The following is a 217,422-nucleotide window of genomic DNA, read 5'->3' on the forward strand; positions in this document are numbered from 1 at the left end:
ACCAGCCAATCAGGAGCAAATATGCAAATAAACTCAACCAAGATAGCTCCACCAATGGAGAAAGCCAAGCTTTCCGCCTGCATTTGCAGGCCCACGCCTCTACTCAATGTTACAAAGTTTCAATGATAGAAAATAAATAAATTCCAACAAAAATGGCAACAGCCATGGAACTGGAGATAGAAGGAGACTAGGATTGTCCCTGGCAAAGAAGAAAGCCAAGCTTTCCATCTGCCCTGGCCGGCCTTGGCCTCCGCTTAAGGCTACAAAGTTTCAATTATAGAATATAAATAAGTCCCAACCGAAATGGCTGCCACCCCAGAGCAAGCAGAAGGCTTGGCTCTGCTTCAGGCTACAAAGTTTCAATTGTAGAAGATAAATAAACCCCAGATACCAGGGCCTCCACAGGGTGTGTGGCTGGCCTGCAAACCACCATAGACCCCTCGCCCAGGCTGCCCCACACCCCAAGGGAACCCCCACCCTGATCCAGGACACCCTTCAGGGCAAACCAGCCAGCCCACATCCATGCATCAGGCCTCTATTTTATCTAATAAAAGAATAATATGCAAATTGACCATCACTCCAACATACAAGATGGCTGCCCGCATGTGGTCAAAGTTCCATCACAGTCGGGATTTATCTCTTTCCACCAACCTATCAATGTCCAGTCAGCTCTGGCTACTGTTCTTTGCTGCACACTGTGATGCTCAAGAGGCTCATTCATCACTGATATCAGGACTTCACGAAGCCAGCTAGACCATGGCCTGCCTTTCTAGTCACAATTTCAGTAACACCAAAGCATCACTAGCTGCCCCTGCAGTGCCCTGAGTCTCTGCCTGACACATTTGCCAAGGCACTTTGCCCTAAGCACCACCATTGCCTCTCTCCCAGAGAAGCAGAGGAACCCCCTTTTCCTTTTCCGATGCTAGTAGAAAGGTCAAAGGGGCTCATCTTAACATCCTTTATTTTCTGCTTCTCAGAATCTTTGAGTTGCTGCTCTTCCTCACCCCCATATGGGGACTATCACTACATATGGAATTAACACACTGTATGGGAGCCATCTACTGCCCTATACAAGCCAAACCAGTCCTCTATTCCCCTCCACAGAAACCTCTCTTTCCTGCTTCACAGTCTGTGAATAAGGGGGCAGTGAGAGATACTTCTGAAAGATTTATAAAATAATTCAGGAAAGTGGCTGGATACAAGATAAAAATATTAATAAATGTTTCCCAGTATACCAACGATAGTCAGTTAAAAATGTAATGGAGCCGACACCAGTTTGGCTCAGTGGATAGAGTGTCAGCCTGCGGACTGAAAGATCCCAGGTTCAATTCCGGTCAACCTGGGTTGCAGGCACATCCCCAGTAGGAGGTGTGCAAGAGGCAGCTGATTAATGATTCTCTCTCATTGATGTTTCTAAGTCTTTATCCCTCTTCTTTCCTCTCTGTAAAAAATCAATAAAATATATATATATTTTTAAATGTAATGGAAAAAATAATGCTATTCACGATGAGACTATGCCTAGGAATAGCCTCAACAAGGAATGTAAGATAAAACTAACAAACTTTACTAAGAGATTTAAAAGAAAAATTAAATAAATATGCCAAATGGGAATATGCCAAATGGAAATAAAAGAACAAAACCTCTACTGTGACACACTTTCTCTCCATCCCAGACTATCACCAGTCTTTCACCAAATATATTTAAAATAAAGTGTAGTATACATTACATGCATGAGTTAAGCTGTATGGTGTTTATAAGGGTGTGTGTGCCTTATAATAATTCATTAAGCTATAGAATTTTTAAAAAATATATTTTATTGATTTTGTACAGAGAGGAAGGGAGAGAGATAGAGAGTTAGAAACATCGATGAGAGAGAGTCATCGATCAGCTGCCTCTTGCACACCCCCACCGGGGATATGCCCGCAACCAAGGTACATGCCCTTGACTGGAATCGAACCCGGGACCCTTCAGTCCCCAAGCCGACGCTCTATCCATTGAGCCAAACCGGTCCCCGGCAAGCTATAGATTTTTATTTGTCATTCCCTATATCTATGCTTTCACACAATGGCACTGGTGCCATGAAACTTTTCCTGACAGCCCAGCTGTATATTCTCTCTCGTTTCCCTATATTCTCACCTTTCTTTTCTTTCTTTTTTTTAAGTTTGCATATATCTTATTTTTTTAAATATATTTTATTGATTTTCCACAGAGAGGAAGAGAGAGGGATAGAAAGCCAGAAACATCGATGAGAGAGAAACATGGATCAGCAGCCTCCCGCAACCAAGGCACACGCCCTTGACCGGAACCGAATCCAGGACCCCTCAGTCCACAGGCCAACGCTCCATCCACTGAGCCAAACCGGCTTTGGCATTCTCACCTTTCTTAAGGCATGAATAAATATTTCGGATGGTGAAGCTGATTTCTTTTTAGATTACAAAGTTCTTTAGAGAAGAAAGGTGCCTCCATCTGCAGTGTGGCCAACCATCCTGGTTTGCCCAGATTGGGGGGTTTCCCGGGATGCTGAACTTTCTGGGCTACAACTGATATTCAGACAATTTGGCCACCCTATTTCATGTCCTCCATGTGCCAAACCCCTTGCCTATCATGGTTTTAAATAACATTTGCCCAATTAGTGTTAGAAAAGAGAGATTAGTAGCAATGTCCTTTGATGGGAAGGAATAGTCTTGTCTTTCCCTCATCTCATTCCCACTCCATCTTTTCACACCTGCATTTCCATTTCTTGAATGAGTACTTACTCAGCATCCTCTGAGTTAAATTCTGTGTATATTGGGAGCTATGAACAGGTCACATGTTGACATTTGTGGTTTCAACCCTCGCAGTTCTGGAAGATAATTACCCATGAATGTTTTCATGTTTCTGCATGTTTTCGGGCTTTCTGAGCAAAGAGCACTGGCACACTTGGCTAAAGGGAGATTTAAAAAAAAATGCCTCAGAAGTCAGGGGTAGTGTATTGCTCCAATGAGATTTAGGAGCTTACCTCTCCCAGAAGCTATTTGCTTGCATTGCATGGTAATAAAGGAAAAGTAGAGATTAGAGATTGTCCACTCCTTTCCCTAGAAAGGATTTGTTTACATTCCAGAATAAAGGTGTGCCTCTCTCTTTCACTCTCTTAAAAAAAAAAAATCAATAGAAAAAATATCCTTGAGTGAGGATTTTAAAAAGGAGCACATGCTGATCTAAATGGGGAGGCCGAACACCAAAATCTGAGTGCAGGGCCAAATCGAGGCCACCCATTTCATTAGTTAATGTAGAGGCTATTAATTTTAAAAGATGTGTGTCAGGCCTTGTTTTCCCTAATAAATTCCACATACAACACACTCTTCTCATTTTCAGTCCACGTAACAAAAGGCTTGTTATATATGGGTTATAGTTTTTCAAAACTTTCTATTTGGGGCCAGCTAGCCTGGTCCCTGAGCATCCCCTGGAATGTCCTCTGCAGATCTGGATTTAAGGGAAGCCAGGTGTTCCCAGATCTCCACCAGATGGTTCTGAGCAATCACTCTCTGAAATAATGTCCACAAAACAGGGAGTCAAAATTTGGAAGTGCCTTCTGGGAGGCAGCCAACCAAACCTGATGCAAGCCCTCAGGTGGTCCCAGGGGCCAATGGAGGTAACCACTAACAAAAGTTAAGACTGATGGCCAACAAATTAAGAAATCAGGGAATCTCATCCTTAATGCACTACACCTCACCCATATATTTATTTATATTTCCTTTTTAAAATAACTTTTGTTACGTTTCTATGATTATAAACAACTAGTGGCCCGATGCATGGATTCATGCACATTGAAAAGAAATTAATTAAAAGAAATATTTTAATATCACTATTTATCCTTTCTCTATAATAAAAGTGTCAACCAAATTCACAATCAGCAATGACAGATGGAAACATATACATGCAATTGGCACCACTGAAAGCTTTATATATATAGATAAACTTGCTTAATTAGACCTGTTTTCTGATTTAGCTAAACTTTTTCCAGCCCAGTGAAGCACTCCAACTTCACTTTCAGGTAACTGTCAGCAACACAGCAGTAAATATCAACACAAAACAGATTATTATTGTAGATCATGCAGGGAGAAAAGGGGTGAAATATTTAATTCCAGCAGTGTGTGACTATTCAGTGCAATAAGAAAACCTAAAGTCATTTTCAAGTTCCACCATTTCTTCTTTTCAGTCAGGTCAAATTTCTAAACTTTCTAAATCTATGTTTTCCAGCTAATGAAAAGAAAATAGGATTCTACCAAGTCTCCTATCTACCTACTCCAGGACTTCTTGTGAGGATCAAATGAGATGAGGCTCATGAAAATGCTTCACAGACATTTGGTTAAACTGTAAAATGTTTGCACCTGGCTATTAAGGGCTCTGGTGGCAGCCCTCAGGTTTGGCCTTCAGAGAAGAAGGTTAGTGTGGGAAGAAGGTGGAGGTACAAGGCAAAACTCCAGGTGTAGAGGAACAGTAATATCAACAATGATACCCAGAGGACCAAGGACCAGAGATGGGCATAAGATTAGTTGATTGTGGTTTATTGAAAGGATTTTATAAACAGGTCAATGCCTCAAGTTTCTTTATCTGTAAATTAGAATGTAATAATATTATCTACCTCAATCTATTGTAAAGAGGGGGGAAATGAGTGAATATATGTAAAGCCTCTGGGACAATGCTTGGCATATAGTAAGCCCTAGGTAAGCATTAGCTATTATTATTCAAACCTTTCTGTAAAAAAGTATTTCAGTCTAAATCTGGCTTCTGGCTTCAGACCAAAAACTTCTTTGTTACAATGGCCTTTGTTAGTATCTACAAGCTGTCAATTGTTCTATGTTATCTTGAATCCTTTCAAAATAGTTAGTGTAGAGGGGCCCACAGACCACCGTGTCCCCAGAGAAATGAACATTCCTATCACTCCACTTTGTGCATCAGAAATATTACTCTACTCAGAGTCACAACAGTTCATAGAAGAATTTATCTGTCTGAGAAAATCTTCCCAAAAGTAACCCAGATTAGAGAGGCAATTTGAAAAATATATTAATGTGTTCTATCCCATTCTATTTCCTTTTATTCTGATAACTTGGAAAATTTATTACTTTTCTCTTTTTACAATTGAGGAAACAAAGACTCAAAGCTGAAGTTGGGTACTTTGAGGTCACACTAGCTGTATTGAATACGTCAGTGATAGTATCTGATTTGCCCATGCCCTATTCTAATTATAAGTTCCCTCAGGAAGCCATGTTTGGTACTTGATGACTCTGCTGTTCCCCCTTGTCCAGTGAACTAGAATGAGTGCTCTCAGCCAAGGGACAGTCCAGCAAAGAGAGAGAGATTAATTCAAGGACACATCAGCTGGCTCAAAGATCACATGGGACAGTTAGAGCCTCTCTCTCTCTCTCTCTCTCTCTCTCTCTCTCTCTCTCTCTCTCTCTCTCTCATTTTAAATAAATATGAAGTTTGTCATTTGAGAGCATAAGTAGGAGGCAAAAGGATGCATCAAAAGTCGCCATGAAATAGAGTCAGAACCAAAAAGTAAAAATTGTGCCCTAGCTGGCTTGGCTTAGCAGATACAGCCCAGTCAGCTTGTGGACTGAAGGGTCCCAGGTTTGATTCCAGTCAAGGGCACGTGCCTGGGTTGCAGGCTCGATCCCCAGTAGGGGGCGTGCAGGATGCAGCCAATCAATGATTCTTATCATTGATGTTTCTATCTCCCTTCCTCTCTGAAATCAATAAAAATATTTAAATTATTGCCCAAACCGGTTTGGCTCAGTGGATAGAGCATCAGCTTGTGGACTGAAAGGTCCCAGGTTCGATTCCGGTCAAGGGCATGTACCTTGGTTGTGGACACATCCCCAGTAGGGGGTGTGCAAGAGGCAGCTGACCGATGATTCTCTCTCATCGATGTTTCTAACTCTCTGTCCCTCCCTCTTCCTCTCTGTAAAAAATCAATAAAATATATATTTTAAAAAGATATATATTTAAAGTATTTATTATTATAAAAATAAGCAAAAATTGTAAGTGAGCAGAGGGACCTGTAAGACAAAAAGAAGGCTGAAGCCAACATGTAGACAAGTCACCCTGAGACTGGATGGAGAACCAGGGGCTCCTGTTGCTGAAGTCCTATGGCCCCTCTGAATCTGGACCCACTCTCCAGCTCTAGCTAGGGCTCTGCTCTTGGGTTTCAGAGAGATTACTGCCTACATCCCACTTTTCTTCAAGTGGCTTGATGGAGACTTTCTCACATCTAAATGGGCCTCCCTGGAACAGAAGTGGAGCATTATCATAAAGCTCATCTGTCTGACCCCACATAGTAACCACGGTGCTGCTCTTCCTCCACAGACCAGGTGCAGAGATGGGTCCTGAAAAAGGATCAGATACATAGCTGCAGGCATTTCTAAGGGGTCTGCTATCCATATCCAATTCTAAAATGAACCTTCAAAACGAAGAGTCCAAGAATAAGTTAGAAACAGCAACAATTCTAAAAAGTGGGTTTGTTAGAAAGAACAGCCCCCAAATGTTCACTTATTGTTAAGTGAGGGGGAAAGGCTGAAAATGGTAGGTACAGAATGCTCCCGTTGCCGAAACCGGTTTGGCTCAGTGGTAGAGCGTCAGTCTGCAGACTCAAGGGTCCCAGGTTGGATTCCGGCCAAGGGCATGTACGTTGGTTGCGGGCACATCCCCGGTAGGGGGTGTGCAAGAGGCAGCTGGTCAGTGTTTCTCTGTCATCGATGTTTCTAGCTCTCTATCTCTCTCCCTTCCTCTCTGTAAGAAAATCAATAAAATTGTATATATTTTTTTAATGCTCCTGTTTTTGCAAATATGAGTGTATATAAACAACCAGAAAGAAAGGCACTCACTTACTCATCAAATGTCTAATGAGTAGGGTTCTAGGTGCTCAGGACATAATGGAAAGTAAAAAGTGACACAGTTACTCCCATCAGGAGCTTTCGGTCTAGTGAGGAGACCAACATGAATAGACAGCCTGTCATTGTGAACCAGGGCCTTGGTGCTGAAGGAGTTTTTTTGTCTGAAACCAGAAGCCAGAATTAGACTGCAACACCCATACTTTCTTTTTTTTATAGAAATGTTTGAATAATCATCGCTAATCTTACCTTGCCGTCAGTCTAACTGCTGTGGGGGAGAGGTACCTGGGGGAGAACCTTTATCAGGGGCAACTTTCCTTGGTTGGGAAAGTCGGCAAGGCTTCTCTGATGACAGAGCTGTAATGGATGAGGATGTAGAACCTGCATGAAGACATCAAGCAGAGGCTGCAGCAGGGGCAAAGCCCAGCGTAGGAGAGACCACCGCACATCTAAGGAATTGAAAGAAGGCCAGGTGGTTGGAGTAAAGAAAGTTTGGGCAGAGAACGGTGTGCGTTGGGGCTGGAGAGCTAGACAGGGCCAGATCACCCAGGGCCTTACAAACCAGGTTAAGGAGTTTTGTCTTTATCACTGAGAGGCTGGGGGAGCAAGGGAGGATGGAATTTGGAAGATAGATTTGCACTTTGAACATATCTGTCTCTTCCTGCAGAACAGATCACTGAGGGACCAGCACGAATGAGCTAGAAGAGAAGGGGCCAGTGTGGAATCTGTGACAGTAATCCAGATGGCATATGGTGGCAGCATGGACGAGGGAGTAGTGCTGGGGACAGAATCAAGCAGATGAATTTGAAGCATATGTGAAAGTTAAAACCAATAGGATTTGATGATGGGTTGCACATGAAATGAGTTTTCATTCCATTTCTTCATAAAGGAAAAGGAATCTTCAAGAACGGTCTAGTTTTCTAGTGTGAACAGCTGGGTGAATGGAGGTAACAACAAGCTAATACAGGGAACACTAGGAAGGAAGCAGGTTAGGGGGAGAAGAGGATGAGTTTATTCTTGGTCATGCTAAGTCTGGAGCCTGAAACATTCAAGATATAGGTGCTTGCAGGTGAGATATTTGTACACAGTCTGGAGCTCCACGAAGTTTGTGTTGGAGATATTAATTCTTTAAATATGTTTTCATTTGTATTTACAGAGAGAGCAAGGGAGAGGGATAGAGAGATAGAAACATCAGTGAGCGAGAAACCTTGATCAGCTGACCTCTGGATGCTACCAATCGGAAATAGAGCCTGCAATCCAGGCATTTGCCCTGACTGGAACCGAACCCCGTGACCTCTTGGTTCCTGGGTCGTTACTTAAACTCTGCGCCACACAGGCAGGACTGGAGGTAGTAACTGATCTACAGAGCAAAATATTAAAAGTGACTATTTCAAGCTTTTGTAAAGTTTTCAGCAATGAACAATATTTTTTACCAAATAGAATTTTTCAAAAAAAGTAAAATGTCCCTGTGTTCGTAGCAAGGGAGAGTACTCTATTTACCACAGCTGGCATTAGTAACCTCACAGGAATTTTCCTAGAGTAGGGGAAAGCCCAATTAGTTTAATGCTATTATCTCTTTGGCAACACCATGCTTCTTTCACATGGGTCTACACAGATCTAGATATCTTCCAAATTGTAACCTGGTGTCCTGAGCAGATAAATGCAGCACGAGAGAGCCCACTGTGTGGGTGGGTGGACAAGCTTAGATCCAGGTGTCCCCCTGATAATTGAGGTGTTTTTAAGGAGCCCAACAAGCAGCAAATCTTGGAGATGAGCCAGTTGAGAATAGAAAGAATTAGGAGCTGAGGACCTAAATTGGAGAGTCTAACTTAGAGAGTCTAACTGTTTAATCAACGTATTATCCACCCACTCCTGGCAGCACTGAACGAGGGCTAGCCCCCACCTCTGGGTGACCATTAGAATTAAAGTGTAAAACTTGATCAGCTGAGAATAAAACCAAGACGGGGACTTCCAATCAATCTCATTCTGAAACAGCCAGGTGGCTTTCTTACCCTTAAGACACTTCATCCAGAGTAAAGAGATGTGATCAAGTCTGTTTGAAATTTCAAGCTATAGAATTTCAATACACCTTTATTTAGTATTTTATATTTTTTATTGATTTCAGAGAGGAAGGGAGAGGCAGAGAGAGATAGAATCATTAACGATGAGAGAGAATCAGTGATCACCTGCTTCCTGTACACCCCATACTGGGGATGGAGCCCACAACCCAGGTTTACGCCCTGACCGGGAATCAAACTATGACCTCCTCGTTCATAGGTCAACCACTGAGCCATGCCAGCTGGGCATCAATACATCTTTAGATGAGAACTGAAAAACATAAAAACATTGGGTTAAAAAAAAATCTATTTTTTCTTCATCACCATTTCCAGAGAAGCTTTTCTGTATATCCATGGGTGTATCGCCCAAATTATGCAGAGATTCCTAAATTAACCTGAGTTCTTCTAGACTAGTGGTTCTCAACCTTCCTAATGCCACGACCCTTTAATATAGTCCCTCATGTTGTGGTGACCCCCAACCATAAAGTTATTTTTGTTGCTACTTCATAATTGTAATTTTGCTACTGTTAATCATAATGTAAATAAATGGTCTACATCAGTGGTTCTCAACCTGTGGATCAAGACAGGTTGAGAACCACTAGCAGGGTCGCTAAGACCATCGAAAAACACAGATATTTACATTATGATTCATAACAATAGCAAAATCAAAGTTATGAAGTAGCAACGAAAATAATTTTATGGTTGGGGGTCACCACAACATGAGGAACTGTATTAAAGGGTCGTGGCATTAGAAAGGTTGAGAACTACTGTTCTAGACTAATGTGCTAGGAACTTGATACAATAAATATAATCCAATAGCTCTGATCGTTTATGATTCCTTAAAAATATGTAGAAACATTTTGCACATTTCAAATCCATTTAAGAAGGACTTTCAGATGATCTCCTGTTTGGGTTAACAACTGCTGCTCAGCATTGAGGATGTGCATAAATGAAAAGAGAAAATAGTGTTAAGGGATACCCTATGTAACCAATAGTCTACTCTACCCATAACATAGTTCATCACATTAACCCTTCCAGGACCAAATATAGCAAGAGAGGTTGAAGGGCCCGGCACTTCAAAATAAAACTCCCTGCTTACTTCTGAATTGCATCGCCACTTTGCAAATTGCCTCCTTCAGCATGGTGTGTGAGAAGGTGAAGGTGTATTAGCTAATTCAAACTGGGGGCTGAAAAACTTAGCCATCACTTTCTCAAAGGGATAATTGAGATTTTAATGCTTATACCTAGAGAAGGGAGTCAGGAGATCCATCACCCTGTTCTCAGGGTCTCTGGCTCTGCTTGGATAGGAAAGCAGAAGACCATTGGAAAGGGCCAAACTCCAGAGTCAGAGAGAGATGAATTTTAACCCCAGTTATTGCAGTTCCCACAGTGTTGGGCAATTTGCTTAACTTGGCCCATCCTCAGTCTCTTCATCTACAAGATGGATTATCCATTTCATGGCATTGCTGCAGTTATTAAACGAGAACTCATTATGTAAAGTCCTTAGCACCACACCTGACATACAGAAGTGGAAAAAAATTTTAAAAAGCAACTATTATTAAATAACGAAAGTTTCAAACTCTACTGAAAAAAAAAAAAAAAAACAGAGACATAAATTCCCTCTAGACGTGAGAACCATTTTAACCACTGACTGACTGACTGACATGTAAATCATGTCTAACCCTCTCAAAATAACCCACCCTAATGCAAAGTCATTTCTTTGTCTAAATTGGCCATAGTTCACCCTTTCATCAGGTTGCCCCTTTCTCTGCGACCTCTGTCTTGGGCCATTGACCGGTTCAAGATGAAACTGATGATGGGGAATTGAAACAAGCCCTTTTCCAAAATTTGTTTAAATTTAATCAGTATTATTAAAGGCCAAGCATGGGCCAGCCACAGTTCTGGACCCTAGGAGATACAAGGTGACGAAATGCCACCACAGCCCTGCCCTCAGGGAACGCCCGACCTAATGAGGCCAACAAGTGAACAGAAAAACCCTGAACAGAATGTGGAGCATGCAGGCTACTATCTATATATATAAAAGTCTAAGCAACTGTTATGACCAGATGACCGGATGACTGTTTGGTAGCAATGACACACACTGACCACCAGGGGGCATATTTTCAATGCAGACGCTGCCCCCTGGTGGTCAGTGCACTCCCACAGCCAACCTCCCATGGCTGACCACCTCTCACAGTCCCTCCCCCTGACTGGCCAGCCCCAATCAGCCCCAATCAGAACTGGGCAAGAGGGCCCCAATTGGCCCTGATCACCTACCAGACCAAGGAACCCCACCCGTGCACGAATTCATGCACTGGGTCTCTAGTGAGAAAAGAAGGCTCCTGGAATTATATGGAGCCTTTTAGACCCACTGTTCATATGATTTCAACATTTTATTCTGTTCTTCAGTTGAGTTATTTTCCTTAACAATTGAACAGTCAGCAAACAGGCTTAAGTCCAACATAGAGCCAAGTGAGAAAACAAAATCCATCTCTCTCAGTTTGTGTACAAGTTGCCATTTTTGTCTCCCTTGTGCTGAGTTTGGGATTTTGTGGTTCCTGTTCATCAGAGGAAGGATACCTAATACTGGCTGAACAAGTCTATGCTGGATAGGATCTCTCTACCACATTGGGGACTAAAGCTTTCAACAAATGAATTTTGCGAAGACACAATTCATCCATAACATTCTGCCCCTGGCCCCCCAAAATCCATGTCCTTATTGCATATAAAATATATTCGTTTTATCCCAACAGCCACAAATTTTAACTCAATCCAGCATCAACTCTAAAGTCTGAAGTCCAAACTGTCATCTAACATCTAAATCAGATGTAGGTGAGACTGGAAGTATGATTCATTCTGAGGCAAAATTCCTCTCCGGCTGTGAACCATGAAACCAGACAAATCATATGTCGCTAAAATACAATGGTAGGACAGGCATAGGAGGGACATTCTCATTCCACAAGGGGAAAAATGGAAAAGAAGGAAAGGGTGAAGGTCCCAAGCAAGTCCAAAACCTAGCAAGACAAACTCCAAAGATCTTAAGGTTTGGGAATAACCCCTTTTGGTTAATGCCCCACCTTCCTCAGACCCAGAGCTCTCTCATTGTGCAGCTCTCCCAGGCCAGGGTCAGCCCCAAAGCTCTGCAAGCAGCAAATCTGCCCCTAAGGCTCTAATTATTTTAACTGAGAATTTAATATAGAGAATGTTTAACTAAATTTTTTTAAATGGTCAACTAAGTAATTGGAAAGGCAAAAAGGACATTAAAGCTACCACAGAGGTGGCAAGAGCAGGAAGTGGTTCATAGGGCTGGGGGAACTGAAGAGAGAGGTTGGGATTATTAACTTTTTTTAATATATGTTATTGATTTTTTTTTAGAGAGAGAAAGAGAGAGGAGAGAGTTAGAAACATCGATGAGAGAGAATCATCGATCAGCTGCCTCCTTCACACCCCACATTGGGGACGTGCCCGCAACCAAGGTACATGCCTTTGACTGGAATCGAATCGGGGACCTTTCAGTCCACAGGCCGACGCCCTATCCACTGAGCCAAACCGGTTTTGGCAGGGATTATTAACTTTTAGAAGCTTGGAGGAGCGTCCCAATGGATTAGGACCCAGATTTCTGGAGAGGTGCCCACCAGCTGTGCGGGTGTCTCTGCTGGGATGCAATGAGGTTGGCTTTGCAAGTTGGTAAAACCTCGAACTGAATTGAACTGACTGTTATTTACTAGGACTGCCATAACAAAGTACCACAGACTGGGTACTCCAACAACAGAAATTTATTGTCTCACAGTTCTCCTGGCTAGATGTCCAAAATCCAGACGTCAGCAGGATTGGTTCCTTCTGAAGGCTGTGAAGGAAGGGCTTGTTCCAGGCCTCTGTCCTTGGCTTGTGGATGGTTGTCTTCTCCCTACAGCTGTTCTCCTTGTCTTCCCTCTGTGCATATCTCAATGTCCAAATCTCCTCTTCTTCAAGGATATCAGTCATATTGGATTAGGGCCCACCCTTAGGACCTCATGTTAAATTGATGACCTCTGTAAAAACCCTACCTCCAAAGATCCTCTCACATTCTGAGGTACTAGGGGTTAGGATACAGTATATGAATTTTAGGGGGACACAAGTTAACCCATAACAAGCTGCTCTGGAATGTACTGGCTCTGCTGGAGTGAAGAAGCAACATTCCTGGGTCCTGAGGAGCAGGAAGCTAACCTGCTCCTCACCTAACCCTGAGGACTCCCTTGAATGTCCCTTATAGACAGAGCCTAAAAGGAAGCAGCTGGCGAAGGAAAAGTGTGGCTTGTCAAGCCCCAGCCCCTGCATCACAAAGCAGAATATGTAAGAGTGGGTTTTGAAGCTGAGAGACAGTAGTTTAATAACTGGCATGGTTCTGAATAATTATGTTATTCTTATTCATCACCAGCTTTTATTTTCACTTTCCACACAGTTTTATAAACAATAAGGGATAGTTGCATTAAAATGTTTAGTTGAACAAACACGCTGGCCACACTACTGAAGCTGTAGAGACGGCTGGTGGGCTGGAACATCACCATGCCACAGCTCACGTTCACTTGTCCGCTGATGCCCAGAAGTGTGCCAGGGGCCTTCAAAACTGACCTGTGGGAGGCCAACGTGTGATATGCATGGTGCCTAAGAAAACTGAAAATTTGAAAGTCAAATTGTCAGCAGGTATTATCTCCATTTAAAGCTCCAAAGATGAACATCCAAACGGAGAGGTTGTTTGCCCAAGATCACACAGCTATCGAGGGACAAAGCGTGGATTTAAACTGAGGTCTGATTCTCTGTGCCTCAGTTTCCTCATCTGCCAAATCAAGATAAAAGAATTGAAGGACGCTCATTGTGGCATGGAATTTGGGGTGGGCAACACACAAAGCCATGGAGACGCCCCACCAGGGCCTGCTCCTAAAAGGCGATGGAAGGCATAGGGCCCAGGACATTAACTGGCAGGCGTGTAGGAACAAGTGGGGGACAATTAGGTGTGCACTTTAAGATCAGCTCTGGATGCTGCATGGAGAACCACTCGGAGAGAAGGGAGGTGGGGAAATAAAAAAATAAAAATAAAAAACTGCTGCCTGTGAGCATGCCAGGTAAGAGAGGATGAAATTCTGAGATGGGCACGTGGTCCTGGGGATGGAGGAAAGTGAATGGATTCGTGAAATATTTAAAAGGTAGAGCCAATAGGATTTGGTCAGTGATTAGAAATAAGGACTGACAGAGAAGAAAAGAGAGGAGTAAAGTTTCTACTTTGGGCATTTGGAGAGATGGTGATATCCTTTACTGGTATAGGGGCACAGGAGGCAGCGCAGGTTTAAGGAGGAAGATGATGAGTTTAGGTTTAGGTTTAGATTTAGGTTTAGGTTTAGGTTTAAGTGGACTTTGAAGTGTACAAAGGTCACCCAGATGGAGATGATCTGTCGGTAACTGGATTCTCTGCCAACCATCACGTCTTAGTTCTCCACTTCAACTGGCGACCACAGTCCTACCTCTCCAATCAGCTAAGCTCTCTGTGAACCAACCAATAAGCGCCTTGAGTACCACCTGCTATCTAGAGTATTATTAGCCTCTCGTTTTAATAACTGATACATTTAAATATGCTCCCCTCAAAAATTTATCCTAAGCAAGAACAGGATGTGGGTACACCCAACAGATAATTATATATGTTCTGTGAACTCTAATTTAAATGAGGCTATTGTTATTTAATTGGCCGGTACTTTCTAAACCCGAATCATTTTTGTTTTGTTTTTTACTCTTTATTTTGCTACCACCAACCAGGACAGCGGGTCCCACTTTTTGTAATGTCTTCTTGTCTTATAATCCCTCGCAAAATTAAACACTAAGGAATGGAACACAAATTATTTGAATTTTTTATCCTTGAAAGGAAAAGTCTACGTTTCACAACATCAAATCAGATTTTTTAATCTGAGAATGTGGCTGGTTTAGAACCAGAAAACATTAGAGCTAAAACATTTAAATAAATGGTTATTTTTAATTCAGGAATTCCTGCACACAAGGTTCCTTTCAACACATCTCAGCCTGTCTTAGGAAAAAGTAAGTGCAATTCTGCTCGCCTCCACAGTGGGTCCCAGACGGCTGGTGGGCTGGAACATCACCATGAAGTGGAGGACATGAAGTATGGGAGTAAACATGAAGTAGCAGCTTCAGGGAGAAAGTGGTGAAGTTTCTTCAGGTGTGGGCTTCTCCCCAATGGAGCTGCTCTCCCCTGGAAGGAGTGGTGGCCAAGCCCAGGACAGAACCTCTAGTGAAACTCACACCTTTGAAAACTTGAAACAAGAAAGCCACAAACCACCGAATCCAAAGGAACTATATACTATATTGAGAGAGATTCAAAGAGGCCATCTCTGCCCTAGCTGATTTGGCTCGGTGGATGGAGCGTTGGCCTGCGGACTAAAGAGTCCCGGGTTCTATTCCAGTCAAGGGCACATGCCTGGGTTGTGGGCTTGATCTCCGGTGGGGGGTGTGCAGGAGGCAGCCGATCAATGATCCTCTCTCATCATTGATGTTTCTATCTCTCTCTCTCCATTCCTCTCTGAAATCAATAAAAATATCTTTTTTTTTTAAAGGCCACCTCTTCCAAGAAGCCTTCCCTCATCCCACTCAGGCTGAGTTAGATGTGCCTCCCATTTGCTCACACAGAACCCTAGGCAGCTCTGCCATGGCATTTGATACCCCTTGTTGGAAACATCTGTTCCAGTGCCCATTCTTCCACTACACCAGCATGTAACATGAGGGCAGAGACTGTGTCTTGGCCATTTGCATCTCTCTAGTTTTAAGCCTAGTAGATACTCAATAAAATCTGATAAATAAAATAGTGAAAACCCCACACACAAGTTTCTCAAGTAACTATATCATTAATAAAGATACTTTGAGGCTTAAGTATATATATAAACATGTAATTTTATAAAATTGTATTGGCTCTTAGCTCTACTGCTAACATAAATCCCAGCCACCCAAAAGTCCTTTTAAGGAAGGAATTGTTTCAGATGTGCCCTCAAATAAATGTGGTCTTCTCTTTGGTCAGACACTACATGACGTTTGCCCTTTCTCCTCTGCTCTGCCCTACCTCCACTGGGCCCCGTTTATACATCCTTCAAGTCAAATGTATGTATGGAGTGCGAACTGTGTGGCCAGTACTGTGCTAACATGGGATACGCAACATTGAACCTGATAGAACCAGGCCCGTGTACTCATGGAGTTTACAATCTAGTGCCCGCTGGCACCTGCTCACCTCCAAGCCCCAGAGGCCCTGAGGCTGTCACATGGGCATAATACATTTTTATCTTTAAACTCTTAAAAATGTAATGTACTGATAAGGCAACCCGTGCTAATCCAAGAATCTGAAGGTTCGCCATCCAGAGTTAAATAACAAGTCTGATAAAGTGTTTTCATTTTCTCAAGGCAACTGAGAACTTATCAGTCCAAAGGGGCACCTCCGCGTGGTTTTTGGCCTCCTACAATGTGGCGCCTACCCAGGGACCTCCCAGCCCGTTGCCATTTCAGCACAGCCAAAGGGGAGCAATGATGCACACTTCCATGTGGCATCATGTGCTAAGGGCTTTCAATTTCTTGCTCACAAGCCATGCCTGTGTGAATTAGGGAAGGCATTCCCCTCTGTGCAGGCGAATTTTAAAAAAGGCATCTCTTGGAATGTGGGGTCAGCAATATGAAAGAGAGGTCCCATTAGGGAGGGAGGCCTACGGATTAGGATTCGGAGGGATGAGCTTCTCAATTCGCTCCCAGGTGCTGTGACTGGTGTATATGGCCATCAAAGAAAATCTCTCAACACCCAGAGGTGACATTGAGAACAGTAATGTGAATGTAAGAAACATTCAAACCTGGGCGAGTGCTGGAGAGGATGCGGAGAAAAAGGAACCCTTATGCACTTCTGGTGGGAATGCAGACTGGTGCAGCCACTTTGGAAAAACAGTATGGAGTTTCCCCAAAAAATTAAAAATGGAACTCCCATTTGACTCAGTGATACCACTTCTAGGAATGTAGCCCAAGAAATCAGAACCATCAATCAGAAAAAATATATGCACCCCTAAGTTCTTAACAGCACAATTTACAATTGCTAAGATTTGGAGCCCTGACCGGTTTGGCTCAGTGAATAGAGTGCCAGCCTGCGGACTCAAGGTTCCCCAGTTCGATTCCAGTTGTGGGCACATCCCCCGGGGGGGGGGGGGGGGGGTGCAGGAGGCAGCTGATCAATGTTTCTCTCTCATCAATGTTTCTAACTCTCTATCCCTCTCCCTTCCTCTTTGTAAAAAAATCAATAAAATATATTAAAAAAAAAAAAAAAGATTTGGAAACAGCCTAAATGCCCATCAGCAGATGAATGGGTTAGAAAACTGTGGTACATCTACACAATGGAATACTACGCTGCTATAAAACAGAAAGAACAGCATGGTTGGACCTGGAGAGCATTATGCTAAGCAAAATAAGCTAGTCAGAGAAAGATAAATATCACATGATCTCACTCATTTGTGTGATCTCACTCATTTGTGGACTATGATGAACATAAACTGATGAACAAAAATAGATCCAGAGACATAAAAGCATTGAACAGACTGTCCAACCTCAGAACCTCGTTGGGGGGGTGGGGGGGGGGGGGGGGGGAGAAAGAGATAAACCAAAGGATTTGTTTGCATTCACATAACCAATCTTCACAGACAGTGCGGGGGGGGGGGGGGGGGGGGGGGGGGCGCCAGGGGGGAAGATGAGGGCTTGTGCTCAGGGGTTCGTGTGGTGGGGAGAGGTTAATGGGGGGAGGGGGGGAGGAGACATATGTAATACTTGCAACAATAAAGAATTAAAAAGAAAAGAAAAAGAAAAAGAAATAATATAAAAATGCACCCCTTCCCTCAATCCCAACTGGACCACTCAGCAGAGTCCCACGCTGAAGCCCTGCTACCAGCTCCCTGGGCCATGTACAAAATGCACTAGTGCACTTTCATTACTTATATTTTAAGTTAGCACTCATAACTAAGGAAAACAATTTTACTGGGAAAATATTGGACTGTATGGAAATCCTTTCCTAAAATCCCAGCAGCAGCCACAGAAAGTAAGCATGATTCATTCAACCTCATTAAACTTTTTCCAAGATTGCAACTTATTTCTGCCAAATAATTCTGCAAAAACCTGTGACTTCACTGAGCTCTGACCAATTCAAAAATGAAAAATGAGCACAACTTTAGCCAGTTTGGCTCAGTGGATAGAGTGTTGGCCTACAAACTGAAGGGTCCTGAGTTCAATTATGCTCAAGGACACATACCTCAGTTGTAGGCTTGATCCCCAGCCCTGGTTGGGGTTCCTGTGGGAGGCAACCAATTGATGTGGCTCCCTCACATCGAGTCTCTCTCTCTATTTTCGACTCTCTCTAAAATCAATGGAAAAATACCATCGGGTGAAGATGAAGAAGAAGAAGAAGAAGAAGAAGAAGAAGAAGAAGAAGGAGGAGGAGGAGGAGGAGGAGGAGGAGGAGGAGGAGGAGGAGGAGGAGGAGGAGGAGGAGGGGGAGGAGGAGGAGGAGGAGGAGAAAAAGAAGAAGGAGGAGGAGGAGAAAAAGAAAAAGAAGGAGAAGAAGAAGGAGGAGGAGGAGGAGGAGGAGGAGGAGGAGGAGGAGGAGGAGGAGGAGGAGAAGAAGGACCACAGTCTAAGGTTGAGTGGACCTCCCTGGACAAATTATCAAGGTCAGAGTGCCAACAAGTTGTCAAAGTCAAATCACTAAGGAAGAGCAATCTAGTAGCCTTTGAGTCTCTCAGAGCTCAAGTTCCAAGTAAGTCATTTTTCTCAAGTAGCAAGCCAACAAATCTCATCCCAGCCACTCATTACATTAAAATAAGCCACTCTCTGTACCCTTTGGGCTCAACTACTTCCATATGCCTGAAACTGGTAATAGTTCAAAGCACAGGTATGAGGAAAATGCATAATCTTAATCATTTTTCATCATATCGTTCAATAAACCAGACTTGAAATATAGCCCTAATGTCAGCAAGGGTAGCCCTGCCCCTTTAAGAGCTAGACAAGACAGATTCAAATCCCTGTTCCGGGTCATGTGGAAAGTCCAGGGCTCTCCTCAGATTTCTGCAAATGGGGCAGAGCAGGAAGGGTTGTGCTCAGAGCTCCTTTGGTTCTGGTTCCCAGCGTCCCTGGAATCCAGGCTCTCCATTCTGCCCCCTGGGGTGTTCCTTTATCCTGGCGCTGGTATGATTCACCCGGACCAGCCCTTCCACTTGTGACCCTGTGAGGCAACCGTGAAAGCTAGGCTGCCTGGGGCGACCTTACAGGGCAGCCCTATAGCCGAGGACACTCATGTACACAACCTGTTGTCAAAGGACCCCTCAGACAAGCAGCCCTGGGCATATCCCACTGCCCACACCTAACTGGGGACATCCTGGCCTGGCTCCTGCCTCTCCTCCTCCTCTTCCCTCTTTCCAACCACCTCCTGGGTCCAAAATCTCCTCTCCATTTGAGATGAACCAATCAGCCCCTCCTTCCCAAATCACCCCAGATCCAACTCGAAACAAACCCTAAAAGGGGCCCAGCTGAACAATGGCCCATTTACTCTTTCAGCAGAGGCCTCGACTTTCTAGTTGTTGTTTTTAACTAATAGTCACATCCTGGCTGTGGTTTCCAAGGGCCATTTTTTCTCGCTTTTGCTTCTCTCATGAATGGTACCATCAAAGTCGGGCACTTGAACAAATATAACAGTGGAAAACTTTTTCCTCCCTTTTTATGGCAGGTGTCTGGTGTATGGTGAGTGCATTCAACTTTTCCAAGCTTAGAATGAAGTTCTCAAAATAGGGCCTGGCAGGTGGGGTAGCTCTACTTATTTATAGAGCTGACTCCGTAGGTTTAGAGACAGAGAAGAGCTGTAGTTTAATACCTCGGCAGGCCCCGGCCCAGCACGACAGGCCCCATTTGGTTGACAAGCTCCGCAATAAGCAGCCTCTCTCAGGAGCACTGCCTGGCAGTACCTCGAGGCCGTCTGGACGTTGAGTGGGTTACACCAGGCAGAGGGCTGGTCGTGTTTACTCTCACAGCTTGTTTGGCTGACAGTCATTTTGCAGTTTCCTCTGAACCGTCACTGCCATCCCTACTCACACATCCCAAGATTCTACTGTTCTTCATCTTCTCAAAATGAAATAAAAAGGGACACTCTCTTACCGTATGTGTGCACACATGCACATGCATGCACACATAGTGTTATATGCATACATGTGTATGTCTATGGATATACATTTGTTCACAGACTCCTAGAGCTCATCAACAGGATACTAGAATCACCTGGAGCCCTGTGAGAAAAGGTTGATGCCTTGGCCCAGTGGTCGGCAAACTGCGGCTCAAGAGCCACATGCGGCTCTTTGGCCCCTTGAGTGTGGCTCTTCCACAAGATACCACGGCCTGACCGAGTCTATTTTGAAGAAGTGGTGTTAGAAGAAGTTTAAGTTTAAAAAATGTGGCTCTCAAAAGAAATTCCAATGGTTGTACTGTTGATATTTGGCTCTGTTGACTAATGAGTTTGCCGACCACTACCTTGGCCCATCCCAGATAGATTGTATCCTTCTATCTGGAGGTAGGGCTTGGGCACCTGTATTTTCTGAGTCTTTTTTTAAACTCCCAAGGAGATGCTGATGGAAGCCAGGACTGAGAGCTCCTTGGAGGTCCTCTAAGCCTAGCTACTCAAGTCTGAACAGCAGGGCAGCACTGCCTGGGATGCAGAGTCTCAGGCCCCGCCCTGGGCCTACAGAATCAGAATTCGCATCTCAACACGACACCAGGTACCCCGTGTGCATGTTACAGTGTGAGAAGCCCTGCTCTGGTCCCTCTCTCATTTGATCCATGAGGCACCAGGAAACTAAGTGACTTCACAGGTCATGCTGTTAGCTGGGGGCTCAAGTGGGACTGGAGTCCAGGGCCCCTTACTACTAAACCCTTTATTCCCATTTCCTTATTTTTCAGAGTTAGCCAATAGTTAGGTATTCCTCAAAATGTGTAAAATATAGTTTTACACATTTATCACAGCTAACTATGACTTGCCTCTGTTTAAAAACAAAAACAAAAACACATAAAATATAAAACACATTTAAGACTTTCAGAAATTCCCTTTTCTACTAGTAGAGGACAAAATGGTTAGATATAATGACCAAAAAAATGTATCAAAAACGACATGGGGGAGCAGCTGTGGAGGAGAGATGGAGGACATTGAACCAAACAATCATCCCTAAGTTGTGAGCCAGCAGGTTGCAAAAAGAAGCCTCGCTGATGTCAGCAGAGGGCACAGACATGGCCTCCAATCTGTCAGGTCTGCATCTTGTGACAAATCAGAACTCAGCATAGAGGAAATGCCAGAGACTCTGTCTTGCACCTAAAAAGAGGGCAAGTTGTTTATAGGTTTGGGAATTTCACAGGCCTCTCCTGTGAAAGCAATCTACATTCCTTTATCACAGATCAAGGAAGCTAGACAAACTCCACAGATCCACATAAGACAGTTTTTCAGTCAGGGAGGCCAACTAGATCAGGAATCTGATCAACCCCATGCCTCCATAGCCTAGGCACCTGCAGGATTCCCCTTCCACCGGTTCCAGGCCCAGCCTCCCATCCGTGCACCCTGTACAGCGAGCGCTGTAAGCCCTCACACCAGCCCCAGAATCACCTAAGAGAAGAGAGACTACCTCACAAGATGCTGTTCACAGCCGTCATTTGACCCGGGCTCCCTGCCCCGTTGCTTGTACCTTATTCCATTCTGATTGTGCTGCTGGTTTAAGGGAGGATTTCAGTTCCCCACCTTGGCCACATGGGCTCAGGCTGCTTCAAGCAAACAGCCCTCCCCCATCTGACCTGCCTGTGACCCTTGTGCCCTGGCCCCACTCCACATAAGTGGAACTATTTTCAGTCCAGAGAATGGCATCAGGCCACCAGAAACCCACAGTCCCAGGCCCAGAAGCACGTGCTCCTCCCTAGTTCTCTCGTCCCACCCCTGTAAGACTCCCAACAATACCCCACCCCCAAGACCCCTGGCAGAACCCTGAGACGAGGCCCTTGGCCTGGGGCTGAGCACTGAGCAATGCTATGGCCCTGGCTCAGGGCCACTCCCTGCCCCGATTGCTTTGCTGGGGCGTTTTCAGGCAAATGATAGCAGCTGCTTAGCCTCTCTATGCAGTTTATGCTGCTATGACTGTGACTCTCAAGAGAGGCAGAATGCATGGTGTTTTGGTTCCCTGCCTGGTGAAAGTGATCCACTTCCAAGGACACATTCCTTATGTGCTATGCACTGCCGCTCCAGCTATCTCTGGCAACGGTGAGTTCAAATAGCAGGAGAGGCCACTGCTAACGGCAAGCATTCCAGAAAAGAGACTCTGCAGCTCAAAGAGGTCATACTATCAAGGAAAACGTCCCTCTGCAAAGACAAACAGAAATTTTCCTGCTGTCATGAAGGCGGCGAGGCAGGGCGGGAGAAGGGGGCCCAGCTTGGGTGGCAGCGGAGAAGGAAGCAGCAGCTGTTACAGGGTAATTAACCTCAGGCAAACTGCAGAGTGGCCAGGAGGTTGATGTGAGGTCAGGCAGGACCAGGCAAGCCTTTACTGCCAATAGACAAGGATGGCCCATCTAAGCACCATCCAAAGGCAAGAAAACTCTAACTGTAGAGTTCTAACAACTATTTCTTCAGAGAACCCCACCCCCAGATCCATCCTGTCACTGCCAAGTGACTCCCACTGGGGGCTCCTTCAGGGAGGCCGAAGAGGCCCTGTTTCTTGTTATCAGATGATTTAACTGATAATAGGAAAGTCTTTTTCCTACTTTATGGTCTATTGAATGGATGAATAGATAGATGAATGAATGAGAGAGAGAGTAGGAACAAGTATATTGCGTAGAGAAGTAGGAACAGGAGTATTACGTAGATAGCAAGTATTAAGGCCAGCATGTATCACCCTCCCCAAACTACCTGGGACAGCTGAGGTTCAGGAATGCCCCAATGAAGCTATGAGTATGATCTTCCCGGGCTGGTACCATTGCCAGAGAGCTGCTGCTACATACCAAGCACTGTGTCATAGGCTGTAAGACCATTCCATGTTCTGTGCAAGCTACTTTGAGAAATGTTATTTCAGTGAATAGATGTGATAGCTGTTCAATAATGCATGTAGAGAAGTGTTTATAAACACTTTTAATAATAATGTTTATAAAAGTGCACCCTGGCCAGTATGGCTCAGTTGGTTAAAGCCTCAACCTGTACACCAGGTTATAGGTTTAATCCCCAGTTGGGGCATGTGTGATAGGCAACTGATCAATATTTCTCTCTCTTCCTTTCTCTCTCTAAAATCAAATTTTTTAAATGCTCATATTTGTCCTGGTAAGGACAAATAAAACTGTTTTATAAGTGAAAAAAAATCAGACTCTTATTGTTACGAGTAACAAAACCCAAATGGACACAAGGCTAAACATAGATATTTTTACAGATATGGAGAGATCACTTTGAACCTATGACCAGGTAATGAACCAGCAGACATTCTCTTCTCTTAGCATCTGATTTATTATTTTCCTCAGGCTGGCTCTTTTAGCTTCCCTATTCATGTGATAGAAAACGTGCCTCATCTCTCATGGCAAACAATTACCCAGTGCTGGAGGGCATATGAGAAATGTCATTGGTGACGGGCTAGAAAACAGAGGCTTTGAAGACACCGGATGACATAAAGAGGTATTTAACATAGTCTCATGGCCTTATAGTTTTTCACTTGTCAACCAAGAAGTTGAACTGGCCTAGATTTCCATTCCCCTGTTTAGCCTTAACCTCTTTAAAAATAAAATAAAATAAAATAAAATAAAATAATAATAATTTGTATTAATTTATTTGAGCCAAACTAGTGACATTGCCAGGGAGCAAGATTTCAAATCCTCCTATACTTAACCTCTTAAGCCATGTTTCAGCCTGCCACCTTCTAACCCAGCTACTTCCTGATAGCCTCCTGCCCCATGAAATTAGGTTTCCTTTTGTTTCCAGCATGAATCACAGATGCCTCCAAGTCTTAAAATATACTCATGAGCTGTTAAATGTCCCAATACCTGGACGTAAACGAACTTGAAATCAACTTCTTTCTTTAAGGCTTCTCTAAAAGGCTCAGCTCCTCCCAGGTTTATAGAGATGGGAGGAGGAAAGTAAGACGGGATTTGCGATGTAGTATCCCTATGAAATGTTTAGCATGCTGAGGTGTAAGCTGAAAATCTCCCACCATAATGATCATACCACCATTTGTCGGCCCTTTCCATGTGTCAGACCCTTCAGCCCAAACAGCTTCACAAAAATAATGAATTCTTAAACAGGAAAATAAAGAAAGATTCAGAGGGTTAAGCGACTTGCCCCAGATCATTAAGCCAGTAAGTAACAGAGATAGAATTTGAACCCCAGTATCTCTGACCTCCAAGCCCAGGTGTTTTCCACGTGGCTTATCGGATAGCCATTGTCAGCTATTTCTACTTGCAATTTAAATTTCGCTGGGAAGAAGGGAGTGGGAGTTGTAATCATAGCAGGGTATCCCAGAATTCCTCATCACTCAGAGCACCTCATTCAAGTGAGCTTGGAGCCTTTATTCGTTGGGTGTACACTAGACATTGTCAGCCTTAGCAGGGCTTGAGGGCTCCAGGTTAGGCGAGCGCTCTGTCCCTGAGAAGGGAGGTTTTCACCTGAGTCCTGTGCCCTGAACGGGCCATCGCTCAGTGTAGCCATTACAGATTGGGATGCTTCAAATTTGCCCTTTCTGCCATTTTATTTTTTAAAAATACTTTTATTGATTTCAGAGAAGAAGGGAGAGATAGAAACATCATTGATGAGAGAGTATCATTTTTTAAATATATTTTATTGATTTTTTTTTTTTTACAGAGAGGAAGAGAGAAGGATAGAGAGATAGAAACATTGATGACAGAGAATCATCAATCAGCTGCCTCCTGCACACCTCCTACTGGGGATGTGCCTGCAACCAAGGTACATGCCCTTGACCGGAATCGAACCTGGGACCTTTCAGTCAACAAGCCAACGTTCTATCGACTGAGCCAAACCGGTTCAGCCTTTCTGCCATTTTAATAGGATTTTCAAGGAGTGGGGGGGGAGGGAGTAAGTTTGCTTCTCTGTCATCTTCTAGCTGCAGAAAAGACAAAACTAATTATTGTTCACATCTACCTTCCCCAGTCCTTGAAGACTCTGTCTCCCTCTCCCCAGGTAGCATGGTGGGGTGGGGCATTGGCCCATGCGGTTGAAGGAAACTCCACTTTGAAGCAACCTCTTTCCCTCTGATTTCACTCTGCAGGGCCCTGTGATTTCACTCTGAGCTCTTCTAACTCAGGTCCACACGGTTCTCCCGGAGGATGTCTACTTCTTGTTGGATGTTGCTCCTTTCATTTATTTAGTCACTGAGGATTTATGGAGCACCTTCTGTCTCCAGATACTATTCTAGGTGCCAACAATACTGGTGTGGAAAAAAGATGGGAAGGTCTCTAGGCGATCTATTTTCACTAAGATAAATAAAACCTAAAATAAGTAAACAAACAAGTAATAAGATAATTTACATGTGCGATCAGTGCTGTGGGTAAGAGGAGGCTGTCAGAGTAACAAAGGACTGGGAGGAGCTACTTTAGAAAGGGAGGTGATAGTGGAGCAGGTAGCTGCAGCTGAGAAGAATCCGGCCTTATCAGAGGAAAAGAGCATTCCAAGCAAAGGAAACAGTAAGTGCGAAGTTCCTAGGTAAGCAAGAGACTGAGCCATTCAAGAAAGAAGGGCTGCAACACAGTGAGCCATAGAGAGAGCGGTCAGACAATATAAACTTAAAGAGAAAGATGGGGATTTGGCCATAAAGGATTTTGTAGGCCATGATTAGGAACTTGCAGTTTATTTTATTTTATTTATATTCTATGAAATAGGGAAATAATAGAGGATTTCCACAAAGCCATGACATTATTAGATTTAAATATTTAAAATTCACTCTGGTGACATAGAAAGCAGACTGGATGGGGAAATGGTGGAAGAAGAGAGACCAGATAGGAGAGCTTGGCAATAGTCCAGGAAAAGTGGATGTTGCCTTAGGTGGCAATAGAGATAGAGAGATGAGGATGGATTGGGGAACTAAATCAGAATTATGGACTGAGAGTTAGAGATGATGATGACATCCAAAATGACTCCTGGATTTTGAGTTTAAGCAACTGGTTGCAAGGTGATGCCCTTTATTATTATAGGAATGAATTGGCGGAGTGCTGGGGGAAAGGATGGTGGAGATAAGACAGGGATATCTGAGACATGTTAAGGTCTCTATTAGACTCAACAAGTGAAATTGCCAGTACCAATTAGATTCGTGATTCTGGGGCTCATAGAAAATATTTGGGCTAAAGATACACATTTGAAAGTCATCAGCATAGAGTGAAAGCATAAAATGAAAAGGGATAACATATCAAGAAAAGGTAGTCCAATAAGGGGAGAAGATCCAGGGCAAGTACTGGGGTACAACCTCATTTGGATGTTGGATCGATGAGGAAAGAGCTGATCTTAAAGATATATTGAGCAAGAAGGATACACTTAACCTAATCAGAAAACCATTTTATTCTTTTTCTTCTCTGCCTGTTTACACAATCCCTCTGAGCAACTGTTTGTTCCCTATTCCTTGAATAAAATGAAGGCAAATTTGTGACTTTTCTAGACATTCTTAAGTAATGACTAAAGCCACTTAATCATCTCTGATCACACACATACACACACAGAAATTCTCATTTACAAATGGTTCAGGGTGATAACAAAAACTTCCAAATCTCTCCCTCAGCTTGGCTATGCTCCATCCTGGCTGCCTCTAGGGTATAGTTGGCTCTTTATTTCTCTTGCCTAAAACATGCAGTCCTCTTCCCCCCTCATTAGGCTGCTTCTGGTAACTGAAGGCTTGGAGCAGAGTGGGGAGGGAGGAAAGGTATGGGACAGGAAAGATCTTACTTGACTAGTCTAGCTAACCGGAATTGGCTGGTGTCTAGAGTCTCTCGTGGAGCTATTTTTGGGTGTTTTTTTCCCGCCCGAGACTCCACCATCTCAAAAAAAATCTTGCAATGGCAGTTTCCTTGCTGGAGTAAATGCATCTCTTAGGGCTGGTCACTTAAAATTCTCCCCTCACCTCCTCAGAATCTAATGGTACGTCTTCAAGATTTGTTTGTAGTTTGTTCATTTGTTTGTCTCCAAGCAGCCTTTTTGGTCAGGATCTATCTAAGAAAACCCCATGCCTGCTCTTTGTGTGTGTACTACTACTTCAGGTCCATGGGAAGTATTCAAGCATCATTTGCCCAAACTCTGGGAGAGCCCCTGTCCCAATATAGCATTGTCTCTTCATGCTGTCACCAGAGGAACTAGCCAGCCACAGTCAGACTCCAGTCCTCCATGCTCCTCTCTCCAAGCTACTCCCCAGCAAACCCCCTGTCACTAAACCATCAGGGCAGACCAAGCACTCCCACTGCTTCCCTACTTTGGTAGAAAACTTACTTTACAAATCCTCATAGGTCGTTTTCTCTCCACTATCCTTGCACTTTGGTCTCTCCAATCTTTTTTTTTTTTTTTAACTGATTGATATAAGAGCGAGAGAGAGAAACATCAATTTGTTGTTGCACTTATATATGTATTCATTAATCTTCAACTTTTTTATAAGCTGGAGGTGTTTCATCAGCTAAGGGACATAAAACCCACGCTTAGCTGCCTCCTTTGCAAGTTCGGGCTCATCAGCTCATTCCTCAATTTAAAATGTGGGAAATATTTGCTCTGATTTATGTTGGGAAGACTAAGCTGAAGATAAAGTAGGATGACTCCTGTTTTGCAATCCTGTGTACCCAGAAAACCAAGAAAGAGCAACCAGGGCGGAAAGTGACGCTGGGAGAGTGTGACAGAGCAGAAGCTACAGGATACTCAAGTACTCAAATGTTGCTAAAAGGTGGATTAAGATGAAGACAAAGAAATTCTCACTGGAATTCGGTCCCTGTGCAGCTCCATTTCAGTGTGGTGTTGAGGACAAAAGTCAAATTGATATAGAAGATACTTCCCAAGAAGCTGTTCTCTTCTTCCTTGCAAGCACAACCCCTATAGCCAGCTCCAGGGTAAATCTTGATTGGTCCAAGCCCAGCCCTATAATCTGCTTTCCTCTGGCAATGATTCATTTAAGAATGGGCATGTGCAGTCAGAGAAAGATAAATATCACATAATCTCACTCATTTATGGAATGTAATTAACAACATAAACTGATGAACAAAAACAGATCCAGAGACAAGGAAACATCGATCAGACCATCAAACCTCAGAGGGGAGGGTGGCGGAAGGAGGAGAGATCTACTAAAGGGCTTGTATGCATGCATATAAGCCTAACCAATGGACATGGACATCAGGGGGGTGAGAGCATGAGTAGGGGGTGGCGGGGGGGGATGGGGAGGGTAATGGGGGAATAAGGACATATATGTAACACCTTAATCAATAAAGACATTTTAAAAAATAAAAAAAGAACATTACTATAATAAATACAACTATTTTTTTTTAATGGGCAGGTGACACAATTCCAGACAAGACATGAGAAGTCTGTTGAAGGATTTCTGAAGAGCTCACTTTTTCCTTAAGAAGAGACACAAGAAGACAGCTCCTCTTCTCCCATGGGCGATTGTCATTTGTGTGTGTGACACCTCGTTCTGTGAAAACCATCTTGGTACCAGACTGGAAATAAAGCCAACATCAAAGAGGAAGGCACAGCCAAGAGAATTACTACAAAGCAGGCCTGGAGCCCACTCTATCTGTGGGGTTCTCGCTCATCTCATAAATCCCCATTTTATTTTACACAGTTGATTTGGCATTTTCTGTTATTTAATGCCAAAATCATCCTAAAGATAAAGGGTGGGCTTCAGGGAGGTGAAATATTGGAGGCAGAGAATTTGAGACATTTTTCTGGGAAGAGAGGCAGAGAAATGATCGGACTGTTGAGGGGGATGAAGGATCTAGTGATGGATTTTTAAGTTTGGGAGACGCTGCAGCCAGTTTGTAGCTAGATGGGAATGATGCCATAGGAAGGGGAGAGGGCAGAACTGCAGGTTCAAGCATTTTCTCGCCACCTCACTGAAAGTCCACAGCCTCTCCAAAGTCTCCTCCCCTGATCTCCCTGCCGCCCTCCCAGGAAGAGCCACCTGTGCTCACGCCATTCCCCCATTGTTTGACTGTAACTGTTTGCACACTCCCTCCTGAGCTGACTGTTGGCAGCACCCCTTCAGGCATCTCTGAGCTCTTTCTTTGGAGAAGAAGCAATGGCTGGTCCCTGCGGGACTGGTCTCTCCTGGACAAGGTCTGCTCGAGACAGGTTGACAGAAGCCCAGCTTTTTATTCCCTTGAGGTCTTCCCAAGGAGACCCACACCTTACAAACATTGATGTTACTTCCCCTCACAAAGAAACACAGGCTACCCAAGAGACTAGCTTGCAATTATTGGTTTATCCTCCAAGCTCAGCCTACCCCTAAACCTCACTTCCCAGGGCTTCACCTTAATGAAGTTTGCTGTTACATAAACTTATCCTTCCTTAATATCCTATTTCCTAATTATGATCACACAAAAGGACACTCGCTCCTGCCTGTTGAAGTCTGTAGCTACTCTCCTCCAAGGTGGAAAGCCCAATCAGCGGCTCCCTCCTTTTCCTAGCCAATGGGTTTTATGCAAATTAACTTAAGCTACTGGGTCTTTTCCCCGGGGAATGGAAACATTCAGTACCCACAGGGCTTGAGCTATGCCAGACTAGGTAACTGTGTTTACTGAACAACTAAATGGCGACCCAAAAGAGCATCGCTGTGAAGCATTTCCAGTAAAAATGTAAAAGTAGCGCAGAGGACCAAGTCAAGAACAACGTTGATTTGCCTTTCTATTGCTTCCTGTCCAGAGCAATGATTTGTTCTGCATTTCACTTCCCCTATTTAGCAGTAAAGCAAGATATGTAGCCTAAACTGTTTAACACCTTGAGATACGATTATCTACAGTCATATAGAAACACCTGGTAAAAGCCAGACAACCGAGTTTCATTTCCTTATGAAATTTCTACAATTCGTTAACCAAAATATTGCAATTGACCAAAATATTTTAAATATCTAAAACCAGCCTCCTCTGTTGATTAAATTCAAATTGATTAGCTAGTTCTTATTTTACTTCATTGTCTTACTAATGTAATAAAATACAGTGTGTGTTTAAGTAAAGAGATATACCAACCAAATACTCACTTTTTAAAAACCTCCATACCTGCCAAAACCGGTTTGGCTCAGTGGATAGAGCATTGGCCTGTGGACTCAAGGGTTCCCGGTTCGATTCCGGTCAAGGGCATGTACTCTGGTTGTGGGCACATCCCCGGTAGAAGGTGTGCAAGAGGCGGCTGATGGATGTTTCTCTCTCATCGATGTTTCTGACTTTCTATCCCTCTCCCTTCCTCTCTGTAGAAAATCAATAAAATATATTTTTTAAAAATCTCCATACTTGCCCTAGCTAGTTTGGCTCAGTGGATAGAGTGTTGGCCTGCAGGCTGAAAGGTCCCGAGTTGGATTCTGGACAAGGTCACATGCCCCGTTTGCAGGCTCAATGATTCTTTCTCCTCATTGATGTTTCTATCTCTCTCTACCTCTCCCTTCCTCACTAAAATCAATTTTAAAAAATTAAAAATAATAATAATTTTTAAAAATAATAAAAATAAAAATCTCCACCCTTACCCACAATCACTAGAAATGATAGTTTTCCACTTAGAATAAGAATTTAAGTCACACTTGAAATTTTTAACCATTTTGGAGTAAAGCATTTTAATACTAAATTTATTTATTTTCTGGGCTTATATTAAAGTCTGTACCTGTGCATACTTTAAGAATTAGTTCCTTCATACTCTTTTATAAAATAAGGCCATAATTAATTAATTAATTAATTAATTGTGTGATGATCTTTCTCTTGATGATGATGAGTCCTTGCAGTGAGCATCAATGATATAAGGTTGTCAGAGACTCCTTTGGAGATTTTCCTCTGAGAACTGCCCTTTCTTGTGGAGATAATTTCCATAAACATGGTCTTGTTGATTTTACTCTCTCTTTTTTTTTAATATGTTTTTATTGATTTTTATAGAGAGAGGAAGGGAGAGTCATAGGGAGACAGAAACATCGATGAGAGAGAAACATCATGGATTGGCTACCTCCTGCATGTCCCCTAATGGGGATCAAGCCTGCAACTTGGGTATGTGCCCTGTCAGGGAACTGAACCAGTGACCTCTTGGTTCACAGGTCGACACTCAACCACTGAGCCACACCAGCCGAGCTGATTTTACTCTCTTGACCATATTTGAGAAAACAATTTTATTTTATCTATGGTATGTCACCCCTCCCCAAGGCAGCACAACTCAGTGCTCAGTGCCAAGAGAGACCTACTCAGCCCCTGATTTCTCCCATGAGAGAAAGTGAGTAAGTAAGTGAACACCCTGCTTCCACAGCTATGCCAGATGCTGCCAGAGCGACCCAGTGCTTTCTCCCCATCCAGAATGCTAAGAAGTGCTGTGTGATGGGAGTGAGGGGCAGTAACTGCTAGAACAGTAGACAGGGCTCTTGGAGAGAATCAAGGAGCCAGAGATCCTACTAACTGTGTCATGGACTCCACCAGGAAGCACACTCATGATCTGCTTGGGATGCCTTACCTGTGGATTCACCAACTTTCCCACAGGCATCCCCAATGTTCCCTGTGCCTCACCTACACATACTGCCATCCCATGGCTGGCTCCCGGGTATGACTTAGAAAGTAGCAAAAGTAAGCCTTTGCAGACAACTAGCGAGCACAAAGAGAAAGTTGGCCCAACTCCAGAGGATTTATAAAAAACAAAGTTAAGCATTCGGCACTACCCTAGAGAAAGCAAACAGGAGGCTGTCAGCACCCAACCTTGCTTTGTATGCAATCTTTTTTTAGAAATTGAATTTATGTGGTGCCATTGATTAATGAAATTATACAAGTTCCTGGTATAAAGTTCTACAATACTTCATGTGTATATTGTATTGTGTGTTTATCACCCCAAGTCAAGTTGCATGCAATCTTAATCCACCCATCCCCAACCCTAACCCTAACCCACCCTGCCCCCTCCCCCCACACACACACAGACATACACACACACACACACACACAGAAAAAGAAGTGTGGAACTGGCATATTCTTAGAATAGATTGAAGAAAGCCTGAGAATCCCTAACAGGGCTAACAAAAGGTATTTCTTTCCCAGAGCCAGTAAGTAAAGACAGAAGGAGGTGATTGCTTCTTCAAATACAAAGACAGCAATGTAAGACTTCAAAATACAAGAAAACATGATATCAAAGGAACACAGTGATTTTCCTGATAAAGAATTCAAAATAGCCGAAACCGGTTTGGCTCAGTGGATAGAGCGCCGGCCTGTGGACTGAAAGGTCCCGGGTTCGATTCCAGTCAAAGGCATGTACTTGGTTGCAGGCACACCCCCAGTAGGGGGTGTGCAGGAGGCAGCTGGTTGATGTTTCTCTCTCATCGATGTTTCTAACTCTCTATCCCTCTCTCTTCCTCTCTGTAAAAAATCAATAAAATACATTTTTTTAAATAATTCAAAATATCTGTTTTAAGGAAGCGCAGTGTACAGGCTCCCCCTCTGAGAAGCACACCCATGCCTTTCTTCTCTCACAAGCATGCATCTCCTAAACTCTAAGGGTCCCCATGAGACTTTCAACCAGGGGAGCAATGGTCAGTGGCAGAGTGTCCTAGGCTAATCCCCTGACCCTGTCTCAAAGACCCTTTTTCTTCAACTTTCCAATGAGCTAAAGGAGCCTCACCTAGGTTCTCTCCTGTTTTTTCTTCTATTCTACACCCTTCCTTTAATAAACATAATCTCAAAATAAAAAAGGAAAAAGGAAGTTCAGTGAACTACAAAAAAAAAAAAAAAAAAAAAAAAAAAAACCACAAAGAAAGACAATTCAACATAATCAGGAAAATAATACATTAACAAAATGAGAAGTTTAACAGAATGATAAAAATAATAAAAGAGGACCAAACAGCAATTCTAGAGGTAAAGAATACAATTAATGAAATGAAAAGAAAAACATAATAGAAAGCATCAACAGCAGACCCGATAAGCCAAAAGAATCTGTTAAGTAGAAGACAGGTCCTTTGAAATTATCCTGAGGACAACGACAACAACAAAAAAAGAATAAAAAAGAGTGAATACAACCTAGAGGATCCAAAACCGGTTTGGCTCAGTGGTTGAGCGTCTGTCTGTGGACTGAAAGGTCCCAGGTTTGATTCCAGTCAAGGGCATGTACATTGGTTGCGGGCACATCCCCGGTAGGGCGTGTGCAAGAGGCAGCTGGTCAATGATTCTCTCTCATCGAGTTTCTAGCTCTCTATCTCCTCTCTCCCTTCCTCTCTGTAAAAAAATCAATAAAATATATTTTTTTTAAAAACCTAGAGGAACTATGGGACACCATTAAAAGAAACATTATATGCATTATATCATTCCAGAAGAAGAGAGAAATAAAGGGACTGAAAACTTATTTAAATAAATAATGACTAAGAACTTATAAAATCTTGGGGGAATTTTAGACATCCAAGTTCATAAAGATCATAGGTCCCCAATGTATTTAAACTCAAAAAAAATCTTATCTAAAACATATTATAATAAACATTCTAAATTTAAACACAAAGATATAAATTTAAAAGCAGCAAGATAAAAAAATTTCTCAGATTCAAGGAAATTTCCATAGGCTATTAGTGGATTTCTTAGCAGAGAGCCTGAGAGGCAAAGAGAGAGAGGGATAATATATTTAAAGTACTAAAAGAAAAAACACTGCCAACCAATAATACTCTACCCATCAAAGCTGTCCTTCAGAATTAAAGGCAAGAAAAATACTTCTCCAGACAATGAAAAGCTGAGTGAGTTCACCACCACTAGAAAATCCTTACAAAACAAGATGATGAGCTCTAACGGGTTTGGCTCAATGGATAGAGCGTCGGCCAGGAACTCAAGGGTCCCAGGTTTGATTTCGGTCAAGGGCATGTCCCTTGGTTGCAGGCACATACCCAATAGGTAATGTGTAGGAGGCAGCTGATTGATGTTTCTCTCTCACTAATGTTTCTAACTCTCTATCCCTCTACCTTCCTCTCTGTAAAAAATCAGCCGAAACCGCTTGGCTCAGTGTATAGAGCGTCAGCCTGCGGACTGAAGGGTCCTGGTTCAATTCCGATCAAGGGCATGTACCTTGGTTGTGAGTACAACCCCGGTAGGGGGTGTGCAAGAAGCAGCTGATCTATGATTCTCTCTCATCGATGTTTCTAACTCTGTATCCCTCTCTCTTCCTCCTGTAAAAAATCAATAAAAATATATTTTTTAAAAAAAATCAATAAAATATTTTTTTAAATGATGAAAGGAGTTATTCAAGTTAAATTGAAAGGATGCTATTAGTAACATGAAAATACACAGCATACTAATAAAAGTAAATATGTAGTCAAATTTACATTACTCTAATAGTAAACTAAGGTGGTGTGTTAATAACTTAACTATAGTATAAATGTTAAAGGACAAAAGTGTTAAAAATAACCATAGCTATAATAATTTTTAATGGATATATTATATCAAAAGATGTAGATTGTAACATCAAAAACATAAAGTGTGCCAGGGGTAAGTAAAAGAGTGGAGTTTTTATATGTGATCAAAGTTAAGTTGTTATCAGCTTCAAATGGACTGTTATATCTTTAGGATGTTTATGTAAGGCTCATAGTAACCACAAAGCAAAAACCTACAGTAGATACACACACAAAAATTTAAAAAGAGAGAGAATCAAAGAATATCACTATAAAAATGATTGATTCTCAAAGGAAGACAGCAATAAAGAAAAAAAGGAACAAGGAAATAAAACAGCCAGGAAACAATAAGATGGCATCAGTAAGTCCTTACATATAAACAACTCCTTTAAATGTAAATTAATTAAACTATCCAATAAAAAGGCGTAGAATGCCTGAATTGTTTTTTAAAAAACAAAACCAACATTCAACTTCAGTCGTACACCACTTAATGATGGGATATTCTGAGAAAAGTATGGGTAGGTGATTTTGTCATTGCGTGAATATCACAAAGTGCACTTACACAAACCTAGATAGTATAGCCTGCTGTACACTAGGCTATATGTTGCAGCTTTTTGGCCCCTTGAGTGTGACTCTTCCACAAAATACCACGGCCTAAGCAAGTCTATTTTGAAGAAGTGGTGTTAGAAGAAGTTAAAGTTTAAAAAAATTGGCTCTCAAAATAAATTTCAATCATTGTACTGTTGATATTTGGCCCTGGTAACTAATGAGTTTGCCAACCACTGGTATGGCCTATTGCTTCTAGGCTACAATCCCATTCAGCATGTTACTGTACAAAACAAAACAAGATTAAATCAAGCACAAGAGAAAATGATACAATAAAATCCTGAAAGCCAAAGAACTGAAGAAAAAAATCAAAAAAAATGTCAAAAAAATAACTTAAAACAAATGAATATGGAAACAAAACATACCAAACTGTAAGGGATGCAGCAGCAGCAGTTCTTAGAGGGAAGATTTGAACTTCATGTAAAAGAGCAGGTCCCAGCACTCTCCACAAATTTAAATATTTTTAAAATTTAATTGTTGACCAGAGTTTGGAAATAAATACACCCAGATATTGCCTTTGCATTTCAAATTGATTTTATTTTTCTCATCACAGACTGGCAGGCTACAAAGCTCTTTACACTTTGACCTAATTATTTCACTTCTAGGAATACTAGAGGCCCAGAGCACCAAATTGTGCACAGGTAGGGTCCCTAGGCATAGCCTGCAATCAGGGCCCTCTTCTGCCCGTTCATCAGTCCCAGTCCCGCCACCCACCCTGGCTCCCCATGGTTCCCCATTGGCCATCCATCAATTAAAGCCTGCAAGCTGAGAGGGAGGGACCAAAAGGTAATCAATGCACCTCATAGCAACTGGTCGACCAGACGTTCTGGTCATTATGCCATTATGGTTGCTGGCCTTTTATTATATAGGATAGCACCAAGGAAATTTACATTCTGGGCAAAAGCTTTTATGGTGGCACTGTTTTGAATAGCTTAAGCAAACAAACCTTAGAAACAACAAAACCTATAGCTACAGAAAATAATCAAACTAAGATATTTTAGCATGATGGAATACTATGTACAACAATATTTATAATTTTAACCATCTTTTGAGCACTTGCAATGTGTAAAGTATTGTGCTGGGTGTCTTAAATAGTCTATTTTGCATTTGCATTTCATCGCTTAATAATCTCTAACTTAGGTAGATATTTACAGATGGAAAAATTAAAGCTCAGAGAGGTTCTGTCATGGACTCAAGTTTGTAAATAATAGCAGCAGACAGACAACTGAGGTCTGTCTGCATACAAGACCTTTCAAAACCTTTTCCACTCTATCCTGGAGTGGGAGGATCTAAATAGGACAAACCCCAAAGTTTGCAGAAAAAGTCAGAAAACAAAACTTTGAGACCAAAGGATGATATCATCAAAATAAAATTATTTATTTCTGGCCAACTATAGAGATCTTCCCAAGAAGTATTTTTGTTGATGTAATACCATTTTCAAAAATGTAATGCACCCTCTCGGCCATCTCACCAAACCCTTTCTTTGCACCTTCTTTCTGTTTCCTTGGCACCCTTGCCAGAAACCCTTCTTCTTCTATCTGATCCTCCCAGTCTCCTGCCTCCCCCCATCCCTTCTACCTATCCCCAGGCCTCTCCTCCAAAGAAGGAGATCTCTCTGTTGTGGAAGGGGCTGGGCACATCTCTCCAGAGCTGGGGAAGTGAATTCAGAACTGATGCAACTAGTGGTCCTGAGAGCTTATTCCTGAGAGCTGAACAGGGAAGAACGATACTGAAAGGAGTGGCTGGGGCCACTCCAGGCGGCCAGACACTCTGACTCAGTCTCCCTTCCCCAGTCCCAGGGACTGAAGTCCCACAGCGGAGCCACACTAGGGGAAACCAGAGGGATGTTTCATAATAGATATGTTTTTCCTATTGAAGTATAATAAATATGTAGTTTCAATTGTTTTTATTTTACAAATTCTTAGATAAATAAAAGAATATCAATATTGCCATTTTGCAGACATTAACCTATAAATGTGTTGCTGATTAATTTAATTGCTTCATCAATTCCTACAAGGGGGCTTGGGATGTCTTCATTATATGGAAGGCATTAATTTAAAATGCAACTGTTGAAAAAATAAAAATAGAATAAAGTAAAACTGATAGAGAGGAGCTATAGGTTTTTTAAAACAATGTCATGTCTTGGCATGGCTCAGTGTTTGAGTATTGACCTATGAACCAGGAGTTCACTGTTTGATTCCCGGGTTGTGGGTTTGATCCCCAGCCCCAGTGTGAGGTATGCAGGAGGCAGCTGATCAATGACTCTCTCATCATTGATGTTTTTATCTCTCTCCCTCTCCCTTCCTCTCTGAGATCCATAAAAATACATTCTTTTTTAAAGAAGAAGCAAAAGGTGTCATGTCTAACAATCAGGAAAAGCTTCAGGTACAGAATACTTCAGTGACTGAAAATGAAAGAGGAGGGGGGGAAAATCTACCTGCGTTTACAAAGGACTGTCCACAGGAGAGACACAGGACTTAATGAATTCTGCTCCCTAGAAAAGTGCACCTTACAGTGGAGAAATTCTCCATACTCGGACATAGCCAGATGAAGCAATGGGCGCGCGCACGCGCGCGCGCGCACACACACACACACACACACACACACACACACACACACTGGACTGAACTCAAGAGGTATAAGCAGGAAATGGCTTTGCTATCTCCCTCTGTCCTTTAATATTCCTTGCTGGATCTATTTTTTAGTCCCTGGACAACATATCAGGAAGAGCTTAAAGTTTTTCAGGTTCTATTTTCTGATAGTCTCACTTGGGAACCTTTTGAAAAGTCCTCCCCTCCAAAACCAGTTTGGCTCAGTGGATAGAGCGTAGGCCTGCGGACTGAAGGGTCCCAGGTTCAATTCCGATCAAGGGCATGTACCTTGGTTGCGGGCACATCCCCAGTAGGGAGTGTGCAAGAGGCAGTTGATCGATGATTCTCTCTCATCAATGTTTCTGACTCTCTATCCCTCTCTCTTCCTCTCTGTAAAAAAAATCAATAAAATATATATTTAAAAAATAAAATTAAAAAAAATCCACCTCATGTTAAACAAAAAATACCTCACATCTCATTCAATACTTCTCCTTACCACCCAGGCTTGGCCTGTAGCTGGGGATCAACATTGGGCAAGAAGGTCTGTGTGGTCTGCAATTTCACTCTCCACCTCCTCCATCCCGTCTTCTGCCTTTTCCAGACTGGGTTAAGGTGGCAAAGGTCTCTTAACTTAGGCTAGTACCGTTTGTGGTCTCCCGTGACTAACTTAGTTGGCTGAGGTTGAAATGCTAGGTCTGTAGAGGGGAAGCATTTGTGGATTCCTCAGAGACCGGGGTGGCACCTTTGTAGAGCATGGCTCCCCAGGGCAGATGATGTACTCTTTGCCTACCGTGCTGTTCTCCACCCCTCAGCTCCTGACCTCTGGGGGTAACCACCGCCTCCTCACAATGTTGGAGTCCAGGCAGATAGCCCTCTGAGGCAGGGGCCCATCAAGTCCACTGCCCACTGCCCACCACAGAGTTCACTTGACCAGGGAACACTCAAACATAAATAAATAGATAAACAAACTAAATAAACAAATACATGCAAACATACATACATACCATTGACTTGTACATATTAAATAGGTGAATTTACAGTATGTGAACCATGTATCAATAAAAATGTTTCTTTAAAGACCCCTGGAGTGGTTTTATTAATATTAGATAGAGTGACTTCAGAATTTTAGAAAGGGATAAAGAGGCACATTTCTCAATAATAAAGTGACTACTTCATCAAAAATATATAATAATCCTTCATGTGTCTGCACTAAATAATGTAGTTTCAAAATACATTAAGCAAACCTGATTAAGCTGAAAGGAGAAAGATAAATCCATAATTATTTTAAAGAAATGAATACTTCTTACTCAATAATTTACAGTATAAGTAGACCCCAAAAATCAGTTAAGACATCAAATATTTGAACAACAGTATTAATCAACTTAACCTAAATAATATTTTAGAATGCACCACTCAACAACAGAAGCTATCTTCTTTCCAAATGTACCTAAAGTGATCACCAAGATAGACCATATGTTGGTATTTCAAAGAAGAATGGGACCATTATTGTTTTGAATTCTGTTTTTAATGCTGATCAAGCATTCTAACCAGACACTGAGTCTTAAGTCCCTGCTCCGTTTCTATCAAACTGGGTTCTGCCCTGCTCTCCATACACCAGAGGGGGAACCAAGCTGCTGAGGTCCAGTCCCTGTACCTATAGCTTCTGCAATGTTCTCTTATCTTCCAGGCACTGAATTCCTAGAGTTTTCTGGCCACTGGTCACAAGAACTTATTCCCTTCCCCTGCCCCACCGTCATGAGTGCCTAGGCTCTGGTTCCAGCTACCTAGGGTCTGGCTCAAGCATTCATTAAAAAATAATTATTATTAATTAATTAATTAATTAATTAAGCACCTACTATGTACCAGGCATTGGGGTAGGTGCTGGTAAGTACCAGACAAAGTTACTTTTCCAAAGTAGTTACAATCTAGTGGGGGTATAGAAAAGTAGCAATACGATTACAGAACACTCTGCAAGCAAGTCCAGGGAGATCTGCAAGCACAGATGATGGATACCTGATTTGTACTTCAGGTGTCAGAAAGACTTTCTAGAAGTAATCAAGTCAAGGCTGAGACCTGAAAGAGGGGTGGGAATTAACCAGAAGGACAGGAAGACTAGTACAATGTTCTTGGCCAACAGTTTCAAAGTGTGTTTCCAGACCAGCAGCAGCAGCAACAGCAGCAGCCACTGATAACGTGTTAGAGATGCAAGTTCACAGCTCCTTCCCCAACCTAAATTCCAGGTGTGGGACCCAGCAATATTTGTTTTAACGATCCTCCAGTTGATTCTGATGCATGGTTACGTTTGAGAATCTCTGCTCTAGATTGAGGGACAACATGTGCAAAGGCCTGTAGAGACTGTGGCTTCCTTCACCCAGAAGTCATACTCATTGATCATGAGAATGATGATGTCAGTGCTCATTTGCTATGACAACACCATGCTTAGACCAGTATTTTACTGCCTAACAGTAAAATAGGATAGAGGACTACCACCTGCTAAGTACATAGTACACACTAAGCCCTACGCTTCACATAGTTCCTTTTAACTAATTTGCCCTGTATCCCTGTTAACGTGTCCATTTCACAGATATGAAACATGAGGTTCATATATATTAGAGAATTTTGCCCAACCTTATTCAGCTAGTAAGTACCAGAACTAAAATTTGAATCTAATTCTCTCTGAGTCCAAAACCCAAAGATTTTTCTACACTAGCCCACTGCTTCCAGGAAAAATATCTCAAGATTAAGAGATTAGGACAAGATCAGAATGTGGCTGGACTCTTGAATGGACAGGATAGGGTGAAGAAGAAAATCTCAGTTTCTCCCCATGTCCCCTCCTCCCAGACTCTGCTCCACAGAGAGATGACCAACTGGCAAAAAGCAAAGAGACCAAGCTCCTCCATTCCAGACTAAAATGGGCATGAGGGACCCAAGTTCAGGGTTTCTCAATTAAAAAGCCTAATCAGCTGAAACCAGTTTAGCTCAGTGGATAGAGCATCGGTCTGTGGACTGAAGGGTCCCCGGTTTGATTCTTGTCAAGGGCATGTACATTGGTTGTGGGCACATCCCCAGTGGAGGGTGTTCAGGAGACAGTTGGTCGATGTTTCTCTCTCATCGATGTTTCTAGCTCTCTATCCCTCTCCCTTCCTCTCTATAAAAAAAATCAATAAAATATATATTTTTAAAAAATAAAAAGTCTAATCAAAGTCTATGTTTCATGTTGAAGGCTTATCCTTATGCAAATTGACCATCACTCCTACATACAAGATGGCCACCCCCATGTGGACACAAGATGGCTGCCACAAGATGGCCAGCAGGGGAGGGCAGTTGTGGGCAATCAGGCCAGCAGGGGAGGGCAGTTGGAAAGGACCAGGCCTGCAAGGGAGGGAAGTTAGGGGCAACCAGGCCTGCAGGGGAGGGCAGTTGGGGGGAAGCAGGCCTGCAGGGGAGGGCATGTCCGGGGGGAGGGGGCGGGGGGGGGGAGGTTTGACTAGGCTGGCAGGGGAAGGCAATTAGGGACAATTGGGCCAGCAAGGGAGCAGTTAGGCGTTGATCAGGCTGGCAGGGGAGTGGTTAGGGGGTGAGCAGGCAGGCAGGTAGAAACAGGGGCAATCAGGCAGCCAGGCATGTGAGCAGTTGGGTACCAGCAGTCCTGGATTGTGAGAGGGCAGTAGGACATCCCTCGAGGGGATCCCAGATTGAAGAGGGTGCAGGCTAGGCTGAGGGACACACACACACACACACACACACACACACACACACACACACGAATTTCATGCACAGGGCCTCTAGTCAGAAATAACTGGTATAATTATCTAGAAAGCAATTTGATCAATATGTAGTAAGAGCCTTATGTTTTTAGACACTAATCTAACCTCATCTATAAACAAAGTACAATCATGAGAATAGTCCCAATATATTATTAAGAAAAAAGGTTGGCCCTAGCTTGTTTGGCTCAGTGGACAGAGTGTCGGCCTGTGGACTGAAGGGTCCTGGGCTCAATTTCGGTCAAGGGCACATGCCTGGATTACGGGCTCCATCCCCAGTGGGGAGGTGTGCAGGAGGCAGCCAATCAATGATTCTCTCTCATCCTTGATGTTTCTCTCTCCCTCTCCATTCCTCTCTGAAATCAATGAAAAATATATGTATATTTTTAAAAGGTTGAATAAAAAATTATATATGTAGTGTGTTTTCAATCATGTTTAAAGTGCTTGATAAAAAAAAGTAAAAGACAATATACCAAAATGTTAAAATGGTTTCTTCCCTAACTAATACAAAGTAACCTAAATTTAAGAGAAAGATTTATGTACCAAGATGTTCTTTACTGCATTTTATTTATTTATTTTTAAAATATATTTTATATTGATTTTGTACAGAGAGGAAGGGAGAGAGATAGTTAGAAACATCGATGAGAGAGAGAGTCATCGATCAGCTGCCTCTTGCACACCCCCTACTGGGGATGTGCCCGCAGGGGATGTGCCCGCAACCAAGGTACATGCCCTTGACCGGAATCGAACCCGGGACCTTTCAGTCCCCAAGCCGACGCTCTATCCATTGAGCCAAACCGGTTTCGGCTCTTTATTGCATTTTAACAGCAAACCTCTAAAGCAACGTAAATATCCAATATTTTTAAAAATGAAAACAAATTAGGGTTCAATCATATGATACATTATATAGCAATAATCAAAAGTGAAATTTTTAAAAGTATTTTTGTCAAGACCTTGGCTCCTGCCTGCACCCAAATGCCTCCAGAAGCAGGGCCTCGGCTAGACATCTTTCCAAAATGATGGTGAGAGACAGGTCCACAGAGGACAGAAATGGGCTCGGGGGGCTTCCTGGAAAATGAGTTATGAGTTCAAGTTATAGCTTTCCTCTCTCAGGAATTTGCCCTGCTGTGGCTGGGATTAAATACAGATCCAGCCGAAACCAGTTTGGCTCAGTGGATAGAGCGTAGGCCTGTGGACTGGAGGGTCCCAGGTTCAATTCTGGTCAAGGGCTTGAGCCTTGGTTGTGGGCACATCCCCAGTAGGAGGTGTGCAAGAGTCAGCTGATCGATGACTCTCTCATCGATGTTTCTAACTCTCTATCTCTCTCCCTTCCTCTCTGTAAAGACATCAATAAAATATATTTTTAAAAATATATATTTTAAAAAAAATACAGATCCAACAAACCACAGATTAAGTTGGATTTAAACAGAAAGAAATTCTATTTACATCTTACTTCCTGACTACTTACCCTCTAGCACCCTCCACATCCTAGATAGTGTGTTTCCTGGTAGAGCTGTGACTGATTCACCTCTGAGTCTTTGAGGAGGACAGCACCATTGTTCTCATTGCTGTCGGTCATGATTTTCAGTGGCTGCCCTTTGTTCTGCAGCTGAGGTCAGCCAGCTGCCAGCTCACAGACCAAACCCAGCCCTCCATCTGCTTTGTAGGTCAAGTTTTAAAGGAACGAGCACACACACACACACACACAGCATTTTTGAGACCATGAAAATAGTCCTAATATATATATTAAGGAAAAAATATGGGATGGAAATTACATATATATATACCGTGTGATTCCAACCATGTTTAAAATGCTTAATAAAAAGACTAGAAGGGAGTATACCAAAAAGTGAAAATAGCTTCTCCCTTGTCTTATACGGCCATCCTGTTATAATGGTGCCCGTTCCACGGATGAGGGTGCAGAATGATGGCCTCTGGAGCGTGCAATTGAGGGTGGCTTATTCCTTTTCTATAATTCTACGCCTGTCCCTATCCCAGGAGGTGGGAGGTAGGGTCCTAAAGGAAAAATCCAAAAACAATCCCTGAGGCTCCAATGAATCCCATCTGTACAGACGGACTGCCATCTGTCAAGGACCTCTGGGGCAGTGAGGACTCAGGTGCAGCTGTCTATACAATTTAATTTAAGATACAGTTTTAAAACCAGAGCCATCCTTGATTAATTAAAATCAATTTCATTCCATTGTAAAAACCCAATCCAAGGCCGCAGAGCAGCTGCCTCGGAGAGAAATTTGGAACTTTCCTGGTGCTATCTCAGCCCCCAGCTTCCATTTCTGCTTTGTTCACTCCTCTGATTCAGAATCTCTTTGTCAACCAGAGGACCCAGCTTCCCTCTGATTATGTACGGATCTGATACCTCTTCATGCCCACAGCTCCCCGGGGTTCTGTCTGAGCCTCTTGGTGACAGCCCTGAGCCCCCCCCCCCCCCCCCTGACTCCCTGCTCCCTGCCCTTATGGGCCACCCACTTGGCCAGCACCCTCACAACAGCTCTCAGCCCTGCCCTTAGCACACAGACAGCCACAATATTTTGTGAGGCAAGGTAGCGACCAAAAGGAGGGGTCTGATTTTATTTCTGGTGGCGATTTCAGCAGGAGTTTGAGTGGCTCCTGGTTCTAGTTAACAGCCCAGAAACTAGCTCGGGCATTTCAAGGGCTCTCTATTTTTGCTGTTTCTCTGTCTGCGCTTGCCACGGCCTCTCTTTTTCCACCAAGCTTTGTTGGTATCATTAAATTTTGTCTCAAATAGAATCCCTGATTCTGAACAGAGTCGGACCCATCAACTGGACCTTAAGTGCCTCCACTTCCCAATGGTTCTTGAATAACGAATGCTTAAGTGCTTATAAATCGAGCAGAGGGAAATGTCTCCAGCAGCACTGCCCGGCTCAGTGTCCCAAATGGCTTTAAACTTGTCCTCTCTCTGGGCTGCAGATTCAGACTCCAGGAAAAAAATTTATTCCTGGACAATTCGAGATACCTGACCGATAATTCGGGCCTTAGTCTTGTGACAGACTCCTCCATGAACCTACTAATAAAAATGGAAATGGCTTGTAACCAAACCCCTGTCTTGAAACTTCAGGCAACCTTGTTCCCCTGCCTGCACAGTAGATATTTGCTGCCAGAGCAAAACGTTCATGTACCAGTAATAGAAGCAGGCAGGCTTCCCAAAGTATGCCAGGCATGTGTTTGCAGTACTGTCACAAGCAGGGTCAAGAGTATCTGGCCCTGTGTGCTGGTGACCTGGGGGCCTTGCTGTTTTGTAGGCCAGACAGAGAGATCTGGAGCTGGAAGGAAAGGAGATTGCACAATAGTGAGCATGGGTCCTTTTAAAAACCACACTAGGCAAGGGTTTTCTAAAACACTTTTTTAAATTTAAAAAGGGCAGCCCAGCTGACGCGGCTCAGTAGTTGAGCATTGACCTGTGAATCAGGAAGTCACAGTTCAATTCCCAGTCGGTGTACAGTCAGGGACATGCCCGGGTCGCAGGCTTAATCCCCAGTGTGGGGCGTGCAGGAGGCCGAGTTATTGTTTTTTAAATGTCACATGCTTGCTGAAAAAGCATAGGTCTACCCTAAACCCCAATTACATTAGTCCCTTGGTCAGGGAACCATGGTTTAAGCTCAGTTATGTGACCCCCTGAGTGTGAATATTTTATCTCACTCTTGCTCTCGCTCTCTTTCTATCTTATAAATGCCCACTGGGAAAGATTAAAGAAGTTAGAAACCAGGACCCCAGTGAGTGTTCAGAAAGGCTGGCTTTGTTTTCTGGGTTTCTATATCACTTCATTTCTTCAGGTTTGCATTTCAGATCTAGGTAATAGAGGTTGTATGCTTTGTTTTACCTCTTCTTTCCTTCCTTAACCCTCCTGCTCATTTTTTAAAAGTTCTTCATTTATTAATCCTCTCATGAAAAATCTGCACAATCCCCACAGAAAAGCCTGAAAAACCTTTAACTCCTTCCGTGTCCAATCTCCAGCTCACTTGTTGCCAGCCCCAGCATTGGCCTCTGCAGTCTCCCTGCTATTTTTCATTCTGTTCTTGCATTCCTTTCTCTGTTTTCCTAAGGTCTTCTCATACAAGCCATGTCTTTCAAGTCTATATTTGGGTTAATTTTTTTTCCTTTTTAAAAAAAAAAAATTTTTTTTTTGAGAGAGCGAAAAGAGAGACAGAAACATCAATGATAAGAGAAACGACGATCGGCTGCCTCCTGCACACCCTCCATTAGGGATCAAGCCCAAAACCTGACAGGGAATCGAACCATGACCTTTTGGTTCATGCATTAATGCTCGATCTCTCTGACTCCATCTTGTTCAAGCCTGCTTTACTCACAGAGCCTTCAAGTAAACAGCTCCTTGCATACAAACATGCTAATCATTAGAGGAATTCTGCTTGTGTCTTGAGTTTTACAGAAACAGCCCCTTACCAGAAAGTATCTCGAGGAGATGAGGGAAGTATGTATTGTGTATCGAATATTTGCAGGAACTTCATGACCAGACTCACATCAAGTAGGGTCAACAGACTAAGATCAATCTTTCTCAGACCACATTGGGTGTCCAGATGTCTACAGTTGTCAATCACCTCTTGAGCCTTCCAATTTCCCCTTCCCTTGACATAAAAGAAGCCTGAATTCTGTACTTTCTTAAGCTAGATACGAGGCACTACTAGCTCTCCCATCTTCTTGGTTGGCACCTTCTTGATCAATAAACCCTTCCTTAATTCAAACTCCAATGTTTTGAGTTTTTGGCCTTTTGAACCATCAGGCACATGGACTTTGGACCAGTAACAAGAGCATCGAGTGAGCTTACTAAAGTGAGAATTCTTGGTCTGGAGATTGGTGTGCCAGCCTCAACAATTTCTTAAGAGACTAAACGGTATCATTCAAGAAGAGGTCTGCAGCAGGTGTTCTTGGACACCCTTTTATACCTTCCGATGGTTACCTGGGAGGGCTGCCCTCAAGCCAAAGGGAACCACAGATGGAAGACACACTCTCAGAAACTGCAGCTCCTTGGAGGGAGAGTAGTGCCAGGTGCACCATGGGAAGATCAAGTGGGAATTAGTACCTGCCTCTTAAATGTCACGAGTGGCAAGAAACTGAAGATAGCCCTAGCTGGTTTGGCTCAGTGGATAGAGCGTCAGCCTGCAGACCGAAGGGTCCCAGGTTAAATTCCTGTGAAGGGCATGTATCTCAGTTGCGGGCCCTGGTCAGGGTGCATGCTGGTGGCAACCAATTGATGTGTTTCTCTCACATTGATGTTTCTCCCTATCTTTCACTCTTTCTGGAAATCAATGGGAAAAATACCCTTGGGTGAAGAAGAGAAAGAGAGAGAGAGAGAGAGACTGAAGATGAAGATGAAGCCAAAGTCTGCTAGGACCAGAAGCAGGAATTTTATATAGACTCACAGCCATCTGTGGGGTGAAGTGAGCAGCTCTAAGAGTAAAAATATAGCCATTTTTTTAAGAAGAAACTTTCCATGTGTGCTCATACTTGAGAGGGGTTTGCATCAAGTCATGTTAAAAGGTGTTAAGAGAATCAGGCCCACCTAGAACAGTCAGGGCAGGAGTACTTTATGACAAAAACATCAGGTTTCTTCTGAGACCAGAGGGGCCACTTGAATTTTCACTACTGGGGAAGAAATTAAGAAGAAAGCAAGGTAGAATCAGATGTCCTTCGGGCAGAAGAATAAAGAGCTGAGTCTGGCATCACAGTACTGGAAGGATGCAAGTATGCCTCAGCTCCCCAAAATCAGAGCCCGGGGCTCCCAGGGGATAACCAGTCACCCTTATCTGCAATGAGCAGGGCAAAAAATGGGCACAAACAGGACCTGGAGGCTACTGAGGCACCAACTCCTGGCCTCTCGTGGACGTCCCTCTGTGAAGGACAGTTTCCAGAGCAAAGCCAGGATTGCCACTGCACTCCACCCCCAGACAGGAAGCTCACTTTGTTTCTGTCGCCGAGGAAGAACACCTTGTGGCAGACCGCGCTCCTGAGGGGAGAGCTCAGGGACGGGGAGAGGAGGCTTGCCCTCCACGTAGCAGAAGACGTACCCCCTTCCCCTAGATCTCAGAATGGAAAATTTCCCAGCTCTCTCTTTCCTTGTTGAATCCTAACGCTACCCCAAGTTCTAACTGGTCCCGTGGAGCCCATGACCGACTATCTGGGCGGGGTGGGAGTGACCCCCCCCACCCCAGGGGCAACTCAAACCTTTCCTGGTACCTCACTACAAAGCCACGGAGAGTCAGACCTCTGCATCCACAAAGGCTTCGGAGCTGAGTCACTCTTACCTAATGGGAGACTAAGGGAGGGGAGGGAGGGGAAGGCCTCAAGACTGGAGAGGCCCAGGTGCCATGAGCAAATAATGTACTGTGTTTATTCTCCCCTTCACTCAACACAGGGAGGGCTGTTGTGTAACAGACCTGCCGCGATGTTAAATATGTCCGTGGAAGAATATGGTGAGGGGGGTGGGGATCATTTGTTATTTATGAGCTTCTGCTCTCTGAAGGCTGGAACTCTCTGTTTTGAAAGGGGATGAGTGTACAAATGCAAATTACTGAAAAGAGTGTGTGTGAGGGATGGGTGGGGGTGTCTAGGAGGAAAATGGCAGGGATCATAGGAAGGGAGAAAAGCCAAACTGATACTAGAGAGAGGCCCAGAGAGAGGGTGCCTAGTGAGAAAAGAGGGGTGGCTGAGGATGGAGCTGAGGTGAGGGAACAGATGTTTAAAGAGAGTGTTAGTGAGTTTTGTAGTGTAAAATGCCATGCAAATCTCCCTTTGTGGAACCTTCAGTAAAAATCTCCATTCATCAGTGTTTTGCAATTGGGATTTATTGCTGGGGAGAAGCTCAAAGTGCTGGACCCATACCTGTCAAAGTACCCAGCTGCCTCCAGGGGCTGGGTATAAACATAATGCCAAATCACAGTCTAAACACTGGAGGTGCGGGGGGCAGGAATGGTGGGGTGGGGGGCCAACTGGGGGGAAAGAAGACATATGTAATACTTTAAACAATAATAAATACACTGAGTGGCCAGATTATTATGATCTCTGAATGCATAATAATCTGACCACTCAGTGTATATCCTATACAATAAAAGGCTAATATGCAAATTGTCCCCTCGACCAGGAGTTCGACCATCAGGCAGGCCAGCCAACTGCCCATGTCCCCTCCCCCTGGCCAAGCTAGCCAGACCTTACCCATGCACGAATTCATGCACTGGGCCTCAGAGATCATAATAATCTGGCCACTCAGTGTAAATAAATACATAAATACACTGGAGGTGTGCACAGCTTCGTGGTAGGTGGGGAAGAAATTCAGAGAAGGCCCCACAGAAGAAGTGGCACCAGAGATGAGCTTTAAAAGAGGACCAACATTTCTGCTGCAATTGTGAACAAGAAAACTTCAAATGCAAGAAGCCAAAAGCAGAGGCAGGAAAGGCTGGTGTGTTTACAGAGTGATGTTTTCTGCATGGGGAAGAAGAGCCTGCTGGAGAGAAAAAAATAAAAAGAATGGCTGGAGGGACTATGGATGCTTGGCAGCCTTAAACCTTAGAGACTGTTACGGATGCTCTGGAGAGCAAAACGAGGGCTGCCGTGTGCTCTCTGCAAGAAGACAGTCTTTGGAACCATGCAGTATATCCCCAAAAGGAACGGTCCCCCCCTCCAAGTTTCTGCCTCTTCACGTGACCAGGCCAACCTGGATTGTAAACACTGCATACAATAAGTCACATTACATTACAGAATAATCTCACTCCGTTTCAGGAGATTCCCCCTAGACTCAAGAGCTCTGCTTATATTCCAGCCCCAGCTGAAAAAGAAAAAAAAATAGAAAAAAGAAAAAAAGGCTGCTACCTGGCCATGCTCACTGGAGTGGAGTACGCATACCTTCCAAGGCCCTTCACCAATCCTGAAACCACTCAAACTCTGGCGCCTGAGGAGCTCTCATATCCACCAGCAGTCCTCTGCCCGTCTCCAGGGCTGCCTGTCCCATTGTCCCCCCCTCATTTCCTCTCTCAAATGACTATCCTGTACCTATCTGCCCCAAGAGAGGAGTCATTCTGAGGAAGACATCATATAGCTGAGCCCAAGTGGATCCCAGGGTCTTGGTGGCACTGCATTTTTTTTTTTTTCAGGCGCTTTTAAACTCAAGAAGTAGAAACCATTCCATCCGTGACTAGATACACAGTGGACACCTACGAGGTGAGCTATGATATAAAATGACTCCTCAGGTCAGGAGTATAAGGCATGTAAATAAACATGGGCAATTAGTGGAAAGACTGCTGGGAAGGAGATAAAGATGGGTTGCTGTGGGAAGACAGAGGAGAGAGACCTAGCCCAGAGCAAAATGGGAAGGAAAAGAGGGTGTCCCAAGAGAGGCTCACAGGCTGACTCCTGGAAGGAAGAGCAGGAGTTAGCCTAGTGAATGGAGTGAAAGGAAGAAGGGGGCATAGGAGGCATGGGGAGCAGGATATGAATAGGAATGGCCCGGATACTGAGAGGGTGAGTCCTTTGGGCCACTGTGGACAATTTATTAAAGCTAGTGTGTAGGCTGCAGAGACAGACCCTAAGGTGTCTCAGGAAGGACCTGTGTGCACTGCCAGGAAGTTGAGACTTCACCAAGGCAGTGAGGATCCACTAGTTGCCTGCCTATTCCTGGAAAAACAAAAAATCCAAATAAGAAAAAAAAATTTTGACTCAGCCACGAATAACTTAATTATTTAATCAGAAATTATAATATTGGAAGGACAGGGGACAGGGATGACAATTACTTACATAGAAAATAGGAATATGGTATATAGAAATAGAGATTAAGTGTCAGAATAGTTCAAATAGTTGCAAATGGTTGCTTTTGGAGAATCAGTAAGGGGAAGGGAGGGAGATGGAGCTGCTATTGCACAACTAATCGTGTAATACATGTTTAACTTTGTTAATAAACTATTTAGAAAGATAATTGTCTACCTACATTAACATAAATACAATTTTTTAAGTGTATGTGTGAATTCCAGCTTCACCATTTAATAACTGAATGACCTGGGCTAAAACTTTATCCTCTCTGCAGTTTATTTTCTTATGGGATAATACCACCTATCTTGCTGAGTTATTATAGGATTAAAGGATATATATAAAGTGCCTAACACTGAGTTTGGAGTTTTGTAGTAACTTAATAAATTGCAGACATTTTCATTTTTAATAAGAGACGGAAAGAAGCCTAAAAAGTATTTTTAAGAGGCCTGATCTTCTATATTATACTAGAGGCCCAGTGCATGAAATTTGTGCACTTGGTGGGTTAAAGGTCAGTCTGAGAGCCGTCAGGGGATGTCCAACCGCTGGCTTAGGCCCACTCCCCACAGCAGTCAGACATCCTTAGCTCTGTGGGAGCACAATGACCAGGAGGGGGCAGCTCCTGCATTGACCGTCTGCCCCTGGTGGTCAGTGTGCATCATAGTGACTGTGGTTATGCCATTTGGTCAATTTGCATTATCAGCCTTTTATTATAATATATAGGATACACCTCTGGTCTTTGCAACACAATCCTTTATTCAATAAAGGCATGACTGTATTCATATTGAATAGAAGAGAGAGGTTATAATTCTGACATCAGAAACCAAAAGCTAGTTGAATGTTTGAGAGTATACCCATCCTTGAAAAAAATATCTGCAGATAATGTCCTTAGCTGAATCTATTTGCCTTGGAAAATAGGGATTTGCAACAACTTTGATTTGCATGTATGTCTAAAATAAAAAGGTAACTCAGATTTACACAGAAAGACAGTTTCCCTGCGCCGTCTAGCGACTAGGGTTCTTGTCCCTTTCACCCTCAGGCCCTCAGATTTCACAATTCGGAACCAAGGGGTCAAATTTAAAAGATCTCTAAACCTCGTCGCACACTCTAGCAGGCGACTTCAAACTACGGCCGGCGGGCCACATGTGGCCCGCAGAGGAGTCTGATCCGGCGCACCAGGTTTTTTGGGCAGTGAGCGCAGCCGAGGTGTTACAGTAGGAATTAGTAGTTCATATAGTCTGGCCCTCCAGCTCTCTGAGGGACCGTGATCTGGCCCCCACTTTAAAAAGTTTGAGGACGCCTGCAGATACCTTCTAGGGGTGTCGAACTCAATCAGAGAAGGGGCCAAAATCTAAAATCCAGCCTAAATCACAGGCCGAATGGTTTACTGAACAGTCATAAACTGTCATTGTGATGGAAACGCAGCGGAGTGCAGTGATGACAGCGCGGTGCGGGCCACATTGCAAGGCCTGGCGGGACGGATTTGGCCCGCCGGCCTTGTGTTTGACACATGTGCTTTAGACTAAGGTATCTGCGACTTCATGGAAATGTGCTTTTGCCTTGGACGTGGCAATAAACACACCACTCAGGTTTCTCAGGAGAATCCTAAAACGATGCATTTCATTTTAACCTGTTTCTAACTAAAACAAAGTATTCTCCAGTCACCAGCCCCTGTGGCCTGGGTCTCCTCACGCACGCTTAGCGGTAGCCCCCGCAGCAGGAACTACATCTCCCAGGGTGCCCCGCGCGTGAGGAGCCCACTCGGATTGGCCCAGGGCCTCTGACGCTCAGTGTTTTGGCCCGGCCGGTCACATGTTTCCTTTGTTGTGAGCTACAGCGGTGGCTGGTGGCTCCAGGAGACTTCAGGGCTGGAAGGAGCGCTGCGCCGCCAGCCGCTAACGGACCGCGGGGGCAGCCGCTGCTCGCCACTGCCGCTGGCCGCCTCCAGCCTTCGCCGAGAGGTACCCGGGGATGACAGCTCCGGGACCGGCCGAAAGGCGAGGAACCGGCCGGCGCCGGGGGCGGAGGGGCGACCGAGGTCACGACCACGGGGGTGTCTGCAGGAGGGAGGCCAGCGGCGCCCGGCCTCTCGGGGGCCAGACACAGGGGCGCCGAGGAGAGATTGCGGTTGGGGCTGCTGGACCCCTGTCTGGGGTGAGGGAGTCTGTGGGGCGTCCCTGGGGAGGTCTTAAGCCCCGATCGGCAACGACAGTCCTGAAAGGAGGGCACCCCAGCCTCCTGGCACTGCCGCCCGGAACCGCGGCGGTGCTGACGCGGGGCGCAGGGGCCGGGCTGGGAGGGACAGGGCCGCCGGGCTGGGGTGAGCAGGTGTCGGCCACCCTGTCGCTTCGGGGGCGGGAGCAGCTGGCGAACGGGGCTGGGGAGAACAGGTCCTGCTGTTGCCGACCGGCTTCGAAGGAAGTGCTGAATGCGAAGGCCTCAAATCAAGCCTTTCCGTTTTTATTGGTGTTTTTGTTTTGTTTTTTTTTTTTTGGAGGGGGGGGGCGATCGGTGTCTGTCGGAGAGGACTTGACGGCGTCAATGTGGGCTCCCGGAGTAGCCCCACTGAAGCGTTTGCGAAATGTGCTCGGTCCTGTCACCTGACCGCTACCCCTGCCCCAACCCCCTTCGAGCCTTTGTTTACCACGGAACGCGGCGGGGCCCGGACCAAGAACCCGGCCCCGGAGCCGAGCGACCGTCCCCGGGGAGTCGTGGCGGGAGGGGCTGCGGGCGGGCGTTCCGCCGGCCGAGTCTCCGCCTCCCCTCCCCTCCTTCCCTCCACTCCGAGGCCCGGTTTCTTAATTTAGTTCCTCCCTTCCCCGCCCCCCCGAGACCAGGACTTTCCGTACGCGGACTGCTAGCGCGGTCCGGATTGGGCGCCAGCGGGCGGCTTGCGGGGCTGGAACCCGGGGGCGCGTTCCGAGCGTTGATTGGCGGCCGGCTGGTCGCTAGGTGGTCGGCCCGGCCCGGCGGCCCCGCCCCGCCCCCGCGAAGGTGACCTGGAGGACGCGCGGGGGCGCGCTCCGCGCTCCGCTCCCCGCTCCCCGCTCCCCGCTCCCCGCTCCCCGCTCCCCGCTCCCCGCTCCCCGCTCCCCGCTCCCCGCTCCCCGCTCCCCCTGCAGCCCGGGACCTGCCGCCGGGGCGCCCCGGGCTGGGCCCCGCGGCCGCCGCAGGACCCTGAGGCCGGTGCTGTGTCCTCGGGGAACCGAAGCCGGGGCCCGCCCTCCAGGACCGCAGAAGTAGGCCTTCTCTGCCACCACGTGGGGCAGGAAGTCCTTTTGCGAATTTGTTCTTGATGGTTTTTGTAAACAGGATTTAACACGTTAAGCGCCAAGCCTGTTTTGTCTTCGGTTCCGTTTTCGCCGATTTAGCCCTGGATATCCGATGTCACCGACCTGCTGGCGGCACCGGTGACTGGCCGGTCCGGACGGAAAGTGCAGTGTCAGTCACCGGTGACCGGCGTGGCGCTTAACGTTCTAAATAGCTGAGAAAGGACCCTAAAGCCGCATTTTAGGGTGCCTCAGTCTCACACACACACACACACACACACACACACACGCACGCACGCACGCACCACGGGCAGGGACTGTACACTAGTTTGATGGATTTTAATGACTGATTTCTCGCACTCTTGAGCAGCTTTTTAAAAATCACGTCTCAGTATTTGCAGCTGCAAACAGTTTAGGTCCACCAGCTGAGGTTGATTTTTTTTTTAATATATTTTTTTTATTTTTTTACAGAGAGTGATAAAGAGTCAGAAACATTTATGAGAGAGAAACATCGATCAGCTGCCTCCTGCACACCTCCCACTGGGGATGTGCCTGCAACCAAGGCACATGCCTTTGACTGGAATCGAACCTGGGACCTTTCAGTCCGCAGGCCGACGCTCTATCCACTGAGCCAAACCAGCTAGGGCTGAGGTTGACTTTATATACATATATATTTTTATTATTTTATTTATTTATTTTTATTTTTATTTTTTTGCTTTTTTACAGAGAGGAAGAGAGGGATAGAGTTATTGTAGAAACATCAATGAGAGAGAATCATCGATCAGCTGCCTCTTGCACATCCCCTACTGGGGATGTGCCTGTAACCAAGGTACATGCCCTTGACCAGAATCAAACCTGGGACCCTTCAATACAAAGGCCAACGCTCTATCCACTGAGCCAAACCAGTTTTGGCGGGGTTGATTTTTATTAGGTATGTAAAATAGATTTAAAATCTGCCAAAACTGGTTTGGCTCAGTGAATAGAGTGTTGGCATGCGGACTGGAGGGTTCCAGGTTCGATTGCAGTCAAAGGCATGTGCCTTGGTTGCAGGCACATCCCCAATGGGAGGTGCGCAGGAGGCAGCTGATTGATGTTTCTAACTCTATCTCTCTCAATTCCTCTCTGTAAAAAATTAATAAAATATATATTTTTTAAAATAGATTTAAAATCTGCCTGCTGTAGACCAAGGTGTGAAATTATAATTCTAAAATATTAGATATCCTTTGAGGATATTCTCCTAAAAGTTAAAGGTTCTTCGATACCTCCGTTTAAATTCGTTGTTTTCTTTGGTTGGGGGTGGGGGGGTTATAGCTCACTTTTCTAGGTATTAATCCCCCATGGTAATTCAGAATTTGTGAGAGCGAATTGCAAATATGTTTTTGTTAATCCTCACCTCGGTATATTTTTTCCATTGTTATTTAGAGAAAGGGGGAAGGAGGGAGAAGTAGGAGGAGCAGAGAGAGAGTGAGGGAGAGAGTAAGGGAGAGAGAGGAACATCAATGTGAAACACAGTAATTGTTTGCCTCCCCCCATGCGCTGGGATGGGGCCCGAATGAACCTGCAACCCAGGTTCAAGCCCTTGACAGAAATTTCCATCCACCCTTCCGTGTGAGGATCGTCACTTTAAACTAGGGGTGTCGAACTCAATCAGAGAAGGGGCCAAAATCTAAAATCCAGCCTAAATCGCGGGCCGAATGGTTTACTGAACAGTCATAAACTGTCATTGTGATGGAAACGCAGCGGAGTGCAGTGATGACAGCGCGGTTCGGGCCACATTGCAAGGCCTGGCGGGACGGATTTGGCCCGAGGGCCTTGTGTTTGACACATGTGCTTTAAACCATGTAGCCACGTCAGCCAGGGCAGCAAATGTCTTGTTTTGAAATTATAAGTTACTGTGCCTGTAATAAAATCTACCAAAATGTTCATTTTAGCCATGGTGTGTTGAAGATGCAGTTTTCCTGATCTCATGGGGGAGATTCTGGAAATAGTGCTTGGATTTTATCAGTGTTTTTTTCCCCTTATAAATCCATAGGAATTGACCAAAAACTTAATGCATTTCTGTAGCAGCTTGATTGAGCCATCTGGGTAAAGCAGGACTTGACTATGAACAATTCTCATTGATTATGCATCCTATCTAATAAAATAGTAATATGCAAATTGACCAGCACAAGATGGCTGCTCCCATGTGGTCAAAGATACTGCCCCCACGTGGACACAAGATGGCTGCAGGGGTGGGCAATTGAAAGGGACCAGGCCTGCAAGGGAGGGCAGTTGGGGGCAATCAACCCTGTAGGGGAGAGCAGTTGGAAGGGACCAGACCTGCAGAGGAGTGCAGTTAGGGGTAAACAGGCTGGCAGGGGAGCAGTTTGGCATCAATCAGGCTGTCAGGGGAGTGGTTAGGGGTTGATCATGCTGGCAGGCAGAAGTGGTTAGGGGAAATCAGGAAGACAGGCAAGTGAGTATTTGGGAGCCAGCAGTCCTGGATTATAAGAGGTATGTCCGACTGCCCATTTAGGCCCGATCTATTGTTATTTAGAGAAAGTGGGAGAAAGGGAGAAGTAGGAGGTGCAGAGAGAGAATGAGTGAGAGAGAGTAGAAGAGAGAGAGGAACATCAATGTGAGACACAATAATTGTTTGCCTCCTCCATGCAAGTTTAGTGATCAGGCTTAAACGGGCAGTCAGACATCCCTGGAGGAGTCCCAGTTTGGAGAGGCTGCAGGCTGGCTGAGGGACACTCCCCACTCCCCCCATGCACAAATTTCATACTCTAGCACGTGTCAAACACAAGGCCCGCGGGCCAAATCCGTCCCGCCAGGCCTTGCAATGTGGCCCGCACCGCGCTGTTATCACTGCACTCCACTGCGTTTCCGTCACAATGACAGTTTATGACTGTTCAATAAACCATTCGGCCCGCAATTTAGGCTGGATTTTAGATTTTGGCCCCTTCTCTGATTGAGTTCGACACCCCTACTCTAGGCTCTAGTTTTAATATATGTTTTAAATAGAAGTGGAGATGACCACCATAAGAAGCAGCTTCTGTGATCCCAAACTGATCCTACATGCACTTTCAGGGCTTTTAAAAACCTATCTAAATAAATTTAAAAATGCAAACCTTTAAAAAAATAAAATAAAATCACCATTCAAAAGGCTGCTTATCCAGATAAAGCCTGTGACTTAGTCTCTAAACAGGAAGAAGAAATAGTATTCTGAGTAGAGCTATCAGCTTTAATTCAAATTTTCTTAGCTTTTGTCCACGTTGCTAACTCCTTAATGCTTTTTGCTATTTCTTAAATAAGTGGCTGTAGTTAATTTTGTATATACTTTTTAAGATCCTATTCTACTAAAAACAGTAGCTAAACTGACTCTTTTTTTTTTTTAATTGACCAGTTTGTCACTGCTTAAACTCACATAAGGGCTTCAGTTTTTCAGATTTGGGCACATCTAAAAGTTTACTAAATTAGTGTTTAAATTAGGCTTTCAGTTGTTTCTAAAAGTTATTTGTGTCACCTAAGGTAAATAAAAATCACTTGACTTATAAAAGCTTTTATATAGAGAGAAGTCATTTTAAATATTGGATCTCAAATTTGTTCAAGTGGCAGAGCATTGATAGTGTCCTTGCAGACTTCAGTAGTTCTAATAAGAGAACAGAAAGCATAATTCTAATCCTTTATAATAAAACCCTAATATGCAAATCAGAATGACCAGTCGCTATGATGCACACTGACCACCAGGAGGCAGACTCTTGAGAGGGAGGCAACCAGCGGGGGTGGGGGTGGGGGGGGTGTTAGCCAGGATCAGCCAGCAGGCAGAGCCAGGCCACTAGCCAAGGCAGGTGCCAGCAGGGGCCCCCTGATTTCCCTGTCCACTGTTTATCCCACAGACGGTCCTGATTGCCAGCCAGGCCTAGGGACCCTACCCTATATATTGGAAACAGTCTCATAGATTTAAAAATTAAAACCTGGCAAGGCTACTCTTAACACTGAAAAAACAGGATGATGCAGCAATGACGTGCATGGATTCTGGCTTGCACATTTTGTGATCAGCCTTTATTCTGATACTTATAACTGACCAAGCCAATTACTTAGCTTCTTTCTCCTTCAGTTTTTCCACCCATAAGATGGGGGAAATGGCACTACTGCCTCAAAAGGATTATGTTATGTACTATTTTTCATAACCAGGACAAAAAAATGTAGTGGTCCATACAAAAGCAAGATGCCTTTCACCTGTATGAAAAGTATGGTCACTGGTACATGCAGCATCCTGGATGGCGAGAGGGATGTCTGACTGCCCTTTTAGGTCTGACATCCCATCCCCCGAGGGGTCTCAGATTGCAAGAGAATGCAGGCCCAGATGAGGGACCCCACCACCCGCATGCACAAATTTCATGCACTGGGCCTCTAGTAGAAAACATAATTCTAACAGAAACTATAACTATTGTATATTATATATCTATAGGTCTTTCAATTTCAAAATAAAACAATGCATTAAATACCTAAAAGAAATATGTTAGCAAGGTAAAGCCAATGAAATTAAGTTTACATGTCAAATCTAGTGAGAGGCATGAGTAGACGCAATAGGACAGCTTAATACCAGGTATGATGTCTGATGATTAATGATTTGTTTTTCTTCCTTTGAGGAATATTAATAGCCAAAATTTTTAAGGCACGGAAAAAAAACCACTGAGTGGAGAAATTCAATTTTTTTATTCTGTAATTTGGAAAAAAATAATAGTATTTTTTTTTTTTTAGTTATAGAATCGTACGGTTTAGTCTGACATTGTCTAAACACTCGTAAATTTTTCATCATCATATACTTCTTATTTCTTTTTCATTAATCAAAGTCATAATGTATTGACCATTTGAGGTTCTAGTAAACAAAGGATTATCACTAGTTGCTATAATTCTAGGCAAAGAAATGTAAGGTTTTAGTTTATTTCTGATATCTTAAGTGGGTAAATATGTTCTTGGTGGTTCCATCAGAGATTAGAAACATTGAAAATAGCAGCTTGCAGACTGGACTTTAAATATTTCATTTACAAAACTTGGTTCAGGAATCACTGCTCCAAAAGTAAGCCTTTAAATTGAAAATTTAAGAGCATAAATTTAAATATAAAGGTTCAAATAAATTAGTTAACTTTTGTGAAAATATCAAATTTATAAAAATTGCTTAGTTTTACACAGTATCATGTTAAATATAATTTTCTAGCTATTTTAACATAATAGATTTATTATATTGCAGTTGTTTTCTTCCTTCTTTTGACTTACTATGTATCTTTAAAGATAAACCTCTTTTTGCTTGGTCTTTTGTTGGCTCTGCTATTTTTCACTCAAGGTTAAATTTGAGAAAATGCAGTCGTGTAGAGCATAGCATGTGGCAGTGTTACAATGTCTGTGTGAATAAAAATGTTGTTGGTCTCTGGTATTTACTAGTCTCAATAAGCCCCTCGTTAATCTGTACTCTCTTTAAGGCTGATTGTAATTTCTTTCTTTTTATAGAATTCCTGCATTCTAAAGGAAAATAAGCTTGGTTGCAGCACAGCTATACTGTAGACTAATTCTGATAGTATACATCTTCTTGGGACTTTGTATGCTGACCCCCTCTGTCCCGTAAGTATTAGCTAAAAGCCCTGCAGAAAATGTCCAGATGAATTGTCTTGCCCTTCTACTTCTTAAGGCGGCAATTTTCTACCTTTTTTCCAATCTTGTGGCACACAAACTAAAATTCTGCAGCACACCAAAAAAATACATTATTTTTTTGCCAATCTGAAAAAAAAAAGTATAATTTTTTTATTTATTCATTCATACTGGATGGCTCTTGTTGTGTTGGCTCCTGTCATTTTTCTTATTTGGCTGTCTAAGGGAAAGGAAGTCAGTGCCCCTGACTGGATAGTCAGGTATTGCATGTTTTAAAAATTCTTGCAGCACACTGGGTGAAAATCGCTGCCTTAAGGTATAATTCTAGATCAGATCAGTCATGAGAGAATCTCTTCCAATCTGCACCTGTGTTTTCTGTTAGAGAAACACTGAGAAATTAATCTATTTTAATATCAGTCTTTGAGTTCTTGTCTGGTTCTTATATTAGCCAATCCCAAAGTCTAAAATGGGATCTGAATTCAGTATTTGCAACCCCAGTGCCAGACAAAGGATAGGCTCTTTATAAATGTTTCTTGAATTGAGCTGAATACCTGTGTTGCCTCAGAATCTTATTGCCATTGGAAAGAAGCATTTAGCTAGGATTAACAATCCCCTGATCTGACCCATTTGAGATATTCTTTACCAAAGGTACACACACACAAGTTAGACTGCGTTCTACAAGAAAAGAAACAAGCTGGATAACATTCACCTCACAATCATCGCATAATCAGGGTATAGAGAAGTGTGTTCATGTATTTCTATAGAAAAAAAAATCAATAGTCCATAACTTGGTCTTGAGAATTTATGAGTTCTATTTATAGATATATGGGCCAGAAACCAGGTCCATTAATGTTCAATTGCTATTCTGTGCACAGTTCAAGATGCTAAGCATTTCTCTTAAGCATTCCTCTACTCCCCTTCTATGACCCCCCAAAAAGGAGTTATGCTAAATTAGTTTCTATAGGTACTACATCTATATATGCTTCAACAAAGCAGAAGAAATAATACATTTATATTAAAAGATTAAAAATTATTTTATAAACTTGGAGATTCTATATTGATAATCTAATTACTGTGGATTTTAAAATGAACTTTTTCCTGAATTACCTAGAATACTTGAGATTTTTCTGAAATGTATTCCTTGGTTATATGATATATAATGACCAAATTGTTTACTTTTAATATTGATAGACCAACTAAGAATTATTTAATGTCTCCAAACTCAGATGTGATATCTATTACCAGACATTCTTCAAATATCCAAATGCAGAATTATCACAAGATATCTATTTTTCTCATCTTACTGTCACCATTAGCTTGCTGTTGATGCCAGTGTTTACTCATCTTTCACTCAAGAAACCTTACTGCAGGATAAAATTGTCAAGTAAAGAAGTTGATAATGAAACTAGTTTGTATGTGAAATAGCAATTTGCTTTCAGGAATTTTTATTCAGTAATGATTTTCCATACAAAAGTAAACTTCAGTTGGAAACTAAAAGCATTTTTTAACATATTAGTAAATCCTGCCAGCTACCAGTATAAGTGATTCATATCTGATTTATATGTTGCTGCTGTTCTCCATTTATTTTAGGTGTGGAAATTGAAACAACACAAATATTTTGACTGAGGCTTTGATCAAGCAAATGCTAAAAAGGTATTTATAATATTTATAAACTATTTAAACATAGTTATTTGAGGATTTAAACCATTTTACTTTCTTGAACCAAGGGTTACTAAGGTCAGTAAGAATCACAAGGAATAGTTCTGTCCTCAAGATGATAAAGGAGGGCAATCTCACGGTCGTTCCCAATACTAAATATTTACCCAGTCCTTTCCACCCTGTCCTGATACTCTCAGTCCCCCTTCAGCATTTTTCTCCATTCTTAGAGACAGTAAAATAAGTTATCTCCACTCATTTTTCTGGGACATGAAGCAAATACATCTCATTTTAAATTCACTTAACAATCAGAAACTAGGTCTATAACATGTATGAGTCCTGCAGCTGGAAATAAACCCTACAATATCCTTAACAAGAAGAGTCTTCTGGCCCTGACCAGTGTGGCTCAGTTGGTTGGTCGACATCCAGTGCACTGAAAGGTTGCCAGTTGGATTCTCATTCAGGGCACATGACTGAAGCCCTGATGTGGGGCATGCAGGAGGCAGCCAATCCATGTTCCACTCTCACGTCAATGTTTCTCTCTTGCCTCTCCCTTCCTCTCTCTCTAAAAATCAATTCAATTAAAAAATATTCTGTTAAGAAAAGACTTCTTTTCAAGTGATAATGTAGCTCCAGAAATAAGACCCCTGAAGAAATGAGAGGAGAAAAAAAGTTAGTAGCTTTACTAGACAAATCACATGATGTGGGCAGGCAATCATTGACACGACAGCCTGATCACCCTTGCATCCTCTAATTCACCTCAACCCACACTGAGTGGGCAGATTACTATGATCTCTGAGCGCATAATAATCTGGCCACTCAGTGTGTATCCTATATAATAAAAGGCTAATATGCAAATGGTCCCCTTGACCGGGAATTGGACCAGCAGGCAGGCTGGACAACTGCCCATGTCCCCTCCCCCTGACCGAATTCATTACACTGGGCCTCTAACACACACACACACACACACACACACACACACACACACACACAGTGGCCAGATTATTATGCGTTCGGAGATCATAATAGTCTGGCCACTCAGTGTAATTTTCTAATTAAATTTCCTTGGAACAAACGTTTTCCTCTTGTTTTGTCCAGAGATGCCAAATTGATTTCTTGCTTTTTCCATTACTAGTTAAAATAAAGTACTTGATTTGTGTAAAATGGGGAAACAAAGGCTAATAAATTAACATATAGAAGCCCAAAAGATAAACTTTGAAATGCATCTCTTATTTCTAAGATCCTTCTGTGCAAATCATTTACCCACCCTGTCATCTAGGAAGAGTTTATGTTTTATGCTTTGTGGAGACTGATTAATGGGAGACTCCCAGAAAGTCCACAGAAGTCAGGATGTCCAAAAGCCAAGCCAAAGCTGCTCAGAAGGAAACAGCCCAGGTCTAAGAGACAGCCACTTACAAGCAAAGCAGTAGACAAGTATCTTGTTGCTGTTGAAAACTTTATAATAGCGGGTGATTTTTATAGTTGTTCTAATCCAGGATTACGTTGGGTAAAAGACATGAAAGAGCTCTTGTCAGTCAGTTATTGAAAAAACAGCTATGAGCTGAAACAGGTTTGGCTCAGTGGATAGAGTGTCGGTCTGCAGACTGAAAGGTCCCAGGTTTGATTCTGGTCAGGGCATATACCTTGGTTGCGGGCACATCTCAGGCAGGGAGTGTGCAGGAGGCAGCTGGTTGATGTTTCTCTCTCATTGATGTTTCTAGCTCTCTATCACTCTCCCTTCCTCTCTGTAAAAAATCAATAAAATATATTTTTTTAAAAACAAAAACAGCTATGAGAATAAGGGGCAGGAAATATCATAAAAAGATAGATCCTTAACTCCTAGAAAGTTTTTGGGTTTTGTGTGTGTTTTTAAATTTTTGAAAGCAGTTTATTAAAACTGAGGACATTGAAACAAGGAAGAACTTGGGACAGAAGCAGCAACAGGAGAGCCTAGGCAGAGTCACTTAGTAATGCTCTAGGAAAGGAATGAGCCTAGGTGAGGGGTTGCTTTGGCTCACTGAGAAGTAAAAGCCACAGTGAACGAAGTGAGCCAAGGCTGGCTGTTGTCAGCTCACTGCAAGATCAAAAAAGTGGGGCCTTGGAGACAGGTTCAGGGGGTTAACCCAGGACAAGCTGTCCGCTGCTCCATGGTTCCCTGGTTGCAAGTCTTAGTGGGATCCCTTAGAGCAGGGGTCTGCAACCTTTAAGACATAAAGAGCTACTTGGACCCATTTCCTAAGGAAAAAAAAACCTGGGAGTCACAAAACCATTGCGACATTTAAAACAAATATAACACTGCATATATTGTTTCTTACCTTAATGCTGTATACCGGATCGTGCAGTTAGCTGTCAATCTGAAAAAAAAAAAAAAGGACTTTTTCACTTAACAATGTAAAATATATTTTTGCAAGTTAATAGCTAATTAAAATATTTAATTTACCTGGTTAATGGGATTTTTGCTCCTGAACCTCAGTGCACAGTGTCAGCACATCAGGGCTGTAAGACGTTGCCTTCATTTTCACACGGGCTTGCCAGTTGTCGGAGCCGCGGTGAAGCTTCAAAAGAGCCGCGTGCGGCTCTGGAGCCGCAGGTTGCCGACACCTGCCTTAGAGTTTAGGGGATGCATGCCTGTGAGGGAGGAAGGGCAGGGAAAGGCCCAAGGGTGTGCTCCCAGGAGGGAGAGCACACAAGTTTTGTTTGTTTAACATATTTTATTGATTTTTTTACAGAGAGGAAGAGAGAAGGAGAGAGAGTTAGACACATCGATGAGAGAGAAACATCAATGAGCTGCCTCCTGCACACCCCCTACTGTGAATGTGCCCACAATCAAGGTACATGCTCTTGACCGGAATCGAACCTGGGACCCTTCATTCTGCAGACCGATGCTCTATCCACTGAGCCAAACTGGTTAGGGCAAAGAGCACATAAGTTTTAATCAGCCTTATATTAATACTTAACTCACTCAATATGCTACCCCAAAGTTAATACAGTAAGATACTAGAAAACAAACACAGTAAGATTTTTTTATTATTATTGATTATGATATCACGTAATTGTCCTCATTCCCCCATTCCCATCCCAAACCCCTCCCTACATATGCCCCCACCCCACTGTTGTCCCTGACCACTAGTTAGGCTTATATGCATGCACACAAGTCCTTTGGTTGATCTCTCCCCGATTCCCACACCCTCCCCTATCTTCCCTCTGAGGTTTGACAGTCTTGATCGCTGCTTCTCTGTCTCTGGGTCTGTTTTTGTTCATCAGTTTATGTTGTTCATTATTTCCCCTAGATGTGTAGATTATTAAATACAGAACACAGAATATCTTTTCATTTATGTAAGAAAATCTTGTCCCTTTTACCCAAAAGGGAGATTCTATAATGCTGCAGTGATCAAAGGGATGCATATATCTTTTCAAATTAGTATTTTGGATTTCTTCAGAAAAATACCCAGAAGTGGAATTGCTAGATCATGTGATAGTTCTATATTTAATTTTTTTAGCAACTTCCATACTGTTTTTCATAATGTTAAGTATTCTTCATGCTACCATCATTTGGCCTGGATATCTGACTGTTGAAATATTTCAGGAAAAAGCTGGGACCTTTATAAGTATGAAATTCTGAAGGCAAGGGCATAGATGAGAGCTACCCCGAGTGCTCTTAAGCCAATGGATAAATGCATTTTGAGTCATATATCAACTTAAAATGTGAAAATCGAGTAGGAGAAGAACCACCTTAAAAATTAAAATTTAAGACAATTGATAGCTATAGCCCAGTGCCTCAATTCATTAGCTACCTATCCATAGTCACTTCTGAGCGAGGTTTAAAAACAAATTATTTCCTATGTATAGTGGACATTTAGAGGGAAATAGAGAAAAACAAAACGAATCACTTCAGATTTTGGCATATGTGCCTCCTTTTTTCTATCTCTAGATGCATTGATTCATAAATTTTCTATTTCTTTAGCATATGTTTTATGATTTCCTTTTCACTTACTATCTAGTTAACTCTTCCCCATGTCATTAGTCTACATAATTTTTTAAAATAACTTTTTATTGATTTCAGAGGGGGGAAAAAAAGAGGAAACGAGAGAAACTTCAATGATCAAAATAATTGATCAACTGCCTCCTGCATGCCTCCTACTGGGGATTGAGCCCAAACCCAGCATGTGCCCTGCCCTGAAATTGAATTGTGACCACCTGGTTCATAGGTTGATGCTCAACCACTAAGCCACACTGGCCGGGCTAGTCTACTTAATTTTTTAAAGGCTGCATAGACTGTGTTCTATCCTTAAGATGTACTTTGGTTTAATCCCCTATTTAGGTCATTTAAGTTGTTTTAAGTATTTTTATTAAAACAGCATTGGGGTCCTAGCTGGTTTGGCTCACTGGTTAGAGCGTCAGCCTCGGGACTTATGGGTCTTGGGTTTGATTCCAATCAAGGGCACATGCCTGGTTTGTGGGCTCAGTTCCCAGTGGGGGAGTGTAGGAGGCAGCCGATCAATGATTCTCTCATCATTGATGTTTCTCTCTCTCCTTCTCCCTCTCCCTTCCTCTCTGAAATCAAAATGTGTTTTAAAAAATACAGCATTGGGGCCGAAACTGGTTTGGCTCAGTAGGTGGGGCATCGGCCTGCAGACTGAAAGGTCCCAGTCAAGGGCACGTATCTTGGTTGCGGGCACATCCCCAGTGGGGGGGGTGTAGGAGGCAGCTGATCGATGTCTCTCTCTCATTGATGTTTCTAATTCTCTATTCCTCTCCCTACCTCTCTGTAAAAAATCAATAAAATATATATTTTTAAAAATACAGCATTGGGCCGAAGCTGGTTTGGCTCAGTGGTAGAGTGTCGGTCTGCGGACTGAAAGGTCCCAGGTTCGATTCCGGTCAAGGGCATGTACGTTGGTTGCGGGCACATCCCCGGTAGGGGTTGTGCAAGCGGCAGCTGGTTGATGTTTCTCTCTCGTCGACATTTCTAGCTCTCTATCTCTCTCCCTTCCTCTCTGTGAAAAATCAATAAAATATATATATATTTTTTAAATACAGCATTGGGTATCTCTGTAGATAAATCTTTCTACATACCCTGTTATTTCCTTAGTAATGCTGGAAAAGAACTTGCTAGTCAAACAATATACATATTTTTAAAGACCATTAATAAATATAATTGAATTCCTGTCTAGCAACACTAGTGTATTAAGATAATATACACTTATTTTAGGATTCTGAATATAGTCAAGTTCTGTGTCTTACAGTATTCTGACTTACCTTTATAGTCAGTGGATAAAACCCAGTGTGTAAAAGGGAAGACAGAAGGTTATTAGTAATTCACAAAGTACATGGTATCCTTTCACCTGGGGGTCTAATTGTGCAAATGCAATTTTAATTTATCAAGGTTTATTAAAACAAACTCTATATCCTACATGAAATATATTACACGATTCTGTTGCAGAGTTACATCAAAATGAAGTTATATAATTAGAATACTGAATGTTTTACTTATTAAAATGTTTTCACTGTTTGTTTTTTCACTTTTAGCCACGTAAAGATCCCTAACAGTCATTTCTCAACAGTTATATAGTCAACTGATGTAACGATGGTCCTAATATTAGGACGAAGACTAAACAGAGAGGATCTCGGGGTGCGTGATTCCCCAGCAACGAAGCGTAAAGTTTTTGAGATGGACCCTAAATCTCTGACAGGCCATGAATTTTTTGACTTCTCTTCAGGATCATCCCATGCTGAAAACATACTCCAGATATTTAATGAATTCCGAGATAACCGGTTATTCACAGATGTCATCATTTGTGTGGAAGGGAAAGAATTTCCTTGCCACAGAGCTGTTCTGTCAGCCTGTAGTAGCTACTTCAGAGCTATGTTTTGTAATGACCACAGGGAAAGCCGAGAAATGTTGGTTGAAATCAATGGCATTTTAGCCGAAGCTATGGAATGTTTTTTGCAGTATGTGTATACTGGGAAGGTGAAGATCACTACAGAGAACGTACAGTACATCTTTGAAACATCAAGCCTCTTTCAGATCAGCGTTCTCCGTGATGCGTGCGCCAAGTTCTTGGAGGAGCAACTTGATCCTTGTAATTGCTTAGGAATTCAGCGCTTTGCCGATACCCACTCGCTCAAGACACTCTTCACAAAATGCAAGACTTTCGCGTTACAGACTTTTGAGGATGTGTCCCAGCACGAAGAGTTTCTTGAGCTTGACAAAGATGAACTTATTGATTATATTTGTAGTGATGAACTTGTTATTAGTAAAGAGGAGATGGTTTTTGAAGCTGTCATGCGTTGGGTCTATCGTGCTGTCGATCTGAGAAGACCACTATTACATGAGCTTCTGACACATGTGAGACTCCCTCTGTTGCATCCCAACTACTTTGTTCAGACAGTTGAGGTGGACCAATTGATCCAGAATTCTCCTGAGTGTTACCAGTTGTTGCACGAAGCAAGGCGGTACCACATACTTGGGAATGAAATGATGTCCCCAAGGACTAGGCCACGAAGGTAAGAAAACTGTTTATAAATTAACTATCATATAATTAACGAAAGTTTTTGTTTTTAACGTATTTTAAACTTCCTGAAGGTAATTTCAGTGTAGTCATGTATACGTATTGTTGCATGTAGATGTATATAATTTAAGATTTGTTTTAAATGTCTCTCCCAGTGACGACTAGATTCATTCTTTGTTATTGTTCTAAACTGTCAGGGAGTGTTGCAAAGGGTCTTTGTAGCTGTGCATGTCTCAACATATTTCTACTAATTTCTTGTAGCCTTTGTAGAGTCCCAAAGCATTCCACTTTTCTTTCCAGAGAGAGTTTGGATAGAAAGGAGCTAAAGACTTTGGCAGACTAACAGACAACATGAAATATAGAGGTGGAGTAATTAAGCTCATGTACATTGAGTGGATTCTCAGATATAAAACCCAACCTTCAGATCTTTTCTCATTGCCATAGTTACTATATTTAATGTTAATCTCAATTTTTAAATTTTTTTCTGATTATAAAATTTATATCATCATACAGAATTTGGAAAATGTATATTATGTTTAATGCCATTAAATATTGTACAATTATATCTCAATAAAACAAAAACACTGACTCTAGTTTTTTAAAAATTGTTAATTGTTTAACAAAGGATAAAAAAAATACAATTTTATTCTATAAGTGTGCTGATTTTTTTCTAAGTTCCTGTTTTGTTTTGTTTTAAAGACTGTTCAGAGATTTGGGCTGAGTTTAAAAATGTGGAGAGGCCAAGGTTTTTAAATGTATTAAGAAAACTAAACAGCTTCAGGGATATTCCACAACTTTTCTGGATGCACAGTATCCCTCCACGGAAATCACTCCTTCTTCCAAACAGAGTCCCTTGTAGCAGAAGAGTGTTTTGGGATCAAATAGGGCTCCTAATACCTATTCTGCATAGTTCATAAAATTAAAATAGGGACCAAGGGATATATGTTGTAAAATCAAAATAAATCATTTATTATTAACTAGAGGCCCGTTACATGAAGATTTGTGCAACAGATTTTTCTTCCCCTGGCTGCCGGCACTGGTTTTCCTCAGCACCCGGGACCCAGGCCTTGGCTCTGGTTGCTGCCTTCCATCTTCACTCAGGCCAGAGCCTTCAGTCTTCGCTCCAGCTAGAGTGTTTCTCCTGTAGCTCCCTCCGTCCCTCTTTCCCCCTTCCTCCCCCCTCCCCCGCCCTCCTCCTCATAGCAGGCATCCCGCCTTGCCCAGCCCAGCCCAGCCCAGCTACTCTGTGCCTTTATGCATGCTGCCCAGACGCCAGAGTGGTTGGGGGGGTGAGGCTGCCATCTTTGTCAGGTTATTTTACATACTCACTCCTGATTGGCTGGTGGGCATTGTGAAGTGATGGTCAATTTGCATGTTTCTCTTTTATTATATTAATGTATTGAATAGATGTTATTTACAAAGAAATGACCTGAATGAACATTTGGAGCCTCAGGCTAATTAGGTTAGATGAAGATAATAAATACTTTTCCTGATTCACTTAATTATTTGATTTCTAAAAAGTTACTTGCAATTTTGAAGGGGACCAATCCATTTTATACAGTGGATCACATCTATATAAAAGATTGCTATATCACCTTTCTTTAGAAGGCAAATATTAATAGAAAGAAAAAAATATATAGTTATATTGAGTTTACAGACTATTATGAATGTAATAGCAGATATTTATTTTGTGATGAATCCTTTATTTTACAACTCTGCAATTAGCTTCTGTCCCTCATATTGTCTTTCACTTACTTGTTACTGCATTTAGTACCCAGCACTAGGAATTTCATTATCTGAACAATATGTATTATTTGTACAGGTTATCATCTTTCTGAAAAACTCCAAACTTCTTTGAAAAAGGGGTGATGTCTCCACTTCTTCAACTGCAGTTCCTTCCTCTGACTTCTGCTCCAGTCACTCTCCTGAAACTCCTCTCAATCAAATCATCACTGACCTTCTGTTTGCTATTTGTTAGACACCTCTTTTCAGTCTTTATCCAGCTTCATCTCTCTTTAGAATTTGACATTATAAATTGCTTTAATCCCTCTTGAAACTCCGTTAGCTTGTGGAGTACCATTTTCTTCATGGTCCTCTTACTTATCCAGCTGCTCTTTTCCAGTTGATGGTTTATATCTAGCCTTGGGAATGTTGATAGTCCCTTTGGTTCACATCTCTTTGTCTTGCCTTACACACTTTCCTAGGCGATCACATCTATTCTCATGGTTTTAATTACCATGCATGCTATTAACTATCAAACCTATATCTCAGTCCAGACTTTTTCTTTCATTCATTCATTCATTCATTCAGCCAATGTTACTTTTTATTTTATTTTATTTTATTTTATTTTATTTTTTGCTTGAGGATGCATCTTTTTAAAAAGATAACAGGCAAAATAATACCACACTTAAAGTTAATAGTTATTTAATATCATCTAATACCCAATTCATATACATACTTCCTCCAGACTGTTCCTTAATGAATCTGGATCTAATCCAGGATCACTTACTGCATCTGGTTATTTCCATGAAGTCTCTCTTATTTCAGAACAATTTCTTTTTTGTGATTCTGACTTGTTGAGTGCATGAAGACAAAACAGTGGAGACCAGTCACAGAAGGAGCAAAGGTTAGGAAGAGCAGTTGTCTTTTTAATAATATATATTATGCAACCTTAAATGTCTGTGCTAATACATAATATTAATAATATTTTTTATTGATTTCAGAGAGGAAGGGAGAGGGAGAGAGCTATAGAAACATCAATGATGAGATAGAATCATTGATTGGCTGCCTCCTGCATGCCCCCTACTGGGGATCGAGCCTGCAACCCGGGCATGTGCCCTTGACTGGAATCGAACCCAGGACCCTTCAGTCCGTAGGCTGATGCTCTATCCACTGAGCCAAACCAGCGAGGGCCATAATATTATTTTTTAATAAACACCAAGTGCAAGCATCATGATGTGTTTAAAGTACTGACTTCAGCGGGACTGGTTTGGCTTAGTGGATAGAGCGTCAGCCTGCGGACTGAAAGATCCCTGGTTCGATTCCAGTCAAGGGCATGTACGTTGGTTGCAGGCACATCCCCAGTAGGGGGTGTGCAAGAGGCAGCTGATCAATGATTCTCTCTCATTGATGTTTCTAACTCTCTATCCCTCTCTCTTCCTCTCTGTGAAAAATCAATAAAATATATTAAAGTACTGACTTCAGAAACAGACAGGCCTAATTATAATCTGGCTGTATACTAGTTAATTCTATGATCTTGGGCAAGGCACTTTAACTACACTATGTATCAGTTTTCGCATTTGTAAAATGAGCATAATAGTATGTACCTTGTAAAATTGTTGTGAGTACCTAGCCAATTTGGCTCAATGGATAGAGTGTCAGCCTGCAGACTGAAGGGTCCTGGATTCAATTCCAATCAAGGGCACATGTCTGGATTGCAGGCTCGATCCCCAGTGTGGGGCTACAGACGATCAATGATTCTCTCTCATCATTGATGTTTCTCTCTCTCCCTCCTCCTTCCTCTCTGATATCAATAAAAATACATATATTTTTTTAAATTGTTGTATTAGAGATATCATATGAAAGAATGCATACCCTAGCATTTGACACACACACACACACAGACACACACACACAAAAACACTTAATAAAAAGTATTACTGGTTTCATGAAGAAAATACATTTTAAATTTATGCTGCACTTTTACAGAATAGGAAATGTGATTGAAGCAGAAATGCTTGCTATCAAATGGTTCATTTTAAGTATAAATTATTCATATTTATGAGGGGAAAAATGTTCTTTGCTATACTCCATTGAGCAATAGGTAGCTAATATTTAATAAGCTCCTACCTCTTGTCCAATAATCAGTTACTATTTAATGAATATCGGAATATAACTGCCATAATGAGAACAAGGTTCAAGTTCCTATTAGGAACCATTTGAGAAAACTGTTTTTTGTGTGTTCTTTAAAGAAATGGTGTTTTAGTTTAAAGAGGCCTGTAAATATAGAGAAAAGACTCATGGTTGCCAGAAAGGAGAGGAGCTGGGGGACTGGGTATGAAAGGTGAAGGGACTAAGTACAAACTGGTAGTGACAAAATAGCCACTAGGATGCATAGTCAATAATATTGTAATATGGGGGGAGGGGGGGCAATGTTAAAATATGTACACAGATAATAATTTAATTTAAAAAATAAAAATAAATTAAAAATAAATTAAAAAATAATAATATTGTAATAACTAGGTATGATACTGCATGGTCCTGGAAACATCAGGGGGAACACTTTGTAAAGTATATGATTATCTAACCACTATGCTGTCCACCTGAAATTAATACAAAATAATGTTGAATCTAAAAAAAATAGTTTTTTAAGATTAATAAATACCTTCAGTCTTTATTTTATAGGTAATAAAACTGAAGCACAGTTAAATGAACCAATTTGTTCTTGTCATAATGTTACTTAGTGGCAGAGGCAAGACTAAAATTTTTTGTTGTGAATTTTTGTTCCAGTCCCTCTTAAGGATGTTATTTTATATTAGAGGATAGGGGGTTTCCCATTTTTAATACATGTTAATTCATTGTTATTTTGAACTCAAACATTATTATATAAAAGCATATATATATTGTAATTTTCCCTCTACCTGACCTTTGGTATATCAGTTGTCCCAAAGGATACCTCTGTTACCAAATTTTTGAACTCTTTTTTAGAAATATTCTTTGCATATAAGTATGGTGTGTGTGTGTGCACACATGTGTGCATACCCACGTACTCCCACTTTTGTTTATGCAGATAGTAGGGTACTACAGTTTTACACCTTGTTTTTATAACTTAAAAGTATCTTGTTGATTGTTCTATATCATCACATAAAATACTTTTTTTTTTCATTTATTTTTACTTTTGTTATGAATTTTTTCAAATCTTTTTTTGTTTGTTAATCCTTACCCAAGGATATTTTTTTCTATTGATTTTTAGAGAGAGCAGAAGGGAGGGAGGGAGGTGGAAAGAGAAAAAAAAAAAAAAACATCCATATAAGAGAACCACACTGGCCAGGTCTCAAATCATTTTTTAAAAATTGTATAGTGCCCCATATATGGATACCATAATTTATTTGCTTCATCTCTTAATGATAGATGTTTACGTTGTTTCTAGATTTTTGTCATTACAAAGAATGCTCAGTATTGTGCATATGTCTGCATACACTGATAATTTATAATTTGAATTACTAGAAATAGAATTGCTCAGTCAACTCAGTCATAGGATATGGGCATTCTTAGTTTTGGTAGCTACTGTATAAAATTTTCTTCCAAACTATACTTCAGCCAAAAATGTGAAAGTATCTATTTCTCAACTCCTTTGTCAGCATATCATATTATTAGTTTTTGTAAATCTTTGCTACTCTGGAAAGTAAAAACCATATCTCATAATTTCTTTTAGAATTTTTATTTATTGATTTTAAAAGGAGTAAGGGAGGGAAAGAGAAAGAGAGATATATCAATTTGTTATTTACCTGTTTATGCATTCACTGTATAAACAGGTAAATAACATATTTGTATGTGCCTTTACTGGGGATCAAACCAGCAACCTCTTGGTGCAGAGGACAACACTCCCACTAACTGAGCCACACTGGCCTGGGCAAAGCCAACTAACTTTAAAATCCCATAGACCCTTATGAACAAAGTGAGCTTGGATAAGCCCTTAGTTTTTCCTGTCTCTATCTTAAATTTAAAGTACAAAATTAAAAAGGCAGTGTTCAACATAAACTCTGGGACTCTCCTAATGCTCTTAAAAGTTGTTTTTTCATTCTAAAAATAGCCCATGCTCATTATTTTTGAAATTTTATGTTAGAAAGTGGGAAAGCCACACATCCAGAAACAATCATCATTAGCATTTTGGTCTATTATTTTTTAAATTTGTTTTATTGATTTTAGAGAGAAGAGAGGAAGGGCAAGGGAGAGAAAGAGAAATATCTCTGAGAGAAAACCATCAATTGGCTGCCTCCTGCGTGCCCATACTAGAGATCAAGCCCACAACGTGGGCATGTGCTCTGACTGGGAATCGAACCGTTGAACTCTCGGTGCATAGGACAGCTCAACTAACATGAGCCACACCAGCCAGGACCTTTTTTTCTTTTATCTTATTTTTTCTTTTTTAATATATTTTTACTGATTTCAGAGAGGAAGGGAGAGGGAGAGAGAGAGATAGAAACATCAGTGATGAGAGAGAATCATTGATTGGCTGCCTCTTGCACGCCACGCCCCTTACTGGGGGGTCAAGCCTGCTACCCAGGCATGTGCCCTGGCCAGAAATCAAACCATGACCTCCTAGGTCATAGGTCAACACCTAACCACTGAGCCACACTGGCTGGGTGCAGCCCTTTTTAATATAAGTATTAATTGTACCTTATGTACAGCTTTTTTCAAAATATATTTTATTGAATTTTTACAGAGAGAAAGAGAGAAGGATAGAGAGTTAAGAACATCAATGAGAGAGAAACATCAATAAGCTGCCTCCTGCACATACCCCACTGGGGATGTGCCTGCACCAAGGGACATGCCCTTGACCAGAATGGAACCCAGGACCCTTCAGTCCACAAGCCGATGCTTCATCTACTGAGCCAAACTAGTTTTGGCATGTACAGCTTTTTATCTTGCTTTTTTCTTAACATTCTTTGTTATAAACTGTAATAACATTTTTAGTGACTACCAACATTTTGAATGGGATTACCTAAATTTACTTAACTTAAAAAAAATTTTTTTTAATAATTTCTATACATACACAATCACATTGCTTAGTGAAAGGTATACATTCTGAGACATTCCTCTTTAGGTGATTTTATATGCAGACATCGTGGAGTCATTTACACAAACATAGGCTGAATAGCCCACTGCACACCTAGACTGTACGGTATTGCCTCTTGCCTCTGTACAAGACTACTTGAGATGAAATCAAACACAAGAGAAAACGATGCAGTCAGGAGACACAATAAGCAAAATGTATGAGGCTGCTTCTGGTATGACAAGTGTAAAGAGTACACTCCAAAACAACGATTTAAAGTAGAGTATAGTTGCCAAAACCGGTTTGGCTCAGTGGATAGAGCGTCGGCCTGCGGACCCAAAGGTCCCAGGTTCGATTCCGGTCAAGGGCATGTACCTTGGTTGCGGGCACATCCCCAGTAGGGGATGTGCAAGAGGCGGCTGACGGATGATTCGCTCTCATCGATGTTTCTAACTCTCTCTATCCCTCTCTCTTCCTCTCTGTAAAAAATCAATAAAATACATTTTTTTAAAAATAGAGTATAGTTAATACATAAATATACTCATTTACTATAATTTTCATGTGTTATGTATTACACATAAATCTATGTGCTATACTTTTATATGATTGGCAGTGCCATAGGTTTGTTTGCACCAGCATCTCCACAAACATGAGTGATGCATTGCACTGCAACTTTATGGCCGCTCTGATGTCACTAGGTGATGGGGGTTTTTCAGCTCCATTACCGTCTTATGAGACCCCCTACCCCCTTCCTTCTATCTTCAGTCTGTTTTTGACCCAAACAACTTATGTGGCACGTAACTGTACTCCTTTACAGGGTAGTAGATTATACTGTGAAGTGACTTTTTTAGACCTAGCAATCTGACAGAGAAATATCATTTTCTTACACTTAGAAAAAGTGCATCATCACCTTGTGTGGTGGTGCACATCTCAATTACTGCAAAACTTCACTTGAAAATCATCCTTAATATTACCAGAGTTCCGATTGAGTTAGGTAAGGCTCTTTGGACCATTTTCCATTTTTTAAGGCAAATTCAACAAAAAAAAAATACTCAGGAATTTTCTGTGGAAAAAAATAACATTAAATCCCTTGTAAATGTTCTCAAAGTAGCAATTAATAGCTTGTGTTAATTGGTACATTCAAAGAGAATAAATTAAACTGTTTATAATACTATTCCACGTTCTTTATGGTATGCTTTTAGGGTCTGAAATAATCTTGAGTATATTTTAACCATATTGCTTATTCATTCTTATAATCATTCTAGGTCAACCGGCTACTCGGAGGTGATCGTCGTCGTTGGCGGCTGTGAACGCGTCGGAGGGTTTAACCTTCCGTACACTGAGTGCTACGATCCTGTGACCGGAGAATGGAAGTCTTTGGCTAAGCTTCCGGAATTCACCAAATCAGAGTATGCAGTCTGTGCACTAAGGAATGACATTCTTGTTTCAGGTAATAAAGAACTGTTGTAGCTACTTTTAATTTGAACATAGCTTGGTTGTTTTAAATTAAAAGTGTCACAGAAGAAAACAGTGACACTGGTTATTATGCCCACTTTAGGCAGATCCGTTTACACGACAAATAAAACCAAGATGACATTTTGCTGTAACTACAGTATCTATGGTCTTAAGTCTGTTAATTGATTAACTAATCCTACTAGCTTTGCAGATCACTAGATTACTACATATTGAACATATAACAAGACATTTTATTTTGTACAATGGTATGCCTTTTTAAAACTCAGTCATTTTTAAAAAAATTTTTAAAGTAATTCTGGCCCTGACCGGTTTGGCTCAGTGGATAGAACATCCACCTGCAGACTGAAAGGTCCTAGGTTTAATTTCGGTCAGAGGCATGTTCCTTGGTTGCAGGCACTTCCCCAGTAAGAGGTGTGCAGGAGGCAGCTGATCGATGTTTCTAACTCTCTATCCTTCTGCCTTCTCTGTAAAAAATCAATTAAAAATTTTTTTAAATGGACACAAGATACTGGGGGGGGAGGGGTGGAATGAGGGCATGTGACAGGGAGTAGGGGAGACTGGGGGAAGGACAATAGGGGGGTAGAGAAGGAGATACATACAATATATACTACTATATGTAATACTTTAAACAATAAAATAAATAAAATATCTTTTAAAAAAATAATTCTGGCCCAGCCAGCTTGGCTCAGTGGTTGAGTGCCGACCTAGAAACCAGGAGATTACAGGTTTAATTCCTGTAATTAAAGGGCACATGCCTGGGTTGCCAGCTTGATCCCCAGTAGGGGGTGTGCAGGAGGCAGCTGATCGATGATTCTCTCTCATCATGGATGTGTTTCTCTCTCTCTTTCTCTTTCTCTCTCTCTCTCATCAATAAAAATATATTTTTAAATAATAATAATAATTCTGTTTTTCGGGTGCTTCTGATGACCGACTCCTAAATTAATCTATATATATTTGTAAAATTCAGAGTTTGCATTTTATTATTTGAGGCCTATAATTATTTATTTTATTTTTAAGATATATTTTTATTTGTTTCAGAGAGGACAGGAGAGGGAGACAGAGATAGAATCATTGATCAGCTGCCTCCTGGCCACCCCCCACTGGGGAAAAAGCCGGCAACCTGGACATGTGCCCTGACCAGGAATCTAACCATAACCTCCTGATTCATGGGTCAACAACTGAGCCACGCGAGCCAGGCTGTCATTATTTCTCAAGATAACTGTTGGCAATGTTAAAGTCTGTTCTGTAGAACTATTTGCATTAAGCTTTCAGAGGGTCCTTGTTTTCATTTATTGAACTGAATTCTTAAATCCTTGGGCTGAGTGAAGAAATCCCGTGTTTTATTATTTATGCCTTGGGCACAGATCCTTTGGTGATAGGTACATATTTATTGAATGCGCATTGTTTTGCATTTGAAGGTGGAAGAATCAATGGCCGTGATGTCTGGATTTATAATTCACAGTTAAATATTTGGATCAGAGTTGCTTCTCTAAACAAAGGCAGATGGCGTCACAAAATGGCTGTCCTCCTGGGTAAAGTAAGAGAAACCACTTTTTATCACTATTGCTGGTACATTTCCAAAATAAATACCACAGCTGAATCCTTTATTTTACTCACCCTCTGGGTATTTTGGCTTCAAATTGTATTTCCTTCCATTTCTAACCTCAATAGATAAACCAAAGATATAAACAATTTGACACTGTACTTTTGAATGGATAGTTTGTTCTCTCAATTTGGAATTCGTGATAGTACACCATATTTCTCTTTTCATGCGCCATTGGAGTCTAAATGCCTAAGAAGCATTGGAAAATAAAGGCATTGCATTGAGTACAAAAACATGCCAACGTCTAATCCAAGCAGTTTTTTTCCTTTTACTCACTTTGGCAGTCAGGCAGAGATATATTTATCTAGAGTGATGCTATTTTATCTTTTTCATTTGTACAAGTAGCGGCAAAACAAACTTAAAGCAAGTATGCAAATACAATAAACTCACCAACATATTTTAAACTAAACTTGTTATTGACTGCAGCTAATAAGTTTTATAAAAACTATGTAATTTGGTTCGGATGCTGTTCTTAGGAACTTGGGAATCACTTGTGGACTAGTGGTCTCCAAACTTTTTAAAAGTAACTACTCCCTCCTTTTTAAAGTTAAATCTAATGTAAATTTTATTCCAAGAGCTAACTTGGGTCCTTTAGTTTTTCCCTACGTCCATCTCTATCAGCTCTTCCAAAGCCTCCTCAAACTGACAGTCTAAGAAAAAGCAGCCTACTTGCTTGCACATGTATTTTTTTTTTAATATATTTTATTGATTTTTTACAGAGAGGAAGGAAAAGGGCTAGAGAGTTAGATACATCGGTGAGAGAGAAACATCAATCAGCTGCCTCCTGCACACCCCCTACTGGGGATGTTCCCGCAACCAAGGTACATGCCCTTGACCGGAATCCAACCTGGGACCCTTCAGTCCACAGGCCAACGCTCTATCCACTGAGCCAAACCAGTTTCGGCCACGTGTATTTTTGACTGGTCCCTTAGTACCAGGCTCTCCTGTGGAGATATTTCAGAGCTACCAATGAGAAAACAGAATTGCTCTAATTTGAAACAGAGATGGTACCAGGAACCTCTCCCACACAGCCTCCCCTCTCCCATGCCCATAGAGGCTTCTTTAGGGGTGTTGAACTCAATCAGAGAAGGGGCCAAATCTAAAATCCAGCCTAAATCACGGGCCGAATGGTTTACTGAACAGTCATAAACTGTCATTGTGATGGAAGCGCAGCGGAGTGCAGTGATGACAGCGAGGTGCGGGCCACATTGCAAGGCCTGGCGGGACGGATTTGGCCTGCGGGCCTTGTGTTTGACACATGTGTTCTAGATAATCTGTCTCTACTCTAGAATACCAGAGCTTCTCAAAGCACAGAGGAAAGCCACGGTTAATTCCTAAGGATTTTTTTATTATTATTATTCCTAAGGATATTGATCTAGTGTTGTGCTGTTGTCAACAAGGTCAGTGAAATATTAGATATTTGTAATGGAAATATTAGATAGATGTAATGGAAAGAAAATATTAATAGAATATTTTATAAAACCCTGGTTTGGCAGTACTTACTATGTTATATATAGTTTTGGTAGCTATGCCTCAAGAATGACAAAATTTTACTGAAAAGGGACTGCTAAAATAAGGGGAAGAGATGAGGTTTGACTAAAAATATTATAATTAGCCCTAACCAGCCTGTGAACTGAAGGGTCCCAGGTTCGATTCCAGTCAAGGGCATGTATCTTGGTTGCAGGCACATCCCCAGTAGGGAGTGTGCCGGAGGCAGCCGATAAATGTTTCTCTCTCATTTATGTTTCTAACTCTCTATCCCTCTCCCTTCCTCTCTGTAAAAAAAAAAAAATCAATAAAATATATTAAAATAAATAAATAAAACAAAATAATTAGTCAACATACAAAGGTATTAAAATTATTTATCAAATACTTTATATGGATTAACACAAATTTATTTCATGAATATCAGTATATTTGACTTGAGCTACCCAAAGTTTGGAATCACTAAATCAAGAAATAGCCAAAACCGGTTTGGCTCATTGGTAGAGCGTCAGTCTGCGGACTGAAAGGTCCCAGGTTCGATTCCAGTCAGGGGCATGTACGTTGGTTGCGGGCACATCCCCGGTAGGGGGTGTGCAAGAGGCAGCTGGTCAATGTTTCTGTCTCATCGACGTTTCTAGCTTTCTATCTCTCTCCCTTCCTCTCTATAAAAAATCAACAAAATATATATATTTTTTTTAAAAAAATAAAAGGAATCCTTCCTACTTTATACAGCAAGTACTCAATCCATGGAAACAATTATTCTAAAGTTTACAATATAGGCTGAATTCAAACCTATACAAATATTTAAATTTATTGTGCCAAAACCGGTTTGGCTCAGTGGATAGAACGTCAGCCTGCGGACCGGAGGGTCCCAGGTTCGATTCCAGTCAAGGGCATGTACATTGGTTGCGGGCACATCCCCAGTGGGGGGTGTGCGGGAGGCGGTTGATCGATGATTCTCCTTCATCGGTGTTTCTAACTCTCTCCCCCTCTCTCTTCCTCTCTGAAAAATCAATAAAAAAATACATTAAAAAAAATAAAAATATTTAAATTTATAAATGTTCTCTGTAAAACACATGTGTCAAACACAAGGCCCGCGGGCCAAATTCGTCCCACCAGGCCTTGCAATGTGGCCCGCACCGCGCTGTCATCACTGCACTCCGCTGCGTTTCCATCACAATGACAGTTTATGACTGTTCAGTAAACCATTTGGCCCGCGATTTAGGCTGGATTTTAGATTTTGGCCCCTTCTCTGATTGAGTTCGACACCCCTACTGTAAAAGAACCCTAGGATGGCTTGGAATATAGAATCTTAGCACATGAAGGAATCTTAGAGAATACTTACTGTAACTTTTTCAATTCATAAAGTGGGCCAGCCAGTGTCACTCAGTAGTTAAGCACCAACCTATGAAGCAGGAGGTCACAATTCCAGGTCGGGGCACATACCTGGGTTTTGCGCTCTGTCCCTCGTAGGAGGCTTGCAGAAGGCAGCCATTCAATGATTCTCTCTCATCATTGATGTTTCTCTCTCACTCTCTCTCTCTCTCTCTCCCCCTTACTCTCTGAAATCAATGAAAAAAATATACATATTTTTTAAAATTAATAAAGTTAATCCAGAGACCCAAGTCACTTGCCCAAGGTTATACAGAAAGTGATAAAGGACAAAAGCTCAGATTTTCTTAGGCTAGTGGTGTTTTATCTTGATGCTCACAGCACTTATTTTTAATGTAGGGAAAATTAGGTAGCCTTAGGCGGGGTGATAAGATCAGTTGGTTAGAGTGTCATCCTGGTTTGCCAAGCCTGTGGGTTTGATTCCCAACAGAGCACATACAAGAAGCAACCAATGAATGCATAAATAAGTGGAACACCAAATTTATTTCTCTCTCTCTCTCTCTCTCTCTCTCTCTCTCTCTCTCTCTCTCTCTCTCTCTCTCTCTCTCTCTTTCTCTCTCTCTTTCCCCCTGCCCCACTGTCTTCATCCCTATCTCCTTCCTCTCTCTCTCTAAAATCAATTAACTTTTTTTATAAAAAGAAATTAGGACTGAGTCTCAGAGAGTATAAATTGCCCAAAGTCTTAACATTGTCTGGCTGCCTCTCCTGACTTCAAAGCCTATGTCCTACTGGCTGCATTGTAGGACAGTTTCCATATCCCTTCTAACTGCACAACCTTGAGTAAGTTGCTTAGCCTCTCTGAACTACATGGTGTTAGAACAAACCCACCAACAGATCATTTTTAACATAATGTGAGAAAAGCAAGATAGAAATGGCATTGGCTGCTGTGGAAATTTGGCAGAACACAGACTTTCAATGATAATATATACTAACAGCCTTGATCCTTAGGCATTCATTATTGAACTATTAAAAGGAATTGATGAGCTGTTTTAGTAAGATTAGTCTGTGATTTAGAGACCAGGAGTTTAATTGAGAGGTATGAAATGATATGGACCCTGAGGGAGGATAATGGCAACAGGAAACAAAAGAAAGGGACAGATGTCAGAGATATTGTGAAAGAAGACTCAGTAAGTATTAATAGTTAATTAGGTGTGGAGGGAAGAGTTGATGATGACTGTCCTTTAAAAGAACTTTGGATGTTAAACAGGAGAGCTCCTTTAGTTAGAAGTGTCTTGTATGTCTCATTATGTTTAATGGACTATTCTGCATATAAGTCATTTAATAAATGGCTTGTTCATTAGATCATCTGTCATATAAAGATATTAATTTGCCCTATCTTCCTAATATTTGTGAAAATAAAATGTACATGAAAGCCCTTTGAAATATATAGTATGGAGTTCATTATGTGTCAGGTACTTTTCTAGGCACTTGTAGGGATTAAAATGAAGAACAAACTCTAACTGGTTTGGCTCATGGGATAGACTTAGAGCATTAGCCTTCGGACTGAAGATTCTGGTCAAGGGCACATGCCTGGGTTGGGAGCTCAATCCCCAGTAAGGGACATGCAGGAGGCAGCCAAGCAGTGATTCTCTTTCAGCATTGATGCTTCTATCTTTTTCTTCCTATCCCTTCCTCTCTGAAAACAATAAAAATACATTTTAAAAAATAAAATAAAATACGAACAAGAGCGGCCCTGCCTCCAAAGATCTCAGTCTAGTAATCCTTACCTAGTATTGTATTTACATAGCTTTCTTACTTCATCATAATCTTATATTTTCATCATTCATGAGTATGAGCATTTAAACTTAAGTCATGTAATTCTTAGCTCAAGCAGTATTATCCCTAAGGAGGTGAAGATTTGTTCTTGAAGGGGTAAGAAAAAAATGTAGTTTCATGTATAAAGCACAGATATACATACAGTACATAAACAGATATACAATTATCTGTGGTATTTAAATTTCATTGGAGGAGGCTATTATGAAAAAAATGTCTAAAAGACTCTTTGGTGGTGATAAATTTTTTAAAGTTTCAGAAGCTGAGCTAAATATATTGCAGTTATAGTTATCAGTTGCTCTTTAAAGGGGAGAGGTCACTTAATTCTTTAGCCAACTAGTTCAGCATTCCAGCTTTGTTAATTGAGATTCTTTCCCATGTGTTTTATATGTAGGTATATGTTGTTGGGGGCTATGATGGGCAGAACAGACTTAGCAGCGTAGAATGTTACGATTCCTTTTCAAATCGATGGACTGAAGTTGCTCCCCTTAAGGAAGCAGTGAGTTCTCCTGCTGTGACCAGCTGTGTAGGCAAACTGTTTGTGATTGGTGGAGGACCTGATGATAATACTTGTTCTGATAAGGTAAGCCATGATCTCTTACAGAAATTACCAATGATATATAAAAAGAGAAATATGCAAGACTTATCAAGGGGGTAGCGAGGTTCCTTAGAGTGAAAGGCCTTTTAAAACTTGGTACTTTATACTTTTGAGGGAAAATACTGAATTTCAAGTTAGTAAAGAGATTCTAACATATCTGTCAATTTTCTGTAAAAAGCACGATTTAATCTGTTTGAAATGAGACTAATCTCAATGTTGAGATCTTGTACTAAATAAGTTGTTTTAAACCTTTTACTGCTATAGTCAACAGAATCGAAAACTTATTCACACAAAACACAGTTGGGAAATGAATTAGCAAAGAATAAGACACAGTTACTAATTATGTCGCCTCCAGCTGGGTCATTTTCTGCATACTTTACAAGTATTTTTTAGAACAAAGGTGAGAAAAGGAAACCTCTGTAATATAAAGGGAGGATCGTTCAAATTTGCTGTGTTTCAATTGAACTTTTGGACAAAAGAACTTATGCTACCCTGACATCTCAGGAAATACAAAGTTTATTCTGGAAACACCTGTCTATTACCTAATTGGTTTAGCAATAATCAACTGAATTTTATCAATTAATTTTTTTTCTAAATTAACTTTACACAATGTGGTCAAAAGTTACATATTTAAAATTCATTAATTCAGAATTTGTTATTCAGAGTACACTGAATTGAGATTTATTTATGTTCTTTTGAAGAAAGATATCCCTAAAAGTGAAAAGAAATGATATTCAGATTAAATTATAGTTATGCTATATAATACAATTTTTTTTTAAATCTAAACTATTCATTTTAATAGAAATAAGTAAAGCAGACTTGGTAGCCATTCCTCCTAGAAGCAATCTCTGTTACTTTATTCTGCTTGATGATAATAAATGTACATTTGAAAATTTCATATTTCAAGTTCACTATCAAGCTAACTCCCTTAATTCTGTGAATTAATGGGTTTGACTTTTAATCATGTTTCTATATATTGATAGGCTTTTTTTTTTCTTTTCTTTTTTAATTGATTATGGTATCACATAATTGTCCTCATCCCCCCATTCCCATCCCAAACGCCTCCCCATGTATGCCCCAACCCCCCTGTTGTCCATGACCACTGGTTAGGCTTATATGCATGCATACAAGTCCTTTGGTTGATCTCTCCCCCTACTCCTACCTTCCCCTACCTTCCCTCTGAGGTTTGGCAGTCTTGATCGCTGCTACTTTGTCTCAGGGTCTGTTTTTGTTCATCAGTTTATGTTGTTCATTATTTCCCCTAGATGTGTGAGATCATGTGATTGAAGAACCGAAACTGAGACAAGCCATAATGGTTTTCCTTGATAGGCTTTTTATTAAGCAAATTTACATTTTTGTTTGGAAATTTTAATTAAACATTTCTTTGTATTATTAGGTTCAATCTTATGATCCAGAAACCAATTCTTGGCTACTTCGTGCAGCTATTCCAATTGCCAAGAGATGTATAACAGCTGTATCCTTAAACAACTTGATATATGTTGCTGGCGGACTGACCAAGGCAATATACTGTTACGATCCAGTTGAAGATTACTGGATGCACGTACAGAATACATTCAGCCGGCAGGTAATAATATAAAAATTCTAACGAAAAATGAATGTAGGAGGACTAAGTACATGACAATTATGAATATATTACAATTCTGGCATGAAATAGTTGATGCGTGCTTGAACTATTTCATAAATTTTTAAAAACTTTTTACCATCCCATGGTGAAGTAGCTATTGTGCTTGAGCTGTTGATTTTTTCCCCCCTCGACCTTTGTCAGACCCTGCTGTAGTCTTTTTCACTCTCTTGCATATTTTAAAAGATAAGAAATGCTCCCAAACTGGTTTTTTCTTTGTGTAGTCTGAAGCTAGTTGTTTATTTGTTACAAAGAAAATGGCTGATCGTGTTTTCATCCACACACTCTGGCCTGTATCTTCCTGTTCCCCCTCCACCACTGCTCCCAAAAAAAGGCCTCCCCTCAGCCTTTCGATTCATGGCTCCACTCTTCTTTCTTCTTCCAAAAGGCATGATAGTTCTGATGCTGGAAATCTGATTCTACCCATACCACTCTAGAGATCTTATACTCTCAAAGGTCATTCCTTATCATCTCCCAGACTCATTCATATTTGCTTTTTTTTTTTCTACACAGCTTTTAAATATGGATTTTCCTTGAGCCTCTTCCCCCTCCCTTCTTCACAGTTGATACTCTATTCCTGAATGATCTCACCTACTGCCCAATACTGATGACTTAAAAGTCTGTATCTCCATTAAAGCCTCTCTTTTGTGCTCCAGACTCAAATTTCAAGCTGCTTATTTGATACTAGAGGCCCAGTGCACAAAATTCATGCACCCAGTAGGGGTCCCTCAGCCCGGCCTGTACCCTCTTGCCATCCAGGAGCCCCCGGGGAATGACCAATTGCCGAGGAGCACCACTGCTGCGTTAGCCAGTCATGAGCCTAGCTGCTGGCTGAGCGGCACACCCCCTGTGGGAGCGCACTGACCACCAGGGGGCAGCTACTGCATTGAGCGTCTGCCTCCTGGTGGTCAGTGCATGTAATAACGACTGGTCGTTCAGCCATTTAGTCGATTTGCATATTAGCTTTTTATTATATAGGATTTTCCATGAGTGTTCTTCCCCAAACCTACTTTTTCTGTTTTCACATAAGCTAGTGAATGGAAAAACCCTGTTTCTCCCTTACTCTCAAAACACTTCTGACACCAGAAATGTGTGTTTTTCCTACACCAGTTACTTCTTCACAGTCTGGGTGTCTTACAATTCAATTCTGTTCTGACACTATCTACCTGGACTTAGTGTTAGATTCCACAAGCCAAGGGCTCAGTTCCTCTAGACTGTCCCTGCTTCAAATGCCAATCACAAGTTCCAGGTTGTCCCCAGTATTTCTGATCTACCAGCTAAAAATCCAGGTTCCCACCTCTAGTTTGATAATTTGTTTGAACAGCTCACTGAATTCAGAGAAACATTCTTTTTTGTTTCCTGGTTTATTGGGTAAAGGGGTGTTCTAAAGGATACAGGTGAACAGCCAGGTGAAGAGGCGTATGGAATGAGGTCCAGAAGGGCCCCAAGCAGAGGAGCTCCTGTCATTGTTCAGTTGGGATGTGCCACCCTCCCAGCACACGGATGTGTCAACAACCTGAGCACTCTCCAAATCCCATACTTTGGAGATCATGTAGCCGTGATAAATTATTAACTCAGTTTCCAGCCCGTCTCCCTTCTCCTCTAATCATGGCTTCACCTTTCTGGCGACCAGCCCCCAGCCAGGAACCCACCAAGAGTCACCTCATTAGAGCAAAACACACAGCTATCACCCAGGAAATTCCAAGGAATTTAGACGCTCTGTATCAGAAACGTGGGGCCAGAGACAAATATACACACACATCTTCTGTCTATAATAAGTGTAATATGCTAATTAGACCAGACAGCCAGACGACCTTTAGGATGAGCCACAGCTGCAAGGGCCGAGCCCCTTGCACAATCTCGTGCATCAGGCTTATTAATTCACAGCTAGAAAACTGCCTAGATTTTCTTCTCTTTTATATTCGATCAATCTAGCCTATCAGTTCTCAGAGTTTCTCCTATTCTTTTTCATTCCCATTCTTGCTTTTGTTCAAGTTCTTATCAGTTCCTACCTAAACTGAAGCAATAATAATCTAGTGTTCCTTTGACTAATGTCTTGCTTCTCTAACCCATTTTGCCGCCAATTATTTTCCAATAAATGTAATAATCATGTCTCTCCTCTGATTGGAAACTATTGAGTAAAATCCAAAATTTTCCTACTTCCCTCTATTCTAAGCCTGTGTTGGCTAACCTCTGCTCGCCTTTTTAGCTTCACTTTCTGCAACTATACCTCAATTATATTAATATCTACCATTTAATATCTACAAGTATATTAATATCTACTATTTAATATCTACTATAAGATCTACATATATCCTATACAGGTCTTATGTGTTCTTGCCTTAGTTCATACTGTTCCCTTAGCCCCTCTTGCCTTTTCTGGCTTCTGTGTTCACTAAGAAATGATAAGTCATCTAATTTCATGGTAGACAGTTATTTGAATCCAAGGCTACATTTTCTTTCCTTTCTTTTTTTTATTTTTAATATATTTTATTGATTTTAGAGAGGAAGGGAGAGGTAGAGAGAGATAGAAACATCAATGATCAGAGAAAATCATTGACTGGCTGCCTCCTGCATGCCCCCTACTAGGGATCGAGCCTGCAACCCAGGCATGTGCCCGTGGCCAGAATCAAATCTGGGACCTTCAGTCCACAGGCCGATGCTCTATCCATTGAGCCAAACCTGTTAGGGCTACATTTTCTTAAATGCTTAAAAGAGCTAAAAAAAAAATTGGTTTTTTTGTTTGTTTTGCAGTCCAAATGGACCCAGCCTTTTTCTCTCACTATTTTTATGCTTCTTGACTTTGCATAATTCATAAAAGCCACAGTTTGCTATTTTAAACATTTTGCATTTTAATTTTTGTCAGAAACATCCTTTAAAAATATTGTGGGATTTTAATTCAATTATGATTTTTTTGATCTTTTTTCAATAGACCAGTTATTTAATTTAAAGTGTCATTAAAGTTTAAAATAATAAATGAAATATGATTCTCTTTTTCTTTATTGTTGGCATTTAAGCCTAAGGATTATAAATAATAATAATTAAGGAGAGGATTATTGATTTTTTTTTTTACAGTATTAGGATTGTGTTTCATTTTAATCTATAGTACATGTAATTTCCTGATATGAAAGTATAACTATTTCAGGATTGCTTGTTTGGTTTAATTCTGAGCATTATTATCTGAAATTATGTTAATAACAAGATCCTATTAACAATATAGTTTAAGAATCATCATAAAAGTGACTGTAAGGTTTAGTCATGAGGGTTTGCTTAGCCCTGGAAACTAAGGATTTTTTTTTTTGTGTGTGTGGGTGTGTGTTTTTAAGTATATTTTTATTGATTTCAGAGAGGAAGAGAGAGATAGAACATCAATGATGAGAGTCATTGATCGGCTGCCTCCTGCGCACCCCTTAACTGGGGAGCAAGCCTGCAACCTGGGCTTGTGCCCTGATTGGGAATCGAGCTGTGATCTCCTGGTTCATAAGTCGATGCTCAACCACTGAGCCACGCTAGCCGGGCAGGATGTTATTTTTTATTGTAGTAACAACTTTTAGAATTTAATAGAAAGAGCTTGTGTACTTTAAAAATATATTTTTTTAATATATTTTATTGATTTTTTTTTTTTACAGAGAGAAAGGGAGAGGGATAGAAAGTCAGAAATATCGATGAGAGAGAAACATTGATCAGCTGCCTCCTGCACACTCCCCACTGGGGACACAAAGGCACGTGCCTTTGATCGGAATTGACCCGGGGCCCTTTAGTCCGCAGGCCGACACTCTATGCACCAAGCCAAACCAGTTTCGGCTTCGGCTTCGGCTAAAACATATATATATATTTTTTTTTTAATTGATTTCAGAGAGGAAGGGAGAGAGAGATAAAAACATCAATAATGAGAGGATCTTCGATCAGCTACCTCCTGCATGCCCCACACTGGGGATCGTGCCCTGACCGGGAATCGAAACGTGATCTCCTGGTTCATAGATCGACGCTCAACCACTGAGCCACACTGGCTGGGCATAGCTTTGTACTTTAGATGAAAAATGTTATAGTTTGGCACATAATTGGTACAATTCATGGGTTAGGTCACTCACGATAATTAGCCAAGTCATTCTGGATATATGTATATATGAACTATAATATAGGCATTTTTAAGTACTCATTCTTTTTTAATTATTATTATATTTATTTTTTAGAGAGAGAGAAAGGGGAGAGAGAAACATTAAATTGTTTTTTCTATTTATTTACACATGCATTGGTTGCTTCTTTTTTCTTTTAATATATTTTATTGATTTTTTACAGAGAGGGAGAGGAATAGAGAGCTAGAAACATCGATCAGCTGCCTCTTGCACCCTCCCCGCCCCCGCCCCCGCCCCGCCCCCCCCCCCACTGGGGATGTGCCCGCAACCAAGGCATATGCCCCTGACTGGAATCAAACCCTGGACCCCTCAGTCAGCAGGCTGACGCTCTATCCACTGAGCAAGACCAGTTTTGGCCATTAATTGCTTCTTGTATGTGCCCTGACCAGAGATCAAACCTGCAACCTTAGCATATCGGGACAATGCTCTACCCAACTGAGCTACCCGGGCAGACTCACTAATTCTTTTATACCCGAAGATACTATCCTAATCATATTATAGCCACTTCCTATAATAAAGAATCTTCCTGTAATAGAAGAAGCAAGCCAAGCTCTTCAAATATGTTTTCTTTCGGTTATCATTAGGCTAAAACCCATCTCTCAGCCCACCACCCTCGCTTTACCCCCTACAACTTGGCCCAATTACTAAATACATTTTATCTTAACACTCACTTCATCCATGCAAAATTACCACTCACACATAAAGTAAAAGTTCAGCAAAAGGGAGCTTATTTCATGTCTCCTTTTATTGACAGTGTTAAAGCATGTCTTATTTTACTTTTCAGCTGCTACCAAATCTCTTACCTTCAACAATTAATGTGAGATTTTTTTTTTTATGTGTTAAAACAGGAAAACTGTGGTATGTCTGTGTGTAACGGTAAAATATATATCCTGGGTGGAAGACGGGAAAATGGAGAAGCCACAGACACTATTCTCTGTTATGATCCTGCGACGAGCATCATCACAGGGGTAGCTGCAATGCCCAGGCCCGTGTCCTATCATGGCTGTGTGACTATCCACAGATACAACGAGAAATGCTTTAAGCTCTAACACCAGGGTTCTTCACCCAAGAAGCCACACCGATCCAAGACGAGAGGTTTCAAAAGCTCCAGACTGGGACCTTGGCATATCTCCTTTCTGCCATATGCACAAAAAGTAAACTTAGTAATCCTGGTGCCTTTCTCCCCAAAATATCAATCTTTCAAACTGTAGTAAAGCCTTCCCTGCAATTGGAAAATAAAAGGGGCTTGGATTATTGTTGAAGATAATGGTGGTGTTGCTTGGGCTTTGAAAATGCATCTTTGTAAATATTTGTGAGAAACCTATGTGGAATAGGAGATACTGTCTGTCTGATTACCTTTTAGGAACTTGTGAATGGTCTCTTCATTTATGTATGTTTATCTGAAAGACTGTGTATTCCTTATTTTGTCATATAGACAGTTAGAAATTTGCATGACTTAAGGCTTCATTTAGGTTGAATCACGTAATGCTTATACCACATCCTAAGGAGGAAAAAAATCAATTTTCAAAATCTTTGTCACTAAAAATATATTCAAACTGATTAATTTTATTGAAAGGATTTTTTCTGTAATTGATAAAAATGTGGTGACAGCAATTTAAGTAAGATACCAAATTATTACTTTATGCTTAGAATTGCTATCTTATATTAAGTGTATTCTTGAGAAGAGATTGGGTAGAAGATAGAAAAGCAGATGCCATTAAAATGACAGGTTACTCCAGTATTTATTGTATCCTCTTTAATGCCTCTTAAGGAGGTTCCTTTTTGTGAACCTGGCAAAGGAGTTGAAATCCATTTTGTAATATTGTCCTATGGAAAGCAGGGACAGGTCTTCTCCCGAGCCCAGTAGGGTTTGACCTCATTAATATGGTGCTTTGGGTGAGGACTTCTCTGGTCATCCTACTTTCATGTGGCCCGCTAAAGTCCTGGGAATCTCTACAATTAAGTTGTCTTTAAAGGATAAACCAGGGACCACCTAACTGGGCCCATTTTTTTTTTTAATTAATTGTCTGAATAAACCAATGGCAGTAATTGCAGTCTTCTAATCTCATTTGGTACCATTGTGTAAATTACTGATCAAAAGTCTCAAGCTTCTATACAACAAATAACCTTCGTCTAGATTTTCCAACTCCAGTTTATAAAGATACTATCTTAACTAGTATTCAGGGATGAACTTAAATTTTCTAAGGCAAATGGAGCAGCAGGAACTACAGCATAAGTGACTGTTATTTCTCGGTGGACCAGTGTAATTTACAACATTTTAGGGATGTTCCAGGTTGAACTTCCCAGGCACTATTGTCTTCGTACATTAAAATTAATATGGTCCTTGTCATAGGAGATATGATGCAAATATATGTTTGGAATGTCACCACATTTAAAACCAAGGTAGTAATAAAAAAAATTAACATCGATAAGCTTATTTTTATTATCCTAGAATGATAACAGAGATTTCAAGTAAACTATATGGCATCAACTTAAATGCTTAGCTGGAATCAGAATTCTGAGGAAAATTCTAAAAAACTTATAAATTTTTAGGGAAATTTTACTTTTCAAACCATAATTTTAGATGATCTATACCTTTTTGTGATAATTATCAGAGCAATTCAGAAAACAACTTTCTGACATTTTAATTGAAAAATAATTGTATGGACTATTAGAATACTTGTTTTAATTTTTGAGTAAATATTTACTTTTGCATTATATCCTTTGTGTAGATAGTGGTAACTATTTAGTTCAGAAATTCTTTGCAGTATATGAGGTAATGTATGAGAAAAGTGTAAATGCTGAGGATTATACAGATGATACTTGTTACTTCATGTTTATTTCTAAGATCATGCCCATTCATAAATACAGACATTTCACATAAAAAATATTTTCTCAAGGTAACTTGTATTCTGGTACTTTTATCTATTGTATTTTGTTATTCAATTATTTTAATAGCCATATGTTCATTGTAGTAATTTGGAATGAAATTCAATAGAACAGAATTTGTTTAAACATGACCTCATACCAATATTATTTAATTTTTTTCTATATAATTTGAAACTACATCAATTAAGTATTCAAACCAAGAACTTAGTTATACTAGGAAATTAAAGAACTATTTTTAAAGTTACCCAACTGATATTTTAATTTTCTTTATTTATCTTTCTTTACTGATTCTTGGTAAATAATGGTGTTAGCCTTTTAAAAAACAAAAAAAAATTTTAGATATAATTAGTATTAAAAACAAATATGATATATCTACCAAATTGATCAGATTATATTCATATTGTCATCACATAGTGGACAAATTTTCTTTTTTGATAGGTAATGCTCATATAAGCCTTTGGGTTAGTGTGTATGTAGACTATACATGTGTATGTATGTAGAGAGTATGGTCATGTGCACACATATATACTAGGACAAACACCAAGAGTTGAATAAGTTTGTAATGATCAGGGGAAAAAGCACATAAATTAAAAAATAATTGACCTTATTAAATTCCATTTCAGAAGATTTTTTATTTGGGAATTTCTAGGTTACTTTTTTACATTTAAAAGTACATGGTAAGTATTAGTATGCATACTTGTATATAGCCAGAATCTACATAAAACAGGGTTTTACAAGGTCAGAAAACAAATTGGAGGTGGAGATGCATTTGCTAAACCCACTCAGTGGGGAAGGAAATTGAAAGTAAGTTTTGTGGGTCAACAGAAAAGTACAGTTTGTTTTTTCATGAACTTTAATCCTTTTCCATGTGTGAGTGAACAATAGAGTGGTCTAATTTTTACCCCAGAATCCTCCCTTTTCTACTCTAATCTTCCCACTGACTTGACTGCACAGGTATGAATTGGTAGCCTGTTAGATTTTAAATAACCTTTTTTCCCCTAGATGACTAAAATATAGATATTTACTCCATTTAAAGAGGTGTTTAAGAGAAATCATGTATATACTCAGGGAGGGTATTAAGTTATCATTTTGTTTATTTGGGGGGTTTAAAGTGTCATAACTAAGTAACCTTCAGTTCATGGTTCTAGAGTAAATGTAATTTGGTAAAGGGCTTCACACATAGCAGTGGTTGAACATTCATTCTTTTGTATTTAGGAAGATGAAAATGTTTTGTGGACTGATACATTTTCTCTTAGTGAATATGAATTGTTTATATATCTCTACTGTCAAAACTCTTCTTGAAACTCAGGAAAGACAAAGGTTCAATTATACTACTTTTGTCAGTATGCAAACCAGGTATATTGAGTGTGGGTTGTTTTTTTTCCCCATGTTGTCTGGCTATGGCAATAGGTTTTTTTTTAATTGATTTCAGAGAGAAAGGGAGAGGGCGAGAGAAATAAAAACATCAGTGATGAGAAGGAATCATTGGTCGGCTGCCTCCTGCATGCCCCACACTGGGGATCAAGCCCACAACCCAGGCATGTGCCCTGACCCGGAATGGAACTGTGACCTCTTGGTTCATAGATCAATGCTCAACCACTGAGCCACCCTGGCCAGGCAATAGATTTTTTTTTTCCTAATTGCTGTGAGAACTTACACATGAAAAGAAAGGGGTCAAGTTGTTCATGTGTGCCTGTGGTGTCTTGAGACATAGATGTGGAAAAGACATCTACTCCAGACTGTATTTTTAAAGAATAAAAAATTGCTGTTTATATGGTGCCATGTGATAAGATGATTTCTGTTAAAGGCTTCCTGTGGACGGCCTTTATTTTAGTAAACTCAAGACACCAGTTAACCTCAACATAATTTTGGCCTTATTAGAATTTGTTGTTCATTATATTAAAAGCCAGGTTTACATCACCTCAACCCATTATTCCTTTTAGTTAAGTAAATATATTCACCACATCATGTGACCAGAATGGGGCAATTTTTTGACCTTTAGGGCAGTAGGTTTGACTAGCTAGCTATACTTATTGTCATATCTAATGTTACTCACTAGAAACCACTTGAGCCAAGAGTGTGAATTGAGAATTCTAGAGACATTTTCAACATACTTCAAACATTTTAAAATATTTTATATAAATGTTTTACATTTGTGTGATTGCCTAGATATTAAATTTACTAAGTGCTAAAGATGGTCATCATACGTAATTTTTAAAACAGCATTAGTCATAACTTATTTTATATATTATTCCAAAGAAAAGAATTTTAATATTTTTTAAATGTCTGCATCTGAATTTGTGCCTTAAGTTCTCCCAGTGTTATTTCAACTTTTTTTCAACCTAAATAAAGCTTAACCTTAGAAAAGTTTCATATTTGTTTCCTATAGAGTAAATCTCTTTAAAAAAAATTTTTAATTTTAGTTCTCCTTTGACTTTTTAATTAGCACCAGCTGTGTGGTTGCTTGGCAGAATGAGAATGCTAAGAAAGGTTGTTGGATGTTTGGAGTTTTATTATATATTTTGGTTTGAGTTTTTGTTTGTTTGTTTTTATACCAAGGTGCTTTTTAAGATATTCAGGAAAAACCATCAATCTTACATATTGTAGATTAATAAGCCCTTGAAAACATCATTTGCAATATCTACATCCAATGTCAGAAAAGTAAATTTTTTTTTTGTTCCTTTATATACTGTTCTTTTTTTTTTCTCTTTTTTCTCTCTACAGACTTTTTCGGTTAACTTTCTTGGAAACGTTCTTACTCTCCCCCACCCCCATCACCCCTCCATGGTTTCTTCATTTAAATTTTTGTTGAAGTTTCTGGAGCTATCTGAAACAACACAATTACAGAATTGAACAAAAGTGTAGTATGCTTTAGAACTCTTACAGAATGGGCAAACGTCATTTGCTTTCAATTGGAGGCTCTAGGGTCTTCACAGTGGAGAGAGAAAACAAGGCTTTGTATTTCTTTGTTCTCAGTTCAGTCGTAGCACATTAATACTTACATGTTTTGTTTAAATATATTTTGTGCATAGTGTTTTTTAAAAGTTGTATCTAATAAAATGTCTTTTAACCATTATTACTTGATTATATGGGTGTATTAAATTTTATTTACCAAAAAATTTGTTGTTTTGTTTTTTTGTTAATCCTCACCCAAAGATATTTTTTTCTGTTGATTTTTAGAGAGGGGAGGGAGGTTGAGAGAGAGAAAGAGATTCATCCACTTGAGGGAGACACATCAATTGGTTGCCTCCCGCTCTCACCTCAACTGGAAATTGAATCCAAAACCCTTAATGTATAGGCCAACACTCTTAACCACTGAGAATGCCAGTCAAGGCTGTTCTATTTTATTTTAAATACTAGAGGTTCAGTGCATGAAATTCATGCATGGGGGGGTCCTCAGCCTGGCCTGCACTCTCTCAATTCCAAGACCCCTGGGGGGATGTCCAATGGCCGGTTTAGGCCCAATCCCTGTGGGCCAAAACCAGCCATCAGAGATCCCTCTCCAATCCAGGACCACTGACTCCTAACCGTTCACCTGCCTACCTGCCTAATCGCCCCTAACCACTTTGCCTGCCTGTCTGGTTGCCCCTAACTGCCTCCCCGTGCTGGCCTGCTCACCCCTAATCACCTCTGCCTCGGCCCCCACCACCATGGCTTTGTCCAGAAGGATGTCCAGTCTAATTAGCATATTACCCTTTTATTAGTATAGATATCCAAATGGTTGTGTGGAAAAGGGGTAGGGGTGAAATACGTATTAATATATGTGTGTATTTACTGGTGTGTGGCGGGGGGCCAGATATGGCGGGGGATCTCCCTTTTCCGCGTCCAGCACAGAAAGATGAACCGGTTCTGAACGGAGGTGGCTGGGGATTGAGAAATAAAAGAAAGACGCAGAGATAGAATCAAAGCTGAGAGCTGGGTGAGACGCTACCCTCTTCTGATGGAGAGACAGGGACCCAGAGCCAAAGCAGTGTGTTTATTTATACCCCCAAACACCAGGAGGCTTCACCAAAAGTTAGGATCAAAGGATCTTATTTGTGTTCTTGAGTAGGCCTGACTGAATTTACATATCAAAGTCACACTCCCCGACACCTGGGCAACATTAAGAGTCAGTACTGAAAACATATCTGCCTTTTTGGGGAAGCATGTTCCCAGGGCATGTCTCTGCCTATCGCCCTGAGTTCAGCTGACAATAATTAAAGAAATGCCCATGTGCCTTCCCAGAGGGCCCTCTGCACTGGTGTGTTCATAAAGTAACTACAAGGATTGCTTATATTTGTTTTTGTTGGTTTTTTAAAATACATTTTTATTGATTTCAGAGAAGGGAGAGGGAGAGAGAGAAACATCAATGATGACAGAGAATCATTGATCAACTGCCTCCTGCAACCCAGGCATATGCCCTGACCCAGAATCAAATCTTGACTTCCTGGTTCATAGGTCAGTGCTTAATCACTGAGTCATGCCAGCCAGGCAAGGATTGCTTATCCTATATAATAAAGAGGTAGTATGCAAATTGACTGTCACACCCTCACAATATGGCTGCCTATAACCATGCCAGTGGGAGGGGGGGAAGGGGGGTTAGTGAGGGACAAACAAACGACTAAATAAATAAGCAGGCTGCATGGAACAACCAGGCCGGAGGGTACTGGTTGTGAGGAGTGACCAGGCCTGCAGAGGGAGGGGGGGGGGGGGAGTTAGGGGCAACCAGGCAGGCAGGCAGGTGAGTGATTAGGATCCAGTGGTCCAGTTTGATTCCCATCAGGGCACAATGAAATAAGGTAGCACTCATACTTGGGTAAAAACTGCTGTTTGAATTTTAACCTTGCTATCTGACTTCGACCTTCGATTACTTGCTTGAACAATAGGGTAGTTGCAGGAGATTGACTCCCACTGACTCAGTAGCTTCAGGGGTAGAAACTGTAGATAACCTTTAGTTCTGCTTTTGTATTATGGGCAAGATAGGGCCACATTCCAATGTCAAGCAGGGTGTGACTGGGAACCAACCTTGCGGGCTGTCCCCAGTCTTTAGAATTTAGTCCTGAGGGGCCAATCAGGGTTAGCCGAGGCAGTGACATCACCAAACTGAGTAAAACCCCTGGACTGGGCGAAATTCACTCTCTTCCGCCATGCTGCCGGCATGAGTGGGATAGCCCATGCTAGCATGGAGATGGCTCTTTTGTTTATTGCATCGGACTCGGCTCCCTGGTGGTCCTTGGGGATCATGACTGGAATCCCCAGCCAGGACCAGGAGGGACCCCCATTTCGGAGAGCCTGACTGGCCGCGGTAGGTGTGTGTTTGTCTGTGTTTTTGTGTGAGCGCCCTGGAGGGACTGCCCCTCCATCGGGGCTCTTACCTGGGTGTTTACCGGCTGCTGCGTCAGCCATGGTTTGAGTCCAGATTCGAATCTGTAATAAATTCTAGCATGCTTAATCAAATTGGCTCTGGTGGTCCATCTCTTGGGGACTCGCTTCGTAACACACATGCTGGGCTTGCAGACTCAATCCCCAGTAAAGAGCATGAAGGAGGCAGCTGATCAAGATTCTCATCATTGATGTTTCTCTCTCTTCCCTTCCTCTGTCTGAAACCAATAAAAACATTTAAAGAGAAAATAACTTGTTGCTGAAACCGGTTTGGATCAGTGGTGGAGCATCGGTCTGCGGACTGAAGGGTCTCGGGTTTGATTCCCGTCAAGGGCATGTGCATTGGTTGCGGGCACATCCCCGGTGGGGGGTGTGCAAGAGGCAGCTGGTTGATGTTTCTCTCTCATCGACGTTTCTGGCTCTCTATCTCTCTCCTTTCCTCTCTGTAAAAAATCAATAAAATATATTTTTTTTAAAAAAAAAGGAAGAAAGAAAATAACTTGTTGAAATAACTGGTTGACACTCTAATTCCATGGTCAGCAAACTGTGGCTCGCAAGCCGCATGCGGCTCTTTGGCACCTTGAGTGTGGCTCTTCCACAAAATACCACGGCCTGAGCGAGTTTATTTTGAAGAGGTAGCATTAGAAAAAGTTTAAGTTTAAAAAATTTGACTCTCAAAAGAAATTTCAATTGTTGTACTGCTGATAATTGGCACTGCCCAGTTTATATATCTGGCTGGCTGATCTGGAATTTTCAGGCTTTGCTTGTTGCCAAAATAAATACAACATGGAATTCCCCAAATCTTGGGTGTGTGGGGGGTGGGGAGAAATGTTTCCTGAGCTTATCTCTGTGCCTTGGCTTCCTTCTGCTGGAATCCCTGGCCTCTAGCTATCTCCCACATTCTCAGAGAGAGCAAGGTTCATTTCTTCAGGGCAGCTTTTGTCTGAGTTAAATAAGCTCCTGTGGAGGGGGGAAAAAAGAGGAACTTTTGTAATAATATGAACGATAAAGATTTATTTAAAATAATAAATAAGTAAATAAGCTCCTGTGTGCTCCCTTTATCCTCTCCATATACCTCTGTCAGCACACTTTTCTGTCTACGTACTTGACTCTTTACCTTTCTCCCTGAGACTATAGATTCTTCAAAGTGAGGTGAGGGCCAAGAACTCTAGCCTAGAAATCAGTCAGGAGAAAGGATCAGTTGGGATTGAGAGGGCAGAGCGTGGCGGGGCTAACTCCTGACTCCGTTTTGTACTGTGGGGCAGGTCTGAGCTATCCTCCATTTTGTAACTGGACCCTAGCCCTCACCCAACCAGTCAGGGTCAGCCAAAGCAGTGACATCACCACCCCTATAAAACCCCTTGATCTGTTGAAGCTCACGCTCTTCTGCCAATGTCCGCCAATGTCAGTGTGAGTGGGACAGAGCCCATGCTAGCATGGATAAGAGGCTCTTTTGTTCTTTGCATCGGACTCGGCTCCCTGGTGGTTCTTGGGGATCACGAAATCTGGGCATAACAGGGTAAGATGCTGGTAGTTAGTAAAATATATAATAAAGTGGGTTAATTAGGTGATATATAAATTATGTCTCGATAAAGCTGTGACACTTTTTTAGACTTTGTATAAACTCTTTTCTTCAAGAAACCCATCCTACCCAAGGCTTAGTGGATAGTTTCGGAAAGCTCAAGGTCGCTGAAAAGGGAAAGGAGACAGACTATGGCTAGAAAGTAGAGTGCCAACGGCAAAGGACCTATTTTGACTTTGCCTAGAACAGAAATGTCTCATCAATATTTGTTAAATCATTTCTAACGATTTCCTGGCATCTTATATAACATAGTGACTTTCCTTGACCTTATCATTAGGTTTTGGGTTTCTGTCTAAATTTAGGTTCAGTAGCAACCTTCTCTTTGGTTCTGAGTCCCTCTCAAATGCTACCTTGTCTAAGAAGTCTCTCCTGATTCCCCAAGTGGGTTTATTTTTCACTCTTTGAGGACAAGAACCAAGTCTATCTTTTTATCCTAACTCTGTCCCCAGGACCTGGCAAAATGCCTGGAACAGAGTAGGTAATGGATATTTATTTGACTGATAATCACTATGGGAGGCAGAAGGGATATGTTTAAAAAAAGGGAACAGGGCAAATTATAAAGTCTCCAAAGTCCTTCAGTGATCCCCGGTTTGGATCACAGCTACTGCCTCTCTTGTTATGCTAAGAGGAAGCACTAAGGGATTGCTATCCAATCTTCTATTCCTGACTTACTCTGGTACTGCTCCCCTAACACCTACCTGGTACCCATGCCCCAACATCTGCATAGTTAGTAAGATGTATATGGGTGGTTAATTAGGTTATACATAAATTATGTCTCAATAAAGCTGTGACTTTTTAAAAAATAAATATTTTATTGATTTTTTTTTTTTTTTTTTTTTTACAGAGAGGAAGGGAGAGGGATAGAGAGCTAGAAACATCGATGAGAGAGGAACATCGACCAACTGCCTCCTGTACACCCCCCACTGGGGATGTGCCCACAACCAATGAACATGCCCTTGACCGGAATCGAACCTGGGACCTCTCAGTCCATAGGCCGACGCTCTATCCATTGAGCCAAACCGCTTTCAGCAAGCTGTGACTTTTTTAAAACTTTGTATAAGTTGCCGAAACCGGTTTGGCTCAGTGGATAGAGCATTGGCCTGTGGACTGAGGGGTCCCAGGTTCGATTCTGGTCAAGGGCATGTACCTTGGTTGCAGGCACATCCCCAGTGGGGGGGGGGGGGGGGTGCAAGAGGCAGCTGATCAATGTTTCTCTCTCATCGATGTTTTTAACTATCTTTCTCTCTTCATCTCTGTAAAAAAATCAATAAAAATATATTTTAAAAAAAACACACAAAAACTTTGTATAAGTTTTCTTTTCTTCAAGAAACCCATTCTACCCAAAGTTGCCCTCAGAACTGGAATTGTCAATGAGGAAATATTTCCAGTGTAATTTTCATCCTTGAAGCCTAGAGACAATAGTGTTAGGGGCAGAAATAGACCAGCGCAGACTAGCTATAGTTGTAAGAAATATTATGCCAAAACCGGTTTGGTTCAATGGATAGAGCGTCGGCATGGGGGATTGAAGGGTCCTGGGTTCGATTCCGGTCAAGGGCATGTACCTTGGTTGCGGGCACATCCCCAGTGCGGGGTGTTCAAGAGGCAGCTGATCGATAACTCTCTCTCATCAATGTTTCTATCTCTCTCCCTTCCTCTCTGTACAAAATCAATAAAATATATTAAAAAAAGAAAAAAAGAAATATTAATCATGCTCTGTTAATCATGATTGCTTTGTTCTAATTAAAGAAAAGCACATTCTGACCTGTCTGGGAGTTGTATTCCTTGTGCGCATGCGGCACCCCACCCCCACCCCCCTCACCTGTACCCCCCACCCCCACTCCCACCCCTACCCCCCCACCCCACCCCCTGCCAAACCTGCCTGCATTAGCTGTAATCTGTAATCATTTTACCCATTCTTATGCCTTTTGCTTACTTCCCCATGCCCTTAATACTCACTTGTATCCTTTCACATACCCATTCTTATTCCCACTGTGGACAAAAGGGGCCACACGCTAACCTGACAAGCTCAGGGGAGGCCTGCATGGCAGTCTTGCAAACTCAGAGACCTAAAGTAACCACAAAGGATGGTCTGAAATTAAACTTTAAAAGCAGTTATGGTGGGTAGTTACATACTAGGCAGGTAATTATACTGACAAGGTCAACCATTACCTTAACTGAGCCTATCTGTCTTTTTGCATCTATGATAACAGACCCTTGAAATGTCTGGGTAACTTGTAACTTGCCTTTTTCTGGATCCCTTGGGGCACAACCCACTGTGCCTGGGCGCCAGGACAAATACCACAAATTCCTTCATTATCATGTTCATTGATCCTGCACCCACTTAAGTATGTGTCTATCATTTTACTTTTTCTTTTTTCTTTTTTTTTTAGATAATTTTTTTAATATATATTTTATTGATTTCTTACAGAGAGGAAGGGAGAGGGATAGAAAGTTAAAAACATCAATGAGAGAGAAACATCGACCAGCTGCCTTCTGCACACCCCACTGGGGATGTGCCCGCAACCAAGGTACATGCCTGCCCTTGACCGGAATCGAACCTGGGACCTTTCAGTGCGCAGAATGATGCTCTATCCACTGAGCCAAACCGGTTTCGGCTATCATTTTACTTTTTATCCAATCCCAGGGGATTCCCCCTTCCCCCACCCTCCCTCATTCCCACTCTCCCCACCTCCATCCCCTTCCACCTGGCTTTGCTTTTTCCCACCTCTCTAATCTATCACCAATATATTTCATGTAACCCACCCACATCCCTTTCCTTTGATTGCAATGTACAGATGTAACCTGCAATTCATTGAGGTTCTGTTTCCCGGCATATGTTGACAGTTTGGCTCAAATAAACTCACAAAATTTCTTTATCTGTTTCAATGGTTTTTAACATTAACACCACTTCCCCATGTAATCTTTGTCCTTCTACCCAATATAGCAGCTGGCTTATGGGGGGAGAGGGTAAGAAGGGGAGTCAGGATGACCTGCTGCTCTCCCATGCTGCCAGCATTAACGGAATAAACACTCAGACTTGATTCAACCCTGTCTCTGCTGAATTGGCTCAAGTAGTGACAGCCAGCCCTGACCTTGTTTAGTTGTCCAGTTTCAATGGGACTTTGCCCTACTCAGCATTTCCTGACACGAACAGGGAGCCAGAACTATGGATGGATGATGGTGATACCATGTGTGAAGACCTGTAATAGAGAGACAATTGGCATAGTGGAGCAAGCACAGATTTTGAAACCAGATGGCCCTGGGTTTGAATATAAGCTCTGCTACTACTAGCCTCCACTCCCTCTTTTATCACTTGTAGATAGTGATGATGGTCCTTAGGACTATTGAAGAAATCATAAGAAATACTGTCATCAAAGAATCCATCATAGTGCGCAAAGCCCTGCAAGAACAGTAAGTACTACTAACACCTCGGGAAGCACAAAAGTCACCTGGGGATCCTGTTACGTTGCAGATTCTGACTCAGTAGCTCTGAGGTGGGCCCTGAGATTCTGCAGATCTAACAAGCTCCCAGGTGATATCTGTCTCTACTGTTGGTTGAGAACCACAGTTGAGCAAAATGATGAAGTGCCAATGGAGCGTAGAGGAGAAAGCAGGAAATTAATTCTTCAGGAGAAAGGAAGGCAGGCACTTCTTGAAGAACTGGAGTTTGCAAGGAATGAAAAGGGAGCATGCATGCTAGGCAGGGGGAAGAGAATGAGTCTAGACCACATGTGTCAAACACAAGGCCCTCGGGCCAAATCCGTCCCGCCAGGCCTTGCAATGTGGCCCGCACCGCACTGTCATCACTGCACTCCGCTGCGTTTCCATCACAATGACAGTTTATGACTATGACTGTTCAGTAAACCATTCAGCCCGCGATTTAGGCTGGATTTTAGATTTTGGCCCCTTCTCTGATTGAGTTCGACACCCCTAGTCTAGACCTTCACTGCGTAAAAGTGGGAGGTGGCTTGGGAAATGACCAGGAATGTGGTGACCAGCCACCTGAGACTGGGAAGGTGACTTGTTAATGATCTTAAACGTGGTGTTAATGAGTTTTCATTTTAGCCTGAACCAGTGGTTCTTAAAACGTGGCCCTTGATCAGCATCATCCCCAAGCTTGTTAAAAATGCACATTTTAGGACCTCCCCCAGACCTACTGAGTCAGAAACTCTGGAGGAGAAATCCACAATCTGTGTTTGAACAAGTCCTTCAGGTAATGCAATGACCTGTAAAGTGAGAACCACAGGTCTTGGGCAATGGAGGGCGGGGGCACTGGGAGGGGTTTTAAAGAGTAGAGGGAAGCGATCAGATGTGTGTTGCAGAAAGGTGATCCCTGCCCTAGAGGTGCAGTAGAGGGGGACAGGAGGCAGGTAGCTTGACCAATTGGGAGGAAAAGGCAGGAAACCAGGTGTCATCCAAGAAAGTGCCTGTCTGCACTTAACAGAAAGCCTGAACTCAAGTTGTTTAAAAAATAAGTGATATTTTTCTTACACAGCAAGTTGGCAGTCCAGGTTTGGTACTAAGGCTCTGAACTATCCTTAAAGACCCAGGCTCCAGCCCTAATCAGCTTGGCTCAGTGGATAGAGCATCGGCCTGCGGACTGAAGGGTCCCAGGTTCGATTCTGGTCAAGGGCATGTACCTTGGTTGTGGGCACATCCCCAGAGGGAGGTGTGCAGTGCATGAGGCAGCTGATCGATGTTTCTCTCTCATCGATGTTTCTGGCTCTCTATCTCTCTCCCTTCCTCTCTGTAACAAAATCAATATTAAAAAAAAAAAAAAAAAAAAAAAGACCCAAGGTCCTGCTTTCCTTCGCTCTGCCATGTTGGCTCCTGATCTCAGGTTTCACATCCAAATTTAAGATAGAAAAAAGGAGACCTAGGGGCAAAGGCAGGACTAGTTACAACCCTCCACTTCCTTTGGAAGACTTTTTTTATTCATTGACTTGTGCTTTCATTTTCTTGATCCACATGGTCACTCCTGGTCGCAAGGAAGGGTAGGGAATTGAGTGTTTAATTTTCCTGTTTCTATAGAAGGTAGGGGAAGAAGGGTTGGAAAAGATGTGAAGCCTGCCAAGCTGACATGTATGCCACATCTAAAGGAGATGGGGAGGTGAAAGCAGGAGAGGAGAGGCACAGCTTATCCTATATTGTTGCATAAATAAGTCATTTATACAAAAATATAGATGTCACTTTAGCCAGTTTGGCTTAGTTGATAGAGTGTTGGCCTAAAGATTGAAGAGTCCCAGGCTGAATTTCAATCAAGGGCATATACCCCAGTTGTGGGCTTGATCCCAAGGGGGGATGTGCAGGAGACTGCCAATCAATGATTCTCTCTAATCATTGGTATTTCTATCACTCCCTCTCTGAAGTTAATTTAAAAATATATTTAAAACACACACACACACACACATATATGTGTGTGTGTGTATATATATATATATATATATATATATATATATATATATGTGTGTGTGTGTGTGTGTGTGTGTGTGTGTATACACTAGAGGCCCAGTGCATGAAATTCATGCACGGCGGGGGGGGGGGGGGGGGGGGTGGTCCCTCAGCCCAGCCTGCACCCTCTCCAATCTGGGACCCCTCAAGGGATGTCCGACTGCCCATTTAGGGATCGGACCTAAACAGGCAGTTGGACATCCTTTCACAGTCCAGGACTGCTGGCTCCCAACTGCTCACCTGCCTTCCTGATTGCCCCTAACCGCTTCTGCCTGCCAGCCTGATCACCCTCTAACCCACATGTGTCAAACACAAAGCCCGCGGGCCAAATCCGTCCCGCCAGGCCTTGCAATGTGGCCCGCACCGCGCTGTCATCACTGCACTCCGCTGCGTTTCCATCACAATGACAGTTTATGACTGTTCAGTAAACCATTCGGCCCGCGATTTAGGCTGGATTTTAGATTTTGGCCCCTTCTCTGATTGAGTTCGACACCCCTACTCTAACCACTCCCATGCCAGCCTGATTGATGTCTAACTACTCGTGTTTCCCTGAAAATAAGACATCCCCTGAAAATAAGATCTAGCGCAACTTTGGGAGAAAAAATTAATATAAGACACTGTCTTATTTTGGGGGAAACAGGGTACTTCCTTGCCAGCCTGTTTGCCCCCAACTGCCCTCCCTTACAGGCCTGGTGCCTCCCAACTGCCCTCCCCTGATGGCTATCTTATGGAGGCCATCTTGTGTCCACATGGGGACAGGATCTTTGACCACATGGGGGCAGCTATTGTGTGCTGGAGTGATGGTCAATCTGCATGTTATTCTTTTATTAGATAGGATAGAGGCATGGTGCATGGTGGGGGCCAACTGGCTTGCCCTTAAGGGTGTCTCGGATCAGGGTGGGGGTTCCCTTGGGTGTGGGGTGGCCTGGGCAAGGGGCCTGTGGTCGTTTGCAGGTCAGCCATGCCCCCTGGCAACCCAAGCAGAGACCCTGGTATCTGGAATTTATTTACCTTATACAACTGAAACTTTGTAGCCTGGAGCGGAGCCAAGCCTTCTGCTTGGTCTGTGGTGGCAGCTATTTCTGTTTGAATTTGTTTACCTTCTATAATTGAAACTTTGTAGCCTTGAGTGGAGGCCTGGGCCGGCAAGGGGAGGCGGAAAGTTTGGCTTCTTCCATTGCCTGGGAAACCCAAGCCTCCCAACTGCTCTCTGTGGTAGCAGCCATCTTACTTGGGGTTAATTTGCATACTTGTTCTGATTGGCTTCTGGGCGTGGCTTTTTGTTGTAGTGGAGGTATGGCCAATTTACATACTGTATTACTCTTTTATTAGATAAAATATATATATATGTCAACATTGTACAAGCAGTATACAATTAAAGGTCAAAAAAAATTTTCCCAGATATCATACCCCTTAGTATTTGTTTTTGTTTTACTTTAAAACTGATTGCCTGCATTTGGGGCCTTGAAGATTAAAGTCATTCTACACAGAAACTGTGACTACTTAATCTTACCTACAATGAATCGTAAATAAAGCAGCAGGGAAAATTACCTGACAGTTTCCCCTCCTTTTATTCCTTTTATAATGACAATAATTCTTCTCCTGGCACATTTATGACTTCTGACATTACTGCTGCTCAGCTAGGGAATACCAAACCTGGATGGGTTTACTCTGAAAATCTGAATAAGGCATTTTATAAGCATAGAAGGAAGAACATAATGGTCATACAAAATATGAGTTTGGAGATGTATGAGGAAAATAAAAGTTATTACACATGTGGTATGTCTTACTGCCAAGGTCAATTTATAGAAGATTATTTATCCCAATTAAACCCCTCTGTTTACTTACATTTGAGGAATGTGAGGACTGAATACAGGGGCAAAGTCCCACCATTTGCCATTGGGTGCCCCATTGTGAGAACAGAATAGGATTTCTAACATCAGGGTCAACAGGAAAGCACTCTGGGCAGTAACTGATTTTATTGTAGAACCTGGTATATGCAACATTGTTTGTTTGGGCTCCGTTTAGGCCACCAGAGATCTTTTATTTGGGAATGAAGGTTATTTACAGTCAGGACTGTACTTCTTGATTAAGGGCATTTGGGGGCAGTCTGGAACAGAAGGGCCATGCACGAGGAAGCCAGGAAGAGATCAGGATAAAACCTAGCAGAGAATAATACAAGTAAATACTATCAAGGAAATTAAAAGCTATAAGAAATTCTGTCAGAAAATAAATAAGCTCAGTACTAGTGTTGTTGTTTATCTTTCATAACAGAGAACTGTAGTGTGGAAGTCCAATTTAAAAACAATTAGGACCCAAACTGGTTTGGCTCAGTGGATAGAGTGTCAGCCTGCAGACTGAAAGGTCCCAGGTTCGATTCCAGTCAAGGGCATGTACCTTGGTTGCGGGCACATCCCCAGTACAGGGTGTGCAGGAGGCAGCTGATCGATGTTTCTCTCTCATTGATGTTTCTAACTGTCTATCCCTCTCTCTTCTTCTCTGTAAAAAGTCAATAATATATATATATTAATATATTTTATTGATTTTTTATCAATAAAAAGTATATATATTAAAATATATTTTATTTTAAAATATATATTTTATTGATTTTTAAATATATTTTATTGATTTTATATATATTGTAAAAAATCAATAATATATTTTAATATATTTTATTGATTTTTTATCAATAAAAAATATATATATTTTATTGATTTTTTACAGAAAGGAAGAGAGAGGGATAGAGTTAGAAACATCGATGAGAGAGAATCATCAATCAGCTGCCTCTTGCACACCTCCTACTGGGGATGTGCCCGCAACCAAGCTACATGCCCTTGACCGGAATCAAATCTGGGACCTTTCTGTCGGCAGGCTGACGCTCTATCCACTGAGTCAAACTGGTTTCGGCCAATAAAATATATTTTAAAAATAAAATAAAATAAAATAAAGTATATTTAAAAAAAACAATTAGGGGGTGGGAGGGCTGGGGAGAAGTCAATGGGGGGAAAAGGAGACATAAGTAATACTTTATTTTTAAATTTATTTTAAATCCTCACCTGAAGATATTTTTCCATTGATTTTTAGAGAGAGTGAAAGAGAAAGGGAAAGACAGAGAGAAATATCGATGCAAGAAAAACACATCTATTGGTTGCCTCCTGCACGCACCCGGACCAGAGTCCAGGATGGGGAGGAGCCTGCAACTGGGTGAGGTATGTGCCCTTGACCAGAATGGAACCCGGCTCCCTTCAGTCCACAGGCCGACGCTCTATCCACTGAGCCAAATTGGATAGGCAACATATAAAATACTTTGAACAATAGGAAAAGCCTGCCTTTTCTCTCTCTATTTTTAAAAAATCATTTTTTTAAAAATCCTACCTGTGTCCCTTTGCATCCAGTTTATATATGCTGCAGTTCTTTGTTTGAACCTGACCCATTCTTATTGGTCCCTTTCCTTAATTTGGGACCTCCATGTTTTCCTCATTGGCCATTCTCCTAAACAATTAGTTTTCAAAGCCCACGTGGTGCCTCCTTTTTCTCTTCCCCTTATCTTGCTGGTGGGAGTTGGCCTTTGATCTCCCCAACTGCTCAGGCCAGAGCCCCCCCCCCCCCCCCCCCCCGGCCCCCCACCTGTCCTTGATTTATGGCTGTTTTAATTGTTTAGGCCAGAAATGTTTCCATTTGCCTGGACCCTCTCTTCCTGCGGCATTTCTCTATCCTCTGTATAAAATAAGCACCCTTGCGTCTTTAAGTCTCCATCTATGCATTCCTCTCCCATGGACCCTCCTTATTCCCTAGACCTTCCTAATTAAGCTAGCTAACCCTTTCAATATGGTTTTACCAAAATCCAAATAGGCCTAACAAACGTTTGGTTTCTTGTTTGGACCTAGCTGGGGACAATCATTTATTTTTAACTATCAGAATGTAATTCCCAGGCACTCATTTAAGTTTGCTTGAGGCTGTAAATAAGCGAGGCTCTCATTTTACAGGTCTAATTAGTCTCTGCATCCCGGTAGGGGAACCTCATTACCTTAAGGGCTCCTGGAGTCAGGTTCCTGCTAATCTTGGGAAGAGTGGTTGGTCTTCCCAGGGAAGAAGCGGGGATACCTGGGACCTGGGAATCTCTGGTCAATTTAGCAACCCTTTTCCCTCTGAGCCAGCTATCCCTTCCCACTCAGGCCAAGCTGTGGATCCACCACCCTTCTCAGGTTTTCTTTCCCCCGTTTCTCTGGTGCAAGAAGTTATTTGCCAGCAATCGCCAGTGTGAGGCTCCCCCAAACTACTGGCTCCTTTTCCTAGGTCAGTGTCAACACTCCTGGAAACTCTCCCCAACCCCCTGTTCCCACCCTTACCCTAACCCACTCCCCACCCTACTCCACTCCTCACCCCCTCCACCTCCAGTGATTGTCCTGGGGAATAATGCCCGAGGAGGCCTGGCCAAGGAGGGGCCTGAAATCCAACCTCCAGCCACTTGCCCAGCTGTGTGCCCCAGCACAGGTCTTTTCTCTTCTTTTTAAATATATTTTATTGATTTTTTTTACAGAGAGGAAGGGAGAGGGATAGAGAGCTAGAAACATAGATGAGAGAGAAACATCCATCAGCTGCCTCCTGCACTGGGTATGTGCCCGTAACCAAGATACATGCCCTTGACCAGAATAGAACCTGGGATCCTTGAGTCCGCAGGCCGATGCTCTATCCACCGAGCCAAACCAGTTAGGGCCCAGCACACATCTTTGTCTGCTTGAAGGATAGGGTGGTTCTTCCTCATGTGCCATTTGACTTAGAAGAGCTTCTTCCCAGTTCATTACCAAGTCTCTGTATTTTGTCCCCAGTTGCTGAATCTACCCACTGACTTCCCTCCATCGCCACTGTACAGTGGGAGCCACTCTCCTATTTCACCTGGGCAATTCAAATTGCTTTCCAACTGTCTGGGTGCTTTTTTTCTTTTAATTGATTTTTTAAAAATATATTTTATTGATTTTTTTACAGAGAGGAAGGGAAAGCTAGAAACATCGACCAGCTACCTCCTGCACACCCATCACTGGGGATGTGCCCATACCAATGTACACGCCTTTGCCTGGAATAGAAGAACCGGGACCCCTCAGTCTGCAGGCCGACGCTCTATCCACTGAGCCAAACTGGTTTGGGCTCTTTTAATTGATTAAAAAAAATATCTATATCTATATCTATATCTATATCTATATCTATATCTATAGCTATATATCTATATATATATCTATATCTATATCTATATCTATATATATATTTAAAGTATATTTTATTGTTTTTGTACAGAGAGGAAGGGAGAGAGATAGAGAGCTAGAAACATCAATGAGAGAGTCATCGATCAGCTGCCTCTTGCACACCCCCCTACTGGGGATATGCCCGCAACCAAGGTACATGCCCTTGACCGGAATCAAACCCGGGTCCCTTCAGTCCCCAAGCCGACGCTCTATCCATGAGCCAAACCGGTTTCGGCAGAAAACTTAAATATATTTTATTGATTTTTCAAAGAGAGGAAGGGAGAGGTAGAAATATAGATGAGAGAGATACATCGACCAGCCACCTCCTGCTCACCCCCCATTGGGGTGAGCTGCCCCTGACCGGAATCGAACCTGGGACCTTTCAGTCCACAGACCAATGCTCTATCCACTGAGCCAAACCGATTTCGGCTTGTAATTGATTTTAAAGAGAGAGAGAGGAAGGGAAAGAAACACCAATGTGTTGTTCTACTTATTTATGCATTCATTGGTTGACACTTGTATGTGCCCGGAGGTATCAGGAGGATGCTCCAACCAGCTGAGCTATCTGGCCAGGGCGTGATCTTATTTTGAAGGGAAATTAAATACTGTTCACTCCACACTTAACACTCTTGATGACCTCTTGTGGTTCTTACAATAAAGATCAAAATCTTAATGCCACTTCCTGTGTGATCTTGCCTCTGACTAACTCAGCCCCATCCCAGCCATTTTGCTCTTGCTTAGGGTTACCTTGTGTTCGGGTGGTCAAAGCAGGAACACACGAAGCCCAAAGGGGTAAGAACTTATAAATGGATTAGGGCATCTGGAAAACCAGATGGGCTGAACCCCAAAATGGCACTAGCACCCAGCGACAAGAGTTAGAGATTTTAAGGGACTTTTCTGGGGGCAGAATTCTCTAGGTGAGTCCGAATCCTGGGAAGGTCCAGAGGGGGCAGGTAATGATTTTAGCATGTAGCATTTAGCCAAGTGGAATGTGGTCTAGCAAGTGGAATGTGTTCTAAGCGAAAGGGAATGTTCTTGTAAAGTGGTCTAAAGGTCAGTTCCCAGGGAAGGGGGTTTCGATTCAATGATTTGATCAGACCTAACACCCTGGACTTCTCTTACCTTGTCTTGGGCTTTGTCATGACCCACAGCTCCTACATCATTTAATGTTTTTTTCAGAGAGGACTTTCTTACTTCCACTTCGCAGCACCCTGCCCTCTTCCTTCAAAGAGCTTATCTGTTATTGAAATGGACACATTGCATGCCCATGTGTAAATATCTGTAGCTATGTTATTTCTCTTTAAATATGCAAGCTTTCTCATGGGCTTTCATTCCTATGGGGACTGGGCTCCACTCAAACTCGCCTAGTAAAGTTACCTGGTCTTAACCAGTCTCATTTGGGGTAAATGTTCAGTCAGTTTAAAGTTGCAGCCCTGCCGAAACCGGTTTGGCTCAATGGATAGAGCGTCGGCTTGGGGACTGAAAGGTCCCAGGTTCGATTCCGGTCAAGGGCATGTACCTTGGTTGCGGGCACATCCCTGGTAGGGGGTGTGCAAGAGGCAGCTTATCGCTGAATCTCTCTCATCGATGTTTCTAACTCTCTATCTCTCTCCCTTCCTCACTGTAAAAACCAATAAAATATATTTTTAAAAAAATAAATAAAGTTGCAGCCCTGCCAGACTTTCCCCACCCCCTCTTGACTTGCCTAGATGGCTTGTGGGATCACAGGGAAGCTTTAAGAAAGTGACAGGAGCTGGGAGCGGTAGCCTGGGTCCTCAGCGGCCTCTGCTCCCTCGTCACTCCCTGTCACCATGGCCCTGTTGGCATCAGCTGCTGAGCTTGTTCACCTTCAGAGTCTGACATCTCACTTCCCTCCATCTCTGCTCTGCTCACCAGCTGATGTAGGAGCACTTCTGTTCCTGTTGGGGACTTTGGCTTTTCCCGTCCTTGGGGTCTTAGCCACATTCTCCATGCGCCTTGCGTTTGGTTTAGGATCACCGTGCCCATTGGCCTGTCCCTAGCTCTCGACCATGCTACTTTCTGCCTGCCTGCCAGGAAGCATAGAGAGAAGGGTTTCTGGCATGCCATGTGCAAGCTGTGGACACCCAGCAGTGTTCTCTGACTCCTCTCCCTCCCCAATGCTGCTCTCTGCTCCTGAGCCCGGCTCAATGCAAAACTTCTACCAGCACTGGGCAGCCTTCCAAGAGCTGGGCGGGGGAGGGGAGGAGGGGGGAATGGGCTCCCAATCTCACCTCCTGAACCCTGCTTAATGGGGTACTTTTGTGCTCCTGTATCAGGGTTAACTCCAAAAGTCATGAACACTAGCACACACATGCTGACCTCTTACCTTACCTATTTCTCCATGGAATTTATTCTTAACACCCCAATGCCTAATATTTCTGTGGGTCTTAGCTTAAAGCTCAGGGAGGCCTTTCCTGTCTCTCACATAAGATTGATCATAAATTTCACAAGGACAGGAACTTCTTGGTTCATTTCTGATTCTCAGTGCCTAACAGAGGTCTTGGCACATAGTGCCAAAACACAGAGTAGAAATGCAATAAAAAAAATTGCTGAAGCCGAAACCGGTTTGGCTCAGTGGATAGAGCGTTGGTCTTCGGACTGAAGGGTCCCAGGTTTAATTCTGGTCAAGGGCATGTATTATACCTTGGTTGCGGGCACAACCCCAATAGGGAGTGTGAAGAGGCAGCTGATCTATGTTTCTCTCTCATCGATGTTTCTAGCTTTCTATCCTTCTCTCTTCCTCTCTGTAAAAAAACAAACAAAAAAAAAACCCTCAATAAAATATACTTAAAAAAAAATTACTGAACAAATATTGTTAATCTGGTTAACCCCTAATTGTCCTAAACCCTAGTCAATTACTGGCCCTTTTATTCATTCACTCAACAAATACTTTTTGAGTTCATACTATGCTATTGGAGATAAAAGTAAATCCTTTAAGACAGTGTTTCCCAAAGTGTGCTATGCATACCCCCCGGGGTACAGGAAGAGTTAGGTGGGGATATGCACTGCACCATGCTTAGCTGCGCCTAATTCTACGTTCTTATGCGTACGAGGGGTGCTCAGCATTACAAAAATTATAGAAGGGGTACACATATGTCAAAAGTTTGGGGAACATGCTTTAAGACATGTTTATTAAACATTAAATATATCCAAAAGCTGACAACATATGTAAAGTATAAATCAATTGCAAAGTGAACCCTCTCAAAGCCTACCACCCATCTCCAGTGGTAAATCCTATTCTATAAAATAAAACCCTAATATGCAAATTGTCCCCTCAACCATGAGTTCAACCAGGGGGCAGGGGCAGCTGGTCAACTGCTGGCAGCCCCTCCTTCTGGCCAGCCACCAGATCTGCCCCGGGCAGGCCAACCAGACCCCACTGGTGCACCAATTCGTGCAGCAGGCCTCTAGTCTTTAAAACAGATCAAGAGGGAGACAGGACAGAAACAGATGCCTGGAGGATAGAGGAGTCTTGAGCAGAAAGAAGCAATTTGGGGCAGGGTGGTACAGGGAAAGAGAAGGGTAGAGTTGGCTCAAGAGATATTTATTTACTTATTTATTTTTAAACAGATATTTGAAGGAAACCTGGATTTGATGGATTGTCACTCGCTAGTTGTGTGACCTAGCCTTTCCATGCCTCAGTTTCTGCATCTGTAAAGTAGGCTGGTACTAACTGCAGTTATTTGTATTCCTAGCACCTAGCACAAAGCTTGGTACAAGAAGATGACACACAAAAATCATGGCCCCTGTTGTCAATACTGTACTAGGTACACTTCATAAATGCTGGCAAGAGAATGAATATTCTGTCTCGCTTGGAGCTGGAACCTTCCATTTCCTTCTAGGAAGGAAACCGATCAAGGATGCTGCTAACTCTGCCCTCACTAACCCAAGCCCACACTTCCAGGAAAAGTGGCCACGCGGGCCGGGTCTGAGCCTGGGCCAGGCCCCGCCCACCAAGGCCCCGCCCACATTCCAGCGGGCCCCGCCCCCAGGCCGCGCGCGGCGTCGCCGCTGCCGCCGCCGCCTCCGCGCGCGCCCGGCCCCGCCCCCGCTGGTGACGTGCGGCCGAACGAACCGGGCGGGCTGCACCGACCCTTGTGCTTCCGCGGGCTCCGGGGTCGTGGGGCTTCGTGGCGCTGAGGGGAGGGGGGCGGGGGGCCTGTGCGGGGTTTCCGCCTGCTCCCTCACCTTCCCCGGGCGGCCTCGTGGCGGCTTCCTGCTCGGCCTGCGCTCAGCCGGAGACCGGGGACCGGGTGAGTGTTGTTGGCGGGAGCGGGATGGGACCGGCGGCAGGGAGCGCGCTCCGCTCGCGGGGCCTTGTCTGGGCGGGGGCGGCGCGGGCACGTGCGCGCCCCTCCCCCACCCCCGGGGCAGAGGGTGGGGGGCCTGGGGGTGGGGGAGGCCGCGGGGGAGTGTGGAAGCTGGGTGCTGGGTGAGAGAGGGAGCTGGGTGCTGGGAGGGTGTGTGTGTGTGTGTGTGTGTGTATGTGCGTGTGTGTGTCCGGGGTGTCTCCGGAGCGGGAACCCGGAATTCGGGTCTGTGTGTGGGAGGTTCCTTTCCTCGGGGGCCCCCGGAGCTCCCGGAGCGTTCCGGTGGGTGGGTGAGCGTGGAGGCCTGCGGTGGGGTTCAGCTTGAGCAAGTTGTGGGTTTATTTACCCACAGGAATCCTGGGCTCTCCCTCCAACCTGCCGCCGGCCCCGCCGCCGAGCAGGATGCGGGAGGGGGGGAAGAGGGAGGAGGGTGGTCGGAGGGTATTCCAGGAATGCCGCCCCGGGCCCGCGGCGGAGGGGGGTGGGGGGCCGGCGGAGGGGAGTGTGCGGCCGGCGGAGGGGGGTGGGAGGCCGCCGAGCGGGGCTGCGGCGCGGGGCTGGGGAAAGCGAGCACCGGGGAAGCGAGGTTGGCTTGTGGTGGGTTGTGGCCGCCAGGCTGCAGAAGACAATGAAGTTTTATGCCATAACATTTCCCCCCTGTTGTGAATGTGATTATGTTTAAAAAAAAAAAAAAAAAAGAAAAGAAAAGAAAGAAAGTAGAGGAGTAAAGGATCACCAAATAAACCTTACGAGTTTGATAGATGTTTGCTACTATTTTCGTCGACCCTTCTAACAGTGAGAGGTTGGCTACCTACAATTTTCTATTCCGTTTTCTAGTTATCATGTAACGTGCGTTGTAAGGAGTACTCAGGAATGTGATTTTCCCTTTCTTAATAAGCAAGTAGCAAGTATTCATCATAGAAACATTTAAAAATACAGGCAAAACGAGGGGGAAAATAGTATCCATAGTTTCCCGGTCTTACAGAGATGATCATTGAGTGTGTATTTTTGGGTGTGTGTTTTTCTTTCAAAGATAGGAGCACATGATGCCCTGATTAGGAATGCAGTTTTTATGGAAATCTTTGGAAGATTTTTAAGCAGGTCAGGATCATAATGTGACTGCTATGTGGAGACCAGTTAGGATGCTGTTTGCAGTACCTTGAACTAGGTCCACGACAGTGGGACTAGAGAAGGATAGAAAGATTTAAAAAGATATTTTGGAGCCCTGGCCCGTGTGACTCAGTTCATTGAGCATCTTCTTGTGTACCAAAGGGTCTCTGGTTCAATTCCCATTGGGGGCACACGCCTGGGTTTTGGATGATCCTTGGGGGCAGTGGGGGGTTTCGAAGGGGAGGCTGCTGATTGATGTTTCTCCCTCTAAAATAAATAAAAAACATTAACTTTTTAAAAAATGTTTTGGAAGGCCGAGACTGGTTTGTCTCAGTGGATAGAGTGTCGGGCCTGTGGACTGAAAGGTCCCGGGTTCGATTCCGGTCAAGGGCATGTACCTTGGTAGCCGGCACATCCCCGGTGTGTGTGTGTGTGTGTGTGTGTGTGTGTGTGTGTGTGCAAGAGGCAGCTGATGGATGATTCTCTGTCATCAATGTTTCTAACTCTCTATCCCTCTCTCTTCCTCTCTGTAAAAAATCAGTAAAATATATTTTAAAAAATGTTTTGGAGGAAAAATAAACAGTTGTTGGAAATGGATTGGTTAGGGAAAAGGAGGCGTCTTTGCTTTTCAGTATTTGTTTGAGCAACTATGAATGGGTGGTGCCATTTACTGGGGAGAATGGAAGAGAAATTTGAGGTGAGAAAAATCATGTTTTGTTTGGATATATTAAATCTGAGATGCGTATTAGTTTATGAAGTCAGTATATTGAGGAGGCAGTTGGCTGTACAGGTTTGGCACTCACAGAAGAGAGAGCTGGAGATAAAAATTTGGGAGGCCCTGGCAAGTATGGCTCTGTGGTTGGAGCATCTGCCAGGGACCTGAGGTTTCAGGGTTCAGTTCCAGGTCTAGGGCAAGGGTTGCAGGTTCAATCCCCACCACCCAGAGACAACCAATCAATGTTTATGACTCTCTTTCTCTTTCCCCTTTCCTCCCTCCGTCTCATCCACTCTCTCTAGAAAATCAATGAAAAAAATATTTCAGGGTGAAAAGTATATCCTGGGTGAAGAGTAACAAAATAAAACAAAAAATTGGGGGGGGGGGAGTCCTCAGTTATATAGGTGATATCAAAGTTTTGGGACTATCTGAGATCACTTAGGAAGAATGAGCTCCTGCACTCCAATACTTTGAGTGGTATTGGTAGAAGGAGAAGATTGAGCATAACAGGCCAATGAGGTCTGAGAAAAAGCAGGACACTGGTGTTATGGAAGCCAAAAGAGAGAAGTTTCTGGAAGATGGAGAATTTTTTTTATCAGTATTTCTAAGATACTTGGTAAGCTGCTCAATTGGACTTGACATCATGGAGATTATTGGGTTTTGGTCTATCCAATAATCAAGAAGTGAAAGGTGGAAACAAGATTGGAATAATTGAATGGGATGTGAGGAAGTGAAGACAGTGAGTGTGAATTAGAAAAAAGTGCCCCTTCAAGATCTTATGTGCATGTACCCAAAACTAAATTTGATAGGTGAAAAATTGATGTCCTGTTTAATTTTTCCATTTCTTGATTACTAATATGGTTGAAGGTTTTTTTCACATTTATTGACCATTTTGTGAGTTTCTGTTCCTGTCCTCTGTACTGTTGCTTTAAAAAAAAAATCATTTTCTGATTTATTGTTGAGTTCTTTCTTTTTTTTGGGGGGGGGGGGGTGGCTTCCGGTGCAAGCTGGAAGACCCGCTGGACAAATTCACAAAAATCTGTAAGCACTTAATGTTGAGTTCTTTAGGCAGTAATAATATGTAGCTGATATAGTGGAGTCATATAATTGTCTTTTTGTGGCTGGCTTATTTCACTTAGAATAATATTCTCCATGTTCACCCAGGTTGTAGAATGTGTCATAATTTCCTTTTTAAGGCTGAATAATATTCCAATGTATGTCTACATTTATTTTGTTTATCCAAGTGTCAATGAACACTTGGGATGCTTCATGTTTTGGCTGTTGTGAATAATGCTGCTAGGAAGGTGGGTGTAGATACCTGTAGTAGAAACTAGTTCAAGTTCCTGCTTTCAGTTCTTTTGGATATATACACCCAGAAGAGTGATTATTGAATTATATGGTAATTCTATTGTTAATTTTTTTGCAGAATTGCCACATTTTTTTGTTTTTTGTTAATTCTCACCCAAGGATATTTTTCCATTGATTTTTAGAGAGAGTGGGAGGGAGAAGGAGTGACAGAGAGAAACATCAATGTGAGAGAGATAAATCGATTGGTTGCCACCTGCATGTACCCCGACCAGGGCCGGAAACCTGCAACCAAGGTACAAGCCCTTGACTGAAATCTAACCTGACTTTTCAGTGACTTTTCAGTCCGAGGGCCAACACTCTGTCCACTGACCCAAACTGGCTAGGGTAGTGGTCGGCAAACTCATTAGTCAACAGAGCGTGTATTGGTTGCCTCCCACACATGCCCCATCCAGATCAGGGGATAGAGCCTGCAACCAAGGTACATGTCCTTGACCAGAATCGAACCCAGGACTCTTCTGTCCATGGTCTGACGTTCTATCCATGGAGCCAAACTGGCTAAGGCAGTGGTTGGCAAACTGCGGCAGCCACCTGCAGCTCTTGAGCTGTGGTTTGCTGCTCTGTTGACTAATGAGTTTGCCGACCACTGACCTAAGCATTTAAAAGAGGAACACTGGCTCAGTAGTTGAACTTTGACCTATGAACTAGGACAGTGGTCGGCAAACTCATTAGTCAACAGAGCTGCAAACCATGGCTCGTGCCCTGCATGTGGCTTGCGAGCTGCGGTTTGCTGACCCCTGGTTGATTCATGTATGTTGGGACGACTCCCTAACCAACCGAGCTACCCAGCCAGGGTGAAATGCAACTGATATTTGTGTGTTGACTTTGTATCCTGCTACTTTGCTGAATTTTTTCTAACAGTTTTTGTGTATATGATTTTCAGGGTCTTCTGCATATAAGATCATAATAAAAAATTTTCATATTCATTTAGTGCAACGGTCGGCAAACTCATTAGTCAACAGAGCCGCAAACCACGAGCTGCAGTTTGCCGACCACTGATTTAGTGGGTACACTATAATTTATTGGATGCACTATAATTTGCTATGGACTATTTCCAGTTTTTTAAATTATCAAACTAGAGGCCCATTGCACGGATTTGTGCACCGTTGGGGTCCCTCAGCCTGGCCTACACCCTCTCACATACCCGCGGGGATTGGGCTGGTCTGACATCCCCCAGAGGGATGTAGCAGAGAGGGAAGTGACCAGCGGCCAGGGAAGGCCTGAGTCCGGCCCTGTGGTGCCTGCCTCTGCTGCCGCTGCTTGGTAGTGCTGCCCTGGAGGCGGGAGAGACTCGTGCCACTGCAGCTGCTCTCACTAGCCATGAGCCCCGCGTCTGTCGCGAGCAGTGCTCCCACTATGGGGAGTGTTCTGACCCCCAGGAGGCAGCTCTTGGACTGAGTATCTGCCCTCTGGTGGTCAGTGTACATCATCTGCTTATAGAGTTTTATATATATAGAATACATAGGAAGAGGAGAACTAACACTTAAGCAGCCCACATCTGATGTACATCACCCTTCCCTGAGAGTATTTCCTTAGGATAGATTCACAGAAATGCTTGATCCTCCTCTCATTTGACCACAGATTTTTAAAAAAAAATATATTTTTATTGATTTTTCACAGAGAGGAAGGGAGAGGGATAGATAGCTAGAAACATCGATGAGAGAGAAAATCATCGACCAGCTGCCTCCTGCACATCCCCCACACTGGAGATGTGCCTGCAACCAATGTACATGCCCTTGACTGGAATCGAACGTGGGACCTTTCAGTCCGCAGACCGATGCTCTATCCACTGAGCCAAATGGCTTTCGGCTGACCACAGATTATTTGAATCTTCATTGCCATCTCCTTAAACTGCCCTCCCGTATTCCTCCCTCCCTTTAATCCTGGTCCCTTTTCATTCTGTTTTGTACACTGCTACCAAATGAAGAGTGAAGGTTGGTGTGCTTTTCCCTCATAGAAAACAAGACTTATGAAACAGATAGTTTCTGTATCATCGGTTCTGTGGGTGTTAGAAAAAAAAGAGTTTTCAAAGACTGGAGTGCATTTCATGGATAAGTTGAAATTTAATTTTATTCTTGAAGGATGAAGTAGCATTTTAATATTTTTTATTTTTATATATATTTAATTTATTTTTTACAGAGAGGGACAGAGTTAGAAACATCGATGAGATAGAATCATCAGTCAGCTGCCTCTTGCATACCCCCTGCTGGGATGTGTCCGCAACCAAGGTACATGCCCTTGACCGGAATCGAACCTGGGATCCTTCAGTCCGCAGGCCGATGCTCTGTCCACTGAGCTAAACCGGTTTCGGCTGAAGTAGCATTTTAGTAAGTAGAGAGAATGCAGAGGTGAAATATTACCCATTAGAAGGTAATTGTGAGATGTTCAGGCATGTGAACTTTGATGACTGCATTAGACAAGAAGAGGTAGAACTCATTCTCCTAGATAAGGATTGTTTATTCTGCTTATCTGAAGAATGAGCTAGGGTTTTAGATATTATACATTGGCGATTTTTATCCATTTTGTTTTAGAAAAAACAGTTTATTTGAGGTTGTATGTATACCCTTTTATTGAGGTATAAATCACAAGGTGTAAAATTCGTTTTTATCTTTTTTTTCTTTATTGATTAAGGTATTACATATGTGTCCTTATTCCCTCATTGCCCCCCGCCCCACCTCCTTCACTCATTCTCTCACTCGCCCCTGGTGTCTGTGTCTATTGGGTAGGCTTATATGTATGCGTACAAGTCCTTTGGTTGATCTTTCTCTCTACCCCACCCACCTACCTTCCCTCTGAGGTTTGACAGTCTGATTGATGCTTCTCTGTTTTTGTTCATCAGTTTATGTTGTTCATTAAATTCACCATTTTTAAGTGCATGAAGTATATTCTCAAGGTTGTGCAGCCATTACTATCTAATTCTGTAAGTTTTCATCTCCCCAGAAAGAAATCCCGTATCTGTTAGCAGTCATTCCCAGCTCCCCTCTGCAACCATTTTCTGTGTCTATTGACTTGCCTGTTTGTGGACATTTCATATAAATAGAATATACATAGAATAATATTTATATTGTGACTTTTTGTGTCTGCTTAATATTCTATTGTAAGAGAGAGAAAGAGAGAGAGAAAGAGAGAGGTATCGATTGGTTGCCTCCTGCATGTGCTCCGACCAGGGCCAGGAATCAAACCTGTGACCCTTTGGTGCAGGTGCCAACATTCTAACCACTGAGACACACTGGCCAGGGATAACCAGCTTTATTGAGGTACAATTTGCATATCACAAACTGTACATATATGAAATGTACAATTAGATAAGTTTCGACATCCTTATATACCTGAGAAACCATTCCCATAGTCAAGATAGTGATCATATGCATTTCCCCAGAATTTTTCTTATCCCCCTAACTGCCTCTACCTGCTTGGTTGCCCCCAACTGCCCTCCCCTGCTGGCCTGATTGGCCCTAACTGCCTCTGCCTCGGCCCCCACCACCATAGTTTTGTCCAGAAGGAAGTCAGATGTCTGAAAGATGGCCAGTCGAACTGGTCTAATTAGCATACTACCCTTTTATTGTTATAGATAGATTATATTACCGTATTTTTCGGACCATAAGACGCACCGGACCATAAGACGCACCGGACCATAAGACGCACCAGTTTTTAGAGAAGGGAAATGAAGAAAAAAAGATTCTGAAACAAATAGTGTCCTAAAATATTTTATGTGCATTAAAACCCAACATCACAGTCATAAACACATGTAATCAACCCTGTAAAGTAAACAGCAGCATTTAGAACCATTTTAGAGCCGGGCAAGCACACAGAGACCACACAGAGCCGGGCAAGTAAAAAAACTTTTTTTTTAAAGTATATGTGTAGGCTATATTTGGACCATAAGACGCAGGGACTTCCCCCCCCCCCCCCCCACTTCTGGGGGGGAAAAAGTGCGTCTTATGGTCCGAAAAATACGGTATGTAATTTCTTTACTTTTTAAATTAAAGTTTGTTTCAAAAAATGGGGATACACATCATATATACTAAAGAGCACATAAATAAGGAAGTTTGTTATAAAGAATAGTAGTAAAGCAATAAATTACTACTTAACTCCCACTCAGCTTACAAAATAGTAAATTACTAATATTTTTGAATTTACTGTATGCCCCTTACTGGGCATTTTTACTCTTTTGAATATCTGAAATATTTCATGATAAAATTAAATTTAAAAATATTAAAAATCTGTATTTCCCCCTCAACTGGTCTTCCTAATGAATACTGATTCCTCAGTTGATAGCCCTGTCAGTGCACAAATAGTGTGCATACATATACCGGGGGTAGAATAATCTGTAAATATATTTCTGTTTAAGATTAATGTGTGTTGGGTTTATCCTTGTTATTTTTTATAATTGTTTTGTTGAAACCTAATTCATACGCCATAAAATTCACTCTGGTAAAGTGTAACATTTAGTTTAGTTTTTTTTTCTTTTCTTTTTTTTATATATTTTATTGATTTTTTCAGAGAGGAAGGGGGAGAGAGAGAGAGCAAGAAACATCGATGAGAGAGAAACTTTGACCAGCTGCCTCTTGCGCACCCCCTACCGGGAATGTGCCCGCAACCAATGTACATGCCCTTGACCGGAATCAAACCTGGGACCCTTCAGTCCACAGACCAACGCTCTACCGCTGAGCCAAACCGGTTTTGGCTGGGTTTTTTTGTTGTTTTTTGTTTTTTAATATATATTTTATTGATTTTTCACAGAGAGGAAGAGAGAGGGATAGAGAGCCAGAAACATCGATAAGAGAGAACCATTGATCAGTTCCCTCCTTCACACCTTCCCCTGGGGATGTGCCCGCAACCAGGGCACATACCCTTGACTGGAATCGAACCTGGGACGCTTTAGTCCGCAAGCACGCTCTATCCACTGAGCCAAACCGGTTTTGGCTAGTTGGGTTTTTTAAATTAGATTCACAAAGTTGTACAAACATCACTATATCTAATTCCAGAAAGTTTCCATTAATAGGTAGGTTTTTATTAGTGGGAAGGTTTTTCAGATTAGGCAGTGTTATTCTAAAGAAAAACTAATTTTCTGAGATATTAAAAAAATGTCTTAGGCTTTAACGTGCTATTTCTTTTATAGAAAGAATCATAGCTCCAGATAGAAAGGCATAACACTTACCCCCATAGGATTTATTGTCCATTTGAAAGCTCCAGTGAAAAGTCCCTATGTAGTGAAGATGGCAAGATTTGGCTCATTTATATAGTCCCAATGACTGTGTCTAAGAGTTTGACACAATCTTGATCTAGTCCTGTTCTTTTCTTTCCAACATAGATATGTAGACAAGTTTTGTTTCCTTTTTGCTTCTCTTAGAAAGAAAACTTTATGGCTTCATAAATGATACAACAGGACTGTCTTGTGAGTCAGAACTATCATTTTATAGGATTCCAATGATCTTTGCCTAAAAAGGGCTTCAAGTCATTGGAAGGTTACATGACTCTCTTTTGTAAACTTAAGAGTTTACTTGAGCCTGGCCAACATGGCTCAGTGGTTGAGCATTGAACTATGAACCAGAAGATCACGGCTTGATTCCCGGTCAGGGCACAAGATTTGGTTTCGGGCTCAATCCCTGGTATAGGGTGTATAGGAGGCAGCTGATCAGTGATTCTCTCTGTCGTCATTATGGTTCCTATCATTCTCTCTCAATCTCCCTTCCTCCCTGCAATCAGTTAAAAAACAACAACAACCATATATATTTGGTTTCAGGATGTTTTTATGTAGAAGAATTTACCTGAAATATCTCGAATTCTTATATATCCATTGTTCACCCTTCTATAAAAATTATTATTGAAATGATAAGGTAAAGGAAGAGTAAAATTTACCTTCAATAGCCGGTTTGGCTCAGTGGATAGAGCATTGGCCTGCAGACTGAAGGGTCCTGGGTTTGATTCTGGTCAAGGACATGTACCTTGGTTGTGGGGTTGGGGGGCTACTGGAGGCAACCAATCAATGTGTCTTTCTCACATTGGTGTTTCTCTCTGTCTCTCCCTCTCCCTTCCACTCTCTCTAAAAAATAATGGGAAAAAATATTTTTATTGATTTTTCACAGAGAGGAAGGGAGAGGGATAGAAAGCCAGAAACATTGATGAGAGAGAAACATCAAATAGCTGTCTCCTGCACACCCCCACTGGTGATGTGCCTGCAACCAAGGTAGATGCCCTTGACCAGAATCGAACCTGGGACCCTTGAGTTTTCAGCCCGATGCTCTTATCCACTGAGCCAAACCCGTTTTGGCATATTGGTGATTTTCTTAAACCCTCCGTGTATTTCTGCTTTGTTTTGTATTTTGTATATTTCGACATGTTGTTTGGTGTATAGGTTTTGATCTTCGTGATTGTGTGTTTTAATAGTAGCAGTACTTATTAAGTGTTTTCTTTGCCTTAAATTATTGTCTGTTATTAATCTTGCCACACCTGCTATCTTTTTGTTTGCACATGCTTGTGCATAACTTTGCAGATCTCTTTTGTTTTAATTGATTCCAGAGAGGAATGGGGAGAGAGAGGGTGAAGCATTGGTGATGAGAGAGAATCATTAATCTGCTGCCTCTTGTACACCCCCTACTGGGGATCAAGACTGCAATCCAGACATGGACCCTGACCAGGAATTGAACTGTGACTTCCTGGTTCATGGGTTGATGCTCAACTACTGGTCAGACATTTTATTTTTATTTTTTATTTTTTTCAAATTTAATAAATCTTTATTGCTCAGATTATTACAATTATTTCTGCTTACCTTACCCCCCCCCCCCCCCCAGCTCCCTTCCACCCGGTTCCCACACCACCCTCTGCCCTTACCTCCCTCCCCCCATTGTCCTCAACCATAGGTCTCTTCCTGCACCAACATCCCTTTCCCCCTGATAATTATCAATCCACTCCCTTTCTTTGCCCCTGATTCTATTATATTCACCAGTTTATTCTGTTCATCAGATTTTTAATTCACTTGATTTTTAGATTCACTTGTTAATATATACCTTTTATGTATTTATCATAATTTTTATCGTTTTTCTTCCTCCTCTTAAAGAATACCTTTTAGCATTCATATAATACTGGTTTGGTGGTGATGAGCTCCTTTAGCTTTTTCTTATCTGTGAAGCTCTTTAGCTGACCTTCAATTCTGAATGATAACTTTGCTGGGTAGAGTAATCTTGGTTGTAGGTTCTCACTATTCATCACTTTGAATATTTCTTGCCACTCTCGTCTGGCCTGCATAGTTTCTGTTGAGAAATCAGCTGATGTCATATAGATGCTCCCTTGTAGGTAACTAACTGTTTTTCTCTTGCTGCTTTAAGATTCTCTCTGTCTTTTGCTCTTGGCATTTTAATTATGATGTGTCTTGGTGTGGTCTTCTTTGGATTCCTTTTGTTTGGGGCTCTGTACACTTCCTGTACTTGTAAATCTATTTCTTTCACCAGGTAGGGGAAGTTTTCAGTCATTATTTCTTCAAATAGGTTTTCAGTATCTTGCACTCTCTCTTCTTCTGGCACCCCCATAATTCTGATGTTGGTATGCTTGAAGTTGTCCCAGAGACCTTACATTATCTTCAACTTTCTAGATTCTCTTCTCTTGCTTCTCCAGAGGAGTGTCCTTTGCCTCTTTGTATTCCAAATCTTTGACTTGATTCTTGTGTTCCTCTAGTCTGTTGTTGGGTCTCTGTATATTTTTTTTAAATATATTTTATTGATTTTGTACAGAGAGTAAGGGAGAGAGATAGAAAGCTAGAAACATCGATGAGAGAGAATCATCGATCAGCTGCCTCTTGCACACCCCCTACTGGGGATATGCCTGCAACCAAGGTACATGCCCTTGACCGGAATCGAACCTGGGTCCCCTTCAGTCCCCAAGCCGACGCTCTATCCATTGAGCCAAACTGGTCCCGGCTGTATAATATTTATTTCAGTCAGTGTTTAATTTCTAGTTGGTCCTTTTTCATATCCTCCAGGGTCTCATTAATCGGCCTTTTCTAGGAAATTCTTGAAAAACCTTATAACTGTGGTTTTCAACTCTATATCCAGTCTTTTGTTCTCCTCCATTTCTTTTGTTTGAGATCTATTTCCTTGTATCAGCATTTTCGCTGCTTCCCAGAGTTGGTAGGATGGCTTTATGTGTTTGGTGTCCTACATATGGCCCAGTGGGTCAGCCTCCTCAGTTACCTGAGGTAAACACTCTTGGTGCTCCCCTTTGTGAACTGCATGTACAGCCTTATTGTAGTTAAGTCTTGATTGTTATTGGTATCACTGGGAGGAGTTGACCTCCAGGCCAATTGGATGTGAGTATCAGCTGTGTCTACGCCAGGATAGTTTCTGTATTGGAGACAGTCTTCTAGGATCAGACTTGCAAAATTGCAAAAGCCTTTGTGCTCAGCTTAGATGGGGCGGAGTCTCAGGGCTTAGCTGACAGCCTTGGCTTCCCATCAGCCCTGCCCTTGTGCGTGCCTTAGACCTCTGTCTTCTGCGGCTCCCCTGAGTTTCCACCTAACAGTCAAGATTCCCCCTGCGAGAGCCTGGATGCCCCAGGGGCTCGCCCGGAACTGGGTTGGGTCTCTGTAGTCTGGAGCTTCCGACTCCTTCCACTATGGAGCGGCTGCAGCAATCCGCAGTCAGACCTCTCTGCGCACACTCACTCGCGTGCGACTGTAGCCCCTGCCCGCTGCAGCTCCCGGCTTCCCCGAATCTCCCAGTCTCTGAGTCTCCAGGTGCCTTTCTCTACAGTCCAGACTTCACCCATGTGAGCCTGGGTCCACGGGGTTTCAGCGGGGGCTGGAGTTCAGTGCAGTTGGAAAGGGTTCAGTGCAGTAGGGGGCTTCCTTTCCCCTCCCGCCAGCCAGGCATTCGGCCGCCCTTCCTCTCTGTGCATGAGCGCCTCCCTACCTCAGCGCTTTACGGCTCCCAATCGGATCCGTGAGCCTCTCTCCTTTCCAGTTGTAGATTTTTCCACTCAGCCAGCTTTCCTGTGGTTTTGGATGATGTCCGTTCTTTCTTTTAGTTGTTGTTTTGAAATTGTTGTGTGAGGCGGCAGCTCAGGTGCTTACCTAGGCCGCCATCTTGGTTTCTCCCTCTGGTCAGGCATTTTTGCACATCTCTTTATTTTAAACATTTAGCCATAGTGCTTTTGAAATTGTAGCAATATGAAAAATAGATTATTAAGTATAGTATTGTGGAAAGCATGATGAAAACTAGTAGTTATAGTTCCTGTGGCTATTTACATTTTATCGTGTATTTTAGTTAGCCATTAATTTATTCAGCAAATAGTTTCTTGAGAGCTTACAGGAACTGTTTAGGGAAAAGATGGAGAGAGCTATATTGGAAGGCTTTCTCTGATAAGGTGGACATTTGCGTTGGGATCTGGTAAAACTAACTTAGGTGAAGAGCATTCCAGAGAGAAGGAACCTTAAGTCCAAAAACACTAAGGAAAGTGAGGTGTATTTGGGGTACAGAAAGAAAACCATTATGTCTGAATGTTGATGATGATGAATGGAAAGGAAGGCTGGACCCAATTCATGTAAGATTTTGTAGGTCATGTTAAAGAGAGTGATTTTATTCTAAGTGTTATGAGCGGCCATTAAAGATTTCAAGCAGGGATGACATGATTAGATATATATTTTTATAGTCCTAAACTGAGGTATAGTGAAATACATGGATTTTAAGTATGTGGTTGAATGAGTTTTCATGATTGTATATTACCCATCTAACACACCATTATTAAGATATCGGGTCTAGTAATAATTAATGTCGTTTTTAAACATTCGCTTAAAATCTTGCTTGGCGTTGACTTGTATTGACATAACCTTCAAACACGTGGTATCTACAGAATGTGTGAAGTGCAATTAACAAGTTTTGCTTGAAAAAGTTTGTGTTTGGTTTGGTTTTTGTTGCAAAACTAGGGCTAAGAAGATGGAAGATGAAGAGCATATCCGGCACTGCATGCTTTACAAGTTCCAATTAGGAAGAAAAGCAAGTGAGGCTGCAAAAAACATCTGTAGTGCTCTTGGTCAAGATGCAGTTAGCGCCAGAAAATGCCAGCGTTGGTTTGAGAAATTTCACAAGGGAAATTTTTCGTTAGATGACAAGAGTGGTCGAGGCCGTGTGTCCAATTTTGATCAAGAAGCTCTTCAAGCTCTTTTGGTGCAAAATCCTCAAATTACCCAACAAGAGCTTGCGACAACTTTAAATTGTTCACAGAAAACAATTTCCAATCAATTGCGTGCACTTGGCAAAGTCCAAAAGTTTGGAAAATGGGTTCCTCATGAGTTGACCGACAACAACCGTAATCAAAGAGTCACAATTTGCAGTTCGCTCCTCTCTCATCAAAACCGTTTGTCGTTTTTAGAGCAAATTGTTACCGGAGATGAAGAATGGGTGCTGTATGTTAATTTGAAAAGGCGGCCTCAATGGTTGAACAAAAATGAGGCTCCGCAGCCCACGCCAAAACCTGACTTGCATGCGAAAAAAGTGATGTTGTGTGTTTGGTGGAATTTTAAAGGAATTCTTCATTATGAACTTTTACCATCTAACCAAACCATTACAAGTGCAGTGTATAGTGCCCAATTGGAAAGGTTAGCCCAAGCTTTAAGTGAAAAAGAACCCGCGCTGATTAATCGGAAGGGCGTAATTCTTCAAGATAACGCACGACCGCATACTGAAAGAATCACTGCTGAAAAAGTGCGCCAGTTGCAATGGGAAGTTCTCCCTCAACCTGCATATTCTCCTGATATTGCCCCTTCCGATTACCATTTGTTTCGTTCTTCGCAAAACTTTCTTCTTGGAAAAAAATGTAATAATGAAGAATGCCTCAAAAATGCATTGACCGAATTTTTTGCATCAAAATCACAAGAATTTTACAACAGAGGGATTAAAATGCTCCCTGAGCGTTGGGCACAAGTAGTAGAAAACAACGGCAACTATATTGTTGATTAAATTTTGTTGTGTTGTTTAAATAAATTCGATTTTAAAAAGTATTAGAAAACGACATTAATTATTACTAGACCTAATATAAAACATTTCTATCATCCCGGAATGATCCTTATTCCTCTTCCCAATCACTCTCCACCACCAGCACCCCACTACTATTTTCTTCCCATTTACCAAAAATAAATTTGTCTGTTTCAGAATTTCATGTAAGTGGAATCACTTTATGCATTCTTTCATGTCTGGTTCTTTTACTTACCATAATGATTTTGAAATTCATTCCTGTAGTTGCTTGGATAAGAAGTTCATTTGGTATACCACAGTTTGCCCGTTCTGTTTTGGATTTTGTAGCTATTTTTTAAATGTCTCTGGCTAATAGAGGAGAATGGTTGCAGATTCTCTCATTCAAATATTTGATAAAGAAACATTGGTTGTCATGTTAACAAAGGGAAAAATATTTTGTAGGAAGTGAAGACTATAGAAATAGGGCCAAAGAATTATAAAAACCATTATTAACATCTTAGAAACATTTGTCTATGTGGAAGCAGATGGAAAATGATTATTCTGCTCCTCCCCATTCCCCTTTTTAAATCAGATGGGCAAAGTTGTCTTAAATGAGAGCACAAAATAGTGGTTCTAATGAGATTCAAATGCCATAAAGATCATAGAATTTTAAATAAGTTTTTATTGATTTCAGAGAGAGAAAGGGAGAGAGATAGAAACATTAATGGTGAAAGAGAATCATTAATTAGCTGCCTCCTGCACGGCTCCTTCTGGGGATAGAGCCTGCAACCCAGGCATTTACCCTGACTGTGAATCAAACCCTGAACAACTGGCTCAACCACTAAGCCACACCAAGTGGGTGATCATAGAATTTTATATTGAGAAGATACCTCACATAGTACATAGCAAATTTTTCAAGGACCTCCTTCCCCTAAGAATTGGCCACCCTTGTAAGATATGTCTCAAGACGGTGTTCTAGGACTAAATTCTAGGGGTTCTAGGTTTTCTCTGACATGAGAACTAAAACTTTTTAAGAGTTTCTAGTGATCCGGGACCAGTTTGGCTCAGTGGATAGAGCATCGGCCTGTGGACTGAAGGGTCCCGGGTTCGAGTCCTGTCAAGGGCATGTACCTTGGTTGCGAGCACATCCCCAGTGGGGGGTGTGCAAGAGGCAGCTGGTCGATGTTTCTCATTGACGTTTCTAACTCTGTCCCTCTCAATTCCTCTCTGTGTAAAATCAATAAAATATATTTAAAAAAAAAGTTTCTAGTGACTATGTATTACCTAATTTTTATGTTTTTAATTATATAATTTTTAAATAATTATATATAATAATTTTAATTATATAATTAAAATTTTATTACATAATTAAAATAATATATAATTTATTATATAATAATTTAATTATAAAATTTTTTCTCTTAGAATTTATTTCAAATATAGACTATTAAAAGGTTTTGTTTTGGTTTTGGCCATTAATCTTTTTAAAAAACTCTGACTAGTTTACGTTACTTGAATAGGTGTGATACAGGCTGGTTTTGCGTTCTTACATTATACAGGGGGAAAGTGTTTTTTTAAGGCTAATGACAACATTTACTGTTTATAATGAGTCTTTTCAATGAAATGAAAATTTTAAATTACAGGAATGAATATTACATATGTTTCTACATTAGTATTTGATCCCATGGTATGGAAAAAGTCCTTTTTCACAGACAAATTATAAACAGTAACAGATGTTTTTAACAGTTCACAGTAACATTTCAGTATTCTTTTAAATTTCATTTTATTTAAAATTTAAAAAGGATTAGTAGGACATTTTATGTCAGAGTTGAATCTGACAATAGCTAACAGCTGTTCACATTTCCTTTTCATAAATCTCGAAACCAGACAAGAAGAATCCAAAAATTCATATTGCCATGGTTTGTTACACATTCCATTTGCTTATTTTAATACATCATGATGATAGCATGCCTCTGCATACGTCCCTAGCCTTAGCTAGCATATACTTGAATGCAGCATTCGTGTACTTTAGTATTCTTGCTAAGACTAAAGCAGACTGACTTATTTAAACATGCTCAATACACTCCTAAATCTTTTGATAATGTTTATCGGAAGCTCAAGTTTATGCCCAAAGATGGCAGGAGAAGATTGCTTACAAGGGCTGCATGAAATAGGAATTACCTTGGCTGGAAAAGTTAACTCATTGGTGGCTTCTTTCTTATTTACCCAACCCCCCCACTACCAAATTCTTCCCTTTTCCTCTTCTATTCCCCCAGCTTCAGAGCAAACGTTAAAAGAGAGTTTTTTGCTTCATTCTTTAAGTGAGTTAAAATAAAGTACTATTTTCTCCAAGAAACCCCAACCTTTCTGGGGAAGAACTTCTGTAATCTTGAGACTACTTGAGGGGTGTTGAGAAGAGAATATGCAGATTATGAGGGCTGGATTCACTCATCTTCACAGGTAACCCCATAAGACTCTTGGCAAACGGGAAGACAGGTGATCTCTGAGGAAATGGTATGGTGCAGAAGTAGATTTGGAGATCTGCTGGGTTGTCTCTGCCTCCGATTTTAGATTTGTCTGAGAGTAAGAGAGTTATTGTTTTTGTTTTTTTCTTATTTGCATTAAGGAAAAAGGAATGAAGTTTATTGATTTTTTTAAAAATATATTTTTTAATTGATTTTTTACAGAGAGGAAGAGAGAGATATAGTTAGAAACATCGATGAGAGAGAGTCATCAATCAGCTGCCTGTTGCACACCTCCTACTGGGGATGTGCCCACAACCAATGTACATGCCCTTGACCGGAATCGAACCTGGGACCCTTCAGTCCGCAGGCCGATGCTCTATCCACTGAGCCAAACTGATTTTGGCAGTTTATTGATTTTATTAAAGAATGTATTCTTCATATAACTGTCCCAGAATTTCACTAGAAATTCTTAGTGACAGTTTGTCTAAAACTAGTTGCAGACCAAATGGAGAAGGCTAAAAGAAAAGAGTAAGATTTTACTCTCACTTTCTATAATCTCTAAAAACAGAAAATAATAGATTCAAGATCTGTATAAAAATAAAGTCTTATTTCTGAATTAAAGCAGGTTACATAATGATGGTAAATAACATTACATGGTTTGATTAAGTATGTTTATTAACACTGAAGTTTTTAGAACATTTTAAAGCTTAGGGCTGTTTTTGCATGGTAACAGCTATAGGGGAAATGTTCTCTTAAACCCAGGATTTACATATACGTATATCAGTATATGAGTCTGACATCTGAATCAAGTGAGTCTGTCCCTGGGATGGGTGAAAGAACTGAACTAAGAGCCTTTTTATTTTTAAGAATAGATTTTTTTTTTTTTTTTTTAATTCTCACATGAGGATATGTTTATTGATGAGAAGGGACGGGGGAAAGAAACATTGATCCATTGCCTCCTGTAAACACCCCCACGTGGGATTGAACCCGTTACCTAGATATATGCCTTGATCAGGAATTGAACCTATAATCTTTTTGGTGTATTGGACAATGTACCAAATGGAGCCAGCCAGCCTGGCAAGAGTCAAGAGACTTTTAAATTGTTATTTCTGTTAATTTTGAGTGAATAAAAAAATAAATAATTTTGAGTTAACATTTCATCTTCATTAATCTTATTTTAAAACTTTATATTACCTCAATAAATATTCTTTTTTTTTTTTTTTTTTTTGTCTTTGGTTAGGTACATGATCTCTGTTAGTGATAGAGTAGAGGTTTGGAAAACAGAGAAATCTTGTCTTTTTTATATTGTATATTATCTAGAGCACATGTGTCAAACACAAGGCCCGCGGGCCAAATCCGTCCCGCCAGGCCTTGCAATGTGGCCCGCACCGCGCTGTCATCACTGCACTCTGCTGCGTTTCCATCACAATGACAGTTTATGACTGTTCAGTAAACCATTCGGCCCGCGATTTAGGCTGGATTTTAGATTTTGGCCCCTTCTCTGATTGAGTTCGACACCCCTAATCTAGAGGCCTGGTGCATGAAATTTGTGCATTGTGTGTGTGTGTGTCCATGTGTCCGTCCCTCAGCCCAGCCTGCACCCTCTTCAATATGGGACCCCTAGAGTGATAGGCCTAAACGGGCAGTGAGACATCCCTCTCACAATCCAGGACTGCTGGCTCCCAACTGCTCGCCTGTCTGCAGGCTTGGTCGCCCCTAACTGTCCTCCTCTGCCAGCCTGATCACCTAACCACTCCCCTGCCAACCTGATTGCCCCTAATTGCCCTCCCCTGCTGGCCTGGTCACCCCTAACTGCCCTTCCTTGCTGGCTTGGTTGCCCTTAACTGTCCTCCCCTGCCAGCCTGGTTGCCCCCAACTGCCCTCCCCTGCTGATCTGATTGCCCCTAACTGCCCTCCCCTGTCAGCCTGGTTGCCCCCAACTGCCCTCTTCTGCAGGCTTGGTCTCTCCCCCATTTGCCCTCCCTTGCTGGCCATCTTGTGTCCACATGAGGGTGGCCATTTTGTGTATTGGAGGGATGGTCAATTTGCATATTACCTCTATTATATAGGATGCTAAGAGGCAACTCATGTAACTCCTGGAGCAATTTTTTTATTTGTATGTCTGTAGAAACTGGCTGCCCAATAAGGAGCTACTAGCCATGGATGATTATTGAACCTTTGAAATATGGCTATTCCAAATTGAGATGTGCTTTCTGTTTAAAATACACACTGGATTTTAAAAATTTAGTACAAAGACAAGAATGTAAAAGTATCTTCTTGCTAATTTGTTTATATTGATTACATTGGTGGAGTAATATTTTGGGTATATTGGTTGAATGAAATACATTATTAAAATTAATTTCACCCATTTTCCCCCCTCTTAAATGTGGCTGCTCGGCCCTGTCTGGTTTGCTCAGTTGGTTAGAGCAGTGGTCAGCAAACTGCTGCTTGCGAGCCACATGCGGCTCTTTGGCCCCTTGAGTGTTCTAATGCCACTTCTTCAAAATAGACTTGCCCAGGCCGAAAACCGACTTCTGCACATGGGCCACGAAGTTTCAGTTGCACTTATACGTGCGCGCCTGCACGTGGTATTTTGTGGAAGAGCCACACTCAAGGGGCCAAAGAACCCCATGTGGCTTGGGAGCCGCGGTTTGCCAACCACTGGGTTAGGGCATCATTCCAATGCATCAAGGTTGTGGGTTTGATCCCTGGCCAAGGCACATACAAGAATAAACCAATGAATCCATCGCATCAATGGGTGGGACAGCAGATCAATGTCTCTCTCTGTCTCTCTCTCTCTCTCTCTCTCTCAAGTAAGGCTGCTAGAAGATACTAAATTTGTTTGTGGCTCACATATTTCTTTTGGACAGTGCTGGTCTAGACAGCATATCTTACAGTGACCTGTGAAAAGTTAGTAAGTGCCCAATGAAACAGAGTTTGGAAGAGGAGCATTGTCCAGTAGGACTTTTGCAGTGACATAATTCTTCTATGTCTTTGCTTATAGTAGTAGGTACTAGGCACTCATGACTATTGAGCACGTGAAATGTAGCTAGTTCTGAAATGTGAAATATTGAAATGTGGAACAAAACTGAATTCTAAATATTATTTAATTTTAATTAACTTTAAATAATGGTTAGTGACTCATGAATCAGAACAATGCAGATCTATAAGATTTATTGGACTTTATTATAGTATACAGTTTGTTTATTATGAGTAATAATAAACTATCAGTAACAATATTTATTTGGCACCTGTTTTATAGTAGGTATTGTGTAAGTACCAGAGAGAGGATTTATATAATAAATTTTTTATTGAGACTATATTGCTCATATTTTGTAATATGTTTGATACATTATGAATTTCAAGATAATGTGTGGGCCTACCATGTTTTTATTCAAGTCTGTTTTTTTTTTTCTTTTCTTGCTTTTCCTTATGATGGTCCTTTTGTGAAAGTCTGGCCCTTTAAAAAAGTCTGAACAGTGTGCTGCTTTGTTAAAGGATTTTCTCTTGGAAGGAAATCCATGCTTTGTAGCAGATGATGATGAGCATGATGATCTTTTTAGTAAACTTTTGAAGTTGTTCCTTGGGATTGAGGGATATGTACGTATTTACACTGACTTTTAAGCGTCAGTATTTATTCCCTTTGTATGTATTTATATATATATTTATAAGTACTAGTACCCAGCTGTGTTATTAATTAATTTATTATTGCTTCACAGTGAAGAACAGATGTTATCATGTCTGGAATCAAGCGGACAATTAAAGAAACTGACCCTGATTATGAGGATGTATCTGTGGCTCTTCCAAATAAGCGGCATAAAGCAATTGAGAATTCAGGTAGAAATTCTCCTACCTTAGGAAATTGTGTATTTTTTTTATGGCTTATGCTAAAATGAAATGCATTTCCAAGGTGTGTATAATTTGAAGAAGCTTCTGAGGGGGATAACTAAGTGCTCTGTTTAATAGTACTAATACACCATGTGTGGCATAAAAGATAGGAACAATCAGGTAGACTATGAAGCATCAGTAATGAGACAGGCTATAAGTTTGTATGTTAGGTGTAATCATAAAGTCTTATATAAGCTATGTGTACTACAGTGTGGTGTCATGTGAGATGATTATAGGTGGTACATGAATTCAGGGTTTTTTATATTAATAGTTAAATTATTTTAATATCTATAGAAACGATGATGGTCTCATGAGACTTGTGGTTTCATGACTATTGCTAAGGATAAGGCTAAAATTATTTTAAAATATTATTTAATTATATGTTTCACGTGGTTCTCAGATCTGATAGGCATCTTGACGGTGGTATATGAATGATGGAAATTTGGGAAACATTGATCTAGTTTACCTCTGCACATAGAGGATAGTAGTTAAGGCTCAAGAGCATTAAATTACTTGCTCAGTGTCACATAATTAGTTTTAAGTTGAAGACCATATCATCAATTAAGTGTCTGTAATTACCCAGAATGTTTTAAGCTATCTTTAAAAATGGAGCTGAATTTTGAGTTTTCAAAACAAATTACTACTGAAATTAAATTTTGAGTTTTCAAAACAATTACTACTGAAATTTATTATTGTTCATTTAAATGACAAATCTATGTAAGTTAATACTTACAGCTGAATAAAGAAGGCATCAAAGTCATAAAAAGGTGTTACAGCTCCAACAAAGATGAGGACTCCTAGAGTTTAAGTAGTAAAGAAAATTCCTGTCTCTATAAGTGCAATCAAGTCATACTGTACCATCTACCAATGTCTTTGTAGACCAAGATTACCAAATCTAATTCCAAATAATTAAAACATTTCATTGCAACCCCCCATTCAGTAGAAATTTTATTTACAAGGAAATGTTTCCTTTCAGAAATAAACAAAATAAAGTATCATGCAACTCAATATCATATGACATAATTTTTTTATGACATAATTTTTAAAAATATATTTTTAATTGATTTCAGAGAGGAACGGAGACGGAAAGAGAGCTAGAAACATCAATGATGAGAGAGAATCATCAATTGCCTGCCTCCTGCACACCCCATACTTGGGATCAAGCCTGCAATCTGGGCATATGCCCTGACCAGAAATTAAACAGTGACCTCCTGGATCATAGGTTGACACTCAACCACTGAGCCATGCTAGCTATGCAACATAACTTTTTAAAAATAAAAATGAGAATAGGGAAAACAATGTTTTTGTAAACATCATAAATTCAATTTAATCCAATTTAAATTCCCAAGCACTCAGCCTAAGCAGGGATACTTTTTTGTTATTGAGTCACAATTTGTTATTCTTCCTCTTTTTCCCCCCAGCTTTTTTATTTTTAATTTAATAAATCTTTATTGTTCAGATTATTACAGTTGTTCCTCTTTTTTCCCCCCATAGCTCCCCTCCACCTGGTTCCCATCCCACCCTCTTCCCTTACCTTCCCCCTACTGTCCTCATCCATAAGTGTACTATTTTTGTAGTCTCTTCCCCCACGCCCCCACCCCTTACCCTCTGAGAGTTGTCAGTCCACTCCCTTTCTATGCCCCTGATTCTATTCTAGTCACCAGTGTATTCTGTTCATCAGATTTTTTATCCCCTTGGTTTTTAGATTCACTTGTTGATAGATATATATTTGTTGTTCATAATTTTTATCTTTACCTTTTTATTCTTCCTCCTCTTCTTAAAGAATACCTTTCAGCATTTCTCCTTTCAGCATTTCATATAATATTGGTTTGGTGGTGATGAGCTCCTTTAACTTTTTCTTATCTGTGAAGCTCTTTAGCTGACCTTCAATTCTGAATGTCATCATGACTGGGTAGAGTACTCTTGGTTGTAGGTTCTTGCTATTCATCACCTTGAATATTTCTTGCCACTCCCGTCTGGCCTGCATAGTTTCTGTTGAGAAATCAGCTGACAATCGTATGGGTGCTCCCTTGTAGGTAATTAACTGTTTTTCTCTTGCTGCTTTTAATATTCTCTCTTTGTCTTTTGCTCTTGGCATTTTAATTATGATGTGTCTTAGTGTGGTCCTGTTTGGATTCCTTTTGTTTGGGGTTCTGTGCACTTCCTGTACTTGTAAATCTATTTCTTTCACCAGTTAGGGGAACTTTTCAGTCATTATTTCTTCGAAAAGGTTTTCAGTATCTTGCTCTTTCTCTTCTTCTGGCACCCCCATAATTCTGATGTTATCACGCTTGAAGTTGTCTCAGAGATTTCTTACACTATCTTCACTTTTTGGATTCTTTTTGCTTTTTGCTTTTTTGGTTGATTGTTCTTTGCTTCTTTGTATTTCAAATATTTGACTTGATTCTTGCATTCCTCTAGTTTGCTGTTGGGTCACTGTATAATATTTTTTATTTCAGTCAGTGTATATTTAATTTCCATTTGGTCCTTTTCTATATCCTCCGGGTGTCTCTCATATCCTCAAGGGTCTCGCTAAATTTATCAGCCTTTTTTAGGAAATTCTTGAAAAACCTTATAACCGTGGTTTTGAACTGTATCTCCAGTTGTTTATTTTCCTCCATTTCTTTCGTTCATGACCTGTTTCTTTATCTCCACATTTTCGCTGCTTCCCTGAGTTGGTAGAGTAGCTTTGTGTGTTAGGTGTCCTATATGGGCCAGTAGCTCAGCCTCCCCAGTTACCTGAGGTGACACTCTTGGTGCACCCCTTTGTGGACTGTGTACAGCCTTGTTGTAGTTAAGTCTTGATTGTTGTTGGTATCAGTGGGAGGAACTGACCTCCAGGCCAATTGGCTGTGAGGATCAGCTGTGTCTATGCCGGGAGACAGCCTTATTTGACTAGACTTGGAAAATTGCAAAAGCCTCTTGCTCAGCTTGAATGGGGCAGAGTTTCAGAGTGGAGCCTACAGTTTTGGTTTCCCATCAGCCCCGCCCTATGAGGTTCCTGGGTCTCAGTGTCCCTCTCTGAGAGAAAGGCACCCTCAAGTTTCGCCTGCTGCCAAACAGTCTAGTCTCTACCAATGAATCTGGATTCCCAGATTCTCGCCCGGAACTGGGTTTTAGTGCAGTCCGAAGCTTTTATCTCCTTCCCGTTAGAGAACACCAGCCAGGCACTCAGCTGCCCTGTCCTCTCCATACGTGAGCTCACACCCGTGTCTCTGTACCTCAGGCTTTTACAGCTCCACTGATTTTCCTTGTGGTTTTCTCTTTCTTTCTAGTTGTAGAATTTCCAGTCAGTCAGCTTTCCTGTGGTTCTGGATGATGTCCGTTTTGTCTTTTAGTTATATTTTTGAAATTGTTGTGCGAGGCTGCAGTTTAGGTGTTTACCAATGCCACCATCTTAGTTTCTCCCTTGTTCTTCCTCTTGATGTCCATACCCTATCTAATTCCCAATCATATTTTCAGAATTTTCTCAAAATAGACTTGGTGAGATGCTTCCTTTGCCTGTATTTTATTTTGTTTTTATTCCATGAAAGAGATAACTTAAAAGAGGTTTGGGTTTTTTCTCAGGAGCTTATGATAAAGTAGCACTCAGTGATCATTGTCTCTAGGGAGACTTTCAGTCTCTGCTGGTTTCTGTACACAGGGTTTGTATAAAGAATACATACAGTAATACTAGAAAATATTCTTCACCGCATATATGAGAAAAATTGGTCATTTGCTTCTATGCAGACATCTATAAGAATGTTTATATTATTACTAATTTTAAATTGAAATTTTAATGGCATATTTTATGGGGAGAAAGTGACAGGGGTGATCACGGAGTCCAAATTTTCTCTGTAATTTTTCATATACCCCAAAGTATGGTGATTTTTTTTCATCTTACAAATACAGGTTGTTTTGCAAAATCCCAGGTTGTTCAAGTGGTTATTTGCCTCTTCTATTTTTAAAAATTCTCTATCAAGCTACATTTTATATTCTGATATTTTAACTCTTTGAGTTGCACGTTACTTTGAGTAGTCATCATCTAAATTCTATTACCTTAGGAGGAATTTTCTTTCCTTTTGAATTTTCTTTACTCACCCCTTTGGGTAGTTGTGGTTAGAAACTGCTGAATTGCTTGCTAGATCCTTCTCTACAGAAGGAAACTTCCTGTGTTGTTATAAATTGCTCTCATGTTCCTGCTTTAGCTAATTCTTTACTTCTTTCTCCTAAGTCACCACATTTTCTCTCAGAATCTTTATGAGTTTCTTTTTATATTTTGGTAATTTTATTTTGATATAAGTTCAAACAGGAAAATTTCAAGAATTATCCATATTTTTAAAATTATGATTAATGACCAGTTGTTTACATTTTGTCTCCTTTGGTTGATCATTCTCCCTCAACCAGTTATCCCAGTATTGTTTTTTGTAATGTCAACATAAATATTCAAACCTATCGAGAAGTTTTGTGAGTTTACTTGAGCCAAACTGTTGACAGTTGTTGGGAAGCAAAATCTCAACAGATTGAAATAATGCTCCAGAGAATGGCAGTTTTGCATTTTATTTTATACAGTATAATCGAAAGAGAAGACATAAAATCCATTGGGATAGACTAGGGAGTTGAGAGAAAGCAAAGTGGAGAAGCCTTTGGGTTTGGGTGGAAAGTAAAATAACAGACACATATATCTTTTACATAGGTGGTTGATAGTCAACAATTAACATGATAAAATAATGAGAGGCTTTATGGTCTCTGCTCTGGTGCATTAATTGTGCTCTGAGGGGTCTGGAAAAAGGGCGAGTTACCTGACATTCCAAAGGAATGTTATTGAAGATGCATTGTCTTTTGTCAGGGAAGATTCTAGTCTAGGACATGACTATTTGCCATAGACTGCTTTTAGTTAAAATTTTTTAAATTTTAGACCGTCTGATGTGGTTACTTTAAGTCGCTGAGCTTGCAAGGCCATCCTGCGGGCCTTCCCTAACCTTGTCAGGCTGTCATGTGTCCCCTTTCAACCACAATAACTCTTTTCCCCTCTGGGATCCAGTCCAGGATCACACAGTGCATTTAGTTGTCATATCTCTTTAGTCTCTTTTAATCTCTTCAAATAGTAACATTTGAATTATATAGGCCAGTTATTTTATAGAATGTCCTTTAGTTTAGGTTTGTCTCTGTAATTAGATTCAGCTTTTTGGCTGAGTGATGTAGTCTTTTCAATACATCCTATCAGAAAACACAATGTTAGTGATGTTCACTTTTCATCATTGGTTAAGATGATGGCCACTAGGTTTCAGAGTTACTATTTTCCTGGGTTTCTTCTTTGCTTGCTGACTTAAGACAACCACTGATTAATTAGACCATGGATTACTTTGTTCTTTGTATAGCTCGGGATGCTGCTGTGCAGAAGATAGAGACTATTATCAAGGAGCAATTTGCACTTGAAATGAAGAATAAGGAACATGAAATTGAAGTCATTGACCAGGTATAATGATGACAAATTAAAAAAACACATAAAGCTATTGAAAAAATCTACACATGACTTGAAAAAAAATCTCTTGAGATAGAATCTTAGTTTATTTTTTTCCCTTTGCTGGTTTTTTTTTTTTTAAGAGCTTACTCGTTTTTGGAAAAAAGACATGCCCCCTCCCTTTTTTTTTTAAATTAATGAAATTACAGGAAAAGATAAAAAATTTACCTGAAATTTCATCCCAAATATAATTCCTCTTTGCTCTTGTGCTCAATTCTTTGTGGATGTTTCAATGACAATGCATGTGTACACATAAATATACATATTAATATGTCTGTATGCTCTTGCAAAAAACATTGGTTTTTGTCATTCTTTTAGGTCTTTTGCCAACCTGACTGGTGGAAAATGGTCATTTTTATTTGTCTTTGATTATTAGAGAGGTCGAGCTTTTGTTGGTCATTTGTATTTCTTATTTTATGAATTATTTATATATCCGTCCTGTCATTTCTATTTTTTAAAGTAATGAGTTGACATTTGTTTTTAGCGACTGATTGAGGCAAGAAGGATGATGGATAAACTTCGTGCCTGCATTGTCGCAAACTACTATGCTTCTGCAGGACTTCTAAAAGTTTCTGAGGTAACTTTTCCTCATATGCAGTCATTTCTGGCCACCCATATTTGTTGTGTGAAGGGGAAATTAGTGTTGATGTGGAATTCCTGCCTTTGAAACATTTCTTATATTGACCTTTAGAATTCAAGAAGCCTAGCCTACTTTCCTGGGAATGTACATAAACTTATTGTGTTCAACCATAATCCTTTATTTGTCCTCTAATCGTACCTCTCTGTGTTGTCAATAATCCCAAGTAACATTTTTTTCTTTTTAATTAATCCCTTTCCTACTAATATTTAGCAGTGTTGTTAGGCTTTGCAGATCCAAAAATAACTTGCCTTCTTTCTCTTCATTTGATTATGGTTGGCTTTGGAGGAAGTTGTAGGTTGATTTTTTTTTTCTTTGACTTTTCATTGCTAATGAATGGAATTTTTTTGTTTCAATAGATTTGCCCTATTCAGGAAGCCCTGATTTCCACCACCCTCCCTCTTACTTTTTATGAAAAATTTCAAATATAAAAGGTTAAATAAGCACCTCTTAATGCATCACTTAGAATGAACAATTTTAACATTTTGCCATATTTGTTTTACCTGTTTTATTTTTCTCTAAAGCATTTGAAAATAAGTTCAGGCATTATGACATATATTTCCTAATGGCCATTCTTCTATGTAGTCATAATACCTAAGAGAATGATTCACTACTATTATCTGTTAACCAGTCCCTATTCAAATTTTCCTAGTTGTCCCCAAAATATCTTTTAAAGCTGCTTTGTGTGTTGTTGTTTTAAAATAAAACAAAACAAAAAACACACACACAGCAAGGATCTAATCAAGGTTCATAGCTACATTTAGCTATTTTTGTTTCTCTAGATTAATTTTATCTGTTGACCTGTTCTCCCATCTATTTCCCCCCACTCCTCCCCAGAATATTGACTTATTTTAAGAGATCAGGGCATTTATCTTGTAAAATGTCCCACATTTTGAATTTTTTTTTCCCCTTGGTTATTCCTTCATTCCCTCTGTTTTTCCTGTAAATTGAAAGTCAAGTCTAAATATTTGATTATTTTAAGGTTAAGTCGTTTTGGCAATAATGCTTCATAGGTGATGCTATATACCTCATGTTGTTTCACTTCAGGAGATATAGTAATCAGGTTGTCCTGCTGTTGGTGATAAGAGTGTAATTATTTGGTTACTGTGATTGCCACTAGATCACTCCAGTTATAAAGGATGTGGATAGGATTGAAAGGCAACAGGACAGATTGACATTTTGATAATTTGAGCATAACTTTGTTGTTCTCTCTTGAATTTATTTTTTCTTAAGTTTCTTTCAATTAGAGTTAGGTAGTTCTTTTCATGGACAGTCCTGGCTCTGTGAGAATGGCGGGAAGTATGATGTCATACTGCTTTGCATTGTGTCCTGTGGTTTTATGGATAAGAGGTACCTTTCATATTTAGGCATTCATGTCATCCCGTGGAGCTTTAGGGTGCCTGGTGTTGGTGATACTCCTGTTGTTGTCTTAGAGAAATCTGGAGTATTATTTGAATTTAATTTTAGATGGTAGACAGTTGTCTCTTCTATTGCAGGACTTTCCATAAAACATTAGAGTCTGAACCATTTTTCTTCAGCTAACAAATAATAACAAATTACCACAAGGTTGGTTGGCTTTAAACAACAGGAAGTTATGATTCTGGAGCCCCGTAGTCCAAAATCAAGGTGTTGGCTGGCGCATGCTCTCTTTGAAGACTCTTAGGAAGAATCTTTCCTAGCCTTGTCCTAGCTTCTAGTGGTTGCTGGCAATCCTTGGTGTTCCTTGGTTTGTAGCTGCATTACTCTAATTTCTGCCTCTGTCTTCACATGGATGTTTTCCCTCTGCATATCTTCTCTTTTCTCTCTATGTCCAAGTTTCCTCTTTAAAAAAAAAAATTAAAAAATGTTTTTGTTGATTTTAGTGAGAGAGGGAGGGAGGGAGAGATAGAGAAACTTTGAAGCGAGAGAAACATTGATCTGCTGCCTCCTGCACCACTCCTACGGGGGATTGAGCCCACAACCTGGGTACGTGCCCTGACCCAGAATCAAACTGGTGACCTTTTGGTGCATGGGACGGCGATCAAACAACAGAGCCACCCACACCAGGCCAAATTTCCCTCTAAAAAGAGCACTACTAATGGTATTAGGGCTTACCTTTATCCAAATGACTTTATCTGAACTTGATTACATCTGCAAAGACCCTATTTCCAAATAAAGTCACATTCATAGGTTTAGGGTGGACATGAATTTTTGGAGACACTGTTTAACCCAGAGTAGATTCCAATGTCATTTGTTATGTGGCTTGCTGTTGGATTCAACAAAATGGACATCATGATCTAAGGGTTGTATGATGTAGGACTGTAGCTATTCTGAAGAGCTGATTATTCATTTAATGTTTTGTTTCCTTTTTTTCTTTCTTTTTTTTTTTTACCATCAGCAGTTTTGAGTTGTGCTATTTTGTGGTCCAGAAATGGAATGGTTTTTATCTTATATTCTGATTAGGATATATTCAGTGATACTTAGTTATAATTTTAGTTTGTTGTAAAAATATATTTATAGCTCTAAAAAGATACTTTTATTATTGAAATTCAACAACTTTGTTGCTTTGATTCTGAAACACTAGTCTCTGGCTCCTTTTTCTTTCTAAAACAATTATTTTAATAGCACAAGGTTTTTTTGTTTTTTAATTTTATTAAATTGATTGGGGTGACATTGGTCAACATGAACATAAAGTTTTCATGTGTGGGTTTCTATGTTACAAGATTTGTATACTGAACTGTGAATGGCACAAGTTTTAAAAGCTGGGCTTCCTAGGAATGTAGCACAGTGTGTCGTATTATATAACAGAACACACTGTATTTTGTATGCAGGTTAACGAGATACAGAAAAATACCTGAGGCTTCAGTACTGAACTAGGTCAAAATTTATGTCAGTATTAATAATTTAAAAAAATGTACACTTATGCATATATTTTTATATTTCTTACAGGGATGTTTTATTCAGAGCTGTTCTATCTATATAAAGCAATGTGAAACTTATTTAAGTTTTTTATTGGTTTGGTGGAGGGGGGGAGAGAAACATCAATTTGTTGCTCCATTTTTTAAAATTCATTGGTTTCTTCTTCTATGTGCCCTGACTGGGGATCAAACCTATAACCTTGGCATATCAGGACAATGCTCTGACTGAAACATATTTTTTTAAAGTCAAATTTTGCTTTCCATATGTTACTATGTATTTACCTTTAATTTTCATTTACCTTCAGAGGACTTGTATCGTTAGCCTTTAGTGTTAGGATAGTTATTTATCACTTTCTTGTTTTGGTGGTTCAGACCATGTTCAGGAATTAGGACTTTATTTTACGGGTGTGGAGAGATTTTGAAAGAGTTTAAGCATGAACATAAAGTAGATAATTTTGCCTACTTTTGATGAATTTGATTAAAGTTTATTTTGATTGCTTTCACTTTTGCAGGGATCAAAGGCATGTGATACAATGGTTTTTAATCATCCTGCTATCAAGAAATTTTTGGAATCACCATCTAGGTCATCATCTCCTGCTAATCAGAGATCAGAAACTCCATCAGCCAATCATTCTGAAAGTGATTCTTTATCTCAACACAATGACTTCTTGTCTGACAAAGACAATAACAGCAATATGGATATAGAGGAAAGACTCTCAAACAACATGGAACAGAGACCAAGTCGAAATACTGGAAGGGTATAGTTGGATGGACGGGAGGGAACCAAAGGAAAAGGGAACTATATTTATTAGAGTGTGTGCATGTTATTTCATTTAACCTATTTTATAGGAACCCTGGGAAATAAGTTTATTATATTCCTTTTAGAGATGGGAAAACTGAGTCTCAATGAGATTAAAGTTGTATGTGTCCACAAGCATCAGAACTGAGCTAAACCTATGTTTTTCATTTTTGTTGTTATTTTTGTTACTCCTCATCCAAGGACATTTTCCATAGATTTTCAGAGAAAGTGGAAAAGAGGGGGAGAGACACAGAGAAACATTGATGTGAGAGAGACACGCGTTGATAGGCTGCCTTCCACACATGCCCCCACCAGGGTTAGGGATTGAGCCTGCAACTGAGGCATGTGCCCATGACTAGAATTGAATTTGGAACCCTTTAAACTACTAGCTGATACTCTATCTACTTAGCCAAACCAGCCAGGGCTAAACCTATGTCTTTCTTTAGTTCTTCAACATTTTTAAATTTATTTTTTAATTTTTATTGATGTCAGAGAGGAAGGGAGAGGAAAAGAGAAATAGAAACATCAATGATGAGAGAGAATCATTGATTGGCTGCCTCCTGCATGCCCCATACTGGGGATCAAGTCTGGGACCCTTCTCAGAAGACCACCACTTTACCCTGAGCAAAACCAGCTAGGGCTAAACCTATGTCTTTCTGATTTTAAAATTCAGTACCCCTGCATATGGCACCACTCCTAGTGCCAGTCACATGGATATGAAAGAAATTTTGAGGAGTTGGCAATGCTGTGACCTTGCCAAGGTCTTTCCACTCTGTCATGTTTATTTGCAAGTGCAGTGATTCTTTAGCATTTTACTCTGTGAAACTTGATAGTCTAAGATACTTTGATAACTGGAGGAAATTTGACGAATGATAAATAGAATTGAAAACCATTTATTGCACTTTGATCTTACCAGTTTATGGAGTTGCCATCTCAAGATACTCTGAACTTGTTAGTATAATATTTGGCTTTGTTTATTTAAAAAAAAAGTTATTGAAAAAAACAAACAACCTTTTGAGAGAGAAAAAAGGAGAAGGAGAGAGAAAAACATTGATGTGGCAGTGAAACAGCCCTGACCAGGAATCGAACCAGCAACCTTTTGGTACAGGGGCAATGCCTACTAACTGAGCCACACCAGCCAGGGCAACATTTGGCTTTAGAAATGAGACTGATGGTTTTTCTCATCTACGTTCTATGATAGAAGAAAGACATTTCAGGGTTCCTTTTCACAAACTCAGACATCAAGGATTTGATTTTTTTTTTAAATAAAAGTGAAATTGGAAATATTTTTTGTTATAAATTCAGGTATTTATTGCTGAAAAAATTAAACTACAGAAAAGTAAAAAAGAATAGAAAAATCAATTATAATGCCACTACTCAAAAATCAGAACTTGTAGTTAATGTTTGGGTTAACTTGCCTTTTTCAGTATTGTTTCTGGGGAAATACTGTATATTTTTTCTTTTTATAATTAAAAAGAATTCAGGTTATGTTGGTCATTGAATTTGGAAATTTATCATCTTTTATATAATATACATAGCCATGTTTATGTAACAAATATTTAGCACTATGTTTCAGGCACTTTTCTAAGAATTGTACAAAGCAATCGTGTAAGGTAAAAACTATCATCTTTATTTTATAGGTGAGGGAACTGAAACAGAAGTTAAATAATTACCCAATATTACACATCTACTAAATGAAAAAAACACGATTTAAATTCTGGCAGTCTGTTTCCATAATTAAACTTGAACTATTGTGTTGAAATTACTTCTTATTGAAATGTTTTGATAGTATAGAAGGTTGAAAAGAAAGTAAATCCCATTGAGCCCTTTCCCCTTTTCCATTTCCTAGAGGTAATCATTGTAATTAGTTTCTTGTGTATCCTTCCACACTATTTGCATAGACAAAGCATATATGTATGCCTATTAATACACACATGTGGAAATATAGTGTACAAACTATTTTGTCTCAACTAATGAAAAATTAGAGTAAAATTATTATTTTATACTCTGAGGTGCTACAAAGCCAGAGAATTTTATAATAAAAAAATTGCAAGTTATTCATTTCATACCTTGTATGATTTTATAGTTTCTGCCTATTGAAAATTGTCCAAATTGAAAATGAAAATTATGATTTCTTTCAGGACACCTCTAGTATTACTGGCTCCCATAAAACAGAGCAGCGGAGTGTTGATCTTGCAGGAGATGAGACTTCACGACTTTTTGTAAAGAAAACAATAGTAGTGGGCAATGTGTCCAAGTGAGTATCCAGTTGAATTGTCTCATTTTCAGTCATCCATTTATGTTAATAGAACTCAGGCATACTCTTATTCTAATATATAAAAACCCAGGGTCCATAACGACCGAAGGCTCCATTGAGGGCTCCACCTGCCAGAAGTCAGTCCTGCAGTCAGTGCTGTTGCCCATGGCGACCTAGCACTGACTGCCAAGGGGGCTTCAGATCAGGCCCCGAAAGAGGCTTAGACAGAGAAGCAGGGTCTGATCTGTAGCTTCCAAAGCAGCTGTTGATAAGCCCTTTCCTCTCTTTTTCTCTCAGTAATTTTTTTTTTCAAACTCTTAGTTGTTTTGTTTTAAAATATATTGGCTTATTTACTTAGCATAATAATCTTCAGGTCCATCCATGCTGTTGCAAAAGGTAAGACTTCCTTTTTAATGGATGCATAGTATTCCATTGTGTACAGGTATCACAGCTTTTTTATTCACTCATCTACTGAAGGCACTTGTTCTGTTTTCAAATATTGACTATTGTAAATAATGCTACTATGAACTTAAGCATGCATATGTTCTTTTGAATTGGTGTTTCAGAATTCTTAGGATATATTCCCAGAAGTGGGGTTGCTGGGTCAAAAAGTAGTTCCGGTCAAAAGGTAGTTCTGTTTTTACCTTTTTGAGGAAACTTCATACTGCTTTTCACAGCGGCTGTAACAGTCTGAATTCCTATAACAGTACAAGAGGGTTCCCTTTTCTTCACATCTTCCCAGCACTTGTTTGTTGATTTATTGATGGTAGCCATTCTGACAGGTGTGAAGTAATATTTCATGTGGTTTTAATTTGATTCTCTCATGATTAATGATGGACATTTTTCATTCTTTTATCTTTTTATTGTCATTTCAGTCTTCTCTGATCTTTGTTATTTCCTTCCTTCTATTAGCTTTGTCTTAGTTTGTTTTACTTTTTCTAGTTCCTTAGGGTATAAAGTTAGGTTGTTTATTTGAGATTTTTTATTTTAATGTAGGCTTTTATTGGTATAAACTTCCTTCTTACGATTGCTTTTGCTGCATCTCTTAAGCTTTGGTGTTTGTATTTCCATTTTCAGTTGTCTCATGTTATTTCTCTTTTGTTTTCCTCTTTGACACAGGGATGATTCAGTAGCATGCTATTTAATCTCCACATATTTGTGAATTTCCCAGTTTTCTTTTTATAATTTATTTTTAATCTTGTTTTAAGTAGGTGTTAATTGTTTTATTAGGCTTTTGAAGGGAAAAAAAAATTCAGTTTCTTTTTATTTTCCTCTAGGTATATACCTCCTGATAAGAGAGAAGAAAATGACCAATCAACCCACAAATGGATGGTGTATGTCCGAGGGTCTCGTAGAGAACCCAGCATTAATCATTTTGTCAAGAAAGTTTGGTTCTTCCTCCATCCCAGCTATAAACCAAACGACCTTGTGGAAGTTAGGTAAGCATACTTGAGTTTCAAGAAGTGCAGATTTGCCCTAACCGGTTTGGCTCAGTGGTTAGAACGTGGGCCTGGGGACTGAAGGGCCTTAGGTTCGATTCAGGTCAAGGGCATGTACCTTGATTGCAGGCACATCCCCAGTAGGGGGTGTACAGGAGGCTGCTGATCGATGTTTCTCTCTCATTGATGTTTCCAACTATCTGTCCCTCTCCCTTCCTCTCTAAAAAATCAGTAAAATATATTTAAAAAAATAAAATAAAGAAGCGCAAATTTATTCAAGTGGAAGAAAAGTGATTTAATTTGAAAACACTCCCTTGAAATCCTTTCTTTCTTCCTCCTTTCCCTCTCTCCCTTTCTCCCTGTCTCCCTCCCTTCTTTTCTTTCTTCCTTCGCTTCTAGTCTTACATCTATCTTTTTAAAATTTAACATTTAAATTGATTTTCGAGAAAGGAAAATTTCAAACATGTACAAAAGCAGAGTATATTGAACCCTAATATATCTAGCACCAATTATTAATAGTTTGCCAATCTTTCTTTCCATCAAATTTTCTTTTTTTTTCTTTTACAAACCGGGTTCTGACTGAAAATTCATTGGTTCAATTAGCATTCCCACGAGTTCCTCTCTGTGCTCTGAAATCATAGTCACTATTTGGGGAAGATCATATTGTGAACATATCTTTTAAGTCCTCTTAGCAGATACATTCAGATAAATTGTCACTTTTAAATAGAGTTTTTTTCAAATAGTGTTTTTGCCAGAGTGCAGGAATAAATGAGTGTTGGGGGTAGGGAAAATATATTTCAATCTAGGTCTGTCAAATAGCTCTCAAGGATTCTGACTCATATTTTTTATTTATTTTTTAAAATATATTTTTATTGACTTCAGAGAGGGATATATATATATATATATATACACATACATACATACACACACACACACACACACACACACACAACAATGATGAGAGAGAATCATTGATTGGCTGCCTCCTGCACACCCCTTACTGGGGATTGAGCAGTTCCTGACTGGGAATTGAACCATGTCCTCAGAGCTCAACCACTGAGCCACACTGTTTAGGCCATCCAATTACTCTAGTTCATTATTTGTGAAAACAGTGACATTGGATTATAAGGTACTAGGGGCCCAGGGCATGAATTCGTGCACCTTGAAAGAAATGGGGGGCCACAAGGCTACAGTGGGTATAGGGGCAGGTCTTGGCCCATCCTCTGTGTTCCCACTGTGGCCCCCCTGCCCTCTCCCATCTCCTGTGTGCGGCAGCCCTGCTCCCACACATTGACAGCATGGAGTGATTGGGGCTGGTGCCAGCAGTGGGTGCAAGCAAGGTTGGCGTCAGTGGGTATGAGTGGCAGCTGCTGCCCAATCATCCTTCAGGAGCAGGGGGAGGTGGAGAAGTCCTCAAGGGCGATCAGTGCCAGCAATTACCACTTGCACCCACTGACGGCGCTGAGTGATTAGGACTGGTGCTGGACGCCAGCAGTGGGTGCAAGTGATGGCTCTGGCACTACCTCCTGGTGCGAGCACCGGGCTGGACCTCGGTGCAAAGAATTTTCAGTAACCACCAGAGGCTCACCCTAATGATGGCAACTGGTGCCCTGCCTTGGTCTGGCACCCCACTTACCTGCTCTACCATCCTGCCGCAGCCGACACTTGCCATGTCCCGCATGCGCCCCCCTGGTGATCAGCACATATCATAGTGACCAGTTATTCGGTTGTTCCACCCTTCATTCTATTTACATATTAGCCTTTTCTTATCTGTCTAATAATAGGGTAATATGCATATTGGTTGGGACACCGTCACAGTAACAACTGATCATCAGGCTGCTCGCACAGGTGGGCGGGGACTTGCAGTGTTGGGGAGGCAATGGGCGGCTGCCGCTTGACCAGGGCTGGTCCCAGGCTCAGGCAAGCTGCCAGTGGCCGCTGCCGCTGCAAGGGTCCGAGGCTCAGGCATTGAGGGCCGGGAGAGTCACAGGCAAGCTGCAGTGGCTGCGAAGGCTGAGGCTCAGGCAGCCTTGTGGCTGGCAGTGGCAGCAGCAGAGACGTGATGGGGGTGTCACCTTCCCCTGATCATTGGGTCGCCTGCTGCAGAGTGAGGCCAGAGGCGGCGGCAGCAAGGGGGTGATGGGGACAGTGCCTTTCCCTGATCAGCCAGCGACAGAGGGAGGCCAGATTAGTAGGACATCCCCTGAGGACTCCCGGACTGTCAGAAGGGGCAGGCTGGGCTGAGGGACCCCCCCCCCCCCCCCCCCGCCCCAGTGCACAAATTTCATGGACTGGGCCTCTAGTATAGGGTAAATATCTTAGCTCTAAATATCCAGTAATTGAAAATTTAATATAGGTATAAGTTAAATTTTTCTTTTATAATTTAGCATTTTATTTATTCATTTATTTTTAAATATATTTTATTGTTTGTTTTGTTTGTTTGTTTGTTTGTTTGTTTTACAGAGAGGAAGAGAGAGGGATAGAGAGTTAGAAACATCCATGAGAGAGAAACATTGATCAGCTGCCTCCTGCACACCCCTTACCAAGGTACATGCCCTTGACTGGAATCAAACCTAGGATCCTTTAGTCCGCAGGCTGATGCTCTATCCAATGAGCTAAACTGGTTAGGGCTATAAGTTAGCATTTTAGCATAATGCAGCATACTGATTTACCTTCAAATGAGGAAATGTAAATGATTGTCAGAAGGATGTGAATTTCTAACTTATCCATTGGGAGAAAACTTTTCCTTTAGAATGATTACATGTGGATTAATGTATTAAAATATCTGCTCTTCCATAGAGAGCCTCCTTTTCACCTGACCAGAAGAGGCTGGGGTGAGTTTCCTGTCAGAGTTCAAGTTCACTTTAAGGACAGCCAGAACAAGCGGATAGATATCATACATAATCTGAAGGTATTGTAACAAAACATTGTTCTCTGGAAATGAAGTATCTCTTTCACCTGGTATTGAACATAGTAGGTTTGTCTTTCTGAGAGAAGTGGCCAGGTGAAGGATAGTGGAAGCAGGATAAATCTTTTCGAGTGTGTTATGCTTACTGCTATACACTCCTTTGTCCTCTGAAGATTGTAAGGGTTTGGGGAGGGGGACACTTTATAGTTGAATGTATGTTCTTTAGATCAGATCATCAGAACACTTGAATTTCTGACCAGAGCTCACTGTTATTGTGTTACCTGCTGTTAATCTGTGTTTTTTAAAAATCTTACTTTTCTATAAAATGAGGCAAATGAAGCCCGGGTGGTGTGGCTCAGTGGTTGAGAGTGTCAACCTATGAACAAGGAGGTCACAGTTTGATTCCAGGTTCAGGGCACATGCCCTGGTTTCAGGCTCGATCCCCAATGTGGGATGTGCAGGAAGTCACTGATCAATGATTCTCTCTCATCATTGATGTTTCTGTCTCTCTTTCCCTGTCCCTTCCTCTCTGAAATCAATGAATATATGTATTTTAAAAATGAGGCAAATACAGGAAGTCCTAAAATTATGTTTCATTCAATGTCATTATAATGATGAGATGTCATAGGAACTTAACTCTTCTATATATCATTTAACCTATAGTAGATTTGGTTTCATTATTCTATTAGAGGCCTGATGCATGGTATTCGTGCAGGGGGTTCGGGCCTCAGAGCCCCAGCTTTGTCTGGGAGGTTGTCCAGAAGGTCATTCAGCTGTCCAGTCTAATTAGCATATTACGTTTTATTATAAAAAATAGATGTTTTGCTTAAAGTCGCAGAATCTGTCAACGACATTAGGTGAGGATTTCCTGAAATAAGCCTTGTCTGTTTATCACATAAGGATAAAGAATATGTTTACCTCCTAAGGGTAACAGTTGAAGTGAACATGTTGTAGAAAATATAAAGTACTACAGCAGATTGTAAAACTTCAGTTATTTATCCTTGCCTGAGGATATGTTTATTGATTTTTAGAGAGAGAAAGGATTTTTAGAGAGAGGAAGGATTGATCATTGCTTCCTGTATGTGCCCTGACTGGGTCAAACCCCGACCTTGTGGTGTACAGGAGGACAGTCCAGCCAACTGAGCCACCTGGCCATGGTGAAGGTTGTAACACTTTGGTTTGTATTGCCAGAAATCCTTCTCTGATATATCCACATGGCTTGCTATGAAGCTATTATAAGTTACATTGTATTAAGTGTTTTCTATGCCTGTGGGGAAAGTAGCATTATATAGTAAGCAGAAAGCACAGAGTATAAAGTATACGTATGAGGTCAACCATGATTTAAAAAAGACACAAAAGAAATATACCAAAATGTTGGAGTATATAATTGAAGTAATGATGTTGTGAACTATTTTCTATGACCTTTTTATCTGTGTGTGCTTTTTGAAAGTATTTTTACATAAGAAACATATTTAACTTTTATAGGTGGAAGACAGACTATTTTTAAAGGTTCCTCTAGGCCCTCTCTATAGTAGTCTTGTATACATTGTCTATATTGAACTTCTCCCATGGCACCCTTACTTGTGGCTTACTTCATTGTTCTCCTTAATGACTCCCTAAACTGAGCTAAATGAAACTGAGTACATCTGCAAAAATCCTTTTTTTGTTTCCTTTGTTCTATAAATGAACCTTTTCAACCTTAAGGCATGCTGAAATTTGCCCTCCATTGCTTGTTATGCAGCCATTGTAAGACAGTTTAACTTCATGTACACATGATTTTCTAGAGATTACTGTGAGATTAGATTGCTTTATGTCCTCAGAAAAACTCAAATCAAATAAAGAATTTACTGCCACTTTGTTCAGAGGGGCAAAACATGGTCCCACTTACTTAGAAGGTCTAAGTTAGTTTTGCTTTCTTTTTACCTTACTTTAAGCATTACACATACCATTTTGTAGACTGGGCCCAGCCCTTATCCCGATGATTAAGGAAGTTGTTTGCATAGTTTTGCATATTGTATTGTCCATATCATTTAGAATTCCTGGTGAAAGATTGAGGCACAGTATTGTTAAATGATGTATTTAAAGCATTTCTTGTCAAGTTTTTTGAAAATTTAATTTTACTACATATTCTGTATCAACTAGAGGCCTGATGCATGAAAATTTGTGCAAGAGTAGGCCTGCCTTCCCCCGGCTGCCGACACTGGCTTCACTCCGAGCCCCGGGCAGCTTCCTCCAGCCACAGCTTCATCTGGAAGGATATCTGTAACGACATCCAGTCTAATTAGCAAATTACTCTTTTATTATTACAGATTGTCCTTGAGACCTTACACACCTGTATTGTGACCATATGACTTTTATTTGTACTAAAGTATCATTTTTCCTGTCATTTCTGTGTCAATCCTCAGAACCATCTTTGCTTCTTACACTTTTTGTTCTAAATATTTTTTTTAATTGCAGACCATTATTCTTCATAATCTTATATTCTATCCTTTTATTGTTTCCTGATTAACTCCTTTAATTCTAATCTGTCTTCATTCTGCACACCATCAGATTAGACTTCCCAAAGTAGGAGAACTATTATGATATGCCTGTCTGAGAAATCTATATTGCTTTTATTTTTTGTGATTATATATAATGCTGCAGTAAACATCTTTTTTTTGTAAAACATCCTCCAATTTTGGATTGTCCTAAGAATGGGTTGTTAGAAGTGTATTTGTTATATTAAAAGTATGATTATTACATGTTTGTCAGAGGTTTACATTAATTTTGAGTAAAATTAATTGAGTAATTCTTCCCCAAAATGTTGAGTGTTTTTGTTGAAGTGATGAATTTATATTATGGAAAAGTAGTTATGGTATGAAAACTTGTGGTGAAAGAGCTGTTAGATAAGATGATATTTATAAGTAAACATGTGAAACCTAACTCTTGCTTTTGTCTTTAAATAGCTGGATAGAACATATACTGGCTTGCAGACTCTTGGAGCAGAGACGGTAGGTTTTTCCCTCAATGGCATTATTTGGGAACAAATAGACTTAAAATTTATCTTCATTTTTAGTTAGAAAAAAGTGAGTGCTAAATTTAGAAAAATTTTATATCCTCATTTATTTACTTTTTAGTGTGAAAAAGTACACATAAAATTTACTATTTTTAAGTATACATTTAAGTATTATTACATATATTCACATTTTGTGCAGTGATTGCTATCATCCTTTTGGAAAACTGAAAAATGTAACAATTTACGATAATTCTCTATTCTCCTCTTCCTCTAGCTCCTGGCACTCACCCTTCTACTTTCTCTCTCTCTGATTTTGACTACACTAGATGCAATATAAGTGGTATCGTACAGTGTTTTGTTTTTGTAACTGACATATTTCACTTAGCATAATGTTTTTGAGATTTATCCACGTTGTAGATGTGTCAGAATTTCCTTCCCAAAAAGGCTGAATGATGTTTCATTATACATATATAGTACATTATGTTTATCCATTTATCTGTCAGTGAACGCTAGACTTGGTTACATCTTTTGGCTATTGTGAATACTAAGAATGTGGGCCAGTTTGCTCCAGTCCCTGCTTTTAATTCTTTATGATAGATACCCAGCAGTGATATTGCTGGATGATACTATAATTCTGTTTTTAATTTTTTGAGGCCTGCCATACTGTTTTCCATAACAGCAGCACCATTTTATATTTCCACCAACAGTGTATAAGGGTTCCAATTCACCAGCATTTATTGTTTTTTGTCTTTTTTATAGTAACCAGGTATTTCATTGTGGGTTTGGTTTACATGTCTCTAATGGTAATTGATGTTGAGCGTCTTTTCATGTGTTTATTGGCCATTTGTATATCTTCTTTTGAGAAATATCTTCAAATCCTTTACCCATTTTTTAATCTGGTTGTTTGATTTTGTTGTTGAGTTTTAGGAGTTCTCTCTATATTCTTGGTATTAGTCTCTTATTAGATATATGAAATACAAATATTTTCTCCCATTATGTGGGTGACCTTTATTTTATTTTTTTAACTTTTCATGCTTGAATATGTCCTTGGGTGCACAAAAGTTTGTAGTTTCGACCTAGTTCAATTTATATATTTTTTTCTTTTGTTACATGTTTTTTTGTGTCATATCCAAGAAATCATTGCTAAAGCCAGTGTCATAAAGTTTTCCCCTATGTTTCCTTCTAAGAGTTTTATTATTTTAGGTCTTTGATCCATTTTTATTAATTTTTGTATATGGTGTAAGGTAAAGATCCACATTCATTCTAATGCATGTGGGTATCCAATTTTCTCAACACCATTTTGTGAAAGACTATCCTTTTCACATTGAATGGTCTTGGCCTCCTTGTCAAAACTAATTTGACCATAGCCCAACCAGTTTGGCTTAGTGGATAAAGCATCAACCTGTGGACTAAAGGATTCCAGGTTCGATTCTGTTCAAGGGCATGTGCCTTATTTGTGGGCACATCCTCAGAAGGGGGTGTGCAGGAGGCGGCTGATCAATGTTTCTAACTCTATCCCCCTCACTTCCTCTCTGTAAAAAAAAAAAAGCAATACTATCTAATAATAGAGTAATATGCAAATTAACCATCACTCTGCTACACGCATAAGCCACACCCAACAACCAACCAGGAGCGAGTATGCAAATCAACCCAACCAAGATGGCTGCAGCCATGGAGCAAGCAGGAGGCTTGGGTTTCTCCGGCAATGGAGGAAGCTAAGCTTTCCACACACTCTGGCAGGCCCAGGCCTCCACTCAAGGCTACAAAGTTTTAATTATAGAAGATAAATAAATCCCAACAAAAATGGCAGCAGCCACGGAGCTGGAGAGAGCAGGAGGCTTGAGTTTCCCCCGGCGATGGAGGAAGTGAAGCTTCCCCAGCCCTGGCCGGCCTTGGCTTCCGCTTAAGGCTATGAAGTTTCAATTGTAGAACATAAATAAGTCCCAGATCTTAGGGCTTCCACTTTGGTCATAGGGGGTGTGGCCGGCTTGAAAACCACCACAGGCCCCTCGCCCAGGCCACCCCATGCCCCAAGGAAACCCCCTCCCTGATGCAGGACACCCTCAGGGCAAACCATCTGGCCCCCATCTGTGCGCCAGGCCTCTAATCTATCTAATAAAAGAGTAATATGCATATTGATCATCACTCCAACGCACAAGATGTGGTCAAAGATCCTGCTCTCATGTGGACACAAGATGGCCAGCAGGGGAGGGCAGTTGGCAGGGATCAGGCCTGCAAGGGAGGGCAGTGTGGGCGATCAGGCCAGCAGGGGAGGGCAGTTGGGGGTGACCGGGCCTGTAGGGAAGGGCTGTTGAGAGATACACAGGCCTCCAGGGGAGAACAGTTGGGGAGGGAACAAGCCTGCAGGGGAGGGCAGTTGCGGGGACCAGGCCTACAGGGGAAAGCAGTTAGGGGTGACCTGGTCCGCATGGGAGGACAGTTAGGGGTGACCTGGTCCACATAGGAGGGCAGTTAGGAGTGATCAGGCCTGCAGGAGACGGCAGTTAAGGGCAATCAGGCTGGCAGGGGAGCAGTTAGGCATCAATCAGGCTGGCAGGGGAGCAGTTGGGGGGTGATCAGGCTGCCAGGTAGGAGCAGTTAGGGGCAATCAGGAAGGCAGGCTGGCGAGCAGTTGGGAGCCAGCAGTCTTGGATTGTGAGAGGGATGTCCGATATTGGAGAGAGTGCAGGCTGGGCTGAGGGACACCCACCCCCCATGCACTAATTTCGTGCACTGGGCCTCTAGTAAAATATATTTTAAAAAATAACAGTACTTTAAAATAATAATAATAATTTGACCATATATGTGATATATTCTTTTCTAATGGTTTATATGTCTTTTATGCCAGTACTATACTATTTTAATTAATATAGCTTTTGTAATTATAAATTTTGAAATCTGGAAGTATGAGACTCCAACTTCACTTTTTCTCTTCTTACCAGGTCCTCCCCCTTCCTTCACCTTTTTTTGGATTTATGATATATCAGCAGTAGTCATTATAACTATAATTAGCTAGTTATACTTTGTGTTATATTAGAAGTTTTTTTTTGAGCACAGAGTATATGCGAGGCATCAGTCTTGGTAGTGGGGATACAGATTTCTACACAAGATAACTACTGTTCTCAACTATTCTTGGTTGTGTTGAGAACTGGCAGATGGTATACAGTAAGCATAAAAGCAAATAAGGTTTCATTTACAAATAAGTTCAAAAAAGAGGAGAGTAGCTGGGGGACAAGAGTTGGTTTAGCTAGGTAGGTTAGGGAAGGCGTAAGAAGACGACATTGGATTGAGACCAAATGGTGAGAAAGAGGCAGACATGGAAAGATTTGGGGGAAGAGTGTTCTAAGGCATTGAAACAAATGGAAAGACCTCAGTTTTATGATTGCTATTACTAATTATCTATTAAACCAGAATAGATTATATTCTGGGATAATCCTTTAGTTTTTGAGATGGAAGTTGCCTTTGAAGTATGATTAGAAATCATTTGTCACATCTCTTAGAATATTGTGTTCTTAGAAGGTTTGGGGCTTTCTGGGACACTAATGATGAATTCATGAGCCCAATTATTGCCCGATTTTGTAGGTAGTGGATGTTGAGCTCCACCGGCATTCCCTTGGAGAAGACTCCATTTACCCTCAGTCCTCCGAGTCAGACGTCTCTGATGCCCCACCATCTTTGCCTTTGACCATTCCAGCCCCAGTGAAAGCTTCCTCACCAATAAAGCAGTCGCTTGAGGCAGTACCTGATACCTCTGTGGAGAAAGGTAATGTATTTTTTTTTTTTTTGTACATTCATGTGTTTTTCCTTATATGGAGGAGTCATTCTGGGGCATTTTTCCTCATTTACATAATATGATAGTTCTACCTTCAGAGACTCAGAGAAAGGAAATTTTCCATAAGTAGGGATGTTGCCTCTACTACCGAGTACTATTATGAAAATATCAAAATGCTCATTATTCTCAGAAAATATCTTTCATTAAGTTCTAACATTTTGTAGAACACAAAACTCATTAAAAAGCATTAAATTTTTAAAATAGAAATTACTTTATTTTTATGGTTACATTGCTATTTTTGTAGATTCAACAAAAGCTAAATCCTTCTCTATAGGACATACTTGAATAAATCAGTGTGGCAAACTAGACCATGCACCAAGCCTTTTTTTTTCTTTTTCTTTTTTTTTTAATTTTAGAGTGGAAGGGAGGAGAGAGAGAAGAAGCATCAATGCTGAGAGAGAATCATTGATTGGCTGCCTCCTGCACGCCCCCTACTAGAGATTGAGCCTGCACTCAATCCCTTTTAAGCCAGGCAACTCAGGCATATGCCCTTGGCTGGAATCAAACCTGGGGACCCTTCAGTCTTCAGGCCGACACTCTATCTACTGAGCCAACCCAGTTAGGGCCACAAATCTTTAAGTATGACAAATCGTTTATTAAGGAATAGATACCATTCTTCCATATGATAAGATAGACTAAAACATCAAAGTAATAATAGAGAATTGGAAAAATCAATTAACAGTCTCAATTATAGCTGAGCAGGGAGAAATAAAACCTCTTCCACTGTGAGATACACTGATGATAAATAAGGTGACCCTGCTGCCACCTCCTCACCAAAGTAAAAGAATTCAATAACATTTCCTGTAACCGGATGATTCCCTAACAAAACATTAGTTCTGATTTTGCAGTATTAATGTTGGATTTTACAGCACAAACCTTATAAAACCATTTTCTCTGTTAAATGCTTTTGGCTTGAGACTTTCTTTTACAACAGATAACTCAGATAAAAGTAAGGCTTATCGACTGAAGTTCATGAGGTTTGGTCATATCATAAAACAATTTCTGCTCTAGTTTGAGTTTGTAGATGTGTCTCACTGGGAGAGAATGTGCATATTTTAACAACCATATTAGAGAAAAGATAGACATTAAAAGTATAACAGATAATTTCTCTGTTTTTAACTTAAGGCTTTTCAGTCCAATTTAGAGAACTCATCATCATAATTAAAATCAAGCAGATAAATAAAGTTGCATTTTTTAGTTGCATCAATCTTTTCCATTAATGGAAAAACTACTTCTCATTGGCTCAACAAGGGGAACTATAAACATCCCTCCTAGAACAGACCTGTGATGTGATTATGTCTAGCATCATCAATGTTATGGAGCATAGATATATATTCTTTTTTTTTTTTTTAATATATTTTATTGATTTTGTACAGAGAGGAAGGGAGAGAGATAGAGAGTTAGAAATATCGATGAGAGAGAGTCATCGATCAGCTGCCTCTTGCACAGCCCCTTCTGGGGATATGCCCGCAACCAAGGCACATGCCCTTGACCAGAATCGAACCTGGGACCTTTCTGTCCTCAAGCCGACGCTCTATCCATTGAGCCAAACCGGTTTCGGCTAGATATATATTCTTTAATTTAATTTTTCCCATCACCATTTATCTCCTCTATGCCCTCTTCCACCTTCATCCCCCCTCTTACCCCTTGCAGTCACCACACTGTTGTCCATGTCCATGGGTCTTCATGGAACATAGATGTTAATGTTTCTTTCCAACCTGTCGTTGCACTCAATCCCTTTTATTAAATTACAACTAATTAATTGAGTTACAATTCTTGCATGTAGTAGATATTAATTAAAATACCATGTATTTTAAGCCATTTTATGATTGTATATAGTAAATACAGAAATATGTTGAATTTTGTCAGTTCTTCAGGTGGAAGAAAATTATACTTTTTTTCTGAGTTAAAAATCATTGAATTTTTATTCCTTGATGATTATAGTAGTTTCTTGTAATTCTGGTCCAGTTCCCAATTTTGTGAACAAGAAACTTAAATAATAAATATCAAGTCTTATTTAAAATACTAGAGGCCCGATGTATGAAGATTCATGCAAGAATGGGCCTTCCTTCCCCAGGCGGCCAGCATCACCTTCGCTCCGACTGGAGCTGACTTTCTGCCTTTGCTCCGGTGCTGGAGCCACCTTTCTGCTTTCCCATGCTGCCCAGAGGACTGGAGCTGCTGAGGGGGGGTGGGGGGAGAGAGGAGGCGGTACAGAATGCCTGCATTGTCACCATGGCAATGATGCAAGTGTCCTGCCCCAACCCTGCATATGCAAATTAACCTGCCATCTTTGTTGGGTTAATTTGCATACTCCTGATTGGCTGGTTGGCGTCACGAAGTTATGGTCAATTTGCATCTTTCTCTTTTATTAGTATAGATAATATTCATCATCAATAAATGTTTATTCACTTATATAACTTACATACAAGAAATAAAATTGACTCTAAATGGTATTATTTTGTCTCAGCCTGCATTTTGATGTGATGTTAATATTTTTGTTTTACAAAATCTCAACTCTATTCCTCTTTAAATTTTAAAAATATATATTATTGATTTTGTACAGAGAGGAAAGGAGAGAGACAGAGAGTTAGAAACATCGATGAGAGAGAGTCATCAATCAGCTGCCTCTTGCACACCCCCTACTGGGGATATGCCCACAACCAAGGTACATGCCCTTGACCGGAATCGAACCCGGGACCCTTCAGTCCCCAAGCCGACGCTCTATCCATTGAGCCAAACCGGTTCGGCTATTCCTCTTTAAATTTTAATTACATCTTCTTTATGGGCATTTAATAAGATAGGACATCATTAGATTAAGTGAATTCTTTTGAGTTTTTCCTCTCCAATTTAAACAGGTTTCAATTTGTATAAAAAAATAGAACAAAATGAATTTGTGTACTATTTATAGTTAATATGTTTTCTAATTCTCTAAAGAAACATTTAAGCAAAATATGATTCTAGGCATATTCACATTTGTTAAAAAACAAGGCAACAGGCCCCAAATGTGGTCACCTATGCCAAGTCACATCACCAAATTCAAACTTGCAGTTTCAGCCTCTTCCAGAAATGAGTCTTAAATCAGTCAATCAGGAATCCCCTAATCAGCACTAGATGGATAATTGGCCTGATAGACCGGTGACCTTTTCAAAGCTGATCTGCTTTTTGCTCAATAACTTCCTTGCTCCTGTTCCCTTCTGCCTCTAAATGTCTTTCATTTTGTACGGCTCCTGAGAGCTGCTTTTTCTCTGCAACATTGGATGCTGCTTGATTCATTCATTGTTGAATAAAGCCAATTAAAGCTTTAAAATGTACTCAGCTGAAATTTATTTATTTATTTGTTTATTTCATGCCCTTGACTGGAATTGAACTCAGGACTCTCCAGTCCACAGGCTGATGCTCTATCCACTGAGCCAAATCAGCTAGGGCTGAAATTTATTTTTTAACACACTTCACCCAAAAATGTATAAAGGAATAATAAATACTGTGGACTGTATTTATTTTACTAATAGTAAATGGCTTAAATGGTCGTTGAAATAAGGGATTGTTATTGCTTCATTCTTTTCCCACAATGGTAAGATTTTATTATTGCAAAGAGATTAATGACTTAATCATCTGCCTGTTTCATCTCATGCAGAATTACCAGCCAATACTGAAACTGAGAGGCATACTACATTTTATTCTTTGCCATCTTCACTGGAACGAACACCCACCAAAATGACAACATCCCAGAAAGTTGTGTTTTGTTCTCATGGCAATTCAGCTTTCCAGCCGATAGCATCAAGCTGCAAAATTGTGCCACAGAGTCAGGTTCCTAATCCTGAGTCACCTGGGAAATCCTTCCAGCCTATCACCATGAGCTGCAAGATTGTTTCAGGTATTCAAAAGATGTGTGTGAAGTTGATGTGTATAAAAATTATTGGAATGACAAAAAAAAAAAAATACTGTGGTTTAAAAAAATTTTTTTTTAGTTCTTCTAAGCAGGGTTTTTGTTTATTTAACAAGTGAGCTAATCACTTGATTAGCAGAACAAAGGTGTCAGGAAGCAAAAATAAAAGTCATCTACGTAGAAACAATTTTTGAATGAAGCAAGAAATGGAATTCAGAAAGGTCAAATTTTCATGTAGAATCAGCACAGGTAAAATGTTTGCTAGGATCATGGTTGAATTTAAAGTAGGAATTATGGTTTGTGATTATATATGGAAACCAGAGCAACTTGTAATAAAGTAAATCTAGAGGCCTTTTAGTTTGGAGTTGAAATTTCTTTTATACACTAACATAATGAGAAAAATTACTCATTTCGGTTATTATCAAGAAGGTTGAATTTCCATTGCCTTACAACAATTTCTCATTTATCTTAGGTAAACTTTTAGTAGGACTATATGTTTTTGGCCGTACCACCTCAGGAAAGACTGAAAGAGTCAGTAAAAGTATTTAGGCACTTGGAAGTTTCTGTATAATACTTAAATGAAGAGGAAGGAGGGAGTCTTTGTTGTTAAAAATAGAAAACTAAGCAGTAATATGATCCGAGGCTTTGAAATTTATGAGAAGTAAAGAATGTATAATTTTATCTACCAATTAGAAGCACTGTGGAACTCGCTGATTCAGAAATAGATGTTGGATATGTAAATTGGTTTGAAGTTTAGAGAAATTGAGGGATGACAAATTTGATCACTAGAAGACAATAGAGGACGTTTAATGGTACATTGATACCCTTTGAGTATATTTTGAGGGATATGAATCTCTCTGGATTGTGGCTGTGGCATAGTATTGACAGAGACTTGGTTTTGGGTGGGTGAATTTCTTATTTTCCTATTGGAAATTAATCCCAAATCAAGACTCCTGGTTCCTAAATCCAATTTACCCCTAATTTTAGCATCTTTGAATACAACCTGCCTAAATTGTTAAGAGGTTTATTATCTAGGGATTCAACAGTTTCACACTGTTATGTAAAGCGCTGCTTTTTAAACTTTAATGTGCCTACCGGGGAACTTGGTAAAATACAGATTTATATTTGGTAGGTCTGGGTAGGACCTCAGAATCTGTTTCTAACAAGCTCCCAGATGATGCAGATGCTAATGCTGCGGGTCACCAGATAAGGCTATAGAGAGGGAAACACACTAGTCCCTGGCCTCCGCTACACCGAGGCTGCTGCTGCTGCTGCTGCTCAGTACCGGAAATAGACACTCATTCACTTTTCCTAATTTGTCACCTTTGTCCTGGCAGCCCTGCCCTTCTTTCATTATCTTCCAGCATCTTCTTAGATGGGTTGAATATATCTATTTTGTTTAGTTTATTTTTTTCTCTTTTTAATTAATAAAGGTTCCCCCATATCAACGCCAAGTCCATCACCATTGCCTCGAACCCCAACTTCCACTCCAGTCCATGTGAAGCAAAGCACTGCCAGCTCTGTTATTAGTAACCCTTATGTTATCCTGGACAAGCCAGGGCAGGTTATTGGAGCCACCACTCCCACCACAGGTGTGTGTTTGATCAATATTTATGTGATCCAAAAGATTTGATCTTTTTTAAAGATGAAATCCTAGTGTCACTTAATAGCCATATAATAGGAAAATGAAATCTCCATCCATAAACAAGAGGAGGGAATATATGAGAGTAACACTAGTGCTGTTTTTCTGAGAAAGATTTACTCATTTTGTAAAAGTTGTATTTTAAAAAATAATTTTTTTTATTGATTTCAGAGAGAGGAAGGGAGAGGGAGAGAAACATCACTGATGAGAGAGAATCATTTATCTGCTGGCTCCTGCACAACCCACTGAGGATTAAGCCCGCAATCGGGGCATGTGCCCTGACAAGGCATCGAACTGTGACTTCCTGGTTCCTAGATCGATGCTCAATCACTGAGCCATGCCAACTAGGCAAAAGTTGTATTTTTAAGAATTGATTTACATTTTCTCTTTAGTTTCTAGATTAAAACTGAGCTATAATTAATTTAAAAAGAGAGTTGATTTTATTTCATTTGGAAGACATTCTTTTTGGGCCTGCAAACAGTGTGGTTATTTCCAAATTAAGCTTTAGTTCAAGAATAACTTTGTGAGCAATATAGTAATACAGTGGTCGGCAAACAATAACAATGTACCTACCTATATAATTTAACTTTAAAAAATTTGGCTCTCAAAAGAAATTTCAATAGTTGTACTGTTGACATTTGTCTCTGTTGACTAATGAGTTTGCTGACCACTGTACTATTTTATTTCACCCCAGTCAAATAAAAAATCACCTTTACTTTTCTGTGAATAAGATAAATTTTACATCTGGGAGGGAAATTATACCCTATCATTATAAAAAGGAAACACTAACAGGAAGAATGAGACAGATTTGGATTCACCATGTTTGTCATATAATCTCATGTAACTATAGACTGCTTTTCAGGTTTTGGTTTTTTTTTAAGTACTTTTACTAACATTAGTTTAATTGAAGGTGATAAATAGAATATTTAAACACATACTCCTAAGTGTAAACATTCCTGTAGTTTTCACTTCTAATTAAGAGAAATGGTAAAAAGGAAATATAATAAGAGATGATTAAGTAATGAAACTTTTCTCCCCCAAATATTTTAACATGTGAATGTGTGTTGGGCCATTTCAGGTAGGTTTTTGGAAAAGTTGGTTCCTTTAACCGTGATTGTAATTATGGAACTCATTTAAAAAATGCTGCTTTCAGAAATTACCTAAGACCCTTTTGAATATCCTTAGGGATGCCAAACATGTGTGCTTTGAGGATACTTAGTTTTAGCAATCTGCCAAACGTCTTTGTAGACAAGTTTGGTAAAAATGGGTAGGTGACCAAATACCATTTTAGGTCTTTTATTGATTTCAGAAAGGAAAGAGAGATAGAAACATCAATGATGAGAATCATTGATTGGCTGCTTCCCACATGCCCCACACTGGGAATCAAGCCCACAACCCAAGCATGTGCCCTGACCAGGAATTGAACCGTGACCTCCTGGTTGATAGGTTGATAGGTTAATGCTCAACCACTGAGCCACACCAGCCAGATTTTACTTATTTTTGGCTGTAGATAATGTGAGTGATTTTTATCAGACCCTAAAGTCAGTTGTACAAACGAAGTGTAAAATGTTTACCGTTGGCTGGATTTCCATGTAGGTATTCCTTCTAGTGAAACTACTTTGAAGGAGCTAGCATTCACTTGAATGTATACATTTTGGCACATTGTTAAATAACCAATTCCATTGTGTTATAATTCATTTTTATAGAGTAAAACTACATACTTTACTTATTCTACACATTCTTACAAGCGTCTTGTCCCTTTTCAGATTGATGAAGTGGTCACCTTTGTAGGATGAATCCTTAAGTGTTTCTTCTATAACAGTTTCAGGGTTGTAGGTTTTCTACCCTTAAAGATGAAAACCAAATAATGGGGAAAGGGAAGGGTGGTGGAAAATGCTTTAAAATTCCATTTTGCATATTTTATTTTGTTTATACTTTACTTTTAAATTTGCCTTGCTTACAGGAAGTCCTACAAACAAGCTCTCTACTGCCTCTCAAGCCTCCCAAGAAACAGGTTCCCCTATTCCTAAAATTCATGGAAGTAGTTTTGTAACATCTACTGTCAAGGTAACCTTCTATTACATTATTGCCCTTCGCTTGTTTTAAAGACAGTGTGTTTGAGTTCAATAGTAATTTATTAGTTGATATTGCAAACTTCATAAAGTAAAAACCTTCAAGGTAATAAGTATCTTGAAGACCATCTTACCCCAGACTTCTGTACCTTTCCTTGAACTTTTCCTTGTGTTAGAAAATGTTTCTCAACACTTCTGTCAATTGGTTTCCTGGTATCTATTTGAAAATGGTGGTGAGGCAGCCTATTTTTTTGGTGGAGGGGGGCAACTTTGTTATAAATTTTTTCTTATAAAAATATTCATCTGGCAAAACATTCTTTTTTCTTGTATTTGCACTAAAAATGAGTAAATATATTTCCGTTTCCATATATCAGCCATTTGGTTACTTTAAAAATAATTCCTCTTTCCAAAATTTATTGTTTTATTTTTTAGGGAATAAGTCCTTTGGAATTTGGAATTCCAAATGTTATCTGACTTATTCAGATCAAAGTGCTAGCTATCTGTTCTCTGTTTGGCAAAGACAATTCTTGTTGTTTAGTTAAGTTATTCAACTTATTTGTCATTGTTATGGCTATCTTAAGGCTGGAGTTTCTGAGGTATAAACTCCTTTATGAGAATTGCCAAGAATTCAGAGATCATCTCTTACATGACTGTGTGCTAACATTGCATTTCTTATACTTAGGCACTTAATGGTGATGATATTGAATAGTTTCCTGGTCCAAGGCAAGGTTTTTCTCTAAATTCAGTGTAATGTGTGAGATGTCTGAATTGTAATAATTTTGTTTCTTGCCCCTAACATTTATGACAAATTGACTCTGAGATTGCATTTTGTATTTGAGAATTGGAGAAGACAGTATTTTTAAATGTTGGCTTTTGCTATATTTACAGTTACTATTTGTTTAAGTTCTTTTTGCTTAGTTTTTAAAATTTTTATTGAAAAATTTCCCTGTGTCCTGGGTATTTATTCTGAGTACAGACAAGAAGTTGTGACTATTATAAAAAGATATGCTGAAACACTGACTGCCTGTTTCATTCATTTATTCAGTGCCTAGGCTCTAGGGACAGAAAAGAAATAAAACATAGTGCCTGTCCTTTACTAGCTTGCCATTTGGCAGGAGACTAGACCAGAAACCGGTGAGTTGACCAAATATGAGAGGTAGTGTGATAGGCATGTTCTAGCATACAGGGGGGCACAGGTGAATGGCATTCTGCCAATCACTAGTCTTGCTTTGCATTTGGTTTCCTTTTTTAATATATTTGTATTGATTTCAGAAAGGAAGAGAGAGGGAGAAAAAGAGAGAAACATCAATGATGGAGAGTATCATTGATCGGCTGCCTCCTGCATGCCCCCCACTGGGGATTGAGCCCACAACCCGGACATGTGCCCTGACCGGGATTCGAACCGTGACCTGATTTATAGATCAATGCTCAACCACTGAGTCACACCAGCGAAGCGCATGTGGTTTCTAAAATAATATTAAAATGCAGATGTTGAGGCTTAGAAGACCCCAAAACAAAAAGATTTGGGCTTTTTGTTTTTGGTTGTTTATAGTGCTAGAAAATGTTACGGGTTTGTATTAAATATGACTATAAAGTATCTAAAGTCACTCATTTTATCTTAATTGTATAATATGTATCTTTACATTCACAGCAGGAGGATTCTTTGTTTGCATCTATGCCACCTCTTTGCCCAATTGGGAGTCACCCTAAGGTTCAAAGCCCCAAACCTATAACTGGAGGACTTGGAGCTTTCACAAAAGTGAGTATTTTTTTCAGGGCTCATCCTGTAAGTCAGTATGGTCTTACATAGTCTTTTTTGTGACATGTTGGAGTTGGTTGACACTACCACACAACATGTAACTTTATAATCAGCCTCAGTTCTAAGCCAGATCCTATTTTGGAGACATGCTTCCATTTATTCAGTGGTGTCTATAGGACAGCCCTTGGAGCCCAGGGAGATGGCAACTTCAGAGAGCAGTGTGTTTCTGCTGCCATGTACCAGTATCTAAAACAAACGAGTAGGCTGAGTTTGTAGATACACAGGATCAAGTCCAGATCCTGTGTTGTCCTTTTAGTAGCTGTTATGGGCTACCTTTAAGCTGTGTTTTTACTCCTCTGGTGGAGTCATTCTTTGCAGATCAGGCTTCATTAATTTATTCATTTCTGTGAACAGAATGGATTCAGGTATTAGTAGCTCTTGTCTTGGGATGTTTATTCAGTATCATTATCATGTTTGTTGCAAGGTAATCATCAAACAGGAACCTGGCGAAGCATCTCAAGTGCCCACAACTGGAGCTGCCAGCCAGTCACCACTCCCCCAGTATGTGACTGTGAAAGGGGGTCACATGATAGCTGTGTCCCCTCAAAAACAGGTCATAGCTGCTGGAGAAGGGACTGCCCAGTCACCAAAGATTCAGCCCTCCAAGGTTTGTGTTGGGTAGGGATGGGGAGGTAACAGGTATGGCTATGCTTTGCCTAAATAATTGACAAGTGCTGAAAAGATATAGGTGACAAGGTTGCTGATCCCATAAAAGCCTGGGACCAAAGCCCCACTGGAAAAGCATGTTAGTCAGCATGCAGTCCATCCCTCTGTAACCATTGCCCAGAGCAGGCATGTCTTATCGAGGGTCCTGGAACAGTCAGAGGCACAGGGTACAATGTTATCTCTGCCAGTGAGCACAGCTTTCCACATGATTCAGTCTAAAGTGGGTAACTGACAGGACCAAGGTCTACTGTTTTACTGACTTATTTCTGATAGGTGAGTGCTGTAGTTTATACCTCTAATGTGATCTGTTTAATAATTCTTGGCTCTTTGGAGAGTTTCTTTTCATTACAATTTGGAGGCGTGGGAAATTTTGTGTTGGGAGAACTGAAAAATTGCACATAAGTCCACGTTTTATAGCTAGTAAGTGACAGGATTTCAACCGGGTCTGCTGACTCCAAGACTCCTCATTCCAGAACTAATTAAAATTTGTAAGACATAACGTAAACATGTTTTTAGGACATCCAGAGTTAAATTATTTCACTTTTAGGGCAGATATATTTTAAAGCTCTTGAGTACATTATGTGAAGTGTTTGCTTTTTAACTTGAGAGCCAGCCTGTCTAGGGAGAGTGAATTGTTTTAGAGCAATAATAGGCAAACTGCGGCTCGTGAGCCACATGTGGCTCTTTAGCCCCTTGAGTTTTTAGCAGAGGCCAGCTTAGGAGTACCCTAATTAAGTTAATAACAATGTACCTACTTATATAGTTCAAGTTTAAAAAATTTGGCTCTCAAAAGAAATTTCAATCGTTGTACTGTTGACATTTGGCTCTGTTGACTAATGAGTTTGCTGACCACTGTTTTAGATGAATACTTTAAAGTAGAAAAAGGTTTTAGATATTTGGTTGGACTACATAGCTACAGATGGATCGAGATAAAAATTTATAGTGTTGCCTAGCCGGCGAGGCTCAGTGGTTGAGCATTGACCTATGAACCAGGAGGTCATAGTTGGATTCCTGGTCACGTGCCAGGCTCGATCCCCTGAGTGTGTTATGCAGGAGGCAGACAATCAATGATTCTCTCTCATCATTGATGCTTCTATCTCTTACTCTCCATCTTTGAAATCAATAAAAAATATATTTTAAAAATTTTATAGTATTTTATAAGTGGTTCTAAAATCTCTTAAGAGTCCATTAACTACTTTCCCAAACTCACCTGGTCATAAGAATCATCTGATTTAAACACATAAACGCGTAGGCCCCTATCTCAAACTTACTGAATCAGAATCTTCTTGGGGGCCCTAGGAATCTGGATTTTTAAAAAGTTCCCCTACTGATTCATGATTAGGCAAATTTAGGAACCACTGAGCTGCAGCATCAAATTTGACTTTGTGGCTTCCATAGCAGGAATCACTAAGATAGGTGCCTCAGTTGCATCCTAATCTCCCTCTGTTGTTTGGTCAGGGGCAAGCATTTTGCCAATGTCCTTAAGTGAGCAAATTATTGTCTTGTGGACTTCCTACTCAGATACTTCCTATATGTTCTTCAAAATCTATTTTATTTCACCTGGAGATGTATGGTATTACTGATTTCGGTTTTTTAATTAACACAGCATTTCTGTTTATGCTCAGGACTAGGTACCTGTTGCAGGAATATTCCTGCAAGACTTCCCTCCTGTCACTACCACCTCTCATGCCATGGCAGGCAGGGCAGGGTGGGGCGGGGCAGGATGGGTGGGACAGGTGAGGCTGCCACAGCTGCCACTGCCTCTGGGGCCACACCCACCTGATCCGCCTCGCCCCACCCCACAAGCACTGCCAGTGCTTCCCTCCAGCAGCCGCAGCCACCTTGCTTTCCACTTTCCCTCCCTCTTCTATGCTGTCTTCAGTCTTCACTCTACCCTCCCTCCATGTATGCAAATTAACCACCATCTTTGTTGGGTTAATTTGCATACTTGCCCTGATTGGCTGGTGGGTGTGGCTTGTGTAGTGGAATGGTGGTTAATTTGCAAATTACTCTATTATTAGATTAGATAAGTTAGTGGATTTTGCAAATCCACTTATCCATTAATGCTGTACTGGCTTTCTTGTCACATTGCCACCTATCTAATGGCAGTGACAACTGGGAGGAAGTGGACGGGTTTCTGCACTGAATAAAGTTTAAGGACACCTAAAAAGAAAGTCACAGAAGAATGTGGAAGAACTGCAAAGAAGCATGAGAAAAGATATCACTGTTCATCCAGAAATTTAAGTCATGCTTTGGGCTCAAGATCAGGCGCTATCTGCAAGTACACCGTGGTTATTGCTGAAGTGCATTTGTAGAAACTGAGCTGGAAAACAAGGGTGAACCAAATGGTGTTGTTTTACCTTCCCTACAACTTCGGCACAATAAAAACACAGCGTATCATATTCATAAAAGTAGAGAGAGATACTGCTTTTGACATGAAAAGGGATAGGATTTAGTAGGTTTGTGTGGGAATTAAGTAGTGTAGATAGTAAAAAAAAACAAAAACATATACAGAATCTTGCTGACTTGCAAAGGTCTGTAAAGGGCGCGGGAAAGGCAGAAATAGAAACATTGACATTGCATCAAAGTGATATATTTATAACAATACAGAAAAAAGGGTGTCTGCCTTGTAAAACTAAAAGGAAATTAGGAATATAGAGGATGTTTTAAGCCAAAATGTTGTGTTGTTTAAAAAAAAACACACAAAGCTAATTTGGGGTTATAGTGTCCTACTTAAGAGCCTTCCTTGTGGTGTCCAGACAGCTGTGTGTAGGGTTCCCTCCAGTAAAACGCCAGACTTACTCATTCTCCGGTATTTTAGAACAAAGGAGCTGTTATCCTGTGAGTGCTATACTCCTAGTGGATAAGCTTGGCTAATAAAAACTGCCCTCCTGTGGCCAACTTAGGATACCACATGTTATTTGGCTCTGGGAGAGATTGTGTCATATCTGGAAATTTTGAAGCAATTGAATGTAAGGATAGAGATTGGCACATGGAGGGGGAAAAGCAAGTCAGATGCATGGAATTTGGAGGAAGAAATTAAAATAGGTCCAATATTTGTTATTATTTTCTTTAAGAACTTATCTTTCTTTAGGAATATGAAAATAGATTATGTGTAATTTAACTTATGCAATAGGTTATTATATTTGATATATTTAAAAAATGTGAAGACTTAGGAAAAATGTTCAACTTCTATAACCCAAGATATCCAAAACTCAAAGACTTCAGTAAGTTTATTTTTATCATACATATAAGACCAGTGGGCAGTTCTATGTTGATTCTACAATCATCAGGAATATAGACTTCTATTTAGTTGCCTTGTCATTCTCAAAGTTTTATTTTCATCTTGTGGGATAAGAGAGCTTCTTCATCTCAAGCTACCATGTTCACATTTCCGGCCAGCTCGGGGAGAAGAGGAAGGGTGGAGGGAGGAAGCATAACCCAAAGGTTGCACTTACCACTTCTGTTCATGTGTCTTCAGACAGAAAATAGGAGACCAAACCTACTTGTGCAGGGGCTGGATGATGTAGTCCGTATTCTATGTGACTGTATCCCTAACTGAAAATTGGGGGCTCTATGAGAGAGAAACAAAGAATGAATATTGAGGTTCAACTGGCAGTTGCTGCTATACACCAAAAATGTTTTTCTACTATTAAGGAACTTTTTTTTATGATGCACCGAAAACTTCTTGATTAGTAAGAAGAATTTTTATATCTCCACATCTCTGTGGGGGATGACTTATCCAGCTCTGCAGCCATAGCTCTGCAGAATGAGGCTGGTAGTCAGAATAAAGAGATTTGGGTAATCCTAAGTGATTGATTCAACCACATCAGGATAGCTGGGAGAATTTCTCTTCATTATAGGTTAACTTGCTTTGTATTTTATTTATTTATTACTTTTTATTTATTTATTTATTTATTTATTAATAAAATTTTATTGTTCATATTATTACAAATGTTCCTTCCCCCCCTCCCCCATTCATTTCTCTCCTCCACCAGGTTCCCATCCCACCCTCTGCCCTTTCCCCATCCCCCATTGTCCTCATCCATAGGTGCACAGTTTATGTTCAGTCTCTTCCCACATCCCCCTCTCCCCTTTTCCCAAAGAATCGTCAGTTCACTTCCCTTCCATACCTCTGATTCTATTATATTCAACAGTTAATATTGTTCATCAGATTTTTTTTTAAATTTTCTTTTTTTTAGATTCACTTGTTGATAGTTATGTATTTGTTGTTCATAATTTTTATCTTTATTTACTTTCTCTTCCGAAAGAGCCCCCTTCAGCAATTCATATAATTCTGGTTTGGTGGTGATGAACTCTAGCTTTTTTTTATTAGTGAAGCTCTTTATTGGCCTTCGATTCTGAGTGATAGCTTTTGCTGGGTAAATTATCTTTGGCTGTAGGTTCTTACTATTCATCACCTTGAATATTTCTTGCCATTCCCGACTGGCCTGCATGGTTTCTGTTGAGAAATCAGCTGACAGTCGTATAGGTGCTCCTTTATAGGTAACTACCTGCTTTGCTCTTGCTGCTTTTAATATTCTCTCTTTGTCTTTTGCTCTTGGAATTTTAATTATGATTTGTCTTGGTGTGATCCTCTTTGGATTCCTTTTGTTTGGAGTTCTGTGCACTTCCTGGACTTGTAAGTCTAATTCTTTCACCAGGTGGGGGAAGTTTTCTGTCACTATTTCTTTCAGTATGTTTTCAATATCTTGCTCTCTCTCATCTTCTGGGACCCCCATAATTCTGATGTTGGTTCGCTTGAAGGTGTCTCAGAGGTTTCTTACATTATCTTCAATTTTCTGGATTCTCTTGTCTTCTTGCTTCTGCAGAGGAGTGTCTTCTGGCTCTTTATGTTCCAAATCTTTGACTTGATTCTTGTGATCTTCCATTCTGTTTTTAGGACTCTGTATAATATTTTTTATTTCAGACAATGTATTCTTTATTTCTTGTTGATCCCTTATCATTTCTCGTTGATTCCTTATTAATTCTAGTTGATCATATCCTCATAGGTCTTATCGACCTTTTCTAGGAAATTCTTGAAAAACCTTATAAGCGTAGATTTGAACTCTATATCCAGTCGCTTTTTGTCCTCCATTTCTTTTGTTTTTGATCTATTTCGTTGTCGCATTTTTGCAGCTTCCCTGATGGGGCAGAGTTTCAGTGTGGAGCCTGCAGCCTTGGCTTCCGTCAGCTATGCGGCTCCTGAGTCTCAGGGTCCTTCAGTACTCACTGCAAGCACCTCTGAGAGAAAGGTGCCCTCGATTTTTGCCTGCTACCAAACAGTCTAGGCTCTCCCCCAATGAGCCCGGTATTGGGGTTCAGTTCAGTTGGAAGTGGGACTGGAGGTGGCGTTCAGAGCAGTCTGGAGCCCCTGTCTCCTTCCCGCCAGGGCAATCCCGTGGCACAGCCAACCGTCCCTCCTCTGTGCGCAGTGTGCGCTCCTCCGGGACCTCCTTTCGCCGCTCCCCCGAGGTTCCGCCTTACAGCCCAGCTCCCTCTAGATGAGCCTGGGTCCTTGGGGTCTGGCTTAGAACTGGGGTTCAGAGCAGTTGGAACTGGGGCCCAGCACAGTCGGAGCTTTTAACTCCTTCCCGCTCGGGAACACCAGCCAGGCAATCAGCGGCTCCGTCCTTTCTGCTTGCGCCGAGTGTCTCTGTACCTTAGGCTTTCACAGCTCCTCCACACTTCCTTCTGGTTTTCTCCTTGCTTCTCATTATAGAATTTCCAGTCAGTCGACTTTCCTGTAGTTCTGGGTAATGTCCATTTTATTGAAATTGTTGTGTGCGGCTGCGGCTAGGTGTTTACCTGTGCAGCCATCTTGGATTCTCCTAGGTTAACTTGCTTTTTAAAAAATTGGTTCTTTAATTCTTTTGTTTCTTCCTTCTTTCCTTCCCTCCTCTCTAAACGTACATAAAAGTGGAGAGACTGCCCTGGCGGGTTTGGCTCAGTGGATAGAGCTTGGGAACTGGGGAGGTTCCAGGTTCTATTCCAGTCAAGAGCACATGCTCGGGTTGTGGACTCAATCCCCAGTGGGGAGCTTGCAGGAGGCAGCCTATCAGTGATTCTCTTTCATCATTGATGTTTCTCTCTTCCTTTTCCTTCCTCTCTGAAATAATTAAAAAAAAAAAATTTTTTTTAAAGTGGAGAGACTATTATAATGAATCCCATATGCCCATTATCCAGTTTCAAGAATTACGAAAATTTTTGCTAATCTTCTAGAATATCCTAAAGCAGACATCAGATGTTACATACTTTAATTTCTCTCTGACTAACAATCTAGGGTTTAAGATCAAAGTCCTCTGCCCTGGAAAAATGCTGAAGACATTGACAAATGCTTGTCCTGTGGCTCTTTTCTCTCTGTTAAGTCTCGTGGGGTTTCATGGATTACCTTTGGTTAATTAATGAGTTCCAGGTTAGCTTGACATTTCATAAACTTATTCTCATTTATGCCTCGGAATCTTATGAGGTAAACATTATAGATGAGGTGTCTAAAGCTAAAGCTCAAAAAAGTTAAATAATTTACTCAGCTACTAACTGATGAAGCAAAACTGGGAAAACAAGTCTGACTGTTTAGAAAAATCTGTACTCTTTCCTCTATATTATACTGTGGTTCATGTCAATTGATTAGGGGACCATTTTCTGTTTATTTGTTTTGTTAATTCTCACCTGAGGATATTTTTCCATTAATTTTTAGAGAGAGTGGGAGGGAGGGAGGGAAGGAGGGGGAGAGAGAGAGAGAAAGAGAAAGAGAGAGAGAGAGAAAGAACGTTGATGTGAGAAAGACACATTGAAAGGCTGCCTCCCACACATGCCCCAAACAAGACTGGAGATGGAGCCTGAAACCAAAGTACATGCCCTTGACTGGAATCGAACCTGGGATCCTTCAGTCTGAGGGCCACACTCTATCCACTGAGCCAAACTGGCTAGGGCGGGTCCATTTTCTTTACATCAGTCATATTATCCAAGCACATGCATGGCAAGTGCATTTCTCTATATTTACATTCTTTGAAAAGAAACCATGTTATGATTTAGTAATTATTTAACTTAAATATTCCATTCACCAGTTGTATTTGGTTTATCATTTTGTCCCACCTCTTAAGTGATACTACTTTTTAATTTAGAAAGATTCTAAGAATCTTTAGAATTCTTTAAAATAGAGAATAATACAGTCATTACTCACATACCTTCCTCCCTAAATTAACGTTTTCATATTTAATTTAACTCATTTTTTCTCCAAATAAAACATGACTGATAAAGATGAAGTCCACTTGGTTTTTTCCCAAAGCAACACTGTCATGAAATTGAATGTGTAGGGGTTTTATTTGTTTGTTTTTAAATAAACCCTTACATTTATTTGGCTCTTTGATTTTTAAAAAATATATTTTGATTTTACTTTTTTTTTACAGAGAGGAAGGGAAAGGAATAGAGAGTTAGAAACATCAATGAGAGAGGAACATCGATCAACTGCCTCCTGCACACTTCCCACTGGGGATGTGCCCGCAACCAAGGTACATGCCCTTGACTGGAATCGAACCTGGGACCTTTCAGTCCGCAGGCCAACGCTCAAGCCACTGAGCCAAACAAGTCAGGGCATGAATGTGTAGTTTTTCAGTCCCTACTTTTATTATGTAAACACATAGCTATAAATAACATGTAATGTTTGTGTGTTGGAAGATTTACATGAAAGGTACAGTTGACCCTTGAACAAATAGGTTTGAACTGTAAAGGTCCACTTATTCAGATTTTTTTCAAGAAGTACCTGTACTGTTTGATCTGTGGCTAGGAGTCCACAGATGCAGAGGGCTGACTGTATCCTTTGAGCTACACTATTTTATATAGGGGCCTTGAGCATCCGTGGATTTTGTATCTGCAGGAGTTCCTGAAACCAGCCTCTGTAGATACTGCAGGATACCTGATGCAGTTATGTTTTGGGGGAGACAGAAATTATACTTGGATTTTTTTACTGTGAGGATATCAGTATCCCAAACGCCTATGGTCAGGGGCCAACTATATTCTTAAAAGTAAAATTGCTATAACATGTTTTATGTGAATTCTCAGTTTTATTAAATATGCCAGTACCTCTCTAAGTGGCTGTACAAATATACTTAAGCAATAAACAAAAGCTCCTGTTTCTTCATATCCTCCAGCCAATTGGTGTTATCAGACTTAAAATTTTCCCCTCCATTCTTATGGGGAAAGTTCTTTCTACTTTCTTTTTTTGCCTTTGGAGGCAGATCTTTTGCCATTCCTGTAAAAAAAAAATTTCATCTAATAGATTCTGGTGCAAAGGTCTTTTTATGAAATGAATTGTTTCTTCTAATTGCGTATCCTATTTTGTCTGAAAAGAGCTCTGTAGTATCCCTAACCAGTTTGGCTTAGTGGATTGAGCATCGACTTGTGGACTGAAAGGTCCCAGGTTGGATTCCAGTCAAGGGCTTGTATCTTGGTTGTGGACATGTCCCTAGTGTGAAGTATGCAGGAGGCAGCTGATCAATGTTTCTCTCTCATCGATGTTTCTAACTCTCTATCCCTCTTCTTTCCTCTCTGTAAAAAATCAATAAGATATATCTATCTTATCTATATATATATTTATATATGTGTGTGTGTATGTGTATATATATATTTTTTTCTTATTATTTATTTATTATTAAAGAGCTCTGTAGTATTTTCTCACTTTGAAAGAGATCACTCTACAGTATTTTCAGAACCAGATATTTCTAATGTTCATAATTTGAGTACTGGGGTCTTTTTTAAAAAAAGTCATTTAAATATTCTTTTTGTTTACACTTTTCCATTTTTAACCAAGTGCTTACCTATAAGAAAGATTAGAAGTATATAGAAAGAAGATGGCTTCTATATATATGTGTGTGTGTGTGTGTGTGTGTGTGTATGTGTATTATTGAGTTTTTACAAAGAAGGAGGGAGAGGGATAGAGAGTTAAAGACATCAATGAGAAAGAAACATCGATCAGCTGCCTCCTGCACACCCCCTACTGGGGATGTGCCCACAACCAAGGTACATGCCCTTGACCGGAATCAAACCTGAGACCCTTAGGTCCACAGGCCAATGCTCTATCCACTGAGCCAAACATGTTAGGGCAAGAGATGGTTTTTAAAAATCAGTTAAAAGAAAAAAAAATTGCAATGGGTGACATCATTGTTAGGAAGGAGTTTTAGAGATAAAGAAATAATAGTTTCCGATAGAGGTTATATATAATAGAAAGGGTTACAGAAGAGATATTTACCCTAGCTAGTTTGGTTCAATGGATAATCCATTGGCCTGCAAACTGAAGGGTTCCAGGTTCAGTTCCGGTCAAGGGCAAATACCCGAGTAGCACGCTCAATCCCCAGTAGGGAGCATGGAGGAGACAATCGGTGATTCTCTCTCATTATTGATGCTCCTATCTCTCCATCTCTCTTCTTCTCTGAAATCAATAAAAATACATTTTTAAAAATTTATATCTATCTAAATGTATGTATGTATGTGTGTATATATATACACACACACACACATATATATATATATATGTGGTTATTTTAAAAAATGAAGAGATGATATTTACATTTTCATAGTGGAGTTTATAGTCCATATATGAGAATATTTATTGCAGTTTTTCATAATGTAAAGTTTAAAATTACCTAAATATCTGTGCAGTTATGAAATGTTTACATGCCTTATAATATGTCAATTCTAATATATTATTACTTAGTTATCTAAAAATGTATTTTAAAAAGTGACCTGTAAAGTCTTATGATATGATGAAGAATTAAAAATTACAGAATTATATCTGTGACCTCAATCTGATTAAAAATGAATATTAAAAAGAATTAGAAAGCCAAATCCGGTTTGACTCAGTGAATAGAGTATCGGCCTGCGGACTGAGACGTCCCAGGTTTGATTCCGGTCAAGGGCATGTATAATACCTTGGTTGTGGGCACATCCCCAGTAGGGGGTGTGCAAGAGGCAGCTGATCGATGTTTCTCTCTAATAGATGTTTCTAGCTTTCTATCACTCTCTCTTCCTCTCTGTAAAAACTCAATAATATATATATAAGAATTAGAAGTAAATTCACTAAAAATATTGAGAGGGTTTGTGTGTGTTTTTCTGAATGAGTAGGATTTTTTTCATACATATCTATTTTCTATGAAAACCTATTTGTATAATTAAAACAAGTAATATTAGCTGGGGTTAAGAGAAAAACTATAATCTGTTATTGTAATAATTTCCCAATTGTAAGAAATATTGTTGTTTGCATCTATCAGGTTGCTTTCCTACTCTGTATTAGACCCCAAGTACCGTATCTAGGACTGTGCTTTGTTCTTTGTTAGCACACAGTGACTGTTCTGTTCTAAGTGCTCTCAAAGGGCTTTAAGAAGAAGCACTGCTGGACTTACTTCTGTTTTCAACAGGTTGTTGGGGTGCCAGTTGGGTCTACTTTACCTTCAGCAGTGAAACAGGCAGTGGCGATAAGTAGTGGCCAAATCCTCGTGGCCAAGACCAGCTCTTCTGTCGCCAAAGCAGTTGGTCCAAAGCAAGTTGTGACCCAAGGAGTTGCCAAAGCAATTGTGAGTGGAGGTGGAGGAACCATTGTCGCTCAGCCAGTGCAAACCTTAACCAAGGCCCAGGTCACTGCTGCTGGCCCCCAGAAGAGTGGATCCCAGGGTTCAGGTAACTAATACTATTTGAGGATACTCAGCAGCAGGGCCTACCAAAACGTTCTTTGCTAGTGATTTTATTTGGTATTTGGTTCTGTCTAGAAAACCTAGTAAGTTTGGGGTGTGTGTGTGTGTGTGCGTGTGTGTTAGAAGTAATAAGAAAAATACCACTTGTTTCTCATGATACTGCTTTTAGGTTCATGTGTCCTCATTTCCACTTTGGGTTGTATTCATACTTAAAACTTTGTTCAGTCATTGCAGCATTTTGAGATATTAAACATTTGAATATGTTCTAGATTTTCATGTGTTGTTTCTGTGAAGGCATGATATTTAAAAATATCTGCCTTTAAAGCATTGTATATCTGAGAAACAAACTTTAGAATTTACTTTCTTTTTATTGCTTTTCAATAAGTATTTCATTATTCTGTGTTTTAATTTTAAAGATGGCATTGCCCTAAGTTCCATTTGATCTTATTGCCTTTCTTCTCTTTTTCTTCTTTATCATTTTAGTAATGGCAACATTGCAGCTACCAGCCACTAACTTGGCCAACTTGGCAAATTTGCCACCTGGCACTAAACTTTACCTTACAACGAACAGCAAGAACCCTTCAGGAAAAGGAAAACTGCTGCTCATCCCTCAAGGAGCCATCCTGCGAGCCACCAACAGTGCTAGTTAGTCCATCATTAACTCGTTTGGTTCTTGGGTCTCTGGGTATGTTTATCTCATCCACCAGAGGCTCAGTTTTTACCTGTTTCAGGAAGCATTTCCATACCTTTGGTGGCAAATGGTAGTATTTGCCCAAATGCACTTAAAACGTGCATAATTTAACTAGAATTAGCTTTAAGTACCCATAGTCTTATGAGGTGGCACTATTATTTTGGGTTTATCTACTCAGAGTTTGGGATCAAGGACGGATTACACTCATGAGATATGGCTCTTGAGGCTGAGCTGGGAGAAAGCTGTCTGTATGAAGAGAGGTCTTCCTTTCAGAAGTAACTGACAATAGGTGATACCTGGGGAGAAGTTCTATTCTTCAGGTAGCTGGAACCTATTTCTGTTTTAAAGGAGACAGGAATAGAAAAACTATTTGAATAGTGTTGTAAAGGGAAAGGTCAAAGGAATTATTTTCCTCTAAATCAGAAGTACATTTGGTACAGCAATAAAATTCATTAGAAATTAGCCATTCCTGCCAAAAAGCAGTGTGTAAGCTAATCACCATTTTGTTTATTGACTCTGGTGATTTCCAGTCTCTTACCCTGGTGTTTTTTTCTTCCCACCTAATTTTTTTCTTCATTCCAAAACTCATCATTTCCTTAGATTGTAGTTAATGTACAGTATGCTATCCAAACGAAAGCAAAAAGGGTCCATGGGCTTTAAAATAGAATTTGAAAAGCTAAAAAGAATGGGACCCTGGAGTCATCATAAATATGAAGAAAGTCTTAATTTTTTCCAGGGGGTTGGAAAGAAAGAGTACTGTAAAATCACACTAGCAGTTCCACTGAAATTGAGTCAGGTGCCAAAAAGTTTGGAATCATGTCAGTGAGTGCATTAAGTGCTGATTAAAATTAATCAGTGGTTAATCATCGACCCATGATCCAGGAGGTCACAGTTAGATTTCTTATCTGGGCACATGCTCAGGTTGCTGGCTCAATCCCCTGTAGGGGGCCTGCAGAAGGAAGCCAATTGATGATTCTCATCATTGATGTTTCTATCTCTGCCTTTCTTTCTGAAATCAATAAAAATATATATTTTTTAAATAGTTGCTTAGAGCCGAAACCAGTTTGGCTCAGTGGATAGAGTGTCAGCCTGCGGACTGAAAGGTCCCAGGTTCGATTCCGGTCAAGGGCATGTACATTGGTTGCGGGCACATCTCCGGTAGCGGGTGTGCAGGAAGCAGCTGGTCAATGATTCTCTCTCATCGATATTTCTAACTATCCCTCTTCTTTCCTCTCTGTGAAAAACCAATAAAATATATATTTTTTTAAATAGTTGGTTAGAAAATGTCAGTATCAGACTTTCTTATGAACTTCCACAACTAAGTCAAAACAGTTGTCAAAGGTAAGTTCTTCATTGTACTCAGAATTGAACTAATCAACTCATGCAGTTGAAAGTAAATAGATGTCACTCTTCAACTCTAGGAAGTTCTTGTCAGAGAAAGAAGAATAGGAAAGGGAGGGAATGGTGCTGAAAATGAAAAATCTCTGGGCTCGCCTGTTTTTCTGTTAAGCTTCTTGATACGTTTTATAATGTTGTTGTCATTCATTGTATTTGCAGACCTACAGTCCAGCTCAGCAGCCAGTAGTACTGGTGGTGCTGGAGGCAGTGGCAGTGGAGGTGGCAGCAGTGGAGGAGGGGGAGGAACAGGAGGAACCCAAAGCCCCGCTGGGCCTGGAGGGGTATCCCAGCACCTGACCTACACATCTTACATTCTCAAGCAAACACCTCAGGTCTGCTCGTTATGACTGGTGTCTTTTAAATCATTCTGTTAATCAAGAACTGCTTTTAGCTATTTTGGATTTACCATTACAGCTCTGAGATTAGGAGTCAACAACTGACATTTTAACTGTGTTATAAATCTATATTATCTATACCACATGTGTCAAACACAAGGCCCGCGGGCCAAATCCGTCCCGCTAGGCCTTGCAATGTGGCCCGCACCGTGCTGTCATCACTGCACTCAGTTGCGTTTCCATCACAATGACAGTTTATGACTGTTCAGTAAACCATTCGGCCCGCGATTTAGGCTGGATTTTAGATTTTGGCCCCTTCTCTGATTGAGTTCGACACCCCTAATCTATACTAATAAAAGAGTAATATGCAAATTGGTCAGGACACCCTCATAGTAACCACCGAACAGCAGGCTGTGTGGGGCGACAAGGCCAGTGAGGGATGTACAAACAACTGAACAGCAGGCTGCATGGGGCTACCAGGCCAGCAGGTGAGGGAGGGGGTCAGTTAGGGGCAATCAGGTAGGCAGATGACCACTTAGGAGCCAACAGTCCCAGATTGTGAGGTCCTCAGGATCAGGCTTAAACTGGCAGTCGGACATCCCCCCGAGGGGACCCAGATTAGAGAGGGTGCAGGCTGGGCTGAGGAGACTGCCCCCCCCCCTGCATGAATTTTGTGCACCTGGCCTCTAGTTTACACTAATAAAAGAAACATGAAAATTGACCATCACTTCGCTATGCCTGCCAGCCAATTAGAGCAAGTATGCAAATTAACCCAACTAAGATGATGGCCACCACAGAACTGGAGCGAACAGGAGGCTTGTTGTTGATGGAGGAAGCCAAGCTTCCCACCCGCCCTGGCCTGCCCTGGCCTCCCCCGGGCCTCCCCTCAAGGCCACAAAGTGTCAATTGTACAAGATAAATAAATCCCAGATACCTGCTTCCAGCCAGCCCTAGCCTATGCTTGGGTACTCGAGGTCTTGTATCCATCCTGCAAATCACCACAGGTCCCTCGCCCAGGGCACCCCACACCCCAAGGGAATCCCCACCGTGATCCAGGACACCCTTAAGGGCAAACCAACAGACCCCTATCTGTGCACCAGGCCTCTTATCATATCTAATAAAAGTAATATGTAAATTGACCATCACTCCAACACAAGATAGCTATCCCATGTGGACACAAGATGGTCACCACAAAGATGGCCAGCAGGGGAGGGCAGTTGGGAGAGACCAGGCCTGCAAGGGAGGATAGTTGAGGGCAATCAAGCCTGCAGAGGAGAGCAGTTGGGGTGATCAAGCTGGTAGAGGAGAGAAGTTGGGGGCGACTGGGCCTTCAGGGAAGGGCAGTTGTGGGGGACCAGGCCTGCAGGGAAGGGCAGTTGGGGGGGACCAGACCTACAGAGGAGAGCAGTTAGGGTGACTAGGCCAGCAAGGGAAGGCAGTTAGTGGCAGTCCGGCTGGCAGGGGAGTGGTTAGGCATCAATCAGGCTGTCAGGGGAGTGGTTAGGGGGTGATCAGGCTGGCAGGCAGAAGTGGTTAGGGGCAATCAGGAAGGCAGGCAGGTGAGCATTTGGGAGCCAGTGGTCCTGGATTGTGAGAGGGATGTCCGATATTAGAGAGAGTGCAGGCTGGCCTGAGGGGCACATACATATACCCCCATGCACGCACATACATATACCCCCATGCACGAATTTTGTGCATTGGGCCTCTAGTCCTATATAATAAAAGGCTAATATATAAATTGTTCCCTGGGGAGTTTGACTCTATGACATGTGCTGACTACCAGGGGGTGGCACAGAACAAAGGAAGGCCCCAATTGGCCGTGATCACTGGCCAGGCCCAGGGACCCTACCCATGCACGAATTTTGTGCACTGGGCCTCTAGTTTGTTATAAACGTTACAAATCTGTGTTGTTTTGTTTTGACAGAAGAGGGAGTAGAAATTCAGAAAGACTTAAGTAACTTATTCAAGGCTTCTCTGCTAAGCCATTGCATTTAAACCTAGATCTTTGGATTTAAACCTAAATCTTTCTGACACACAGATTTTCACTCCACTATTGCTTCCCAAATCCATGAGGTAATAAACAACCTTAATGTGCAACTCAACATGTTCTCTCAGAAAGGGGTAACCAAAGAGACGCTATCAGACTGTGGTATTTGGAGTTAGGTTGGATTCAAGATGAGGATCCGGTTTCTGCCTTCTTCCCCTTATCCCAGGTCTTGGCTCTCCTCTAAGGAAAGTCATGGAATTTTGGCTCCAGACATTTTTATTGAGAATAATGAATAGAAATCAGTCTGAGTGATTAAATCCAGCTTTCAGGACTAGATTACATAAACTTGAGTCTCCCACACCTGCTCTGTAACTACTGTGCCAAGTTTGAGAAGCAATGATAACTTGGTAGTGACACCAAGCACTGTTCTTTTCAGTTACTGTGTCTGCGTCACACAAGTTATAGCTTGTAACATGGGACGTTGTGATTTAAAGAATCAGAAGAAGTTATTTGAATTTAACAAGTTGTTGATTTGATCTTTATTTTTTTCTAACTTAGGGTACATTTTTAGTTGGCCAGCCATCACCCCAGACATCTGGAAAACAGCTGACTACTGGGTCAGTGGTCCAAGGTACTCTGGGAGTCAGCACATCTTCTGCTCAAGGACAACAAACATTGAAAGTCATCTCTGGACAAAAAACCACTTTGTTTACCCAGGTAAACACATACACACACACACAAATACATGGTGATTGGGACATTTATTTATAAATTTACAACTTATTCTTTCCACAAATAAATTAAGGTTAGATGAGAAAATGAACAATAATGTAGTATAAAAAAAAAATAAGATCTTGAGATTTGAGAAAACATAAGTAGAATGAGAAAATAAAGCCTAAGTTATACAGATCTACAAATAGTAATGTATAGTTAATAAAATTTGCCAAACCAGAACAAGAAGCATTATCAGTCATAAAGTGTATGATTTGTGAGAGGAAAAAAACTAACGACATAATGTTTCCTAGAAGAAACAAACATTTTCTTGACACTTCATTCTAAAATTTCTCTGGAGGTACTTCTGCAGGAGATGCTGAATACTGAGAGGTGATTTCAGCCACACTGTCCATACAGGAAGTAAACACTGCAGGGAGTTTGGTGCACATTTCTATGCGCTTCTTAAAAAGATCGTTCTTTTTAATTTTAGTCATTTTTGTGACTATGAAATGATACTCTGTGTAAGACTCAATGCAAATTGTGCTGTGGCTGCAGCTCCTTCAGTTACAGGCAGTCCTCGGGTTATGTCGGACTCGAAGTACGACATTTTGTGGTTATGTCGCCATCTCCCATTTACTTATTTAAAAAAAAAAAAAAAGTTCAGTCATTTTGACAAATGTACATATGTGCTTTATGTTTTTTTATTATTTACCACAAGTAAAGGTCAGGAATTGTTATCTTTCTTTTAAATTTTTTTTTACTGTTTCACTTCTTTACTGCTGTGTATGTGCTCCATGTGAGTGACGTAGGTGGGTTCGGACTTACGGCGAAGATCGCGTTACGTCGCGCCATAGGAACAGATCTCCGACGTAACCTGAGGACCTACTGTATTAGCTGTGTGACCCTGGTAGTCATTGAGATTATCTCTTCATCTTTAAAGTGGGACTAAAATCTACCCTATAAAGTTTATGAAAAGATTAAATGATATGAGATATGTAAAAGTGTTTTTGCCATTCCTGCATATAGTATGCCCACAGAAAATGAAAAATGGTATGATTTGTAGGATGTGTTAATCTGGGGCACAAAGCAATCATTTAGACCAAGGGTCAGCAAATGACACCCAAAGCTTCCTATTTTTATAAATAACATTGTATTGGGACACAGCCACACACATTTAATGCTATAAAAGTAGAGTTGAGGAATTGCAATAGAGATTGTATGGCCTGACATGCTCACTCATGCCGTTTGCTGAGCCCTGTTTTAAACTATTAAAAGTATTATAAGTTGTTGAATGATTCTCCAGGACTAAATGCTAAACCTTTACTAGCCTAGAGCACCATTAATTTACCCACTTAAATCTGGCCCTCTCAGTTCAATTTTCATGTTTAAAGATTATATTTAAGAGCACTTTGCACTCAGTTATTTTAATAACAAATGGCCTGGTGTCACTGAAGACACTGTTGCCAAATAGTGGTTTGCAATTGCATTCATTTACTTGTTCTGTATTAGGGGTAAAGAATATTTGTAAGTAAAAGGTCATAAACTTGAGAATTTGCACAAACACTTCCCATAATTTTGATCAGCAAGAGTTTCTTGCAAGCTGAAACTAGTTTGGCTAGGAGGATAGAGCGTCGACTGGACTGAAAGGTCCCAGGTTCGATTCCGGTCAAGGGCACGTACTTTGGTTGCGGGCACATCCCCAATAGGGGCGTATGCAGGAGGCAGCTAGTCAATGTTTTTCTCTCATCGATGTTTATAACTCTCTATCCTCTCCCTTCCTCTCTGTAAAAAATCAATAAAAATATATTTTTTTTAAAAAGAGAGAGTTTCTTGGACACGCTCTAATTCTACAGGCATCTGTAAGTAAGGAATGAATTGTGCCTGTTCCCCAGGGCAATATTATTACTTCAACCCATTTTATTTTTGCAGGCAGCGCCTGGGGGACAGGCCTCTCTAATGAAAATATCTGATGGTACATTGAAGTCTGTGCCAACTACCTCACAACTCTCAAAGCCGGGAACCACTATGCTGAGAGTAGCAGGAGGGGTTATCACAACTGCCACTTCGCCAGCTGTGGCCCTGTCAGCAAATGGTCCTGCACAACAGGTGAGAATTGGCATGAGCAGAGAGAAAATCATAAAACCTAAAAGTACTGAAAACATAAGATATTCAGCAGGCACACAAGTGGGCCATATTACTCCTTTTAAAAATGGAAATGTAATTTACCCTAAAATTCACCATTTTTAAGTGTGTAATTCAGTACACTTTCCAGGTTGTGCAACCATTGCCATCTAGTTCTAGAACATTTTTCCCCATCCTGAAAAAAAACGCTCTGTACTCAGTAACAATTGACAGGCATTTGACTACAATGCATAATGCTGCCATAAACGTTTTGTACATGTTTTTATATAATATATTTTTATTTCTCTTGGCTGTATACCTAGGAAAGGAATTACTAGATCATCTAGTGTTTAAATTTTTGAGGAACTGCCAAACTGTTTGCCAAGTGGCTGCACCATTTTAGATTCCACCAACAATGTATAAGGATTCCAGTTTTTCCACTTCCTTACTGACATTTGTTCTTACTCATTTTTTAAAATTATAGCCATTCTAGTGGGTGTGAACTCGTAATTCTTTTGCAGTTTTTATTTGCAGCTCCCTGTAGCTAATGATATTGAGTATTTTTTCTTTTCTTTTTTTTAAGATTTGTGTACCTTTAGAGAAATGTCTATTCAGATCCTTTCCCCATTATTTTATTGAGTTATTATCTTTTCATTATTGATTTGGATAAACAATATGGCAGATCCATAAAATTGAATATGATTCAGCTATAAATAGGAATGAAATATTTTATAAATGTGGTTAACCCTGTGATACCTCCTCATTTAAAAAATTTTCTGGCCCATGAAATCTGAAAATACAGGAACCACCAAATTAGAGAAGTAGTCTTTCTAAATGGCATTACATTTAATAAGTAGGTAATAATAATAGTAGATAATATTTATCGAATATGCTGCATGGCAGTCACTGTCCCACGAAAATTACTGCTTTCTTTTGTATTTCTGTTAAATCTGGCCCTACGGATCAGCAGGCAGAAGGAACAGCTCCCAGTTCATCATCCACTGTCGGTTCCATAATGAAAACTGGGCAGCAGCAAGTGTGTGTGAGCCAGGCCACCATGGGAACCTGCAAGTCTGCTGCTCCCTCTGTCATCAGTGCCACATCCCTGGTGTCCACACCTAACCCCATCTCCGGGAAGGCTGCAGTGTCAGGTCAGTTGTATCATAATGACATTATTTCTCCCTCCCTTCTTTGACTATAATATTTTTGGAAGGTCTTAAATAATATTTTTACAATTTAATCCTCTCCCAAGGATTTTTTTTATTGATTTTGGTGAGTGTTGGGGGGAGAGAGAGAGAAACATGGATTGGTTGCCTCCTGAACAGCCTCAGCAGGAAAGAAACCTGCATACCTCATCTGGGGACAAATGTGCCCTCACTGGGAATCAAACTGGCAACTTTTCACCAACTGAGCCACACTTTTTTTTTTTTTTTTTTTTTTTTTTTTTTTTTTTTTTTTTTTTTTTTTTTTTTTTTTTTTTTTGTATTTATTTACTAGAGGCCTGATGCACAAAATTCGTGCAAGAGTAGGCCTTCCTTCCCCCAGCTGCAGGCACCCAGGACCCTGGCTTCCCTCATAGCCTTGGCTTTGTCCAGAAGGTCGTCCAGGAGGAAGTCCGGTCTAATTAGCATATTACACTTCTATTATTATAGATTTGTTTGTTTTTATTATTCCTCACCCAAGGATATCCCCTCGCTCCCCCCCCTCCTCTTTTTTTTAAGGGAGAGTGAAGGGAGAGGAAAAGACAGAGAAACATCGATGTGAGAGAAACATCAGTGGCTTGCCTCCGAAAAGCCATGACCAGGGCCTGGGCCAGAGAGGAGCCTGCAATCAGTACACATGCCTTGACCGGAACTGAACCTGGGACCCTTTGGTCTACAGACTGACGCTCTATCCACTGAACCAAACCAGCTGCGGCCACACTGATTTTTAAATAAATTTAATGATTTTTAAATGCCATAATAAAATCTTAGCCATCTGGAGCTTTAGTGGGTATTTTAGCTGCTTTCGTAGTGTAATTTTGCAGAAAGCTGACAAAAGTACCAATTTCTTTTTTTAAAAATCAGTTTTAAATGGAAATCATCATAAAATATAATACATCTCATTGCTTTTACAAACAAAACATATAAAATATAAATTAGACTTGCTGACTCTTTAACATTAGTTATTGTGTTAGGTAGTATTAGGTGATGTGCTTGAGGTTTGACAAGATGAATGATATGTTTTTGACCTGAAGGGCACCAGAGTAAGTGTGCCTTTTACTCTGTTGGGTGACATACATCCAAGAGCCTTAATTCAAATAACTTGAATATGCCCAGGTTGTGAGGGAGTGTAGGAGGGGGTTGATGGATGTTTCTTTTTCATCGATGTTTCTGTATCTCTATCCCTTTCCCTTCTTCTCTCTTCAAAATCAATTTTTTTAAAAACTTGCCCCATTTTCCTGATAATACCTGCCTCATTGAGAGGATTGAATGGGTTAATATACAATATTAATGCTTATCTGGCATGTAGTAGCTAGTCCTATATAATAAAAGGGTAATATGCAAATAGACCAGTCACTATGACATGCATTGACCACCAGGGGACAGACATTCAATGCAGGAGCTGACTTCTAGTGGTGAGTGTGCTTCCACAGGGGGAGTGCTGCTCTGCCACAAGCTGGGCTGATGGCTGGTAAGCACAGCGACCCGCCTCCGTGGTAGCCCTAAGGATGTCCAACTGATGGCTTACTTCCATCAGTCAGACATCCCCCGAGGGCTCCTGGACTGGGAAAGGAGTATATAAGTAATTGCTGATCAGTGTCAGCATTGTTAATCCACATTTCCTTATCCATAATTATAAGATCTAAAGAGCTGTGAAAACCAAAGATTTGTTTTTTACTTTCATAACTAATTTTAGGGTGAAATCTAACCTCCATTGATAGGCTATTTATACTAAATATAGGTATTTGTATTTTGCTGAAGAAATATTAATGTATTTTATTACTCATGCTGTCCTTGATGCCAGGAGCTGATGTAATTTGCAGCATTGTGTCTCAGACTTGAGTTTTGTTTTTCTACAATCCAATTCAGATACTTTTCTAAAATACTATAAAAATGTCACAGCAATGTCAAACTGTTACAAAAGTTTCCGAACACTCTTAATTTCCATAGTAATATAACAGATTAATGTCTTACTGTAGATTGATAACAGTGTACCAAATGGCACTGATACAGAAAAGGCTATCACTTAAACGTGCATAAACATACATACCACTTTAATCCCTTTGGATAGAAGTGAGAGAATATTGTCGTTCTTATTAAAATTATTGTCATCACTACATTCCATACATGTCACTAAACCAGGTCCCTCTGTCTTGTTTGCTTTGAGGTAGAGGAGACCAGAAGATGAAGGCTGGTCTGTCTTTCCATGACTTCCACCTCCCAGTTGAAATTGATCAAATCCTATCTAGTGTAAGGAGTGCTCTGCTTTACTGACTCTTGGAGGCAGACCTCAGACCAGAGTAGATACTGTAAGAAATGAGTGCCCTCCCCTTTTCTGATTAAGTTTTAAAAGTCTCCGTACTTTTAAGTTCTAGTTTCATAAGGTGAAACTTTCTGAATAGTATTTTCATAACAGAATCCAAGTATTTCCTCCTGACCAGTAACTTTAATTACATTGTGTGTGCGTCATAAACTAGTTTGAACAGGTCAGTCACCACTGGAACTGGAGCAGAGTGGGCGAGGGAAAGGGCACTAGAGATGAAGTCAGGGAGATGGGGCCACATCACTAGGGCCTGTAGGTCATTCTAAGAACTTTGACTTTTACTTCAAGGGAAGCCACTGACAGGTTTTAACTAAAGGGTAACATCATCTGCCTTATCTTTTAACAGGATCACTGGCTGCAGCCTTTAGACTAAACTATGGGGCCCAAATTGGAAGCAGGGAATGGACCAAGAAATAGGCACTAAAAAAGAAAAGTCAGTGATGTACCAGGGAGCCCCGGCAGCATTAGACTAAAAGGAGTTCCAGAAAGAAAACAGAAAATAGTGGGAAGGAAATGATCCGAAAAATGAAACAATGTAACCCAGAATTGAAGGGCACGAACTTCCAGGTTCAAAAGTCACAGTGGCCAGCACAGTGAATGAACGATGGCTCACATCACGGCAAATTTGTTCATGAAATCACAACACCAGGGACAAAGAGAAGATCTTAAGAGCTGTCAGACAATGAAAAGTTCAGAAATTACATATCATTGGCTTTACAGTAGCTATGCTGGAAGCTAGAAGACAGCTTTTCAAAATTCTAGGGTGTGCCAAACCGGTTTGGCTCAGTGGATAGAGCGTCGGTCTACGGATTGAAAGGTCCCAGGTTTGATTCTGGTCAAGGTCATGTACATCGGTTGCGGGCACATCCCCAGTACGGGGTGTGCACGAGGCAGCTGGTCCATGTTTCTCTCTCACCGATATTTCTGGCTCTCTATTCCTCTCTGTAAAAAAATCAATAAAATATATTTTTTTCTTTCATTTTTTTATTAAAGTATTATACGTGTACATATCTTACCAATCTCCCCCTCTCCCATGCATGCCCTCCCTCCCCAATAAAATATATTTAATTTTTTAAAAAAATTCTAGGGTGAAATTACTTAGTTTAGAATTCTGTAGTCAGCCAAAACAATACTGAGTGTGAGGGTTGCCAGTGTATTTCCTATCCACCCTGTCTCTAGACATTACTAAAATACAAGTTTTATCAGGATGAGAAGTTATAGACAAAGATAGAAGAAGAAAACAGAATCCAGCATGGAAGGCAGAGGGGACTCCAGAGTAACGGTGGAGGCTGTCCCCAGGATGAGAACTTTGCCGCAGGCTTAGAAATGAACACCCAGATTAGAGCAGATCAGCGAGTTCCAGGAAGGACATCTCTTACCAAACGGAACTGTAAATTGTTTAGGAGATTTGACTATGTGGAGAACTGTATTAAAGAGTGGTTTATAGCAATCTTGAAGAAGTGAAGACTTAGATGTTTAAAGAGAATTAAACAAATGAGAAGAAAGAAATTATTAAGCCCAGAAAATAAAACGGAGTCATAGTATCATGGTATTCTTTGCATGGATAGAGAACAATATTTGAGTATTAAGAAAGAAAGGGTAGCCAAAACCAATTCGGCTCAGCAGTAGAGTGTCAGTCTGCAGACTGAAAGGTCTCGGGTTCGATTCCGGTTAAGGGCATGTACATTGGTTGCGGGCACATCCCCGGTAGGGGGTGTGCAGGAGGCAGCTTGTCGATGTTTCTCTCTCATCGACATTTCTAGCTCTCTATCTCTCTCCTTTCCTCTCTGTAAAAAATCAATAAAATATATTTTTTAAAAAAGAAGAAGAAGAAGAAAGAAAGGGTATAAGTACCTTAACTTGCTTAAGTCTTAATAGTCAGTATGTAACATTGTAATGTTATATCAAAATGAATCAAGGCCTATAATATACACATTCTTTTTTTAAAAATCTGAAATAACTATTAAAAGAAACTACCAAAAAGGGTTGAGTGGGTGCTACTGCCCTGGTTGGTTTGGCTCAGTGGATAGAGCATCAGCCTGTGGACTGAAGGATTCTCTGTTGAATTCCGATCAAAGACACATGCCCAGGTTGCGGGCTTGATTCCCAGTGGCGGACGTGCAGCAGGCGGCCAATCAATGATTCTCTCATCTTTTTTATTTATTTTTTTACTGATTTTTTTACAGAGAGGACGAGAGAGGGATAGAGAGTTAGAAACATCGATGATAGAGAAACATCCGTCAGCTGCCTCTTGCACACCCCCCACTGGGGATGTGCCCAGGACCTTTCAGTCCGCAGGCCTACGCTCTATCCACTGAGCCAAACCAGTTTCGGCCTCATCTTTGTTGTTTCTCTCTCTCCCTCTTCCTTCCTCTCTAAAAAAAATCAATTAAAAAAAAAATATTGTATTTTTTTTTTTTTTTAAGTGGATGCTATTGGGGAACTAGACAATGCTAGAGAGATGGAGCAAAGGACTATTTTTAATTATAAGCCTGTTAGCACTTTTTATTTTCAACTGATAAGCATGTAATATTTTAATAAAAAAGAATTTTAAAAACATGAAAATAGCCTGGTTGATGTTGCTCAGTGGTTGAATGTTGACCACTGAACCACATGAATCAGGACGTCATGGTTCGATTCCCGGTCAGAGCACATGCCTGGGTTGTAGATTGATCCCTTCCTCTCTCTAAAATAAAAATGTATTTTTTTTTTTTTTAATGAAAATATAAGGTCATTGTTTTACTTTCTGGTGGCATGTCTCAAGAAGTACTTATAAAGATTGGTTTAGCATTCATCTACTGCAAAAAAAAAAAAAAGATTTCCTTTTTTATTTAAGGCTTTCTTCTAGAAAGTACTTAAGGTATTCCTATCCTTAAAGCAACTGCTTTCCACTTGCTAAAGTATCTTTAGCTGCTGATGCTGTTTTAAGTAATGCCATTATAACGGGCGTTTGTGTGGTATCTGCTGTGCTTTCTCACAGTAGCGCCCTTTGTCACCTTGCTGGCCTCTGAATGCCTAGCACAGTTCTGTAATGGAGATAGGTATGTAGGAACAACCTTTAAAGGAAAGTGGGAGAGGATGACTCTTTCTAAAATGCCGAGTTGAGAATCTCTGGTGTTTGACAAATAGAGGCCGCACAGAGGAGATTGTAGGGGACAGCAAGTAGAGAGAGTCAAGTATTCGCGCACAGGGATGGTGTGAGGGGATGCAGGTCAGTTGGGACCGGATGAAAATGGACTCTGAATGCTTTGAAACTAATTTGGAAACATTCTCTAGACACTCAGGAGTCAGAGAAGATTTTTAATGGCAGTTATCTAAACAAAATAAGCTTTATATCCAGATTTGTATGTATTACAGCTATGTACAAAATAAATTGTCATAGAAAACAAACATGGAAAAGAATGCTTAAGATGTTCAATACTGGTTGTCTCTGTCCTAGAACTTTAGGTGACTTTTTCTCTTTTCTATTAGTTCTGCTTTTCCAAAAACTTCTGTATTTGTGATTTCGAGGTAAAAATAAATCATGATCATCACACCATTGTTTCCTTGTGAAATCTGCCACATCCATGGCCTCATGCTTCCAGCTCTTTGTTTATTGAAAGGGGGAGTGTCCTAAGAACTTCCTCTTGTGAGAAAATATAAATGCTAACAAGGGCAGGAACTTCAAGGAAGCATCTGATCTTCAGCTTGGCCCTATCTTCCAACTTATTTTAGGATTGTTAAAGATTCACTCCAGTCAATCCAATCCCCAGCAGGCGGTCCTGACAATCCCCAGCCAGCTCAAACCGCTCAGTGTAAATACATCTGGAGGTGTGCAGACTATACTGATGCCTGTAAATAAAGGTAAGTCCGTCAGCAGGGGCTGTCCTTCTGTGGTTATCTCCAGTTTGTCGTGGGGGAAGTCCACACATATTCTCTCAGTTGGAGACTGCTCCCCTCGCACAGCCTGCCTTTGGCTGTCACATGCTCCCTGGCACCTTGAGCTCTAGAGAAGCGGTCGCCAACCTTTCGGACTTCACGGACCACCGGTTGGCAACAGCCAGCCACTCTAGAGACCAACTGGAGAACTGACAGAAAAACCCAGATGGCCCGTGGCCTCTAATCGCTGCCCATTTCTGAAGTCGAATAGAGGGGGAACACTGTAAGCATTCATGAAACTTCATAAATGGATTTTTATTTTCTTAATTTAATGACAAGCCCCATTTCCACAGTTGATGGATATGACTCAGTTACCCTAGTACTAATGGTAAATAGCCCACCTTGTCAAAAGTCACTATTAAAAAGGACCTTCTGTACTCTGATTGTTTTGTGCTATTAGTCTAAATTGGGCTATCATCTGTTTCAGGCGTCTTCAAACTTTTTAAAGTGGGGGCCAGATCATGGTCCCTCAGAGAGCTGGAGGGCCGGACTATATGAACTACTAATTCCTACTGTAACACCTCGGCTGCGCTCACTGCCCAAAAAACCTGGCGGGCCGGATCAGACTCCTCTGCGGGCCGCAGTTTGAAGACGCCTGTTAGATCATCCTCATTACAATAACTCCTATATTTCCTATGTTCTCCCCTGCTCTTTCTTGCCTTTAGTGGTTCAGTCGTTTTCTGCCAACAAATCACCTACCATTCTGCCAGTGGCTGCCCCCGCTCCAGTTGTCCCCAGCTCTGCTCCAGCCGCTGTTACAAAGGGTATGTCGTTTCTCACAGTATATCTGCCCTCAGGTTTTATGCAAGACATTAATGAGTCCCTTGGGTCTACAACCCAAATATTTTTCAGCGTCTGTGGATCAGCCACCTCAAAAATAATTCCTGTTTACATATAGGCTTGACATTGAGGGAAGCATAGAGATGTAGCATCATTTCTGCTCTTCAAGAACATGTAATCATGTTGAAGAGGGTTGACTGAGGTAGATAGTAAGTAATGAGTGATAGATGCGGCCTAAGTGGATTCTGGAATATTTCGATCTAGGATGTCTGATCAGGGATGGTGGGTGTGGAGGGGGATAGAACTCTGTATGGACATGGATTGTCACCTGGAGTCTATCAATAAAAGAGTGAAGCCTTTGTTGCTCTGGAGGGAGAGGTCAGGAGCATGCTGGGGTAAGGGCACAGTAGAGACAGACCCACGAGACCCAAGCTAACAGTTCTCCCCTTGTCTGCTGACTGCAAGGACAGGCGCCATCCCAGGCCCGGCTGTGTCCCCACCGCAGCTGCTGCGGCACTTCCCTCACTGGTCTCCACGGAAGGGCTTTTGTTTCTGCCTGCACGTGTCCTTCCGTCACTGCTCCCTAACAGCGCGCTCTTTGTTGCTCTTCCCTTGTAGTGAAGACTGAACCAGAAACTCCCGGGCCGAGCTGCCTCCCTCAGGAGGACCAGACAGCAGTGAAAACAGAAGAGAGCTCGGAGCTGGGGAACTATGCTATTAAGTAATTGTTTCCATCCTTCCTAAGGGAGTTGTGCTTTGGATGTTTTTCTGAAACTTAAAAAGCCATGCCTGGGACAGTTGAGTATGTGCAGAGTTGTGGGTGCATATTGTGAAGCCCCTTGCTGGGTGGAGACCTGTCCGTGTGATCAAGTATTGATGCACAGCTCCCGAGTCTCCGTTTTACACATTGATGGGCCTGAGGCATCACCCACCTTATCTGTTGTCTCCGGAGCCTCGGTTGGAATTACTGACCTCCCTCTCGAGCTTGCCAGCATGTGTATACTTTGCACATGATGTAATTACTCAGGTGTGTACACATTTTTTTGTCCAAGTACCCACGTACCTGCCTAAACAGCTGCCTTTTCATGGGCCATACACACTCATTGCTTCTAAAAACACTTCATGCCCTGGCTGGTGTTGTTCAGTGGTCAGAGCATCGGCCCATGCACTAGAGTCGATTCTGTGTCAAGGGCACCTACCTGGGTTTGGCAGGTTTGGTCCCTGGCCCTGGTCGGGGCATGGAGGGGAGAGGCGAGGCGACCAATCAATGTGTCTCTCACATCGATTGTTTTCTCCTCCCCACGCGCCCCCCCCCCCAAAAAAAAAAAACACTCCAAAAATCAATGAAAAAAATACCCTCAGGAGAGGATTAACAACCAAAAAAACAAACAAAACTTCATATGATTTTCCAATTTCCAAATTGGTACCCACCTCTGACCACATATTTTGATGTATTTCAGGCTGTTGGCAACAGTAGAAAATTAGTCATTTTCACATAATGGTAGACAGCTTGTGAACTGGAATAACACTAAGACAGGCAATTTTTATTACAGGATTTTCTGTTGTAGTTGCAGTCACCATACAAAAAAAGTTATGTGGCTATTCACAAATATAAGTAAAATAATGTCTACTATTTACATAATTTGCCATTCCTGGGGTCTTATCAGTTTATTTAGTCTGATGGGTTTGGTTTTTTTTTTAACATAGAATGATCTCCTTTTATAAAGAAGGGTGTCTATAGAAGGAAAGACTGCCCGTATAATTAGTTTAGTTTTAATTCTCTCAGAAAAGGGGAATAGGTATATAAATTTATGTGTATATATGGCTAGAAGCCGTTATATGCATTAACAACCTCAATTTTCTTTTATCCTTCTCAGGATAGACCATTTAGAGACTATCCAGCAACTCTTAACGGCAGTAGTAAAGAAGATCCCATTAATCACTACAAAAAGTAAGACACTTATATTAAATATATGGGTGCATTTTTAAAAAGCTGTAAACTACTACTTGGGATATCGAGTCAACATAATCACTAGTACAGTAATTAATATTTTGGTGGTTATCTTACAGTCGAACTCAATCAGAGAAGGGGCCAAAATCTAAAATCCAGCCTAAATCGCGGGCCGAATGGTTTACTGAACAGTCATAAACTGTCATTGTGATGGAAACGCAGCGGAGTGCAGTGATGACAGCGCGGTGCGGGCCACATTTCAAGGCCTGGCGGGACGGATTTGGCCCGCGGGCCTTGTGTTTGACACATGTGTCTTACAGGGTTAGCTACAGCTACAGATCATTTACAGGGTTTTACAATTGATAGTATCTTGATCAACTAGTTAGTCTTTTACTGTCTTTAGTGTTTGACCTACAAGAGGAATTTTTCACATCTTTTGTATATAAATCATTAATCTGTTATGTATATAATTAAAGCTGCATTCGTTTTTAAGGAAAGAAATCATTTCTTTCTGTTATGTATATCATTAAAGCTGCATTTATTTATAAGGAAAGAAATCAACATTTGCCTACAGTGTGCCAGACTCTGCAGGCTCATTGCATTTATTATTTTATTTAATCAATCTCTTGTGGGATGTCATCTCTGATTACAGATGAGAAAATCGAGGATAGTAAAATTAAGTAACCGCACAAAGTCACTAGCTGTAGTGAGGAAGGCTACAACCCCAGTTCTGTTTGACTCCAAGGCACTCATCCTCCCTCCTCCACTCACTGTCGTTCACTACGAAACGCATGATTGTCACGACCTCCAGCAGCGAGGGCTGCCCTGTCGCTGCCACTGTTCGCCAGACTGAATCGCTGGCTTCTCAGCACAGGTGGTCTGACAGAGTCACAGCCTCACTGAGGGAGGCTGCCTGTGATACTTGGAAATTTAGAGGGAAGGGATGGAGCACATGATCATATTATATTCATGCAAATATGAAAGCGGTAGGCCAACTACAGACCACCATGCTCATTTTATTCCAATTGTAATAACAAAGAGAGTATCTTTTTTCCCTGGTTGAAATTCAGAGGGTCATTTTGAGGTAGGTAGTTCAAAATGTACTTTTAATAACATGTTCCTAGCCCAGCAGAAAAAAAATCAATCAAAAATCTTTTTTAAAAATTTAGGTACAAATACCTCAGAGAATTAGAGCTGGAAGGCAGTTCAGAACCGTCTTTCCCAGGAGTCTCGTCCTCCGGATGAGAAAACTGGAGCCGAGAGATGACTGCAGGTCCCCCAGCCACGAGGTTAAGGTCACGGCCAGAGCCAGGTCTCGGGTCGTCTGGCTCCTGGAGGAGTTTTATTTCCACTTATTTTAATAGCTTCAGCCAGTGGACTACCTTTCTCTCCCAAAAAAGCTGGATGCCCACCGAAGGGGGGTGGTGTGAGTGCTCACGAATGAGATGCCTTCTCTGTTAAGGAGAAGCACCTGCACTTGTCCAGTAAGGAATGTACTTCAATGAGGAAGTCTAAAGAAACTTCGGGCATGCTTCCAGCAAATAAGACTTGAATTAAATCATGGTTTTATTCAGAGTTTGCTGGATCTGTGCCTTCTAGGTGAGGATGCCAGCTGTTTTTCTGCAAAGTCTGTGCAGCAGTATTATGGCTGGAACATCGGAAAGAGGAGAGCTGCCGAGGTAATCCATGTCTACCATGTGCATTCTGGCCGCGTCCATAAGCCTTGTCATATGGACCAGTGATAAATGTGAAGCATATTTTGTTAATATTTGATGATAGAATCTTTTCCTCGGTTACATATCTCGTTCTTCAAAACTTGTAACTAGCCTTTGAAAGGTCCTTTTTTTTGTTTTGTTTTTTTGCATTGGTAAATATTTTTACAACATTCCTTAATGAATTTCAGTATATTAAAATTCAGTCAAGTGTTTGTTCTCCAATGTGGCAGCTACTATGCCAGACAGGGGGGTTATGGGGAAACCGAGTGTGCAAAGGCATGCTCGGGAGCTCGGAGAAGGTCATTGCAGAGGGTTTGGGGGAGGTTGGAGGAGAGGAAGTGGTAGATTAAAGGTTGAGACCAGGTGACTTGTATGCCAAACTTAAACTTAGGAGAGCCATTTTATTTTATAAGCATTAGGTAAAAGTTCTTTATCCTTCTGTAAAATTTGGTGATTAACACAATCAGGTTGTTTTCTTTAGAAAAAAATGATTCTTCAAGTTAGTAGGGTGGTTTACAATTGGGTGATTTGTTTGAACACTCTACTAAGTTGAAGAATTTGGTTATGATTTTTTAAAAATTATTTTTTTAAGTGGCAAAGAGCAATGACAATGCGAAAGGTCTTACAAGAAATACTGGAGAAGAACACAAGGTTTCACCACCTGACGCCCCTGAAAACCAAGCACATTGCTCACTGGTGTCGCTGCCACGGCTATACCCCACCTGATCCCGAGAGCCTGAGGAGCGACGGGGACTCCATTGAGGACGTGCTGACCCAGATCGACAGCGAGCCAGGCAAGCCTTCAGGGGAGCGGCCTGAGGCCTGTTCCCATGGCACCCGCTCATCTATCTCTTCCAGCCCCTGCAGTTACCTAGGACTCCACGGGTTACTGTGGAGAACAGGAGCCTTTGCTCACTTCTGACCCTGTGGCCCCGCCCTCCCCTAACAGAGCCCCTAGGAGCTAGTATTTATGCCCAGGTGCCGTGTCCCAGCCAGCAGTGTTCTGTCCCGGGTCATACAATAGGCACACACCGTGTGTTCAGAAGTGTCCTCCTCAGCACCATTTCTTCTTGGAAGACTGTGCTAATCCACCTCCTTTCCTCCAGGCAGAAGTGACTTCTTCCTTTGTGACCTTATAGCCCTTCTGGGGGGTCCAATCTCCTTGAATCTGGGGACACTGCTTTATCTGTCACTTCATCTGCAGACTTGGTGGCGAGGCACAGACATAAACTAACAGTGTTGCAGATAAAATGAATTGTTTTATGATAAAAATATAAGCAGTTGTGTTGTGGGGTGGGAGATCAGGGCCTAAAAGATATATTGGGAGAATATTTTTAGTATCACCTTAAAGAGTAAGAAAGGTTGCTTCTGACTGGTGTGGCTCAGCGGTTGAGTGTCAGCCTATGAACCAGGAGGTCACAGTTCATTCCCAGTCAGGGCACATGCCTGATCCCCAGTGGAGGGTGTGCAGGAGGCAGCCAATCAATGATTCTCTCTCATCGTTGATGTTTCTATCTCTCACTCCCTGAAATCAGTTTTTAAAAATGTTTTTTTTAAAAATAGGAAGGGTTGTTTTCTCCTCCAAACCCCATTTCTGTAGAAAAACAGAAGTTCTGCCTCCTCATCTGGGGGAACCTAAAGCACAGGGAGGGTGGGTGGGGTCCTTTAAGACTTAGCGCAAGTCTTCATTTCCTCCAAGCAGCTTTCCTAAGACCCCAATGCAGGACGACCTCTCTCTGCTCTGATCTCTTACAGCACTTAATACAGAGCCTGGAGGGTTTGTCATATTTATGCAGCTAAGCTCTGGAGGGCAGAGACCATGCTGGTTACTTCTGTGCTTCACTGGTGGTAAATGTAAGGCATGATGCTCCACGTATACTGGGATCCCCGTTAATGTGACTGATTAAATGTGGGTGCCCCATCTATAAAGCAGAAGCTGCCAGGAGCAGGATGCTCCACCTCATCCCGCAGCTGGTCTGACCTCTCTGAGCCATAGGGTGAGAGGGATGCCCTGGGACAGCGGTCGCCATCCTTTCGGACCTCAGGACCACTGGTTGGCGGCCGCTGCATTGGAAAATGCCTAGGGCCTCTGCTGGCTGGAAGTTAGATCTCGTATAAGCCAGCTCATGAATCTGGCTGGGAGGCGTACCTAAAACGATAGCAGCACTTCTCTGAGCAGTGAGAACATGAGTGATTTTCATTTTCTTCACTTTTCATTTAAAAACATGAAAAAGATTAGTCATTAATATTTGCAGGGTGAGGAGATGGTCTAGTGTTGGTGGCATGAGGCAGAATCATGTGCTGGCGGTAGTATCACCTACACCGAGCAGGGTGCCTGTTCTGCTCGTCGACCTCATGAGTTACTAGTTCTGCTAATCACAGAGCCATCGAGCTTCAGGGCCAGGCGCTCAGTGCCCTTGATACTTACTCCTTCTCTCAGTCTCGGGCCATTGGCCTCCCAGAGGTGGCAGGCCTTTTCTTTCGTCACCACAGCTGTTCTAAGACTGGCCACCTCTCTCTCCTTTAGAGTGCCCGTCGTCATTCTCCTCCGCCGACAGCCTGTGCCGGAAGCTGGAGGACCTCCAGCAGTTCCAGAAGAGAGAGCCGGAGAACGAGGAGGAGGTGGACATCCTCAACCTCTCAGAGCCATTGCAGACAAACATCAAAAAAGAGCAGGAGGAGAAGCAGGAAGAAGTGAAATTCTTCCTGCCACCAACACCAGGGGCTGAGTTCATTGGCGACATCACACAGAAGGTAGGGAGATCACACACCGGTGCTCGGTGCTCGGACAGGCACCCGATAAACGCGGGCTCTGTTTCCCTTGGGCAAGTTAATTACCCGTGAAAAGGGTGCTTGTTGAGTGTGCAATTAAAGCAAAGGCAAGAGATTTTGTTATTTTTCATCTCCTTTTTGATCATTCGCCTCAGTAGAAACACCTTTCTCTCATGAGGGAGGCATGTCATAATATTTCCACGTCAGACTTGAGAGGGTGAGCTCCCCCTCGCATTCCCATAGCCCCCGGGCCCTGTCTGCCGTGCAGATGCACCTGATGGTGCAGGAGAGCAGCTGTCCCCTTGGAGGGAACTCAGCAGCTGTCCAGCACCTGCACCTGCAGTTACTCAGGCCCACAGTGAGAGGCAGTGTGTTGTCACTTGCAGGAGAAAATGAAAAATGCAGTCAGGCACTATTTCCAAGTACTGGTATCTCTGCATCACCTTTGGCAAACAGCGCCTTAGGCTGAGTCCAGACTTCCCAATGTTTGATCCCACTGTCCTGATCACGGTCTCCCATGAGGAGGGTGTGGGGGTAGATATGGGATTATAATAGCATTTTTAACCATCACTTAAAATCATGAGAAATGGGATATCTTATTCCAACTGGACATCTCCTTGGGTACCAGAGAAATGTGCTTTGTTGAAAGAGGCTGTCTCTGTACAAACAGGAGCTAATGCTTCCGTTGGCTCTTTCAGATTGGGATCACCCTGCAGCCTGTGGCGCTTCACAGGAACGTATATGCGTCGGTGGTAGAGGACATGATCTTAAAGGTGGGTGCCTGCTGGCAGCAGAGGGCCGGTCAGGCGGGGCAAGCTGGATGGGTGGCAGGCTGTTTAGGGTACGGGACAAGGACAAACAGAACAGAGATGACAAGGTTTTCTTCTGTGTTTTGTTGTTAATCCTCACCCGAGGATATTTTTCCATTGGTTTTTAGTGAGTAGAAGGGATGGGGAGAGACAGAAAGAGAAACATTGATGTGAGAGACACATCGATTGGTTACCTCTTATATGTGCCCTGGCCTGGGGCTGGGGATCGAGCCTGCAACTGAGTTACAAGGTACATGCCCATGACTGGAATCAAACCCCGGACCCTTCAATCTATAGGCCAATACTCTACCCACTGAGCCGACCGACTAGAGCCACAAGTTTTAAGATTTCTCACCATATGCAGGCTTAAAGTTTTCTCTATTTTGTCTTCAGACTTTTAAGTGAAGTATGGTTCTTCTAAGTGTAAACGCATCTGCAATAAGAGTTCCTTTCCTGGCGTCACTGATGTTTTTAGTGTTATCCCAAGTGCTTTTTTAGCCATTGGGGGTGAGAGTTGGTGCTCTCTTTGCTTCAGGAGGTGACCAAGGCCTGGGTGTCCTGCACGGGTCACACAGCAGAGAAGAAGCCTCCACTCTCCCAGCCCAGCCCGGGTCCAGCTGGTCCTTCCCTGCTGTGTCCCTCCCGCAGCAGAGGATGCCAAGTAACCCGCCCCTTGTTTCCTTTAAAACAACTTCTGATTGTGCCGAGACCGGTTTGGCTCAATGGATGGAGCATTGGCTTGGGGACTGAAGGGTCCCGGGTTCGGTTCCGGTCAAGGGCATGTGCCTTGGTTGCGGGCATGTCCCCAGTGGGGGGTGTGCAGGAGGCAGCTGGTCGATGACTCTCTCTCATCGATGTTTCTGACTCTGTATCTCTCTCCCTTCCTCTCTGTGCAAAATCAATAAAATATATATTTAAAAATAAATAAATAAATAAATAAAACAACTTCTGATGGATGAAAGTCAACCCATTCCATTTCTCAGTCGTGGCGCCTGTCATTGTGGCCTACTTACTGTGTGTGGCCTGTTATTACCACCTTTAGTTTTTCCTTGAGGACTTTTGACCCTTAGGTACGGTTTCCAAGGCGCAGGGTGCGGGCTGGGGTCAGATTAGCTCTTCTTGCCTGAGAGCAGGTGGCCGCTGCGAGAGTAACAGCGTGTTGTGTTGCAGGCTACGGAGCAGCTGGTGAGTGACATCCTGAGGCAGGCGTTGGCGGTCGGATACCAGGCAGCATCCCACAACAGGTACCGTTCTCTCTGCGGTCGGTGGTGTCAGGCCTGCAGATCCTTCCTGACAGTTCAGTTGCTCATTAAGATGTTTTATTCTTAAGTCAGTCCAGGAGGAGGAGGAGGTGTCGATGCTGGAACATTCTCAGAGGCAGGCAGACTCCAGGTTCTAGCTGGTTATTTTGAGAAAACCTGTTGGTGGTGGAAGCTCAGCTTTGCCGAGAGTCTGCGCCTGCCCAGTTGCTGCTCCGTGGATACCGTTCAGTAGGGCTCTGCTGTGCTCCAGGGTCAGACAGTGAACGGGTCTTTGCAATTTAAAGATAGTATGTGTCCATTATAAGTCAGACGTTGGGGCCTGGCATCCATATATGACCTGATTTTTTTTTTTTTTTTTTTTTTTTTTTTTTTTTTTCCCCCATTGCAAAAGCCATAGTCCCCTTTTGGAAATTGGGAAGCCTGGCTTTGTACGGTGATCTTCCCTGGCTTTTCCAGCACACCCATGATAAATCTAGAGGCAGACCCAGACTCCCTGGCTGCGGAGCCCGCCCACAGGCTCACCGCTGGCTTGCTGCCACTCTCATTATAATTGATTGGGACACTGAATTTTGCTCTTTTCCTGACCCTGAAAGAATGGTAGGCAGGCCCTTGGTCCACATCCTGGCACTCCTTTCAGAGGAAACAAACATCCTATCCCATTGTGATCAAGTTGTAAGGGTGCCTGCGGGCAGACGTAAAGGGCCTGTCAGAGGACAAGATCAGGCTTCTCGGAAGGCGGCACCAGGCACAGAGGCGTTCTGGCCATCCACTTGCAGTCCAGGAGCGGGCTGAGTGCCTGCTGGGCCCCTGCCCGCCCCCTGGCCTGATCGTGGAGATGGGGGGACTGGTGCTTCTGATGAGAACATTTGACATCACACTTGGCCCGGCAGGATTCCATCCACCATTTCCCAAGAGACAGGCTCAGGGGCCCAGAACTCTGTCATACTTTGGCTCAGCTCTCAGTCTGCGAAGACTGAGCCTCAGAATACCATTGTCCTGCCCTGCACTGACGTCCTTTTTCTCAGTCCTCGGCATCTCTTTCTTAATCAACCAGCTTTTTGAAGTACATCTCATACCTGTGGCCAGAAAGTCAGATTTGAGCCCTAAATAGGGCTGAGTAAAGTGGGTAGGCAAACCTTCACCAAAGTTTTAAAAAATTAATAGGAAAGGGGAGAGAATGCCCCTGGCCACTCCCCAAGTGGCCCTAAGCCATGCCTTGTCACTCAGCATTATCCCCCGCCAGGGCCTGTGCAGGAGATGGCCCTTTGGATAGATGAGCAGAAACTTGAGAGAATTGCAGCTAACAGCCTTTGTTTTTTGGACCAGGATTCCCAAAGAAATTACAGTGACTAATATTCACCAGGCCATTTGCAACATTCCTTTTCTGGACTTCCTCACCAACAAGCACATGGGGATCCTGAACGAAGATCAGTGAGTGGGATGAAGACACCCCTAGAAAAGCAGGTCCCGAAGCTTTTAACTGTGATGACTCTTCTGTTTGGGGAAGGGGGTCGTCCGGGCCTCAGAACGTCATGGTTAACACACCGTTCCCTCCACCCAATTCAGCGCAGCACCAGAGTGTCAGTCCCAGGGCAGATCCCGTTAGGACACAGGCTTCCTGGTTCTGAGGTGAAGCTGTCAGCTTGCATCTGTCCACTCTCTGTAAAGCTCACTGGAGGGTTCAGAGCTGGGCCAGGCCTGTGTATCAGGTCCTTCTCCCCGTGGGCTGTCCGCAAGGGGGCACTTTGGGCCTGACTCTCCCTGCCGGAGGAGAACATGAGTCTGGCAGGCTAGAGATTTCACCCATTCTGTGGGCTGGGTTATAAGCAGCCCAACGGTTACCCTGGCAACACCTGGAGGAGTAGGCTCACAGTCAGCGGTGGCCACGGTGTGGAGAATTGGCTCTCGGCCCACGTGCATCGGCCACAGGACGCGGCAATGCTGTGCGGGAGACAGGCCCGGAGGTTGCAGCCTGAGCACAAGTGTTACTTGATGGAGCACGGGAGCATCACCACCTACCGCCAGCCTCAGTGAGCAGGGAGGACAGGTCACAGGCAAGGAGCAGATACATTCCGGCATTGGTCCGGGAGGGTTCCACTATACCCAGGAGCTCTCAGTGTTTCCAACAGACAATGCCACCAGTGCCGGCTCCCGCAGTCTCGCACAGGCAGCGAGCTGGTGCGATCGTTCTCGGGTCACCGGGCTGAACGGCCAGCAGGAGCAGCTCCTGCGACAGCCCCGCCAGGACCATGTCCTGTCGGTGGATTCCATGACCCCTTCTCAGTCAAGTTTTTTGCAAGAAGGAAGGTGTTTCAAAGAAACCCTTGTGAGTGCCTTAAAGGTGGAGAAATGGCTGCTGAAAGACGGGGCTACCTGCTCAGCAGTGAGAAAAGCGGGTCCATGAGCAGGTGGGAGGGAGAAGCGAGGAGGAAGGTAGCTCTGTACCTGGAAGACGTCCAGTTCCATTAAAGGCCCCAGGCTTCCTAACAGTCTGGAAGTAATGAGTTTATCCCCAGCCAGGAAGCTGCCCAAAGACAGTTTGAAACCTGTGAGTCAGGGTCAGCGGAACCTATTAGGCAGCATAATTCGTGTTTTCCTGAGTCCTGCAGATGTTCGTCAGGAAAAGAAGGTGGGGAGGTGACACCGTGACAAATCTGCCCACTTTTATTCAGCATCTGAGGAGCGCACACGCGGGAGGACGTCTGTTCAGAAAGGCCAGGGTGCCCTGGCTTGGTGGTAAATAGGCAGTAAAGGCTCAGCTAGCCACCCACGGACGGGTGTGGGCAAGTGCTGGGCTCTCTCAGCAGTGGACTGACAGCCACAGGACAGAGTTTCATCCCAGTGAGAACAGGCCGACTGCAGGGATGAAAGCCTAAAGAAATCACCTTTTTACAACAGAAACAAATGATTTAACAGCCCCCATATGTCTGTATTTGTATCATAATGTGTAATATAATTGTGTAACAATACCTACAATAAATCTTTTAGTATTTGTGATGGGTTTTCTGAATTTGTATCACCACACTGTGGTCGAGTTCTTCTCACATTACGTTAGAAAGAGCCAGGGTAGGTCAAAGATACAGGTATTTGTGTTAAATCCTCCCTCTTCTTCCCAAAAAAAGAACATGAGGCTATCTGTGCAAGGTAAAGGATAACAGCTACGTGTCTGAAAAAATGTTATAAGATCCATGTTGTCGCAGGACACACTGATTTCCGACAGCTTGAGGCAGAGGAAAGCTGCTGACGGAGCTCGGAGCCTCCTCACAGCCACGGTGGGAAGGGAGCAGCTCTGCGGGCGTGGCTGGCAGGAGAGGACTGTCTGTACCGAGGTGTTGGAGAAGTTACTCCCGAGACCGTCCTGCATGGCCATCCGCTAGCATAATGGCTAAAAACTACAGAGATGCAGAACGTTTCAGAATGACCACTCTGCCCCCCCTTCCTGAGATAAGGCTGGGAAGCCCTCCTTGGCCGGGAGGCGGCTTTGTGACGGCAGGTACAGAGCTTTCTGGGGAGAGTCCTCACCAGTGTGGGCCTTCAGGGAGCCGAGTGGCCGGAGGGTGGGGGCAGGGGCGCTGCGAGGCTCCCTCCTGCGGACGGAGGAACGGCGGCCAGGCTGCAGGGCCACGGCTTTCTCACAGCTGCTGTTCGTAGTTCGGCCTACAGTCCCGGCGTTATTACCGGTCCGTAAGTATTCGTATTTGAGGCAGGTTCTGAGTTTGAAGCGCCACAGAGCGGGACTTGCTCTGAGTGACCAGCTGAAAGGACCACGGGGCTTGCCTCCGCGGGCCCCTGGGCCGCCTCCTGCTGGTAGAGGTGCAGGCGGCAGGGCTGGCGTTGCTTATGGAATCAGGAATACTGAACTCTTCCTTCTGGCTGACGTCAGCTCACAGATTGAACTGTCCTTTATTTTTAAAAACCTTTCTCTTTACAGAATTAATACAAAAGTGCTTATTATATAGAAACTTTAGTAAATGATTAAAAAATTTAAAATTACCCGTAAATCTGCATCTTAAGGATAACTACCATTAACATTCCAGTGCATTTTTCTTTGTCAGTGTATATTACATGTGTGATTTGGGACAGCATGGTTGAGACTGTTGTCTCAATTGCCCTTCTCCTTATCCCCCCACTTTTTTAAAAGTATTTTTTTCCCAGAAAGGGAGGAAACATCAATGATGAGAGAGAATCATTGATCACCTGCCTCTTGCAGGCCCCTTACTGGGGATTGAGCCCGCAACCTGGGCATGTGCCCTGACTGGGAATTGAACCCTAACCTGGTTCATAGGTAGACACTGAACCACTGAACCACACCAGCCAGGCCCAGTGGCTTCTTAAGTCCACTCCAGTAACAGTGTGAGGCCTGAGTAAGACCTAGAGCCAGTGAGAGGAAGTTCCTTCAGAACCCAGATATCCTTCTAATTAATAAAGTCTAGTTAGGAAGGCTGTCAGGTTGGGGTGTTTGAAAGCCCGTCCTAGAGCATTCCAAAAAGGTCTTTGGACGTGCACGTGTGCCAGCACGAGGCAGGCTCCGGGAGGGAAGGGCAGGTCTCAGTGGGGGGGACTGTGGGCCTCAGGGAGGTGGAGCGGAGCAGCTCCCTGAGAAACGGGGCGGGTGCTGGGGTAGGAAAGAATCGTTTCAACGCTGCCCTCTGCTTCCTGTCCTAAGTCCCTGCACATAAACCCAGACTCTTAGCCCGGTCGGGGGTTTACCTCACTTTGCAGATGAGGAAACGGGAGCTTAGACTGCTCCCAGCTGGTGGATGGAGAAGTCGAGATCAGAGTCGAAGACTGGCTTCAAAGACAGCTGTTCCCTAGGCTCCTGGGAGCGGGGCACGTGGGGGAGCTAACTGTGGCGCCGGTGGTGGGTTTGTGAGAGGCCGACGTGACACGGCGTGGACTGCAGCCAAGCAGGGTTCTCGGCTCCGTGAGCCTTGGGGTGTCAGTTGCAGCCGGGAGACACTCAGGTGCTTATCATCAAGAGGAGGATGAAGGAAACTAGGAGAAGGTGCTCATTTATAATTAAAGAAATAAAAAATTAGAATACCTTATTTTTGTGTTTTAGTAAAATCTGAAACTGTCTCAATAATCTGTTCACTTCCCACCGGATGCCCAGCAGGCAGTCTCTGCTTTTAGAAACATCTAATGCGCAGATCAATGAAGTATGAAATAATGGAACTCTGTGTGTCAGCAGATTGGTTTTCCCTTTAAAGTGATTCTGGGAGCTGGAATGAGGGGAAGGGCTGTCCTACCAGAGCCAGCACCTCTGAGGGTCACTCCCTCTGCAGCCTGAGCTGAAACAGCCCCACCTCCACACGGAGGGGCTTCTGAGACCCGAATGTCACCTCCTGTGGCTTAACTAAGTGCTCCAGACCAGGGTCCCCGCTGCCGGAGAGAAAAATCCAAAGGGAATCCTTGGCCTCTTACCACACTGACCTGGGCTGTGCCTCCAATCCCAAAGGCGGCACATGAGCTCCTTCAGGGCTTGGAAGGGCTGCTGTGCGGAGGGGGCCTGGCTTGTTCTCCACAGCCGCTGGGCCGGAATTTTAAAGGGAAGAGTTTTCCAGAGACAAAATGAGCTGCCGCCTCAGCAGGCTCCCTGTCCCTGAAGAGGGCAGGCTTGAGAATAAAGGCGGGTGTGGATGACACTTTAAGGACTTTCAGGGAATGAAGCTAATACTGCAGTCTTAAAAAAAAAAAAAAAGGGAAAAAAGCTAAAGACTCCCTCCGGTGTGGCTCAGTGACTGAGCATCTACCTAGGAACGAGGAGGTCACAGTTCACTTCCCTCTCAGGGCACACGCCCAGGGTTTGGGCTACATTCCCAGTAGGGGGCGTGCAGGAGGCAATCGATCAGTGATGCTCATCATTAATGTTTCTCTCTCTGAAATCAATACAAATATATATCTTAAAAATAACATTAAGTTAAAAAAAATTTACAGCTCCCAACCATGGCTGGGTAGCTCGCTTGGTCGAGCATCATCCCAACACGCCCAAGTTGTAGGCTCGATCCCTTGTCAGGGCACATACAAGAAACAGCCAGTGACCGCACGAAAGGGGTAGAACAGCAAGTCGATGTTTCTCCCTTTCTCTAAAACCAACAAATTTAAAAATTGAAAAAGAAAGCTCTTAATTCTTAGCCTGTGTGGATGGTAGTTCCCTTCTGGTTATCAATATGTTAAGGGGGAAACTGGAAGTAGTATAAAATGTGGGGCTCAGCAACCTTCCACAAGGTAAATGGCATTTGTTCATTCAGTACTTCAAGCACTCATCCCAAGAAATTCTTTGTTAAAAACATAAGAGTCGCTCTAGCCGGTTTGGCTCAATGGCTAGAGCGTTGGCCTGTGGACTAAAGGGTCCCAGACTCAGTTCTGTCAGGGGCACGTGCCTGGGTTGCGGGCTCCATCCTCAGTAGGGGGCGTGCAGGAGGCAGCCAATCATGTTCTCTCATCATCAGTGTTTCTATCTTTCCCTCTCCCTTCCTCTCTGAAATCAATCAAAAAAAAAAAAAAAACCACATAAGGGTAATCTTGGCCATAAAGAAACTAAGTCTTTAAAATTGAAACCCTGTGATTGATAGTTTCTTTTGGCAACTTCTTCCTGGTAATTCTGAATCTCATGCAGGTGATAACTAAGGTTTCTTGTGGTTGGGTCACGTGGGACATTTGTAGGAACATCCCAGAACGTTACGTTGGGTCGCCGCAGGTGTGAGTTACCATGCAGCGGGAGCACAGCAGGCATGACTGGCTCCGGGACCTGCTGTCCACATGCCGCAGCGCCCCTGGGCCAGTTCAGTCACAACAGAATTGATCCTCGCGTTCTTCCGGTTTAAAAATAAGGGTGGCAATTAAAAGATTGGAGCCTTCCGCACCCTTCCTGAGGATGGCTGAGGTGCCATGTCCCTCGTGCCAGGCCTGCAGCCCGGTGGCAGCTGCGCCCCAGGGTGAGAAGGCAGGAGCCATCCCAGACCCACCCAGACTCCAGCCGCTGGCACCCTGCTCGGCGGGAGTCACACGTGGAGGATCCGGGGAGCTGGCGTCTGGAAGATGGCTGAGGGGTTAGGACTGAACGTCTTCCTCACCTCGGGGACCTGAAACACGAGAGAGGTGGCACAGATCAGTGGGCCTCCCTCCCCCAGCTCCAGAAAAGTTCCCTCTGCGCAGCCCCCTTTATGATCTGCGAGTTGGAGCTACTCACCGGAAGCGTCCCCGGGGGACCTCCAGTGGGCGGGTCCCTGCACAGGTCAGAGAGTCATATGACCGTCCGTTCGGCTCCCTGAAGCCTCTGGGTGGAATCGGGAGCTGAACAGTCCCCACCTCCCTTCCATTCCCCCACGAATGCCTGTCACTACTGCCGAGCGGTCAAAGGTAAGGAAAGACACCTGCTCACCAGAGAAACAGCACTGGGGACACCTCCTGGCCAGTGCAAAGAGAGACCACTTTGTTTATTGAGAGACCACTGGGTGCTCAGACACTGCTGCCCCAGCCATAGTGCCGTTTACACCCTGCCATCTGACCCCGCGTCCCTAATCGGGGGGTGAGGGAGTAGGTGGGGGAGAAGGGCAGCAGCGCTGGCTCAGGCTGACCTGGAAGCCGGCCCCAGGGCCGCCGGCCCATCCCGAGCTGTGGGTTGTGATCACCCTGGTCGGTTTCGCCTTCGTGGATCGTGACGGCTTGACTCCGGTCCAGGGCTGGAATTCCTGTCTGGAACAGAGACCAGGGTCACAACCTCACAGAGTCAGCCGCCGCTTCCCCTGCCCCTGCAGGGGCCCTGCCCACCGCTGAAACCCTGCTTCTGCTCCAGGGCTCCTCCCCACAAAAGCTAGCTGCCCTGGAGGAAGGATCTGGCTGCCCTGCCCTTTCTGCCTGCTCAACCTCCGCCCGAAGCTGGCTCACTGACCCCCAGAGGAAGTAGCAGCAGAAACACTCGCCGATGAGCAACTGGCTCCGGCTGCGCGGGGTTAGAAAGAACTGTTAGCGCTTGATCTTATTCTCCCAGACCGCCAACAGCTGGTGTGCTGGGCCCAGGGGACATACCAGCCCCAGCCCTCCCCTCCGGTGCTCCCTGTGCTGTCTCCCGCTCAGAGGGCCCCAGAGGCCCGGCGCCAGGGAAGGATGCTCCCTTCCAGCACGGCACAGGCCTGTGTCAGGAGGTGCCGGCCTGGAGAGAGCCCAGCAAAATCCTCCGCACCCGGTGGTGAGTGAGAAGGAGAATAGGGCTCAATGTCACTTTTAGTTAACAAAGTGTCTTAACTCCTGCAGAAGACAATGATCATAGTGGCCACTGCAAAACCTACAAGATGGTCTGGCTCTTTTGCAAGGCTCTGCACTCAAGCATGAGTGTGTGTGTGGGGAGGCGGTGATGCAACAGGGAAAGCCAGTTCCCTGGAGGAGACGAGTGACGGGCTGCCACTGTCCCTCCATGTCCTTGGAGTAGCATTCTCTAGCTCAGTGTTTCCCAAACTTTTGACATACGTGTACCCCTTCTATAATTTTCGTAACGCTGAGTACCCCTCGTGCTCATGAGAACGTAGAATTAGGCGCAGCTAAGCACAGTGCAGTGCATACTCCCACCAAACTCTTCCCGTACCCCCGGGGGTACGCGCACCACACTTTGGGAAACACTGTTCTAGATGAAGACTTAATTCCTCCGAACAAAAAAGGCCTCCTAATTACATCAGCACTGCCATACGGCGAGCTCCGGAAGGCAGACCCACAGGAGCACCTGGCCTGGCGGAAAGTGTCCAGCTGGCTGGGCAGCACCCTGTGTGGGCTGGATCCACTCCTGTCATCCCACCCACAGCCCAGCCTGGCTTCAGGCCCTGCAGTCCACAAAGCTGCCTTCCCTGGGCAGCGGCACAGCTGGGCCGGCTGCCCGGGGTCAGGATGCCGGAGGCGAGCGGGACCAGGGACTGTCAGGTCTGTTTTGCCTCTGGAGCTGCAGGTTCCCGAGGCCGCTGCCTGAGCCATCTGCTGCTCTGTTTCTCCCGGGGGAGCAGGCCCTCTCCTGGGCAAGCCCTTCTGGCCCCAAACTGAGCTGGGCCCTGGGCTTGGTTCCCAAGCTGCTGCCCAAGGTGGCTGCAGGGTTCCCAGAGCAGGACGCTCCTCCAGCGGGGCTGGTGCTGGAGCCCAGGGGGGGTGGGGAGGAGGAGATGGAATCAGGGAATAGGAGGAACCAAAACTGGGATCCCCAGGACCTGGTGACTGCTCAGGAGAGGAAGGCAGACTAAGGGATCTGACCAAGAAGATGATAAAAACAAGACTAGCCAAGGCTACCATGCCTCTCCTAACCAAGCAGGTTCTACTGCCACCCTCCCCCTGAGGGGCAGGGTCTGCCCAGGGCCACTCGGAGAGCCCAGGACCCAGGGTCCAGCGGCCTGGTTCTCAGCCCAATGCGGCTTCAAACAAATCCCTTAGCTCAGTGTTTCCCAAACTATTGACATACGTGTACCCCTTCTATAATTTTTGTAACGCTGAGTACCCCTCGTACTCATGAGAACGTAGAATTAGGCGCAGCTAAGCACGGCGCAGTGCATATCCCCACCAAACTCCGGTGCAACGCGTACCCCCACCAAACTCTTCCCGTACCCCCGGGGGTACGCGCACCACACTTTGGCAAACACTGCTAACTGCTCAGCCTTCATTCCTCTGCTGAAAAGTGCAGCTGCTGCTCCATGTGCACACAGTTAGGAGCCTTCATGTCCAGCAGCTGGAAAGGTGGGAGTGGGTCTCGCACTTGAACTGCTGGCCCTTCGGCTGACGGGGCCCAGGAAGGAAGAGGGAGGAGCCAGGAAGGGGCCTTCTGGGAGTGGGTGGAGCTAGGACCTGGGCCACTGGTGCTGACCCGCAGGCACAGAATTCTGGAGGGGAGACTGCGAGGAGCTGCTCGAGAGGAGGGCGCCTGCAGCAGGTGAGGCAGGTCAGTTCTCACACGAGACCCGGGGCCAGGCCGGGCAGGACCTGCTGGGTCCATCTGAGGAGGAAACTGGTCTTGCAAGGCGTGTCAGGTCATAAAAACTGAATAATGCACTGCCCTTGCAGGTGGGGGGTCGTTACTGCTGGCCCTACTACAGATCATTGGATATGGCCTAGGGACCCCCAACACCTGTAAGCCCACGAAAGGGGGCAGAACCATATCTGCAAAAGATCCAAGCAGGATATATTGTATATAGACAGGCCTTCTGCGTGCTTCTTCACTCTGATTTGGAAATGATTCCCAGAGTCCACTAGTGTTCACAAACGGGGCCCCTCCCTTTCTCTAGGAAGCGTGCTCGGCATTTCTTTGGTCTGTAACACATCTTTATATATATATATATTATTGGTTTTTTACAGAGAGGAAGGGAGAGCGATAGAGAGTTAGAAACATTGATGGGAAGAGAAACATCGATCAGCTGCCTCCTGCACACCCCCCACTGGGGATGTGCCCGCAACCAAGGTACATGCCCGTGACCGGAATCGAACCTGGGACCTTTTGGCCCACAGGCCAACGCTCTATCCACTGAGCCAAACCCGTTTCGGCCTGTAACACATCTTTAGGGAACAATTCACTGAGGTGCATCTTTCAAGAAGGCAGGCAGGAAGGACTGTTCGTGCCTGGCCAGGAGCTGGGAGGGGAGGGTCCCGGGCCTGCTGGAAGGTTCCTCGTGGTCCTGTCTCTGGGTTTGGGGACCAGGCAGCCACCTCCCGCTCTTTCTGTTCCAGACGAGGAAGGGGCAGAGAGGCCAAGTGACCCACAGGCCGCACACCAGGAAGTGGGCCTCCGCTCAGGACTCAGGAAGAGCCTGTGAGGACACATTCGGTCTCTGAGGAGACACACGGGCCCCACCGCCTGCTCCTCGGCCTGGTGCCGGCCGCTCAGGCTCATCTGTAGAAGGGGGACAAGACCGGCACTGATTCCAGAGGGTTCCTGTGAGGTCTGGGGCGATAACCCGAGGAAGTCCTGAGCCTGGTGCCCAGAGTGTGCTACGCAGAGTGACAGCTAGTGCCGTACGTGTCACTGGAGCGCCGAGGGCCCAGCAGGACGTTCAGACCCGCCATCTGCTCACCATGGAGGAGGAGCCAGCACCACACGAGCAGCTGCCCCTGACAGTCAGTCTGACTCAAAGTGCCCTGCCTGAGCCGAAGCTGCTCCCGCCGGCACCCCCGTCCTGCTCCTGGGCCCCAGAACATCAGCCCCGCAAAGGCGCTGCACACACAGGACCGCTGCCCGGCCAGACTCCATCAGCTCCGCCGAGGGCAGCAGTCAGAACCAACCACCTCCTTCCCGGCCCCGACATCCCCACACGCCCAGAACAGGGTCCATGAACACACCACCCTCAACTGTCACTCCCCATCGAGTTCTTAAAAACGACAGGCCTTGCCGAAACCGGTTTGGCCCAGTGGATAGAGTGTTGGACTGAAGGGTCCCAGGTTCGATTCCAGTCAAGGGCATGTACCTTGGTTTTGTGCACATCCTCAGTGGGGGTGTGCAGGAGGCAGCTGATGGGTGTTTCTCATCAATGTTTTTTAACTCTCTATTCCTCTCCCTTCTTCTCTGTAAAAAAGTCAATAAAATATTTTTAAAAAACAAACAAAAAAACTACAGGCCGTGAAGGAGTCGGAGCATTCTACATGTCTTGATAATGATGGTGGTGCCCAGGCTTCTACCAAAGTTAGCCACTTACAGTGGATGTATTTTACTCTGGAAATGAGGCCTCAGTTGATTTGAGCCCTAGCCAGTTTGGCTCAGTAGACAGAGCATCGGCCTTCGGACCGAAAGGTCCCGGGTTTGATTCCAGTCAAGGGCACGTAGTTCGGCTGCAGGCTCCTTCCCGGCCTGGGCCCTGGTCAGGGCTCCTGCAGGAGGCAGCCAATCAATAGATTTCTCTCACATGGATATTTCTGTCTTTCCCTCTCTCTCCCACTCTCTCTAAAAGTAATCAATGAAAAAATATCCTCAGGTGAGGATTATTAAAAAAAAAAAAAAAGTTGATTTGAAAATAAAACTGATGTGGAAAGTTTATACCTCTTTGCTCCTTTAATTCCACAAGTAGGAATTTATACTAACGACATTATCATAGGAGCGAAGATTTAGCTATAAGGATGCTTATAAGAGAAGTGTTTTTTTCTCTCTAAAATTTAATTTATTTAATTTATTTTTGGTTACTCCTCACCAGAGGATATTTTTTTCCCATTGGTTTTTTTTAGAGAGAGTGGGCGGGAGAGAGGTAGGTGGGGAGCGTATAAAACACCCATGTGAGAGAAACACATCTATTGGTTGCATCCCTCACCGCCCCGACTGAGGAAGGTTCGAATCTGCGACTGAGGTATGTGCCCTAGACCTGGAATCAAACCCTCCGTCTTTCGGTGCGCGGCCAAGGCAAAATATTGTTTCCTTTTAAAAGGTAACACCTGGGCGGGTTTTTTTGTTTGTTTGTTTGTTTGTTTTTCTTTTTAAAGCAGCAGTGTGAGAGAGTGTAGTGAAAAGTCGGTCTCCCTCCTCCCTAGCAGCATCCTACCTCCTCACCCTCCGCCCTGTCCCCACAGGTCACCACCTCTCAGAGACACCCTGCGCCCAGCCCTGCACATCCACCCCCTTTTGAAAGCAGAGCGGCAGGCATGCTGTTTGCATCTCGCTGGTGTGACCTGGGCCAGTTGAGGAGCTTCTGTCACCAGTACCTCCCGGGCTTCCCTTTCCACCTCGGGCTGTACGGAGTGGCCGCGGACCTCCTATTCCTTCGCTCCACTCCACACGGGGTTAATTCCTGGGCGCGAAGTAGCTGGATCTCAGGGGCAGTGTTTCCAACAGCCCAGCTGCTTGGGCCTCACCACCAACCCCGCGCTCCCCCCCCCCCCCCCCGAGGGCGCGGCCAGAGGGGCCCAGGCAGTCCGCCTGCGCACACGCCTCCTAGGCCGGGCCCACCTGGTGCAAGTTAACGGGACGCAGCTTTCTGGCGGCGCAGCCGGGGATGGGTGCGGGGCTGGCAGTGCGGTGGTGAGCTCTCCGTCCGCGGAGGTGTTCGCTCACTCCCTCTGAGGCCGGTCAGGGAGCAGCTAAAGGGCCCCTGCTGTGCTCAGGGGCCAACAGGAATGATCGGCGAGGCCGCCCGCCGGTTCCAAGTCCTGTGGGGTGGGGGTTCCAGGCGCCCCCTCTCCCCCACCCACCCGTGTCCTCCGCCCGTCCCCCGGGTCCGGACACCACGCACTCCCTCCCCCCGGCCCCGTACCTGTACGACGAGGTGGCCGCCGCAGCCGCGTCCGCGTCCCCGATGGGGAGCACGTAGACCCCCTGGCCCCCAGGGGCTGCGGGAGAGGCGCCCCTCCGGCCGCCCGCCCCCGGCCTGCGCCCCTGCGCCGCCTCCCGGGGCCCCGCGGGCGCGGGCCACGCGCAGAAGTCCCGCTGGTACTGCGTGCGGGGCACGTCCCGGCCGGGGGCCCGGGCGCCCGCGGGGGGCGCGCCGGTGCGCGGGGCGGCGGCGCCGGGGCCCGGCTCCTCGCTGTCCAGGTCCGAGTAGCTGTGCAGGGTCAGCGGCACCGCCACGTCCGAGCGGTCCCGCTGGTTCCAGCGCCGCGCCAGGCAGCACAGGCGGCTGATGCAGGGCCACGCCATGCCTCCCCGCGCCCCCGGCGGCCGGTCCCCGCGCCCCGCAGCCGCCCCGCCCGGCTCCCCGCCCCCGCGGCCTCCCCGCGCCGCAGCGCCGCCGCCTGGCCGGGGGTGGGATGGCCGTGAGCGAGGGGGGCGGACGGGGTGAGCCCGGGAGGTGGGGCGGGGACCCGGTGCGCACAGCGGGAGCGGGGTGCGAGCCCGGGAAGACCGCAGCGGGGGTAAGTGGGGGAGGCATTGACAACGGTCCAACTTTGAGGATGTTTCATAATGTGTGTGCTCGCTTCGGCAGCGCATGTACTAAAACTAGAGTGTTTCATCATGTGATCCAGAGTTCCCTAAATGTTACCTTATAAACCAGGCCTGGCTCTGCGGGTCGCCCGCCGCCCGCACTCGGACACGCTGCTCAGCGTGTTTGTCGCGGGGACCGCGTGTCCGCGGCGAGGCTGCCGCATTGGCGCCAGGCTGCGCCTCGGGGACTCGCAGTCATGGAGAGGGACACGGGGAAACTTGGGGCTATGCCTCCCAGAGGAAACGCATGAGTCAGCCCGTGAGTCACCAGCTATTGGCCTTCACAGTACTATAATAAATGTGTGACAACCAACCCACTTCTCATTGAGAATTGGCATGAGCCCTCAGCTGACCTTTCCCACGTTCTAATTTGGAAGCAGGGTGGAAGGCTTTATCTAGTACTGCCACAAATCTTTGGCCACTATGCTACAAACATAAGGACATCTAGTACCATGGATAGACATCTACAACGTGTACAGTAAGAAGCGAACCCTGTAATAATTATGATTGTAAATTATGATAATCTATACTAATAAAAGGGTAATATGCTAATTAGACCAGACATACCTTCTGAACATCCTTCTGGACAAAGCTATGGTGGTGGGAGCCGAGGCAGAGGCGGTTAGGGGCCATCAGGCAGGCAGGGGTCCCAGATTGGAGAGGGTGAGGGTGCAGGCTGGGCTGAGGGACACCCCCGCCCCTGCATGAATTTCATGCACCAGGCCTCTTGTCATTACAATAATTATAAATTCCCTTCGGTCCTGTGTCTACATTCTACGCTCTTGTTTTATTACAAAGCTAAATTTGGCTAATCCTCCAGGCTAAAACTCATCTGCATGCAAGTATCAGAAACAACACCCTGGCCACAATCAAAGATTTCCTGAATATGCTTTTAAATATATTTTTATTTCAGAAGAGAAGAGAAACATCAATGTCTAGAAGGAATCGATTGACTGACCCCTCCATGTTGGACGAAGCCCACCCGCAACCAAGGCACGTGCCCTTGCCCAGAATCAAACCTGGGACTCTCTGGTCCGCAGGCCAATGCTCTACCCACTGAGCAAAACCGGCTAGAGCAAAGGTCTCCTAAATACCTGACACCTGGCCTCAGTGCCCACGGCAGAGCGATTACACCAGTATCCCTAGCTGCATTCCAAGCACATTCTTGGATGGTATCCAAGGTGTCGCACCTCAGAGAGAAGTGCAGAACAGCCCAGCCCTCACAGTAGGGATTCTCTGCCCGTCTTAGCTTGGAGTCACAGCAAGGGATGTAAGGGCTGCCCTGGCGGGGCCATGGCCCAGGAGAGGGGCATACTGTGTTCACCAGTGGAGCAGCTGTCTTTGTGTGGCCTCCATAGACCAGGAATTAGCCATCTAGGTTTGCTGACTGAAGTATTTAGTCCTGCCCTGCTGGTGTGGTCAGTAGTTGAACATTGACCTATGAACCAGGAGGTCCCAGTTTGATTCCCAGTCAAGGCACATGCCCAGGTTGCAGGCTCGATCCCCAATAGGGGGCGTGCAGGAAGCAGCCAATGATTCTCTCATAGTTGATGTTTCTTTCCCTTCCTCTCTGAAATCAATAAAAATACGTTTTAAAAAAACAAACTCTTCTGTAAATCTACTCAAGAAAAACTTAAAATTCTCAAATTGCATTTCCTAGAAATAACTCTCAATCACAAGGGCAAGTTAGTTCCACAAAAGTGAAGCTACTACGATGCCCACCGTCTGGGATTTCAGTAAAACGCTTAAATTCAAAGAATGTACCTTTTCAAATGTAAGATGCAATTAGGCCCAGGCTCTAGTCTAAATTTATCCAAGATACTTCCTTTAAATCTCTAAGTTTCAATGTTAACCAAGAAAGCAAAAGCCTCAAAACAGCTTTTTGTGTATGCCACTGACTGCCAGGAAACTAACTCTTGGGGAACTTTATAAAAAGAGCAGCTGTTGTTTCAG

At 42.2% G+C, this 217,422-nt stretch overlaps 3 protein-coding genes and 1 non-coding gene across 19 annotated transcripts; 2 read left to right on the forward strand and 2 right to left on the reverse strand.

The window, feature by feature from the left end:
- The first annotated feature begins 52,110 nt into the window (after nucleotides 1-52,110).
- Nucleotides 52,111-92,544, forward strand: KLHL24 (kelch like family member 24). 4 transcript variants are annotated; one of them, XM_036447843.2, is made up of 9 exons: nucleotides 52,111-52,251; nucleotides 59,056-59,166; nucleotides 60,784-60,846; nucleotides 66,379-67,356; nucleotides 75,402-75,586; nucleotides 77,031-77,149; nucleotides 82,260-82,448; nucleotides 83,860-84,048; nucleotides 89,090-92,544. In XM_036447843.2, the coding sequence occupies exons 4-9, from the start codon at nucleotides 66,437-66,439 to the stop codon at nucleotides 89,288-89,290; spliced, it is 1,803 nt and encodes a 600-aa protein (XP_036303736.1). In that variant the 5' UTR covers nucleotides 52,111-52,251; nucleotides 59,056-59,166; nucleotides 60,784-60,846; nucleotides 66,379-66,436; the 3' UTR covers nucleotides 89,291-92,544. The 4 variants fall into 4 exon arrangements, with proteins under 4 accessions (XP_036303736.1, XP_036303738.1, XP_036303737.1 ...); XM_036447845.2 differs by having other exon boundaries at nucleotides 89,026-89,260; XM_036447844.2 differs by lacking the exon at nucleotides 59,056-59,166 and having other exon boundaries at nucleotides 52,127-52,251.
- A 20,281-nt stretch (nucleotides 92,545-112,825) lies between these two features.
- On the forward strand, nucleotides 112,826-204,599 carry YEATS2 (YEATS domain containing 2). 13 transcript variants are annotated; one of them, XM_045583734.1, is made up of 31 exons: nucleotides 112,828-113,038; nucleotides 133,416-133,533; nucleotides 138,945-139,042; nucleotides 139,572-139,664; nucleotides 143,134-143,379; nucleotides 145,562-145,677; nucleotides 146,955-147,116; nucleotides 149,916-150,027; nucleotides 152,970-153,014; nucleotides 156,602-156,782; nucleotides 160,486-160,728; nucleotides 162,174-162,332; nucleotides 164,346-164,449; nucleotides 166,106-166,213; nucleotides 166,698-166,880; nucleotides 177,352-177,610; nucleotides 178,108-178,269; nucleotides 179,873-180,045; nucleotides 182,594-182,752; nucleotides 184,679-184,855; nucleotides 185,838-186,021; nucleotides 192,110-192,238; nucleotides 192,979-193,077; nucleotides 193,712-193,814; nucleotides 194,971-195,044; nucleotides 196,644-196,723; nucleotides 197,352-197,553; nucleotides 199,287-199,513; nucleotides 200,230-200,304; nucleotides 201,511-201,584; nucleotides 202,929-204,599. In XM_045583734.1, exons 2-31 carry the CDS (start codon nucleotides 133,434-133,436, stop codon nucleotides 203,035-203,037), a joined length of 4,236 nt encoding a protein of 1,411 aa, XP_045439690.1. In that variant the 5' UTR covers nucleotides 112,828-113,038; nucleotides 133,416-133,433; the 3' UTR covers nucleotides 203,038-204,599. The 13 variants fall into 13 exon arrangements, 11 of the variants coding, with proteins under 11 accessions (XP_045439694.1, XP_045439696.1, XP_045439695.1 ...); XM_036447832.2 differs by having other exon boundaries at nucleotides 185,841-186,021; XM_045583736.1 differs by having other exon boundaries at nucleotides 160,489-160,728.
- Nucleotides 115,907-115,971, reverse strand: LOC118725066. The gene has a single exon (XR_004989815.1). It is a non-coding gene; the product is annotated as a U7 small nuclear RNA (small nuclear RNA).
- Nucleotides 204,600-208,122: 3,523 nt separating the features above from the next.
- On the reverse strand, nucleotides 208,123-215,260 carry MAP6D1 (MAP6 domain containing 1). The gene is made up of 3 exons (XM_036443690.2): nucleotides 214,802-215,260; nucleotides 209,183-209,300; nucleotides 208,123-208,687 (listed from the first exon to the last, which is right to left on the reverse strand). The coding sequence occupies exons 1-3, from the start codon at nucleotides 215,182-215,184 to the stop codon at nucleotides 208,607-208,609; spliced, it is 582 nt and encodes a 193-aa protein (XP_036299583.1). The 5' UTR covers nucleotides 215,185-215,260; the 3' UTR covers nucleotides 208,123-208,606.
- Nucleotides 215,261-217,422: the final 2,162 nt, after the last annotated feature.

This window comes from Pipistrellus kuhlii, unplaced genomic scaffold, assembly GCF_014108245.1.
Source record: "Pipistrellus kuhlii isolate mPipKuh1 unplaced genomic scaffold, mPipKuh1.p scaffold_m20_p_2, whole genome shotgun sequence".
Lineage (NCBI taxonomy): Eukaryota > Metazoa > Chordata > Mammalia > Chiroptera > Vespertilionidae > Pipistrellus > Pipistrellus kuhlii.

Bases quoted from the DNA above. Each gene is read 5' to 3' on its own strand.
- KLHL24 (XM_036447843.2), top strand. From the start codon at position 66,437: ATGGTCCTAATATTAGGACGAAGACTAAACAGAGAGGATCTCGGGGTG. The intron at 82,449-83,859 runs GTAAGCCATGAT...TTGTATTATTAG, and splicing joins ATAATACTTGTTCTGATAAG to GTTCAATCTTATGATCCAGA. The intron at 84,049-89,089 runs GTAATAATATAA...GTGTTAAAACAG, and splicing joins AGAATACATTCAGCCGGCAG to GAAAACTGTGGTATGTCTGT.
- MAP6D1 (XM_036443690.2), bottom strand. From the start codon at position 215,184: ATGGCGTGGCCCTGCATCAGCCGCCTGTGCTGCCTGGCGCGGCGCTGG. The intron at 209,301-214,801 runs GTACGGGGCCGG...TCTCTGTTCCAG, and splicing joins GCGGCCACCTCGTCGTACAG to ACAGGAATTCCAGCCCTGGA. The intron at 208,688-209,182 runs GTCAGCCTGAGC...CTCGTGTTTCAG, and splicing joins GCCCTGGGGCCGGCTTCCAG to GTCCCCGAGGTGAGGAAGAC.
- YEATS2 (XM_045583734.1), top strand. From the start codon at position 133,434: ATGTCTGGAATCAAGCGGACAATTAAAGAAACTGACCCTGATTATGAG. The intron at 166,881-177,351 runs GTTTGTGTTGGG...TGTTTTCAACAG, and splicing joins CAAAGATTCAGCCCTCCAAG to GTTGTTGGGGTGCCAGTTGG. The intron at 193,078-193,711 runs GTATGTCGTTTC...CTTCCCTTGTAG, and splicing joins TCCAGCCGCTGTTACAAAGG to TGAAGACTGAACCAGAAACT.